Source organism: Myxocyprinus asiaticus, chromosome 2 (genome assembly GCF_019703515.2).
Source record: "Myxocyprinus asiaticus isolate MX2 ecotype Aquarium Trade chromosome 2, UBuf_Myxa_2, whole genome shotgun sequence".
NCBI classification, from domain to species: Eukaryota; Metazoa; Chordata; class Actinopteri; order Cypriniformes; family Catostomidae; genus Myxocyprinus; species Myxocyprinus asiaticus.
In genome coordinates this window covers 55550434-55838791 of record NC_059345.1, presented here as the reverse complement: position 1 = coordinate 55838791, position 288358 = coordinate 55550434, and the positions used below count along the sequence as shown (strand labels likewise).

At 39.4% G+C, this 288358-nt stretch overlaps 3 protein-coding genes across 4 annotated transcripts; 1 reads left to right on the top strand and 2 right to left on the bottom strand.

The window, feature by feature from the left end:
* Positions 1-3267: 3267 nt before the first annotated feature.
* Positions 3268-48851, bottom strand: LOC127416597 (RELT-like protein 1). Its single transcript, XM_051656027.1, has 7 exons — positions 48682-48851; positions 34003-34194; positions 18397-18471; positions 14053-14104; positions 8662-8907; positions 4865-5006; positions 3268-4738 (listed from the first exon to the last, which is right to left on the bottom strand). Exons 1-7 carry the CDS (start codon positions 48713-48715, stop codon positions 4715-4717), a joined length of 765 nt encoding a protein of 254 aa, XP_051511987.1. The 5' UTR covers positions 48716-48851; the 3' UTR covers positions 3268-4714.
* Positions 48852-55111: 6260 nt separating this feature from the next.
* Positions 55112-70586, bottom strand: LOC127416613 (RWD domain-containing protein 4-like). 2 transcript variants are annotated; one of them, XM_051656052.1, is made up of 8 exons: positions 70393-70586; positions 60933-61046; positions 60590-60670; positions 60292-60401; positions 59887-60037; positions 59554-59665; positions 59378-59427; positions 55112-55944 (listed from the first exon to the last, which is right to left on the bottom strand). In XM_051656052.1, the coding sequence occupies exons 1-8, from the start codon at positions 70414-70416 to the stop codon at positions 55912-55914; spliced, it is 675 nt and encodes a 224-aa protein (XP_051512012.1). In that variant the 5' UTR covers positions 70417-70586; the 3' UTR covers positions 55112-55911. The 2 variants fall into 2 exon arrangements, with proteins under 2 accessions (XP_051512012.1, XP_051512019.1); XM_051656059.1 differs by lacking the exon at positions 60933-61046 and having other exon boundaries at positions 55118-55944.
* A 3596-nt stretch (positions 70587-74182) lies between these two features.
* Positions 74183-261517, top strand: LOC127416566 (disintegrin and metalloproteinase domain-containing protein 33-like). Its single transcript, XM_051655992.1, has 23 exons — positions 74183-74372; positions 94369-94448; positions 122601-122677; positions 171437-171512; positions 183857-183933; positions 198625-198808; positions 209337-209402; positions 210477-210548; positions 212529-212695; positions 213477-213561; positions 216235-216377; positions 219580-219757; positions 222588-222677; positions 222853-223048; positions 225331-225439; positions 226604-226808; positions 226893-226970; positions 232397-232505; positions 233640-233781; positions 252135-252231; positions 253071-253313; positions 255765-255946; positions 260975-261517. Exons 1-23 carry the CDS (start codon positions 74249-74251, stop codon positions 261024-261026), a joined length of 2832 nt encoding a protein of 943 aa, XP_051511952.1. The 5' UTR covers positions 74183-74248; the 3' UTR covers positions 261027-261517.
* Positions 261518-288358: the final 26841 nt, after the last annotated feature.

The following is a 288358-nucleotide window of genomic DNA, read 5'->3' as shown; positions in this document are numbered from 1 at the left end:
CCAAGGCTAGAGGCCATGGCTTTTATAGCCTCCTTGCTAGTGCGTCTGACTCCCATGCCAGGGATCGCCAGTTTGTATCCTGACTGGGGCGGGTCGAGTAGGACCGGTGACACTGGTGCCGTGACCCAGATGGGAGTAAGGTTTAGGTGGGTGAGTGTAACGGTAGCCAGCTGGTACGTGAAACCTCATTCTCCTGGCCTTAAGAGATGCACTAGCGACCGAGGCTAGAGGCCATGGCTTACTTTATATAGCCTCCTTGCTAGCGCGTCCGACTCCAATGCCGGGGATCGCTGGTTTGAATCCCGCTCGGGGTGGATCGAGTGGGACCGGTGACAGATGCAATGAATATAATTTCTGTTTATCTGTGCATTAGTTTAAACTGTCATTATGCACTGTGTAATGTAGTGTAATGAAACATTACGTGTTGTTGCATTGTACTTACATCTGTAGTTAAGCTGTTAACCAAATGTGAATCTTGAGAATTTTGCAGAACAACATGTAGTTTCACAATAAATGCATTGGATTTTGTGTATGTTAATGCAAGTACATATTAAAGACACCTTATGGGACCAAATATGCAATGTATGTCTAATATTCTGCCTAACATCTCCTTTTGTGGTCCACAGAAGAAAGGCATACAGGTTTGGAACAACATTAAGGTGAATAAATGTTGACAGAATTGTAAATTTGGGCTGAATTACCCCTTTCTATAAATCATTATTGTACAAAGTTGTACTTTTGACATGGCCAGACATTAAAATTATAGCCACAATAGAACACAAAAAATATAAAGTCATGAAGGCTATATACAGTGCATCCAGAAAGTATTCACAGCGCTTCACTTTTTCCACATTTTATGTTACAGCCTTATTCCAAAATGGATTAAATTCATTATTTTCCTCAAATCTACAAACAATACCCCATAATGACAACGTGAAAGAAGTTTGTTTGAAATCTTTGCAAATTTATAAAAAATAAAAAAAATCACATGTATACAAGTATTCACAGCCTTTGCTCAATACTTTGTTGAAGCACCTTTGGAACCAATTACACCCTCAAGTCTTTTTGAGTATGATGCTACAAGCTTGGCACACCTATTTTTGGGCAGTTTCTCCCATTCTTCTTTGCAGGATCTCTCAAGCTCCATCAGGTTGGATGGGGAGCGTCGGAGATGTTCAATCAGGTTCAAGTCTGGGCTCTGGCTGGGCCACTCAAGGACATTCACAGAGTTGTCCCGTAGCCACTCCTTTGTTATCTTGGCTGTGTGCTTAGGGTCATTGTCCTGTTGGAAGATGAACCTTCACCCCAGTCTGAGGTCCAGAGCACTCTGGAGCAGGTTTTCATCAAGGATGTCTCTGTACATTGCTGCATTCATCTTTCCCTCGATCCTGACTAGTCTCCCAGTTCCTGCCGCTGAAAAACATCCCCACAGCATGATGCTGCCACCACCATGCTTCACTGTAGGGATGGTATTGGCCAGGTGACGAGCGGTGCCTGGTTTCCTCCAGACATGACGCTTGCCATTCAGGCCAAAAAGTGTTCAATCTTTGTTTCTCATGGTCTGAGAGTCCTTCAGGTGCCTTTTGGCAAACTCCAGGTGGGCTGTCATGTGCCTTTTACTGAGGAGTGGCTTCCGTCTGGCCACTCTACCATACAGGCCTGATTGGTGGAGTGCTGCAGAGTGCTTGTTCTTCTGGAAGGTTCTCCTCTCTCCACAGAGAAATGCTGGAGCTCTGTCAGAGTGACCATCGGGTTCTTGGTCACCTCCCTGACTAAGGCCCTTCTCCCCCGATCGCTCAGTTTGGCCAGGCGGCCAGCTCTAGGAAGAGTCCTGGTGGTTCCAAACTTCTTCCATTTATGGATGATGGAGGCCACTGTGCTCATTGGGACCTTCAATGCTGCAGACATTTTTCTGAACCCTTCCCCAGATCTGTGCCTCAATACAGTCCTGTCTCGGAGGTCTACAGACAATTCCTTGGACTTCATGGCTTGGTTTGTGCTCTGACATGCACTGTTAACTGTGGGACCTTATATAGACAGGTGTGTGTCTTTCCAAATCATGTCCAATCAACTGAATTTACCACAGGTGGACTCCAATCAAGTTGTAGAAACATCTCAAGGATGATCAGTGGAAACAGGATGCACCTTAGCTCAATTTTGAGTGTCATGGCAAAGGCTGTGAATACTTATGTACATGTGATTTTTTTCGTTTGTTATTTTTAATAAATTTGCAAAGATTTCAAACAAACTTCTTTCACGTTGTCATTATGGGGTATTGTTTGTAGAATTTTGAGGAAAATAATGAATTTAATCCATTCTGGAATAAAGCTGTAACATAACAAAATATGGAAAAAGTGAAGCGCTGTGAATACTTTCCGGATGCACTGTACCATTTGACAAACATACCACAGAAACCTTAGCAGTCTTTTTAAATCTGGATCTCAAAACTTGAATTCAGTTTTCTTTATAACCAAACCCAATGGATCCCAAAGATCTAGATCTTTGCAGAGAACATATAAAAGAATTGTTCCTGACATTAAGCTGTTTGGACAAGACATCTGCAACTGAGCTGCTGAGAATTCACATCTCTTTAAAGTCTGTGTGGGCATTAGTTAATGATTCACAAATCCCAAAACATATCCAGACTAATAATACTCCACAGCAAGTTAACCATTTATGTGCTTCCAAACTCATATTGTGACTGCAAATTCTTGTTGCTTAATGATTCTTTGTTCCTAGAAATACCCTGATGCATAAAGTACAAAAATACTCCCTCACCAATAAAAACAATGCACTTAATTCACAAGGTCACATACTGAATATGGCCAGTGGGTTATGGGTAAGTGGGCAGCAGTCAAGGAGAGATGAGAAAGATACGCCTGCAGCAGTTGGAAAGTTTGGAATGGGTGCAGACCTAAAGGTCATTCAATCACCTATTAACAAACACCTACTGATCTTTAACCTCAGTTGCCAGCTGCCAGAACATGGACAACATATCCAAGAGCCTCACTGTGGACGAAGGCTCTGTAAAAGCTTTGTTGTTACAAGAAAGTTGGAAGGACATTTAAAAGACAGAGTAAAGTTTCCAAGAATCCTCAAAGCCATTACCTTCGAGCTATGCTGAAATGATCTCAAGAAGAGGTTAATTCAGCACATGTACAAGTACATTGTGTGTTGGGAAACCATGTTTTGTGGTCAGAATGGATAGAGAGATAACATGGTTTTCTGGTAAGGCCACAGCAGTGGTTAAACAAGCAGTCAACCGTGTGTGTTTAATCTTTTTAATGTATAAATTCTGGGTTCAAAAGTTTCAGTAAAACATAACAGTACATTCTCCTGACACACACTCATTTTTTTTAAACACCTCACTATAAACCATTGCTAGTTTTCCAGTTTTACATCAACAGTTAACAGATTTTAATTTATTCCATTCCTGTTGAATTTACAAATTTGAACAGCAAGGTTGTGAGAGACTTTTGTTTTAACTAATCATTCCAGCACTTCACACGCTACCAGAAATCCACACAGACATTCAGATATGTCCACTTGATGTTTTCATTGAAGAACAAGAGAGGAATCTCTGAAACATTTAACATTTAATGTAAACCTAATTTTAAAATAAAGCAAAACATATATCAAAATAATGGCACTATACCAAAACAATTATAATATATATAAAACGAAAAATACATAAAATTTCAAATACATTTATTGGAAATTTGTTTTGGTTAAAATCCTTAGATCTCCAGTCCTCAACTATTATAAAAATCCAAATTTTTTTCCCTCTTTGCCTATGCTTGGCACTAAAGCAAGGACACTTTTACTTTTTTTTGAGGTACCATTCATTTTTCTCCAAGATTAGATACTACATTATATTAACAGCAAGTATAGTGAAGAAAACTGTCTTAGCTCATATTAGTAGGTTAGCGATTGACTTCAGAGAGCATCTGAGTGCTGATAACACATGCAAGCTATACCAATGTTTTTTTATACTACTGAAAGACAGTTTTCTGACCCAAACCAATTAAGATATCACAGAGTAAATTTTCAGTCATTTAAGGTGCGCTTGGTTGATAAATATGTGTGTTAAACATGCAATTTCATTGATGAAAAAAAAAAATAATTATAATAATAATAAAATAAATGCGAAAAGGTGTATTTAGCAAAGACAGCAAACGCAGTCTATTTAACAAAGGCTGGTTATGAAAAATGTTTGGTCTAGATTGTAAAAAGTGAGACATTTCATGGCTCTGTAATTCCGTATTCATCACAGCTTGCACATAAAAAAAAAAAAAAAAAAGAAGAAAAAAAAAACAGGTAGAACTTCTACTTCCTGTAAGTAGCCTAGAGAGGCGCATTACAAAGCTCTGACCATGGCGTCTGCTTGGATTAACCATTGACACAATTGTAGTCATTTACAAGCCCAAATGATCCCATCCACCACTGATTAAAAATGTGACTATGTTTGAGGAAGGTGGGTTGGCATGCTGACAGGTTAATGTATGTAAAATAGCTTCTGCTCTCTTTCCACAATTGACGTGTCACACAAGACAGATAGGATGGTTTACATTATTTTTCATCGTCCTCCACTATCATGTCTATCATCATAGTTTGAGGCGTTTCCCCCACTAAATATTTCTATGGAAGTGAGGCTTCCGGATTAAAATATTCTGTTTTAAATGTTGCCTGAGAAGATGCTGGAACTTAACAGATGTCACTTTGCATTGTCCCCTATTTCCTGAAGACAAAGAACACAAAACAAACAAAAGACAACATAGAAAACCATAATAATCATCACTTATGCATTAGAAATTATACTAAGCCAAGAGGCAAATTATGTTCTCTCACATACTAAGAAGCTCACCTGTGTCAATGGATGCTCTGCTGTGCTGCTTGCAAGGGGGTCTGCAGTAGCAGGGGACGCAGGGACACTCCCATTGGGCTCAGTGATAAGCAATGTCCGCCTGACACGGGCCATTTTGGGGTCACACTTTGTCACCCGGAATCTAGTGAACAAAAGAGCGATATGAATATCAAACATGTTCTTCCCTGGGGGGGGGGGGTTATTCAAATCCATAACCCCAAGTATGAGCAATAGTAATAGAGATTTTTGTCTTAACAAGCACCACTAGCTTAACGACAGCAACAGCAAATTTGAAGTGGAAATGTGAGCCAGGGCATTCATTTATACACACAAATACACTGTGGTCCTGATGCACATTATCTATTGCATCTGAGTGGACAGAACATTAAGGGCGCAGCACAATGCTATTAGTCATATCTGCAAAGTTAATGGGCATAGGCAGGAAGTTTTGGTATTTTCGTGCAAGCATGCACTAAGTCTAAGCACAAGTGGGTTTGGTGAAATTACATGTGCAAAGTGCTAATGGGCTGGGTCAAGTGCATTTAATTCTGAGGTTCTTCTCCGGCACCGTCTGCGTCCTATTATATAGTATTATATAGTATCCATTCTCTGTCAACCACCAGCGACATAAACAAAGGCATCAAATTCATAAGAAGTTGGTAGTGTAAATGGATTGTATGCAATAAATTAGAAGAATAAAAATATGGACTTACATTATTTTGTGCATTAACTGCGTCTTTGTTAAATGGGACACGCTCCTTTTATACACATGGAAAATGTGGTTCCGTTAAATTATAGAGAATGTAAGTACTATTAATAATTTTCATCTACTGATCCACAAATCATGGCTAGTATTAACAGTAATTTTATCAGCACGCACTTCTACTGGTCGATTTTGATTGATTGTTTGAAAATTAAATTCATTTATTGAAACACGAAAAAATTAAACCAAAAATATTTCTAAATTCAAATTACACTTCAAACAAAATCTAATGAAGTGGTCAAAAAAATCATACCAAATCCAAACATTTTACTCTGTCCAACTTCTTCCACTGGCCCCTTTTGCAGTGACTTAAAAAAAAAATCACTCTACGACAACAGGTGGAAAAATACCAATAAAGACTGGATCATAAATACAATTGTAAATATAATAATAATAATAATAATAATAATAAAAAACACATGACCTCAAGGTAGTTTAACACAAATATCATAAATATTTGTTACATTAAATGGCTACAACAGTGATGGTCATGGATTCAATTTGATGTTTTACTATATTTTTAGAGTTTGGACATGTACTTTACTACCATCACTGGTGGAATCTCCAAACTGCAAATACAGGAACTGAGTTTAGACTTTATGCTGAAAACAGACCTGCTTTTGAAACGTCTATATTTCTCAGGAATTAGCAAATTGCGCTTTGCCCCACTTCATTTACATACAACACACCCATAGTTGGCGTGCAAACACCCACAGTAGCACAAACACTCCCACCCACGCCCACTTACGCTTTGCGCTGGCACGAAAATTGCGCTTAGAATTAGCGCTCTCATGGAAATGTGATAAGACTTAGCACACGCGTGGTGGCGCGCTTTGCATGCTCACGAAAATGAGCCCTAAATGTTTCGTTAGCTTTCAAATGGCACACTGAACACTTACACTCAATCATGAATACACATGCATACAAAAGCAAGTGCAAGCTTCAGTAAACATACAGAGACAGAAGATGGGCATTAATAATCTTAAGAGCTTCTTCCATCAGCTGTACACACAATGTCAACATATCAATCAAAACACCTGCAAGCCAAACACACAGGCCTGTCCGCAGTGAGGAATGTCATTTGCATTCTTTATACAAACCCTGACACATGCGCACACGCGTTAACACATTGAATAGGGATCAATTAAAAACAATCAGCTCCACCAACACTGTTGGACATTGCCCGACATACACGTTCATCATGCATGTACATCCGTGTGAATGAAAATGAGGGCCAAATACAGTACAATACACTTTAAGCACACAAGCAAGAACACCTCCACACACAATTCAATCTAATACACTTTCAAATATAGTGTGATCCAAGAGTCTGAGACCACACTAAAAATATGGAATTTAAAATCTTAACTTAAACCTGAAAAAAATATTTAAAACAAATGTTGACATAAAAAGAAAAATACATTTTGGTAACACTATACAATACACTCACTGTGCACTTTATTAGGTACACCTGTACACCTACTTATTCATGCGATTATCTAATCAGCCAACACTATGGCAACAGTGTATAAAATCATCCAGATACGGGTCAGGAGCTTCAGTTAATGTTCACATCAACCATCTGAATGGGGAATAATTGTGATTTTGACTGTGGCATGATTGTTGGTGCCAGATGGACTGGTTTGAGTATTTCTGTAACTGCTGATCTCCTGGGATTTTCACATACAACAGTGTCTAAAATTTACTCAGAATGGTGCCAAAAACAAAAAACATCCAGTGAGCGGCAGTTCTGCAGATGGAAACACCTTGTTGATGAGAGAGGTCAACAGAGACTGGCCAGACTGGTTCAAGCTGTCAAAAAGGCTACGGTAACTCAGATAACCACTCTGTACAATTCCACTGGATCTCCTTCTGTCAGCCAAGAACAGAAAGCTGAGGCTGCAGTGGGCACAGGCTCACCAAAACTGGACAATTAAAGATTGGAAAAACACAGCCTGGTCTGATGAATCTCGATTTCTGCTGAGGCACACAGATAATAGGGTCAGAAATGTGCACCAACAGCATGCCTTGTGTCAACAGTCCAGGCTGGTGGCAGTGGTGTAATGGTGTAGGGAATTTTTCTAGGCACATTTTGGGCCCGTTAATACCAATCATTCAATCATTGCTTGAATACCACAGCCTATTTGAGTACTGTTGCTGACCATGTTCATCCCTTCACAGCCACAATTTACCCATCTTTTATGGCTACTTCCAGCATCTTCTCAAACTGGTTTCATGAACATGACAATGAGTTCACTGTTCTTCACGGCCCTTTCCAGTCACCGGATCTGAATCCAATAGAACACCTTTGGGATGTGGTGGAACAGGAGATTGCAGCATGAATGAAATTGCATGATACAATCATGTCAATATGGACCAGAATCTCAAAAGAACGTTTCAAACATCTTGTGGAATCCATGCCACGAAGAATTGATGCTGTTTTGAGAGCAAAGGGAGGCCCTACCCAGTATTATTATAGTGTTTCTAATAAAGTGCTCAGTGAGTGTACGTTTTCATTCATTAACATTAGTTAACAACATTAGTTAACATGAACAAACAATTAACAATTCTACAGCATTTATTAATCTTGGTTAATATTAATTTAAACATAGTAGTTTCAACATACATTTTTTAAATAAAATGTTGTACACTATGCAATATGAACTAACATGAACTAACAATGAATAATGGTATTTTTATTAATTAACATTAACAAAGATTAATAAATGCTGTAAAAAATATACATCATTCATGTACTCTATATTGATCATTGTTAGTTCATGATACCTAATGCATTAACTAATGTTAAAGAATGCAATCTTATTGTAAAGTGTTACCTAAATACAGTATAAAGCAAAGCAGAACATTCCAAATACTAGCAAAATTAGAAATGTGCATTTTTAATGCAACCTTCCACACAAAATGTTATGCTGATAATATAATTTGTAATGCAACAAATAAAAGCATTTTCTCTGACTCCACTGGGTCTTTACATATAAAAAGTGCATGTACAGTATATTTATACATCACATACCTGCCAACAGCCAGCACAGTGACCTCTCCTATGTGACTGCGTCTGTCCCTCTTTATGCTGGATGAGCGTCTCATGAGAGGCCATTTTTTCTGGTTGCAGCGGTTGCAGATGTTCTTCTGTCCCCCGACTCCTCCGACAGTGTGCAGATGGTTACAGGTGTGTTTGGCTGCGCTGGGGGGCAAGCCGGGTGTTGCAGGGCTCACTGTGGTGGTGGGTGAGTTTGGAGAGTTGGGTGTGACAGGGGCACTGCAAGAAAATTGCACACAAACAGACAAATATCTGCTTAACTGCAACTTGAATTAAAACAAATATGTATAGGAAGATACAACAGATGCAATGTTCACTGCATTTGAAAAGATAATGTTTTTCAAATGCAGTTTATTTCCTGGCAACAAGCTGCACTAAACGGAATTGCAAAAATAGGCTATGTTCGGAATAGCATAATTCCATGCATTGTGAAAATGTGCATATTATGTACAGTATATACACTACAGAAATAGTAAAAGTGGTATGGAATACCCAGATGACCTGCCTACAGTACATACGCAATAGACAGCAGAGCATACTACACTGGGTAATATATGCTATTATGCAATACAATGACTTGACCTTCCAAGCATACAACTGTTCGAACCATTTATCGTCGCATAATGTGTATTGTTTCACACACTGTTTTTTTTTTTTAATAGTAGACAGTTAACAGTATATGCATTGACTTCACCTTCCAAGCATAATACTGCTTGAACAACTTTATTATAGCATAATGTGCACTGTTTCACAAAATTGTTATTTTTTATTTTTTTAACAGTAGGCAGTAAACAGTACATCCATATGATCACACGGGAAGTCGACATGTTGTATCCGTGAGTTCCAGTACCCTAGGATCGGCCACAATATGTTGACTCACTGAGCTCAAGCGAGTTTACCTTCCCTTGAGGCACGACCAGAAGCGCGTTGCGTCAGCAGGGTGGAAGACTGGGTTCAGATCCATCGTTGAAACCAGGAAGTAATTGTGTTCACATAATCACTGACAAGTGCGATACAAAGGTTGCATTTTTCCCCCCTTACGTTACATTTTTACTCCACTGATGGTTAGGTTTAGGTTTGGGTTGGGAGGTGCAGTTTATAAAATATATATAAAATATACAGTGTCTTCTTTACTGTATTACAGCCTGTACAGCCTGAAACAACTCTTCACAACTCGCTTTTGGCACCCCTCGGTGGACATTACACCTAGAGCCCACACGTGCCCATACGCCCAACAACGCTTACTGCCTTGGCCACTGGGGGCAGTGTTTAGAATTTCGGTAAGCACAGTCAGTCCGATTTTAGCTAAAAAAAAAAAAAAAAAAAAAAAGTCAACATACTGTTTTTGATTTCACTGTGAGATCAGTCTGATACATCACAGTATGCAGTAGGCTAGTATTCCATTACGAACATAGCCAAAATGTTTCAAAACAGGTTTCCCAAAACACTCCTAATGTCCATTTTGAGCTACCTCCCATCTTCCATTGTTCAACCAAACAGGTATTCCCACCTCAAACTCTTGACATGCTGGACCACTCTATCAAACAGTGCAATGTTGTAAAAGTGCCACAGACCCATAATGTTAATATTTTTCAGGAAGTCAGTCTACAAACAGCTTACGTTTTCAGGCTGTTCAAACCGAACACGTTCATGCGCTAAAAAAAAGAAAAGATGCAGCGCAATGAATATATAAGAACACAAGTGTCTCGAGGCATGCTTTAAAAGTTCACATTATTTTTAACCTAAAGCCTTGTTTATACTTTTGCCTGGCACTGCAATGCACCATGTGTGCGCAGCTCGACGGCCTGAGGCATTTAAACTTGACAAGCTCCACGGTTGCACTGTTCTCTGAAACGACAGATGGCAGTGCAGAGAAAATATTAGGTAAATCAGCAAGAAACAGCAGTGGAAAAAGTGATTTGCTGAACTTTACAGTTACCAGCCATGTGTAATAATACTAGTTCATGTTCACTGGTAACATGCAAGAGGAAAAAAAAAAAACACTTAAAACCCCATTGAAGCACTTAAGTTAACAGGTAAGATTCTTGGTGTTTATATTTTAGAGCCTAGTCAAGATGATGACTTTGTGAATAATTTTATGAACTCCAAGTACATTTAAACAAGTTAATAAAAATGCTTTTTTATACAGTATAAAATGAACAAGAGCTGTTCAATGATACTTTTAACCCTCCTATGGTATTCAAAAATGGCACCAACCTTTGGTATTTGCGGTCCATTTTGACCAGAAGATTTAGATGTGTAACCCATTTTATTTTTTAACATTTGATGATGATGATACCATTTTTTCTTCCCTGAAAAAGCAAATTTTTGAAGTTTTTTTTTTATTATTCAGAACCTATGCTTCTATAAGTTGAAACGTGAAGAAAATGAGAATGTGACATAAATAGTAGGCACACTGCTGCCATCTGGTGAACAAAATATAAATAACATGACTTAAACCATGTCATGCCAGTAACAGCCAGTAGATGGCTGTAGCCATAATGGCTACAACTTGTAATGCCAACAATGACCAAAAGATGTCTGTAGAGCTCCACTTATTGATGCCATTGTTTCTGTGTGCATGCACGTGTGTGTGTGTGTGTGTGTGTGTGTGTGTGTGTGTGTGTGTGTGTGTGTGTGTTTTGCACTGAGGATGTTTTAGAGTCTCACCCTGTAATTTGTTCATTTTTTTCTTATTTTTTTTCTGCCTTCTGGCTGATTGTATCTGACAGAAAAAAAAATTGCTCTGTTTTTGAGGTCTTTCCCATTCATTTTCAATGGTCGGTGAATTTTGACTGTGAATACCAAAGGTGCCGCATTTTTATTTTATTTTTTACGACCACTTACTTATCGAATCAAGCCCAATTTTTTTTGTATGTTCAGATGGCAAATGGAGGAAAAGTCACAATGTCTTGTACTGCTCAGATAAAGGAAACGAAATTACCGAATACTATAGGAGGGTAAATGAAATCAAACTTGTGTATTGTTTAGACCTTTTTTTTTCTTATACAAAAGGTAGTGGATGAATAGGCCTACTGTTCTCACAGTCGCTTCAACAGGTATTTTCTCAGTAAAAACCCTGTCCTTTTAATATTATTTGCAGTAGGTTTACTTTGCATCAAAACTACAGGCACATCTGCCTTGCCCCTTTCCTCAAACGCGTCCAATTGGATTGAAGCTGTGTCTAAAAAACCTGGCGCTCCTGGGTGAGATGCTGAAAAAAAAAAAAAAAAAACAGCGAAACACGCCGCAACAGTCTAAGACGTCTGTCTGGCACATGCTTACATAGAAAAACATTTGAAAACCAGCACATTGCAATGTGAAAACACGTTGGGTGTGAGCGGTCCCTAATACTTATCAAAATATTGGACTGGGACAGTATTTTAATACTGAAAAAGTTTACACACTGCATGGAATGCGGCAAATCTAGAGCAGTTACTTTAAAAGAGTAGCCAACACTCTCTCCCCGATGCTTATCTGTCTTTCCATCTCTCCTTCTCCATCTATTTATTTTGTCCTTCCACTCTGCCAACTAAAAAAAAAACAAAGGGAAATGCAGTAGTCCTCCTATTATCTGTCTTCATTACACTGCAGGGTGTTGTTGAGAGGCAAAAGAAGAACAGGACAGAGATGTTACTGAAATTGGCACCTTCAAGAGGAACTATGAAGAAAATAAAGGAGGAAGAGAGCAGATAAGTACATGTATTGCACTGCAAGTGTACAATGCTGTGTTTTGGGAAAGGCAGGGTCCAAAAACAACATGAGAGCAGTCAGTTTTATCATTTATGAGCAAAACTTTCAACACAAGCTTTGCACCAAACTCCTCAACCTGTAGAAGCACACCATGAGGGCAGTCAGTTTTATTATTTGAAACGCCCCACACTCTAAATAAACTCCACCCCTACCCGCACAAGCCCCGCCTCAGACTCCACTGTTCTCCTCGGTAAGTGTTTCTCTGGCTTTGGGCCCAGCAGTCAGTCTAAAGAAAAGACGGCACAACATCTCCTCTTCAGAATACCCAATCACACACTGCACTTCATTCTGAGCACTATACCTCTTTTCCTCTTCTTGTATCACCCACCGATTTAACAATAGTAATTTCCCCAATCCCCTAATCACTCTGTCCTGAGCTCCTCTTTTTCCTTCACACCATCTGATTGCTCTAAACCTTTCATCTTCTCCATGTTCTGCTCTTATTTAAGTCTCTCTCATGCTCCTCCATTCTTGTGGCCATGACCAGAAGAAGCACCAATTCACTCCGTTGCTTATAAAGTGCGTGAGACTCAAGTGGAGTGACCTCATTGTTCAATCCAAATTTGTTACTCACATGAATACAGAGATTCTACAGACAAGCACGTACACCATACAGACAAACATCAAAGGAGGACATTTATGGGGAAAAGCAAGGGTTAATCAAGTGATAAGTATTTATTAAAATGTAAAGATAACAAATGAGACATACACAAAATTGTGTGAATTTAATGCAAACTTATTTCACTCAGTATTTCCTCCAAAAAAAAATTGGGAAATATTTTCATTATTAATTGAACGCTAGAAGTAGATCTCGAAACGGTTATTGGCTAATGTCGATAATCTCCAAACAGCCTAATATCAGCGGATTAATTGGGCTGATTAAATGTTCTAGTGAAATTTCACGTATTTTCTCCTTTAATCTTGTCCTGATTGACTTCCATCGTACCATGAATAATAATCATAGTTTGAATGTGTTACTGTGTTAAAGCACTTAGTCACCTTTTACATAGTAATGACAGTATACTGATAAAATTCAACAACTTGTGAGCAAATCAATTGTACATTTGTGAAGGTCATGGATTTACATCATTATGACTCCTCTATAAATGGCATCATAAAAATCTGATTTCCTGGATCTAATTCTGGCTTGCAGCACTGTCAAAGATTTACGCCTTTGTAATTCACGGTGATTTCTCCTGCGTTGTGTCACATGACAAAGACAGAACCACCTCAATATCTCAATGGTCTGTCCTCCCATACTACGGTTTTATTTGAGAAGTGACAGTGCCACCTATTGGAGTAATGGGATACTACTTTACAAAAACACAAGAACTAAGTGCACCTTGAAAGTTTTGCTAGGCTTATTTTACTCTTACACAAAGAAATGAATAATAGTAAAAAAATAAAAAAATAACAAATAATAGTATTTAAAAGCAAGCATGTACAATCAAATAAGATGAGGGCTCCAGTCATATCAGTAGCCTAACAAAAGCAGTTTTATTTTACATGGAGAAGGGTCACATCTTGGGCAAATTACAGCTTGCTTTATCTTGGTAATTAGCATTTCTAGTAAAAAGAAACAAATAGACATAGACATAAAGGGGGTCTTACCCATCTGAGTCTATACTGTCTTGAACCATGGCTTTGAGTGCATCAGTGTTGGCTGGGGAAAGAAAATGAGGGAGACAGTGTTTATTAAATGACTGCTTAAATTAGCAGAGAGTCTGCCGCCTCAGAAGCAGAACCATTTGATTAAAAGTCTTTTGAAAGCAGCTGACTCCCTTCTGATGCAACTAAACAGCAGACCACTTGCAATTGCAGCAGAAACAGAGTAGCCTCCAGCCATTTATTCACCTTAAAAATGGGTATAAATCACCCTTTAAAACTGATCTCACAAGTATTACACAAAAAATGGTCATCGCTGGGACATGGTAGGGTAGAATTAACCCTAAATGAGTTTTACTATCTAATATGGGCACAGAGAAAGTCAAAATGGAGATGACAGCTAACCATAAAATGCAAATCATATTTTCAGAGAATGGCATATGCCAGTGCAACCACTGGCAGTGAAGATGACATTTAAAAATAACTTTCAGTTCCTTCTGTTTATTTAAAAGAACATCTTATCCCTATATAGGAAGTTAAATGCTACTTACTGTAGATCTGTGTTTCTATTTAACATGTCCACTACACGTGCATTGTACATAAAAAAAAAAAATGGCTAGTTAGATTTACTTACATTTAATTTAGTGAGTTTTTACACACAAAGTCAATTTTAATGGTATAAAATTAAGCAAAATCTACCTCATGACATAATTTTGATTAGAGGGAGTAAATTTAACTTAAACATTTCAGTTAATACAACAGCTTTTACTTACAGATCTGATGTATATTTTGTAAAATTTAAATGCATTTTATTTTGACATTTCACATTTTTAACTTTCCTTATGAACACGTTTAATCGTGTACCACATGACAAACGGAAGCCTTCCACAGTGAAGTTTAAAGCATGCTACAGTATGTAGTCCATTAGACAACATTACCTTGCATTACAGACAATAGAAACAATATGCAGGGCTGTGCATGCAGACCTCAACACTTGGTGCTCAAAGCACAATGACAGTAACAAAAATTTTTTTTAAATCAGGAACAGGTAATTTTGAGTAGAAAATTAAATTTAAACTTCACAAAACACGAAATAATCAAATGTAACAAAAATCAACGATAAAAATGGTGTAAATAAACTTGCAAACAGTGAAACCATACAAGCCCAGTGCCTGCTGGAAACAACAGCTTCGAAAAGTTAAGTAAAACGTACTTATTTTATTTTATTTACCTGTGAAATTTACTCAAATGAGCAAATAAACATGACACGGTTTTCTACATTAAGATTGATACATGAGGCCTTGTAAAAATATAACAAACAATCATGAATAATATTTACTTTTAAGAGCATTAATTTTTACATGTTTGAATTTAAGAACAAATGTAGAATTTACTTAATATTTTCAAGTTCAAGCTTAAACTAACTTATTCAATGCAGAAAGTACTTAATGTTTTCTGCTATATTTAATTCACCACAAAATCATTTTTTTGCAGTGTGTAGAAACAAGCCTGTTTCTGAAAAGATGGTGTGCTGCTGTTTGTTTACAGCAACCAAGTTGTGAAGATGGGACAACATGAACACATAGCAGGAAATGAAAAAGAGTAATGTCACTTCCTGTTCAAAGTTTGTGCCACAATTATGGGGAACAATCAGTTTTAATTTTTGCTGACCAGATGGAGTAACCATGGAGTGATTCTAACCAGATAAGCCTCTTTTTCAGGTCTAAACAGACATATATATATATATATATATATATATATAAACTCAGCAAAAAAAGAAACGTCCTCTCACTTTCAACTGCTTTTATTTTCAGCAAACTTAACGTGTAAATATTTGTATGAACATAAAATGATTCAACAACTAAAGGGGGGGTGGGGCAAAATCAAAAGTAACAGTCAGAATCTAGTGTGGCCATCAGCTGCATTTAAGTACTGCAGTGCATCTCCTCCTCATGGACTGCACCAGATTTGCCAGTTCTTGCTGTGAGATGTTACCCCACTCTTCCACCAAGGCACTTGCAAGTTCCTGGACATTTCTGGTGGGAATGGCCATAGCCCTCACCCTCCGATCCAACAGGTCCCAGACATGCTCAATAGGATTGAGATCCGGGCTCTTCACTGTCAATGGCAGAACACTGATATTCCTGTCTTGCAGGAAATCACACACAGAACGAGCAGTATGGCTGGTGGCATTGTCATGCTGGAGGGTCATGTCAGGATGAGCCTGCAGGAAGGGTACCACATGAGGGAAGAGGATGTCTTCCCTTTAACGCACAGCATTGAGATTGACTGCAATGACAACAAGCTCAATCCGATGATGCGGTGACACACCGCCCCAGACCCTGACGGACTCTCCTCCACCTCCAAATCGGTCCCGCTCCAGAGTACAGGCCTCGGTGTCTGACCATCACCCCTGGTGAGACAAAACCATGACTTGTCAGTGAAGAGCACTTTTTGCCAGTCCTGTCTGGTCCAGCGAAGGTGGGTTTGTGCCCATAGGTGACGTTGTTGCCGGTGATGTCTGGTAAGGACCTGCCTTATAACAGGCCTACATGCCATCAGTCCAGCCTCTCTCAGCCTATTGCGGACAGTCTGAGCACTGATGGAGGGATTGTGCGTTCCTGGTGTAACTCGGGCAGTTACTGCTGTAACTTGTTGCCATCCTGTACCTGTCCCGCAGGTGTGATATTCGGATGTACCGATGTGCAGGTGCTGTTACACGTGGTCTGCCACTGCGAGGACAATCAGCTATCCTTCCTGTCTCCCTGTAGCGCTGTCTTAGGCATCTCACAGTACGGACATTGCAATTTATTGCCCTGGCCACATCTGCAGTCCTCATGCCTCCATGCAGCATGCCTAAGGCACGTTCACGCAGATGAGCAGGGACCCTGGGCATCTTTCTTTTGGTGTTTTTCAGAGTCAGTAGAAAGGTCTCTTTAGTGTCTCAAGTTTTTATAACTGTGACCTTAATTGCCTACCGTCTGTAAGTTGATAGTGTCTTAATGACCGTTCCACAGGTGCATGTTCATTCATTGTTTATGGTTCATTGAACAAGCATGGAAAACATTGTTTAAACCCTTTACAATAAAGGTCTGTAAAGTTATTTAGATTTTTACAAAATTATCTTTAAAATACAGTGTCCTGAAAAAGGGCCTTTTTCTTTTTTTTTTTTTTTTTTGCTAAGTTTATATATATATATATATATATATATATATATATATATATATATATAACTGCAAAAATGTTCTGTTTCTCTGGATTTATGATGTGTTTAAGTAAAATGAAAACAATTGTTTTATTCTATTAAGTACTGGCAACATTTCTCCCAAATTCCAAATAAAAATATTATCATTTAGAGCAATTATTTGCAGAAAATGACAACTGGTCAAAATAACAAAAAAGATGCCATGTTTTCCGACCTCCAATAATGCTAAGAAAAGAAGTTCATATTCATTTTTAAACAACACAATACTAATGTTTTAACTTAGGAAGAGTTCAGAAATCAATATTTGGTGGAGTAACCCTGATTTTCCATCACAGCTTTCATGAGTCTTGGCATGCTCTCTCCCAGTCTTTCACATTACTGTTGGGTGACTTTATGCCACTCCTGGTGCAAAAATTCAAGCAGCTCGGCTTTGTTTAATGGTTTGTGACCATCCATCTTCCTCTTGATCACATTTCAAAGGCTTTCAATGGGGTTCAGGTCTGGAGATTGGGCTTGCCATGACAGGGTCTTGATCCGGTGGTCCGGAAGCACCCCCAGATCATCACTGTAGAATAACTAGGTGTACCTAATAAAGTGGCCGGTGAGTGTATAATCCAGCGATGTCTAAACCACTGTTACATTTCCTCTAATAGTGCCAAAGACCTTACATGAGCACATCATTCCAGTCAAATACTAAACATTTATGTTAAAGGTGCTGTAAGCGATTCTTTGATCAGTCAAATCAGAAGACTTCAATGTGCTTTCTGCCTGTCAATCATTCTGCATTTTCTAGTAGTTGAAGCAGAACATTCAGCTTTAATGTCATATTCCGATTCATAACAGTTGTCAGCTGAGGGCAATATTTTGCTACTGTTGTTTGACAAATGTGAGAAGACGCACTGCTGCTCTACTCTTCGGTGTCGGTCTCATTGCTTTCTTTGGGGGACGGTGTTTTGAAAAGAGGGGCGTGTCTAATTTAACAGCTCAGTCTCGTGGAAGTTCCAGAATGGCTAAAATCGCTTACAGCACCTTTAACACTCTCTGTGAGGTCACATTTACAGAGAAATCATCCATCTGCATTCTTTAAGGAGAATACAGTAACTCAAACTCTGGACATCTTTATCCAAACATTCATTCACCCTTACCTTCATTTTTCATGATGTAGTGAACGATTTGACCCACGGTGTCTGCGTTGCCCTCACTGAAGGTGTCGTTCAGATCTGAACAGAGAGAGAGGGGGGGTTGTGTTAAAATAGAACAATACAATTTCATTAAATTCAATATAGGTGTTCAACCTAGCTTTGTTTGAAAAATAAAACCTGTGAGACGTTTTTTTTGTGAGGCACCCTGCGCATTGACTTACAATGGCATGTAATGAAAACCCACCTTGCTTGTTTGGGGTTTTGTGTCATACAAGCAAGACATCTAAACAGAAATGAGAGCGTTAAGACATTAACTGGCAAAGTGTTGGGCTAACTACCTAAAACTGTCAACTGTCAACGATGTTTGTTATTTTGTGAATTGTGACACTAAATATGCAGGTGCACTAGTACAAAGAGGAATCTCTTATGTTAGCAGAAAACAATAGCCTAACATTTACAATACTAACAATATTGTCTGTTAACTTCAGACTTTTATAAACCTCATAAAAGCATCTGATCTGGAGATGGAGGGGTGTTTCTGAAAAATGTGCTACAGCTCAAAAGGGGGCCCACTTACAGTAAACACACATACATACACAAACCACCCATGTCCTTTATAAAAGTAATAAAAACTATTAAAAAAAAAGATACATAATTTCCTAGCCATATAACTACTGACACCATGTAAGTTCCATATTATTATCCGGACCTAAGCTGGGAAGGAAATGTAGAGACCAGACCTCTTGGAACTTTAATTGAATACCCCTGTTCTAGTGTTTAGCAATCCTAGTATTTCTCTCATTAATCACCTCACTGTGTCTGGGCGGGTCAAGTTTCTGAACAACGAATAAGCGTCGTTGATGTGTAAATTTGACCGATCATGTGTTGATGTATTCTAGCTAACGTCAGTAAGTTGTGGTGTACAGAACGTGTGTAAGTACAGAACGAGCGTTTATGCAGCTTAGAATCAATAAATGTTTCTTTTTTCGCTGCGGAGGAACTTTTAAGTTCTGAAGTTGATATGATCTCTTTAATGCACAGAAGAGATCATAAAGCACTGACAAAATGCCTGGAGGGACATTCTAGGTTTCTTGAGAACAAAAAAAAAAAAAATTATACCCACTATGATCATCCCAAAGCTGTGCTTCATTTACTATCATCACAACAGTTCTAATCTAAAACACAATTATTGTAAATCCATCCACACATCAAAACTCCTCAAAAGTGTCTTTTGTAAATAAATGAATAGGTTCATTAAGAGAATATAAATATCTAGTGCTCTATAATACTGCAAAGGCATATAGGGTGGCTCAGTAGACTTGTAGTCAAACAGATAGTGAAAGAGACATGGGTGTGCCAGGTTGAACAAGTCCTCACATTTCAAGTTTCCTAGAATACAGGCAATGCCACGTGTACATCCTAGAAAAATACAGAAATCTGGCATGAAAACAATAATAAATAACTTTTACATCAATAAACATACATTTTAAATGAATGTAAAAAGATTTTAGAAAATGTAAAAAGAAATAGTTTCTAAAGCAATACAGCAATGGTAGTGAAAATCAATCCTTTCTAAAATCCAATCCTAAAAGCATGATAAGACTATAAGAGAAATGTGGGTCAAGTCTCCTCCTAGCTACCACCATAGCAGCAGCGTATGTAAACAACACACAGAGTGAATTTTAAATCAGTATACAAAGACAAAACAGGTTACACTATAAAAAATAAAAAAAAAAACAGCACACTGAAAACAATTTGTATTGTTGTGACCAATAAAGGCTTAATGACAATATGTCGAGTAGGGCTGCCCCCGGCCAAAGATTTTCCTAGTCGACTAGTAGGCGTTAGTTTAAGACATACTAGTCGATTAGGCCATTAGTGGCCTTTAGCCACTAGTTGTCACATGTTTATGATATTAATATAATTACTTAAATATATATATATATATATTTTGGGGGGGCATCAGAAAATGGTTTGAGTTCCAGGGCTTTGATAGAATGTTATAATTAACATTGCTAACACTGTTCTACATTACAGAGAAATACTAAACCGTAATAATGAGCCTTAAAAATATACATTTTACAAGCGCACGCACGAAGCGAGCTGCAGCGACACTGGCAGAAGCGGTAATGATTCTGAAAAACCAGCAAGGAGACTGTCTGAACATTTTGTTAATTTATAGAGAGAAATGCATATTAGGGTAGGGATGATGATCTCGAAGATAGACGATGGTCAGAGTGATCGCCAATAGCTGATGCCTTTGACGATATCAAGAAGATATTTGGCTCGTTTTTCCATAAATGTATTAAATTATTATTATTATTAGGCTATTATTATTATTATTATCAAATTAATATTACAAATAATTAATATTAGAAAATATATTTGTAAAAATAGATGACAGAAAAGCAGTCTATGCGCATGTATGATGCGCTGTTTTTTTTTGGAGGCGTGCAGTCTCGTGGAACACAAGCATGTAAAAGTTTCTCACTCTTCTTTGTTTCTGTCTTCTGATTTTTTTTTTTTTTTCTTTCCAAGAACAGTATCGTCTGAGTGCTGCAAATGACCTCAGACATCTCAGCTCAGGACTTTGAGTTCAGTTCACTTTATTTCCACAGAGCGGTTTATTGTGACCAACTCTGCAGCCTATACATCTGTGATTAAATCATAAAATAATACAAAAACACATTCACCTCGTACCATGATTTATAATTCAGTGATTATTATCATCACTATAATTATTATGTTTACATTTATAATTGTTTTTATGTCTTCATTTGTGTAAGTCATTTTCCGCCTGCATGTTTAGACGGATACTTGCCTGACGGTAAATGGAATGGTGGTTACTTATGTAGCCTATATATTATTTTTTGATCACTTCATTATTTGAATTGCATTTTCGTTTAGTTTGAAGTACAAATTGAATTTAGAAATGTATTTGATTTAAGTTTTTCATTTTTTAAATACATTTAATTTTCAATGCAAAATCACTAAAGCAAAAATATTCACCGATCCCTCAGCCCGGGGGTTGCCGATGTAATTGGATATTGCGATATATATATATACATACAGTACTGTGCAAAAGTCTTAGCACATAAGATGTTTCACAAAAGCATTTGTCTTAAAATGGTTATTTATATCTTCAGCTTCAGTGTGTCAATAGGAAATATTAATGTTAGACTACCAAACATTATTTTTGCAAATAGAAAAGATTAGAATAGAAGAACAGGGAGCCCTGCAACAGATGTCATGGCCCCCACAGAGACCCCCACTGAACATCGTGTCAGTCTGAGATTACATAAAGAGACAGAAGCAATTGAGACAGCCTAAATAGATAGATGAACTGTGGCGAATTCTCCAAGAAGCTTGGAACATCCTATCTGCCAACAAACAAAAAAACTGTGTCCAGGTGTACCTAGGAGAATTGGTGATGTTTTAAAGGCAAAGGTGGTCACACCAAATATTGATTTAGCTTTTTTATGTTTACTGGACTTTGTATGACATTAAGTGATAAATGAAAACTATTTGTCATTATTTTTAAAGACATCCTCACTATGCAACATTTTTCACAAGTGCCTAAAACCTTTGCACAGTAATGTGTGTGTATATATATATATATATACACACACACTATATTGCCAAAAGTATTCGCTCACCCATCCAAATAATTTAATTCAGGAGTTCCAATCACTTCCATGGCCACAGGTGTATAAAATGAAGCACCTAGGCATGCAGACTGCTTCTACAAACATTTGTGAAAGAATGGGCCGCTCTCAGGAGCTCAGTGAATTCCAGCATGGTACTGTGATAGGATGCCACCTGTGCAACAAGTCCAGTCGTGCAATTTCCTCGCTACTAAATATTTCACAGTCAACTGTCAGTGGTATTATAACAAAGTGGAAGCGATTGGGAATGACAGCAACTCAGCCACGAAGTGGTAGGCCACGTAAAATGACAGAGCGGGGTCAGCGGATGCTGAGGCGCATAGTGCGCAGAGGTCGCCAACTTTCTGCAGAGTCAATCACTACAGACCTCCAAAGTTCATGTGGCCTTCAGATTAGCTCAAGAACAGTGCGTAGAGAGCTTCATGGAATGGGTTTCCATGGCCGAGCAGCTGCATCCAAGCCATACATCACCAAGTGCAATGCAAAGCGTCGGATGCAGTGGTGTAAAGCAGGCCGCCACTGGACTCTAGAGCAGTGGAGACGCGTTCTCTGGAGTGACGAATCACGCTTCTCCATCTGGCAATCTGATGGACGAGTCTGGGTTTGGCGGTTGCCAGGAGAACGGTACTTGTCTGACTGCATTGTGCCAACTGTGAAGTTTGGTGGAGGGGGGATTATGGTGTGGGGTTGTTTTTCAGGAGCTGGGCTTGGCCCCTTAGTTCCAGTGAAAGGAACTCTGAATGCTTCAGCATACCAAGAGATTTTGGACAATTCCATGCTCCCAACTTTGTGGGAACAGTTTGGGGATGGCCCCTTCCTGTTCCAACATGACTGCGCACCAGTGCACAAAGCAAGGTCCATAAAGACATGGATGAGCGAGTTTGGTGTGGAAGAACTTGACTGGCCTGCACAGAGTCCTGACCTCAACCCGACAGAGCACCTTTGGGATGAATTAGAGCGAAGACTGCGAGCCAGGCCTTCTCGTCCAACATCAGTGTCTGACCTCATAAATGCACTTCTGGAAGAATGGTCAAAAATTCCCATAAACACACTCCTAAACCTTGTGGAAAGTCTTCCCAGAAGAGTTGAAGCTGTTATAGCTGCAAAGGGTGGGCTGACGTCATATTAAACCCTATGGATTAAGAATGGGATGTCACTTAAGTTCATATGCGTCTAAAGGCAGATGAGCGAATACTTTTGGCAATATAGTGTATATCGTGAAGGAGGGAACAAAACTAATTTATTCACACACATGATGTATTTTCCCGGACAATGAAATACCCGACCGGTAGAGAAAATAGCCCTTCACAACTATTGTAAAGCCATCTTTCAAAAAAGTTGAACAACACACAATTTTTTTCCCATTTTCATTGAAATTTTTAGTTAAAATAAATAAAAAATAAAGTTCAAAGTTTGAAATCAAGGTGTCTTGCTTTATAGTTTAGGCTTAACCCTAACCCTGCTTAACGGAAATTATCCCATAGTACCACCTAGCGTCCAACCAGCGGTAATACCGGTGTTTGTTGGTTTCCTGTGGGGGTTTTTTCTGCGACCAACCAATTAGAACTCTTCTCTTCACCTAACATTTTGTCGACTATTAGGGGGCAGCCCTAATGTCGAGTCAACATTTCTGTTAAAAATAGAGAAATAAAATTAAAAAAATGAAACTTTTTTTTTTGGTCAGGTAAAACTAACTTTCGCAGAACTCTACATACAGTACGCTAGTGAACTTACGCTAGTTGCTGGAGTCAAGTCAGTTTTATTAGTATTGTTTGCTAAGGCAAGCATCACTATTACACTCTTAGGAGAAAAGGTTCCATACAGAACCCAAAAGGGGTGCTTTCGCTCGCTTCATATTTGGAACCCCTAAAAGGTTCTAAATAGAACCTTTTTTTTTAACTGTTATTTTCAGCTTTCAAACCATGTAAATGTTATTGCAAAATATAATCAATAAATGTTGTTTTGAAGCTTCTTAATGTGGTGACCAATCATGCTAGTCAACTCTATGCTAGTCCAATCATGCTAGTCAAACTATGCACTGCCTAGAGCTCTCTCTCTGCGATCTTTAAAAGTCCATAGGAACATAATAATTATATCAACGACATGATCTAATTATCAAGCTTCCCAAGGAGAACTTTTTCCTTGCAGTAATTTCCTCAAGAACATCCAGCTCTTGTCTACTGGTTTTGTTACTTTTCTTTTCCTCCATGTCAAATTATAATTTGTCAAATTGTTGCAAGCAAGTAAATTCTTCTATGATGGTTATTGTCATTAAACTAAAAGCATCTCACACACTTTACACAACACATGAGCAGGCTAGTGTAACCAGACAATGTCAAAGCCTGGTATATATGTTTTTAAGAAAATATTTGAGAACTTAAGAATTTTTCAAGAATGCACTTCATAAGAACTGAACATTTACAAACTTCTTATAATTTACACCAAGAACTTTATTTATTTTTTTCTTAAGAACATTTTTGTGAATCCTGTCCCAGATTCATAAAGACTTGGGGGTGGGCTCTTTTGACTTGGGCCAGTAAGCAACCACCCAGAACACCACAGAAACAAAATAACACCCTAGCAACCACCCATAATACATTAGTAACCGCACAGCAACTTGTTAAGAACTACTCAGAACACCTTAGTAACTGCATTGCAATGCCCAAGCAACTACCCACAACAACCTAGCATCATGGCAGTAACTTTGTTCAGGCAAGCACCATAAATAAATCTAGTTTGTATAGCATTTTTCACAATAAAATGTTTCAAAGCAGCTTTACAGAAATTAATACCATAATACCCCCAGTGAGCAAGCCAAGGATGACTGTGATAAAGAAAAATTCCTTTCTTGAGATGGTTACGCAAGATGAGGAACAAATCTTGGGGAAAAACCTAGAGAGGGATGTAGAGTATTGGCTGTACTCCAATGAACACATGACTGTAAATGATGACACTAAAACTAATTCCTGCAAGTACTGGAGATACAATCACAGATTTGACACAATAATGAGATGATGAGTAATTTGTATTTAACTATTAGAATGAGTGTATGTGGATGTGAAGTAAAAGGGACTAAATTTATTGGTGCATTTCTTTTCCATGATTTTTCTTCACCCCTCTTTTTAAAATATGTCAGAAAATAAAGAAAACAATTCTGCTTCCAAGTGGCCAATACACACACACACACACACACACACACACATGCATACACACTAGGGTTGCAACGGTATGAGATTTTCAGGGTATGTTAACCATCTCAAAACATATCACATTTTCACAGTATACGGTATTACACAATTATTATTATCAGTTACAATGACCCTTAAAGGAATTTTTGGTTGAACAAACGCTTTATTATAATTGAAACTTTAAACCATTTTTTTAAATTGAAGTATGTGTAAAAAAAGTCTCCCTAAGGAAGCTAACAGAATTATAATAAACCAAATTATAAACATGATAAAAAATAGCATGTAACTATAACATGTTATATATCTAAAGCATGTTAGTTTACATGTTAGCATAGCATGTTAAATTAACTACTAAATGAAAAATAACATCAGCTGTGTGAGCTTTAATGTCCTTTGATTATTAATAATTAACATATACTGTAGGCATGCGACAGTACGGCCAGACTACTCCTGTCTGTACCTGTACCTTTTGCTTCAGGACCCAGATTTTACATTGGAAATCAAGTGGCGACCCACCATAGTAGAAACGTAGCCTGTATTTAATGTATCCTGGGTCGCATTTCCTTTTATGTTGCATAGTTTTGTTCATGGTTTTCAAGTATAAGGCCATGCATCATGTGACATTATTTTTGTTGTTGACGTCAACAACAAAATCTACAGGAAGTTTTATCTCCCCCCTTTTAAAAATTTAAGAGCATATTTACTTATGAGCCCATTATTATCCCGTTTGTTTCCTAATTTCAAACATAATTCAAACAAAACATACATATTACACAGGAGGAAAGGCTCATCATTACCATGGTTAGGTCAGTGTAGCTAGTCTTGAATAATAGTAAAAATAACGAATTCTAGTATTTATGAAAATAGAAATACTAGCTGAAACACATCTTGAAACTTCAACTACAACTGCCACTGTTGATATAAAATGAGGTCTAATAGATTCTACTATTAGATTATTTCATAAGAAACTATAACATTTTGTCAAAATATCATGTAAAATCGTGAAACAATTTTGTAAAGGTGATGATGTATAATGGAAAAAAAAAATTTGCGCATAGCACAGTGCTGCTCTTTTCCTCCTCAGTGCTGTTTGGCATGCCAGGGCTGCCAACTGTTTGAGAGGTTTGACTTGACTTCCTCCGTAACACTTTAAACTAGAAAAGTCTCACTAGAATTTAAATTGGTCACATCAGTTTTGAGGTCTGCACTCCGCAATACCAAGGGAAGCTCAGTTGTTGCACGCGTGAGCCGGAGAGAAGAGCAGATCATGATCGCGAGCTGGTTCCGTTACACTCGTGCGAAAGTGCAGATGAGAAGCCTTTAGCTGATTGCGAGATTATCATTAAATCTTCCTTGGCAGTCCTAAATAGGCTATCACTTGGGCGGCCGCCGAAATATCTTCAATGGGAGAACCATGTCATTGTTCATTCCCTGCTGTCCACGACCCAGTCTGAAAAGACCTGCGACCCACTAGTTGAGAAACACTGCTTTAACTCACACACTCACTTATGTCAGACCCCCTCGCCTGGCTTCCCTCTGACATTTTCTCTGCTGCATGTGTGTGTTGCGCAAGTTGACGAGTCTGACAGGCAGACGAGGAGGAAAGGAGATGCACACGTGCAGGTGAGATTCTCCGTCCGGTTGAATTTTTTTCTCAATGCTGTAGATAAGCAAAGGTACATTGTATGATAACTGTCTATTTTCATACCGTGGTATACTGTGATACTGGTATACCGCTGCAACACTAATATACACCGGCGGCCAAAAGTTTGGAATAATGTATAGATTTTGCTGTTTCGGAAGGAAATTGGTACTTTAATTCACCAAAGTGGCATTCAACTGATCACAAAGTATAGTCAGGACATTACTGATGTAAAAATCAGCACCATCACTATTTGAAAAAAGTCATTTTTGATCAAATCTAGACAGGCCCCATTTCCAGCAGCCATCACTCCAACACCTTATCCTTGAGTAATCATGCTAAATTGCTATTTTGGTACTAGAAAATCACATGCCATTTTATCAAACACAGTTGAAAGCTATTTGGTTCATTAAATGAAGCTTAACGTTGTCTTTGTGTTTGTTTTTGAGTTGCCACAGTAAGCAATAGACTGGCATGTCTTAAGGTCAATATTAGATCAAAAATGGCAACAAAGAAACAGCTTTCTCTAGAAACTCATCAGTCAATCATTGTTTTGAGGAATGAAGGATATACAATACTTGAAATTGCCAAAAAACTGAAGATTTCATACAAAGGTGTACACTACAGTCTTCAAAGACAAAGGACAACTGGCTCTAAAAAGGACAGAAAGAGATGTGGAAGGCCAGATATACAACTAAACAAGAGGATAAGTACATCAGAGTCTCTAGTTTGAGAAATAGACACCTCACATGTCTTCAGCTGACAGCTTCATTGAATTCTACCCGCTCAACACCAGTTTCATGTACAACAGTAAAGAGAAGACTCAGGGGTGCAGGCCTTATGAGAAGAATTGCAAAGAAAAAGCCACTTTTGAAACAGAAAACAAAAAGAAAAGGTTAGAGTGGGCAAAGAAACACAGACATTGGACAACAGATAATTGGAAAAGAGTGTTATGGATCTTAACCCCAATAAGCTTTTGTGGGATCAGCTACACTGTAAGGTGCGTGAGAAGTGCCCGACAAGACAGCCACATCTATGGCAAGTGCTACAGGAAGCGTGGGGTGAAATGTCACCTGAGTATCTGGACAAACTGACAGCTAGAATGCCAAGGATCTGCAAAGCTGTCACTGCTGCACGTGGAGGATTTTTTGATGAGAACTCTTTGAAGTAGTTTAAGAAGTTCTGAACATTTTTTCACATTGTAATAGTAATTGTTCACGTTATTAATGTCCTGACTATATATTGTGATCAGTTGAATGCCACTTTGTTGAATAAAGGTACCAATTTCTTTACCGATCTGATCCGTCTAAAAGCTTCAGTATCAGAGCCGATACCGATCCAGGTATCGGATCGGTGCATCCCTAGTTTTGATTTATTTAGGATTTTTTTAGTCACAACATAATTCCCATATTTCCATTTCTATTATTCCATAGTTGTGATGACTCTAATATTATTCTAAAATGTGAAAAAAATAAAGAATGAATAAGTAACCCTAAACTTTTGAACGGTAGTGTACATATACCCACACATACATAGGTGTATAAAAGAAAAGTTTTTTTATACACTTATAAAAAAAGTCTTCATGGTAAGAAGCAAAATAGTTACTGTTGGCACTACAGCTCAGTATTGAGTCAAAGGAGCAAACCTAACAGAAGTAATAAAAAAAAAAAAAAAAAGTTTTAAATAACAGCCAGCTTCACTGAGGTACACTCTGGAACTGCAATGTCTCTATATCGTCAAAGAGTGGTTGCCATAATTTGAAAAATTTAACCGTAGACCCACGCAGTGTGTATTTAATCTTTTATAATTTACTAAAATGGAGAATATCTCTGATCCAAGCCTCATGGGATGGAGGAGAGGATGACTTCCAATGAAGTAATATTAACCGTCTAGCCAATAGTTTTCTTGACAAAACCACTGTATCCGGTATTACCCCAAAGAGTGCAGTTGATGGATCAACTGGATCAAAGGGCACCTGAAGTACCCCTGATAACGTTTAAAAAATATTGGACCAATAGTTATGAAGAGATGGGCAAGACCAAAGCATATGATTCAGTGAGGCAGGAGCTTGTCGGCACCTATCACAAACAGGGTCAATATCAGGATAAATTTGTGAAAGTCTAAGTTTTGGCCAGTGAGTGCAGTGTACAATTTTGCATTGAATGAGACCATGTTTGGCACATATAGATGAAGAGTGGACCCGAAGGAGAACATCATTCCATAGATCATCTGTAAGTTCTTCGCCCAAATCCTGCTCCCATGATATTTTAACAACTGACAGTGAGGAACTCCAAAGAGAGAAGATTCTCTCATAACCACACGAGACGATAACTTTTGACATAAGGGGTGGTAATAAAAAAGAATCAATGGAGGGGTTTACAGGCTGAGAGGGAAATTGGGAGCTTGTGTCCCACACAACCTGTAGATATCTAAAAAAAATATATATATATTTTTTGGGATACCAAATTTAGCTGAAAGCTTCAGGGAGGATGCAAATGTGCCCTCAATATACAAATCATTAAAATGACTTTATACCAAGATTAGACCACATGGAAAAAGCTCCATCTGCTAAAGAGGGATGGAAAGCATGATTTTTGGCTGTAGGAGCCTGCAATGAAAATGGTTACAATCTAAAGTGACATCTAAATTGGTTCCAGATTTTGAGAGTCGTTTTGACTAAAATGTTTTTGCATAGTTCTGAGCAGGCTGAACCTCTAGGGGTGTAAACCAAAGAAGCCAGTGAAGATGGCACACAGGAAGATGCTTCCAACCTCAACCAAGCTCGGACGTTATGCAAGCTATCTGCACACAGCCAATACTGAAGTATGCAGAAGTTGGCACCCCAATAATAAAAGTTAAAATTTGTAGGACTATGCCCCCCAACCTCTTTTGTCTCTGCAGGTATACTTTACGAATTCTTGGATTCTTCTTATTCCAAATGAACCCTGAGTTCTGAAAAAAATTATGTTGGAATAAAGATAGGAATGCATTGAAATAGGAAGAAAAACTTAGGTATGATATTCATTTTAACCTAATTAATCCGACCAGCTAGAGATAAAGGGAGTAATGACCATCTCTCAAAGTCCTGCTGTAGTGGAGTGAGGAGAGGGGTAAAATGATACTTGAAGTTTCTTAAATTTGTCAGTGACTTGGACCCCCAGGTACGTGAAACTGTCCAAAACTATTCTAAATGGTATTGTATGAAGTGGGTATTTGCGAGCTGCAGCATTTAGAGGGAATAGTTCACTCTTATTAAAGTTCAGCTTGTAGCCAGAGACGGGACCAAATGAATTAAGAACAGAGGGCACAACAGGTATAGATATATCAGGCCTGGAGACATAAAGAAGCAAGTCACGTCCACGTGCGATACGTGGTAAAGCGATAACCTCTGCTCAATGCCTTCCCTGGTCACCCCTGTGATGTGAGGGTTAGATCAGAGCGCAATTGCAAGAGGCTCAATGGCGTTCTTTTTTAATATTAATGAAATAGAGGCCTGTCACAAAGATTGAGGAAGAGAGGTGGTATCCAATGAATAGGTAAACATACTGAACAGGAGTGGGGCAATCTTAACCATAAACTTCCTATAAAACTTGACAGGAAACCCATCAGGTCCGGGACACTTGGAGCACTACATTGCACTTGCTGCACGTGAAATCTCCTCAATTGTTATGGGCTCCTCCAATTGAAGCTTAGAAACAGTATCAATAGTGGGGACAGTAAGAGTGCTGAAAAACGAGTCGACAACCGAAGGGTCAGCTAACTGTTCGAAAGTATAGAGGGAGGCATAAAAACCCCTAAAATGATCATTAATTAGCTGAGGATCAGTTGTCAAACCCGTGGGAGATCGAATTTGGGGAATCTCAGCAGTTGGGGATGTCTGACGAAGTTAGTGGGAAAGTAGTGTACTTGCCTTATCCCCATACTCATTATGAGTATGTCGTGATTTAAGTAACGTCTTCAACTTGAACAGTTGACAAGTTATCAAACTCCGCTTGTAAAGAGAGATGATCCTTGTACACCATCGGGGAAGGTAAAGTTGCATGCATATTATCAAACTGTAATATCTGAATCATCAGCTCAGACAAAACCTTTTTCCTCTGTTTCCTATCCAAACTAGTATAAGACATAATTTGTCTCCTGATGTAGGCCTTAAGGTTTCCCAGAGAAGAGATTCTGAGACACCAGGTGTCTCATTCGTGGCTCTAAAGAGATCAATCTGAGCAGTCAGAAATTAGACAAATTTGTCGTCAGACAATAAGCGTGTATTGAAACGCCAAGGTGCACAGGATTTAGGTCCTCCACCTACTGTTAAATCTAAAATCAGTGGGCCGTGGTCCGATATGACAACAGAACTGTGAGAACATGAACAAACAGAGGGTATGAGTCCATTGTCTAGGAAAAAATAATCAATGCAGGTATAAGTATGATGGACAGGGGAGAAAAATGAGTACTCCTTGCCTGTGGGGTTAAAAAAACGGCAGGAGTCTATAACAGAAAATTCCTGAAGAAAAGTTTTGATAATATTAGGGGATTTAGATGGATTGCTAGGTTTACTGGAGGACCGATCCAAAGGACCCATCCAACAGTTAACCCCCCCCCCCCCCCCCAAGGACAAGAAAGTGTGAGGACATATCTGAAATCTTAGGGGAAAAAAAAGTGCAAAAAGTTATTGTCGACCCAGTTTGGCGCATATATGTTGGCAAGAGTCAGCTTAGTATTATGAATGCTTCCAGTGACGATAATATATCTACCATTAGCATCAGAAATTACATTGGAGGTAACAAAAGAGGTTTTCTAAAAGAAACCAAGTAGATAAATAAAGAAAAAGAGAAAAAAGAGAAAAAATAAATAAACCTCCTCCCTGAGCACACACAGAGGGTGATAGACAGGATATTATTGAAAAACCAAATACCTCCTATCTTAAAATTACAATGAAAGGGTTCATTTAACATAGGATTGAGGATATTATTGGAAAAAAATTAATGTATCATATCTGAACGATGTATTGAAAAGGTTCATTCAACATAGGCTTACCAATATTGGCTTTCAAAGGATATATCGGATAAAGTTTGAATGTCAGTGTCAGTATCGTCAATCCCGTTACTCTGGGTTGGGAGAGGCAGCCCTCCTCAAATCCCTGTTAATAAAGTCAACCGCAGCAGCAGGGTCAGTGAACTAGCAGAAAGCTCCCCTTAGTAGAGTGATCCTCAGCTCGGCTGGGTAAAAGAGGCCAAACTTGACACCTGGGCAGTAGTGCAAGAGGCGCTTAGCATTTCCAAACTCTACGCGTTTCTTGGCCATGGATAGGGCAAAGTCGGGGAAGATGAACAGTCTCTTGCCTTGGTCCAGGAGTGGGGTAGCTTCCCCCACCTGGCGCAGGATCTGTTCTCTGACGTGAAAGTAGTGAACTCTGATGATAAAAGTCGTGGTGGGCCCCCATCCTTAGGCCTTTCTCAAAGGGATCTGTGGGCGCAGTCGAGGAGAGGCGTTTCATCCAGGTTTAGCAGGCCCTGCAGACTCGGGCGGGGATACTCCAGACCCTCTGGGACGCCCACCATTCGAACGTTATTGCGTCTTGACCTTCCATCTAGGTCCTCACATTTAGCTCGAAGCACTTTAACTTCACCTTTGAGAGTATTCACTGTGTTGCTGAGAATAGCTAAGTCATCACCGTAAGTGGTAGCTGAGAGCTCGAGGTCCTTTATGGCAGAGCCATGCGAGTTCACTGTTGTCTGTAATGTAGCCACGGATGATTTCAGCTCATATTCTATTAGGAGTCATTTCCGAGTGGAGTGTTTTGGAAAATGTATACGTTTTTGAGTCTAATTTATCATATATATGCCGCTTCAGTCCTTCAAGTTCTTTGGTGAACGTTCCCAGGTTAAGTGGCATGGCCTGGTCATCACAGTTTTTCTCCCCGCTTGGTGAGCTGTTTGTGGGGTTGATTGCTTAAGCAGGGTCGGGGCTCCGCCGAGGCCCACCTCCGTGGGGTTCCTTTTAGGCCAAGTTATCACCCATTTTAGTGATATATCAGGTGGCCAAGGTTCTGTATGTGCTTCTAAGAATATAGTCTGATAAAAATGTTCAGTTTACAGACCCGTAGGTAAAGTTCAATATTTATTATATGTGATGGTAGCTCCGTTAGCAGTAATGCTAATGCAGGGGAGTAGCGTCTTTGCTTAGGGTCACTTACGTCTTTCTTCGTTTTGGAGGGGGATATGACCGGAGCTTCCTCTGCGAGCAAAACAAATCCCAACACGATGAAAAGTGTTGTCGTGAAGGTTAATTTTGTCTGCATATTCCGTTGACACCAGGTGGTATTAGCTGGCTCAGGAAAGTCCAAGGTTTTATCTGTGGCCTGATTCGGTAGTCACTCAGAAGTAGGTTACGGCCATTAGTTGGTGTTCAAAAGGGCAATGGTGATCGACAGACACTGATAATATATTTTACAGTGGTATTTCCATAAAATAAGTTAAAACTGTGCTTTGAAGTAAATAATAGTTTGCCACTACTTGGCGGAGCTTCGGGAAACGTGACCTCACTCCATTGTGTCCAACAGCGCCCCCCCATCTTGGTTTAATTTTTTTACATCACAAAAACCTGCTGTTTTAATAGGGATGTGTAGACTTTTTATATCCACTGTATATATCATCCATCCCCAAATCACTTGAAACAGCATGGAATGAGATCACGTATTAATGTCCAATTTCAACCTCCAATGGTCCTTCAACTGATTGCTTAGTAGCAATCAGTTTAAAAATATTTACTTATTTTCAACTTAATTCTCACTTCCACCCATTGCTTGTATTTATTATACCACATTCAAGCCATTTAAAACAATGATTTTATGTAAACAATGAAACAGTTTGCCCAAAAATTACAATTTTGTCATTATATACACAAAAATCTTTTGCCATACTCAACGACAGTTGAGCAAATAATGACAGAAATTTCATTTTTGGTTGAACTATTCCTTTCATAAAAGATATAATTAGTTGCAGTTTAACACAACACAGATTTTAGACTCCCTGTGCATAATTTTACAATTACAAACAAATAGAAAAAGAATGAATAAATCACAGAAATTAATCTACATCCAATAAAACACCCTCACCTCCTTTTTCTAGACCCATCTCCCCTTCGTTGTCCTCTTTCTCCAGCTTCTCGTCTTCCTCTGCCTCAGTGGTACAGCGGTAGCCCTTCCTCTTCAGAACATGGCAGATGAGGACTCCCAGAAGCCCCAGCAGGAAGAAGACTGGCACCAGGACAAAGGCAAAGTTAACCGTGTTCCCGTCACCTTTGCCATCTGAGAGGATGAGACATCATTTACTATAATGCAATTCAGTTAAGATACAGTATACATTGATAGTTGATGTGAATTTTTTAGCTCATACAAGAAATGTGTACATAGTTTTTCTAGACAAATATAAATTATGCCTAATTTCACCTTTGCAGCATAAGTCTTTTAAGATAATTTACATTAACATATATTCAGTCAAGTGTGTCAAGACATTTGACTGATACTATAACTTAAATTTTACAGTTTTTTTTTTTTTTTCAGGGGGGGGGGAGGAGGGGGGGAAGGACCAAAAATATTGATGTCTCATCATGCACACACTTGTGTATAAAATTTTTGGTCCAAAAATGGTCTCTAGAATGAGCCAGAAAGTTGGGGGTTGTTGATTCAAGTTCCACAAGGAACAAGCCATGAGCTGTCACCATTGAACTCTTGAGTAAGTCTTAAGTACAGGGAACTGTCACTTTGGATAAAAGTGTCTGCTAAATGACTACACGCACTTGCAAGATACATTCTGCACTATATCAGGAGTCTCGGTAAGAGCTGATCGCAAAATTTAATTCAGACCTGCACTCTTACTGAGAGACACTTTATATTTGAGATATACGCTGGGATTAAATCATAACTTCATTGAGTTACAATGCTATAAAACTTCATCCAAAGAAGAGAGTTAGTGCCGAGAGCTAGTGCCTATACAGACACATTACACATGACTCAAAATGAGACAGGCCAAGTGTTTGGCCCGTCATTTAAACACAGAATGACAGAAAGAGCAAGACTGTGTGAAAGAGAGCTGCAGAGGGAAGAATGCCCTCAGAGAACAGCACAGAGGACAGTCACTGGCATGCTACCCTGCAGTGACTCAGGGGACGCAGTAATCCCTGTAAATTTCCACTGTACTGTTACTGTCTCTCGTTTCATCTCTCTCTCCATCTATCACTCTTAACCCTTACAAATATTGCTGTAGCGGTACCATGGCAGAGTGATAAACTCAGATAATGCCAGGGTACTGAATGATTACTTGGAATTCCAAGGTACTTAAAAGAATACCATGGAATTAGTATTCTAATTCTCCAAAAAACCATGGCACATGTTCAAAAAAAACAACAAAAATCATGGTAGTACCGTAGTACTTTTAAGTGACTTGAGGGTGGTCTCTTGACTTAGGCCAGTAAGCAACAACCTAGTAATCACCCTGTGCACACTAGCAATCACCTAATAATGTCATAGCAACTAGGGATGTGCACGAATAATCAACTAATCTAGTACTTTTTCTGCACCAGCTAGTCGACTACTAAAAACACTACTCGAATATAGCAAATTTATTTTCCTTTGCAATTTGTCTGCCATGGGCAATGCTGAATTTTACTGTACTTTCCCTCTGAATCTCTCACCAAATTTAGCAGTTACAATTGAGTCCACTGAGAGGCACTGTGGATGTGTGTTGTCGAGGTGTTGGATGAGAGGAGACATGATGTGCTTTCAAGCAAAGACAAGTCTGGCAATACCTGTAATATTTTGATACTAACTGAATTCTACTCTGTTGCATTCAGTTCTTGTTGGTGTCATGCAAACCAATGGACAAGGATCTGTTTTTATGGTGGAAAGGAAATGTGAAGCGGTACGAGAAACTCGGAGGCTTATCAGACCAGTATGTGCGTTAAATATCTGAACACAGGCAGAGCGCATTTTCTAAAAAGCCAAATTTCACCACTTGTATTCTGAAAAATAACATGTGAAATGTAAAAAATGTGATAGCTTTAATGAAGACTCAGAGTTTATATATGTACGTTACCCTAATGTCATTAGTATTGGTCTACATGTATGTTTTAGGTAAGTGCATAGGTTTTTTACAGTTATTTAATTTTATACACACACACACACGCACACACACACACACACACACACACAAGTATAATAAAAATATAATAAATATATAAATCAATGTCCTTGGTCTTACCTCACTGTGATGGAGCGACCCAGACACAAAGGCTACAAATTAAATGTAATCCCATATGTAGTTTATCATACTAATATATATACACACATACACACACACACACACACACACACACACACACACACACACACATACACAAGTACAGGTGCATCTCAATAAATTAGAATGTCGTGGAAAAGTTCATTTATTTCAGTAATTCAACTCAAATTGTGAAGCTCGTGTATTAAATAAATTCAATGCACACAGACTGAAGTAGTTTAAGTCTTTGGTTCTTTTAATTGTGATGATTTTGGCTCACATTTAACAAAAACCCACCAATTCACTATCTCAAAAAATTAGAATATGGTGACATGCCAATCAGCTAATCAACTCAAAACACCTGCAAAGGTTTCCTGAGCCTTCAAAATGGTCTCTCAGTTTGGTTCACTAGGCTACACAATCATGGGGAAGACTGCTGATTTGACAGTTGTCCAGAAGACAATCACCGACACCCTTCACAAGGAGGGTAAGCCACAAACATTCATTGCCAAAGAAGCTGGCTGTTCACAGAGTGCTGTATCCAAGCATGTTAACAGAAAGTTGAGTGGAAGGAAAAAGTGTGGAAGAAAAAGATGCACAACCAACTGAGAGAACCGCAGCCTTATGATTGTCAAGCAAAATCGATTCAAGAATTTGGGTGAACTTCACAAGGAATGGATTGAGGCTGGGGTCAAGGCATCAAGAGCCACCACACACAGACATGTCAAGGAATTTGGCTACAGTTGTCGTATTCCTCTTGTTAAGCCACTCCTGAACCACAGACAACGTCAGAGGCGTCTTACCTGGGCTAAGGAGAAGAAGAACTGGACTGTTGCCCAGTGGTCCAAAGTCCTCTTTTCAGATGAGAGCAAGTTTTGTATTTCATTTGGAAACCAAGGTCCTAGAGTCTGGAGGAAGGGTGGAGAAGCTCATAGCCCAAGTTGCTTGAAGTCCAGTGTTAAGTTTCCACAGTCTGTGATGATTTGGGGTGCAATGTCATCTGCTGGTGTTGGTCCATGAAAACCAAAAGTCACTGCACCCGTTTACCAAGAAATTTTGGAGCACTTCATGCTTCCTTCTGCTGACCAGCTTTTTAAAGATGCTGATTTCATTCTCCAGCAGGATTTGGCACCTGCCCACACTGCCAAAAGCACCAAAAGTTGGTTAAATGACCATGGTGTTGGTGTGCTTGACTGGCCAGCAAACTCACCAGACCTGAACCCCATAGAGAATCTATGGGGTATTGTCAAGAGGAAAATGAGAAACAAGAGACCAAAAAATGCAGATGAGCTGAAGGCCACTGTCAAAGAAACCTGGGCTTCCATACCACCTCAGCAGTGCCACAAACTGATCACCTCCATGCCACGCCGAATTGAGGCAGTAATTAAAGCAAAAGGAGCCCCTACCAAGTATTGAGTACATATACAGTAAATGAACATACTTTCCAGAAGGCCAACAATTCACTAAAAATGTTTTTTTTATTGGTCTTATGATGTATTCTAATTTTGTGAGATAGTGAATTGGTTGGTTTTTGTTAAATGTGAGCCAAAATCATCACAATTAAAAGAACCAAAGACTTAAACTGCTTCAGTCTGTGTGCATTGAATTTATTTAATACACGAGTTTCACAATTTGAGTTGAATTACTGAAATAAATGAACTTTTCCACGACATTCTAATTTATTGAGATGCACCTGTACTATACATACATACACACACACACACACACAAGCATATACACACACACACACACACACACACACACACAGGTGGCCAAAAGTTTGTAATAATGTACAGATTTTGCTCTTATGGAAAGAAATTGGTACTTTAATTCAACAAAGTGGCATTCAACTGATCACAAAGTATAGTCATGCAGGCAAAGTATAGGACATTACTGATGTAAAAAAACAGCACCATCTCTTTTTGAAAAAAGTAATTTTTAAACAAATCTAGACAGGCCCCATTTCCAGCAGCCATCACTCCAACACCTTATCCTTGAATAATCATGCTAAATTGCTAATTTGGTACTAGAAAATCACTTTCCATTATATCAAACACAGTTGAAAGCTATTTGGTTCATTAAATGAAGCTTAACATGTCTTTGTGGTTGTTTTCGAGTTGCCACATTAAGCAATAGACTGGCATGTCTTAAGGTCAAAATTAGGTCAAAAATGGCAACAAAGAAACAGCTTTCTCTGGAAACTCGTCAGTCAGTCATTGAGGAATGAAAGCTATACAATGCTTGAAAATGCCAAAAAAACTGAAGATTTCATACAAAGGTGTACACCACAGTATTCAAAGACAAAGGACAACTGGCTCTAACAAGGACAGAAAGAGATGTGGAAGGCCAGATGTACAACTAAACAAGAGGATAAGTACATCAGAGTCTCTAGTTTGAGAAATAGACGCCTCACATGTCCTCAGCTGACAGATTCATTGAATTCTACCCGCTCAACACCAGTTTCATGTAAAACAGTAAAGAGAAGACTCAGGAGTACAGGCCTTATGGGAAGAATTGCAAAGAAAAAGCCACTTTTGAAACAGAAAATGTTAGAGTGGGCAAAGAAACAGACATTGGACAACAGATAATTGAAAAAGAGTGTTATGGATCTTAACCCCAATAAGCTATTGTGGGATCAGCTAGACTGTAAGGTGCGTGAGAAGTGCCCGACAAGACAGCCACATCTATGGCAAGTGCTACAGGAAGCGTGGTGTGAAATGTCACCTGAGTATCTGGACAAACTGACAGCAGAATGCCAAGGATCTGCAAAGCTGTCATTGCTGCACATGGAGGATTTTTTGATGAGAACTCTTTGAAGTAGTTTAAGAAGTTCTGAATTTTTTTTTTCAAATTGTAATAGTAATTTTTCACGTTTATATACTCAAACCAGCCCCTTTAACACCAACAATCATGTATGCGATTATCTAATCAGCCAATCGTGTGGCAGCAGTGCGGTGCATAAAATCATTCAGATACGGGTCAGGAGCTTCAGTTAATGTTCACATCAACCATCAGAATGGAGAAAAAATGTGATCTCAGTGATTTGGACCGTGGCATGACTGTTGGTGCCAGATGGGCTGGTTTGAGCATTTCTGTAACTGCTGATCTTGTGAGATTTTCACGCAAAACAGTCTCTAGAATTTACTCCGAATGGTGCCAAAAACAAAAAACATCCAGTGAGCGGCAGTTCTGCAAACAGAAACGCCTTGTTAATGAAAGAGGCTACTGTTGGGGCACATCTGACCTCTTCTGGAAGCTGGTTTCAGCTGCGGGTGGCATAATAGCTAAACGCTGTCTCACCTTGTTTTGAGTGAACCCTCTGTATGTCTAACTGACTTGATCCTAATGATCTGAGAGGTCTGTTAGGTTTATATTCAACAAGCATATCTGAAATGTATTTAGGTCCAAGGCTATTGAGCGATTTATAAATGAGTAATAGTACTTTAAAAACAATTCTAAATGTAACTGGAAGCCAGTGTAAAGACCTGAAGACTGGAGTAATATGCTCAGATTTTTTTGGTTCGGGTGAGAATCCTGGCAGCAGCATTTTGAATGAGCTGCAGGTGTCTAATGGTCTTTTTGGGAAGGCCGGTGATGAATGCATGGACAAGTTTCTCTAAGTCTTGACTGGATACAAAACATCTAATTCTGGCTATATTTTTAGATTATAGTAGGCTGATTTAGTTATTGCTTTAATGTGACTACTGAAACTAAGGTCTGACTCCAAAATGACACCAAGATTTCTTGCTTGATTTTTTTTCTTTAGGCCCTTGGATTCAAGGTATGTATTCACCTTTGGAATTTCATCTTTGTTGCCAAATACAATGACCAAACACAATGATCTCTGTCATTGTATTTGTAAATTGTTTAACTGAAGGAAGTTCAGTTCATGTTTCTTTTTCATAATTTGGCCTAGTGGGAGCATACACAGGTTGAACAGGAGCAGTGCCAGAATTGAGCCTTGTGGGACTCTGCACGTCATGGATGTCCACTCAGATTCATAGTTGCCTATGTTCACATAGTAACCCCTACCTTTCAAAATATGACCTAAACCAGCTGAGGACCATCCCAGAGAGCCCTACCTAGTTTTCTAATCTGTCTAAGAGAATGCTGTGATCTCAGCACTGAGATCTAATAATACCAACACTGATATTTTGCCTGAATCAGTATTTAGCCAAATATTATGAGCGCCATCTCTGTGCTATGATGCAGTCGGAAACCAGACTGTAAATTGGCCAAGTAGCCATTGGAGATTAAGAATTTGTTCAGCTGACTGAAAACAACATTTTCAATGATTTTGCCTATGAAAGGAAGATTTGAAATTGGTCTGTAGTTGTTCAATATTGAGTTATCTAGATTGTTCTTTTTAAGAAGGGGCTTAACCTATGCAGTTTTCAGGGACTTCGGAAATGTGCCTGAAATGAGTGATGCATTTACTATTTCTAACATTTTTTTCCAGATAGTTAAACACATTTTTGAAAAATGTTGTGGGAAGTGTGTCAAGACAGCAGGTTGAAGTTTTAAGATGCTGTACTACAGTATTTCTTCTGGGGATTTGCCATCAATTTCCTCAAAATTGGACATAGTGACTAATTTCTGAAGTTTCTGTGGTGGGTGCTGTCTGACCTCAGTGCAACATGAGGACGAGCTGATCACCATTCTAATATCATTGATCTTCTTCATGAAAAAGGATGCAAACTCGTTGCATTTTCTGTCAGAGAGCATTTCACAGGCAACCTGTGTTGGGGGGTTTGTTAGTCTCTCTACAGTAGCAAAATGAGTGCAGGTGTTGTTTATATTGCTGTTAATAATGTTTGAGAAGAAGGTCTGCCTAGCTGTGCCTAATTCCAAATTGAAAGCATGAAGGCTGTCTTTATAGATATTATTATGGACTTCAAGTCGTGTTTTCCGTCAAATTCATTCTGCTTTCCTGCATTTTCTTTTCATGTTTTTCACTGCTGTTGTGTTTCTCCAAGGTGCTTTATGCCTGCCAGTGATCGTCCGGACCTTAACAGGAGCAATGCCATCAATAGCATTTTTAACTTTTGAGTTAAAGTTATCGAGGAGATCATCAACACAGTCTGCGGATATACTCGGTTTCAAAGATATAACCTTGATAAATTGCACAATAGTGCATATTATATATATAATTATATTTTATTATTATTATTATTATTTTTAAACTATCTTCTGATTAATCAGTTATCAGTGGTCTTACCTTCTTCTGAACAACAATCAAAATGGAAACTAAAAATAGCCATTTGGCTCCTACATGTTTTAGTTGAGTCCATAGTCTTTTTTTAAAGCCCTGACCAGTTCGTTTGCCTGGGATCCACGAGCAGGCGTGCTCTCTCTTTATCTTCATAAATTCATTAAAGCAGGAAACAAAACAGTAAATAGACACACAAACATGTGGACACCTATCTTCCATCCTAACTCTCGATCTGTTAAGCCAAACATGAGACAGAGCTCTTTTTACTTAAACTTAGCATTCCAGAGCTCACCAGAGGTCAAATGGTCATCCAGTGGATGTATAAACTGTATATTGGGCATTCCTGTTCAGTCTTTTGGACTGTGAGTCTGAACTCTGACCTAACCTTCCAATCTAATGAGCCATGGAAAGAAACAAAGAGACTATTGTGATGTCTGTTACTACATGTCTGCAAATCATACGCATTTATGCTTGTGCTTGCTGCATTACTACATTACTACACACACAGTAAGCAAATGGCCAAAATACTACTGTACGTACTAGGACTCGCAAGCCTACACATGACTAATACAGTGAGTTTGTGTGCGTAGAAAGTAGCCATTCATTTTGTTCAGCTGGCTCCATGCCAGCTAGTCCTGGACAGACATGATGACTTTCAAGCCCTGGATCTGACATGACTCACTGACTCATGAACTATAAGCATTTCTAACAATACGCACTATAGTTCCCATCCAATTCTTTAACGAGGCCTTTCAATTGATGGTAGAGAGGCTCAGTTATCTAGGGTTACATCAGGTGCAGTCATAAAAATACACTCATCAATTAATTCATGGGACATGGATGACAGTGCTAATGAAATGTATATGCAGTTCAAATATGAGTAAGCTGTAAAGTGTGAAATGTGTTGGGAGCCATTCCAGCTGAACAATCCTTCTCCAATCCATTTTTACTGATTTATATTCAGACAAACACAAAAAGGACACATAAGACATGATGTAAAAGTTGTTCACTTCAATCTCAATCACATTTTGGTTTCAAAACAGTACAGTTTAATTAAAGACAAATTTCAGTCTGCAAAAAGGGATGAACAATTTCCAATTAGGCATCCTGAAATGCTCCCTCTCTAGCCATGTGACTGTTTTTTGTCTGTAATGCAATAAACCAGTGAGGCTGCAGCTACTGTCTGTGATCCAGTCTGAAATAGGTGCGGCGGGAAACTGGATTACCGGTAGGTTTATTTTACATATGATGCAAACGGCATACTTTTGGTTAATAATGCCCCAAATAAGGTGCACTATATAAAAAAAAAAAAAAAAAATGCATACCACACTCCTGGCTTCACCATCTGAATTATGCAATTCAGATCTGCAATTAGAATCGCATGTTTGAACAATGTTGACGAAACATACTTGAGGATTGTGTGAGGCACATAACACATGTATAATTACAATGAGCTTAATAAAGTTAAGCTCAATCTACAGTATTTGTGGCATATTGTTGATTACACAAAAAATAATTTAGACTTGTATTTATATAAAAAAGAAAAAAAAGGGTTACAGTGAGGCATTTACAATAGAAGTGAATGGGGCCAATCAATAAATGTTAAAAAACTCACCGTTTCAAAAGTATAGCCACAAGATGTAAACGATATGCTTTGTTGCCATGAAGATGTATGTCACACTGCCGTCTCCGGTCGGCCTTATCCCTCTCGGGCTTAATCAGCCTTATTAGGGACCGGGTGTGTGGAATCACGATGCCGCAGTGAGTGACCCTCATGTTGGGCCAAGAGGGGAGCACTCAGAATGAATATATGAACTATAGTCATATAGAATGAATTAACTCCTTCACGAACCCTGTCGGGAAGGGAGTTTATTTACAATATAAGTGTTTGTGACTTATGGTAAATTACAACGGCCTGAATGCAGGCGTTTCCTTAAAAGATGGGGAGCTCGTCCTTAAAGGGAGGAGCATAAGTATATATATTTGGCCAATGAATAGCAAGCGTTCTAAACAGAGCGGACTTGTGAAGAGAGAGACGTTACATCTAGGTTATAAAACCTTGCGAATGTGTTTTGAGAGGACCATCCTCCTGCAAAACATGTCTTGTAAGGACACACCATTCGTCCATGCCCATGAGGAGGCCATGCCTCTAGTTGAGTGTGCTTTAACACCAATTGGGCAAGTCTTACCCTGCAACTCATAAGCCAGGGCAATTGCATCGACAATTCAGTGAGGAAGTCTTTGCTTGGAGATGGACATTCCTTTCGTGTGTCCTCCATAGCATACAAAGAGCTGATCAGACAGTCTGAAGTGGCATGTACGCTCAGCGTATGTGTGTAGTGCCCGCACAGGGCATAACAAATGCAATGATTGTTCCTCATCCGAAGAATGCTTGAAGGTGAACCACCTGCGCTCTGAAGGGTGTGGTTAGGACCTTAGGCACATAGTCTTTTCTGGGTTTGACAGTGGCTTTTGAAAGACCTGGGCCAAAATCCAGACATAAACTGTCAATCGATAGTGCATGCAGGTCAATGACCCGCTTTACTGAGGCCAGAGCCAGCAGTAGTGGTGTCTTAACGGAGAGCATTCGCTCTCCAAAAGGCTTGAAGGGGGGGCCCTGCGAGAGCTTTTAGGACTAAATTTAAGTCCCAAGTCAGGACTGTAGCCGGGCGAGGTGGGTTTAATTGTCTTGCTCCTTTAAGGAACTTTATGAATAAATCATGCTTGCCTATAGAGGCAGCGGCTTAATGTGCGTGATACGCAGATATAGTTGCCACATACACTTTGAGCGTTGACGGAGTGAGTCCTGCGTCTAATCGCTCTACAAGAACTATGAGAATTTCATGTATGGGGCAGTTTACTGTGTCTTTGCCCTGTGAGAGACACCAATCGGTGAACACCTTCCATTTAAGTGCGTAGAGGCGTCTCGTGGACGGCACTCTGGCCTGTAAAATGGTGTTCATGACTGAATGTGTCAGTTCTGGTGCGTTTAGCTCGCTCCATTCAGGGGCCACACATGCAGGTTCCGCAGCTGGGGCTGGGGATGCCAGATTGTGCCTTGCACCTGAGAGAGGAGATCCCTCCTCAGCGGTATTTCTCATGGCAAGCTGTATAGCATCTCTATCATTTCCGGAAACCATGGCTGGTTGGGCCATTTCAGCGCAACCAATATAAGCGTTTTCTTGTCCTCTCGGACATTGCATATGACAGAGTGAATCAGGCATACCGGGGGAAACACATATTTGCATTTCGCTGGCCATTTGTGTGCCACTGCATCCACTCCCAGCGGGGCTTGTGACTTTGAGTACCAGAGGGGACCGTGGGTATTCCTCACTGAGGCAAATAGATTAATTTCTGCTTTGCAGAATATTTCCCCAAATCCTAAATACAGTTTGAGGATGAAGTCTCCATTTGCCCGGTATCACCCCTTGGTGTGACAGTAGGTCCGCGCCGTAATTCATGTGGCCTGGGACATATGTTGCTCTCAGGGAGAAAAGATGATGCTCGCTCCATAGGAGGAGGCGACACATCAGTATCCACAGTGGCTGTGAATGAATACCCCCTTGGCAGTTTATATATGCCACAACTGTCATGTTGTCTGAGTGAACTAGGACATGACAGTTCACTATTTCTGACTGAAAAGCCTTTAAGGCTAGAAATACAGCCGATAGCTCTAGGCGGTTGATGTGCCATGCTTTCTTCACCCCTGTCCAGGTGCCGAAAGTTGGGCGTCCATCGCACACCGCCCCCCAACCTGTGTTGGAAGCATCCGTAGTCACCACTTTCTGCCTGACAACTTGCCCCAGTGTGATACCTCACTGGTAAAATGCAGGAGTTGTCCATGGTGCTAAAGCAGCTATAAAGCGGCAGGATATAGTAATGTGCATGCGCCCTTGGTGCCAAGCATGTCGTGGCACACGGTGCTTCAGCCAGCACTGAAGAGGTCTCATGTGTAAGAGACCTAATGGAATACCTAATGGATGCCACTGCCATAAATCCAAATGCTTTCTGAAACAGTTTCAATAGAAGTGTTCTCCCCAGTTTGAACTGAGACAGACACTGAAAAATGGCCTGAACGCGCTCGCTTGTGAGGTGCACACGCCTGCTCTTGGAGTTGAGGCACACTCCCAAAAAGGAGATTTGTTGGCTGGGGGAAGAGCGTGCTCTTCACCCAGTTCACATTGAGGCCCAAGCTGTTTAGGTGCTGAAGCAGTAAGTCTCTGTGCTGGCATAACAGAGCCTCTGATTGCACCAGTAACAGCCAATCGTCAAGGTAGTTCAAGGTCTCAGAGGGGCGAGAACTGCATCGATGCACTTTGTAAATATGTGAGGAGCCAGAGACAGTCTGAACAGCAGGACTTTGAATCGATACGCTGTTCCCTTGAACGCGAATCTCAAAAACATCCTGTGATGTCGTACAATTTGATTACGCATCCTTCAGATCTATCGACTCAAACCAATTGTGTGGATATACATGCGATAAGATCAATTTCTGAGTAATAATTTTGAACGGGCGCTTTGAGAGTGCGCGATTTAAATGTCTCGGATCCAGGATCGGCCGAAGCCCGCCGTTCTTTGGGACAAGAAAATAACGTCTGTAAACCCTTTTTTGGCTTGACAATTTGGCACAATCTCTATCACACTTTTCACGAGGAGATTGTGTATTTCAGCTCGTAACACTGGTGAGTATTCGGACAAAACCGTGGAAGACAGAACGCGTTCAAACGGGGTGGCCGGCGTGCAAATTAGATCGTATAAACATGTTCGATCGTTTTTTGCACCCATTCTGAAATACCCATTAGGGCTCGCCATGCGTCCGCGTAACGGGACAGAGGGCAATTTGGTTTGTTTACCGTATGATATAATGCATCGCTCACTATAGGGAAGTGGTTGCGCATAATGTGCGTGCTTTGAAGAGGAAAAGGGCTCTTTATTGAGAATGTGCGAGCATCTCGTGCATTTGCAACGAATGCTGTATTCTTTTTTGCACTTATGGCATTTTTTTATTGCATTTATTTGAGTGCAAGACACAGGAACATTTTGAACAATATTGTGAACAACAAAATTCCTTTCCTGACAAACAGTAGTGGGGAGATGAGGAACAGTGTTTTGTATCTCCAATCGAGCCTTTTTTGGAGCAGAGCTGGAGGGAATCGCGGGCTCTGCGCAAGCACGCGCGCCAGGACTTAAACAGTTTGTTATGAACTTAGGGATAGAATGGGGCAGATTTGCGGGACGCTGCCGTTTGACGGTGTCTGGACTGCAGGAACATTTCATCAAGGCGAGACTGTTCAGGTTCCTCTGGGGGAGACCACTCAAGGTGAAGCTCTTCAACCGCCCTTGTAAGGACGCAGAGCATCTCCCTGTCAGTGGCGTGAGCGCGTTCCTCACCCTCACTGGGGGGAGGGGGGGCAGCATCATCCACTGACCACTCGCCTGATGAAGCGAGAGACATGACATCGTCATTATTATCCCCAGCATCAGAACTGCTGAACAAGATGAGGCCGCCCACTCTTTCAGAAGTCCGGAGCTCATCTCACACATAGCGTATCAGAAAACATGCGCTTCGTAGAGATTGAGGAGCTTGTGGGGCATGTGCCACCACGAGGACCACCTCAAAGTCATCATGCTCGACCTCGCGGCTCCGCCATGCCTCCTCGTGTGAATCCTCGGGTATCACAGAAGAGGCAGGTGGGAGGGCGCGTGAGGCTGAATCGTCCCTTAGAACGAGGGTGATTCGCAAGCAAAGCGTATTGAGACTCATGCCCTCACAGTGAGGACAGTCTGTCTCCATGTGAGCTGTTTCTGCGTGGGCGCGGCCCAGACAGTAAATGCAGCTCTCATGCTGATCTGATGGCGGGATGTGCCTCTTGCACAAGGAACACTTACGGAACAACATCTTTAGAAAGACGCAAACACGTAAATGACTCTTTTAGATATGTAAATATATAAATAAATATATATCACACAATATACATACAATTGCTTTGTAAGGATACATAAATCCTGCTGAAGCGCTGCGGGGAATCAGGATGCCAGCGAAGCGTCAAGCGGCTAGGTGGTGTGATGTTTGCCGGAGCACTGCAGGGGAGCAGAAAGTCTTCCCATGAAGATTCCGCCTGCTGACTCGTGTATATCGACAACGAAGGTAGAGTGCTTATAGACAAGAGATGATCGCTGTCTTCAAGGAAGAAATTCTGAGGAAATGGTGTTTATGCACCCGTTTTTATAACGGACAGTTTCGCGCCAAAACAGGCAGGGCTCAAACGCCATAGCCAATATTAGAATATTGGCGTTATTGTAGAGAGGTTTCAACTAGGTCGTGCAAGAAGGCACTCCCCATATGCGTTAATAAACGCAATGTCAAGTGTACTGAGTCGTAAGGGAACTAATGATACCTACAGTGGAATACCATTGCATCTGTTCACACGACCATAAACTAGTGATGGGTTGTTCAGGAACGATTCGTTCATTTGAAAGAATCTTTTATGTGACCCAGAAGAAGTGATTTGTTCATTTTGTGTTGGCCGCGCATACGCATTGCGCAACCTCCGTTCGTTTGTTAAGTGAAAACTGCATAGGCACTGTACAGGAAACAGAAATTATTAGTTCACCTCTCCAGTCATCTGGTCCGAGTCGTTCGTTCTTTTGTCACGTGACAGCCGTATACACTATGCATTGCTCACACAAGAAACAGACATTTTTTGTTCACCTCTGGAGTTATTTGGTCCGAGTCGTTCGTTCTTTTGTCACGTGACAGCCGTATACACTATGCATTGCTCACACAGGGAACAGAAATGTTTAGTTCACCTCTGGAGTCATCTGGTACAAGTCGTTCGTTCTTAGAACGAACAACTCGGACAAGAAAATTCCAGAGGTGAACTAATCTTTCTGTTTCTCATCATTTGTCCGTGGCTGCATTATTATTTTTCCTTACTGGGACTATAATCAAATAGGATTTGGCTATTGAAAATTTAACATTTTAATTTAATTCTGCTCAAATGAGCGAAATGACGAATAACAGATTCGTTCATTTTGCTGAACTAGACTCAAAGATCCAAGTCAGTAAAATGATCCGAGCTTCCCATCACTACCATAAACAACTGATCATCCGCCAATAACTTTATGATTGACAGCCCCACCTCGCGCCCAATTTCCCCTGCATTCGCTTAAGTGCACCACAAACACACTCATGTGGCATATACACGTTCGGATGTGTGATTCTGATATTAAGTCGTGTTGCCCTGTGTTTGTTTAGTGGTGACTGTCTCCACATGTAATGTTGTTTTAAAGGATCTGTACTTACCTGTAGTGGTCCTGTTCACTGAGGAATCTGCCATCGGCTCACCCGTGTGATTGCAGATCTCTCGACCACCGAAGAAAAACTCGAATGCTAACTCGAGTGTCCAGAGACTCCTGAGCTTCGAATGGTGCTGACATTCACATCAGTGAAAGCCGCTGGTGTTTCCTCATTCTTATCACTGCTGTAAGGAACATCCCACTCTTAAAGTTATACCTTTCTTACAACATTCACAGCTCTAAACTATATGGTCAACTGCAAGTTATTCGGGTTGAAAGAAAACGTACGCACATGCAAAAAAAAGAAAAACAAAAAAGAAATAAATTGTTAATTATGAGTTGTGCATGTAAAACTGCAGTGTTTGACAATTCCTCTCCGATCCTCCGGGGTGCAGCATGGTTCTAAGTGTCAGTGTAAATACAGGAAGATGCAGAGGAAGATTAAGCAGGCTTGTGGGAAGTGTGGTTTTTAAACATAATATTTATAATTTCATGGTATGCGTATAAATCAATAATCTTATAAACTGAAGCTCTGGCGATCTTTTTTGTACACGATATGGGTAATTGGCAAGACATGTGAAGCAGTGTGACATGCTATACTTTATCTGAAATTATTTTAAAACAGCATTTTTGTAATAGAGCTGTTCATGTTGTTGTCTAAAAACCCGGAAGAGAATTCTCCATGGGTTCCCTCGGGATTTCCTATGGGTTTTTAACAGGTGTTCAGGAATTGGCTGGTTAGCACCTGCTGGTAGATGCTGGGACTACACCACCCGATGGTAAAAAGCACGCTTCTCAATAGACAGCTCAAAAGTAGCTGTGTTTTATGACAAAATAAAAACATATTCCAAGAAACATTTCCATTTAAATTATTTAATTGCATTATAGCACATTGTCATCCGGTGATGGATTGTTTTTTTTTAGGGCTCTTAAAAGCGTGAAATTGATTCACATGCTTCCCTATCTATTCCCGTTGACGAGTGATCAGTCACGTGACACCCGATCCTGACGTCATGATAAATTGCGCCTGCCCAGTGAATCTAGTCCCCATATGACATCACAGCGATTCCATTGGCTCAAAGAGCTAGTAATGGGTACTAATTGTTTGGTTTTGGAGATATGTTTTTGAAAGCAGTTAAAACATTGTATAGTGGATGTAATAGTTCTGTCAAACTTGCTCATGGTACCTCACAAAGATTTGATATTCATCGTGGCATTAGGCAAGGATGCCCGCTCTCTCCTTTTTTATTTTTGTTAGTCACTCAGGCTTTAGCATCGCATATAAAAAGAAGTCAGTTTAATGGTATCACAGCTTTAGGTGTACAATTTAAACTTAGCCAGTTCGCTGATGACACTGCAGTGTTTTTGAAAAACAAATTTGAAGTACCAAAAATAATTAGATATATTGAGGAATTCACTGGTGTTTCAGGCCTAAAAATGAATATAGATAAATCTGTATTATTTCCCCTCAAAGACTGCTCCTCTTCAGAAATAGAGAACATTCCAGTTAAACATAAATTAACATATTTAGGTATAATAATTTGTAAAAATGAAAAACAAAGGAGTCAATTAAATTTTGAACCAATTATTGAGAAAACTAAAAAGAAATGTAATTTGTGGTTAATGAGGGACATCTCATTATTTGGGAGGGTATTATTGTCAAAGGCGGAAGGTATATCTAGATCTGTCTATATGTCATTATCGTTAGAGGTGCCTCCCAAGACTATTAAAGATTTAGATCAGATTCTTTATAACTTTATTTGGAGGAAAAAACCACATTATTTAAAAAAGGAGGTAATTTGTAATCCTAAAGAGCAAGGGGGACTGGAGGTCTTAGATTATAATACTCTCAATGACACTTTTAAAATTAAATGGTTGATGGAGTTTATGAAGAATAGAGAAAGTCCTTGGAATGCATTTCGTAATTATATATTTAATACTCTTGGAGGCATAGACTTTTTGTTGAAATCTAATTTTTCTGTTGACAAAATTCCTGTTAAATTGGCCGGTTTTCACAGACAAGCCCTGTTAGCATGGAAATTGGTGTATAAGCACAATTTTTCACCCCACAACTATTTCATATGGAATAACAAGGACATATTATTTAAAAACAAATCTTTTTTCTGTCATACTTGGTTCAAGGAAGGTATTCTTTTAATTAAGACTTTAGTTAGTTAATTCCCATGGGTACTTGTTGTCATATACTGAATTTCTTCAGAAATTTCAATTACCAGTTAAACCAAGAGAATTTGCTATTGTTTTTGACGCAATTCCAAAGAGTGTGATGTTACTTTTGAAAAACTCAGAAGAAATAAGCATGGTTAATCTTTGTGGAAACATTTTCATTGAAAGTGTTGATGTCTTAAAACAACAAGTGTAGCAATAAGATAACAAGGAATGCTCTTTGTTCTGTGTCCTTACCGGCAGCAAGATTTTTTTAGTCTTCTTTATTCGGTAATATCTCTTGGGTTAAAGCATGGAAACTGCCAAATAAGTTTTGTATCAATAACAAAGTTAAGGAAGTGTCTTACAAAATACTTCATAGAATTTATCCTGCTAAGCATGTTTTGAAAAGATTTAAGCTTAATATTTTGTATTCCTGTGATTTTTGTGGTCAAGAAAAAGAAACTATTTTGCATCTTTTTTTTCATTGTCTTTACTCAAGATTATTTTGGAAGGATTTGGAATTTTATATTAACAGAAAAACGGAGTGTATGATAGAAATTTGTATATTTGATGTACTTTTTTATACAGAAAAAGAAAATTTGAACTGTAAAGAACAACATATTATACATTTGTTTATTTTGTTAGGAAAATTCCATATACATAAAAAGAAGTGGGCTCAATGTAAACCAAATTTTGCACATTTTATAAATGACTTTAAATTATATGTAAATCTCTTGGAACAAACAAAAAAGCACTGAAAACATGTAATGCTCTGAAAGCATTGAAATTTATGTAATTTTCTTCCTTTATTTTTTTTTTCTCTCTCTCTGGCAGCTAATGTTAATTTGATTATGTGGATATGTAATACCTCTTGTTCTTGTGGCATTGAATCAATAAAGCATAAAAAAATAAATAAAAAAAATAAAAAGTGTTTTGCACCACAAACAAAAAAAAAAACAAAAACAAAAAAACCTAGCAATGGGTACTCTATTCAGTGCGTGATCAAAAATCTTACAAATTCACTTTATGGTATATGCAGTTTTAACTATGTAAATATGACATTTAATATCTTTTAAATCATATGTTACACATAATAGTATATTGCTTACTGTGGTATGTGGGTTCCAGAACACCTGAGTGGGGTTAGTTCACTCAACCATGAGTTTGAAACTCAGAGTTTGTGCGCATTCTCTGTGAACTCAGAAAAGCATTCTCAGCAGATCACCAAATCCACGAGTCACCATGGACAGACGCAAAGAAGAAAGGTGTGCCATATTTCAATGAAGCAGAACATGAAGTTTTAATGACTGCAAATGAGCATTATTTCATCTTCACTCATAATAGGGATAGGAGCTACATTGGTTTAGGGCTGAGAGTTTGCTTGACAGAAATGATACTGAATCATTGCATGAATTTTTAAATTAATACAAATATAAAAGCTTAATTCAACATTAATATTAGACCTCTCTTGCCTACATTAATGTTTAATAGGTCAACCGTTACGTTATTTGTTTGCACTGAACTTCATTATAAGTATTATCATTCATATTCTATTAATATTATGATAATAGGTTTACTATATATTTTAAGATTAATTTTAATGTTATTTACCATGATCTGTGCATGCTAAATTTATTTTACTGTATGTCATGTGAACTACATGTATTTCCTTTATTTTTAATACCATTTGAGGTACAGCAAATTGGGGTTTCTAAAAACTTAGAATCATATCACCTTTAATTTCCCACAGTTGCTGATGGTGTTATTGTATTAATATACCCTCTTTCAATTGTAGGATCTCCCACAGTTGTCATCATTTTCCACTGATTTAATGTAATGTTTTTTAGTAGGCCACACATGATTATTCATGTGCATTATAAGATGAAGATCTGCTGTAACAGTGGTGGACAGTGATAGGAGTTACATGTCCATTGTGTTCTTTTCTCGTTTGATGTGGCATTAAAACTTGTCATGTTGTGTTGTCATGTACAGTAGGGTCCATCTGCCTCCACCAACTTGGTACGGAATGAAATTATGTTGTTTTAATTGAAGATCATGTGTCTGACTATACATTATAGATGTTCATGATATCAGCATTAGGGAAAACTAACTCATCTCTTCCTTGTTAATAGGAAGCTGTAAAAGGTCCCTATTGAAAGGCAGAACAAAAATGTAATTTAGAAATGGACCATATACAGATTCTGATGGAGTAGAGGAGGCTGAGCATCAGAAAGATACATCTTTTCATTGAATCACCTGACCACCAGCTAAATGAGGGCACTGTGGGTGACTCTAAATGACAGCATGTCTCATTTATATTTTCAGATAATAGAGTATTGAACAAGTCTGGAAATGTGTGCATTTATATGTTCAGTAGCCTACATGAATTAGAGTGATAAGAAATAAAATCTCTAACCTCTATCTGTGGTCTGTGAAATTATCACATATTATCTAGTTAGTGAACAAGAATAATGAGTGATTCATTGCTTAAGCTTTTAATTGGCAGACATTACCTACATATTGATACTATGGAATGCCATTTTATAAATAACATTAATGTTCATTGACTGAATGAACTGTAAATAGAACGTGGGTTGCTATAATAATTTTATTCTATGAAATTTATAGAATAAACACGATTTATTAGAAGGGATAAATATAAATACATAAAGTCCTGTCTTCACAGTGAAGAGTGTAGGGTACTTTCCAATGTGTTCTGCGTTAAAAAAATATTTCAGTATTAAAACCTTCCCATTAAAAGTTAAAGCACTATGTACACAGTTTGTTCACTTTTGAATGCAAATCTGCGGTGTGAGACTGGAAATGCCAGAGTAAAGAAGATTTGTGAGGTAAAGATTGCAGTTTACCGTAATATTGCTTTAAAAGTATAATATTGTGCGTAATTTGAACTTTCTCGCCCACTCTGCCGCTACTAAAAGGGCACGCATGCGCTGAGAGCCTCTGAAACGTACTAACATCTACCTGAAATAAACTAACTCTGGAACATAACCTACTCCGGAGCAGGTTATGGTTGCTATGACTACTAACATACCCTGAAAGTTCCCTCAGTTTTTGGAACCGAAAGCTGAGGATATCCGTTAACTTATCCGTAAAATTACCCAGGTATGTCGCATAACCTACTTTCTGGAATACACCCTGGACATTTAAAAGTAGAATACACTGGCTGTAGAAACCAGTATTTCAACTTAGCATGTTTCCTCTGATAACATATTATAATAATTTTATGCTTTAGTACAGTAAATATATTACATATTGCACCTTTAATGTACCCTCACATGTATATTTTTCTATAGTACAATTATATAATGTACCCTCACATGAATATCTTTCTATAAAACAATTATATAACACGTAATTGATGATTATGTACCCTCTTTTTTTGTTTTTTTTTTGTCTTGCCTATGTAGTTGTCTTATTCTTTGCTTTTATGTTGTAATGTATGTGAAACGTCCTCCAGTTGTGTTATTGTAATATCTTGTCATTTGTTGATAATAAAGACTATAAATAAATAGATAATAATCACAATTATAAAACAAGGTCTGTGTTAAACATTACTTGAGGATACGTGAACATTTTGTTACAACATAAATTACACACAGTTACACCTCAAACGTGAATTTTGAAGCCGTTGTGTTTAAAAATAAATAAAATAAATAAATAAATATGCAATTCAAAATGTTTTGAAAATTCACGTTTGGAGGTATGAAAGCGTGTAATTTATGTTGTAGAACAAAACGTCCACGTATCCTCAAGTAATGCTGACCATAATGTTTACCCATAGGAAAATTCTGAGGGAACCCATGGCAAATTAATCTTCCGGGTTCGCCTACAAATTCACGTCATGGCTGAACAGCTATATTCTTGTATAATAATTACACTTGCGTTTTAATGAATTCATATTATTTCAGACTTCATGGAACATGTGTACTTGTTCAAATTCATTTGTCATACTGGAAGTCTATTTAAGTGAATGCAGAAAAAAAAAAAAAAAAAAAAAGGTGATTACAAATGGTGTACATTTTAAACGAAATGGTGACCAGTTAGCTAGACTAGTTACTCTTTCCCTTATACAAACATATACATTTATAAATGTTATATTTTAATATTTATGTTTATATATATATATATATATATATATATATATATATATATATATATATATATATATATATATAATTTATTCATTTTTACCTAAAACCATGGTGTTAAAAATGTTATATTCCTAAAGGTCTTTAAAAAAAAAAAAAAAAACCTGAGACAACGGTACTCTTTACAGATCAATGTCTATCTATCTTGACACATTTGCTATGCTCTCACACACAAAGTTTTGACATAAATATAACAGTGGCACTGATTTATCCACAAAGGACTGTACTTTGAAACACTTTATTCTCAAAAAAGCACACATATCCCCATTAAATATCTTTAGCATGTGACGTGAAAAAGTGAACGCATTTTGCTTGCAGCCAAGGTAAAACTTAAAGGTGCACTCAGCAAATATTTGTTTACATGTGCAAAAATATTGTACAAAATTATTTTTTGTTTACATGTACAAAAATATTACTGAGTGCACATTTAAAATCAGGTACACAGCTTTACAGTACCAATACACTCTCATGGGCCTTTTTTCTTTTTTTAGAAAATGTCACTTTATGAAACATCACACTGATGTTATTTTTATTAAATAACACCCAACTGTTCTATTAGTTGCAAAATTTAAAACATTTCTGCTTTCCACTCACTTTTGTGTTAGTTTTCTCATCAGCTTGTGCATGCTCTCATGTTTCATGATTTTCATGTCGCTCAGCTAATGTAACACCCACCACTGGTGGCTCAGAGGACACGTCTTTGTGACTGCTGAGCTCTGTTCTTTGCATTCAGTATAACATTGGCTCTGTGGCACAGAAAGTGCAGCAGCTTCAGATGCATTTAAATTATGACTAGAGAGAATTCATTTCAGCTTCCATTAAAAATAAGTGCACAGAGACACATTTCATCCATACATTCATCCAGCACTACTTCAATCCATCTTTCCTTCACAAGCATCTCTCTAATCTTCCTCTTTTCCTCCAGTCTTGCTGAGCTGTTTAAACAACAAAAAGACAAGATGCATCAACAATCAATTTGGAGGAAATTGTAGTATTTCACAGCAACGCGGTTGTGCAATGGTTGTATAAAAGCGTTAAAGATTCTGATCAAAAAGCACATAAAGGCAGCATAAAAGTAATCCACAAAGTGGTTAAATCCATATCTTCAGAAGCGATTTGATAAGTGTGGGTGAGAAACAGATCAATATTATGTCCTTTTATACTATAAAATCTCCACTTTCACATTCTTCTTTTTTTGTTTTTGGCAATTGGCATTCTTTGCGCCTATCGCCACCTACTGGGTAAGAGGAGAATTTATAGTAAAAACGGACTTAAACATTATTCTGTTTCTCACCCACACCTATGAAGATGTGGATTTAACCGCTGGAGTTGTGTGGAAAACTTTTATGCTGCCTTTGTGATTTTTTTAAGCTTGAAATTTCTGGTAACCATTCACTTGCATTGTATGGACCTACAGAGCTGAAATATTCTTTTGAAAATCTTTGTTTGTGTTCAGCAGAATTAAGTAAGTCATACTGAAGGATTATGTGTATTTTAATAATCTTTAGTCTGTATAATTTCTACATTGTCAGAGTTGCATTTGTGTCTGTAAAGGTGTGAACCAAAGGGGCCAGAAACTCAAGAGCAATCAACCCTACCAGGAGGAATATATGGAGTTATCCTGTATATCTGGTTTATTGGAAGCCTTCCAGTGAGGTGCTAACACTATTGTTCTCCAGGTATAAAAGGTCTGTCACCCAGACAGAACTTTGGGTTAAAATTCAGAAGCGCTATACTACACAATCGACATCAATAAACGTTTTTCCCCACAAGCACTTGGTTTTGATTACTCTTCTTTATGTATTAGAAGAACTCTGATACAATGGTGAACCACCTGATATTTGGTCAGCCGAATAAAAGAAGATCTAACAATACACATATGGGATGGCATTAGAGTAAATGATAATAGAGTTTTCATTTTTGGGTGATCTATCCCTTTGGCTTAGGTTAGGGCTGCACAGTTAATCAAATAAATAATCAAGATTATAATTACAGCTGCCACAATTAACTAAACGTTAGAAGTGTCAATTACTGCATAACATTTATACTCCTGTTGCGTCAAAAATATGAGTTGTTCTTTTGCTGCTAAGAGGGATAATATAAAGTTGACCATTAAGGCCATGTATTGATTACTTACAGAATGTATAAAACAGCAAAGTATGATGTTTTTCGCTTTTGGAAGTGCAGCTTACATTAAGAATATGGTACGCAATTGCCATACACAAAATAAGTATTCCCAGCGAGAAAAAAATAATCGTCAAAATATTTACAACCACAGTCTTGACCAACACAAAATAGGTATTGTTTGAAGTTTAAGAAGCTCTACTTTAAAATGCATGCAGGCATTATAACCAAAACTAAACAAGTGCTTTGAAATTTGCAGACAAATCAGAAGTTTTCTGTTTTGCTAATTTATATATATATATACATATATCTATAAAAAATGCACTGTACATATTATTGCAATAAAGACATCAAACTCATCAAATAGCCATGTGTCATGTTGTTGGAAAGCTCTCAAAGAGTAGAATACAACCAGCCTATTTGCTTTACTCAGACAAAAATATAACGAATAATAGCTAAGTATATTTCTTTGACAATTATGTTGGTGTTGCTTATATGCCGCATTTTCGCTTATAACTTCACGAACAATTAACAGAACATAAAATATTGCTTAGCATTATTTAGAGGAGGTGATTATCTTTCAAACGAACCCATACACAAGGTAATCACGTGCACTCGATCATTAGATAATCCACACGAAGCACAATGTTACATATGGCCACCAGGAGATGGCGCCATGTAAATGACAGAATCAACAGCCACTTTAACATGCAACCAAATAATCAATTTATAATCCAACTGATAGCTCAATCGGATTGAAAAGCATTCATGTAAACACAAAAATGATCCGATTGAGCTGGATCCGAATGAAATTTCAATCCGACTAAAATAATCAGTTTAAAAGAACAATATTAGCCATGTAAACGTTTGAATCCAACTACTTTCTCAATCATATTCAAAATACCTTGCGTACATGCGCAGAGCAGTTGTGCGTATGTATGTTTATACATGACACTCGTCGCGGCACCCTAATTTGTACAAAGCAATGACAAACGCATTATTAAGGGTATGCGGGCTCGCAGTGAATATTCTGCAGAGCACATATGTTCTTTGATGACAGAACATAAGCCAAAAAAGAATGCTGTGTCATTCTTAATAGGGACTTTAAGCAGTAGATGCGGTTATAAGATGTTCTGTGTTCTATTGTGTGTACGCTTCTTCATTCACCTCCTGTCTATGTAGCCATAATTTCTAAAGCATTTCTTCTTATTGACAGTTGATTGTACGTGACAGATTAGGAAAGTAAATGTTAGAGTATGTTTTACAAGAGATGATGCAAAGTGAACAATAAATAGCCTAAACATCTTCCTCAAAACTTATGTCATAGGGAGAGTAAAACTCTGTTATTTTAGTTAACGCTGCAAGTATCCCTTGTCTCACCGTTTTAAATAGCCTACCTTTTTTTTCCTTGAATGATTAAATGCTCTGTTCTGCCGTCATTATTGCTTAGTCATTTTTGCGTAGCGTCCCGTCCGCAGCTGTTGCTTAAAGTCCCTTTTATTTTGTATCCATTCCACATATGTAAACTCCTTTAAGGACACCAAGTACAACTCTCACCCACCTGTCATTACATCAATTATTTTTGTAATGTTATAACTTTTGATTGCTTTGTCATATCAACACACAAAAACAACTGACACGGTTGACATGATTGGGAACCAAACAAAAGCAGTTGTTCAGAGCTACCTTATTTACACCCTGAGATATATAATATCAAATAAGAAAAATGGTAAATATTTGGCTAAATTGTTTTTATTTTTCAGCAGTTTCTTAAGCTGAGAGTCTCAGAATTTATCAATCTGTATCATTAAATAAATTGAAAGGTTTTTTTTTTTTTTTTGTCTCGAGTTATAAGCCTTTAATTTTGGGTGTGCCACTGAAACAATAAAGCTTTAAAAACACCTTCAAAGTTTAAATTGAAATTAATCGCAATTATAATACCAAGGGAAATAATCGGAAACATTTGTTTTGTCATAATCGTGCAGCCCCAGCTTAGGTCTTCTAATACTTCGGGGGCCACTGTATAATGTTCCTTTAAAACAAACTACTTACATGCTGTTTGATGGGCAGAAAATATTGCAACATATGGACACGATCCCCATGTGAAAAAGAAACAAGGTATAGCAGAGTTACTAACAGACAATATCTAACAATTTTTAACTTTATCAGAAGCTTTTAAGACTGTGTACTCTTATTTTCAAATGTCAAAAGACATTTGCATTAAATCTTACAATTTTACCTTACCTTAACAACATCTACCCAGTTCCATCCTCTTGGCAGTTCTCCCTTATTATCTGTTCATTGCAAAGAGCAATCTCTCATCAATGTGCATTCAAAAACATCTAGCAGTTGAAAGCACAATCATGTAGGGCTCCAAAGCCTTTGTTTTTTTTTGTTTTTTTTTTTCAAAAGATGCTAACCTGTTCTTCCAATCAGTTTCCGCTTCTGCGCTTTGGTTAGTTGTTCTTTCTTCTCTTTCTTCTTACTGACAGAGGTGGAATTATTCATGATATCACTGTTGGATACCAGCGCCTGGAGAAAGTAGACAGAGTATTTACATTTAGTTACATTAGCCATGACAAAGTAATTCTAAACTAACGCAGTGATGCAGTTTCCATAGCTACAAGAGATTTTCAAGTTATATAGAATTTTTTCTGTTTTCCTTGAGGTAAAATGCAACGGACTAATCCGAAGAATGCTCAGTGTATTCAGAGATCTCAACACTTAAAATGTTAAACAGTTCCGATACAGACCACTGATGATGTCACAGGTTGGTGGTTTTCCATGAGTGTTTCCTGGTTTTCTTTGGCCCACTCAAAGAGCGTGTACATCATGGCCGTGCCCAGGTTGGTCTCTACCTGTTCGTCCAGCTTTAAGTTAATGTACTGCTTTGTCTCCAGGGATCTAAAAAAGTAGGTGTTTGATTTAATTACTAATGCAACTCATAACTATCTTATACTGTAACATTCAATATCAATCTAATACAAGATTTCAAATGTAAACATGCTTTGTTTATAGTACTTACATTGATGAAATGTGGCAGGGACATACTATCAAACATATCTAGGTAAACCTATAATCTATGAGGTCAGAATATTTCAGCCTTTAAAAGCAACACTGAATTAAAGGCTTAAAAAACTACAGTGTGAACAACTTACATTTTGTTGTTGAAAAAGGCATCTAATGATATGTGGGGTGCAGATTCAGGATAGGTCTCTGGCCATGAAACTTCTAGCAGGAATGATTTGGAATTATCAATGTCTCCTATCTGTCAAAAAACAAAAGAAAAGACAGTCAAATCACACTGACATAAACAAAAAAGCACCATGTTAATACCAGTACTATAATCATTCAGAACAATAGTATAGGCTTATATCGATGTCTTGATATATTTGAAAATGTATGTTCAAATTCAAGTATTTAAAAAAAATGCATGTGCTCAGATGCAGTTCTTACCCTGAACTGAAAGGACACTGGGCTGAGCTCCTTAAAGCAGTCATCTCCTTCATAGATTGACCGCAGAGCCTCCAATTCCATCTGCACTGAAAAAGTATGGGTTACCACTGACAAATAAATTAACATGTTATTAGCATGTTTTTTCTTTAATACATGAAATCATTGTAATGCCTATGAACCATAGTATTCTCTGAAGTACCTTAGAGTACCATGTTAATAATATGGTACATGAATATGGCAATCATTCAGTACAATGGTACCATCACTATACCACCATAGTGCCGGCACAGTGCGTTAAAGGGATAGTTCATCCAAAATTAAAATTCTCTCATCATTTACTCACCCCATTCCAGATGTGTATGAATTTCTTTCTACATAGACAAAGATTTTTAGAAGAATATTTCAGCTCTGTAGCTCCATACAATGCAGGTGAATGGTGACCAGAACTTTGAAGCTCCTAAAAGCACATAAAGGCTGCATAAAAGTAATCCATACGACTCCAGTGGTTTAATCCATGTCTCCTGAAGTGATATGATAGGTGTGGGTAAGAACCATGGATCTATAAAATACCTGGAGAGAGCTATCAGTTAGCAACCCCATTCATCTCTATGACTGTGCAGGGCTCCAGACTGCGACTAAAATGGTCGCAAATGCGACCAAAAATAATTTATTGTGACTATAATTTAAAATCTAGTCGCAACTGGCGACAGTCGGGTTTTGTGCGTTCATATGCGGTTTCCTCAGATTTCATCTTGTGAGTTACTGAATACATATATAGAGGGCGCACCAGTGTCTCTCGTGCCACTTTTCACCCGTTCTGTTTCTGATGAGCTCGCTGCAACACACACAACAACAACAAACCCAGCGCGAGGGAGTCGTGACCAAAGTATTCTTTTGAACCGGATCTTTTTCAGGAATCACCCGAAAAGAAATGAGGGATTGAACTCAGGAGCTTAGGTTAGCAGTTTGAATCAGATTCACTTTCTCAGCGAATCAGCCGTCAGTGAGCTCACAACTGGGAGTACAGACATTTCAAAATAAGAGTCCCATGTGCATTTCGGGCTTCTTTACATTTAAAAGTCCCGTATTGTGGTACCATCACTATACTGTGTACCACTTTTTTCTCCTAGTAATTATTTATTGGGATTGGAGTAGCACAATAAACTGTATCTGGGATTTCTTTCAATTTGCACTCTTGTAGTCTCTGTGTCTGGGCCATCTGGTAAAAGTAAAAGACTATGGCAATATTGTAAAACAATTTATATACTGTAAATATATATATATATATATATACACAGTATGTATATATATATATATATATATATATATATATATATATATATATATATATATATATATATATATACACACACACACACACACACACACACACACACACACAGTGAATACACACACACACACACACACACAGTATATATATATATATACACTATATTGCCAAAAGTATTCGCTCACCCATCCAAATAATTGAATTCAGGTGTTCCAATCACTTCCATGGCCACAGGTGTATAAAATGAAGCACCTAGGCATGCAGACTGCTTCTACAAACATTTGTGAAAGAATGGGCCGCTCTCAGGAGCTCAGTGAATTCCAGCGTGGTACTGTGATAGGATGCCACCTGTGCAACAAGTCCAGTCCTGAAATTTCCTCGCTACTAAATATTCCACAGTCAACTGTCAGTGCTATTATAAAAAAGTGGAAGCGATTGGGAATGACAGCAACTCAGCCACGAAGTGGTAGGCCACGTAAAATGACAGAGCGTGGTCAGCGGATGCTGAGGCGCATAGTGCGCAGAGGTCGCCAACTTTCTGCAGAGTCAATCGCTACAGACCTCCAAAGTTCATGTGGCCTTCAGATTAGCTCAAGAACAGTGCGTAGAGAGCTTCATGGAATGGGTTTCCATGGCCGAGCAGCTGCATCCAAGCCATACATCACCAAGTGCAATGCAAAGCGTCGGATGCAGTGGTGTAAAGCACGCCGCCACTGGACTCTAGAACAGTGGAGACGCGTTCTCTGGAGTGACGAATCACGCTTCTCCATCTGGCAATCTGATGGACGAGTCTGGGTTTGGCGGTTAACAGGAGAACGGTACTTGTCTGACTGCATTGTGCCAACTGTGAAGTTTGGTGGAGGAGGGATTATGGTGTGGGGTTGTTTTTCAGGAGCTGGGCTTGGCCCCTTAGTTCCAGTGAAAGGAACTCTGAATGCTTCAGCATACCAAGAGATTTTGGACAATTCCATGCTCCCAACTTTGTGGGAACAGTTTGGGGATGGCCCCTTCCTGTTCCAACATGACTGCACACCAGTGCACAAAGCAAGGTCCATAAAGACATGGATGAGCGAGTTTGGTGTGGAAGAACTTGACTGGCCTGCTAGAGTCCTGACCTCAACCCGATAGAGCACCTTTGGGATAAATTTGAGCGAAGACTGTGAGCCAGGCCTTCTCGTCCAACATCAGTGTCTGACCTCACAAATGCGTTTCTGGAAGAATGGTCAAAAATTCCCATAAACACACTCCTAAACCTTGTGGAAAGCCTTCCCATAATAGTTGAAGCTGTTATAGCTGCAAAGGGTGGTTCCGACATCATATTAAACCCTATGGATTAAGAATGGGATGTCACTTAAGTTCATATGCGTCTAAAGGCAGGTGAGCGAATACTTTTGGCAATATAGTGTATATATATATATGAGATCAAGCTTTTGACACTTAGGACAATTGAGGGACTTGTTCACAACTATTACACAAGGTGAAAACATCCATTGATGCTCAAGAAGACAACAAACTACTATATGCATAATATATGTAATTATCTGTAATGTAGATTGAGAAGAGCAGTATTTAATATATATATATATATATATATATATATATATATATATATATATATATATATATATATTATTTCTTATATTTGTATAAATTATAAATGTTCACACCCCTTTGATTAGACAAATGGAATGCAAACTTATCTTCTCAACTATATACTGTTTATTAAACCTCAGATTAATTGGTTATCAACTGTCTTCTGCTTTCTATCTAAATCAAGCAATTCTGTGATTTGGCGACTAAAAGCAGCCATTTGGATCGTTAATGTTTCAGTTCCTTAGTCATTTTTTTTTAGACTAGAGCCCTGCTGTGCTCAGCTAGCGCAGGGTTCCCAGAAAGCTAGCAAAATGGAGGCTGCCATCTTTGCTCATGGGCGCTCAGTTCCAGTATCGGGTGACACGTGACTGATCAATTGTCAATGGGTATAGATGGGGAAAATATAAATCAATTTCATGCTTTTAAGAGCCCTTCATAAACAATCCGTCACCAGATGACGATATGCTATAATGTAATGAAATAATTTAAATTGTTCTTGGAAAAAAAAAATTTCATCATAAAACACGGCTACTTTTGAATGGCTGTCTATGGAGCTTTTTGCCATCGGGTGGTGTAGTTCCAGCATCTACCAGCAGGTGCTAACAGGGACCTGCTAACCAGCCAATTCCTGACACCCTGGTGAGAACAGACCATACTGTAACTCTTTTTTCACTGTATATCTTGCCACTGCAGTCACTAGGCTTGATCATCATTTCAAGCTCGATTACACCTCCTAGTGCTTGATGCACGTGCAGAGCCCTAGCAGGGTTTTCCTGGCTCAAAATGAAGCAGAGGTGGTACCATCCTGATCATGTGCACACATACACTTGTACCATGCCTTCCACTGGCTGAAGCAAACACTTACAAGCAACTTATTTTAGGTGTTCTAATAATTAGATGATTGAAGAAAATGACAATTATCAACTTATAGCATATTTAATTAAAAAAGCTAACCTGTTCAACATTAAATTAATACAACATGACAGCTAATGTGTTCATTTATAGTTAACAAACAGCAAACTTGATTAACCTCTTAAACCAATAATAAGATCATCTCTGATCTCAGGTATGTAGGTGGGTATGGTGGGAAGGGACGCTGTGTAGAGACCAATCGGCCACTGTTTTACAGCTTGGATTGGACTGATCGCTTAGATTGACAGGTCTTGATTTACCATGCGCACAACTGAAACAGTGCTGGATCTTATTACTTTTTACTTATTCTATGTAATTATGTTTCTGGTTTATTGTGGCATTTACAAATGTACAGGTGCATCTCAATAAATTAGAATGTCGTGGAAAAGTTCATTTATTTCAGTAATTCAACTCAAATTGTGAAACTCGTGTATTAAATAAATTCAATACACACAGACTGAGGTAGTTTAAGTCTTTGGTTCTTTTAATTGTGATGATTTTGGCTCACATTTAACAAAAACCCACCAATTCACTATCTCAAAAAATTTGAATACATCATAAGACCAATAAAAAAAAACATTTTTAGTGAATTGTTGGCCTTCTGGAAAGTATGTTCATTTACTGTATATGTACTCAATACTTGGTAGGGGCTCCTTTTGCTTTAATTACTGCCTCAATTCGGCGTGGCATGGAGGTGATCAGTTTGTGGCACTGCTGAGGTGGTATGGAAGCCCAGGTTTCTTTGACAGTGGCCTTCAGCTCATCTGCATTTTTTGGTCTCTTGTTTCTCATTTTCCTCTTGACAATACCCCATAGATTCTCTATGGGGTTCAGGTCTGGTGAGTTTGCTGGCCAGTCAAGCACACCAACACCATGGTCATTTAACCAACTTTTGGTGCTTTTGGCAGTGTGGGCAGGTGCCAAATCCTGCTGGAAAATGAAATCAGCATCTTTAAAAAGCTGGTCAGCAGAAGGAAGCATGAAGTGCTCCAAAATTTATTGGTAAACGGGTGCAGTGACTTTGGTTTTCAAAAAACACAATGGACCAACACCAGCAGATGACATTACACACCAAATCATCACAGACTGTGGAAACTTAACACTGGACTTCAAGCAACTTGGGCTATGAGCTTCTCCACCCTTCCTCCAGACTCTAGGACCTTGGTTTCTAAATGAAATATGAAACTTGCTCAACTGAAAAGAGGACTTTGGAACACTGGGCTACAGTCCAGTTCTTCTTCTCCTTAGCCCAGGTAAGATGCCTTTGACATTGTCTGTGGTTCAGGAGTGGCTTAACAAGAGGAATATGACAACTGTAGCCAAATTCCTTGACACGTCTGTGTGTGGTGGTTCTTGATGCCTTGACCCCAGCCTCAGTCCATTCCTTGTGAAGTTCACCCAAATTCTTGGATCGATTTTGCTTGACAATCATAAGGCTGCAGTTCTCTTGGTTGGTTGTGCATCTTTTTCTTCCACACTTTTTCCTTCCACTCAACTTTCTGTTAACATGCTTGGATACAGCACTCTGTGAACAGCCAGCTTCTTTGGCAATGAATGTTTGTGGCTTACCCTCCTTGTGAAGGGTGTCAATGATTGTCTTCTGGACAACTGTCAGATCAGCAGTCTTCCCCATGATTGTGTAGCCTAGTGAACCAAACTGAGAGACCATTTTGAAGGCTCAGGAAACCTTTGCAGGTGTTTTGAGTTGATTAGCTGATTGGCAAGTCACCATATTCTAATTTTTTGAGATAGTGAATTGGTGGGTTTTTGTTAAATGTGAGCCAAAATCATCACTTTTAAAAGAACCAAAGACTTAAACTACTTCAGTCTGTGTGCATTGAATTGATTTAATACACGAGTTTCACAATTTGAGTTGAATTACTGAAATAAATGAACTTTTCCACGACATTCGAATTTATTGAGATGCACCTGTAAGTAGTTCTTAGGTTCAGTAAAACACTCAGATAACTTGTTTGGAGAGTTTTTTGGACTTTTGATAAAAAAGGCTACCTTGGTTCCAAATGCCATAACTTGCTTTGACATAATACAAAATTTTGCCCAGATACAGTTGACATGATTGTAGTCATCATGTCAAGCATGAATAATTAACTAAATGAATAAATAAACAGTAGTGTAACAGCAGTGTTGTAACATAAGAGCCTCCAAACATGAGATGTACTTGATTGAGAAAATCAAGATTATGCGTGGTTAGTAATTTTTAAGTCACTGAAATTTCTTTCTTTCTTTCCTTTTTTAACGCCATGCCAGCTACTATTGCTGTATTCATGGCGAGAGCCAGTTTAGTTATTCAAGAGTAAAACTAAAAAAAAAGGTGTTTAAAATTACTTTTTTCTAAAAACCTTCAAACTAAATTTGGATTTACTTGGTTAAAAACCTTTTCAAAAGTGTCAACAGAATAATACAGGTTCCTTAAGTGTGTAGAAGCATTACAGTCCAGTAAGACATGTTTAATGGATAGTGGGCTCTGACAGGATGGGCATTTTGGTGAATTTTCTCCAGATAGTAAAAATTGGTGTGTGAGCCTTGCGTGTCCTATCCGGCAGAGTGTAAGTGACTTGATCCCAACGATTATTAAAAGGGAATACATGTCGTCCCAACAACAGGATTTATTTCCCGTAATTTGTTGGTTAAACACTGATCCCATTCTGACTGCCATTTGTTTTTAGTGTATATGTTTAATGTTGGTTTTAGGTCTGTGAATGGAAGAGCATTTTACTGGTTCTGAGGATAATGCTTCTTTGGCAGCTCTATCTGCTTGTTCATTTCCAGAGATTTCTGAGTGGCCAGGCACCCAGCAGAAAATAATACTAAAATTATTTGATTCCAGAGAAGACACATTGTTCAAAATCTTCACGATTTTTGGGTGATTGGTTCTTATAGACTCCAATGCTTCCAGACATTATTTAGAATCAGTTATCATTAAAAAGGATTTCTGTGGAACAGTCTCAATGAACCTCAGTGCTAGTAATAAAGCATTTGCCGCTGCAGTAAAAACTGAACTTTGGTCGGGGATGCGGATGGCTTGACACAGTTTACTTGTTGCAAAAGCTGCTGCCACTTGATTTCCAGATTTGGATTCATCTGTATGTATTGGAATATGTTGTGGGAACACTGCTCTTATATCCAGGAATTGTTGGTAAAATTCATTCGGATGAGTTTTTGATTTTTGGTTTCTCGTTAAATCCAGCTGGATTTTGGGCTTTCTGAGATCCCATGGGGGGATTTTGCAAAAATGTGTCTTCTCCAGAATGTTTAGATCCACTTTCAGATTCTCCACATGGGTTTTTACACGTAGGCCAAATGGACGAATGTGACTTGGTTTTCTTTCATATAGTATTGAATGTTGAGTTGAGAAAACTACTGGATATGCTGGATTTTCTTTATTTGTTTTCAGTTTGATTGCATATTGTAGGGTCAGCTTTAGGCGTCTGATTTCCAAGGAAGGTTCATTGGCTTCCACATATAAATTTTGAATTGGTGATGTTCTGTATGCTCCTAAGGCCAATCGAATACCTTGGTGGTGAACAGTATCTAGAAGTCGTATATATGAACTCCTGGCTGATCCATAAATGGTGCTTCCATAGTCCAGCTTTGAGCGAATCAAGGTTCTATACAGATTCATGAGTTGAACTGTTTGCTCCCCATTTGGTATTGGATAAAACCTTTAAAACGTTCATAGCTTTAAAACATTTATTTTTCAATAATTTAATTTGAGGGCTTGCTACAAAGTTGATACCAAGGAACCTGTTCTCTTTAACGACTTTGATGGGGACTCCGTCCATAAACAGCAGGTTCATAGTGTAATGAACGAAGCTGACAGAAATGCATACAGACAGTTTTAGTTTGTGAAAACTTGAAACCATTCTGAGTTGATCAGGAGTGCATTTTGTTTATCTTCAGTTGGATTTTTCACTCGATAGTATGCATGTCCTTGCTTCTGTAGCGAATGCAGATGTCGTCTACATATAAACTACAATGAACATCAGAACCAATGACTTTCGCAATGCTGTCTATTTTAATACTAAAGAGAATTACTGATAGAATACTACCTTGAGGTTCACCAAGTTCTTGTTTATGTAGATTGGACAAGTTGTTTGCTAACTTTACTCTTAAAAAGTCTGTTTGATAAAAAATTTTCAATGAAGGTTGGCAGGTGACCTCTAAAATTCATTCGATACAGATCCTTTAAAATGCCATGTTTCCACGTCATGTCGTAGGCTTTCTCCAGATCAAAGAAGACAGCTACAACATGCTCCTTTCTAATAAAAACATCACGAATATAGCTTTCAAGACAAATAAGATGATCTGTAGTGCTTCTACCTTTCCTGAAACCACATTGGGCATTACTTATGTGATGTTCAGATTCCAGTACCCAGACCAGGCGATCATTGAGCATCCTCTCCATTGTTTTACATAAGCAGCTGGTTAAGGCTATAGGGCGATAATTTATGGGATCACTATGGTCTTTTCCTGGCTTTGGAATGGGTATTATTTCTGCTTCATGCCAAGCGGTTGGGATTTTTCCAGATATCCAGATGGAGTTTAAAATTCTAAGGAGCATTTTCAGAAAGAGGTGGGGTATATACTTAAAGAATTGATAGTGGACTTTATCTGGTCCAACAACTGGGTCGTGGGATTTTTTTTTATAGCTCGCTGTAGCTCTTCCATGGAGAAGGGTTGGTTGTAGGGCCAAAGTTAATCTTCTCTTTTTCTTGTTGAGCATGAAATATTTGAAAAGCGGGAAGACAGTTCTCAATAGATGAATTGCTTTCGAAAGTACTTGCTAAAATGTTTGCAATTTCTTGTTTTGACGTCAGGAGTGTACAATGCTGTTTGATGTGTCATATTTGAGGGCCATTGTCTTTTCCCTTCATTACCCGTATCAAGTTCCATATTTGGTTTGATGAAGTACTTGTTGTCAAGTTGGAAACTAATCTTCTCCAGCTTTCCTTTTTAACTTCATTTACGATTCTTCTTGCTCCTGCTCTACTCATCTTGAGTTTGATAAGATTTTCAGTTGAGGGGTGTCTAAAGAAAATCCTTTCAGCTTTCTTCCTCTCTTTTATGGGTTCCTTACATTTATTATCAATCCATGGAAGTCGCCTACGTTTCATATTTAAAATGATCTTGGGACTGTATCATTAGCTATAGCTATAAGCATTTTAAGTCACTGAAATAAGGCCATGAAACATAACAGATTTTGTAGACTCCAGTTTTCGCTCACAAAATTAACATTTGTGAGACAATTTTTGTGTTAGAAAGGCCGTATCGGATCACGCTCTTCTTCTGAGGTAAATTCACAGCGTGTCTTCTTCCAAAAACGATAACGAGCTCAAACGGGAAAGACTGTACCTTACACAATCAGAGAATATTTGTTTTCGATTTAAATTGGTTCATTTTAAAGTAGACAATTCAAGCTTTCTATAGACATATTTCCCATGTCTGGGAGGCAAGTATACGCTGAGTTTCGGTTCATTTTCGTGAACCTTTTACGTTTAATGACTTTCCAGAAGAGGAAAAAATAGAGAGTGGTGGATTAAGACAGTAAAGTGGGAGAACATGCCAAATTTACTGTCACTCTCTCAGCAGCTGCAATAGAAATACCCTATAGTTTTTTTTAACTAATTCCAGGGTAATATAACACAAAGCATAATGTTTTAAATTTACACTCAATATTTTAAAAATGTATTATATTAAAAAAAAAAAAAATGCGAGATTTACGCTGCTAAATAAGGCGGAAACGCGTCATCACAGTCTGAAAAAGGTCTACTCTCATTTTTGGTGAACTATTCTTTAAAACAACTAGTCCACGGTTAGATTTAGATTGACAACATGATTTTCATTAAACCAGTGTTTCAAAAGTCATTTTAAACCAGTTATTAAAACGTTACACTGCGATGTTGTATTAAATCAGCATCTTCTAGTAAGTGTCTGACACATCAACTCATGTTAGTATCAGCGTTAGCTTTAGCTGTGCCATTCTCACCTCCTGATCTTCATTGGCAGTCATGTTTTCACCTCCCGTCTTTCCAACACTTTAAACCAGTCATAAAAAGCTACCGTAACAGCTCAATGAAACCGAAATAAACTATTTTAAACACTAATGAAGAACAACATGCTGTGGAGATCCTAACTAGTATCCAGTTTGTGCTTTAACAGCCTCTGCACACCACCACACTCTCAAACAGTGATGTTACTGCCGCCTACAGGGCTGGAGTGCACATTCAGAAATGTACTGAAGACACAACGCCCCTAGATGGCGATAAAAGATTGTCGTTGTAATGCATTGTGTGTTGGAGCATAAAAAGATAGTCGAGAACAGTGAATGGTTCTGCTTAATAAACAAACAATAAAAATAAAAATATAAATAAATGCAAATAACTGAACAATATGCTGCCTACTGGCATTTTCAAGAGGTTAAGGTTTTGTGAAATCCCATAAAGAAAACTGAAGTTATTTACTTCTAGTCTAGACTCTAGAACATTTCTTTTTTTTTAAGTTTATATTATGCATTATTTAAAGCCTGTCAATTCACATTTGCATTCTGATTGATGGTGCTTCACCACTCATACAGTGTAATCAGAACAATACCAAAATAATTTTACACCTTTTACTTAATAGTTCACATTTACATAGCAATCATGAAACATTGTCAAAGCTCATTTAGATGTTCCGCGCAAGGTCTTTAACAGCGACAGAAACGTTGATTATTTTCACTCATTTACATAATGTGAACTCTGTGGTTTATGGGTCAACAACACATCCTCATTGTATCAAGATTAAAGCTCTCTCTCTCTCTCTCTCTCTCTCTCTCTCTCTCTCTCTCTCTCTCTCTCTCTCTCTCTCTCTCTCTCTCTGATCATTGCGTAAACCTGCCTGCATTTTAAGACCAAGTTGAGGTGCACCAGAGAGTCGGGGGAAGAAGATTATATCCTTGCTCACATCTGACAGCCCAATAGCCACATTACCTGTGGGGAAGATTTACTGTTCTAATCTCAGATCTAGTCCCCCAGAACTCTACAAGTTCTTCCATTAAAGAAGCCATCCAAAATTGAGTTTATGAACGACACAACTCAGTCTCAAGAATAAATAATTTATCATCTGTCTACAAATACAATATTTTTCACATCCTCATAGGGCTATGGCATCTTGTGAACAGTGACATGACCTGAAAAGATGGGGATAATCCTCCTGAGGTCTCTCACTGATATGAGTTCAGTGTTCGGGTTTATGGTGAGTTCTTTAGATTGTACGATATGGGAAATGGTCTCTTTTACATAAGATAAGAAGAGTACTACATGTTCTGCTGAGACTTCAGCTGCAGATTCATCAGGCTGTGTAAACAGAACACACACACTCATATAAATGCACCTAAATTCATTTCCTTGCACATCTCACATGTGATTTACTAATGCAAGCATTTAAAATGCACCTAAATTGCAGAATTTTCCACATAGCGAAGTCTGTAATCTTAAGAGTTTTTTTGTTTTTATTTATTTATTTATTTTTTATTTTTTGGTGTGCATGCAGTAAAGTATATAATAATTTTGTTAACATTCTGTTACATGCAACTTTTGACTATTAGGACTGCTTGTTTCAGTTCAACAGCTTCTAAAGCATATGTGGTAGAGCAAATGGCACTGTAAAGTCAACAGTACATATTACAACACTGAGTGTTTTGTTAAGCACAAGACTGCTGGTAAGGGTAAAGTGTATCAAGATTGAAAAAAAAAATATGTCTCTTTTTATTGAATATCAAATAATAACAGGTTGTAAGGTTGTTTTGATTAAAATTAATACAAATAAATAAATAAAGGTGGCCAGTGGGGTGTATAGTAATATAGATCAGGCTGGATATAGTGTAGATAAAATAGTTATACTGCAAAATTTGTCAGCTAATGCAAATACTTTTGAGACAGCAAGATGCTTTTTTTTTTGAGTAACAAATTAAGAAGCTTATTCAAAATAACCACTACAGAAAAGGGTGTGCCATTCCCTGTTAATTTCAGTCACATTCGATATTTCCTAACATCTCAAGTATTCTATAAACAAATGCAGCCACGGATAAATTATGTCCATTGTGATTGGATCAGTCAATGTGAGCCAATTTTGAAAGTTCTTCATATCAAATCTAAGACTTTGAAGGTCCAAAAAGCATATGAAGGCAGCATAATCCATATGACTCCAGTGGTTAAATATACAGTATATCTTCAGAAGCAATATGAATATATAGTGTGGGTGAGAAACAGATAAATATTTAAGTCTTTTTTTTCTTTTTTTTTTTTTTACTCTAAATTCTCCTCCCTGCCCATTAGGTGGCGATATGCACAAAGAATGTGAATCGGCAAAAACAAAAGAAGAAGAATGTAAAAGTGAATGTGGAAATTTATAGCTAAAAAAGGACTTAAATATTGATGTTTCATCACATACATGTATCATGTCGCTTCAGAAGACATGGATTTAACCACTGGAGTTGTATGGATTACTTTTATGCAGCCTTTATGTTGTTGTTTTTTCTTTTTCTTTTTTTTTTGGAGCTTCAAAGTTCTGGCCACCATTCACTTACATTGTATGGACCTATAGAGCTGAAATATTCTTCTAAAAACCATCGTTCATGTTTAGAAGAAGAAAGAAAGTCATACACATCTGGGATGGCATGAGGGTGAGTAAATTAGTAAAATTTTTTATTTTTGGGTGAAATCCCTGCACAGGACCATCTTAGAATGGTCAACAGGGAGAGCTGTTTGAATGTAAGTGAATGGAGGAGATGCCTCAGACCGCTGCATAAACTGCTTTTGTGTGCAAACAGTTCATCGTGTAATGAATTGACTGACTGGGTGGTAATTTTCAGTATGTTTGCCATGATATATTCATTTGTAGAGGACTTTATTAGTAGTTTGCTACAAAAAACAAAACTTGTTTTAGAAGCGAAGTCAGGATTTTTTAAATCATCTAAAATATTGCCCAATGTTTATGGAAAATCAGATAATCTGAAAGTTGTCTGAAAAAGACAATAGACTTTAGCAGACCGTATCTGTCAATTTACATTCATATGTTGGCTCTTGACCTATCCAATATGGTGGACACGCCGACGTATTGTGTTCCATAGAAGCAGCTGCTAATAATGTATCTACATATAGATATCTATGGAATTTACCATGGTTATGTCGTCATAACAACAAAGTTGTAATATTGGCTATAACTAGATAACATTAGTAAGCAATTTTATCACTCTAAAATCATGCTAACATGTATAATATGTACATCTTGTGGCTATACTTTAGAAACAGTGTGCATTTTAAAGTGAATGGACTGGCCCCATTCACTTACATAGTAACTGCCTTACTGTAAACACGATTTTGTTTTTAAATAAACCACTGAGGGACTAGCCGAAATATTTATTTATTTATTTATTTTGTGGTAAACAACGCCACAACGGATTGTTTTAGTTTGGGTCTTTTTAACTTCCTACAAGCCTAAGTAAAAGTCTTTCAGTAACCTATCTTGTTGGATTGCAGTTCCGTTATGTCTGAATATCGGAACAATGATCACAAAGTCATAAATCCACTAAGTGCAGAGAAAAGATGACAATGTGACCCTGCTTCCAGATGCGCAGAGGCTTTCGCTCCCCTGATCCTGTCTGTGGAGATCATTTCAATGCTCTCAGCAGGAGGACAGTTTAAGGAATATGATGGTTCCTGTGGCTCACGCAAATCTAGAGGGCAGAGCTTCTGACTCAATGAGATCCATTTCTTGTTTTCTCTCACACCGGCAGCGGGGCGCGCGGAGAGAAACCGGGCGAGAGGCGAGACGGAGAACAGCACCGACCGCACAGCACAGGGATGTATACCAAACATAGACAGAAAAATGGACACATTTCTTCGACACGATATGTGCTTGTTATGCTATGTATTCTTTTCTTGAACGGCTTACTGGAAATTGTAGGCGGACATCTTTGGGAGGAAGGTAAGAAACAGCTTTACTAACTGTAACCACTTGAAAAGTTGTTGCCTTTGATCAACCAGTTGCTCGCATCATCCGCGAAGTTCAATCAGTGGGAAAATCACATATTTCATCAGGAAATCGGTTTAATGCATCCATACTTTGTTATTCGGGCTACTGTTTAAAATAAATATTTTGAGCCAAAATTCAACACTGATTTTGTTCCATATATAAGGATGGCCAGCGATACTGCCGACATTTAGCAAGGCAAGAAGTCTTAATTCTCAGTTGACCGTTATAATAATGAAGTACACACTTAAGACACAGTTAGATGTGATTGCAGCCATGGATTGACCTAAATTGAATCTGAGAGCGAAAATAGAAAAAACAAACAAACAAACAAACAAATAATAATAATAATAATTTTAGAAGTTCTTATAAGAAAATTGTATTTGTTCAGTCTAACCAAAAGCACAGTACAGACAGACGACTGACTGAGACAGTGACACGTCTCCATCAAACCATCAAACAACAATCGATTTAACCCCAAACATTAATGTATTTTATTTATGTTATTTTTTTCGCCATTGAAAGTGTTTTAGGAAGCCTCTGGTTATAATAATCATTTAAAAAAAAAAAATTATTTTTATTTTTTATTTTTTTTTGTTTTGGAGCGAATTTTGTGACTTTAGCAAACAATGGAAATCACTGGGGCAATCTTGATTTTTAAGCATACTTCTGACTTTAGCAAGCTGTGAAATTCATTATGCAATTTTGTCCCACCAAAACTGTTGTTGGGTTTTAATAATAATAATAATAATGATAATAATAATAATACATTTACATTTAATTGCTTTAAACTAAAGTTGCAGTTCTTATACGGTGGGTCATTATAGATTAGCCTAGTCTATCATTTATAACAATAATGACAAACTAAAGGCAAGCGGATGTGAGCAGCGATGAGGTCATATCAGCACCTGGTTTCCATCAAACCCCATCGCGCTTTTCTTGAGGTCGAAAGTCCGTTATTTTTAAAATCATAAACAACCACGTGAGATTCGAGTTGCTTTATTATTTTATTAAGAGATTCAAGAAGTTCAACACCAACATCCCAGATCCTCAGGAAAGAGTGAAACAGAAAAAAGAAAGACTGTTCACTTTCTTTTCCCTAGAATATTTCATCACAGGCTCAGTTTCTGTGTCATTTAAACGCTGTTTGTTTTTAAAGAAAATCAAACAGGCTCTGGTGTCTGGATATCACGTTCACCCCCTGTTCCAACAGCCGCAACACGAGCTCTCCGCGTGTTCTGCATGTTTGGAAAAGTTCGTACATTTATCTGAGATTTGACTTGGGACTCTGGGACCTGCGCTGAGCTTCCGTCTCCATGCTGCATGACAGACATTTAATGCATTTGTAACAAGCTGCTAGCAATATTATCTAGGACAGGCAAGAGCTATAGACCGGGCGTAGATTCCAGGGGGGATGGGGGGAGGTCCTGCGTTTGAGTGCTTAATACGGTTACGTTCACACGCAGGTCAGTTATTTACGAGATGGACAACCGCATTCTATAACCAAACTGACACCTGCAAATTTTCAGGTCTCACACCCGCATTTTCGGCAAACCCGTACTATGTGAACGGAACCACACTGGACAACTAGTTGTTAGTTGTATCATAACGCGCATGTCTCCTGTTTTTTCATGTGGAGTTTAATTAACTCATTCAAAAAAATAAAAATCATTCAAAGCCACTGTCGGTTAATTAGCATTTGGCGCATGAACTCGAGCCTCCATTAGACTTGTTTATTTCATAACGTTTCGCCAATTGTGATAAACTTACTGGTGGAATGGACGCCGCCATCTTTGATATTAACTTTAGTCCCTGCCACTATGGTTACAGCTTTTAGAGTACCGGCTTTACTAAGGTTGTTCGTTCATACAGACAGTATTCGAGCCACTGTACTGTAAGCTATATTAAGAACAGGACTTTTTGAGACTCACACCTGTAAGTAAATACAGTTGTAAATCTCAAACACTGACTGTGTGAACGTGGCCTTAAAGGTAATGGTAGCCAAAGTCTCATGAGAGTCTCATTCACTGAGACTCTTATTCTTGAGAGACTTTTGGTAACCGTTGGGTTACCTTCTAGACACGACCAGCACAGTGCAAAATGTCTTCTAGTGATGGGTCGTTCATGAACGATTCGTTAATTTGGAATGAATCTTTTTTGTGACTCAGAAGAACGAGTAGTCTCAGAGAGACTCAGAGTTCATTTTGTGTTGGCCACGCATGCACATTGCTCAACCTTTGTTACTTGAAAACCGCATGGGCGCTGTACAGGAAACAGAAATGATTAGTTCACCTAAAGGTGAACTAATCATTTCTGTTTCTCATAATTTATCCATGGCTGCATTATCAATTTTCCTTATTGGGACTATAATCAATGTTTGCGTAAGTAGATGTGTTGGGGTGGATTTGGCAATTGGAAATTAAAATTTTTAATTTAATTCTGCTCAAATGAACGAAATGACTTGAATAAAGGTTTGTTCATTTTGCTGAACGAGACTCAAAGATTCAAGTCAGTAAAATGATCCGATCCTTCCATCACTAATTTCTTCGCATGAGCTTGCGATTCCAGTCTCCTGCGTATGGATACATTTGAATGAGAGTGAATGAAGCACAAAGGGGCGATCACACTAGGCTTTGCGTATTCCAAATATATTTTTGTCCATGCAACAGACCAGGATATGATTTCACATGTGGGGGCTTCTGGATAAATTCTAAATAAATCACAAATACCAAATAAAATGATATAATGTTTTTTTTAAACATACCGTAGTATACCATCATTTCCTGCAACAATAAAAACTTTGAAATATGTAGGCCTATTCTTTGAATTGAGCCAAGTGGTTAGTGGGTGACGTTTCAATTTTCTATTGGTCACAAGTCTTCTCATCATCCAGATACGCAGGACAGAGTTCACCAAACTTGGACTTTTGTAAACAGCAAACTGCAAAATTTCTTCGCCTGAGCTTGCGTTTCCGGACTTGCGGGTTTGAATGGAGTTTTACTCAGGCTTCACTCACCGTTATGTCTTTTGAAACTTTCTGATTCTCTTTCCTCTGTGAAACACAAAACAAGTTATCGCAGAATGTGCATGCTGCCCATTCCCATACAACGAATGTCACAGTGTCAAAACGTTTTTTAGTAAATAACAACTTCAATTTCAGTCTGTTCCTTACACAAAGCTATTGGTAACACTTTACAATAAGGTTGCATTTGTTAACATCAGTTAATGCAAAAGTTAACATGAACAATAAACAATACTTTTACAGCATTTATTAATCTTGGTAAATGTAAATTTCAACATATACTAAAAAAAAATATGTTAATAGTTGTATTTGTTAACATATTAATGCATTATAGTGCAATCTGAACTAATGTGAACAAACTATGAATAATAGTATTTAAAAAAAAAATTAACAAACCAAGATTAATAAATGCGGTAAAAATGGTTGTTTAATTGTCGTTCATGATGCCCAAAGTATTAACTAATGTTAATGGAAAGAATCTTATTATACAGTGTTACCAAGCTAACATAGGCTTCAGAAGGCTCAGACCTTATCCACACTAATCTGTTTTCGTTTGAAAATGCATTCATTTCCCTATGTTTATGCCTCTCATCCACACTAAAACTGTGTTTTTCCTCCACTGAAAACTGAGCATTTCGAAAACACTCTACCACAAACTTTGGAAAACAATGATGTTAGGTAACTGAAAACGGAGTTATCAAACAAAAACGGATTAGTGTGGATGCCACAAGTTTTTTTTTTTTTTTTTTAAACTTAAATAATGCTTTTAAAGTGCTCATCTCACTGTGAATTCGAACAGTACGTTGACATTTTTTTTTAGCAAAACTCTCTGTGGTGCTTTCCAAAATTTGAAGTACTGCCACCGGTGGCCGAGGCAGGAAGTGTTTTTGAACGCAAAGATTGGTGTGATCTCCAATTTCTCTTTAAAATGTACTCAGAGTGGCACCAAAAAATAGATGAAAAGCACGTTGTTTTTAGCTGTAAATGATTTAATACAGTAAAGAAAAATAAATATTTTATTAACTCTAACCCAAACCTAAACCTAACCGTCAGTGGAGAAAAAATATATACTTTTCGAGGGAAAATGAGACCTCCGAATCGCCACAGCAGAAGGTAAACATGCATGAACTGATGCAAAAATGTCTGATGGGAGATGGTGCTTGTTAGGAGCTCAGCAGAATGGAGCCGATGTCAAGGTATTGGAACATTCTGAAGCAACATACTGACTTCCTGTGTGATCATGTTTTCTTGAGAGCGCATGATCCCCATCTACTGTCATTGTATGGGAGCCGCTCAGACATTCTGCTAAAAATCTCCTTTGGTGTTCCACAGAAGAAAGTCATACAGGTTTGAAATGACACAAGGTTCAATAGATAATGACAGAATCTTAATTTTTCAGTGAATTATCCCTGTAAAATATTTACAGTATTGACGTATTGATTATAAAGAACGCAGAAAGCTTATCTCAGATTGAGGAAAAAGTCTGCTGGCATATTAATTTAAAACTAGACTTGTGTTTCCAGAAGGAAATACCAGTGCATTCAAGTTCAAAAAAGAATAAAGTATAATGTGTATTAAAACCAAAAATAGATAATCTTAGGTTGAAATTATCTAAAAAAAAAAAATTACCTACAAAAACCCTAAGCAGTTCAAGCTAAATTCATTGCAGAGGAATAAACTAGCAAGCACTGTAAATAGTCATGTGTTGCATTCAGATGTCTTATTCGAGGATTTAGACAGGGGACCAGCCCCTGTGCTTTTTAAAAAGTTCTTAGCATACTTTGCTATTTGTGGGAGAATAATTCGAGAGCTTTAAAAATGTAAAATAGGACGAATGCTGAAAGAGATTAATGGTTGTGTTGAATCAAATACAAACCACATTACAAAATGTGATAGAAGTATTCGCTTAGAAGAAGGACCAGGTTTGTGAATTGTAGACTTATTTGAAATAAGCACACAATAGCACAGGAGATATAAATAAGGCAGGCTTTTTGCAGTGGTCTACCCACAGTGCTTTGTGCTCCGCACAGCTGCATGAGTTAGTTATAGTGCCGTTATTCATTTATACGCCTTATGTTTATGCGATGAGAAGAAAGATGGATGACTTTGGGTTTCATCAGTATGTCTAAAAAGCGTCTTGTTCCTGGAATGTTCCATTAGTGCCTGGAGTACAGTTGTTCGATCAAGATAATGACTTTTCATAAATTGGCTCACACAATAGATAATGGTTGTTTTTCCTTTGAAAGCGAATTGTGTGGCATGGAATCTTATTATAATGCCATCTTTTCTCACGGAGTAGGCCCAGCAGATGTCATTAGAAACACTCTCTGTTTTTTTAATGTCTTTTAAATATCACATACTTTTCAAATGTTCAGAATTCTGTGTATTATCAAGGTTGTGTCAGTGTTTCTCAGAACAGTTTGAAATACAGGGGACTTTAGTGTACTCCTACACAAGAAATGCTCATGGCTGTTGGTTCGAATAAAAATACTGAAGGCTGCATGAGTCGGAATGCATTATAAATTGACATTCTTAGGTTCTATATTATGAGAGAAAGAGACTGTATTTTGTGTGTATATAAGTGTGTGTGTAAGTGATAGAAAGAAAGAGAGAGACAAAGAGATAAATGTAATCAGAGAGTGAATCAGGGGAGACAAAAAGCCAGAGACAGAGATAGGGAGAATGGCAGAGCTGTTAGTTTAATTTAAGGTTGGAGTTTGCCTGTGTTGTTTAGAGATGTCACTAAATACGCCCGGACCCCATGGCGCTTTGTGATTGCATTTGGTTTAAACGGCACCCTGGAAACAGTGATAGAAACAGTCCCATTCAAACAGTTCTATCTCCCTTTCTTTCTGTCTCCCTCTCTCTCACTCACTCACCAGGCAATTCAGAGAAGAGATCCCCCACACAGAATCAACTTTCAATTTTGCGCCAGCTTATCTCACACATACACACACACAATCTTAGTCTGTAAACTGCATCTTGCTGCACATTTTAGAATGTTTTTGGACTTTCTAAATTGCAGATGTTTCCTGTATCTGTATATGCTCCCCCCCCCCTTTATACAAGTCCTAGTCTCTCAGTAATGGTCTATAGATTGTTGAATCATAGATGGTGGCTGTGGTGCCTGTGCAAGTCCTCAGACAGTCAGACTTCTGCTGTAGATGGGGAAGAGGATAGTGAGAGACTGAAATATCAGCCAGGCCAATTAATTGGCCGTTTTTTGGCCATTTCGAGGTTATCTGCATCGGCTGATAACCCCGCCCGCTTGTCTGATAAACAAAGTTATTCCTACCGACAACTTTGCCAATAAACAATGTAGACAATCATGGCCGTACCCAGATATGAGGGTACATTTTTCATATTCAAAAATAAAATTTGAAGCTATATACAACTGAATGAAAAACCAGCGGTTGAAAACTTCACCTTTCAGTGTCTGCATGTATAATTCAGTTTAGACAGTTTGTTAGATTGTTTAGTGTCCGCTGTGTCTGAAAGAGTTGTGAGTGAGGGTGTGTGTGTGCAGACCCTCCCACCCAATCCTTCCTGTCGGCACTTAAAGGGATAGTTCACCAAAAATGTAAATTCTCTCATCATTTACTCACCCTCATGGCACCCCAGATGTTTATGAAGTAGTGCTGTCAGTCGATAATCACGATAAATCGCATAATTGTTTGTAGTTAATTTGCGATTAATCGCCGATTTTGAAAGTATATATATACTTCTTTTCTTGTCGAAATGTATTTATTTCCATTTTAGGAAGAAAACAAAACAATATGTAGCAATATAATGCTTTATGAACATTTTCCAAACAAAGCCTTCCACAGTATAAAGATAGAAATGTGCTAAAATAGCACCGATTCAAGTAACATCAAGCATTTCCAAAAGTCTAAGTGGAGTTTGACTAATTGAAAGAACTAGTGCTCACATAGGTTGCATATTCATTGCAGTGTGAATTTAATATCATAAACCCTCATCCTCCACAATATTAAACAGCCAGTAGACTGTGGCTATCTGTTTTTTTACAGCAATCGTGAAGCTGTGTTCATGATTCGTGTCAGGGAGGCAACATCAGTGTTGAGCACCGATTTAAACTCACCATGCGCCTTACATAAGCTGAAAAATGCTTGATTTCTGTCACAAGTCCCATCTGGGCTTGTTTTGTACATCAAATGGCACTAAGAGCTCTTTTCTCAATCATTTTATCACTGACAGGGAAGCACTGTCAGAGATTGTTTTAATGAGATAACAGCCTCCACAGCTCTATCATAGGAGAAAGTGTATTGGTCAACTTTAGCATGTTAAAACAGTTCCACCATAGAATGTCTATGGGACTGCCGTGTATGCCAAGCTTGTAGGCTCTCCTTGGTAGAAGGGCTCTGGCACTGTTGTGTGTGCGTCAGTGTAATGACACATTAGAAAGGTTCCGCCCTTCACACAAGTGTTTATGCTGTATTAACAATAAATGTGTTAATCGTGATTAAGAAAAATTAACGCACTAAATGTTTTAAATTAATCAAATGCGTTAGCACGTTAATTCTGACAGCTCTAGAAGAATATTTCAGCTCTGTAGGTCCTCACAATGCAAGTGAATGGGTACCATAATTTTTAGCTCCAAAAAGCACATAAAGGCAATGTAAAAGTAATCAATATGACTCCAGTGGTTAAATCCATATCTTCAGAAGCCATATGATAGGTTAGGGCAGGGGTCGGCAACCTATTGCACGTGGAGGGGTAATCATTGGCATGCCAGCAACGGCGAAAGAGGCGCAGACTATGATATTTTTATAAATTCCGCACCTGCATTCCAATCTACATTCTGATGTAATCCTTCCTCATGATCACGCAGCGTGTTTTCATGAGCTAAATGGGAGGCTAAACAAAATGTAATAAGGAAAACACCACTATTTATTTCTTGAGATTTCCAACCCAGCATACAGGTACACCCTCCTTAAACCATGGTCACACTCAAAATTACATTAAACGATTAAAAGAGAAAACATAAACCCACATCATGGGTTTCAAAAATCTTTTCAAGTCTAGTCAAAATATTAATTAAACCTGGAAATAAAGTTTTAGGATTTTGCAGGTGCGATTCACCAAAAAGGGCTAAAGAGTTGATCGGCTTGTGATACGTGAATGGCTTGCATGCGCAGCTCAAGTCTCATCACACTCCCATTCAGCTGATGAAAACACGCTGCGTGATCATGAGGAAGGATTACATCAAGATGTAGACTGGAATGCAGGTGCGAAAAACTTCTTATAAATAAAATTAGGGCTGAAACGATTAGTCTGCGTTATCGACAACGTTGACAATAAAAAATTGTCGACAAAAATTTTCGTTGTCTAATAGTCGTTTGATGTCATTTATCGTAGCATGAGATCACATTAAACTCTAATGATGACACGTGAGAGCAGCACTGCAGTTCGTGCCCGACTGAGGAGAGGAAGAAAACAAAGCTCACAGTCCAGATGCACTCTAAAATTTCCAAACAGCTTCAGGTGATGTAGATCGCAAAGTACGAGGGAATTATAATACAAAAATACAAAATAAGTAAATACAGAAGCACTCTCGTTGTGGAGTAAGTGGTGCCGGAGCTGCCGCTCCGTTGAAACAAAACATGTAGAGCGTCTTTAAAGGAAACACTCCGACGTTACATCTTAAATGCAGTATATTTATTGCCTTATAGCTTTATTAAAGTTCAAATAATACGGAAGCAGATCATGTAAATAACTACAAACTCCAAAACTGACATTTCTCTGTGCGGTCAGCACCTCTTCTATGAGTTGCGCGAATGTCCTGATCTAAGGGGGAGAGATTGAAACTGCATCCGGCTGATGCACACTCTGTCGCGGGGACGCTCATCCCTTGCTGCAGCTGGATTATAACGTGATGGCTCACGACTTATTGAATCATAATATATGTCACTGTGTATTTCGTATCGTGAAGAAAATCGGCAATACGCAGCTTTATTAATAAGAATTTTTTTTTGTTTGTGAGTTAAAGATGGATTGAAGTGAACAGAAAGGTGAGAGAGGTAGTCTTCACCGCATTATACACTGCAACAAAATACATTTTTGATTTGTTTTTGTTTTGGCTTGTTTTCCAATATAAATATCTTAAACTCCTTTAAAACAATGTACATTTTCTTTAGCAGCTATACTGCAGAAGAAAAAATTGTTAGCTGAGAATCTTGAATATAATATAAAAAATTACAAATATTTTAAAATATCTAAAAATCCTTTAAAAAAAGATGCATTCACTTGAGAAGCAGCATATATGATATTTAGACTTGCTTTTAGAGAATAGATCTTGAATATAAGTGCCTTCCGTCCCATCTGTCAGCAGGTCATCCCCACCTTCCTGGATCTGGGAGGGGACAAGGGGAGGGAAACAACCAAAAGTACGCCATTTGTACACCGTAACGGCGATGGTACCAAATTAACACTAATATTTAAAAAGAGAGGGAAAGGCCAACGCAGAGTGGCAGCGGGAGAGAGAGAGGAGAGAGAGAGAGAAAAAAAAACTTACTCACCGGTTCTCCGATACGCCGTAGCCTGGTCCTCGGCCACTCCTCCACCCTCTAGTGGATGACAGCCGCGCCTCCCCGGATCGGAGGCAGTCCGCCGCGTTTTCGGTGGATGGTAGGGGTCTTACCCGCCCCTGGCAGTGGTCCTCCCACTCCAGGAGGTCGGCCAGGAGCCCCTCCCCGCACATGGTCGGCGGTCTCAGACCCCGCCGCATTTCAGCGGCTGGTAGGGGTCTCCTCCGCCCCTGGCAGCGGCCCTGACCACTCCAGGTGGTCGGTTAGGAGCCCCTCCTCCCCTCGTGGTTGGCGGCCGTTCCTCTGCTCTCAGGCGGCCGGGCTCCTCCGTCCCCCAGCGGATGGCCACGGCTGCTCCGTTGGGGTGGATGGTAGTGGCGAGGGCTCTACTACGGTGCATCCCTCCTCCTTCCTGGATTTCGGCACCAGTGTAACACATCAATAGAAAGGAGGAGGTGAGAACCGGCTTTACAATATAAATAAAGGTTTAATGATAAACTGAACCAAAAAGACACAAACACACACAGGTGTCGGACAGCTGTCCGTAAGTCTCTCTCTGTCGCACTGCCGTTTCCGGTCGGCCTTATCCCTCTCAGGCTTAATCAGCCTAATTAGGGGTAGGGTGTGCGGAATCACGACCCGGCCCCACCCTCCGCCCTGACACAATCATTTAGAGGTATTTTTAAAAGATGATTTTGTCCTCTTTATTGTTAGTAAGCACTTTTAATACAACCTTTTAAGTCAGAGCACAAGCTGAATAGTCGGTTAAGAGCTAATGATTAATTGTTGCAATAATCCCCGAATAGTCAAATAATCCTTCTAATAATCGTTAGATTAATCAATTATAAAAATAATTGTTAGTTGCAGCCCTAAATAAAATAGCCTGCTCCTAGTAGCGTACTAGTGATTACATGATTACAATGACATAATATAAGAAATATTTAAGAATCCACACAATTTCGTGATCAGTAATCAAACAAGCAAATTTGTGACATTAACTGTGTTAACTCATTTTGTACAAAAGGTCAGGGTTTCTTTCATTAAAGCACTTAAGATGCTCTGTGAAAGTTCACATGCAGGATCATGATTATATCATAATCATCAGGTTTTGTACAAATATTTCACTCAAACTGTTATGCTGATAATATCATTTGTAATGAAAAATAAACGATTAAATTAGAAAAATGCAAAATAGAAATATTTTCACACGTGGACTCATACTTCGGAAAATTGCATACATTTGCATGTTTTTTTGGTTGCCTACCCCTGGGTTAAGGTGAGAAACAGATCATTATTTAAGTCCTTTTTTACAATAAATTCTCAACGTCATTGTTAATAACATTTATAGGAGCATTATGAATATATACTTTATATATATATTTATACATATGTATACCATGGTCACTTGGCAGCATTATATAGTTTAAGCTGTCATTGGTGCTTGTTGTGCAAATTTTGACTGGAAGAATAACAATAATGGTTAACTTTATCTACTGATAGTTGGATCTAAAGTTCTGTCCATTATAAATCAGACACAGAGTTAAAGTAGTGGGATCGTATAACGTTTATTTGAATTAATTAAAAGCTATACGAAAAATAGGAAAAATGGACATGAGTTTGTTAGAGACCACACACTCTGTAAAACTGTGAATTTAAATACACAATCCAGAAAAAAATAATAGCCACATAATGTTGAAGTGTTGGCGCTCATAAGAACATGTAATATTTAATTTATATTCTTTGTCATTTTCACATTAATGAGGAAAAAACGGTGGTATGGACGTGACAGTTGTAAAATTGGCACTCACATGATGAGGAAAAACCAATCAAAACGCTTTCAAACCTGCAGACTTTGACCTCTGGCTCTGAGAAATCTGTAAGGTATCCATTAAGGCTGCACGACTGATTGAAATAAAAATTAAAATGAAATCACTAGATGGTCGGCATTCTGCACTTCAGTCCAAGCGTGACCAAGCGGTACCCTCTAGCGGGTGTCTGCTGACCAGCACAGCAATATTGGATGATGTTTATCATATTCAAATTTAAATCGTCTTGCCTCATATTGCCAGACAGTGAAAGACACCTTTGATGGGTCCCGTTTCCTTCTCTCCCTCTCTGTGCAAATGTAGCTGAATGTCAAACCGTCCTTTCCTCACAAGCACTATGAGTGTGTAAGGGTAAAATACAGGTCTAATTTTCTCCAGGTCAGACTCAGTAATATGGGGCTGTTGAACACTGGTGTCTTTTCTCTTTTTCCTGTAGCACTTCACAATTGATTTAAAGATGGCATTGCATGACTTGATGATGTCATGTTTAGTTGATGTGGCAGACTTGCTACACTATATATTCATGTCCGGAGGTAGTTTGAACAGAGGAATAAAACTCACAATGTCTCATTACGGAGGACAGCTGAGTAGGCACATTTATATAGAACGGTGATTAAAACTGGCTGGAACTACCTGTGCATTATGTAAGGGATAATGTACATTCAGCCTGTTGTTATCGCACAATAAACTCCGACAGGTTGATCAGGACCCCGAAGTGATAATAAAAAATGATCTGTACATTATCCTGCTTATTACACGGCTACTAACCAAATAAATAAATACATGGACATAAAATATTGATTTGCGTTGAAATTATGTAATTTGAGAAGAAAGAAATCACTGAACAGCTGAAATTATCCTCCGGATTGCGTCAGAGTCCTATTGGTCGTTTCTTTTTGTGAAAATGATTGTCTGACTCCTCATTATTCAGCCTATTACAAGACTACTTGCCAAATAAACAAATAAATGGACATGAAACAATGATTTGAGTTGAAAATATTTTATTACCTTACTTGAAGAGATCGCACAGTGATCAAAGAAGCAGCAGAGATGGCTCGCAAGGACCCGGATAAGCAGTCTGATACGTGGTGCTGCGGTTGTTACAGAGCAATAACAGACTGCTAGATGGCACCATTGACCAATCAGAATCAAGTATTCCAGGCTGCCGTGTAATAAACGGATTAACGCATGCATTCCAGCCTATCAGAATTAAGTATTTGTATAGACAATGTTATAAATAGACATATGTAGCGGACTGCGTTGTGTTGATAATAATTATGGATAGGGATGCATCGATCGTGATTTTTCATGGCCGATTCCGAGTGCCGATTTTTTTACAAGTGAATGGGCCGATTCCGATACCGATTGACAAGAAAGAATGAAAGAGTTCATCAAAAAGATGTTTATTTGCTCTTTTACAATCTGAACTGGTCTTAAATGAAAAAATATCTGAAATTAGAGGCAACAACTGCATATTAAGAACTAGTGGTGCACCGATCAGGAAATTTGAGGCCGATACGGTCTCCGATTTCTTTAACACTAAGATCGGCCGATACCGATTTTTTTTAAAGTGCCCTTTGCCACACTTTTGCAAGTTATATGCTGCAGTTATGTTTATGCCCCACACAGCAAAATTACAGTAACACTTTACAAAAAGGTTCAATATGTTAAAATCTAAAGTTGTATTAGTAACATTAATGAACTATGAACTAACAATGAACAGTTGTATTTTTATTAACTAAAATTGATTAATAAATGCTGTAAAAAATATATTGTTTATTGTTTGTTCATGATACCTAATGCATTAACTAATATTAAAGAAATGAAATCTTTTTATTAAGCATTACCAAAATTACATTAAAGTTACATTAATTGTGAATTGCTAACATTTATTTGTATTGAAAACAGTTATTTTCTGTTGCCAATATCAAAAGGTCATTGTGACATACTGGCAACCAAAAACCATGAGAGCATCACACACAGCAGAGATACATTCAAAAATAAGACAAATATATCCATTACAAGCTTTAAACCTGCTCCAGTGAGAAATCATTAATATCTATGATTTGTTTACTGTCTTTGGCATCTTGTTGTAACACAAAGATGCGGTGTCGTTATTGAAGGTTAAACAGTTAAATCTGTTGATGTGACCAACATTAATCTGATTTAAATTGGGATCCTCACAGAATAGTGCTGAGATGAGTGACTGATGTGATTTTGAGAGCGCCTGGAGAGCGTGCATGTTTGATTGACACCGAGAGCACTCATGTTGAAGGGAGCGAAGCTGAAAGCGATCATGATCCCTCAAACAGTCTCTATAGCTCAACACAATGTCTGATTGTCACGACTCATGTCATGTATCATGTATTTGCATATTTATTTGTTGTTTAATTTGTTTTTATACCCATTAGCAGCCTCTTTATACTCTTCCTGCTCACTGTGCAACGAGTCAGAATAACTACCATAATGACTCTAGAAAATGGGCAGCTTAATATTCATACACATGTAATTCTTACACATTTTTAAAAACAAACCAGCACATTCATCTAAATTACAGCATGTCTGAAAGGTTAAATTTGTGAATACTTAGAATTGCCAACAATTCACCCTCCAGAGGCCATTCTGTCATGCATCAAGGGCTGAGCAAGCGCTCATTCATTAGAGGAGCAGTGTATGTGTGATTCCCTGCATGCTGCAAAAAAGATCGGCCCTAAATCTAGGCACAATCGGCCAATCGCCGATCATGAATTTAAGACGAATATTGGCCGATTTCGATCGGTGGCCGATTGATCGGTGCACCCCTAATTATGGCGAAGGGTTGAGGTCTGCTGTTTATTGCTTGACAGGAAACACAGACAACAAGCAGGGCAGTGAAACTCAGAACAACTCTCTCGTCCTCCATGAGGGTCACACAGCATCTACTTTTAAGATTTTTATATTAATAATAAAATAAATATTAAACAAAAATAATGTGATGTAATGCAATTACTGTATATTTGACATAAACTAAACATAGGCCTACACTGGCCTAATTATCATGCATCAGACGGTATGTATTTTAATGCTCTAGACAATGTTCTTATTACTTGTCATTCATGCAGCAATGCTAATTAATATGAAAACTATTAATAAGTATTGTTGCATGAATAATAAGTAAATATATACATTAATTCTCCACACCTAGCCAATAGTAAAAGATCTACAAATTGTGATGCAATAAATGAGGACCTTTGTCTGTAAATTGGGGACCTTAATCTCAAGTAAAACATATTTTGCAAACAGCTACATGTCTGTCTATATTTATGTAATGATAGATAACAGACTGATCCTACAGTGAATTTGGAAACAGTAGCTTGACTTTTCGTTAGCTAACATCAGTCTGTGCTTACAAACATTTGAAACACTGCCCCCAGTGGCCAAAGCGCTAAGTGTTATTGGGTGTATGGGCATGTGTGAGCTCCATTTTCTAGGCGAAATGTCCATAGATGGGCGCTAAAAGCGAGTTGTGAAGCTAGTTGTTTTTGGCTTCACAGCATGTAAAACACTGAAGAGGAATTAATCTTTTATAAATTGTACCCCCCATTCCAAACCCCAAACCTAAACCTAACCATTAGTGGAGTAAAAATGTAATGTTGGGGGGGAAAATGCAACCTCTGAATCGCACTTATCAATGATTATGCGGACATAATTACTTGCTGGTTTCAATGCAGGTTGCGAAACCCGGGTCTCACACACTGCTGATGCAACGTGCTTCTGGTTTCGCTGCAAGGGAAGGTAAACGCGCTTAAGCTGATGCAAAAATGTCTGATGAGAGATAGTGCTTGTCAGTGAGTCAGCATAATGTGACCAATCCTAGGGTACTGGAACTCTCGGAAACAACATGCCGACTTCCTGTGTGATCATGGTTCATTACATGTATCGCGGCAGTTCCTGTAGCTGGTTATGTAATGCAAACGTTAAAATGTATTGCCTGAAGTAATGCACTATAGTAACAATGTTTTGATGTCAAATGAGAGCATTGTGGTTGGAAAAATGGCAAAAAGTAAGTGTTTATGAACTTAAATATGTCATTTTACTAATGATTTGTGTGAAAGTGTATAGAAGTCATTGCAGTTGTAGTGCCTCTAACATTCATTTCACTAGAAAACTGCTACGTACAACGAGCCAGGTAAAAATGGCAAAAATATAGTTATATATAGGTACATTCATTTGGCCTCTGTAGGAAACGGTATGGGTGTAGCCTGCTTTTGTACCAACTTGTGCAATATTTGAGAGTTGTGGCATTTTAAAGCTGACATCAGGGGCCTTGTACCATGAAGCTGGTTTACGCTGGTTTACGCTGGTTTCACATATCCTCCGTGAGCTGGGTGTGAGCAGCGCTTTTTCGTTTCGGCGCCCATGTTAACTGATTACACCCTTCACTTTGCAAGCATGAGTCGCGAGATGAAGCATCCCAGAAGTGTCCCAGATGTAGCAGTGAGCGGATAGTTTCGGTGCCGAGCCTATTTTTGCCGCATGGCTAACGGCATGAAACTTCAAAACTCATGGAACAGTCAATACTGTGTGTATATATATATATATATATATATATATATATATATATATATATATATATATATATATATATATATATATATACACACACTACCAGTCAAAAGTTTTGAAACACTTGACTGAAATGTTTCTCATGATCTTAAAAATCTTTTGATCTGAAGGCATATGCTTAAATGTTTGAAATTAATACAAATATTTTTAAATTGTGACAAAAATATAATTGTGCCACCATATTCATTTATTTTATTATAAAACTAAAATTTAATTAAAATAAAAAAGTTTTTGAAATTGATGACTTGGACCAAATAATAAAGAAAAGCAGCCATTAAGTGCCCAACATAGATGGGAACTCCTTCAATACTGTTTAAAAAGCATCCCATGGTGATACCTCAAGAAGCTGGTTGAGAAAATGTCAAGAGTTCATGTGCATCTCAATAAATTAGAATGTCGTGGAAAAGTTCATTTATTTCAGTAATTCAACTCAAATTGTGAAACTCGTGTATTAAATAAATTCAGTGCACACAGACTGAAGTAGTTTAAGTCTTTGGTTCTTTTAATTGTGATGATTTTGGCTCACATTTAACAAAAACCCACCAATTCACTATCTCAAAAAATTAGAATATGGTGACATGCCAAACAGCTAATCAACTCAAAACACCTGCAAAGGTTTCCTGAGCCTTCAAAATGGTCTCTCAGTTTGGTTCACTAGGCTACACAATCATGGGGAAGACTGCTGATCTGACAATTGTCCAGAAGACAATCATTGACACCCTTCACAAGGAGGGTAAGCCACAAACATTCATTGCCAAAGAAGCTGGCTGTTCAAAGAGTGCTGTATCTAAGCACGTTAACAGAAAGTTGAGTGGAAGGAAAAAGTGTGGAAGAAAAAGATGCACAACCAACCGAGAGAACCGCAGCCTTATGAGGATTGTCAAGCAAAATCGATTCAAGAATTTGGGTGAACTTCACAAGGAATGGACTGAGGCTGGGGTCTTGGCATCAAGAGCCACCACACACAGACGTGTCAAGGAATTTGGCTACAGTTGTTGTATTCCTCTTGTTAAGCCACTCCTGAACCACAGACAACATCAGAGGCGTCTTACCTGGGCTAAGGAGAAGAAGAACTGGACTGTTGCCAGTGGTCCAAAGTCCTCTTTTCAGATGAGAGCAAGTTTTGTATTTCATTTGGAAACCAAGGTCCTAGAGTCTGGAGGAAGGGTGGAGAAGCTCATAGCTCAAGTTGCTTGAAGTCCAGTGTTAAGTTTCCACAGTCTGTGATGATTTGGTGTGTAATGTCATCTGCTGGTGTTGGTCCATTGTGTTTTTTGAAAACCAAAGTCACTGCACCCGTTTACCAATAAATTTTGGAGCACTTCATGCTTCCTTCTGCTGACCAGCTTTTTAAAGATGCTGATTTCATTTTCCAGCAGGATTTGGCACCTGCCCACACTGCCAAAACCACCAAAAGTTGGTTAAATGACCATGGTGTTGGTGTGCTTGACTGGCCAGCAAACTCACCAGACCTGAACCCCATAGAGAATCTATGGGGTATTGTCAAGAGGAAAATGAGAAACAAGAGACCAAAAAATGCAGATGAGCTGAAGGCCACTGTCAAAGAAACCTGGGCTTCCATACCACCTCAGCAGTGCCACACACTGATCACCTCCATGCCACGCCGAACTGAGGCAGTAATTAAAGCAAAAGGAGCCCCTACCAAGTACTGAGTACATATACAGTAAATGAACATACTTTCCAGAAGGCCAACAATTCACTAAAAATGTTTTTTTTATTGGTCTTATGATGTATTCAAATTTTTTGAGATAGTGAATTGGTGGGTTTTTGTTAAATGTGAGCCAAAATCATCACAATTAAAAGAACCAAAGACTTAAACTACTTCAGTCTGTGTGCATTGAATTTATTTAATACACGAGTTTCACAATTTGAGTTGAATTACTGAAATAAATGAACTTTTCCACGACATTCTAATTTATTGAGATGCACCTATACATGTCTGCAAATTCTAGGCAAAGGGTGACTACTTTGAATATGCTAAAATATAACACAGTTTTGATTTATTTTGGAATTTGTTTAGTCACAACATAATTCCCATAGTTCCATTTATGTTATTCCATAGTTTTAATGACTTTACTATTATTCTAAATGTGAAAAAAAAAAAAAAAAAATTATAATAAAGAATGAGTAAGTGTTTCAAAACTTTTGACCGGTAGTGTGTGTATGTATGTATATATATATATATATATATATATAGTGGATTTAAGTTTTTCTAGGTATGCCCAGCTCTACTGTAAAATATTTAATTGTCTAGAAATAATAAAATAAAAAGTATTCTAAAACAATTAAGAATAATTTTCCAGTAATCACAAATAACTAGAAAAATCATGGATGCGTCATGGAAAAGTAACATAAATTAATTGGTAAAAAGGTGTGAAAGCCCTGGATGAAGAATAAACTGGTGATTATTTTTTAGGTTAAATTTATGAGAAGAGAAAGAGAACGAAAGAGAGGAAAGAATAATGTGAATTGAAACTAAAAAAAGGAAGGAAAATAATCATTTTCTCCTTCAGACCATCACATTTCTCCTGGGGTCTGTTCCTAAAAAGCCTAGTAAGATAAGAAGTGAAAAAGTAAGGTTCTTTGGGACCCCCATGGCAGTTGAATGACTAGACGGACAGATAATTGTCAACCAGAGGAAGGTCAATTTCACTCTGTTTGAAGAGCAACTGCCCTGAAGCCGGCTCTGGCCTTCTTAGATCATTCTTTGGGAACAATGTCTTAGGCTGGCTTGAAGCTAATGCCTTCTCTAAACCTATTAGCTTTGGAAAATGGTTTTCTCCAGAGGGCCACAGTCTGTGTTGATGGATTCTGTGGATTTATGTTGTGCAGGCGACAGACTGATTATTTTAAGTCCCAGAACTTGGCTAACTTGGTTTTTGATGATGTTTATTGTGGAAAAGAACTGTGTACAAGCAGAATAGACTTTCCAGTACATTGCATTGTGATTGACAAGCCATAGTGATTTAGATCATGCTGACTTAATACATGGGAGATATTTTAGCATTAAAAGAGATGAAACCATTAGAATTTGGAGATAGAACAGAAAATGTAAACAAATGATGGGCTTGTGAGAAGCGCGCCAACACGCTCCCCTCCCGATCAATTCTATCGCTTCCATTTATAGCATGTCATACTTTATAAACTCCATAAATGGATGTGGTGAGGTCAGTAATGATCTTATTTTTCCACATTTGTGTGCATGACAGCCCTGTGTGAAAGACCAAATCTCGAGGTTCAAGCTGGGAGGGGAAGCTTATTTGTTTCTTTTTGCAAAAACAAGAGGAAGTGTCGTTGAGGAAAAATCCTCACACCTCTCCTCCCATAACCTTCCCTTACTTATTCCATGATAAGAGAGAATGAGCACCCAGTTTTACCAAACTGATAATCAACTTGTGACAGTTTGTAATTTCAGCATCTAATTTTGGAGCCCTCAAGTGGCTTAAATCAAGTCAATGAAAGCTGAGACTTAGAAAATTATTTATGAGGATGATTATTCCTCTTAATCATGAGTGATTGAGGGAGATAATAGTCTGACCTACTGCCCACTTTGGGCTGCCTCTCTTTAATTGATTAACTTAACACCAAGCCGTATTGCCAAACCTACTGTATATTGGACTATGTAAGTAACCTGTCTGTGTCCAACCTTCATTTTTCAAGGTTTCAGGATTTTTTATTTGACTTCATTTGGAAATTTTCCCAACTGGCTGAATGCATTCCTCGGTAAAAGCTCAAACATGGTTAGTTCAAGTGGCAATCTCAGTTGTATCTATAAAATAATACACTCTTGGACAGAAGTGACAGTGCTGGCCTGGTGATATTTTGGAAAATATTGAATATAAAATGAGAAATGATGAAGAATAAAACTGAGGCTGAAATGTCAGTAAACTTTTTCCCCCTCCGGTCATTTCATTATGTCTCTGTCTTCACAGTGGAATACAGGGGGCAGAGAGTGACAGCATACTGGATCTCTCATGGCACTACACAGCAAGAGACTGAAAAAGCATTTAAGGTAAGACTGTAGTAATAATAATACAAAACATGTTGAAAATTAAAGGGGGGAATGGTACACCTTGCTAGGACAGCTTTACTTGGATCCACCTGAATTGATTCTATAAAATGTAGAAAGTGTGCTCGACTGCACGGAATATATGCAGTGATCACGCTCTTCTCCATCATTTGATCATCATTTAATGAATTACTACTGCCATGATTTCTAGAAAATGTACTAAAATATATCTTTTATATACATTTTGGTTTATTGCCTGCTTTCCACAGGCTGTTTTATCACAACGTTAATTGCGGCTGGCAATGAATTAAAATGTATGTCACTTATTTTGTTAATGAGGCACAATCTGTATAGAGCTTAATTTGCATAGAAAGCCAAAGAATGTTACTGTAAATACTCAAGATTATTTTAGCACTATTATACAGTACACAGCATTGTTTTCTTTTTTTCCAAAATTCATATTTTCCATTTTAAGTTTTTATGAATTTTGCATTTTAAAGTTTTTTTAAAATTTTATCATCAAAAGGCTGCCTAATCATATTAATTCATAAAACTTTAACCTTATGAAATCAATTACTACTACTTTTTAACATACCATTGCATTATTTTTATCAAATGAAGTAGTTCGCTATATGGCCAAATGTGCTTATTAAACTGCTAAAGACTGTGATTTAATTAAATAAATATACTGTTTAGTCTGCATGTGCTGCACGCTTCAAAGTAAATGAGTGCTCTGCTCTGTCATTTACACAAACACAGAGCATGCGTAATGCTATGATGATATGTTTTAGTGTATGAGCAGCCGGCTTCACGCATTCACTTTGGAGCATGCAGCACATGTATATTTGTTTAATTAAATCTTAGCCTGTTGTAATTTATTAATAAAATTATAACATCTTAAAATTTTTATTTGATTAATTGTGTATTCATACATTCATTTTATCTCAAATATGTCAAATTCCGTGACATTCCGCTTTTTATAGTTAATTCCATTTTTATGACGTGTTTTCCGCATCACGGAAATGATATGGCCCTAATTTAGGGTCTGGTTAAACTGGATTGCGGCTGTTTATTGAATTCTTCCCTAAATACTTTATTTAATTAGTTTATTCACGCAAACTTAGAACGAATTCCCCTATGCCCTTCTCACTCCGAAGGACAGAGCTCTTGATGTGGGCACTCTTAAGAGAGCATTACTGTATGAATGTACCCTTCCCTAATAGTGTTCTGGAAGGGCTCTTCATGAAAAAATTAATTTTCTTACTTTAGTTTGGAACAAGTGCTCTTCAAGGGTGCAAAAATTCAGTTTGGAAAACACCCTTAGTGTCTGGACACTCCACACTAGAGTGACATGTAGTTAGATAGTGTATTAAAGACACATTGTACACTGCTGTCTTGGTCTTAACAGTGAGTTGTTACTTTTCCAAACACATGTGAAAAGGTTAGCTAGAGTGTAGGCAGCTTGTGTTTGTTGACTTCAGTATCTTGGTAAGTTGTTTAATGTTGGTTAACCCCAGATATGTTAAATGATGGTCAGCATACTGATTACTTGTGATAATAAATGCAGTATTTTTCAAGCCACTGTCTTACAAGCCACTTCACTGGTTCATTAGGAGGATGATTCTTCCCTTTTGTTCCCAGTGGCAGTGGCAGCATCATTGCCAGAAAGCAGCTCCCTGAAAAGCACTTTAGGGAATTTTGTTCTTGTTCTCTGAGTCATGAAAGCTTTCACAGCAACTGTCCTTTGTCTGTATTTTTTCTATTATGCAGAACAGCTGGAGCCACGACCGACCCTTGCATTTGGTCACTGCATGTGTTTCAGAGTTTCAGAGTTTGTAACAAGCCATTAAAACGCATTTTGTAATAGAGTACCCTGATTATTCTGTGCAGCTTTGGGAGACTTCTAATGAAGGATCTAAAAGAGGTCCCTTCTGTTCAAGTCAATAATGACAGTGTTGTCGGGTTTCAGCATTCATTTGGTTGGCGAAAGGAGATTATGTTCTCGTTATATCTTTTTAACATAGACGTTGCACAGAGAATCGGGACTCAGGCAAGCAGTTTTGATTGCACTGGTGTCTCTCAAACACTTTGGCACATTACCTACCATTCAGCACTGACTTCATGGAGGGGGGGCTGAGCATTAAAATCTTGTAGTGCTTGATCAAGTCTGATTGAATCTTGTTGCTGCCTGGAGCTGTGTCTGAAGCCAAATTGCTGATGGTCCTAAGAAGTTCTTCAAGTGTTGGTTTTGTGTCCAGGTTTCCCTTGATGTACCTTCAGTGCTATCAAAGCTGGTGTAGCTTAGAGTATTGATCTACCCATTTCTCTATCTATTTCATTGATAAGTATTCAGGTAGAGGACATGTGAGGGATTGTCTGGCTCTTTTGAGCTCATTGTGTATCTTTCTGATGTTGTCTGTTGCAGTCACTTTCTGGAAAACTTTCATTAATTTTTTCTAGCATTAACTTGGTGCAAATGGTGTTGTGCTTGTATTATTTGAGGGCTGAATGCTTCAGAAGAATTCCAACGGATAGACTCTGCAATTATCATTAGGGTCTTTCAAAGCCTTTTGCACCAAACATTATACATGCACTCAATGGAAAGAATTACCTAACAGACTGTTGATAGCCTCTCTGTGTTTCTGAGAGCTTTTTTCAGGTGGTTAAATGTTTAATGTTTGCTACATCTTAACCAATTTAAATTCTTAAACTAGATTGTGGAGGTGAGGGCGTGGTCATCTGGGGAGAGAGAAAGTGGTAAGGATATCCACCTGAGATTGTGACTAATTACCATCTCTATGTTCACAGTGAGAGTTAGGGGGAGATAAAAAGATGGCCAGTTTACAGAGAGAGGAGGAAACAGACAGACAGACAGACAGACCGACAGACTGACCAGAGTCTTTGTGTCTGACCCCTGAGAGAGAGTCTTGTGTTGTGTGAAGCTGAAAAGCAGACTGTTTATTTGAGTGACACTGAAAAGCCATCTTATGTTTTGAGTGAAGCTGTACAGCGATTGCTGGTTATTTGTGAACTGTGGAAACCGGTTCCCGCTTCCTCCTTTATCTGCCCAACGTGAACCTTTGTTACGTAGATATAATGTTGTGGTTCTGAAAGCCAATGAAGAAAAATTACTTAAAGGGGTCATGAAATGGAGAATCAAATTTTCCTTGATATTTAGACATATAAGAGGTAACTGTACTATAAAAACATACTGTAATTTTCAGAACTCAAAACTTCCTACCTAGTCTAAAAAGAGCATTTATAGTTACTGCCCTGCTGAAACGTCTCATTTTGAAATCTGTGTGTTTGTGACATCACGAGGCATTTCCCATTTGCATGTACACGGCCCACAACATGCATCATTGTCGTGGGTGTACTGTTAAGGAGATGATAACTCAAGTTACTGCTGCGAGGTGAGGATGTCGAGTGTCAAACGTTGCTGTGTGCCTGGATGTGGAGAAACTGCATAGAGGGATTTCAGCATTAGGAATAAATGGCTTAAGTTTATTTTTAATGATGTGCCTGATCACTACAATGTGTGATAACTTGTTTGTTCAACACATTTTACAGCTGCCAACTGTATTGCACCCTGCAGTAATGCCGGTAAGTAAACCATTTATTTCTAATCTTTTATTTATCAGTGTGTTTGTAATAAACAGTAAGCCATCGTGTATCACTAAATAGAGGTCTGCAACCCAAGAGACATGACGGGACCCAAGAGCCCATTGGGTTTCGGGCCAGGTTGGGGTCCGTTTTTCAAGTAGGACTTTGGGTTAGGGTCAGTTCGGGTTTCTAATTAATGAACAAATAAACAGGCCTACTGAACTTGTTTCGCAAACACGCTCTCACTCACAGACATGCGCAAATGGATGAGTTAGGGGCTGTTCACACCAAACGTGTTTTTGTGTGCATCTGCTCTGTTTACCATTGTGTTCCGATGTAAACACATGCTGGACGAATGTCTTTGACTGTTGCATTGCGTCTAGCTGTTTCTTCAGCGTCTTGCGCAGGGCCGGCACATTTTTAGACACTGTGCCAAGTTAAAAAGAACTTCAAGTTTCAAAAACACGTCAAGACACCTGCATTCTGTTTCATTTGTTGCACTACGTCTAGATTGTTTTTAACGCAGGTGTCACAAAGATTTAATGTTCTAAACAAGCTCAGGTTTCAAAGAGGTGACTGTTACATTGTTTACCATTATTCCAGATTCTGCACCAAGCAAAGTTTCAGCGCTTGATAAACGATAAGGCAATATTTCCTCTTCTGCTTTAGTGTACTGAGGGGCTGCCGTGCCTTGTTAAAACTGTGTGTGTTTACAGTTACAATACTCTTACGAATGTTGCCTATGATGCTAACATAAATACAGCCAATTTTTATAGTACTTGCAATTAGAACAAATTATAAAGTCAGTGAGCGATTTCGGGTTCACACTTAAAATCTGACGGAATCATCTGGGCTGGGTAGGGTCGGGTTTGGGTTTAATTTTAAGGCCCATGCAGACCTCTATCACTAAGTAACATCTGATTAGGACACCAGCACCAAGCGTATCATAATTACACTGCTGCTTATCAAATCAATACATAAACGGATAAAGAATATTGTTTAAAAATTGTTTGAGTTGAATTGTATTATGTGTGAAGAAAGCAGAGTGAAATTAAATATATTACTGTGTAGTAGTAATATACTAATATACATGGTGGGGGGCGTGGATACTATTTTTCCAATGAAATAAGGTTAGCTAATCAGAAAAGTGGCCGTTTACTTTCAAGTTTTAAAGGAGAAGCAGCCTAAAACCGAGGGTCCGAATGAGGATGGAAAATGATTATGTTTTACAAATACAGTATTTGAATATATTGTTTTGTGCAAAAAACTTTGATAACATTATAAGCTCCAGGAACCCCTTTATAAAAACTGTATGAACTGCACAGAAGTGCATCTGCCAACAGGAGTCCATTACCATTGGCTGGTTGAAAGTCACAGACCTCTCTTTCTCTTTTAGTTTTCTATACCAATTGACCCACTCTAGTGTTGTTAAATTTTTTTATTCTGTAACACAGGCAGTGTATATAATGTGCATGGTGGGTAACTGTAAGACGTCTCAGATTCAGAATGACACAAGAAATGCTGTTAGACACACAGACACGTGCTTGAAGAAACACACTTTATTATATTTTTAAGAACAGATTACAGAAAAGCCGTCTATGCACGCATGATGCGCTGTTTATTTGGAGGCGTGCAGTCTCGTGGAACACACGAATATAAAGGGTTCTCACTCTTTCTTTGTTTCAGTCTTCTGAACATTTTTTGTACGAATAGTATCGACTGTGAGAATGCTGCAAATGACCTCAGACCATCTCAGCTCAGGAGGTGCTCTGAGTTCAGTTTGCTTTATTTCCTCAGAGCAGTTTGTTGTGAGCGCAACTCTGCAGGGTCACTTTAAATATAGCCTATACATCTGTGATTAAATCATAAAATAATACAAAAACATGTTCACCTCAAACCATGATTTATATTTCAGTGATTATTATCATAATTATAATTATTTTCACATTTATAATTGTTTTTATGTCTTCATTTGTGTAAGTAATATTCCGCCTGCATGTTTAGACGGATACTTGCCTGATGGTAAATGGAAAGGTGTTAAACACCAACATTAAACCCGCAAAAACCCAAAATAAGTGATGCATTTGCCCAGACAATGAAATACCCGCCTGGTAGCCCATGATGGAGAAAATGCACAGATGAAGTAGGTTCGTTGTCAAAGAGATGTTGCCCTTCATAACTGTTGAAAAGCCATCTTTCAAAAAGTTGAACAACACACATTTTAATTGCACTTCATTATTTTCAGTTTCATTTGAATTTTTTGTTAAAATAAATAAATAAATAAAGTTCAAAGTTTGAAACCAAGCTGCCTTGCATTATTGTGTAGGCTATTGCTTTATGGAAATTACCCCATAGTATCACTTAGCATCCAACCAGTAGTAATACTGGTGTTAGTCGGTTTGAACATGAACACCACATCGGTGTGAAATGTATGATATCGTGGCAAGTCTATCTGGAGCCCAGACAGATTCTATCATCTGTTGTTGGTACATGTCATGCCTTTTGCACTGGTCCTGACTATTGATGTGATGGCAGCTTATTGACATTTAGGTCTAGTCTGTGAATATTTCAACCAGATAAAGAGAGGAATATCCAATAACATTGCTGTATTTCATGGAAATGGCAAGATTTACTTGGACATGAATTACATATTATTGAATATATATATATTTATTAAAAAAATAGGAGATGTTTAAGCCAGCACCCGTTTTTTTGGTGGTGAAATGGAAATGTTTTCCTCGTCTGCTGTCTTTGATGTCACAACTCGGTTAGTTGCTAGTGAAGAGTTTGAGACTGTGTGTGATCTTGTGGTGCCATCGACCAATCAGAGTTGACGTCACTTACCTGTGGTTCCAGAGTGATTAGTTAAATGGCATTTACAGCTCAGATCACTGGCTCAAAAATGTCTGCTGTTCCTATAAAAAAAAATTGCAGATTTCAAATCGCAAACCGAGCAACTGCGATTGAGATGAATCGGAATGCTAATGGGTATCTTTCTCCACTTATTATGGACCTTCTTAGTGCAGGTCATAAGATTCTGGATATTTGATTCTGGCTGTTCTGGTGATGATGTAATGAGTCACAGTGCTGTTTGGAGCTTGGCTCAATGCATGTCAGGCGGATGCAATTTTATACACTGACACAAAGACATACACACAGACCATCTTCCTTAAGGATGGGGGAAGGGGAGCAGGCCGCCTGCCAGAATACTGAGTGTAAGAAAGGAAAATGTTAGCTACATATATAAAGAAAGAAACCATTCTCTTGTTTCTTTAAGTGTCTGTTGAATCTATATCTGGCTTTCTTTCGCTGATTACTAGTTTGCTGTAATGTCTGATTTAATATAATGCACACTCTTAGTTTTTCCACATAGTTTTTGCTTAAGATCAGTCTTAAGACTTTATTGGGAGGTATCTGTCTGGCATTGTCTAAGTGAAGTCTTGACACAAAAGTCTTCCATTCATTTCAGACACTACAGTCAGATATTTATACTGTTTAAACCATCATAATCCAAGGTCAATAAGTTTAATATACAGTTGTGCTCAAAAGTCTGCATACCCTTAGTTCTTAATACTGTGTATTGCCCCCTTTAGCATCAATGACAGTGTGCAGTCTTTTGTAATAGTTGTCTATGAGGTCCCAAATTCTTGCAGGTGGTATAGCAGCCCATTTGTCTTGGCAAAATGCCTCCAGGTTATGCAAAGTCTTTGGTCGTCTTGCATGAATCGCACGTTTGAGATCTCCCCAGAGTGGCTCGATGATATTAAGGTCAGGAGACTGTGATGGCCACTCCAGAACCTTCACCTTTTTCTGCTGTAACCACTGGAGGGTCAACTTGGCCTTGTGCTTAGGGTCATTGTCATGCTGGAAAGTCTAAGAGCATCCCATGCGCAGCTTTCATGCAGAAGATTGCAAATTGTCTGCCAGTATTTTCTGATAACATGCTGCATTCATCTTGCCATCAGTTTTCACAAGATTCCCTGTGCCTTTAGAGCTCTCACACCCCCAAAACTTCAGTGAGCCACCACCATGCTTCACAGTGGGGATGGCATTCTTTTCACTATAGGCCTTATTGACCCCTCTCCAAACATAGCGCTTATGGTTATGACCATAAAGCTCTATTTTGGTCTCGTCACTCCAAAGGTGTGTCAAGGTGTTGTTGGGCGTATTGTAACCAGGCTTTTTTGTGGCACTGGCGCAGTAAAGGCTTCTTTCTGGCAACTCGACCATGCAGCTCATTTTTGTTCAAGTATCATCGTATTGTTCTCCTTGAAACAACCACACCGTCTTTTTCCAGAGCAGCCTGTATTTCTCCTGAGGTTACCTGTGGGTTTTTCTTTGTATCCCAAACAATTCTTCTGGCAGTTGTGGCTGAAATCTTTCTTGGTCTACCTGACCTTGGCTTGGTATCAAGAGATCCCCGAATCTTTTTATATCCTTTTCCATCTTTATAAAGTTCCATTACCTTGTTACACAGGTCTTTTGACAGTTCTTTTCTGCTCCCCATGGCTCAGTATCTAGCCTGCTCAGTGCATCTACGTGAGAGCTAACAAACTCATTGACTATTTATACACAGACACTAATTGCAATTTAAAAAGCCACAGGTGTGGGAAATTAACCTTTAATTACCATTTAAACCTGTGTGTGTGTCACCTTGTGTGTCTGTAACAAGGCCAAACATTCAAGGGTATGTAAACTTTTGATCAGGGCCATTTGGGTGATTTCTGTTATCATTATGATTTAAAAAGGAGCCAAACAACTATGTGATAATAAATGGCTTCATATGATCATTATCCTTAAATAAAAGACAGTGTTTTTGCATGATCAGTCATATTTTCAAAATCAATGCCAAAATTTCACAATTTCTGCCAGGGTATGCAAACTTTTGAGCACAACTGTATATGATGTGTTTGCCAGTTTAGTTAACATTTTAAAATGATCATGCACTTAACATTTATGCAAGCACTTAACATTGGCACATTCATGGTGAGTACATTATATACATTTTTGCCAAATTTGCAAATTCAAATATACTAGCCTTTTTATTTTACCCATTTCTTCCTAGTTTTGCTGTGTGCTTTGGGTCATTGTTTTACTAGAAATTGATTACAGATCTCTGCTGACTGTAAAAAGGTTCTCTGAAGGATTCAACTGTATTTGGCTCCATCCATGTTGCCCTTGATGGCAACAAACTTTCCTGTCTGTGCTGAAAGCCCCAGAGCATGATGCTACTACCAGCATGGTTGACAGCAGCAATGATGCTACCCTGGTGTTGGGCTGTATTTGTTTTGCACCAAACATAACACTTTGCTTTACAAAACGTTTCCAGTGGCCACCCTCTTTGTAAAATTATTTCGGATCCCACAATGAAAATGGGCAATATGATATTATCAGGATCCTGTCAGATCTGAAGGAGGTTTTTAACATCTGCCTCGATCAACCTCTCAGTCAGGGGGAGATGGGGAAACTGGGGTGCTTGGGATTTTGGGACTTTGTTGATCACCTTTTTGGGGAGTCTGATCTCTCATCCCGGGAGGGACTTCCCCAGATGGACCATACCATCGTCCCTCCCTTCTCAAGCCCAGTCCCCAGTCCTCCAATGACCCATAAACTGAGGAGGAGGAAGAACGGCGCTGCCTCGATCTGCCCAGCTAACCGCCAGGAGGTGGCGACCGTGCCCGCAGCTGACCGCAAGGAAGTGGCGACCGTGCCTGCAGCTGACTGCCAGGAAGCGGAGGAGCCAGCAGCTGACTGCCAGGAGGCGGAGGAGCCCTGCAACTGACAGTCGTTGCCAGCGCTCATGGCCACGGAGACCGCTCCCCAGCCGCTGTCAGCGTTCCTGGCCATGGAGGCTGTTTCCCAATCACTACCAGCATTCCCGGCCATGGAGACCGTTTCCCCGTCACTGCCAGCTTTTCCAGCCACTGAGGTTATTTCCCAGTCTGTCCAGTCCCAAGTGGCCACCGCACAGTCTTGTCCAGTTCCCTGTGGTCGAATCTCTCCAGTTCCCTGAGGCCACTGACGAGCCTGTCCTGTTCCCTGTGGCCATTAACTGAGCCTGTCCTGTTCCCTGTGCCATTAACGAGCCTGTCCTGTTCCCTCTGGCTATTAACGAGCCTGTCCAGTTCCCTGTAACCATTGACAAGCCTGTCCAGTTCCCTGTGGCCGTTGATGAGCCTGTCCAGTTTCCTGTGGTCATCAAGTCTGTCCTGTTCCCTGTGGCTGTTAACCAGCCAGTCCAGTTCCCTGTGGTCATCAAGTCTGCACAGTTCCCTGAGGCTGTTGGCGACTGTCCAGTTCCTCGTGGCTGCTGTCCAGTCTGTCCAGTCCCAAGTGGCTGGCACCTTGCTCCTTCTGTTCCCTGGGATCACCCAGTCTGCTTAGCTTAGCCTTGCTTAGCGGATACCACCCTGGCTGACCTCTGCATAATGGCTGCCGCCCAGTCTTCTGACCTCTGTCCAGCGGCCGCCCAGTCTCATAATGCCCTGGATTTCCGCTCCCTACCTGTTGCGACATCCCAGGGCTCTGGACCCCGCCCTCTACCTTGACCCTCTTCCCAGACCTCCACACCCCACCCCTACCTTGATCCTTGTCCGAGGTCTCTAGACTCCTCCCCTTACTTCATTGTTACCTCTATTGTTTCCCCTGCCTCCCTTGGTTGTTTTTTTCTGCTTCACCCTTGTCTGTGTTTTCAGCCTGTCTTAGTTTGTTTTTTGTGTCTGTGTTGGGGTTTTGTGTTTGTTCCCCTTGGGATGCCAGGTGGCGTCCCTTTTGAGGTGGGGTAATGTCAGGATCCTGTCACCTTTGTCAGTCATGTTTACAGGATCCTGACACTTATGTTCTGTGTCTCTGTGTGAACACATGGCTTTAGTTGTTTTCTTTGCCATGTGCTCTTCTGTCTAGTCTGTGCTCCACGTTTAGAGCATGGTGTCTGGATCCTGACACTCATGTCTTTGTGAGCGCATGGCTTTATGTTCGGTTTCGGTTTTCTTGCCATGCGCTCCTTTCTGGTCTTGTCTTTTTTTTTTTTGTTTGAGCACATGGCTAATGATGGCTTCATTGCCATGTGCTCTATTGTCTTTTCATTATGTTTGCTTTGCCATCTGCTTCCTGACTCCGACTCGTTCCCTCATCAGTCTTCCTTGTTTAGTCCTTGTTAGTCCTTGTTAATGTTAATTAGTTTCACTTGCTCCTCATGTGTCTTGTTGCCTATATAAAATTCTCTCATCAGTTACTCACCCTCATGTCATCCCAGATATGTATGACTTTTCTTTCTTCTGCTGAAAACAAAGATTTTTAGAACAACATCTCAGCTCTGTAGTCCATTATAGTACAATGCTATAATGCTGTAGGTCTATAAATCTATAAATCTCCACTTTCACATTCATCTTATTTTGTTTTGATCTGTTTCTCACCCACACCTGTTATATCGCTTCTGAAGATAAGAATTTAACCACCGAAGTCAAAGCAAATTTGACTTGCATAGTGTGTATTGATTGACATGTTAAGATATTTATTTGTACATTCTCTCAAAATCAAATCTACATCCTCTCGAGTTTTGCAACATGTTTTACCTTCCAACAGACGTCCAACAGGGTGCATTACACTGCTCTGTTGCCCTGCTGTAAAACGGAGAATGCTGTGAAAGCAGTCCATGGAAAAGTTAAGCAAAATCTAGAACCAAGAACCTTTCACGGCTCACCCCAATCATTGCAAGTGTAATCCGAATATTTACTATCCAGTGGCTGATAACTTACATTTTTAGTTGCATAGCACGAAATTTGCTCACATATGCGAGTGATTTACTCGCGACGTAGAGGACTGACCATACACATTCATCAGAGTTCACCCAACTTCAACTTTGGTACATTGTAAAAGACTAAACTTCTTTAAACATGGTTGACTTCCCACTCCCCTGTGTTCACATGTGTATGAATGGGAGTGAATGGAACACAAAGTATAGAGTGACCGCACCACGACTCATCTGTTGCTGTTTTTGTTGTGAGAAGTGATTAGTCACAAGTAGGGATGCAAATTTTGGTGAATTATTTTAACAAGTCTACAGTACACTGGCTGAAATAAAACAGGCTCACGTGACAGATGGCCATATTTAGCTATTGTTATTACATTAAGATTTGAATGAACAACTGTTTATTTCCTTATTTTTCGTAACAAATTTCAAATGGGTCGCTTGCATGCCCAGATAACCTATGAGGTGATAACTTTTGCCAGTTTAACAATGGAAGAATAAAATCAGTCTTAGCCTACCCATAAATTGTGTGTCTGGGCAATCCTAATAATTTTGGTTTAGAAAAATCAATATTTCGACATGGGCAGGGGTCAGTATAGTACGCAGCCGGTTGATGGTAAAGACAGGCAGTTCAAAATACCCGCTCCAAAGGCATCGCACTTTCTGCCTTGCAACATGGATGAAATGCTGGGCTGTAAACATATGCTTTTAGATGTTGAGGCTTGCATATGTTTGATTCTTATATGGTACCACATTGTACACGTGCTTCTACTGAACATGTCATTTTCACGGCCGAAATTGTCCCAGACAGCACTCTTTGTAACTGCGCACTTCATCACGATCTTTCAGACTGAGGAAAACAGAGTTTTACACTTAAAATTTCACCCTAATGTAACGTGCCCTATGTGATAAACCCACCAAATTACCTTTCTTTAATTGTTTCTTCTAAAATAACAACATACATTTTTAAATGATAGTATCAGTTGAACAAATTGTTAATGGTAGTTAACCAGTTAATTAACTGTCTACATCCCTAGTCACATGGCATTTACGACTATTGGCTCAAAGTGCCCTGAACTGAGTGCCCATGAGCAAAGATGGCAGCATGCAGGTTGTGTACTTCCAGGACTAATTGTCCCAGCCAAGTAACTGCCTTTGAGATGAATGGCAATGCTGACGAATAGCTCTCTCGAGGTATTATAGACCTCCCTGTTCTGAAGCCACTCCAGTCTGTGCCATGTCAGCTAAATTGTGAGTTACTTTTGTGTTTCTTTAGACCTGATAATTAAAAAAGAGTACAGAAACTCAGAATGAGAGGAAAACATGAATGGCCCAGAATTCACATCAATACTCTTATTCATAACAATCAATAATAATAATATAATATTAAGACATAAGTGTGCACTTAAGAAATGTACAGAAAGGAAATTGTATTAGTTTTTTTCCCTCTCAGAAAAAGTGGCTCATAGCTACTGAAAATGCAACATGCTGATAATGTCAGAACTCTATAGATCCTTCTAAATCTAAGATATGAAATAGAAATATAAGTCTTTTTTCCTGAAAAGGTGAAGCAAGTATTAAAAGAGGAAAAGTTACTGCGTTTTGTCTTTGTAGGGCAGTATAAAGTGAACTTTCACTAGTTACAACTAGTAGAATTTTTCACTTTTTAGTCTCTATCGCTACAGCAAGTTATGATTGTTGCACCAACGTTTTGGTGTTTTACAGCTATGTAAAATGTAATAAAAATAAAGCATTTATTAGGCAGAACACATTCAGAGTTCAATCAGAGAGCAAGAGCAAAAAGAGCAAAAGTGCAAAATTAGACGGGAGGATGCCCAAGAAACAAAAATAAGCAAGTTTGACACCGGCAATTCTGTAAGGAATTAGATTTGTTTTCTCCCCACCCTACATTCCTCTTTCTTCTCTCCTCTATCTGTCTCTCTCTCAGTAATTCTCTCTTCCCGTTTACTCAACACTCCATCATAGTCACTCTTTATATGGCTCTATCTTTTCTATTTCATCCCCTAACTCCCTCACCTCCTGTCCTTTCTCTACCTCCAAAGGCATTTTTTGTCTTCCTCACAAACTTGTTTCCAGTTTTGCACCAAAAGTGTGTTATGCTTTGTTGACCTTCCAAAGTAAAGCCAACATTTGAATTGAATTGGGACTGAAGTCCCACTTTTAAAAAGTAAAGTATTTGAAGTTGCTGCTGAATTTGCAGCTATGACAGAATAGGCTCATATGCCGTGGCTCTCGCAGATGAACTGTACCGACATTTGGGTCACACACACAAGAAGAAGAATATGCGTTCCTGGTACAGAGGTTGAAAAGATTAGAAAAATTCATTCAAATTCACACACGTTAACTCTCCACATTATTAGCTATGAATTTTGTACTGTCTTTGCTGAGCGGATATATAACATATTTTTCAAAAGTGTCAGTAAACATGCTCTTCAGCACAGTTCAAGTTTGAATCAACCTATTTGCAGCCTTTGGATTTTCTACACACTGTTATTTCAGGATGGCTAGCAGTGTCAAGGAGGATTCATTCTGCTGGTTTGTTTCTGTGTGTCTCCCTCGTGTTGTTGCTGGTGCGGAGTTAATCACGCGGCAGCGTTGCCCAGCAATGCTCATTACCAGCCGCTGCTTGATTAGCTCGGCACCTGCACACTATCTTCTCTCTCCCTTATAAGCAGCCCTTTTGTGTGAGTTCAGTATTGGATCGTTCTCTTGTTGTGTGCTTTGTTACTCGTGTTCTCATGCTGTTCTCTGTATTTTTTAGTCTGGATATTTTTGCCTATTTTCCTGTGCTCCAGCCATTACCATCAGCTCCATTCACCAGGATTTCTCACCTCTGTTTCTCTCTGCTCCAGTCGACGCCATCTCACACCCTGGAATATACATTACCTCTACTCTCTCCCCGCTGCAGCTGCCGATGTCAGAGTCCTCCACCTTCATCTTTTAACACCTGGTCTCTGGACCGTTCCTTTGTTTGTGCTACTTCATATGTTTTCATCATATACCTGAACTTTTCCCTCATTAAACATTGATATATTTTTACTCCTGCATCTGGGTCCTATTTATATCACGACAAGCAGGGCTTGAAATGTACTTTAATTAATTGAATTTAATTATTAATAATTAAGGTTCTTCCATTGAACTCGTATTAGCCATATCATGGGTTTCACCTCTTAATTGTATGGTAATTGTGTATTTTATTTTTTTGCTAATTGCATATTCAGTTATATGTATGGTGGCTGAGAAGTGCATAACACAACCAAATTAGCAAAGCAATGTGAAAACAATATGGAAATAAACCACAAAACAACAAAATAAAGCCGCAACACACACACACACACAAAAAGGCAACACAGCAATGAAATAAAGCCGCAACACACACACACACACACAAAAAGGCAACACAGCAACAAAATAAAGCCGCAACACACACACACACACAAAAAGGCAACACAGCAATGAACTAAAGCCACAACAGAAAAGCCCAAGCACAGCAAAATTAACAGAAAATAAATATTAAGCACTGTATTTTAAGTCGTGGGAGTCTAACTCAATGCATGAGAGATCATGAGGCTGCACTGAAGATGCAGAGAGCTGCTCGTCCCACTGCAAGATACTACAAGAGTTCACTACAACTGAAGGTTTTTACCCCAGAGCGCTTCACCCTCCGAGTGGGGGCTACAACCCTAACACCTTCAATTATGTGAAGTTTTGTATAGTTATGTGCATTGAATTCTGGTATAAACCTAACCAGGTACTGGCCAGAGCACTTAAGGACAAATAAGTACAGCGTTTTTTTAAACTATTTATTTTCTGATCATTTTGTTGTGTTGTATCTTTTTTATTTTCTTCATGTTGTGACTTAATTTCGTGGTGTTGTAGCTTATTTCTGCTGTGTAGTGGATTAATTTTGTTGGGTTGTGGCTTATTTTCGTTGTGTTTTCAGCTTTTATTTGCTTTTTGTTAATTTAGTTGTGTTGTGCACTCTTCGGCCACCGTAATTATATACTAAAATATTTATAGGTAATTGACTGATGAGCCAAAACATTATGACTACTCACAAGTGAAGCGAATAACATTGATCATCTCCTAACAAGGCCACATGTCAAGGTCTGGGTAGATTAGATGGTAAGCGAACAATCAGTTCTCATAATCATCGTGTTGAATGCAGGAGAAATGGGCAGGAGTAAAGACTTGAGTGACTTTGACAAGGGCCAAATTGTTATGGTCAGATGATTGGGTCAGAGCATCTCTGAAATGGCAAGGCTTGTGGGGTGCTCCTGGTCATCAGTGGTGAGTACCTACCAACAGTGGTCCGAAGAGGGACAAACTCCAAACTGGCGACAGGGTGTTGGGCGTCCAAGGCTTATCAATGTGCGAGGGCAACGAGGTCTATCCCTTCTGGCCGAACCGACAGAAGGTCTACTGTGGCACAAGTCACAGAAAATTTTAATGATGGTTATGAGAGGAATGTGTCACAACACACAGTGCATCGTACCCTGCTGCGTATGGGGCTGTGTAGCAGCAGACCAGTCAGAGTGCCCATGATGACCCCTGTCCACCGTCAAAAGCACCTACAATGGACACGCGAGGGTCGGAACCGTACCTTTAGTAGTGGAAGAAGATCGCCTGATTCGATGAGCCCGATGGGATTGTGATACTCTGGGTAATGTTCAGCTGGGAAACCCTGGGTCCGGCCATTCATGTGGACGCCAGTTTGAGATGTGCCACCTACCTTTACAATATCAAAATGGCAAGTTGGTCATATATGATTATAAATCCACAAAAGGCTGTGATTTAAAGACAGATAAACACAATCTATGTGTGACTCAAAACGAACCAGTGACGCACTGATCTGTGCACTGTGAAATCAAAATAAAGCAGGATCAAGCATTCACGCAATTCCAAACATTAGTAACCGCTACAAGATATTATACAAATCTACAAACGCGGCACCGTATAACAGAAAAGGAGGAGATTACAGCTTTTCAGGAAATGCGGAACATTGTAAACTGTCAAATACACATTGCCCTTTCTGTGTCGAAATAAAAGCTCCAGGTGGAGTTGAAGTAAACAGGACAGAAATATACTACTTTTGTATAACGCAAATCTAATAATCAGAATAATAATGATAATTCAGCATTATATTATAATAATAAACCTGACGTGTCCCACAGTAATAATTTAGTATTATGCAATGTTCAACTGGGGTTTCAAAAATACGCCAGTGAAGTAGCTTTGCACACTTGTTCATTCACAAAAACGTATTAGTAAAAATATTTGAAGGTAAATAATGCTTTTTATTAAGATACTATGTATCATTGTATATGCAATATAAATATAAAGTGCATATCAATGAAAATGAAATCAATTTCATTCTCCTTTGTGTTTATTTAATGAAAAACGAATTATTATATTTTAATTTAATGTCTTTAAAATATTTAATCTACTTGGCTGCAGTGGCTGTTTGGATGAAATGATGGTTCCTCTGATAAAAAACAAACAAAACAACAACAACAAAAAAACAAAACACTTTTGAGCCATTTTAGAGCAAATACATAATTATCGGGATATATCTAATATTGTCAATTTGCTGAAAAATATCAAGATATAGTTTTTTAAGACATATCGCCCAGCAATACCAGATACCACAGGACAACATCAGGGGTCTTGTAGAGTCCATGCCTAGACAGGTCGGTGCTGTTTTGGTGGCACGTGAAGGACCAACAGCATATTAGGCAGGTGGTCATAATGTTTTGGCTCTTCAGTGTATACCATCATTGACACAAATGATACAAGTATCATTCAGAGGGCAGTAGTAGAGTAATGTTAACTGTGTCAGATAAATAGTGCTGAATTTTGTCAAGAAGGCACAATCTTGTGTTTGCGCTTAAAAAAATTAAAGTGGATCACAGGTGGTTAGTGAATAAGATATAGGTTTTTGCGCTGAGATACCTTGCACAAAAGTGGCACACCTGTTTAGTGAATTATAATTAAGAACTTTAATTAACTGGTTTTAATAGACCAGTTTAATTTTATGTATGATGTGAGTGTGTTATTGTGTGTGTTTGTTAGTCTGAAGCAAGACAGGTATGTGTTATTGTGTGTTTGTGTTCACTGCCCGGGCCAGTAATGGGATTTGATAAGCCACATAATAACACAGACTGGCACGGTCCACATGCTCCAACTGAAAGGCACTTTTTGTGTGGTTCAGCAAATCTTACATAAAGTGATGCGGGGAGTTTAGAAAAAGAAAATGAGCAATGAATGCGCAGACACACACATACACACCAACAGTGTACAAAAACTGGCTGAGCCATGGCCGGTTTTATTAGTATTTAATCATGTTTCTTCATTCAGCGTTGTTTTGTTGGACAGATGACTCATTTTTGTGAGAGATGGATGTGTGTGGCAATGACTGGCCAAACTGAAGACCGAAATCTATTCATATTAATTATTATTTTATTAGTTCTGCGCTATTGCAGAACTGGCAGATTTATCTGTTGTGAGGCATATTTTTCATCCCCACTGGAAAGAACCCTTGCTTTAAAAAGTGGAAATAGCAGAAAGGTTTGAAGATTTTGCTTTTTAAGAAGAATGTGAAACGTACGTAATCAAGCCGTCATAATTACTCATTCACATACTAACATGAAAAAAAATAATAATTGTGCTAGAGGAATTTTTAAATTGAGTCTGCTTTGGAATTGTTTTTTTGTCAAAGCAAAAAATAATTGCACTATAATACTTATTACCTATGATGTGCGGCTTTTCATTTTGTCCTTTTAGTCGCCCTACATGTTTTTACTGCTTTCTGTGCCATGGTTAGATTTATGAGAGTGAATGTGTGTAGTAAGTGTGTTTTTGTGTGTGCTCCTTATAGCAAACCCTCTCTACTGAATTGTAAGAGACTTTGAATGCCATGTCAAACAAGTCTGAACCAGCTAGGTATATACTTAAATGCAATTATTCTCAATGACATTGACATATAGTAGTTTAGTAATAAAGGAAGTAATACAATAAAACACAGGTACAAAGAACTACCTTTGTATCAGGTATTCTTGAAAGGATTTAAAAGCATAAATCAGCAATTGAATACTGCACAGCCTTAGAAGATTGAAGGTCATTGGTAAGTTTTTGTGATACAGTGCCCAAACTCGAATCTTGTCATTTGTGCGCCACTATACACGCGCCTTGCTGTAACCTGTTGTAGTATTTCTCAAGTCGCTTTGGATAAAAGCATCTGCTAAATAAATACATTTAAATGTAGTCTCAGCATGCCCACCGACACCCACAGTCTGTTCACTGACTGTCAGATACACATTGAACATAAAAATAGAAAGCAGTTTTTCTATATGACAAATTCTAGTCTGACTGGCTTTATGTAACGTCCGTGTGTGTGTTTTCTTACAGCTGTTTGCAGACCTATTTCAGATAAACCTGCCCCTAAACTGCATGCCCAGCCCCTAAAAAAACAAATTGTTGTTGGTTGCTGTATTTAAGTCAGCCGCAAAGTGACCAAGGCTTTACGCCAATAATCAGAAGTCTGGCTATGCGGGACTAATGCAGATGTAACTGGTCCTCAACAAATCTAAAAGAGAAATGTCTATCAAAATCCCATATTTGCATTTTCAGTGCTTTTTTGGTTGCCAGGAGCCATTAAACCATCTGAATGCGGCTAGCTGCCTTTAGCCCCAGTTAATTTCCCACATATCATCTTTGTTGCATCTCTCTACCTTGTGACTTTTCTTAGACATAGTTACACAGGAACAATAAGTGAAGGTGAGTCCTACAGGATGGAATTTCATTAGAGACTATTTAGCAGAGATGGACCAATTCTATTAAAATTAATTGGAGAAAATGGAATGCCCAACGGTTGTAGAAAAGTCCCGCCTTACAGGTAAAAGAGCCAATCAGCTTTTAGATACAGAGATTAACTGTCAATCAACTCAAGAATACGCATTAGATGAACCAGCCTGAAAAATAAAGATTTTTTTTTGTGTGTGTGACCTGAGCTAAAGAAGCACAATTTATGATACCACTGTTGTCAGATTTTATTGCTGGTTTGAAATATGTTCTTTGATCTTGAAAAACCCTTTTGGAGATTTCTGTCTTTCCCCATTTAAGTAGAAAGGAGCTGTACTTTTATGCCACTCGTTTACATAGAAAACAGCTGCCCAGCCTGCCTGGGAAAGTTCCAAAGATGGATGCCGAGTGGACTGATTCTGCATGTCTCAAAATGTGATAACTGTGCTGCAAAAGCTCTCATATGTCTAGCGCTAAGAAGCTCAATAATTTATACCTCCATTAGTCAAAATGTGTCTAGTAAGTTCAAAGGCAAATGTAAACTGAAAGAAACAGTTACTGGGTATTATCTTCTTCACCAAGTGGATATGAAATTATGGATGTGTTATTGAAAAGAGAGTGGATTTCATGTGAAATCATATTTCCTTTGATTGCCCTGCCTGGTGTAAACATACTTTCATGAGGCGCCTCTTTGGTCCCAGTCCACTATTATACGCTATCTAATGGCCTCTAATTATCTTTGAAAAAGTATTTCATGTTCAAAACCTCTTATATACTCTACTAATATCCAGTGAAGCAAAGTACAAGCTGGTGGTCTTCATGCTATGAAGGAGACTGAGCATGAGTGTGAAAAGAGTGTGAAAACACTTCAGATTTTAATGTGTCTCTATACTTTCAGTGTTTTCAAAAGACCTCAAGTGCCTACATTATTTTCAGTCCTTACAGCTCTTGTTGCTGCATCCAGAGTTCATTATTTTAGTGTGGAATTGCCTACCCTGAAAGACACTGATACAGATTATTACATCATTTAGAAAAGTAATTGCAACCATAAGGCGGGTGCATTTAGAAGTCAAACTTTGTCATTTATTTTATTTTATTTATTTTTTTGGTCCCCTAATTTACTTAAAGGGAATGTTCATAAATTCTTGCATCAATTATTCACCTCATGACTTTTTTACCTTTGTGGAACACAAAGGGAGAAGCATTCTGCAAATGGTGACTAAGAAAGAAAGCCATTTGTGTTTGGAACAACACAAGGCTGAGTAAATGATGAAAGAATTAACATTTTTGGGTGAACTATTCCGTTAAAAGTATACTTCATCCAAAATGAAAAATCTATAATCAGTTACTTACCCTTATGTGATTCCAAACCCGTGTGACTTTCTTTTTTTTGTGTGGAACACAAAAGAGGACGTTAAGCAAAATGCCCTGGGTGCTCTTTTTCATACAATGAAAGTGAAGAGGATGGATGTACATTACTTGAGTTCTAAAAATGACAACCTAAAAAGCACCATAAAAGTGTCATTAAAGTAGTCTTTACTGGACTGTACTGGGCTCTATTCTCCAAGTCTTGTGAAACCATATGATAGCTTTGTGTGAGAAATACACAAAATTTCATCAGTTTTTTTGCTGAAAATCGTACCCCCTGTCATAGCTCTCAAATCTCATTTATGTTTGTGCATATTCAAATAAAGCACATGAAGATTTGTCATGCCAGGATGGACATCAGTGATGCCAAATGCCAATGGTTGTCACATGTCATGTGACCAATCGTGATGTACTTTACTGGTTTTGAAATATGGAAATGTTAACATGTTATTATTTCAGTGAATAACAACTTACATTTTGGTCTGTTACTCACTCAGATCTAAAATTTGACTTCAGAAGAGTTTAAATATAGTGTACGAGTCTACTCATTTTATGATACTTTATTGGTGCCCTTTTGTCATCTTTGGAGCTGGACTGCATCTGCCCCCATTCACTTTGATTGAATGGAAAAGAGCAGCTCAAAGATTCTACTAAACTTCTCCTTTTTTGTTCAAATGGATTCAGAATGACACAAGGGTGAGTAAATTATTCAAAATTTTCATTTTTGGGTGAACTATTCCTTTAAATGCACATACCCATTTTGTTATTAAAATGTAACCTGCTCTTTTTCTCTATTATGTGTAAAAAAAAATAGCACAAATGTAAAGCCCCAGTATGATGAAGTCTTTCAGGACACTGCAGAAGTTTGCAGCCCAGCATGAGCTCTGCATCTGCGGATACCATGCACCTGAGTACGCACCTCTCTGGCATTGTGTCCCTCTTTCATTTATCATTCAGATGTAATCATTTGAATAGGGGAGCAACTGATTCCCCTTGTATAAATATTTAAAGTGAGGTAATGAACAGTCGGGAGAAGTGTCCGAAGGGGCATAATCTAAACTTTTTTAAAGCCAAGATATCATTATTAAAGGAAGGTTTCTAGGGAAATAAGTAATTTATATGTACCATTCCGCATTTTTTTGAATCCAGAGTGACCTAGACTAAATTGCCTGCACTTGTGACAGAGTGCAAAAAAAAATAAAAAAAATGTTTTACTGATTTTGGCTGTGACAGTATGTTTTGACTGCAAAGTCTGAGAATCTGAATTTCAATGGCATAAGTAACCGGACTCAACACAGAATATTACAACAAGGTCCCAGGTCCTCTTGTTCAAGCCTGTCTAAACCTGTATATACTAAAGTGTTCCCACAGAAAAACCTGGAATTTTTAAGTTGTGTTTTACAGGTCTGGAAAGTCATACATAGGTCTATAATTAATGTATATGTCTCTAATCGTTCTCTGCTCCACAATATTTTATCAGCTTAATACTGATATTGTGTAAATTAAAACTTGCGTGCAAACTATAGTGATGTATATTTTGTAAACAAATCATTATTTTGAGTCGGTTCTGTTCTATTAATTGGTCGAACCAGTTCACAAATGGGTTTGAATGATTAATTCGTGAATTGGTCTGAATTTATAATAAAAAATATTATCCAGTAATTCCAAATGACTGGAAAGGTCATGGAATAGTCATGGAAATTAATTAGTAAAAAAAGTGTGGAAACCCTGATACCGGTTTGTTCAGATTGGCAGGAGTCATCAAAAAGTGATATGATGTGTCCCTTTTTCAGGACACTGTATTTTAAAGATAATTTTTTAAAAATCCAAATAACTTTACAGATCTTTATTGTAAAGGGTTTAAACAATGTTTTCCATGCTTGTTCAATGAACCGTAAACAATTAATGAACATGCACCGGTGGAATGGTCGTTAAGACACTAACAGCTTACAGACCGTAGGCAATTAAGGTCACAGTTATAAAAACTTGAGACACTAAAGAGACCTTTCTACTGACTCTGAAAAACACCAAAAGAAAGATGCTCAGGGTCCCTGCTCATCTGCGTGAACGTTCCTTAGGCATGCTGCATGGAGGCATGAGGACTGCAGATATGGCCAGGGCAATAAATTGCAATATCTGTACTGTGAGATGCCTAAGACAGTGCTACAGGGAGACAGGAAGGACAGCTGATCGTCCTTGCAGTGGCAGACCACGTGTAACAACACCTGCACAGGATTGGTACATCCAAATATCACACTTGCGGGACAGGTACAGGATGGCAACAACAACTGCCCGAGTTACACCAGGAATGCACAATCCCTCCATCAGTGCTCAGACTGTCCGCAATAGGCTGATGGCATGTAGGCCTGTTGTAAGGCAGACATCACCGGCAACAACGTCGCCTATGGGCACAAACCCACCTTTGCTGGACCAGACAGGACTGGCAAAAAGTGCTCTTCACTGACGAGTCGTGGTTTTGTCTCACCAGAGGTGATGTTCGGACTCGCGTTTATCATCGATAAATGAGCGTTACACCGAGGCCTGTACTCTGGAGCGGGATTGATTTGGAGGTGGAGGGCCCGTCATGGTCTGGGGCAGTGTGTCACAGCATCATCAGACTGAGCTTGTTGTCATTGCAGGCAATCTCAACACTGTGCGTTACAGAGATGACGTCCTCCTCCCTCATGTGGTACCCTTCCTGCAGGCTCATCCTGACATGACCCTCCAGCATGACAATGCCACCAGCCATACTGCTCGTTCTGTGCGTGATTTCCTGCAAGACAGGAATGTCAGTGTTCTGCCATGGCCAGTGAAGAGCCCGGATCTCAATCCCATTGAGCACGTCTGGGACCTGTTGGATCAGTGGGTGAGGGCTATGGCCATTCCCCCCAGAAATGTCCGGGAACTTGCAAGTGCCTTGGTGGAAGAGTGGGGTAACATCTCACAACAAGAACTAGCAAATCTGGTGCAGTCCATGAGGAGGAGATGCGCTGCAGTACTTAATGCAGCTGGTGGCCACACTAGATTCTGACTGTTACTTTTGATTTTGACGCCCCCCCCAAATTCCATTTCTGTTAGTCACATGTCTGTGAAACTTGTTCAGTTTATGTCTTAGTTGTTGAATCTTTTTATGTTCATACAAATATTTACACATGTTAAGTTTGCTGAAAATAAAAGCAGTTGAAAGTGAGAGAATGTTTCTTTTTTTGCTGTTTATTATGCTTATGTGTTTTTTGCTAGCTAGCTAGCAACAAGCTGCAGTGTTCAATAGAGTTATTTGAACAGATCAAATTTAAGTTGGGTTAACTCAATTCATTTAGGTTTTTGATACATAAAGTATTTGAGTAGAGCCTACATTTTAATTTAATATCAAATAAACTAATTTACATTGTGTGGAACCAATGTCCACAATTGAATTAAGTTAAACCAACAATATTTTTTTGTGTGCATTCAATATAAATATTGCATCATTTAACAAAGCACAAAACATCGACTGTAATTGTCTATTTATTTTTTTTCACATAAATAAATCAGAAATAATAAAATCAATCAGTGAAACAATTTCTGTCATACATTGAACTGGCTCTCACAATCATTCAAGCAGCCTGTCTTTTTAAATTCCCTCTTCTGTTGTTCTCTGACTTCTCTCATCCCTTCACCTGTCTCTTTGACAGCAGCATGAAGCTGTTGGGTTGGTAAGTGATTGCATGTTCAGGAAGTGACCCCCCCCCCCCCCCCCCAACTCCCCATCCCTCCATCTCAGGTTCTCAACCTTTCCCCATTTGATTTAAGAGCTGTGAACTTCTCTCAAACCTACTTGTCTCTTTTATCTTTAACACAAAGAGCCCAATTCTGATTTAGCCAAGAACATTCTGACAGATGTGTGTTTGTGTAGTCCTCTGCTTTCTAATGCATTACTCAAAAATATCCAGCTCTCTTCACATATAAAATTACTTTATCTTCAGACACCTCTGTCACAGTTGTCAGTGCAAACAGATGCCCCTTTCAACAGAAAACAGATTTCAACAGAAACTAGAAGAAAATGTGATTGGCACTTGTCCGAGCAAAAGTTTGGACCAGCATCCAAAACACAACATATGCTGGTGACCAGCAGTGCTAGTCTTTTTAACAGTGTGCCACCATCATGATACTCATTAAACAATGAATGTGTTTACATGAACTTTAAAAGTTAAATTTCAGTCTGACTTAATTAACAATAATTAACAATAATTCATCTTTATAAAATGCTTAAGTTAGACTGAAATCGTACCAGTCCGTTTTTTGCTAAATCGAACTAACAGATCTATGCTCCGCCCAGCATGTATACATGTTAATCGGACCACAGTAGAGCTGTTCAGCTTGTAGTCCAAAAACCCGGAAGAGAATTAGCCATAGGTTCCCTCAAGATTTTCCTATGGGTTTTTATAATGGGTTTTTGAACTTACTGTATGTGTAAAATAAGGTCTGTGGTAAACATTACTTGATGATTCATGGATGTTTTTTTTCTACAACATAAATTAAACACAGTCATACCTCAAACAGGAATTATGAAGCTGTATTGAGTTTTTCACGTTTGAGTTATGACTGTGTGTAATTTATGCTGCAGAAAAAAATGTCCACATATCGTCAAGTAATGTTAATCACAGACCTTATTTTACACATAAGTTCAAAAACCTCATTATAAAAACCCATAGGAAAAACCTGAGGGAACCCATGGTGAATTGGACTTCCGGGCTCACCTACAAATTGACGTCATGGCTGAACAACTCTATTGGCCTCTGTGTTTTGCACATGCTCTGATAAACTGAGGTTTTTGATCACATGTCACTTAAGGTGTGTTTGTGTGTGTGAGTATGAATGTCAGATAGCCCCTTACTTCATCTTTGGGGAATCAGTTAAGGACTTTCACCTTAACAGTGTAAGAATGATCCAAATAAGCCATTCAATAAACTAGAAATATGTAAATTGGAAGGAGTTGGTCATCTGATTAATCTGAAGGATTTGTGAGATTTGACCTAACATTTAGAGCCCTTACTGTATTATCAACACAAGCAAGACACAGTTGTAATAAAATGAATTTTATTAACAAAGATACACAAGAAAAACCAACAACTACTAAATGGTACTGATATGCTAAAGGATAATATAAATTGTGTAAATAAAGTGCATAAGATGGAAAGATGCAAGTGGTTGAATTGGATGTAACAATGGCAAAGTATGGCTATTATTATCTTATAGAAAGATAAATAGCTGTTTACCTGTTTATTAATAAGGCGAAGAACTTATTTCTAATTAAACAAATAATTAGATTATTTGCTAGAAATTTGATACACAGGAAATGCAATCTAAAGAACATTATCATAAACTGATAGTATACACTAATACCAAGGTCTTTGGAATAGAAGTTTGGATATTGATATTTACGTTCTGTTTGATCGATCAATGAGTTTGGTGATAGCGACATCTTCCACTGGTGGATCGGGTCTACATTACAGTGGGGAAGGAGCTAGATTCCATTCAATAGCTTTGAACATGAAGAGCCGAGAAATGCTGATCTCCTGAAGGCACCGAGTAGGTACTTACAATCTTGAACGCGCAGATGCAGCCCTTATGTCAGCACAAAAGTTTCTTTATCTGGAGCACTCTTGAAGTTAAGGTTTGCTCACCAGAGCTTAACCTTGTCCCTGGTATTTCTGTAGTAATCTCCCTGGTATGGGGACCCCGAACTTGCCATTGCCTATAAAACCAAACCTATAAAAATACCAGTGATCGTTAGGAAAATATAGACAAACCATATATTTTCTTAATCATCTATTTATTCACAACATCTCTCCTCAGTCTAAGCATCATTATTACACTTTACACAGAGTTTATAAGGATAATGTCCTTATAAATTGAAGGCACTAAGTTAGGCAAAGCAGAGGTATAGTTAGAACAATCCAGGAGCAAATTGCATTGTCTCCTGCCTTCAGACATTACCATAAGCACAACGGATAACGAAAATCTGATCTGCACTAAAATTAACACGTAAAGAATGTAAGAAATGCACATGGCTTTAAAGTTTTCCAGGTTGTTGTCTGTTGTGTGTCTCACTGTTGAAAAGCTAGTTAGCTGACTTCTTCGACACGCTGCTATAATGCAGCTGACGTCCTTCCTTCAGCTATTCTATTACGGATGGTTTTGTGTATAATTTGACAGAGAGATGAAGACTGTAGCTCGACTACGCAAAAAACCAGTGGCAGCTCCATTATAACTGTCCATGTAAACATACTCAATGTGACTTTTACTGAATTACTTTCTCAGAATGTGCTAGCAGCAAGATGTTTCTCCAAAACACATTATGAATCATCCGTTTACTCTTTCTTTAGTCATGTCTGGTCTGGTCCCACAGGGGCACTGTTTATACAACATTCTCCCTGAGGTTTGCAGAACATCTCAGTAATGTTGGTTGCCGCTGGACTGAAAAGATTTTCCATTTGTATCACAGGACTTTTGATGGCTGGAGGGAGGAGTTCATGTCTACTGATGTCTGACTTCTTGGAAAGGGTTTACATGTTAGATCAAAGTCCTCAACCTCCTACCCGTTTTATCTGGAAGCACAGCTAACCACAAGCAGAGCATGTAGAGCAAACAGTTACAGATACTGGATGCTAGTTATGGCCCATTGGCTTCAACACTGTGTCTTGCCTTAGTGACAGGGCTTAAGTGTAAAACAGACTAAAAATAAAGCTAATTTTCTATTTGACTTCTATATATTTGAAACTGTGGAATTCAACACTTACAATATCTTAAAATCATAATAGTGTGTTTGTAATCTCTCATTATAATAACTTGTGCTGCCTCTGAAAAGAGTTTCCTTTTTTATATTCATCATCACACAGTCTGCACAGTCTATTGGTTAAAGGTATTGTTCACCCAAAAATGTCATTGCAAACCCATTTGACTTTAGTTTTTCTACAAAACACAAAAGGAAATAATTTAATGGCACAGAGATTTTACTTTAGTTTAAAGTGTCATAAATGTAGTCCATGTGACTTTAAATATCAAGTCTTCTGAAGGTATGCAATCACTTTCTGCAAGTTAAGTAGTTTTTCACATAAAAAAAAAAAAAAACAACAACAATAACAACAACAAAAACATTATAAAGTACATAAACAGTTCTGAAATCCATTATATTGGCTCTGTCGGTAATATCAAACCTTGGTTTTTGCGAGTCTCGTGTTTGTCAGAAGAAAGAAAGTCATATGGGTTTGGAACATGTAAATGGGTGAGTAAATGATAATAGAATTTAAATTTTGGGTGAACTATTCCTTCAACCAGTGAACAAATAGCCATTTAGACATTGCTTAAGGCTACTGTTGAAGGTATTGTAAAAAATATATATATCTTTGAATATCCTGTTTCACTCAGAAATACGTCACATTAGTAAAATGGGTTGCGAACGTCATTTCAAGTTTACTTTTAAATAATAACTCTAATGCAACAGATTGTGTCTTATGCCCCCCAGCTACAGTCATATGCCCCCAGAAATGCCACTGACAGCTCTGGTCTTTAAATTGAATAGTGTTTTTATTTTTATTTTAATCACCTTTGGTGGTTTTCTGTCTCATCAGGACCAGTTCCCAGAGAGAGGGGAGATTCTGGTCTCAGCCCAGGACATGAAACTGGTTCTACAAGTTGAACGGAATCAGTAAGTACATTTTTTTTAATGAATGGCTTGCACATAATTGCGGAAAATAAATCTGATTACTAGACACTGACTGACTGACATTTGCTAAATCCCCTAACACAATCTTTGAAATTATGCTTGTCTTATTTTCTGACCTAATCTGTGTCTTTCACCCTTCCTGCTGAGAAACAATTACTCTGACTAGAAGATTTCATAATGCTCATCCCTTCTGTCATGTAGCTGACTGCTTAGAGTAAATGAAAAGCCTTTATTAAAAATGGAGCATAAGCAGACTGGATTACAGATAAGATTTTCAATATCTTAATGGACCGCTGAAATATTTTATTGCAAACTGTTATTCAAAATGTGATGTCAGTTGTCACTGTTGAATTCATAAGCATTGTAATATTTGGTAAGAAATCCTTTTTTAGTTTTTTACCAAAGCCACCCCAGCCGTGCGGGGAGGTTGCAACTCTACGTGGCTCTCATGCCGTTAAATTTACTTAACTGTAGCTTTGTGGTTTTTAAACTGCATAGCAGCAGCATCGTAGCTGCATTTATACACAGACATTTTAATGCCACACAGGGGTGACATAAATGTTTTTATACAGAATCATAATCAATCAAACAATGTATCACTCAGAAATATTGATCGATGATTTGTGTGCACAGCGTACAGAACAAAACAAGATGTGCACTGATTGTAATGTCAGAACTGCTGTAGGTTGGCAGTGTATAGACAGGTCAACAGCTTTCTTGTGATGTGAAGGAAAGATTTTTTGTGGCATGCCACTGAAAGTCACACATCTTCCGTAACTAGATCGGGCTGTTAAGCAAATTTTAATAGGAGAGGACTTGGGTGTGGTGTTGCATTTAATCTGCAGCTGGTAAAATGGCCCATACAGTCCAAGAGTTTAGAAAGTTGAAAAAATTACTTGAGTTGCAAATCTGATGAGAAAAAGGGATCAGGCATCTCAGTCACCCTCTGATTGCTTTTCCAAATGCTGAATCCCATGAAGTTATAGTCTCATTCTGAGTATCACTGTAATTGTCTTTTCCTCCTCTGAAAGTGTGGGTCCACATCAATGTTACTCGTCAGAGCTTATGTTTATTTTAAACACATATTAACCTTGCATTCTCTTGTTTGCTGTCTTGGCCAGTGTGCTTCTCCAAATGTAGGTCAGAAAAATGGACACACACACACACACACACACACACACACGCATTGACACACATAAACACAGAGCAGCATGACTTCCTGAGCATTGTACGAGGCTGAAATGAACCCTAAAAGCAGTAAAATTTGGGGGTAGTTTTTACAAGATGGAGCACTCTCACAAGCAGGTAGAAAAGAAGAAAATGAAGATGAGCATGGAGGACCACCATAGTATCTAGATCACATTTTCATTGTAATGGGTCCAGCAAATGGAGGCTAGCTTGAGGACATTTTAATGAATGTGCCTGATCTATAGACTAAGCTATTCTTGAGATAGAGTGCCATTTGTATAATTGCTTCTTTACATTGCATTACTTGGAGTGGAGTGCCTTCAACAACACAAAAGTAAGCAGAGCACGCAGCTTGCACAGTCTGTGAGGTTCTCCTCAAAAGGGCAGGAAGGAGCCACTGAGGATGTTGTTAGACCAGTTCAGGTTGTTTCACTCCTGACAAATAACTGAGTAACCGTTTGTGAACTCTCGCGGTTAAAAGAATATTACAAATGGTTACTGTGCACATCCCTAGTCCTTATACAGTACAGCTTTATTGTCAAAACTGAAATCCACATTCTTTATGTGTTTTCTTAAAGTGACAGTAACCATCCATAACATTTATATGGATGAGATTTAAGTAAGAGATACTAAATTTATAAAAATATATTTAAATACTTTATAAACCTAAAAGCCATCCTTGATATACAGTATATACATGCAAGCATTACTACATCGGGTAGACCGATATATCGGTTTTACCGAAAAAATTGGTGCCGATAGTTGCTTTTTGGAACTTTCTAAAGTATAACAGCAGAAGAGGTGAAATAAAAAATAATTACTGACACCTCATTGGGATTTGCTGTATCTGTCAATATTCCTCCATATTTTTATCCTCACTTCTATGCATATTTTGTTATTTTGATTAGATAATTAAGTGTTTTAAATTGATGTGAGGGCATGGAAAGAAAAATGTGAGTATGTGGAAACATGCCCCATCAGCAAAAACATAGTGTCTCCAACGTCATATCTTGTGAATAATAATGAACCTTATTCCTTATTGAACATTAACTGGTAAGTAAAATGTACTAAATAAATGTATATAAATGTATAAATGAGAATAAATGTACTGTACATATAAACAAAACCCTTCATCTGGGTAAATTAAAAACAGCCATTTGCGATCGGAATTTACGTGATTACTTCATAAAAAAAGTTAATATCCACCATTAGTTGCTGTGGGTCAATAGAGCAGACATGATAACAATGACAGTGACCCATGAAATATCCTAATTTATGTAAAATCCTGAGTTTTTCCTGATCCAATGATCCTGGTGTAAATTTAAACAAGCCCAAATCTCCAATAAACTATTGGAAATGGGGTGTTTCAACTCCACAAACAGCACTTTTTGTTCAGTTTCAGTGCAATTTGAGCGAAGTGCTCTTAGACAGCTGTTTTTTCGGGGCTGCCAAAAGAACCTGGAAGTGGCGGGCGGCGCATTAGTTTGTAAACAGTAACTACATCTATAATAAACACCTTGTTTGAAAAATTCGGCAATAGGCCATTATCACATGTGATGGCACCCCTGGGCCATGCACCAAGTCTTAAATGACGTAGAAAGTGGTATCATTTTGTGTTATTTTCAAATTTTTTCACACAGGCTTAGACTTACTGTTTCTGATAAGTGCAACATTTGGCATCCACTTTAGACCTACACTCTTCCAATAAATGTGTGATTTGGTATATTTGCATGTGTTTGCATCTGAGCTGGTATTTAATTGAAAGGCGAGACCGTTTATAGAACGTGAAGTGAGCAGATACAAGTGAACGACAAGGCATGCTTTAGGCTTTTATTGCGTTAAAAGTTACTGGGAGTTACTGAATTATGCAGAAGATTGTCCTTTAACATTTGGTATTTTGAGGTACTGTGGCGATTATGTTAGTCATCTAATTTGGAGAGGGGAGAAATGGCATTGTGGAGTAGTCTATAGGTTTCTGTTAAGGTCAAGTGGTTTGTGAAATGTTAGATTTTACCTGAGTACTTCACTGGCTGCCTAAAAAGTGTATTTGGAAGAGAGGGAGGGGATGATGGTGTACCAGGGGTGAGAGAGATTAACAGAGGTATATAATATTAGAAAAAAACTGGAGAGGAAGAATGATTTGGGCAAGTGAGAGAGAGGGAGAGAAAATGTTTTGGTTACGTGAAGTGTAACGTTGGTTCCCTGAGTGGGAACGAGATGCTGCGTAATCGCATTGGGACACACCCTGAGTGTCACATGGTCTGAAGCCCTTATAAAATCATGGAAATTTATTGGCTGATGGCACTTAAGTGACACCCCCAGGGAGCTACGTCACAGGCTCCATAAAGGTGCTCACTTCACGCCATCGAGTCAGATTTTCTGCATGAAGGCATGAGCCTATGCAGCTGCTAGAAAGTATGGCCAACTTACGCAGCATCTTGTTCCCACTCAGGTAACTTGGGTTACGCTTTACGTAACCGAGACATTCCCTTTCGTGGGAACTCCAGCTGCGCAATCACATTGGTGATGCTAAAGCGTCTGAATAAAACAGAGGGAATTATGAGTTTATTCCTGTTCCAGCAGAGAGAATCTGGGAAGCAGGAGTCAAACCCTCATCCAGATTTAAAAATCTAACAAATGTATGCAGAGAGGACCATCCTGCCACCATAAAAATGTCCTCCAAAGGACCAAAGCCAAAGCCCATGATGATGCCATGCTCCTCGTAGAATGAGCTTGAATAGCCGAAGGCGAAGGTAAACCGTGTGCTTCGTATGCACTTGAAATTGCATCAACTATCCAATGAGACAATCTTTGCTTGGACACCAAAACACTCCTGTTGCGGCCACCAAAGCACACAAACAACTGTTCTGACTTACGCCACTGGCTAATACGGTCAACATAAACTCGCAGCGTCCAAAATGGGCAAAGCATATGCAACCTTTCATGCTCCTCCAACTCAAATGGGGGAGGATAGAAAGCCTGAAAATTAATAGTCTGCGAGTGAAATGATGTAGAAACGACCTTGGGTAAATAGTCCAAGCGAGGTCTTAACACCACCCTTGAACACCCTGGTGCAGAATCCATACATAAGGGATTAATCGACAGGGCATGCAAATCACTGACCCTTTTAAATAATGCCAATGCCACCAGCAGGGCCGTTTTAAGAGTCAGCAACTTATCAGCGATGGAGCACTCGAGAGCACCTCTAAAACAACAGATAAATCCTATAATGGAACACGGACAGAGGAAAAGGTCTAAGCCTGCGCACCCCGCGCATAAAACGAGGCAAGAGAATGTCTACCAACAGAGACTCCATTGATAAGTGCATGCTCAGCCACTAGGATAGCAACATAGACTTTAAGCAACCCCGGCCCCAAAACGCTCTTGCAAAAAATCCAGCACTGTACCAATAGGGCAATGAACTGGATCTTCACCTCACGCTGCACACCAAGAAGCAAAAATACGCCACTTGAAGGTATAAAGCTTCCTAGTCGATGGAGCTCTATCATTCAGAATGGTATCCACCACAGTGGGGGATAACCCATCATTCAAAAGAACGCCCCGTTGAGGGGCCATATCCATAACTTCCACAAGTCTGGCCAGGGGAGATCCGCCCCAAATTCAACCGGCCCGGAAAATGCACAGCTTGTAGAGACCGCACACTGTCCCGTGCCCACAGAAGAATGCGCCATGCCAGCCTCAGCATGGCATGAGAATGCACTCCTCCCTGGTGATTGATGTAGGACAACACTGTCCTATTGTCCGACCGGATGAGGACATGTTTGCCCTGAATCTGCAGGAGGAAATATTTTAACGCCAGCAGCACTGTGAACATCTCTAAACAGTTTATGTGCCAATATTGCCGCTGGCCCGTCCAAACCCCATAGGCTGAATGACCCTCGTATACGGCACCCCAACCCATGGAGGAGGCATCTGTTGTTATAACTTTGCGGCAACACACCTGTCCCAACGGAACTCCCAACATCAGAAGGCGGGTCTGTTCCCATGGTAGTTCGGTAGCACCCACGCAACACTTTGAAGAGACGGAACTGTGTCAGTGGTTGAAGTCACTTGTGGAGTTCATCCAGCACTGAAAAGTTTTCGCATGCAACATGCCCAGGGGAATGACAGCAGAAGCTGCGATCATGAGCCCCAAAAGCCTGTGAAATGTTCTCTCAGGGAGAACATGTCCTACTTTGAACATCGCTAGACACCGGCAGAATGACAGAACGCGAGCTGGAGACAAATGCGCCTGCATCGCCCGCGAATCTAGCTTCACCACGAGAAACAGAGTCTGTTGCCTTGGCAACAGGACACTCTTGTCTAGGTTTACACACAGCCCTAGATTGATCAGATGGCTGAGAATGACATCTTGATGTTGGGCAGCCAAAGTCTCTGAGCACCAACCAATCGTTGAGATAATTCAAAACGTGGATGCCCTGAAGCCTCAAGGGTGTCAATGCCGCATCCATGCATTTTGTGAAAGTGCATGGTGCCAGTGCAAGTCCGAACAGAAGGATGCAAAATGTAAACCCTTTGGCCCCGAAAGTGAATCTGTGTAAGCACCTGTGCTTCTGTGCAATCTGAATATGGAAATAAGCATCCTTGAAATCTATTGTCACAAACCAGTCCCCCTGTTGCACTTGTGACATTATTTGCTTCTGTGTCAGCATTCTAAATTGACATTTCATTAATTTGGAATTCAAATGTCTCAGATCCAGAATGGGACGCAAGCCGCTGTCTTTTTTCAGGACCAGAAAATAACGTACTCTCTCTGAGAAGGCGGAATCTCCTCTATTGCCCCTTTTTCTAAGAGAGAATGAATTTCCTGAATTAAAAACAGGGCTTCTCAAACAGAAACGTCTGTCGGAACAACCCCGTTGAACACCAGCGGAGCTTGCCTGAAATTAATAACGTAATCATGCTTTATCGTTCGAAGTACCCAGTTCGAAATGCTCTTCAGCTGCTGCCAAGCCTACAGACGGGCAATGGCTTTTCCTGCAGCGTGACTTGTAGCCACTAGATGGAAGCCTTTGCTCCTCTAATACTGAGGCTGATTGAAGGGAATTTGATAACGTTTTTGCCTTTATTGTATTCAGGCATAAAAGATGAGCACCCGGAGATGCCTTTGCGGCAGGGATGCTGACAGAATAAACCATTTCCCTGGTATTTGGAATGGGGAAAATGTATGAACATAGGGGGAAATGTTTATTTGGGAAAACTGGTTCACCACAACGGCCCCGGCATTCTTTATGGGGGGACAACGTGTGGTGTTTATGTTCACTGTGTGTTTTGTGTACACTTGTGTTTGATGAACATTGAATTCTGTTATGCATGTCTCGAGACCCTTGGTCATGGAGACAGAGGCTGAATTTTTTATTTTTTTTTAATTTTTAAAGTTTTTAATTTTCACTCCCCAGCGCAAGTTGCAGGGGGAAGCTGAACTATATTCTGGCTGTTGGATGTTCGCAGCGTGAACAACGGTGAGCTAAACCTAATACTGTCCAAAGGGCAAACAGGGATGACATGGATACATTTGTACGGTCCGGTTTCATTCACCGAATGGGGGCTAACCCTTCGTTTGACTGCAAGTCCGTCAGGCTCGCTTCTGGTGTCCTGCCGGCCATTTAAAAGGGGCTGGTCCAACATCCAAACGCCTACACAGATGTGCCCGTGATGGTGGGAATGAATGAGGACCCCAATCCTTCTGAGGGGGTGCAAAACTCCCGTCTAATGCGGCCCTCTGGTGTGACGTTGCGAAGATACCGAACGTGAGGGCTTTTCTCTCTCTCTACAAGAAAGCATCTGCTGGAACGTGGCAGTCTGCTGTTTCACTGCGTGGAATTTTTCCACCACCGACTGGACTGCATCACCAAACAGTCCGGATTGTGACACAGGGGAAAGGCCTTGTCCTTGTCACAAATATCTGTGAGCATAAGCCGCAGATGACATTCCGCCATCATGAGGCCCGCCATATTCCAACCAATGGCACACGCAATATGTTTGGTAGCTTTTAGCACCAAATCAGAAGCTCGCGCAGTTCCATGATGGCCTCAGCATCCAGTCCAGCTCCCTCATCTAAATCCCTCATAAAATGGGCCTGGTAGGCTTGCAAAACCAGCCGCTAGAGCCTGGCTGCCGGTGAGATCCTTGGAATCCGATGTCACCATAGGCATGCCGTCCTCATCCTCAGGGCCTTAGGGCTAGGATGCAAATGCCCACGTGTAAACTCCATGAGACAATGTCTAGCCGAATCCAGGGAGAGTGACAGAGAGAACTGTAGGTCAGCCTGCTCAATTCCCATCTACTCGTTGTCCGTGCTGGCCTCCAATGAGTCAACCTGCACACACCAGCACGTGGCTTGACCAAATTTCCAAAGGAGGCGAGCCTTTCACGGAGCATCCTGATGTTCATTAATTCACACTGTGGGCAATCCGACCCCTCCAACGCGGCCTCTGCGTGGTGAAAACCCAGACAGGCAATACACATATCGTGGGAATCTTAACAGACAATGAACTGTGAGCAAGTGCCTCTATGGAACCTGTGACCTAGCTCCCTGGGGGCGTCGCTTAAGCGCCATCATCCAATAAATTGGCATGATTGTATAAGGGCTTCAGACCACGTGACACTCAGGGCGTGTCCCAATGCGATTACGCAGCTCGAGTTCCTATGAAAGGGAACTTAATGTGTGAAGGGGAAGGGATAATGAATGATGGAGGACAAGAGGGGTTTAGGGCATGGTGGGTAATGATAAGGAGACAGAGGATAGAGGACTGAAAAGAACGAGAGAGCGAGAGAGGAAATGAAACAGTCCAAACAGGTGGTAGTGTTTCAACTCTTGAACCTCATATCCTATCAGTAATTGACCTACATATTTTAATATGAACATTATAATATTTTCATCCCAGAAGATATTTTACATATTTTTTATGAAATTGGAGCACATGTTCAGGGTAAAGGAGACAACTGTCTGTATAATTCAACATAATCAAAACTCATTAACTTATAACACCTTGCTAGAGGCACCATGATATCACTATTAAAAACAATAATAATTATGGACTCAGTTTATATTAGGTATCGGTAACTACTATGTACTTAAGAATTTGATACAATGTACCTATTATGCATGCGTGTTGTTTCATTGTACTTACATTTAAAGTACCTACATTTAACCCTCATAGGTACCGTCACATAGATGTGATGGTTAATAACTGGCCCCCGCAGAGAAGTGTCTCACATCTGTGTTTTTGCAATAGCCAGTTACGTTACAAGCTGCCAGATTCAAATCCGCTTTCACGTCAACACACAGCTGTGCTGGACAAGTGCCTGTAATTCATATTTGCACAAATATTGAATCATACAATCTTTTCAAGCACATGATATGTTTATTTTATATACATACATCCAAAAGGTCACGACGTACCGCAATAAAAAGGTTACAGCTCATATTCGCTCAGTCAACACATCAAATGCGAAACTCCTATGTGTACAGCCATGTTTGTTTACATAAGTGGTTATGCGGTTGTCATTCATCATACAAACAACTACTCAAAAAGTCTTTTCAAGCATATTATACATTTACCTTAAGTAACATACAACTGAATTGTCACAAAAGTACAACAATAACAGTGTATTTGCACATATACTACAATATACTGCAGGTGAATTTAGACCTTGCTCATGAAAAGGTTAATTACTAGAATCAACACGTTAACACATGCGTTCATTTTTCTTAATCACGATTAATGCATTTAACATTAATAAAGCATAAACACAGGTCTGAAGGGTGGAACCTTTGTAATGTGTCCACCCGGAGTCATTATACTGACGCACACGGCACAAACAGACACACAAAAGCGACAGAGCCTTTCTACCAAGTCGAGCCTACAAGCTTATCATAAAATAGCATAATGTGGCGGTCCCATAAACATTCTCTGGGTGGTACTGTCATAATCATGGAGCTCTAAAATACCATAACACGCTAGTTGACCGTTATGCTCTCTCCTATGATAGAGCCATGGAGGTTGTTATCTCAGTAAATAAAAGAATCTCTGACAGCACTTTCCTCTTGTAAAATGATGGAGAAAGGAGCTCTTAGCCCTTTTTTGTTTACAAAACAAGCACAGATGGGACTTTTGATAGAAATCAAGTATTTTCAATAAAAGTACGGAAGCCCTGAACCGCAAGGTGGAAAAAATAAATTACATTCCTTCCTGAGCCTAAGTCTTACTTTTTTTTCTCTCTTCCTAAATTTTTTTTTCTCTCTTCAAAATTTTATTTTTCTCTATTCAGAAAAATAATTTTTTTCTCTCTTCAAATTTTTTTTCTCTCTCTTCAAAAAAATGATTTTTTTTCTCTTCAAAAATTTTTTTTCTCTCTCAAAATTTTTTTTTCCCCCCAAATTTTTTTTCTCTCTTTAAATTTTTTTTTCCCAAAAAGTTTTTTTCTCTCTTCAAAAAAAGTTTTTTTTCTCTCTTCAAAATATTGTTTTTTCTCTCTTCAAAAATGTTTTTTTCCTCTCCTCAAAAAATGCATGCGGTACCAACCTTGGCCACCAGTAAACATGTAATCTTATGCTTTTAAAGCTAACCTCAGACAAAATCAGGTTACATATGTTTGAAATGGCATTCAGTGTCTTGTAACAACTGCAGTTATTTTTTTGTTTGAAATTGTTGGTCTTTCTAAACCATCTATGCTCCTACGCAAAGGAGTCGTTTTATAGGTTGGTGCCTAGCCAATGAAATCGGACTTCTTTTGTACACAATGTCACGACCATAGACATATAAATGGTCATGACACCCACGGCCTTAACATTACCAGATGTACCCCTAACATTTCAAAAGGACAGACATAATAACAATTTTAAAAAATTGTAAAAATAGTTTTCCTCAATACATTCCTTCGCTTCCACCATGTAACACTGAGCAAACTGCATAGATGGTTTAGAAAGACCAACAATTTCAAACAAAAAAATAACTCCAGTTGTTATACGAATGCCATATCAAACATATGTAACCTGATTTTGTCTTGATTAAGGTTTGCAAACCCTTAAATAAATAATAAATGTATTTAAAAAAAATAAAAATAAATTTTTGAAGAGAGAAAAAACAATTTGGAAGAGAGAAAAAAAATTTGGAAGAGAGAAAAACAATTTTTTGAAGAGAAAAAAAAATTTTTGAAGAGAGAAAAAAAAAGTAGGAAGAGAGAAAAAAATGTAAGACTTAGGCTCAGGAAGGAACTGAGACACTATTTTTCAGGGCTTCCATATAAAAGATAAACAATAAATACAATAAAAAAAAAAAAAAAAATATATATATATATATATATATATATATATATATATATATATATATATATATATATATATATATATATATATATTCTTGTTGCAATCTAATCAGTCTTGGATTATACTATTCTGTCTCCTTAAAATGAATTGCTTCTGATGTATTATTCCTCTTTTGTAAGTCACTTTGGATAAAAGCGTCTGCCAAATGAATAAATGTAAAATATCAATTTTCAGCCTATGTAAGGCGCATGGTGAATTCAAAGCAGCCCTCGACGCTGGCGTTGATGCTCTGATGCGAATCATGAATGCAGCTTCACAATTGCTGTGGGAAAGCGGATAGACACAGTCTACCGGCAGATTAATATTGTGGAGGATGAGAGTTTTAGAGATGTAATGCCCATTGCAATGAATATGCAACCTATGTGGGGACTAGTTCTTTCAATAAGTCCCACTTAGACTTTGGGGAATGTTTAATGTTACTTGAATTGGTAATATTTTAGTGCATTTCTATGTTTATATTGTGGAGGGCTTTGTTTGGAAAATGTTAATAAAGTATTATATTGCTACATATTGTTTTGTTTTCCTTCCTAAGATGGAAATAAATAGATTTTGACAAGAAAAGAAGTATATATAGTGTCAAATTTCAGCCATTTCAAAATCTGCGATTTATCACTATTAACTACAAATAAATATGCGAATAATCACGATTAAAAAATGTAATCAACTGACAGCACTATTTATTAACCTTACCTGTAAACCTAACCCTAACCTAAACCTAACCCTATCTATATTTCTAAACCTACCGTACCTCAACCTCAGTAGCAGCAAATGTGAATCTTGAGAATTTTGCAGAACAACGTGTAGTTACATAATAAATACATGTATTGCATGTATCTTAATGTTGGTACATAGTAGTTATAGACACGTAATATAAAGTGGGAGCCTAATAATTAAAATAATAACAATAAAAATTATCCAGATCTGCTTTATTATCATCCTGCCTCATTTACTCATAATTTGTAACTATCACTGTATAACTATTCATAAAGTTATAAGATATTTATGTTTGATTAACTTGTGGCTACATTGAAAGCATATACTGCTGACTCTTTTCATAAAAAATGAATGGATAATTGTGAAACTCACTGCAGAGAGAGATTTGTCATTATATTTTGTCTGAATGTTGTATTCTTGTCATAAACTGAACACTTCTTGACAGTTATAATAGCAGTGCTGTTTTGAGGTAAAAATTCAATTTAAAAAACCTCTGCCATCAATCTTCCAGGCTTTTTGAAGTGTGCATGCCACTTTAGATAACATTTTTGCTTAAGGCTCCAAGGTTTAGCTTTTCACCTCGTAAAACCTTTGCAAGTTCACCGTGGTGCAAGACTAAGCATTTTACTTTTCAAAACATTTGTCTAAACACCCCCCAAAGAAGTACAAAAAAAGATGCTGCCAACTTCTGCTCGCATAGGTGCGAACCAAAACTGTGAATTTAGCAGTTTAATTCTTAGGAAAAACTTAACTGAAATGTTCTTCAGTGAAACTTCTTGCAAGCACATAACATTCTTTCACAATTAGACACAGAGCTAAATTGTGCATGATGTGATTATGCATTTACGAATGCCTTCCGCAGCAGTGGGAACGGTCGCATGGCTGCCGAACAAAACTCTGATTCCCCTGCTGCAGTTCTCCGGCTCTCTGCCCTGTAGTCCCGTCTGCAGAAGGCTTGTTTTGTTCTCTTCCTGACAAGCAGCCAGTGTTTGTGTAATCTGCTCTCTCATGCGCCCTCAAGATTAAGTAAGCATTCCCTCTTCAGTCGAATGCACTGAAAATATCACTGAGAGTGATTATTCCATATTTGCATGTAGTTCAGAGATGAGAGCTCGTAATGCTCACTGATTACAGGGAAAATATTGCCATTATAGTCATATTTAATGTGACTGTCACATGTGGCAGGAACAAGCTGGTGGAAATGATTGTTGAATATTTATTGAAAAAACAGTGAAACATATTTGACACAGATGTTGTGTAGTGTGGAAATTAAACCGTGAGATTGAGGGATGTAACTCGAAATTCTTTCTTGTTTTTCTATGCAGCTGTGTTCCATTAAAAATTTTTGCTTGCCAAGATTTACTCCCATAATATACAGTAGTGTTGGGTCAGAGTCATTCCAAACTTGCAGAGGTTTTATTGTCAAGTGTTCATGTCAAGTGCTTAGTGCTTTTTGTTGTAATGATTTTGTAACAGAGTTCTCCTCAGTATATAATGTTTAGGCCTGAAACATACTCTACTCAAGTTGTGCTCCGAAATGTGTCAGAGCGCAATTCATAATGCAATACAAGGATTCCGTTGCCGTAAATGGTGCTATAATTGGCACGAGTGTGTTTACTGTTAGCTTCTATGGTCTGTTTTCTTTTTCAGGTCAACTACTTTCATGGTGGAGCAACAGATTAAAGCTACACTTTTGACGTTTGATGTTATCTGATATGATTAGCAGTTATGCCTATGTCTAATGTCATAATTGCCTAACTTTTGTAATGCTATTTATTTTAAAACAACTGTTTTCAATAAGTCAAAACAGCAGAAGATATGCTACTTACCTGCTCATAAGACATATTTTCCAGATATCAGTCTTTTTCTTCCTTTCGTTATTTATTTATTTATTTATTTTTTGAGGGGATGGGCTGAGTTTTGTTGTCGTGAGTGACATTCGCTCTGATAAGATGATCAACTGTAACAGTGGTTACACTGGTACAATTCAAACCATCAGATTAATACACGCAGAAGAGCAGAGTCAAAGTCCAACTCATGTAATAACCAAAACAATGTTCCTCCACAAGTAACCTGCAGTTTTATGCTTCAACCGCTTGCGGGCCAAAAGTTACATCGTGTAGCTTTAAAGTGAATCTTGCTGAGAAAGTAAAACTTTCGCCAGGTTTAAAGCAAGCTACCTTAGGGCTGTCACTATTGATTCTTTTTGTAATCGAGTAATCTAATGAATATTCTGATGATTAATCTAGTAATTGAAAAATTATGTAGTAACTCAGACTGCATAATGTTGTTGACATGAAGTAACGTTAGAATAAAATGCGTTCATTAGTTTTGATTGTACTCTACATTTGAATGATAACATTAAAACGCATATTGTGCATACAATACTTTTTTTTGTATTTTTATATATCACTTAAATGCAACACAGAATACAATATTTATATTGTATATCAATCCCGTCATTGAGGGATCAGCCTGATCCCATGAAAAATATATGACAATGGCTACGTTTTTGCACACCAAAATTGTAATATATTATAGGTTAAGCTGCAGTTTTGGCCGCTGTGATATAAGCCTAACTGAATCAAGTTTTGCTCTGCGCTCTCCCAGAGCTCTGGCTCTATCTCTGGAGCACGCTGATGGTTCACATGAAACCACGCTTCATTCTCCCCGCTGAGATGCGTGTGTCAGATATGAGAAGCATATTTACTGCTTAGAAAACGCTGGACATGAGATGAATACAATTAACTTGCAGCCACCCACCAAAGTGGCTAGTAATGGTGATGGAGTTACCCACCACTGCTGATTTCTACCCACATATGGAGGGTTGATGGGCGTCAATGTCAAGCCCTGGAGTTATTCAGTAATAATCTTTACTACTGCCCAAATGCTATTGTATGGCTTAAAAAAAATTTAAGGGGTCATGAAATGCTCTTTTTTTTAATAGTTTCTTTATCTTCCCTGAGGTCCACTTATAATGTTAGTAAAGTTTTTTTTTTCACCAAAACAGTCATAATTTTGTAATAGATGATAATTTTCCACCCTGTCTGTGACCATCTTTCTTAAAAGCTCGATTTTTTTCCTTAGCTCCTCCTTTAAACTTCAGTGTAAACGCCCTCTGTGATGATTGGCTAACAGTGTGCAGCCACTCAAATTCAGCCATTTTTGAAACTCAATTGAGAGAGAATAAACAATATCCAACACACTGCATCCTGAATATATTACACCATTCATCTCAAGCACAACTGTTAACACTCACACCCTGTCTACACCAAACGCTATAATCAATGATGCTGTCTACCATGGAAGCGTCCATTGCGGTGCATCACTCCAACAGTAAACAAACAGGTGTCCCATTCCATTTTGCAATGGCACTACTACTGCCAACAACTCAAAAAAACGTTTCAGAATGTTTGTGTCGACGCGCCCAGTGTAGACAGCGTGTCAGTATCATAAACAATCCATTAATGAATGGAACTGTATACTTACGTTTGTGATCAAGTCTAATAGGGTTTTTAACTGTCCCATATCCTTCAGTGGCAAAGACTCGTTTTATGACTGCTTCACAAGATGCACAAATCCAGTTTATCATCCTGCACTGAGTTGCACATTGCCGGAAACAAATCAAAATGGTCAAAGACGTCCATCTAGTGCGTGTTTACATACACCAACAATTAAAAATAGCACTTATAGGCAAAAGAACAGTTTGTTGAGCAGTTTAAGCAATAGAACAACAGGAGCCACAGCAGCTGATGAAACGCATCTTCTCTTCAGAGTTGTAACTTGACACCACGTCTTTTAAAAGTGTGCCAGAGAGATGAGAACAGTCAAAGACGTCTGTGTAGTACATGTTTGTATACAAAAATAATTCAAAATAGTCCAGATGGGTCCTCTTTCGTGTTCAGGAGTAGTTAGGCCACAGACAGTAGGCCTTTTGTCCTTCTCTCTGTCTCTGTTTACGAGCCAAGTGAGCACCAGGGGCCATGGGTGTGATGATTTTAAAAATAGGCGTTGATGTTGTTGCTCTAGAGATTGTCTTGATTTAAAGAGTACCCCAAGTGATGTAGGGTTGTTGCGGAAGTAGAGATTGGGGCGTTTTGGCAGCTTGGTTTCAATAAATGCTTTTATTGCATTGAGGATTAAGTTTTGAGTTCTGGAATTTACAGTATTTTTTTAATAGTAGAATGACCTCTTGTATGTCAAAATATCAAGGAAAATTTTATTCCTCATGATATAAGAACATTGAGCACAGGTTGTACTTTTCTGACACTTTTATGGTGCTTTATGGTGTTATTTTTATTTTTTATATTTTGTCCTTTTTGAAGTATGACAACCCCTGGTCACTATGAACTGTTGTTGAATGAAAAGAGCTTCTTTACAAATTTTACTTAAAAAAAATGACAGCATACAGGTTTGAACCGGCACTAGGTGAGTAAATAACGATAATTTTTGGGTGAACTATCCCTTCAAGATTATACAACGAGAACGTGCTCTTGCGATGCATTGGCCAGGCATTTCATCTTCGTGTCCATTGCGTAAAGTATATTTCTGACTTAAAAGCCATCAGCACAATTGCTCACAAAGCTTTTCTCCTGAAATTTGCACAACTCATCTTTAGCAGATCCTTTATGAGAAGTGTCGGCAGTACAGTGTTGCACAGTCCTTATAGGGCAACAGTGAGTATGTTTATATTAGCATGAAGCCAACAGACTTACAGTACAGTTGAGCGTCTGTGGTGTATTGTTAGCACTGAAATATTTATAAACCCTGACTTCCCCCAAAAAATATTGCCATGCCTTGAGTCACTTAACTCCAGACAAACATACATAATGGCGGATATTCTTTCTCTCTCTCTCTCTCTCTCTCTCTCTCTCTCTCTCTCGCTCTTTCTCTCTTTCTTCATCTATCTCACTCTTCCCTTTTTCTCACTCACAAATACTCAGATGCACTCTCTCCGTCCCCCTCACCCCCTTCAGTCTAGTGTACAGTACATTGCCGGTTTGAATGAGGTGATTGGTAACAGATGGTGTTGCTTTAAAAGGGCAAGGAATTTTATGCCCTCAGTAGGTCACTGGGCCATGGTCTCTCTCCCTCTGGCTCTCATCCACACACAGCTGACTTCTTTTTTGTCCCTAAAAACTTTCAGACAAGAGTAAATTTTTTAAGATAAGGAAAAGGATCAAAAGCTGTTGTCATTACATGCTGCTGCAACTCATGTGCAACTATGTAAATATATTTATTGGGTGGAGCTCACGGAAACATCCAGGTCACATTTCACGTTAAAATCCAAAGAAATAAAAAAATAAATTGTGTCATAACCCTTTATTGAAAAGTCAGTTTTAGGACTGTTACAATTTTTTATTTACAGCTTTTCACAGCTTTTCCCCAAATTCTCATTGCCATAATATGTACCAACATTTTACTTTTGAATTTTTTCACAATTCATATTATTCTCAGTTGTAATTATCATTAGATTCTCATGACGGCAATACAGTATATATATATATATATATATTGTATATTACCATAAAAATACTGTAATACAAAAAATGTTATGGACATGAATCAGCATCAGTGTTGGGGAGTAAGTAGCAACACTGCTAACATAACAAAAATTTTCAGTAACATGACAGTAGTTTTAAAACAGTGTATCTTTTCTAGTAACACGCAAAATGTTCAGACAAAAAGTGATGCAGCTTCACAAATCACAACATTTGTCACATTGTATTGTAAAAGCAGCTGGGAGTTCAAGTTTGGTGAACTTTGACAGGCGAATTTACCTCATTGACCAATGGGAAGTTGCTTGGTTTGGCTGTGACCTTTGTGTGGGTGTTGCTTCGTACACAGCCACACTGAATATTCAGAATGGACAGGGATATCATTTAGCAGTGATTTTTTTTTAACTTAAGTTTCAGTACAAAGTGCAGCATTAAAAAGAGTCTGCTTGATAATTATATTGTTGCAGGTTTCATACGCGCTCAGTGTCTGCCCACACCATCTTCGGCCACGGAATTTCGCCATGCAAAGGTTTGTGTGACCACGCCTTAAAAGGGACTTTGCCTTCTTTTTTTGAAGCAAATATTTAGTTAATTGCTGCTGTTTATCACTATATTTCGACTCTTCGACTCTATATTTTGACTCTTTTATTTTAAATAGCTTTAATGTAGTTAGCTACTTTTTGTTAGTAACTTGTAGTCAGTGTTGGGTAAGTTACTTAAAAATAGTTATCCACTACAAATTACTAATTATTTTTCTAAAATTTTAATCATATTAATTTACTAATTACTTAATTGAAAAAGTAATCACATTACGAATAACTTTACTTTTAAGTTACTTTCTAAAACACTTTTCTGCTCAACTTCAAAATAATGTCTATATTTCTTCATTGTTCATTGTTACAAACAAGTCATACACTCAGCACCTCACATTTCTCCTACACAATGACTCGTTACGGAGCCATAATTCTTGTATTTTACATAAATAATATATTAGAAATAAGCATAACCCTATAATGTACTTAAAAGTTATTAAATTAATTAAAAATTCAGTAAATGTAATCTGATTACATGAATTTAAAATGTAATGCAATCATTTTTGTTACACTGCTTGTAGTGTAACCACTTTTTTAAAAAAGCAGCTTGACTGTAGTTTAACTATAAGTTACGAGTAGCTTGTTTCAAAGTAACTTCTCTAACACTGATCAGCATAAATTATAGCTAGTAAAACATAAAAAAATCTAAAAGTTGGCATCATTTTGTTTGTTTCCTCTTTTGATTTTGAGGTGAAGTGTCACGGTCCTGTCACTCTGTCAGTCTGGGTTTTTGTCTGACAGGACCGTGGCATTATCGTCCCATGTCGGTCTTGTGTTTCGTTGTCTGTCTTTGTGTGAGCACACTGTTTCGGTTGTATTCCCTGCCGTGCGCTTTTCGGTCTTTCTTGTTTCATGCCGGGAGCACGGTGTCTGGATCCTTACTTCCTGTCTGGGTCGGTTTCGGTCTGTGTCGGGATCTGGACACTCATGCTTCATGTCTGTCTGTTATTGACGTCGGTGCATCGCGCTTATGTCATCTTGGCAGCATGCACTCGCGTCAGTAGTTTGTCTGTCTCTCGCGAACACGGGTGTGCCTCGTGTCGCGCTTGCGTTGTGCACCCGGGTCGCGAGCTGTCTTCATGTTGTGCTGAGGTTCGGTCACTTAGGTCTAAGGTGTCGGGTGTGTGTGTGGCCGAACTCTCACACAGGTGTCCTGTCTTGTTTTTGTCGCCCGTTGCGTGCATTGTGTGGCATTTGCCTCGTGATGTACGCTCATGTTTCGTTTAGTGTGAGAATGCGTGGCATCACTTTGTTTGTCGTTGCTACGCATTCTCTCGTATTGTTTGTTGGTTGGCATGGGCTTACATTGTCTTATTGTCTTGGCGATGTGCACTCATGCCATTTGGGTGTTTTGTTGTCTTGTGAGAGCATGTGGCTTTGTTTTGTTTCTGTATCGCAGCATGTCTCTCTGTCTTACATCATACCCCGCCTCCTTGTTTGCTTATTAGTTAATTTGCCTCACCTGTCCCCTGTTAACCCATTTGATTTCTCTCCCTATTTTAGTCACCTCGTGTTTGTCAGTCCTGTTCCCCGTTCACCTCTGCCCCAGCCTGGATTGTCAGTTTCCCCTACGTGGTAGTTTATGTTTGTTTTTTCCCCCTTGTAAGAGTTTATGTTGGATTTTGCCTTTGTTTTGTTTAAATAAATCCTCTTGTTTGGGTCCTGTTCTTCTTGGCTGATTTATGGCATGAAGTATGTCAGTTTCATAAACCATACCCTACTACTTTTTCCCCTGTTCAATATCTGATTATTTTAAATTTTTACATTTATTCATTAAACAGATGCCTTTATCAAAAGTGACTTGCAAAATGAGGAAGGATAACAACATAAGCGATTCATCTTAAGGAGGCAGTAGTTACAAAGTTTAAATTGCATCGGAAAAATACTAGCCAAGACACAGATTACAAGATTAAAAAAATAAATAAATAAATAAATAAATTGAGCGTATGGTCATGAGAAAGATGTGTCTTTAGCCGTTTTTTGAAGACAGAGAGCGAGTCTGCTTCATGGATGGAGTTGGGAAGGTTGTTTCACCATCGAGGTACAATGAAAAAAGTGAAGAAAGTCCGGGAAAGTGATTTGGTGCCTCTTTGTATTGGTACGACAAGGCACCACTCATTTGCAGGCCGCAGTCTTCTGGTAGGAACGTAGCTCTGTTGGAATGATTTTAGGTAAGCTGGCTGCCAGTGACTGCTCTGTATGCTACTTTCAGAGCCTTGAACATGATCCGTGCAGTAACCAGCAGCCAGTGTAGAGAGACAAGGAGGGGTATAACATACACTCTATTTTCACATCTAAAACTTGTATTTTTTTCAGTACCAACACTAAAACAATACAGTGATCTCCCATTGCTGTGAGCTCTGTCTACTGCACTTGCAGCATTTAGACACTTTCAGTTTTACAGGCAGGAAGAATATAATAGGGATTGCAGACCTTAGGATGAATACTATTGAGATCTCTATGCCTCATCATCTTGACCTTGAGCATAACTACAGCATACTTTGATAGCCTGGTGCTGTCAGATGATGGTTATGGAAGTATTTTATATTTTACAGTCTTTTGGATCGTATGAAACAGAGGAAATGTGATCTTGTGATAAAGCAGAACAGATGCTCTGAGAGAGATGCTGGAGGTTAGTCTTCAGCACTCAGGATGACAAAAACATTCTATTTATGAACAGTTCTTTGGGTGTATAGAATATTGAAAAGAAGCCTGTCACAAGTTCCTGTCTTAAAATCTAACTTTAAAAAGGTAGTAGGCTTTTTCTCATTTTTACAGTGAAGTGTGTTTGAATGTAAAATAAGCTTGGTGATCGCTGTTTTGTCAGGAAGTCTTTCATGATCTGAGTAACCTTGAAAACTGTGAACTTTTCTGAAGCTAAACTAGACTTTCATATTTTGTGAAAAAAATGTGAGTAGTGCTTGCCCATGCAAAACGTTCCACTGCTGCAGCTGTACGGTTGCTTAGGTGTTCAGTTGCTCACTATTTTTTGTTTTTTGCTATGTTCGATGCTGGGGGATTGCTAGGTTACTGCTTACTGGTCCAGTTCAGAAGAACCCATCTCTATGATATTCTGGTCCCTCTTTCAATGGAAGTCTATGTATTTTTTCACGTTTTTTTTTTTTTTTTTTTTTTTTAAGTTTTCCAGTAATAATCTGATCACTTAGAAATGGAAAAACACACCTCTCCTTAACACGCCATATGATTTGAAGTTTAATGTATGTTTGTATTCTTAAGTTTACGTGCCAAAGTGTCCAAGTCGCTAGCCTAAATATGAGCAGTGTTAATAGAGATGCTTGACTTAGAAATTTGCCTTACCTTAAACTACTCAGAGTCTGTTGGTCACATTCTGGGTTGCGGTGGATCTTTCGTGGCAGATAAGGTTTCATATTCTGCTAACCAAGTTTCACAGTTCATACCTCCCTCAAACAAACATCTGGCTCACACCTGTTTTTACCCACAGAAACCAAGTTATAAAAAGCAAGGCAGGAAGTGCCTGTTATAGAGTGAATAAATGTTTTAATATTAAAATAATTTTGTGTAAGGTACTGGAATTCTGGTTAACAGAATAGGTGTTATTGTTTACATGATCTAAATTCAGTTCAGCCTCACTTTAGTTTCCTGTTAATAACAGTAGACAGCAGTTTGGATAGACGGAGGCTGTATGAAATAATGTAAACAGATTGTGAAGTGAATATAGAGTTATTTTCAGTAAGTAATGTGTTTCGGAAAGATACAAGGAGAGAAGGTGACTTGTGCTCTTGAGGTGGCCTCTTGTTTTTTTTTTTGTTTTTTTTTTGTTTTTTTTCCAAGCTTGTTCAAATCTGCCTTTCAACGAAGAGCTATGAGTAATTTCCATCTGCCGCTGATTGCTGAATTGCACTTGCTTTCTCTTGGAGAGAAACACTCGCACACACACAGTTATAGACAGGTCCAATTCTTTTTGTTCCTCCATCCCAGCTGTGCATAAAACAAGCACATTAATCTAAGGCGAAGTCCACTGGACAGTTATGCCAGACTCTGCTGGTTGAAAATAGAAGTGTAATGAGACACACACACACACACACACACACACACACACACACACACACTCACTCACTTATTTCTGCCTGTGCTCAATGTTTGCTTCTCCCACTGTGTGCCGTCTTTTGCCACTAAACTGGCACAGCTTCTTGCTTTTGATTTTGTCTGTATCTTTCATTTGTCATCATAATCCTCATCGTCATCTTCATCATGGAAGGGTAATGGAAGGAAAAATACAATAAATCACTCACACAAATAGTTAAGAAGTGTCATTTGATACTGCTCATTAAAGTGATTGTAATTTAATGAAAACAATAAAAAAAAAAAGTTGTAAAATATAAAAAAAGTATTAATTGTAAAAATAAAATAATCATTGTTCCCTATCTGTCACTCACTCGACATTGTGTCAATGTAGTGACACTAGGGGTTGCCCTTGGGAGCCCCAAACACATCTGATCTTTGAGAAAAGGCCAATGGAAATTGGCGAGTGGAATTTGCATGCCACTCCCCCGGACATACGGGTATAAAAGGAGCTGGCTTGCAACCACTCATTCAGATTTCTTCTTTGGAGCCGAGCGGTTGTGTTTCAGCGAGCTGAATTCCTCCGCCGATCCATTCACCTCGAAAGCTGTTGGATTTACGGCGCATTACAGCGGTTTCTCCCCCTCTTGCACCGATGGTATGCAGAGAACGCCCCTGGGCACTTCAGCAGCTAAAAGAGTATATTCTTCCTAATAAAAGAGTATATTTTCCTACTAAAAGAGTGGCACAGATGGAGCATCTTTTTAAAGATGCCTTTCTGTCTGTGTATAATTCCTGGTTGCGGTCGCTATCTCTCCGCTTCTGACAGCCACAATCACTGTCCCACGTGCTTGGGCGCTGCCCACACGGAGACATCGTTCGTGGATGGGTCATGTCCTCACTGCGAGAACATGACCATGGCAACATTGTGGTCGCGGCTTTCCTTCGTTAGAGGGAAAGCCACCCTAGCGTCTCCCCGCCTCAGTCTTTCTACTTACGGGTATGAGGCCGCGCCGGTTAGCACTGGGGGCGATTTGGGGACCTCAATGGGAGCTTCTCCACAATGAAAACCCTCACGGACCTCCCATTCCCCAGTACACTCGTGTGCCTCGGCGAGTTCTGGGATGAGACCGCGGTCTCATTTGGGGCTCGCGAAGAGGATGACGGGGGGCTGATGGGGGGCTGCCAGGGGGTACTCGGTGATTCCCCAGGTGGATTAGGCATTTGCGGTGCACTTGTGCCCGCAAAACGCCGCCACCTGACGGAACCGTCCAAGACTCCCGTCCAGGGCCTGTAGGCTTACATCATCACGGGCCCCCCGCTCCCGCACGCGCCCAGCTGTGGCACAATTGCACCCACGCAAGGACAGTTGCGACAGGCCGCGAGGATGATTTACCTCCTCCCCCGTCCCGGACCGGTCCTATGGTGGGTATACGGAGCCAGGTAAGTGCTTCGATGATCCCAGACTCAGCACGGCCACGAGTTCGGGGCTCAAGCCCCCCCAACGTGGCACCTCAGGCTCCGCCCCGCTGCGAGGCCCCACCCGCCGGTACATCCGATGCAATTGTTCCCTTGGTCCCCCTCACCCGGAGCTTGGGGGCGTGGCTTGCGCTCCCCAACCCGTCGTGGTGGCTGACCAGGGCCGTCCGACTCAGCTACGTGATTCAGTTCGCCAGGCATCCACCCAGGTTCAACGGCGTCTGCTTCACCTTGGTGATGGGCGAGAATGCCGCTGCCTTGCGTCCCTTCTACAGAAGGATGCCATAGAGCCTGCTCGGGTTGATGCATATGAGACCGCTTCAGCACTAGCTTTAGACTCGAGTCCCGAGATGGGCATGGTGCCGTGGGGCACATCGCGTGGCCATCATGCCGATCTGCCACCGCCTGTTCAGCCCCTGGACAGACCTTGCATTACTGTGGGCAGGAGTCCCCTTAGTGCAGGTGTCCAGGCACGTCATGGTTATGACAGACACCTCCAAGCGTGGCTGGGGCACAGTGTGCAATGGGCGCACAGTCACCGGCCCCTTGACAGGGCCACGACTGCGTTGGCATATCAACTGCCTCGAGTTGCTGGCAGTATTGCTGCCAATGGGAGCTTCTCCACCGGAAAAACCCCCACGGACCTCCCATTCCGGCTTCGGTCGTTGATCCAGGATAAGCACGTGTTGGTCTGGACAGACAACACGGCGACGGTAGTGTACATCAACCGCCAAGGCGGCGTGCGCTCTCGTCACATGTCACAACTCGCCCGCCTTCTCCTCCTCTGGAGTCAGCAGCGGCTCAAGTCATTGCGAGCCAATCACATCCCGGGTGCGCTTTCGTGGCAGGTCACACTCAGGGGAGAGTGGAGACTCCACCCCCAGGTGGTCCAGCTGATTTGGAGTCTTTTTGGTCAAGCGCAGGTAGACCTGTTCGCTTCCCAGGAATCCTCCCACTGCCCACTCTGGTATGCCCTGACCAAGGCTCCCCTCGGCACAGATGCACTGGCACACAGCTGGCCCCAGGGGCTACGAAAGTATGCATTCCCCCCAGTGAGCCTACTTGCACAGATGCTGTGCAAGGTCAGGGAGGACGAGGAGCAGGTCATCCTAGTAGCACCTTACTGGCCCACCCAGACTTGGTTCTCGGGCCTCACGCTCCTCGCGACAGCCCCCCCTGGCAAATTCCCCTGAGGATGGACCTTCTTTCTCAGGGACGGGGCACCATCTGACACACGCAACCAGACCTCTGGAATCTCCATATCTGGCCCTTGGACGGGACGAGGAAGATCTAAGTGGCCTACCGCCCGTGGTGGTAGACATGATCACTCAAGCTAGGGCTCCCTTTTTGAGGCGCATGTATGCCTTGAAGTAGCGTCTGTTCGGTAAGTGGTGTTCTTCCTGACGCGAAGACCCCCAGAGATGTCAGTGCTTTCCTTCCTGCAGGAGAGGCACCTTGAAGGTGTACGTGGCCGCTATAGTGGCGCACCACGATGCAGTTGATGGTAAGTCTCTTGGGAAGCATGACCTGGTCATCAGGTTCCTTAGAGGCATGAGGAGGCTGAATCCTCCCAGACCGCATCTCGTCCCCTCGTGGGACCTCTCCGTGGTCCTTCGGAGCCTACAAGGAGCTCCATTTGAGCCCCTGGAGCCAGCTGAGCTAAAAGCACTTCCTTTGATGACTGCCCTCCTGACTGCGCTCACTTCCTTCAAGAGGCTAGGGGACCTGCAGGCATTCTCTGTCGGCGACACGTGCCTGGAGTTCAGTCCGGGAGACTCTCACGTGGTACTGAGACCCTGACTGGGCTATGTGCCCAAGGTTCCCACGACCCTATTTCGGAGTCAGGTGGTGAACCTGCAAGCGCTGCCCCAGGAGGAGGCTGACCAATGGCGCTTCTTTAGCAGACATCTGCAGAGCAGCGGGCTGGGCAACACCCAATACCTTCGCGAGGTTCTACAATCTCCGGGTTGAGCCGGTCTCATCCAGTGTGTTGTCAGGAACGAGCAGGTAAGTTGCGGGACAGCTGGCCGGGTGTACCGCTTGCGTATAGTGCCTTTCCCCTCCCGTAGGTGAAGACGTGTGCTTTTTACCCCCAGTCGTGTTCACGAAGTCGTGGACCCTGGATGTCCTTCCTCCTTAGCCCTGTGGCAGGCGAGTTTGCAGAGAAATTCGTTGCCGGCACAGTACTTGTGCTAACTTGGCCCTGTACTGGGGTAGGTGCTCCACATGCACTGGTTGCCTATATGTAACCCCATGTGATGTATTTTCCACGAGACGGTTCCCCCGTTGGTGAACCCACATCTTCCTTGGGCAGAGGCCCCTCTGCCCCCAGTCGCCGTGTTTGTAGAGATCCTACCCCCCTGGGTAGGACCTACCATGGGGACTTTTCCACATGAGACACTGCCAACAAGACCGGCAGGGTGTGGTCTCCGCAGTGTCTTCCCTATGGGAGAGACACCCCCCTGATGTGGATGCTATATGGCCCCCAGCTGAACAATTTTTCCTTTTGGGAAGAAGAAAATGAAGAGGCCGCGGCTGGGGCAGTCTCTGCCATTTTTTGGGCAGTCGACTTGTCCCCGAGGTGTAGGGGACCATACGAAACTCATATGAGCATTGGGGGAGGTTACATGATGGCCGGGTGTGCTGGCTACGAGGCACACAATGGTCTGCCTGTCTCACACCGCCAGTTCACGTAACACAGTTCAGCTAGTTGTGGCGTTTTGAAGAGGAACCCCTAGTGTCACTACATCGACACCACATCAAGTGAGTGACAGATAGGGAATGTCCTGGTTACTTTCGTAACCTCCGTTTCCTGATGGAGGGAACGAGACGTTGTGTCCCTCCTGCCACAACACTGAACTACCTGCTGAAATGGCCGGGACCTTGTCTCGGCTCCTCAGCACAAAACCTGAATGAGTGGTAGCAAGCCAGCTCCTTTTATACCCATATGTCCGGGGGAGTGGCATGCAAATTCCACTTTTCTCAAAGATCAGAGGTGTTTGGGGCTCCCAAGGGCGACCCCTAGTGTCACTACATCAACACAACGTCTCGTACCCTCCATCAGGGAACGGAGGTTACGTAAGTAACCAGGACATATCCAAAGAGGTTTTCCAAACACTTGTACTTCCCCTTTTACCCCAGCCCCTTGTCTGCTGTTTTCCGGGCATACAAGAAGTCCCACCCCAGGATACGCCCACATTTATCAGGGTACATTTAAAAATGCCGTTTTTATGAAAGGCTCTCCGTCCACACTGCCGTATTCAAACGTTTTCCAAAAGTTGCTCGTCCACACTGAAATGTCTGAAAACGCTTAAAGGGTTCATGTCATGAGGAATCAAAGCTTCCTTAATATTTTGACATATAAGAGGTCTTTCTACTATAAAAAATATACTGGAAATTTCAGAACACAAAACTTAATCCCTATGCAATAAAAGCATTTATTGAAACCAAGCTGCAAATACGCCTCGTTCTCTACTTCTGTAACTACCCTACGTCACTAAAGGTACATTAATTCATGACCACCTATACAGTGATTAAACATCAATGCCTACTTAAAATCATCGCACCCTTGGCCCTGCCCACTGGTGCTTCAGTTTGTAAACTGAGAAATAGCCAGCACACCAGGTTGACACGTAACCTCCCCAACACAGTTATGAGTGTCGAACGGCCCTTTTTGGGGACAAGTCGACTACCCAAAGATAGAGACAGGCTTAACCCAGTTGTGGCCTCTTTTCCCCTTCTCTTTTGCCACTCCCTAAAAAAGAAGGGGGATTATCCGACTGGGCCGCAAGGTCTAGTCGGGGGGTGTCCCTCCCAAGGGGAGGACACCGGAGACCACACCTCGCCCCAAGAGAGGGGGGGATATTTAAGTGGGAGAATATGTCACATGGTCTTTCCAACCATGTGGAGAGCCTTCAAGGTAGATCCTGCCCAATGGGGGAGGAGTTACTACAAACATGGAGACTGGGGCAGAGGGGCTCTGCCCAAGGAAGATGCAGTTTGCCAGCAGGGAAACGAATTAGCGGAAGATATAGATCGCATGGGGTTAGCCTTACAGGGAACCGCCACATGCGGAGCACCTACCCCAGAACCGCGCTCTTAGTTAGCGCGTGTACTGGGCCGGCAGCGAGTCTCTCCGAAAACTCGACTGCCACAGGGCTCGAAGGAAGCCAACCAGGGAACGAATTTTGTGAACACTACTGGGAATTAACAGCACAGGTCTTCAGCTCAAAAGGAGGTGGAAGGCGCTATGTGCAAGCGATACACCTGGCCGGCTATCCTGGGCTTATCCGCTTGTGTTGCGTGCCACTACCTGGGATGAAACCGGTTCCACCCGGAGGTTGTAGAACCTTGCAAAGGTGTTGGGTGTTGCCCAGCCCGCTGCTCTGCAAATGTCTGTTAGAGAGGCACCTCTGTCCAAGGCCCAAGAAGCCGCTACACCACAGGTAGAATGGGCTTGTAGCCCTACCGGGGGCGGCATGTTTTGGGCGAGATATGCCATAGTTATGGCGTGAACGAGCCAGTGGGCGATTCTCTGCTTGGAGACAGCGCTTCCTTTCCGCTGTGCACCAAAAGCAGACAAAGAGCTGCTCAGAGATTCTAAAGCTCTGCGTGCGATCCAAATAGATGCGTAAAGCGCGCACCGGACACAGCGACGACAGGGCTGGGTCTGCCTCCTCCTGGGGCAGCACTTGCAGGTTCACAACCTAGTCCCTAAAGAGGTGGTGGGAACCTTTGGCACATAGCCCGGTCAGGGTCTCAGGATCACGTGAGAGTAACCTGGACCGAACTCCAGGCACGTTTCGCTGACAGAGAACGCTTGCAGGTCACGTACCCTCATGATGGAAGTGAGCGCAGTCAGGAGGGCAGTCTTCAAGGAGAGTGCCTTAAGCTCGGCTGACTGCAAAGGCTCAGAGGGGGCTCTCTGTAGACCCTGAAGAACTACAGAGGTCTGATGAGGGAACGAGGTGCGGCCTGGAGGGATTCAGCCTCCTGGCGCCTCTTAGGAACCTGATGATCAGGTCGTGCTTCCCTAAGGACTTACCGTTGACTGCATCGTGGTGTGCTGCTATGGCAGCAACGTACACCTTCAAGGTGGAAGGGGACAGCCTCCCTTCCAACCTCTCTTGCAGGAAGGAAAGCACTGATCTCACTTAGCGAACAGACACCACTTAAAGGCATACAGGTGCCTCGTAGAGGGAGCCCTAGCCTGAGTGATCGTGTCTACCATCGCAGGTGGGAGACAGCTTAGGTCTTCCGCGTCCCGTACAGGGGCCAGACATGGAGATTCCAGAGGTCTGGGCGTGGGTGCCGGATGGTGCCCCTTCCCTGAGAAAGAAGGTCCTTCCTCAGGGGAATTTGCCAGGGGGGAGCTGTCGCGAGAAGCGTGAGGTCCGAGCACCACGTCTGGGCAGGCCAGTAGGATGCTACCAGGACGACCTATTCCTCGTCCTCCCTGAGCTTGCACAGGGTCTGTGCAGGCTCACTGGGGGAAACGCATATTTACGAATGCCAGGGGGCCAGCTGTGTATTCCGAGGGAGGCCTAACCTGCCAAATGGAGTGGTGGACGGTGGTCGTGATGACGGCTGTACACACTGGATACGTGACCCAGGGAACAAGGAAACTGCTCTTGCTGAGCTCTTGAGTGCTGCAGCCACTTGGGCATGCAGCGCAAAATGCAAATGGTAACAAAAAGATGAAGATCTGCTTACCAGCTCCAGAGCAGTGGGTTTCGTTGTCCCTGGGTCACCCATCTCAAGGGCGCTTTGAAGCCTTTCACGGGTTCTGGGCGGCCGCGAGACAGGTGGCGTCTGCTTCCTGCGATGGGCTCCACGCCGGGTCCGGGCCGAAGGGGCGGGCTGCGGTGGAGCCGGTGCAGTCACCACAGGGAGACGCCCTTGGCGATGAGTAGACGGGGTGCGGGATCTTGAGCCACGCCGGGGCAGGATATGCCGGCTAGCATCCATCTACTGCTCTACCATCGAGAACTGCTGGGCAAAGTCCTCGACGGTGTCGCCGAATAGGCCCGCCTGGGAAATGGGGGCAGCAAGGAATCGTGTCTTGTCGGCCTCGCCCATCTCGACCAGGTTGAGCCAAAGGTGGTGCTCCTGGACCACTAGTGTGGCCATCGTCTGCCTGAGAGACCGTGCCGTGACCTCCGTCGCTCGGAGAGCGAGGTTGGTCGCCGAGCGCAGTTCCTGCATCAATCCCGGGGCGGAACTACCCTCGTGCAGTTCTTTTAGCGCCTTGGCGGACTTGCAGGAGAGCCATGGCATGCAGGGCGGAGGCGGCTTGTCTAGCGACACCATAGGCCTTGGCCGTCAGAGACGATGTAAACCTACAGGCCTTGGACGGGGGCTTTGGGCACCCGCGCCAGGTGGTTGTGCTCTGCGGGCATAGGTGCACCGTGAGCGTCTTTATCTACCGGGGGATTGCCGAATAGCCCTTGGCTGCCCCACCATCGAGGGTAGTGAGGGCGGGGAAGCTGAAAAGATCGGGACCGGGCAGTAAAAAGTGCCTCCCACGACCTTGTCATCTCTTCATGCACTTCCGGGAAGAAAGGAACGGGGGCGGAGGTGTGGCTTACGGTGCCCGGGACAGCATGTCGTCATCTCCGTGTCAGCCTGTGACTGGGCAATCGACCCCAAAGGGAGGAGCCCAGCTGAGGCTTCTGATTGGATGAGCCTGCTCTCTGATGCTGCGCTCGAGAGCTCATCACTTTCACGGGCTCCGAATAAGAGGTCGAACTCGCCGTGAGACGAGCCGGCAGTTTCACCCGGAAGCCCGATCGGGGCAGATGCCCATTGGGGTCCCCAAATCGCACCCAGTGCTAGCCGCACTGGCCTCATACCTGTGGGTAAAAGGACCGAGCCGGGAGCCTCTGTGGTGGCTCGCTTTCTTACAAAGGCGAGCCGCGACCGCAACGTTGCCATGGACATATTCTCACAATGAGAACTTGACCATCCACGAACGCTGTCTCCACGTGAGCAGTGCCCAGACACGAAAGACAGTGATCATGACCATTAGAAGGCGAGAGATAACGAGCACAACCAGGAATAACACACAATCGGAAAAGCATCTTTAAAAAGACGCGTCTTTAAAAAGACGTTCCATGTGTGCACTCTTTTAGAGAAATATATACTCTTTTAGAGAAGAAAAAATGCTCTTTCGGAAAATATACTCTCTAGTTTTTCTGCCGAAGTGCCCAGGGGCATTCTCTGCAGTGCACCAGTGTAGAGGAGGGAGAAGCCGCTGAAATGCGCCGTCAGATCTAGCAGAGGTGAATGAACAGTAGAATTCAGCTCAGTGAGCATGACCGTTCGGCTCCGAAGAGAAAATCTGAATGAGTGGTTGCATACCAGCTCTTTTATACCCGTATGTCCGGGGGAGTGGCATGCAAATACCACTCGCCAATTTTCATTGGCCTTTTATCAAAGACCAGAGGTGTCTCGGGCTCCCAAGAGTGACCCCTAGTGTCACTACATCGACACCAACGTCGAGTGAGTCAACAACTTTTATTGAAGGATGGGGCAGTTAAAAACACTTGGACCCGATCAAAAACATTAGGAAACCATTTCATTGATGAATATTTCAAATTTCAAGACTGTTTGATAGTTTATGTTGCTGAGTTGCTTCTCTGCATGCGCAGCTGTTACATGAGATGCACAATGATCAAGGGCTTTAAATCCACTATGCATAACAATCTAATGTCAAGGTACCAGCAGCCAGAAAACTATGACTGACATTATCCACTAATATGGTTGAAGATGCATGCTGAAGAGTATCCTCTTTTAGCACGCCAAGCAAAACGGTATCTCTGTGTTCCTGGGACCAGTGTTCCTGTAGAGAGTTTTCTCAACCGCTGGCGATATAGTCACAGCACAAAGAAGCTGCCTTAATTCAGACCATGTCGATCAGCTGCTTTTCTTTCAGAAAAATCTGGTAATCATCAAAAAATGAGTAGGCTATTGTAAAGAGCTGTTAGTTTTATAGACAGTTAGTATGTTTTATAGACACAATGTCCAGAGGCTTTATGAGCCTATTTTGAAAACTGTTTGATTTTTTAAACATGTTTCAAGGTATATACAGTTTGGGTCTGTTTACAGTAATATTAAAAAGTGCATTGTTGTTGTTAATGACTTGCACTGTTGCACTTAAACATTTACAATGTTATGGGTACATCTTTTTTTTTTTTACAATAAGGAGAAGTTTGTGCTTACCATGTATCCATTGTATGTGCATATTTATTATTTTCTTGTTACAATGTTTGTTACTCAAAGTAAAAAATAATTGAACATAATTGTGTGGCCCCTGTTGTTAATATGTAAACATGTGTATTTCAGTTACCAGTTTCCAGCATTTATATTTGAATGTGTCCATGTTTGCAAAATTAACATTTTAAATGAAACATTGCTAACTGAAACAAATCTAATCATAACTGTATAAATCAGTATTGAATTGAATCGGCAAGTTAGTGTCAATACCCAGCCCTGCTGCGCATGCAGAAAAAAAAAAGAAAGAAGTGTGGCCCTGCGTCATTTCCATGTATGATTTGAAATGCAGTAGTCCTCGTGTCCCACCGCCGGACAGCAATTCAGAGTAAACTTCCCGTCGCCTTTGAAGGAATGCAATGTGAAGGTTGTACAAAGAAACATTTATCTTTAACAACGCTATCAAAATAGATAGCAGGCACAACATCGCCACTATAACATGAGCCGTCATCTTAATTTTTTGCGTCACATGACAACAAATACGTCATCGTTTTCAGATATCTCCGTTTTCCCTGTCAACGCTACAATGCGAAGATGGCATTTTCAAATATATCCACTTGGCAGAGCACTTTCGAAAAGGTCAGTTTTCACTGTCAAAAACGATGTCTCAGTGTGGACGAAAGGCCAAAACATATCGAAATTAATGCGTTTTCAAATTAAAACATATAAGTGTGGACATGGCCCCATACTCTTACCATTGGTTGAGCCAGAAGTTGACATGTCTAGCTGCTCAAACTTTGTCATGTTGAAAGCACATCAGAATATTTAGGTAGTTGACACCAAATACATTTGGGAAGTTGACATGTTCTGCTGTGTGGCATGCTTTACTCCATCTAAAAATATTTTTTTTCTAATTCTTTTGTAATTATAATGCATGCAGCTTTAATGGCCTTATATGATTTAGTTAAGAGACTACATGGAATATCTTTTAAAAATTCATTTGTCACACTGCAGTACCATTTAAAAACTGATGTTGATTAAAAAAAGTTGCCTCTGCACATTAAATGGGGTTGGGAGAAAGTATTTAACATGAAATAAACTACCCACCTTTTAAAAGAATTGCATAATCTTAGCGGAGCATAATTCTTAAACAGTCTCACACTTTCTTATGCCAGCTATTCATCCACTGAGATAATTGGAAAGTGTTACATCAGTGGCAACAAGAGAATACAAGTGCCACATTAGTTGGAGGAAGCAGATGGATGTGCACTTGGTTACATTTGACAGCCCACCTGCACAAATTATACTGTAGAAGCGGATACTCAGATTGCATGTGCAAAACATGAATATATAGTATATAGAGTGGAAAAAAATTTAAATCTGAAAAGTGTGTAAATTATAGCTGATATATGCATTGTTCATATGCTGAAGTTTAAAGCTGGCAATTCTTGGTGTTTGGTTTGTGAATGATTGTTTGCAGCAGTGCTTGTGACTCCTGCAACATTTCCTATTTCCAACATAACTCCTGCCAGGAAGGCAGTTACAGTATATGGTTTGTCGCTTTGAGTGTTGCCTTCGTCTGTCTCAAATCATGCTCCCTTCCTATCCCATATATTTTGCCTACTGGGGCTCCACCATAGAATTGAATTAGTGTTCATGTTTCAGTTGATTGGCCTTCATAGACCACTGTGCTGCTGCACAAGTTCACCTGCTCAAAAGTACCAACGGGAGATTTGCCTTCTGTTCTATTCAAAGAAAAAGAATAAGTGGTTTTAGTTCAGTGATTCTGTGACCGCAGAGACCTTGAAATTAATTTAAAAGAAGGCCAATTATAAAGGTGGTACTTTAGGAAGAAATGAATTTAATATTCTTCATTGCACTCTTGAAACTCCAAATGTCAGAAAGTTCCATATCTATTCATTTATGCATACACTTTTATCCAAAGCAACTGGTGCAATTGAGGTCCACATTTTATTAGATGCTGTGTTCACTGGGAATTGAACCCATGACATTGGCCTTATTGACACCATGCTCTCTACCAGTTGAACTACAAGAACACAAGCAACTTGTTTAATTCAAAGGGTGGATGGATGAGAGCGAGGATGGAAAATGGTCATGAAAACTAAATTATGACTGTTTTGACACAAAAACAAACAAAAACAAAAAGATGCGAGATGACCCTTAAAAATGTCCTATTAATGTAAGAGTAAATTAACAGAATCCCATTGGCTTTGCCCATTTTGTAGCCAGTACTAACAGAATTTTCATTTTAGAGTGAATTCTCCCTGTTTTGTAATTATCCCTGAATTATCCCTGAAAACCTTGTATAATTTTGCTGGTTTAGGGTCTTGCCCACCAGACTGATCAGACACATTTGTTATGGATATATGGAAGCTAAGTGCAGACCTTCAATGGAATCATAGTCATCACAAGAAAATGGAGACCTGAAGATTATGTATAGTAAGGAGAACATTATTCACAGCAGGTGTCATGTCTCTGGTGAGTTTGTCGGTTTGTCTGTGTGTTTTGTTATTTTCTCTCCTTCATGTCTCGCAGGTGCTGCTGTCATGCATGATCAGTGTTTCCATGGGAACATTGATTGTTCTCAGGGGAACACTGATTATGCCACTAATTAGCGTGCTAGCAGCACCTGGTTCTCCACTGATTCACTCCCTGCTTAAGCCCTTCATGTTCTCAGTATCTTGGTTACATTGTTGTTTGATGTGAAGTAACTTACCTCACTCTCTCTGCTTAGTTGGTCCTGTCTCGTGTATCTGTTAGGTTGCCCGTCTCTGCCTGTGTGTCGGGAGAGTGATTGCCTTCCAGTTTGCTGTACGCTTGTTCTCTGCACCTCACTATGCTTCAACGGAGGAGTCCTACGAATCTGCTCCTGACTTCCACAATGCACACACTCACCTACGAACAAACTTTTCATGGATTTGCCTATTGCCCGGCCACAGCGTGCATTCATCCTCAAACTCCTCCCTGCAACTGCAGCTGGTGCCGGGATCCTCAGTCTTTGCCAGCACAGTGGAAGTTAATATTTATTGTTAATAAATCCTTTGAACAGTTCCTCAGCTCTTAGGTCACTTGTCTCGCTCTCTGACAGCAGGTGATTTGAAGTTACCATTATGCTAGTTGAAGTTATCGCAAGTAGAAACTGACTATTGTTTTAGACGTCAGCATAACTGATGTTTAACTTTGATATGCCATTGTAATCATGCAATGATGTTGATGTTATATCACGCCAGGTACTTTCACACTGTTGCAATTCACCCATGCAGTATTCACAGAGAAGGTTTTAATGTGCTGACAGTCTAACAGTTAGCATAAGCCTGTGTATGGAAATTTTGAAACACTGTATTATGAAAATAATGTTTTATTAATAGTAATGTCAATTATGATAACAATTATTAAATTAGTGCTGTCAGTCCATTAAATTTGAATCGCAGATTTTGAAAGTGCTGACATTTGACACTCTATGTAATTCTTTTCCTGTCAAAATGCATTTATTTCTATCTTAGGAAAAAAACAAAACAATGTTACAGTATAATGCTTTAACATTGTCCAAACAAAGCCTTCTACAGTATAAAGATAGAAATGCACTAAAATAGCACAAATTCAAGTAACATTAAATGTTTCCCAAAGTCTAAGTGGGAGTTTGACTAGTTGCATATTCATTGCAATAGGCATTAAATCTCTTAAACTCTCATCCTCCAGAGTATTAATCTGCTGATAGATTGTGGCTATCTGCTTTGTTACAGCAATCATGAAGCCGCGTTCATGATTCGCGTCAGGACGTCAATGACAGCGTCCAGAGCTGCTTTGAACACCACATGAAAAGCGCTTGCAGACAAAAACGTCTCATTCTGTGTTTTGGTGATAGTTAAGACTTGACATGCTTCTGTGGTAATTAAAATGTGCCTTACATAGTGTGAAAAATACTTGATTTCTATCACAAGTCTCATATGGACTTGTTTTGTACATCAAATAGCGTTAAGAAGTCCTTTCTCCATCATTTTTATCACTGACACGGAAGGCTGATGTGTGTTTGTTGTGAAGTGTACCTCAGTGTAATGACAGTGTATGTTCTGCCTTTCAAACAGTCTTTGTGTTGGTTTATACTGTTAAATGCGTTAATCACGATAAAGAAAAATGAACGCTTTAAGCTTTTCAAATAAACGCACGCTTTAACGCGTTAATTCTGACAGCTCTAATTAAAATATTTTAATATAACATTCTGTCACAAAGAATCTAGAAAACTCACTATTTTACATTACTAACTGGATGGTGGATGATTAGTTTAGTCGACCATCCTGATATACTAACATTTCTAATTATGTGTACTTTGGCCATCCCCAATTTTATGCACCCTTAGAATAACTTTCGAGATGGGAGAAATGTATTTAGCTGTAACACGTTCACTAGTTTAAAGACTGCCATCCAGAGACATTATGCACACTTTAAAGTTACTCCACATATATTGCAAATGCTATCTAAACCTTATGTCCATTACACTCCTTATAACAGCTACACAAACCTTATTTTCTTTAAGATAAAAAAATCTTACATTGAACCATTATTATGCACACCATTACACATATTTTGATGGAATCTACAGGATGGAGCAAACGGAGCTATTGAAGCTTATTTCCTAAAATGTTCCTGTATTTGAACCTTACCTTTAATACTTTTTATAATATGCAGTCTCTTTATGCATATTTTTACCTAAGCTATGAGGGAATTCTCAGCATAGGGCAAAGTATTGAACAATTTCAGCTATCAAAAACTATTGCCCATAACACTCTTTAATTTTGGTATACAAACATTACTGACAATTGACTCAATAAACTGATTACAGCTCTGGCAAACAGAGGTTTGGTACTTATTGCCCATAACGCTACAATAAACAAACATTAACCTAAGATAATTTACTCTTTCAAACAAACCAATCACAGTTTTATTCTGGAAACTTCAACATCAAAACAAACAGAGCTGTCAATCTCTGTTGCTTTATTAGGGTACATAAAAAGTTACTTGGGCATGAATGCTCAAAAAAAATAAATAAAAAAATAATAATAATAAACTATTGTGGTGCACAGCCTACAGTAAATTAGTAATATTTTTCACAGTTCTTAACCTGTAGGGTTTAACAAAAATTAGTGTTTGAACGGCTAAAATGGATGTTAGATCGATATGTACATCGCAGTTCCCTACATAAACCAAAACAATGTGACTCATGCCTTGTTGCTCGCATTAGCAGAGGCTTTGTGTTTTTCCCCAATACCTACAAAAGTGAGGCCTAGGTGGAAGAGGTAATGAGTGTGCAGCTTACAGCAGTGATTTGCTCAAGTGGTGAGTGTTGTTTACGTGTAAATATGAGGTTTGCTAATAGTCAGTTTTGTTTTTTTGTTTTTTGCTTGACTGTAATACACAAAGACACAAATGTTGTCAATCACTAGGCTTTAAAAAGTGTTTACAGTTGAAATTGTGGTAATTCTAAGTGCAGGGTGATGGAATAATGGAGAAGTTCAGAACAGAGAGGGTTTGTGGCAATTTTTGGAAGCATTACTTTTAATACTAACATGTTACAATATATTGCATTACTCACTGGGGTAGAAAGAGTATTGAAAATTCATACTCAAGTAAAAGTACTGTTACTTCCCAAAAAATGTAGTGTGAGTTGAGTAAAAGTACCTGTCCTAAAACTACTCAAGTAAGAGTAAAAGAGTAGCTCATTTAAAAGTACTCATGAGTAGTGAGTATTGAGTACTGAGTTGCAAAAATATGCCTCCCTTATAATAAACACTGGATGCTGCAATTTCATAATGTTGCATACTGTACATACTATAATTCACAATCCCTTTTATGGCTGTTTGTCAGAAAGAATGAAAAATATAGATATCTTCCAACAATTTTCTTTTTCACTGCCAACTTTCAAAATACATCACTTATCTACAAATATCTGATTCCAAAAAATTTACAGGGAGACATGATTACAGAGATGAAAAGATGAAAAAGTTATTTTTAATACACTGATTTTAAATCATAATGTATGAAAAAATTACATTAAAATCAGTTTATGTGTAAGGTCTAACCTGCCGTTAAAGACTGTCACTTGACATGACACTTCCCGCACAATGGGGTATAGAGCAGGGGAAGGCAAAGTTTTTGGGACAGGCCAGGGGCTACATTGGGCTTCAAGTAGTATATGGGGGGTCACATTGTATTCCTTTTGAGATACAATGTTCTGCACTGATTTAGTTCTTGTATATTTTAAGGCCAGAAATAGTTGTGCTCTCATTCTAATACATGATGCACAATTTTGGAAGTGTATTTGTGACTGATGGGAAAATTCTGCCTGAAGTGTTACTCTACTTTTCAATCAGGCCTTCTAACGGCTGAGCAAATAAATTATTTGATCATCTCTACTTTCCTGGTAATTTATTACTCAAATTAACACACTCTCTACATCAGGAGTCGGTATTATTACAAAGTTAACAATATTGTTTAAAAAAATAAATTATTAAAATGTAACATTTAATACCTAAAACTTACTGTAATTAATACTTTTGAAGCTACTAAAGTTATTCAGCCAAAAGCAGTGAGTGGTTTTCTTGTTATTATTGTTTGATTAATTGCCTTTTAATGACGTACTAGACAACGGCAGGTCTATTTGGTTACATGTACACTTTAAGTTCAACATTATGATACGAATCAATTTTTTGTCCCACTGTTTACATTCATTTTAGATATAACTGACTGTGTTTACATTAATACCTTGACAAAACAGGCATTTTGGCAGAATTATGAAGTGTATTTGACCATTTAGGCACATAATCCGCGCATGTGCTTTAGCACGAGTCAGTCGCCTGTCAGTCAAACAGTGCGTGCCTACAGAAGCGAGGGAATAAAATGTCAGTCTTTTAGATTTTATCGAGATCAACCAGTGTTTGTCTTGCTATCGCAATGTAATGAGCACACCTGGTCTGGATGTAGAACATAGGCTGAATATAGAAAATTACTGCAAAGTTTATCAGTATAGAGGACTTTTTTTCCCCCGATTAATATCGAGATTTAATATCACTTTTTCGCCCAGCCCTATTGCTAACATTACATAAATCTCTCACAGCAATCCAATAATCTCACTTAGAGATAACTAATTTACATATTGGTAAGTTATAGATACTGAGAATCTAGTAAGCAGAAATATGAAATTTACCTTAATATGTTTCTTCAAATTAGAGGCAGAATTAAAGCTGATATCTCGACTGGCTTGAGAAAGCTAAACTCACATGACACAGTAAAGCAATTGGTTTTTTTGCACTGTGAAAAGCCCTTTCAGGTGCGGCCATGGATGTTCAGGTGTTGATACTTAACTGGCATCCTCCACATCCATAGCAGTTGGCACCAGATCTACAGCAGCCAGCCGTTCAAGTTTTCTATGTCTGACTTGTCACGAGACTCTTGTATCAAATCACATTGATGGATAAAAATAAAATCAGGACAGGGAAGTCGCAAACACAGACGGAGGGAAAAGTACAGTTACAGCATTCAAAATGTACTCAAGTAAAAGTATAAAAATGTAAACTACTTAAAAAAGTAAAATTCCTGGGAAAAGCTACTTAATTACAGTAATGAGAGTATATGTAATTTGTTACTTTACACCCCCAGTTACTCATAAAAAGTAACCAATTACGTTATGTTGTTACTTTTTATGAAAAGGATTAAGTTCCTTTTGCGAAGCTCCTCAGAGGCAACACCAAAATTCTGTTATTTCGTCGATTGCAAATGATGAGTAGAAACTAGATTCCACTTAAGTACTTAATTTTCGTTTTCCTGTACATTATAAACAAATTTCTCTGTAAGAAAACAGAGAGTGTTGCACTCTGAACTGGTAGGCTAAGCATGACATAAACTCTCTAGAACTACAGTTACTACTACAATGCGTATGCACCTTACTCCCGATTTATCTGCGAAGGGAGAGGTTTCTTGCCATTTGGATTTAAATAAGCTGATACTTCAGAGCCTATGATTGGATCATTATTGCAGCGATTAATGTGTTTCAGCTGGCAACAATTCTTTTAACCCTAACTGATGCAGTGTGTTGCTTCTTATTTCTTAAACAACCATGTCGGAGGATGTGTCCTGTGGTCGTGGAAAAGATGTTACTCTGTTTCAGAAGTGGCAAATTATTGGCCTGCATCAAACAAAGAAAACAACTAAGGAGATTGCTGAACTGTCCAACGCATTATTAAAACCTGAAAGGATAGTGGTGAACCATCAGCTTCGCGGAAGAAATGTGAATGATCGTGATAGAAGGTCACTAAAATGCTTGGTGAAGTCACATCGTAAAAAAATCGACAGTAGAACTCACGGCTATGTTTAATAGTGAAAGTAAGTGTTACACCCGCAGCGCCTGCCATCTCCTCCAAATGCCACCAGAGATCGGCATCATCTGTGTTTTAACATTTCACGAACTACATTTCCTATAATCCTTCAGTCAGACTGATTACTCTTCCACCTGTATCACATTTAACCCTGTCTATTTAAGTTCCCAGTTTCCACGCATTCAACGCAAAGTCTTGTTTGCCTAGTCTACAATTCTGAGCATTATTACTATCATTGATTACCCTGTGTTTGACTCCTGCCATCCTTCTTGTGAGTGTTTTGGATTTACTGCCTGTTTATTGGATTACCACTCTGCCTATCGGACTTACTTTGTTTGCCTTTCTGGACTGCCTATCTGTGTACCGATCCCTTGCCTGCCTTTGTTTTTGCTCTTTGTTTTGTTACTTTGTTTTTACTCTTTATTTGCCTTATTAAACTGCACATGGATCTTAACACTACTGCCCCGGCGTCTTCGCTACAGAAGACTTCGCCCAACCTAGATCCAGCAGCTTTTCAACAGTTACACGAGCTTGTTTCAGCACAAGCAGCCATGCTGACTAGTCACCATCAGCAGCTGTGCAAGCTCACATCTTTCACGGAAGAACTCTTCAAATCCGTGCAACCCAACCCATGTGTATCTCAGAAGGGGGTTTCCACTAGCAGTTCCACCTGCAGCCCAACGCCCTCTATGGCTGTTGTTAATCCTCGACTCTCCCTTCCATAGAAGTTTGACGGATCACCCAGTAAGTGTTGAGGATTTCTGTTACAATGTGAACTTTTTCTGTCGCAACTACCTCACATGTATCCCAACGATGAAGCTCTTGTTTCCTTCATTATATCACTACTGTCAGGCAAAGCTCTAGAATGGGTTACGGCAGTTTGGAGTCAAGAAAACATCTTAAAAAGTTATTTGTCTCACTTCCTAACTTGCTTGCGGGAAGTTTTTGAGCACTCCGAGGGTGGTAAGGACCCTGGAGAACTTCTGTTGTGTCAAAAGCAGAATAATATGTCAGCCGCTGAATTTGCTTTATAATTCCGCACTCTAGCAGCACAAACCGTGTGGGTGGAGGATACGTTAAAACTGTTGTTCCGTAAAGGACTAAACCCTGACCTTCAAACGGAACTAGCATTTTGTGATGAGGGAAGATCTCTGGATGAATTCATCAAACTCGCCATTCGCCTGGACAACCCGATCAAAGCCTGTAGTCCAGTCAGCTCTCTACAATCAATTCCTTCTGACATCGCTGCTACCAGTCTTCACGAGCACATGCAAGTGGGTCGTTCCTCCCTTACCACTCTCAGAGAGAGACTTTGTATCTACTGCGGACAGTCGAGACTTTTACTGGCTGCCTGCCCTACTTGCCCCCCCCTAGGAAGGATATGACCATCAAGTATCGCTACCCCCTTCCTCTGGTACCACCTGCGCTAGAGCAGTTAAGAAATGCCAAAATCTACACTAAGCTGGATCTTCGTAATGCCTACAATTTGATCCGCATCCGGGAGGGGGATGAATGGAAAATGGCCTTCTCTATATACACTCACTATGAATATCAGGTGATGCCTTTCGGACTTTCCAACAGTCCTTCTCTCTTCCAAGCCTTCGTGAATGACATTTTCTATGACATTATTGGCAAGTGGGTTCTAGTCTACATCAATGATGTCCTTATATTCTCGTCTTCCCTCAATGAACACGTTCAACATGTCAGAGTGGTACTCAACCATCTTATTCAACATCAGCTTTACGCCAAGATGGAGAAATGTGAGTTCCACCAGTCCACCATCTCCTTCCTGGGGTATATGATCTCCCCTGAGGGGGTTTCCATGGACTCTTCCAAAGTACAAGCGGTACTGCAGTGGCCCTTATCGGTGTCTATTAAGGAACTACAACACTTCCTCGGCTTTGCCAACTTCTACCGACGTGTCATTCGAGGTTTCAGCTCCATAGCTGCCCCACTCACCTCTCTGCTCCATGGTAAAGCCCAAAAATTAAACTGGACACCTTCCACCCATCAAGCCTTTGATGATCTCAAGCGTCGCTTCTACTGCCCCTATTCTCCATCATCCTGATCCCTTTCGACCCTTCATGCTAGAAGTAGATGCTTCTGACTCTGGAGTAGGTGCAGTACTCTCCCAGCGACAAGGATCTCCCGCTAAACTCCATCCCAGTGCATTCTACTCACGCAAGTTTTCTCTTAGCCGAGAGAAACTACGATGTCGGCAATCGATAACTCTTGGCCATGAAAACGGCTTTCGAGGAGTGGAGACACTGGCTAGAGGGAGCTCACCATCCATTTCTGGTGATTACGGATCATCGTAACCTAGAATATATTCAATCGGCCAAGCGCCTAAATCCTCGCCAAGCCTGATGGTCTCTCTTCTTCTCCAGATTCAATTTCACCGTCACCTTTCGACCTGGGTCTAAAAACACCAAGGCCGACACTCTGTCCCACATTTATGATTCCTCCAGTGACAACAACCCTGTGACTTCCATCATTCCACCTACTCTCATTGTTGCTCCCTTACAGTGGGATATCATGGCTGATATCACCCAAGCTCAGAACCAAGAACCCACTCCCGCTGGCTGCCCTACTGACAAAGTCTTTATCCCCAGTTCCTTACGGAACAGGGTTCTTCAGTGGGTTCATGACTCTGCCTGCTCGGGACATCCAGGCGCTCAAGCTACATGCAGGTTAGCGCAAAACCGGTTTTGTTGGGAGAACCAAGCCACTGAAGTTAAAAACTGCAATGTGTGTGCCACCACTAAATCTCTTCGACAGCTCCCGTCTGGTCTCCTTCAGCCTCTTCCTGCCCCTCGACGTCCTTGGTCCCATATCGCAGTGGAATTCGTCATGGATCTACCCAATTCGCAGGGTTTCACTACCATCCTAACCGTGGTGGATCGATTCTCTAAAGCCTGTAGATTCATCCCTCTGACCAAACTTCCTTCATCCATGGAATGTGCAGAGAGCCTGTTTCATTACGTCTTCCACCTTTATGGCCTTTCTGAGGACATTGTCTCCGACCGTGGTCCCCAGTTCACCTCCCGAGTCTGGTCCACATTCTTCAAATTACTCAACGTCAGCGTGAGTCTAACATCTGGTTATCACCCTCAATCTAATGGTCAAGTCGAACGGCTAAACCAGGACCTGGGTAAATTCCTCCGAGCCTACTGTCAAGTCAACCAACACGACTGGAACCGTTTCCTACCCTGGGCTGAATATGCTCAGAACTCTCTGTTCAAACCTGCCACCGGAACCACACCGTTCAATTGCATCTTAGGGTTTCAACCACCACTCTTTCCCTGGTTCGGGGAACCTTCCGATGTTCCTGCTGTCGATGACTGGATGCAACGCAACGAGGCTATCTGGGACCAAGCTCATATCCACCTCCTACATGCCATTCGTCGACAAAGTGAACAAGCCAATCTCCATCGCCACCCAGGTCCCAACTATGCTCCTGGACAATGGGTCTGGCTATCAACCTGAGATCTTCGTCTATGACTCCCATGCAAGAAACTAAGTCACCGGTATGTTGGCCCTTTCTAAATTCTCTGTCAAATTAACCCTTTATAATTTAAACTTCAGCTCCCTGCTAACTACGTATTTCCCCTACATTTCATGTGTCCCTGCTCAAACCTGTGGCACCTCTGAGAGAGGAAGGTTCTCAAGATCCTCAGAGACCCCTTCCATTCCTCATTGATGGAGAAGAAGCTTTTTGGGTACACAAGCTCCTGGACTCTTGATGACGAGGTAGGACCCTTCAATATTTGGTGGACTGAGAAGGCAACGGTCCCGAGGAACATTCTTGGACTAATTCTGAGGACATTCTGGACCCTAATCTCATCGCTGAGTATCACCGCAATTTCCCTCATCGACCTGCTCCCAGAGGTCGAGGTAGACCCCAACGTAGACAACCTCCTCACGTCAGGAGCCATTCGTGGGGGGGCTCTGTTACACCCGCAGAGCCTGCCATCTCCCCCGAATGCCTCCAGAGGTCGCCATCACCTGAGTTTTAACATTTCACGAACTACATTTCCCATAATCCTCCAGTCAGACTGATTACTCTTCCACCTGTATCACATTTAACCCTGTCTATTTAAGTTCCCAGTTTCCACGCATTCAACTCAAAGTCTTGTTTGCCTAGTCTACAATTCTGAGCGTTATTACTATCATTGATTACCCTGTGTTTGACTCCTGCCTGTTCTCCGAATTCCTCAGCCTTCTTGTGAGTGTTTTGGATTTACTTCCTGTTTATTGGATTACCCCTCTGCCTATCGGACTTACTTTGTTTGCATTTCTGTGTACCGATCCCTTGCCTGCCTTTGTTTTTGCTCTTTGTTTTGTTACTTTGTTTTTACTCTTTATTTGCCTTATTAAACTGCACATGGATCTTAACACTATTGCCCCAGCGTCTTCGCTACAGTAAGAGAATTTCCACATGCACAATGCAACAAGAATTTACAGGATTGGGATTAAACAGCTTTGTGGCCACAAGAAAACTACTTGTTTGAGAGGCTAATCGGAAAAAACAACTTTAATTTGCTAGGGAGCATAAAGGTTGGACTGTGGAGCAATGGAAAAAGGTCATGTGGTCTGATGAGTCCAGATTTACCCTATTCCAAAGCGATGAACACGTCAGGGTGAAAAGGGAAGCGCATGAAGCAATACGTCCATCATGCATAGTGCCCACTGTACAAGCTGGCAGTGTTATTATCTGGGGTTGCTTCAATTGGTCAGGTCTAGGCTCAGCAACATTATACAGCAACAAAATGAAATCAGCTAACTACCTGAATGTACTGAATGACCAGGCTATCCCATCAATGGATTTTTTCTTACCTGACAGAATGAGCATATTCCAGGACGACAATGCCAAGATTCATCGGACTCAAATTGTGAAAGAGTGGTTCAGGGAGCATGAGGAATCATTTTCACACATGAATTGGCCACCACAGAGTCCTGACCTTAACCCCATTGAAAGTCTTTGGGATGTGCTGGAGAAGACTTTACGGAGTGGTTCGACTCTCCCGTCATCAATACAAGATCTCAGCCAAAAATTAATGCAACTCTGGACAGAAATAAATGTTGTGACGTTGCATAAGGTTGTCGAAACAATGCCACAACGAATGCACACCGTAATCAAAGCTAAAGGCAGTCTAATGAAATATTCGAGTATGCAACTTTTTTTGTTGCAATGTAGTGTACATAAAAAAACTGAAAAGTTACATGCATTACTTATTTAAAAAAAAAGTTACAAGGATGTTATGGTGTACATTTAACAAGTAATGTTAAAATAAAGTTACTTTACTCATAACTTGGAAAAAAGAAATCTGATCACTCAACATGTGTTACTTGTAACTTGTTACCCCTAAAGCCCGATTTATAATTCTGCATCAAATCGAGAGCTTAGGCAACATGTAGCCTGATGCGCACCTCTACAAAAATGTAACTACGTGTTGCATCTAAGCAGACCACACCAGCTGTGACTGGTCTGCTTTGTTATGGGAGACCCTCCAGCAGGATAATGAAAAAGATATCTGAGGTAGCGTCTCATTTTTTCCAAGATTATTTAAAGATCTATGCATCATATCACATTGTATTTGGGCGTGTTTTAATCAGGAGCATCTGCTGTTTATATTCTGTTAATGTTTCATGAAGTTACAAGCAAAAACTCAACAAAAAGCCATGACTGTTTACAATTTATAAACTCTGTGCTTTCACAGCTTTTTCTTGATAAATATAGCCTACTTTACTGTTTTCCAAACTGGGGTATGCGTACCCCTGAGGGTACTTGAGGTATGTGACAAAAAATTCTGAGATTTACTGTTCTTTTACTTTCATCCCAGTCTAAAATAACATTCAAACCGAGTTCATGAATTTCTCACAGGCAAAAAATTATTTTCTGCGCCCTCTAGTATAGAAAGACCAAAATGGTCATGTCATAATGACCAGATAAATAGTTTGCAAATAAATAACCCTATCTTTTGTAGTTAAAAAAATGCATCAACTCAGGCATTGTGCGTGAGTGCACAACATACATGATGCAAGTATCTTTTTTTGCCTGCCCAGCACAAAGCTGGGCGCCGTAGCTAAGTGATAGCTAATAAAATGCATACTTTGCTGTTTTAACAGACTCGCACTTGTCAGTCTTACACGTTTTTTTTTTTTTATTATAGCAGTTTGAAACGTAATTTGTATATAAGGTGCGATGCATAGGGAGTTTTCATTCTGATGGTATTGCCTGTTTTTGTCATTGTTACATGATTTTTTTTTTTAGCAAATGAGCTCAACTTTGCTGCCTGTGTTAAATGTGACATAAAAAACCACCTTGAGCTGACTGTGCAATTGTGCAGATACTTTGCTGGAATGCTCAAAGTCGGCTGGCAATGCTGTAACTACAATGATGTGCAATTCCTGATGGTGCTATGTCCTGCTCTCGCAACACTATGAGGGGGCAGTTTGCAAGTAATGCAAGTTATGCCTACAGCGTAGGCTCTATGCAGAAGTATAAATCCACCTTAACACTATGTACAGAACTTTTCCTTTCTTGTCCTGTTATAATGTCAAAAGTTTTGGCAACTGGAGTCTCCTAAAGTGTGAAAATCCTGTAGGTAATTTATGAATGTGCAGAAAATTATGCTCTCTTCGTAATAAACACACAAATTATAGTGCCAGCTCTGTTGTCACATTGAAATGTTATAGACCTCTTGTACTCCTGAAAACATGTGCATACACACAAACAACAATCTCTTCTTTCCAATTCCAGCAACTCAGCAGTGTCTCCGCACCAATTTCAGATTGAAAATGTGCCATCATTTCATTCTTGTTGGATTTCCCACCACATTTCTCACTCCTCAACACTCTTCCAAAATGGTGGTTCTTATGACTTACCTCTGGTCTTTTGGTGGTATTTCCATGTTAGAGCTTAGCCGCTTTCCAAAGTATGAAACCTGCAATACAATTTCATGAAATTTGATTAAATCTGTTTGAAAACAATCATTATTGATTCCATTTGGTGCGGCTAATGGCATAGAAATGACACATTTCCCCTTTAAGCATGCACTTCGAATGGCAGTTAAGCTCTGCAATCAGAGAGGGAAATTGGTCCTAAACCAATCGCACACCAAAAATGTTACAACTCGAGTTTATGGTTATAAATATTATAGTATCACTCTATGTGTTTGTAAGTGTGCCTTTTTATGTGTGCATGCCCTGATGGATAGACTAGATTTCAGAGTCAGCCCTTACAGCCCCCAAATCATAGCATCACTGATAGATCATCACAGCTCTGACCACACGCCCTTTCCAAAGCCACAGTAACACTCCAGCTAAAGCCTGGCCTCTTATCAGCCTGATATTTTTCGATAAAGGATGGTGTGATGAAGAAAGATTCACTTCTAAAGGGAATGATGGAATAGAGCTGGATTGATGGCGAGTTGAGATCATATGTTTTTATTTTCCCTCATTGAACCAATGCTTTGAATCATGTGAGGCTTCTGAAGGAAAAACTACATCTGCAGTCTGAGTGGGCTTATGTCAATGGGTTTGCAGTAATTCACTGGGCAGTTGGTGATCTGAATGATGTTAAGCATTATATCCAGGGGTGTAGCACTACATTTTGGGCCCCGGCCCCTGGGTAAAGAACTATTTTAGGGCCCCCTTAACAATTTGGGATTGTGGCGGGGATAATATCCGTTATAAACATTTTACATGGGTATTTAACAGTGCTGATTCATAAGTAATTCACAACTTTTTATTTTCAAATGAAAATATTATTTGAATAAAGCAATACATTATTAAAAAAAAACAAAAAAACAAAAAAAAAAACAAAGCCTACTAACAAAATAAATTATTCATGTATAAATTTATGAGTTTTCTTGTTGGCAAAGTCACCATAACATTTCTGAAATGAGAAGAGTGCCAGTTTGTTGTCTATCCTGAGACATTTCTGCACTCAGGTACTGTACATTTAGAAAGCCTTAAATTACCAACTGATATTTGTACAGGGTCCAAAATTAACTTAAAATTAGGGTTGGGTATTGTTCAATTTCAAAACAGATTCAATTTTATATTTTGTCAGATTTTCATTATATTGGTCACATTTTAGCTTTTGAAAAATCGTCAAACTCATTATGTTCCAGCAATAAATGTCTTGAAATTGCATTTATTATTTTGCATACATATATTTGTTACATGTTTATTGTTTACATGCATAGATTGTTCTATTTACAATGACTTACATCGATAATCAGAACACATGCTAAATCGGTACTGTCTCTTTAAATAGATAATGGCATCTGAGCGCAACAACAGTTGATATTGTTCCTCACATATTATTTCAGTGGTTTAATGTGAGGAAAATTGAACAAGTATCCCATGGAGTTCTGAAGAGAAATAACATTTAGGCATCATAGATGAACATCTGATGGTAAATTTTGCACTGAAGTAAAATATGTTTATACAGTAGATGTGTGAGTAGCGGCAGATGTTGACAGTTTGATTTGAATTGTGCATGTCACTTTAATAAGCAAGCATGTAATGATGTATTTGCTAATAATGCTACCTACCCCCTGGTGAATATTTCCCTTTTATTTTCTCGCCAAAAGCAAATTTTTCTCGCATGTGGTGCATGCAAAATGTGTTACTTTTGGACCATTTTTACATGCATATTAAACTGATATTCACAAAGTAGCTGCATTGAGAGATATGGCTCACTTTTCTTCTGTAAAAAAACTCAAAAATTGCCTGCTACCTCCTGCTCTTTCTCCGCTCCTTTTTCTTAAGAAATGTCCAAATTTGGATTAATTTCTGTAGATACATTAACGGACTGAAGCAATGTACATCAGGACATGTACTCGGTTTGGACCGCACACTGGCTGATGGACCAGACCACATTTGCTTTTGAAGAGGGGGGTGGGGGTCGCTAACATGGGAGGAGACAAGGCAGATTATAGGGGGAAATTTTACAGGTGGACTCTTGCCACCTTTTATTCCAAACAATAGCATGTTATGACTGTATGTATATAACATGATTCATGCATAAATTATAATATAATGGAATATCAGTGTAGCCTTTCTGTAGGCCCCCCTCCAGTGAGGACCCCTGTTACTCTGGTCCATCATTAGCCGTGCTCCAACGCCCCTGATTGTATCTTGAAAGTATTGCATGAGAATTGAAAGTATTGTTGGAATTGGAAATTCCAAAAACCTCCTTCAAATGTGTATTTGTATGTAGAGATATCACAGTTACAGATTTTTCACTTTGTCTTTCTTAGGGAGCTTCTGGGTCACGACTTCTCCGAGACTCACTATGAAAATGGCCTCCCCATCACCCAAACCAGCAATCACACTGTAAGAAGGAGTCTCTCTCTCTCTCTCACACTCTCTCTCTCTCTCTCTCTCTCTCTCTCTCTCTCTCACACACACACACTCTTTATTTTCTGTCTCTGTCTGTTTGTTTCTCTCCCTCTTCTTTCCTTTTCTGCTTCACTCAGTTTTCAGATTTTACTTTCAGTGTGTTTTGTTTGCATGACAATTGCTGTTGCACAAGCAGTTGTAGGTTTTCTTCTGAATGTTATGTTTATATGCATAATTGGTAACACTTTACAATAAGGTTGTTTTTTGTTACAGTTTTTCACAATTGCTAAGACATTTCTTGAAACCTTCACCCATTTTCCCACAACTTTAAACACAAAACCAAATCTTAAAACTACATTCACAAAACCTCTGACACTTCTGGTAAAATCAAACAATCGCCTCAAATTCTGTTCTCAAACTCAAACAATGCTTTCTGATCATACACACAGCAAGTCAATATATAAACACTACAGAGCATTCATTAGTCACTACATCAGAAAGTGGAGAATACAGCATCCAGGGCATGTAGTTACAGGTTTTTTTATTTATTTTTTTATGTATATAGTAAATGCATTATGCAATTAGTCAAAAAAGAATAGTAATCACAACATAGTACAATGAATATGTTGTATACTGTAAGTACTGCAAGTAATACAGTATTGAATGTCTGTATATTCAGCAATTGCATAATGTAAAAATACTGTAGTCCAACTGCAAAAGTCCAAACAACAAAGAAAACTCTAAATGAAAAGCGCATTACAGTACACTCAAAAATGTTGTGCAACTGCAAAATCAAAGTCAATGAGAGATTAATTTTGCCAACAGAAACAGACACTCAAATTTGCAGAACAATTAAATTTCACTGCATAATGAAGCAATATATTATTTTCTGATAATGCATTTATTAAAATTAAATACTAATATCAAATCAATAGATGTGTTCTCTATTAAATTCATAACATGTTAAGCTATTCACTAGTTAGTATGTTAATGTAATCTTGTGTTGAAGCAGTAAACATATTTGGTTTGCTGTCCGTATACTGGAGGGCTCGGAGCTCGAGACTCGACTCAAGTCCTGATTACACCCCCGGACTTTACTTATTTAGATAATGGATCTAGAGAATATGTGGAGATGGGGTGGAGGTGGGATGTCAGGAGAGTTGTCACAGGAAGCAGATAAGCAGCGGCTTATATACTCCTGCTCGCGGGCTGTGATTTGTCAGATTAAAATTAACACGCTACTCCTGAACCTCTGTTAATTAACTCCATTAGACACACAACTCTACAATTGAATTAACACATTTATCATAAAAATCCACCGTAAAGACCTTTTTCCATGTGTTTTCACAAAATGTCTCTAAATTTCTAGTTGTCCCTGCTCTTCCTCTTCCAATGCCATTCCTCCCTCTTCTTCTTTTTTGTTGAGATTGAAGTCACTGTGGATCAGCTCACATTAGGCCGAACACTCTGTGTGTCTTAGAGAGACCATAATTCATAACATGATCAATTAGAGGGACTCGCAGATCATTTGAGCCTTCTTTACTCTAATCTTCCACCCTGTTGTCCTCTTTCTGTTCACCGTCTCCATTTGGTCTTTCCTGAAGTCTTTTCAAGCACACACCTGAAAGAGTTGAGAAAACTTTCCCCTTTTCTCATCACTTCTTCCTCAGATTTTCTTTTTCTTTACCCACTCTACCTCTTCTTCTTCTTCCCCATTGTTTGTTTGCTCTGAATTTTCATATTTTACCCCGTTTATAGATAGCAGAGTCATAATAGTTGTGTGAAAAGTTTAGTAAATTGCATTTTCTTTGCTGTGTGCATTACTAACACAGCCAATATTAATATGAAGGGATCTGGCAACCTGACATGTGCATTTGAGAATATGACTTTAATATAGTTGTCTGTGTTAACTGTTTTGAAAGCATGAGTTTTGGATCAGAGAAATTTGTATGTAGTGTTTTGAGAAAATGAGGAAAATTAAGAAACATGCACAATCTGTTTAGGACAATTACAAAGTTTTCAAGCAGTTTGGAGATATGCGTAAAATCGATCAAGAAAAACTGTAACTTTTGCCGCCCGTGTTTACCGTTTTGCAACACAAGTGCATCACAGTGCGAAATGTGTTTTAGTGAGTGAGAATGTGTATAGAGTTTTGCAAAAAGAGTGGATGTGATTTGTGTATCTTACCCCCAAAATCAAAATAAACATAATAAATTATATTTAGAACAGTGTGCACAAGCACATTTCCCACCTAAATTCCCATTACTGTAATAATAACAATTACTTTAATGATTTTTTAATAAAAATGTATGCACTTATTCAGTATTAATAAAATCAGCATAAAGGTAGTACAACAAATATAACCATAATGTATATACTTTTACCATACTGTAATACTTTTAAAAGTGTAATAAAATGCCATCATATTTTTATTAGGGATAATTAGGGAGACGTGTGTAATTGTCATGAAAATAATGCCACAATACAAAAAATAAAAATCCTAAAAGGTCCTAAAAGAGGGGGCCTAGGTAGCTCAGTGAGTAAAGACACTGGCTACCACCCCTGGAGTCGCGAGTTTGAATCTAGAGCGTGCCAAGTGACTCCAGCCAGGTCTCCTAAGTAACCAAATTGGCTTGGGGTAACCTCCTTGTGGTCGCTATAATGTGGTTCACTCTCAGTGGGGTGTGTGGTGAGTTGTGCGTGGATGCCACAGAGAATAGCATGAAGCCTCCACACTCAACAAGCCATGTGATAAGATGCGTGGATTGACGGACTCAGACATGGAGGCAACTGGGATTCGTCCTCTGCCACCTATATAATAGCCAGAATCTCGCTTTCTCTGCCCCTTCTCTCCTTAGGGTAACATTCTCACATCAGAAAATGGAGAACACAGCGTCAAAGGCATGTAGTTACAGAATGATGCCACATGACCAAGCCTCTAAACATACTTGAACACTCAAAACCCACATAAACACCATTATACAATGTATCCATTAAAACAGCCTAATGCTGCCAGTGTGGGATATATTTTTGTTATGAATAATTCTCTCCCTATTTTTGATTCCTGCAAAAATTGCTGTTCACGGGCAAAAAAGGCTCTAGTGGTTCCATTATGATACATTTTAGCTGCAGAAGTCAGATTTGGTAAAGATTTATTGCTATCTCTTGCAGAAAGTTTGCAGAAAACGTGTCATCTACAGTACGTGCTGCCTTTGAATGTGGTTGAGGTGTGAAGTGCCAGGTTCAATCAAGGCAGAGAACAACTTGATAGCAAAAAGTGTGACTAGAAATATAAGTCGAAATTGCTCTTTGAGTTTTCTCTCCGCCTGTTCATTGCAAAGCATTCTTGTTTTGTACCACGCATCCCCAAAATCTGACTTATTGATCATTCACAGGACACAAAACCACAAGTAATTTTCTCCAGCCGTAAGCTGCCTTTCCAGACTGTTGTGAAAGATCCCAAATCCACTAGCAGTCCCTGCACAAGCTCTGAGCTTTGTAATTGCGTTCCATCACTTGACAAGAGTTGATGGGAGTAAAGTCACACCCCTGAATATTTTTTAGCCCTTTTAGCAGCTTCCAGCTGCCCCCTTGAGTGAGCTGCACAGGATGGGCGTAAAGCTCACCACTGGGCACTAACACACAAAGGGCTTTTCAGGGGAATGAGCAGTGTGCTTTAGCTACTGCAGAGATCACAGCACATGGCTTGCTCCCTGTTGTGATAGACAGGGTAATTTGATATAGGAAAAAACTAGACTATTTCTAGATGGTTTAGAATGGGGGCAGCAATATAAAATACGTAGGTGAGCACAGTGAAGTGTTTATAGCACAGTCAGAGTGCAAAGTAAAAAAAAACCCTGTGTAACTGCAGAATACACATGCACATATATGCATTACACACACAAAATATTTTTACCCAAATCCCCCCGCTATTAATAAATTAATTATGAGAATTATAGAGCAAGCATCTGAAGAGAACTATACAACTTTATCTGCAGTTTAACAATAATAACATGGTAGACAATACAGAATATCTTGTATTTTACATTATATTTAGCAGTCATGTTTTAAATTCTATCTATCCAACCTGGTCTCATAGAATCCTGTTACATATTTTTCCTAAATGTTTTTTACATGGCTCATTGTATCACAGCAGTTTCCTGGTAAATTGAACACTAGAGGCACCAAAACAACAACTTTTTATCCTTTCACACAAATCATGAGTAAAAAGGGCAGATTGTCAGTTCACAAACACTTTTCGCCCTGTTCCTCACACAATGCTATCTTATGACATCAAATTTTTTTACTATATTGCATGACTTGTAAATATTTTAACATTTGCATTACTTAACAAACTACACTTACTTGTTCCAGTGTGATCAAATTGTGTTTTTACTTAAACTGATAGGGGTTGCACTTGCAATGCAAAGGACTGGGATATGAGTCCTGAAGAGTAGGCAAGTCGACATGTGATCTGAAAGTGTCATGGAAGCACCAGAAAATGACATGGTTGCTTTAGCAATTATGTTTCCCTGTCTGTCATTCACTCGACGTTGTGTCAATGTAGTGACACTAGGGGTTCGATCTTGAGAGCCCAAATCACCTTTGCTTAAAATAGAAAAGGCCAATGAAAATTGGCGAGTGGAATTTGCATGCCACTCTCCGCCCCAGACATACGGGTATAAAAGGAGATGGTGTGCATCACTTAGCATCAGATTTTTTCTTCGGAGCCAAATGCATGTGTGCATGTGTTCGTCCTCTCACCTCTTGCTTCGCTGCTGGATCACCCTCACACGGTTGAGTGCTGTGCTTCCCCTGGGCTCTTCGGCAGCCTGAGTCTGCAGGTGCTAAAAGAGTATATTCAAGACAGAGAATATTTTCCTTCTAAAAGAGCTCGCGCAAATGCTTGCCATCTTTTTAAAGATGTCCTTCCACGTTTGCGCTACTAGATGTGGCCATTATCTCTCCCCTCCAGATACCCATGAAATATGTCTCGAGTGTCTGGGGCGCCAGCACGCCGAGGCAGCTTTCGTGGAAGGGTTGTGTTCTCATTGCGAGAACATACCCATGAGAACGTTGCAGTCGCGGCTCATTTCCTTCTTCGTGAAGCAAGGAGCCACCGCGGCTGCTCCCCAACCTGGTCCGTCCTGGGCTGACGCTCAGCCGGCCGGGTCGGCAAGCACTGCGGGTGATGCAGCGGACGCGCTCTCACGGCAGGTAATGCTCCGAGGGGAGTGGAGGCTCCACCCCCACTTAGTACAGCTGATTTGGGAGAGATTCGGGGAGGCGCAGGTAGACCTAGCAGGTCTTCCACCAGGCCAGGGCCCCCTCTACGAGGCGGCTGTTTGCTTGAAGTGGCGTCTTTTCGCTAACTGGTGTTCTTCCCATGGGGAAGACCCACAGAGATGCGCCGTTGGGTCTGTGCTTTCTTTCCTTCAGGAAGGGATGGAGAGACGGCTGTCTACCTCTATCCTGAAAGTGTACGTAGCTGCCATAGCAGCTCACCACGATACACTGGATGGGAGACCCTCACGACAGCACGACCTGATCAACAGGTTCCTCAAAGGTGCGAGGAGGTTGAATCCTTCTAGACCGCGCCTGTTCCCCTCTTGGGATCTCTCTGTGGTCCTACTTGCCCTACAGAGAGCCCCCTTTGAGCCCCTGGAGCAGGCTTAGCTCAGCACTCTGTCCCTGAAGACGACCCTCCTGGTGGCACTCACTTCCATTAAGAGGGTGGGGGACCTGCAGGCGCTCTCTGTTACCAGCGAATGCCTGGAGTTTGGGCCTGCACACTCACACGTGATCTTGAGACCCCGGCCCTGTTACATACCCAAAGTTCCCACCACTCCTTTTCGGAACCAGGTGGTGAACCTGCAAGCTCTCTCTTCAGAGGAGGAAGACCCGGCCTTGTTGTTGCTGTGTCCAGTTCATGCTCTGCGCATCTATCTGGACTGCACGCAGAGCTTTAGATGCTCAGAGCAGCTCTTTGTCTGTTTTGGAGGACAGCAGAAGGGGAAAGCTGTCTCCAAGCAGAGATTAGCCCATTGGATTGTGGATGCCATTTTCCTCGCATACCAGTCTCAGGACTTGCCGTGCCTCTTGGGAGTCTGGGCGCACTCCACTAGAGATGTTGTGTCCTCCTGGGCACTGGCAAGGGGGGCCTCTCTTGCAGACATATGCAGAGCTGCAGGTTGGGCTACACCCAATACCTTTGCAAGGTTTTACAACCTACGCATAGACCCGGTTTCAATCCGAGTGTTACATGGTAACAGCAGGTAGACCGGGTGGCCGGTTGGGTGTACTGCATGCATTGCGCCTTTCCCCTTTTTCAAAGGTGATATTGTGTACTTTTTGTCCACAACAGTTCCCCGTTCCGGCGAACTCCGGATGCCTCTTTAATTCTTTAGCACTGTTCAGGTGACGAACTCGGCAGAGGAGTGACGCCACCAGGACCAGTACTCATGGTATTCCCCTTTTCAGGTGAGCCCGTGTGCTTGGGCTCAGTGCTCCATGTGTGGTGATTCCCCCTTGGTAATCCCGTATGATGAGTTTCCACTGTTCGGTTCCCCTTAGGTGAACCCTGTGTTTCCCCTCATCAGAGCTTCCTCTGCCTCGGCCACTGTGCTGCATACCCTCTCTATAGATAGGGTCCTCCTGTGGTATCATTCCATTTGTGAACTTCCCCATTGGTAAGTCCATGTGAGGTATTCTCCACATGCTAACTCCCTTCAGCAAGATGTGGTCTCTGTAGTGCTCTCCTTCCTGGAGAGGGAAGAGCACTTCCCAGTGCTATTCTAGAAAAGTGCTCGGCGGGACATTGCTTAACAGCTATCAGTTAAGACACTGCCTGTAGCCTCCTTGGGTAAGTGCCTCCACCCCCCTTAATGGGACTAGGGAGACGCCTTACCTGACTCGATGGAAGGTCACGACGTGGTTGAGTGCTCGCTGTGAGGCACGCAGCAGCTTGCCCATGTCCACTCTTCCGTACTTCGTGACACGGTTCAGTGCCTGCGGTATTTCCTATAGGAACCCCTAGTGTCACTAAATCGACACAATGTCGAGTGAGTGACAGACAGGGAACGTCTGGTTACTGATGTAACCTCTGTTCCCTGATGGAGGGAACGAGATGTTGTGTCCCTCCTGCCGTGGCGCTGAAACGGCCGCTGACATGGCCGGGACTCTCTATCGGCTTCTCAGCGTAAATCTGAATGAGTGATGCATGCAGTCTCCTTCAATACCCATATGTCCTTGGCGGAGAGTGACATGCAAATTCCACTCGCCAATTTTCATTGGCCTTTTCTATTTCAAGCAAAGTGATTGGTGAAAGGTGATTGGGGCTCTCAAGATCGAACCCCTAGTGTCACTACATCGATACAACATCTCGTTCCCTCCATCAGGGAACAGAGATTACATCAGTAACCAAAACGTTTTAATGTTACATTTTCTTTTTAAGACACTATCGGTTAGGTTTAGGGTTTAGGGTAGGGAGGTCAGTTTTTTTTTTATTTAAACACAATAAAGCTTTAACCTTAAAAAATCTCTTCTGTTTCGCATCTCACATTTGCTTTTTATGACACTATTGGTTAGATTAACTTCAAGGTGTAGTGTGAGGAGGTCGTTTTTTTTTTTATATATATATATATAAACTTGATAGAGAATTCACCTTATAAAATCTCTTCTGTTTCTCATCTCATATTTGCTTTTTATGACAATATCGGTTTGGTTTAGGTTCAAGCTTTAGGGTAGGGAGTTCGGTATTGTTGATTTAAAACACAATAACCTTAATCTCCTGTTTTTCATCTCACATTTGTTTCTTTATGACACTATCAGTTAGGTTTAGGTTCATGGTTTAAGGTAGGAAAGTCATTTTTCTTTTTTTTTATTCATAACTCAATAAAGAATTAACCTTAAAAAATCTCTTGTTCTCATCTCACATTTGCTTTTATGACACTATTGGTTAGGTTTAAATTCAAGGTTAAGGGTTGGTATGTCGGCTTTGGTGATTTAAAATTCGAAAAAGAATTAACCTTGAAAAATCTCTTCTGTTTTTTCATCTCACATTTGTTTTTTATGACACTATCGGTTAGGTTTAGGTTCAAGGTGTAGGTTAGGGATGTTGGTTTTGGTGATTTAAAACTCAATAAAGAATTAACCTTAAAAATCTCTTCTGTTTTTCATCTCACATTTGCTTTAATGACATTATCAGTTAGGTTTTGGTTCAAGGTTTAGGATAGGGAGGTCTATTTTGTTGATTTAAAAGACAATACAGCTTTAACCTGAAAGATATCTTCTGTTTTTCATCTCACATTTGCTTTTTATGAAACTATTGGTTAGGTTAAGGTTCAAGGTTTAGTGTAGGGAGGTAGGTATGCTGATTTGAGACTCAATAGAGCATTAACCTTAAAAACCTCAGATATTTGGGGAAATGTTTTTAAAATTGTTTTTAGCACCACTCAGTGGACATTTCACCTTGGAACCGCCACCATACATGTAAGGAACCATGTACTATCATTTTGCAAAAGTGATGCCACAGTCACATATTTTTCATGAGACTAGGCTGTCTCATTGGAATTCTAATGTGATATTCAGTATGCTTAAACTGTTTTACCTGACAAGCCTTTGGCATGTAGTAGTAACACTGTCCATCATGTCCTTTTGAGCACTTTTTTTATATTAAATATTTGATTCATTATAATGTTACGTTTGGATTTGACGAAAATGTTACCACTAGACTAACAATTTGGACACAGTCATTAATGCAACTTGTGATTTATAATTTGTTTGTTCACTTTTATCACTAATTTAAAAAATAAGGAGAAAAACCTAATGTTGTACAGCAAAAATGTATTTTCATGACTGGTCATACAATGAAATCATTTTGCCCTTTGGTACCCACACACACACTCACAGAGCTTGAATTAGTGTAGTATTTATAACTTCATAAAAAAAGTCATTAAGCAAACCTTAGTCCTATCAAATCAAAGAAAATCAAATATTCATGAGTCCTACAGTGGGAAGATTAAACTGTCAGTGTGCAGGCTTTACATTATAGCAAATCAGTTTTATGTCTTAGTTCCAGTTATTGGAAATGAAAATATTTTCCATGATGGCTTGAAATGATGGCATGGAATGAATTTGTGGATAAATAGTGGGCAGTTTTCACCCTGCGGACAACCACAGAGACAAAAATGAAGCACTGGCTGAGAGAAGAGGAAGTACTGCTGCAGATTTCAATCATCAAAACATATATATGCTTGCAACCATCTTTTGACATATGCAGCTCCTTTAGATCTTCTATCTCCTTATTAATTAACTGCTGGGCAGGCGAGAGTCTTGGTCGTTGTCTTCAGAGACAGTTGATTTGTATGTCTGCCGTGCTTGACCATCCCTCTTTTGCTTCCTTTCTGTTCAAATAAATGAACTAATTTCACGGTCTGACCATTCATGGAAGCCTTTTAAATAACCAAAAGAATATCACTTGTACATACAGTAGTTTAGATCTGTTTCAGTAGAGTTAAATGGAGCGATTATATTTCAAAAGTTTCCAAACTCCTGAGGGGAGTTTTTTTCTTTTCTTTTATCTATTTTTCCAGTACTGCGGTCAAAATGTGGAAGACTAATTAAGTCCAATAAAGCTTAAAACCCAAAATGTAACAAATGTAATTGTGATGTACAGATGTGGTTCTTTTATTATTAATTAGATAGATGTTCCATTAAATTGGTTTCTCTTAGTTTATGAACAACATTAGAGGTGCACTCTGTAAGTTTTTCCCTATTAAAAATTGTATATGCAGAGAAATGACTTGTACTTTTGAAAAATATTTTTTTAAATGATGTACACTGACTTGAGACTCCAGTCATATCAGTACCCTAATACCCTTTATTTTACATGGAACTGTGCTGCCTCATGGTGGCCACCATGTTAAGATCACATGACCAGATGAATATTACTCGCTTTATCCCAATATGAACCTTATTCAGAGTAGCATCATATTTAAACAAAGCTGTGACGGATAGCCCCCTCGATGGGTTATACTGTTGTTTAAAGTTGTGTTGATCGTTCAGCTGATGAAACATTGAAAAGCATCTTTTCAAAATAAAATAAAAAATCAGTAGACATAAAACTCAGAAAAGACAGATTATGAAAATTATATTTATACACCTTTAGGCCACACTAATCCATTTGAAAGTGCAGTTAAATATACCTTTGCCTGGTGAAATTCCGTGAGCGAAATACAGTCATCTCAATGGAATTTTGCGACTTCTGGTGGCGAAGAATTTCCCCTTGCGGATTTCACGTGTCGTTCAAGTTTGGTAAACTTTGACAGGTGAATTTGCCGCGTTGACCAATAGGAAGTTGCTTGGTTTGGCAGTGATCTCTGTTTGGGCGGTGCTTCGTACACAGTTACACTGAACATTCACAATGGACAAGGATATATTTTAGTGGCAAGTTATTTTTTTTACTTCTCATTCACACAGAGAATAAAGTGCAGGATTAAAAAAAAAGGCTGCTCGGCAATTAGTTTTTTGCTGTTTTCACACAAGCTCCACATCCCACACGCCTTCTTCACCTGCGGACTAAACGTGATCTTGCCTTTAGTTTGAAAACTCCGTTTTCAATTTCCTTATGTCATGGTTTTCCAAAGTATGTGGTTATGAAGAGCGTTTTAGAGAGGCATGAACGTAGCAAAATAAAAAAATAATTTAATTGAAAACGTATTGATATGTCACACCTACCGATGATGTGGGCCAATGGCAGTAAGAAGGTGTTTAGCAGCCGGTAAGAAGCTTTCCTGAAAGTTCACCCTGGCGAGCTGCTACGAACCACTGAAACGAATTCAATAACACCTTTTTGGACAGATTTTGTTCTAAATGCAGGGTTGGGAGGGTTACTTTTGAAATGTATTCCACTACAGATTACAGAATACATGCTGTACATGCTTGTAAGGTCAGTAACGTATAATAAATACTTTGGATTACTTCTTCAGCACTGGTAGATTTTTTCACTTGTTTTGACTATAAAAACTCTGCCAGTACAGTAAGACAAAATACACATGTTAAAAATACATTCTCTGAAAAACCTACATATCTTATGAAGTATTGTTTCTAAAACAAGATTAATCAAATTGATCTTGTTTTAAGGATTTTTAGATATTTTTACAGGAAAACAATAAATAATATTATTATCAAGAATTCGATTTTTGCCCTAATATCAAAGGTCTTACTAGAAAAAAAGAAATTATGATCCAACGTGAATTTTCGTGATAAAAAAATATGATCGTGCCTGGTAACATGTGCATGTAAAATGGCTAGAAATAGCATTTTAGCTTAGCGTAAAGCTGACAATTTACACAAGGTTTATTTCTATTTCTTCTGCTCCAAACTTACTTCAAACATGCTTCTCTGTCTGCTCGTATGAATGTAACACATCATAAGAAAGTGTTTCACCGCTGTTCACATTCACTTTGGATCGCATCATTTATATGTATAAATGTTTTCCATCTGAAAGGACTAAATATTAAATTAAACAAATGACAATAAAATGCAAAGTAATCTCTTCAGTAATCAAAATACTTTTTGAATGTAACTGTATTCTAAATACCAATGATTTAAATTGTAACTGTAGTGGAATACAGTTACTTATATTTTGTATTTTAAATACGTAATCCCGTTACATGTATTCCGTTACTCCCCGACCCTGTCTATATGACGTCACACCCATTCGTTTTACGATTTCGTAGGAAGTATGCAGGTGCCCTTATTCTGTCCCTCACAGCCTCATTTTCATTCCCCTCAAAAATTAAATATAGCACTGCTCTGAATAAGGTCTATTATCGCAGACTCTTAGTAGTGGAAATAAATTAATCTTAGCTGACTGTGATTAGCACAATGGCATCAGTACGAAACTGTTGCTTTTGCATGACACAACATCCACTCTGCTATATGTCAGTGTAAAAAAGTGCTTTCATGTCATATCAGAATTTTTGTAAAAATAACCAAAATGGCAGTGGCTTCAGGTAGCTGGGAACCTCTGCACAATATTTTGCTGGCATCAACAACAAAGCTGCACATGGATCCATTTTGGCATTAAGAGCATTGCCATAGCATAGGAACAAATCATTTCCGAGTCGAGGACTTGAACAGCTTGGAGTAGAATCTCCCAGCTGCCATCTCGTACAGTAATTCTGACACGACGGACATTAGTCCAAAACGACTGCCATATCAATAAACACAACACAAATCAAAACTTACAAAGTGTACCTTTTACCCCGACCCCAGTCTGTTCTTCAAACTGCCATCTTCTCTCATATAATCTCTTTTGCTCTTTCTAACTCTAGGATCATTGCTTCTATCATGGGAGGGTCATGGGTCATGCAGACTCTTGGGTCGCTCTGAGCACATGTTTTGGAATGAGGTATGTGATCCATCTCTTACATAATTGGATTCTCTTGGGTCAGCACAGAACACAATCAATTCAGTTCAGTTGGTCATGTGTCTCAGGAATGCTAAAATGCCACAGTACACAAGATGGTCTGTGTGTGGATCTTATGAGCATTATTATTGTATGATAGGTTTTGTTGTTAGACTTTACAATTAGATAAACATTAGTCAATGCATTAAGTATCATGATTTAAAAATGAACAACAATATTTTACAGCATTTATTAATCATGGTTAATATAAATGTCAGGGCTCACACCCTTTTTAAACAATTAATTTCCATTACTTTTCCAGGCGCTTGTGATTACTGGTATTACAATTTTAAAAATCATTTTAATTCTGACTAATTTGCAAATAAATCATTAAAATCGATATGTGAACCATTTCTAGCACATTAAATATTTTAGAGCAGAGAAAAACTACAAAATGTATTTTTTGATTGTATTAATTTCCACGACAAACACAATTTTAAAATTCCCTGATATTTCCAAGTTCCATTACCATGGGAACCCTCTAATTTATAGGTACTATACTCATTAATTAGTTGACGTTAGTTCATAATGCATTAGATAGAGTTAATGTACACTACTTCAAATGTTACAAATTTATAAATTTAGTATATGTGAAAATTCACCAAGATTCATAAATGCTGTAAAAGTAGTGTTCATTGTTAATGTATAGAACCTTATATTAAAGTGTTACTGGTATTTTGTTCAGTTGTTTGGTGTGGATAAGTCTGTTTGTGAGCAAGTATTTCTGGAAATGTGTTTGCATAAGAGGATGTGTTTTATTACAAACCAGCCAGGAAGTCTCCATGTGTAACATAGACTAAGGAGAAACAGAAGGTAGATCCATTTGCAGCTTTACTAGTAAGGTCACAGAGAATATACAACAGGCAGAGGTCAATATCCAAAATATACAGCAACGTAGGCAAATCCAATAATCGTGGTCACAAAACAGATAGAGGGTCGAGGCAGGTAGCAAACAATGACAAAGAGTATTCCAGGAACAGATCAAGGTCAAACGGGAGGCAGCAGTGAGTCAAGACAATAATAACAGGTAGTGGTTCAAAAACAGACAGACTAGAATAGAAAAACGCAAAATGTTAGCCGGGGCAAAAATAAGACTTTGCATTGAGCCCTGTGTTTGCAGTGCTTAAATAGTCAGTGAATTGGGTACAGGTGTATTGTAAGTCCCGCTGAGGATGATGGAAATCATAATTCATAAGAACAGTTAATACTTAGGTGACGGTGCTCTCTGGAGGTTATCGAGGGAAGCATTGTCCTCTACTTCCTCCCTTGGACCACCAGCAGGTTTGAGCAGCAAGACATTAAATGTGGGAGAAATACGATAGTTAGCGGGCAGTTGAAGTCGAAATGATACGGGAGTGATTTGTTTTATGATTTTGAAGGGACCCACATACCTGGGATTGAGTTTTTTGCAGGGCAGATGAAGGCGTAGGTCGTGAGTGGAGAGCCAGAACTATTGTCCTGGTGTATACTGGGGACTCGGGCGATGATGCCGATTGGCCTGCACTTTCTGTCTCCTCACAGCTCGCTCTAGATGGACATACACCTGGTTCCACACTTTCTCGCTCTGCCGGAGCCAGTCGTTGATGGTTGGCAATTCGATGGGTTCTCCAGACCAGGGGAATAAGGGTGGTTGAAATCCCAGCATGCATTGGAATGGAGACATGCCCGTGGATGGTTTCTTTAGTGAGTTTTGGGTGTATTCTGCCCACAGCAGGTACCGGCTCCAGTTGGTTTGGTTTTGATGGCAATACATCCTAAGAAAACGAGTGATTTCTTGATTCAGACGTTTGGTTTGCCTGTTGGATTGAGGATGGTGCCCAGAAGTGAGGCTGATGTTGACACCATCCAGACCCGAGCAGTGAATTGTGGACCCCGGTCAGATACGATGTCTTCAGGTAAACCATAGAACCGAAATACTTGATGTAATAGATGTTCTGCTGTCTCAAAGGCTGTGGGGAGCTTGGGTAGAGGGATTAATCGACATGCTTTGGAAAAACAATCGATTACTGTTAAGATTGTGGTGTTACCTTGAGAGACTGGAAGATCAGTGATAAAGTCAATTGCGATGTGAGACCGTGGGCGCTGCGGGATGGGAAGTGGTTGAAGCAGGCCTGCCGGGAGTAGTCTGGAAGATTTGGTTACTCCAGAAGTGGAGCATTGGTTGACCTAAGAAATGGTGTCTGCCTGCATGGTTCTCCACTAAAATTGGTTCCGGAGTAGTTGGGGTGTAGCCATGATGCCGGGGTGCCCGGAGCTGGAAGCAGTATGGACCCTCGTAAAACCTTCTTCTGTAATGATTGTGGCACATAGGTTTTGCCTTCTGGGCAATCGTGTGGAACTGGATCTTGAGACTGGGCCTGGGTAATTTCTGTCATGATGTCCCATTGGACTGGGGCTATGATTATAGATGTGGGGATTATGGGTTCTGGTGTCTGGTTCTGATTCTGAGCTTCGAATTGATGAGAGAGGGTGTCAGCTTTAACATTCTTGGTGCCAGGGAAATTGTTACCGGCACATTAATGCATGAGGTTAAATGGAGAGGTAGAGAGACATTACTCACCGCCGGTTTAGATGGTTGTGCTGGTCGTACGGGACAGGTTGCTCGTAAATGTCCGAGTGGACCGCAATATAAGCATAGGCGTTGTCTGATGTGCCGTTCTCTCTCCTCTGAAGTCAGATGTGCGTGCCCTATTTGCATGGGCACCGATTCCTCAGCGGTGCATGTCAGCTGATAATTCTGCAGAGGAAGTTTAACTGGTCTCTGCGAGAGAATGAGATTGTCAATACGGATGGCAAGATCAATGAATTGGTCCAAGGTTCTCCCTTCATCACGACATGCCAACTCCGATTGCAGTTAAATGTTTAATCCTCTTCGAAACAGCACTTTGAGTGTGTCATCAACCCATACAGTCTGTGCAGCGAGAGTGCGGAATGACAGGGCATATTCGGCAGCTGTGTTTCTTCCTTGTTGGAGAGAGAGCAGCTGATCGCCAACACTTCTCCCTCCCTCAGGATGTTTAAACACCTCGCAAAAGTGTTGTTTGAAGCTGGTGAAGGAAGTGAATTTCGTACCCTTGTTAGACCACACGGTTGTAGCCCAATCCAACACCCTCCCGGTGAGCAGCGAACATACAAAACAAATGCGACTCTCCTCCGTGGGATAAAGTGTATGTTGTTGGCCCATGAACATCGAGCATTGCATCAGAAATCCCTTACATTTAGAAGGTGTGCCGTCAAAATTATCTGGAAAGGCGAGTCGGGGATAGGTGGTGATGGGATTCCGTGTTGTCGGTTTCACCGCTGGATCTGGTTGAGGTGTCGGCGGAAATGTGTTTGTTGCGGGTAGGTGAAGGTTTTGCAGCGTTTTCACCATTTGCAGCTTTACTAGTAAGGTCACAGAGAATATACAACAGGTCAATATACAAAATATACAGCAATGTAGGCAAATCCAATAGTCGTGGTCACAAAACAGACAGAGGGTCAAGGCAGGCAGCAAACAATGACAAAGAGCATTCCAGGAACAGATCAATGTCAGAAGGCAGGCAGCAGTGTGTCAAGACAATAATAACAGGCAGTGGTTCAAACACAGACAGACTAGAATAGAAAAACGCTCAGAAATGTTAGCCGGGGCAAAAACAAGACTTCGCACTAAGCCCTGTGTTTGCAGTGCTTACATAGTCACTGAAATGGGTACAGGTGTATTTTAATCAGTCCCGCTGAGGATGATGGGAATCGTAGTTCATAAGAACAGTTAATACTCGGGTGACGGTGCCCTCTGGTGGTTATCGAGGGGAGTGTTTGTAAAACCATGGCACACACAAACACATTCTTATAAAGCACGCACCTGAGTTAGCTTATAACTGAGGCAGCAAGTCATCCTAAAGGGTGTTTAGTCATCAGTATTGTATATATAACATGCTTAAACATGTTCATATTACTCTGCTGTCTGAGTAGATGTAGACTAGATCTAGCTGATAAACAGTTACCCTTCATTTATGCTTGCAAATTGTGATTTTTTTGCATATGCTGGAAATTGTTTGTGCTTTATTTGTGGGGAGAGGAAATTGTTTGGCCAGGATGTTTGGATGTCATTTAATATAAGCACTAATGACTATTACAGGAGCCCTAACAGAATGTTAATATTTTTTTGTGCACAGGCCTCATTCAAGCTGCTTCCTCTCTATGTATAAACATGATCCACAAACAGCCTTGAAGCAGTGTCTGCCCACTGTCTGATTCGGTTGAATTTAAGCCAATTGCCTACAGAGATACGAATCAAACCTCTGTATCTTTGATAGGTTGTCATACTTTACTGCAAAATTAATAAATCCAAGGCTTTGACACAGCCAAATTGTTTTGAATGGTGCTCAATTTATAATTTTAGTTACATGCATCAGAAACATATTATATGTGGTGTCTAAGTTGCCTTTGATTTGGTAAATAAGTATCTGTGAAAAGTATTGTATTAAATAAAGGATTACTATTTGTAATAATTTTATTACACATGTATTGCAGAGATGAGCTTTGACAAAGAGGTAAACATGAGGGTCATGGGTAATACTTCAGGAATTTCGTAAAATTAAAAAAAATTATATTATTAGTTCATTTACATTTAAATAGTTAGGAATGTCAATAGAGTTAGATTAATATATTTTCAGATACACTCACTAAGCACTTTAATAGGAACACTATGGATCTAATAAATTGCACGATGTGGTCTTCTGCTTTTGTAGCCCAACCACCTCAAGATTCGACGAGTTGTGCATTCTGCTCACTACAGTTGTACAGAGGGGTTATCTGAGTTACTGTAGCCTTTCTGTCAGCTCGAACCAGTCTGGCCATTCTCCGTTGATCTCTCTCATCAACAAGACGTTTCCATCCACAGAACTGCCGCTCACTGGATGTTTTTTGTTTTTGGCACCATTCTGAGTAAACTCTAAAGACTGTTGTGCATAAAAATCCCAGGAGATCAGCAGTTACAGAAATACTGAAACCAGCCCATCTGGCACTAACAATCATGCCACAGTCCAAATCACTGAGTTCATATTTATTCCCCATTCAGATTGTCGATGTGAACATTAACATGAGCATGATTTTATACATTGCAATGCTGCCACTTGATTGGCTGATTAGATAATTGCATGAATAAGTAGGTGTAAAGGTCTTCCTAATAAAGTGCTCAGTGAGTGTATATTCATGCTTGAAAATACAAAAACTACTCATCATCTAATTTATGAAAGTCATTATGAAGATCTTAACAACAGTTTGAATAGTTGGAAGTACAGAGCATGTGTTGGCTATGCATGGTTGAATATAGCTGGAGGAAAAATAAATTTACTCTGGAAAACAGTCTGAAATCAGAGAGTCTAGGGAGAGTTCAAGAGTCCAGCAGATCAGATATTTCTGGAATGAATCAAGATTCCCTAAAGTGTGCTTGCATTCCAGTTCATATAAGAGTAGTCATTCCTATGCCATGCAGAGTTTATTGTGATATAGAGTAAAAGAGCCAGTTGTATGAACATAACAGTGTTATTACGGGCACACCCCAGGAGGGTCTGTCTCTAGATTTAACCAATGGTCTTGAATTTCTTATGATGACAGATCAAGTCATTAAACAGCTGTTGCAAGGTTTTTCAAGAGCAAACATAATAAGCACTGTACATTTTCATTTAGCTTTTTCTTTGTTTGTTTCTTAAGATGGCTCTTATGTTTTTTACCCTCAGGTCGTTGGAGGTCATGTGCTGATATGTTCTATAGTCTGCAGTTAATAGAGCCATCAACTGATTTTTAAATTGACCAGTCATGTAATGATATATTATATATTATGTTTTAATTTTATTATTAAATATTTATTTTCATGAATATCATTATGTTTATGCCAAGGCAAATCAAATCAAAGCCAAATTTGCCTACAGTTTTGGTGTCAGGATCCATTATAATGTCATTTATGCTTGCATGCGTTGTCAACTTGGGAAAATGACAATCCCCATTTTGAAGACAATAGTTGGAAACCCTGGGGCGTAAACAAAAGGTTTTGCAAATAAATATATTTGGACCCATTGTGAACAATGTGAAGACAAAAACAAAAACAAAAAAAAACTCTTCCAATAACAATAAATCTCTCTTGTTAGCAATATAAAACAAATTAAGCATTGATTGACATTACTGTCAATGGGAAATAGTATTTTATCTGTTTATATTGAAGTAAACATTTAGAAACACCCTGTTTATGTTAGCATGAAGTAAACGTCCAGTAATCCAGAAGAGAGAGACAACCAATCACAGAAGTCGCTGTTACCATGGAAACGTAAATCACGGCAAAAGTGCTTAGTAGTGACTGGTTACTTCCATAAAGCAATGAGAATGACGTTATCGAGTCAGTCTCACTACATTCTAAAACTACTTAAATATTTGTATATACACTCACCGGCCACTTTATTAGGTAGACCTGTACATCTACTTATTCATACGATTATCTAATCAGCCAATCGTGTGGCAGCAGTGTAATGTATAAATCATGCAGATATGGGCCAAGAGCTTCAGTTAATGTTCACATCAACCATCAGAATGGGGAAAAAATGTGATCTCAATGATTTCAACCGTGGCATGATTGTTGATGCCAGACGGGCTGGTTTTAGTATTTCTGTAACTGCTGAACTCCTGGGATTTTTATGCACAACAGTCTCTAGGGTGTATAGCGGATGGTGTGAAAAACAAAAAACAACCAGTGAGCAGCAGTTCTGTGAATGAAAATGCCTTGTTGATGAGAGAAGTCAACAGAGAATGGCCAGACTGGTTCGAGCTGACAGTATGGTAACTCAGATTACCACTCTGTGCAGTTGTAGTGAGCAGAATAGCATCTCAGAATGCACAACATGCCGAACCTTGAGGTGGATGGGCTACACCAGCAAAAACCACGTTGGGTTCCACTTCTGTCAGCCAAGAACTGAACACTGAGGCTGCAGTGGGCCTAGAATTTGTGTACCTAAGCAGAAATCCAGATTTGTCAGACCAGGCAATGTTTTTCCAATCATCTACTGTCCAGTTTTGGTGAGCCTGTGCCCACTGCTGCCTCAGTTTCCTGTTCTAAGCTGACAGTAATGGTACCCGGAAGGGTCTTCTGCTGCTGTAGCCCATCCGCCTTAATGTTTGACATGTTGTACATTCAGAAATGCTTTTCTGCATAGCACTGTTCTAATGCGTGTTTATTTGGGTTACTGTCACCGTCCTGTCAGCTTGGACCAATCTGGCCATTCTCCTCTGATCTCTGTCATTAACAAGCTGTTTTCTCCCACAGAACTGCTGCTCACTAATTTTTCGCACCATTCTCTTTATACTCTAGAGACTGTCGTACATGAAAATCCCAAGAGATCAGCAGTTACAGAAATACTCAAACAAGCCCGTCTTGCACCAACAATCATGCCACGGTCTAAATCACTGAGATCACATTTTTTCCCCATTCTGATGGTTGATGTGAACATTAACTGAAGCTTCTGGCCCATTTCTGCAATACTGTATTTGAAAATTTTGCAATAAACTTAAAACATTTGTAGATACTAAATGTAAGTTCAAGAGGAGTATGCCCACCTAATCATACAATTATCAGAGTACAAAAGCAACTTCTTACTTTGTCCCAGTGTCAGTTCTCCCAGCATTGGTCCAACGGCAAACTGGCAACATGTCTGACTTGCTCTCCAATCCTCCAAGGGTCCTGTCTTCTGCAACAACCCTTTCCTCCATTCCGCAGCAATAATCCTAGATGCCATGTCCACCCTAGCGTTCTTTGTTTTTTTAAGAGTTCCGGAAATAACCACCAACTCCAAATTGTATCCAGCCTTCCATCCAACTTTCTCTGACTTCCAAATATTGGACAACGACACCATCCATTTCCTCATCAAACACATTAAAACTGATCAATTAAAACGTGGCCATTTCATCCACATTTTCAACCTGCTGACCCCCTATCCAACCTTACCAATCTCTTTCATCATCCATAGAAGAATCCAAATCTCCTCCCCTTTTTATAGATGAAAAAACTAGCCAGTGTTTAGGCACTGATTCCACAAAAAGTGTGTCGCAGTGTAAGCTTTCCCGTCCGAAAGAATGGCAACTGGAGGTCTGGATCTCGTCACCTGGAGGCAGCGGGCCCCACATCCTTCCGCGGTTCAGGCCCTCGCTTTGAGGGGGGATGGGAGCACTACATGATTAATTTAGTTGTTCCCTCTTCCCACCACTGGGAACTGCGACTTTTGCGAGCCTCATGTTCTATGATTCACAGGCTCCACGTCGTAGATGCAGCAGAGGGAAGTGCTTCACCTTCAAGCGCCACAATCCTCCAGTCCGAAATCGATACTGCCGCAGCAGTGCCCCACCCTCGCTCGATACTACTGAAGAAGTACCCCACCCATGGTTCCCGCAGGAGTCATGCCACCCTCATTCCTTTGCTCTAACCTTTTTTGCTAATCTGCTTTTGGGGGTTTCTCCATGTCACCAAGCATAAGCATCCATGTCAATTAAATTGTTACGAGCATTTGACCTTTTCATTCTCCGCTTGTTGTACTAAACTTGTTCTACACTTTTTGGGGGGTAAACCAGAGCTCGAGATGAGGTCCTCCTCGAGCCCCTCCATCACAGACAGAAAGCCAGACCTTTTTACCATTTACTCTAAAGATTATATGGACACACGAACTTGTCAAAATGTTTTTATACTTATAATCAATGTCTATAAGTCAATAGTTTTATATTTTACTGTAGATTTTAATTTAGTCACATAATTTGCCATGCTTCATGCTTAGTCCACTCCTTCATTAAATTATTAAAATACATAATCTTATACCTTTGTCTGATTTTCATTTTATTTTATTTTTTATTTTTTATTTTTTTGTGCTTTGAAGTTTGTAATATTGTGATTCATCTCAGATCTGGTTGGTTTTGTTCATGGCTTATAATCCTTATTAAAGACATTTTTGTAAATCTACATGGAGAAAATGAATGGAAAAAATACTTCTTGACTCAGCACTGCAGAAAAAGTGGGCTGTGTAGGGCTTTACTGGTTGTTTAGATCAGTGTTACTATCAGAAATAATTGGTAATTATTTCTTTAGTTATTAATTAATATTTAAATTAATTAATTTTATCTAACTCATTAAAGCCTCACACGGGGCACCGATTATTTTGTAGGGCTTTACTGGTTGTTTAGATCAGTGTTACTATCAGAAATAATTTATAATTATTTATTTAGTTATTAATTAATATTTAAATTAATTAATTGAATCTAACACATTAAAACCTCATATGGGGCTCCAGTAAATGTAGTGTGCTACGTTTAGGAGCGGGTTTGGTTATTAGCAATAATTAATAATTATTAAAGATAAATATTAATTATTAAAATCAATAGAACATTGATGAAAATCAATTTTGCTTTTTTAATCTTTTAAACCAACAATTATCAAAGATAATCATTAATTGTTAACATCAATGAAACATTAATTAAACTTAACACTAGCTTATTGATCATTCAAATTCAACAATCATCAAAGATAATTATCAATTATCAAAAATCAATAGAATATTAATAAGGATTAATATTGCTGAGGCACCACCCTGGAATCAGGGACTAATAACCAGATAGTATAACAGTCTCAATATTAGATTGTTTTCTTAGGAAAATCGACATCCAAAGAATATCGATTTTCGAGAACAAAACAATGAATGTAGGCTTGAATCCGAGCACTGACATCCCGTCAGCATGTGACACAGGTGTATGCAAAACAAACCAAAACACTTCTCTTTGAAATATAACAAAGTTTATTTATGCAGTAATATCAATTAATAATTAATACAATGCAGTCAATAAACTTCCGACTTACAACTACAAACTAAACAGTGATATGATTAGATATGGAAACCAAAATAATCCTATAACACATGAGGGTGTGTGTGTGTATGTGTGTGTAAGTAGGGACGCGCACAAAATGGCTGACGTGACTCTCGTGGAGAGTATGTCACGCGAGACTTCCGGCCAGAGAATATGGCCGCGAATGTGTGCGGAGAGAAACCAGTCAATGGTGTCTACCTTCTTGTACGATAGCTTAGGGACAAAGCTGAGCTTTATCACGAAGCTATCTACTAGCCAAAAATGTGTGCGAGAATGTTTGTGAGGGGTCGCGCATATGTGTGTGTGGTTAGTACGAGAGAGAGAGAGAATAAAGTGATGGCCTCAAAGCCGATTTTGCGATCGTGGGAAAGAAAGCAGCTGTTAGTTTATCACTCAGAGACGCCGTGGACGGCTCGTAAACCGTCCCGCGGTCTTTGATTCTTTAATGGATAAACTCAGTTTGCCAGTCTCACCCGCGATGGCAGAAATGCACAACAGTCCAATGTGGTTGGACTACAACACAGCAAATCTCATTCGTGATAATTAATACCTTGAGTATTAATCGCAATGAGCGGACACGGCGGTCCGTAAACTGTACAAGCAATAACCTTGATACACAAGAATAACACACTATAATATTCTATCTCTGCCCAGATGTTAACCTCTTACTTGAAATCGCATGAGGACACAGGTAGAATGTGTGTTCATCTGTCCTTTAACTCCGACTCGGTTCCTTGAGGCTCGGATGATGACAGGAGGACGTTTCCTTGCTCTGTCGGCGGGCGGTACGGCTGCTGATTCTCGGCGGGCTGGTGGAGAAATCAGCGACGTCGACTTGATTGAAGATGGAAGAGAAATCTTTTATCTCTTCACTTCTGCAGGCAAACGGATGAAGATGCGGATTGCTCAGCGGTCTCCTTCGGATCCGTTAGAGTGTTCGGTGGAACACAGAGTAATCTCAACTCATCCAGCGAGATGGAGATTGTATGGCCACAGTTTCAAGTCGGACGTTACTTCCTTGTGCCACGAGGCTACACCTGAGAGCAGCGATGAGCTGCATCTACACACGGTGAGCAAAGTTGCTGGAAGCAAATCCCGGAAGCATTTCAGAGGTATTTCTACTCCTGATGATGTCATGGTTGAGGTGCGTTCTGTCGTGTGCCTCATCCAATAGGAGTTGAGAGTTTGATCCTTTGGTGAGCAAGGCTTCATGGGATTTGTAGTCTGTTTTGGGCTCCCTTTGTTTGATTTTGGCACGATTTTTATCAGTAAGATTTATGACTTGGTATGTGGGCTTGAGTTAGGTTTTACAACTGTGTTAGGCCTGCCTTTGTCTTCTATCTGAATACATGAGGCCCAACAGCTGTCACTGTTGTGCTCTATAAAGGGGTTACTGAAATAGTAGTGTTCAGCTGGTCATGTGTTGCCAACATGACTAAGCAAACAGCATTTTCTAGGTCATCTCATGTGAGTGTACATTGCTATTCATTTCTTTAGATTTAAAACTTTTAAGCACCATTCTTAAAAGTTAGAGAGCAGAGGTGCTCAGGGAGACCTTAAATCCAGCACTGTTTCAGTGGCCCTTCCGTTCCCTTTGATTAGCTAATGCATAACATTATTGAGTGTAAAACCTGCTCCACTTACTGCAGATAACTATATTGGGGCCAGAGGAAGAATCAAGAGGCATTAAAATTCTACTCTGTGCTTGTCTGTGTTTGAGAGAGAAGGGGAAGATAAAATGAACTCATAGATTTAGAGATCTGCCTATGGCTGCTTCTGCTCTGCTTGGCTCTTTTTAACTGGCATTTTTAAAGTCCCTGTGAAGTGCCTTGATGAGCGCAGTTCATTTTGGTGTTTTGACGTATATTCCTACTGAAACAGGAAGTGGGCATGGGATATGTCCAAAGACTCATCCCATTTTAAAAAATAGGCAATAGGCTTTAGTTTACAGCCACACACACGCACACACACACACACACACACACACACACATATACCCCTTTCCACAATGCTGCTCATGCCAGAGCCGCTTACCAGGAAAACTTGAGAATCAATCTTAATACCAGCCAGCTTTTACAAAACTTGAGAACCAAACGATGATCTAACTGACAACATTAATCCATAACCAGCCCACAAATGCACACAGCACATCGTGGTCTTTGCATGCAATTAGGCTGGAGCCATTGTGCAAGTCGAATGCAGATGAATGAGAAACAAGCGAGTAAAAAGATAATATATCTATGGTTTGCATTACAATACACTAAACAAAGAATAAATAACACTTACTCGAGCTGTACACCCTAAGAAACCTCCGGCTGGGTAAAAAATATAAATAAAACTTCCTTGCGTTAAACTCCCTCATTGGCGCATCCCATTCAGAAGTGATCATCCCTATGCCCTATTCCCTTCGAAGACAATTATGCTCCACTGTGAGAGCTTCAGATGGTGAAAGGTGATAACGGTCACTCACAACTCACTTTTTAAGCGATGCTTTTTGGAACGTGCCTACATGGTTTTTGCTCCCTCCAAAGTGCTCTGCGAAGGCATGATCAGCGTCAGTTAGAACACAGCCAGATGTGCTGAAGAGTTGTAGAGGGAGAATGCATACTCATTCTAGAAAGCATTTGATTGGACAAGGTTCTAAGCCAAGAGCCAAACAAACCAGCTGTGAGGGGAATCACAACATTACAAACTGTGATTTGAGGCAGCATCAGCACTACGGGGGAGGGGGAGGGTACAGTACAGGTCAAGATAATCAATTACTAAATAAGATGTGGCTCTGTGCCTAACAGTCTATAAACTTGTTTTTTAAAACAAGAAAAAAAGCTTGCAGTTTCAAAATGCGGTCCCCTTATCCTGGCGCTAACTCTGATTTAATGGCAAAGAGGTATGTGAAAATCAGAGAAAAGACAAAGGGACAAGACTATGTACTTAAATGGATAGTTCACCCAAAAAAAAAAATTCTGTCAATATTTACTCACATGTTGTTCCAAACACGTTTGACTTACCATAACACAAAATGAGATGTAAGACAGAATGTCAGCCTCAGTCACCATCAGTGGTGTAGTCAGGGCCATACACAAGTATACGCAATATGCTTACTTTTTTCCTGGGGCTGTTTGCGTATAACGAATTCTAAGGATCAATATTTGCATATACCCTTGGTATACCCATTTTGCTGCTTCAGAGTCCATAATCTACTGTCATGTTAGTTTTCCTTTAACTGTATTCAATTTTTTGTAATTGGTGCATCACTGAATTCTAATATTCCCCACCCCTGACAACCGTTGTCACTGCCATCAGTGAGTGGAGAGAGAGAGAGAGAGAGAGAGAGAGATCTATGGAGAGAGAGACACCCTCACGCTGAAGCAGTATCAGGTACAATTAATTAGTAAAACATATGTTGCCAAACATCCCGTAAAATAAGGAATCGTCCCCTAATTGAGGGAAGAAATATTGTTCCGTATGAAATCCATAAGCAACACACACAAACTGCTGAGAATGTTTCACAAATCAAGAGAAATGAGAAACTGCTGCACTTTTAATTCAAAACATTTCTTGATTTTCTTTCATTTCCCTTGTACTGCCAAAACAATGACACTAATCAAAAGAGTGCCTGTATAAAATTGGTAATTTCACAATTCGATGACATTTAAGTCCCAGTACAAGTGTGTGTGGTATTTATATTGTTTAATTTCAACCGTTTACAATTTTAATAGGCTTATTAAAAAGAATAAAGACTATTTATAATATTAAACACTTCTGTGGGCTTAAAAGCTAAATTTTTAATAACTGAAATCCTTTTCAACTATTGCAAATCATTTCCTCATGTCCCCAAAACTGCATGTCATAAATCTTTGACAAAAATAAATGCTAAATCATTGGATTTCTATGTTTTCCTCATACAGTTACGAGTTTAGTGTTACATTCTCTCACTAAAATGAATTAGTTTGTGGTAAATGTGTAATTTTAACACTGATAGTGGAGGTTTTTTGTGTGTCCCTTGACTTATTGTCCACTCTGTTATGTCATGATACCATGACCTTTCATTGAAGATATATATTATAAAATGACATCACATGCTGGAGGTGAACATCAGTCATTCTGCAAAATATTTTTGAGTTATTTGAAGTTTGTAACTTTTTTGTTTTATTTATGTTGTCCTTTATTTTGTGGTGTTAGTCATATGTTGTCAAGCATGATATTGGAAAGATATGTGGGAATGTAATTTTAAAACTTCAATATAAAGTATTTATGCTAACAGAAATAAAATCATCAATATTAGTTTACAAATATGTTTGCTAGATATCAATCACAGACCATGTAGGGGCTAATTTATCCACCGAATGTCCACCCTGTTATTGTCCACCCTGATGCTGCCCATTTAACTGGATGTACAATTGAATATTTAAGTCATTTAGCTTGACCAGTATGACTAATACAATCTTTAACATGTCCCTGTAATGATGAGACATGAAAATCTTGTAGAAGAATGTTTTATTTTTCAGAAGTTTCAAAGCCGGAATGTCACCGAATTGTAGTAATGACCTACAGTATATACGATATTTACAGAGTTGCAGTTTCACCCTATACTCAGATTACGCAATGTATAACAGACCAATCTGTGTGACCAAATTTTGCTCATCTTACATTGTTATTGATAAAAATTAAGTGACAGTTCTAATTGGCCCATACAAACCTCATATTACTCCATTAATTAAGCGTTTTAACTTGTATTACTCCAATTTTCTTCTGCAGAGGCCTGATTGTCTTGAACTCAAAAGACACATACTACCTGGAGCCAGTTGGGGGACAGGAGGTACTCCACCACACCTTCTATAGCACTGAGGACCTGCCAATCAAAAGCGGTACTTGTGGGCACAGCCATCAGACTGGACACCCAAGCCTGTTCAGTGGTCACCTTAAACCTTTGCATCAAAGGGTCAGTTAGTAATTAAACTATATTAAATAGCATTTTGCTAATTGTACTATAATTATTAAGCATGCCATTTTAATTAAGAGAGTGCATAATGTAGAGAGTACATGGAATATTTGTCTTTTAAATACACTGCCTGGCCAAAAAAAAAAGTTGCACACTCTAATATTTCGTTGGGCCCCCTTTAGCTTTGATTACGGCGTGCATTCGTCATGGCATTGTTTCGACAACCTTATGCAACGTCACAACATTTATTTCCGTCCAGAGTTGCATTAATTTTTGGCCGAGATTCTGTATTAATGACGGGAGAGTCAAAACACTTCGTAAAGTCTTCTCCAGCACATCCCAAAGACTTTCAATGGGGTTAAGGTCAGAACTCTGTGGTGGCCAGTTCATATTTGAAAATGATTCCTGGTGCTTCCTGAACCACTCTTTCACAATTTGAGCCCGATGAATCTTGGCATTGTCATCCTGGAATGACAGGGAAGAAAAAATCCACTGATGGGATAACCTGGTCATTCAGTACATTCAGGTAGTCAGCTGACTTCATTTTGTTGCCGTATAACATTGCTGAGCCTAGACCTGACCAATTGAAGTAACCCCAGATCATAACACTGCCTCCAGAGGCTTGTACAGTGGGCACTATGCATGATGGGTGCATTGCTTTATGCGCTTCCATTCTTACCCTGACGTGCCCATCACATTGGAATAGGGTAAATCTGGACTCATCAGACCACATGGCCCTTTTCCATTGCTCCACAGTCCAATTTTTACGCTCACTAGCAAATTGAAGTCGTTTGTTTTCTGATTAGCCTCACTAACAAGTGGCTTTCTTGTAGCCACTCAGCTGTTTAGTCCCAATCCTGTAAATTCTCATCGCATTGTGTGTGTGTAAATTCTCTTATTCTCACTATTAAACATAGCCGTGAGTTCTACTGTCGATGTGACTTCACCAAGCATTTTAAGGATTTCCAATCACGATCATTCAAATTTTTTTCCAACCACATTTCTTCCATGAAGCTGATGGTTCACCACTATCCTTCTAGGATTTAATAATGCGTTGGACAGTTCTTAACCCAATGCCAGTGATTTCAGCAATCTCCTTGTTTTCTTTGCTTGATGCAGGCCAATAATTTGCCCCTTCTGAAACACAGTAACCTCTTTTCCACGACCACGGGACACGTCTTCTGTCATGGTTGTTTAAGAAATAAGATGCTACACACTGCATCAGTTAGGGTTAAAAGAATTGTTGCCAGCTAAAACATATTAATCACTGAAATACTGATCCAATCATAGGCTCTAAAGTATCTGCTTATTTAAACCCAAATGGTGACTTTTTTGGGGTGCAGGCAGTGTATTCAAATGAAGGCAAAAAGGTGATTAAAATGATGAAATCATTACTATTCACAGCACCTAAATTATACAGTTTTCCTTATACATTTATAAAAAATATTAACATAAAATCTTGATATTGATAAAAAAAAAGAAAGAAAAGAAGTTAATTTACATGTTATGCGTCAACTACTCAACTATTTAAAAAAGTAAATGCATTCAGTCCTTCAAGAATTTCAAAAAGTCAAAAATATCTCACCTAAAGCAACTCCCACTAGTTTTTAGACGTGATATTAATTATGGAAATAACAGGAAGTCATTACCGTCATTATCCAACATTATCCAGGTCTCTATTTCTGATCTCATGAATTGTGTGTGATGTCAGAGGCAGTTTCTCTCTCACAAAAGCAAAAATGTTCTGTTCCGTTCACTCCAATCTATTATGACTGTATAGCTAATAACCACAGAGCACTCACGAGAGAGAAAATTGCGGCTTGACGTAAACCTGTTGTGGTGAATTGTGTGTCTTCAATTCCATCCATTTTTAGGTCATGCATTTGTTCCTGTAATTTGCAACAGAAGGAAATATGAGTTTTGGCTCATTACAGTACAAAATTAAAGCCATTTAAGCCCAGGTTAAGTGGTAAGACTGATGATGTGCCTAATGTGTGCTTATTATAAAACGTCATGGTTACTGGTGTAACCTCCGTTCCCTGATGGAGGGAACAAGACGTTGGTGTCGATGTAGTGACACTAGGGGTCACTCTTGGGAGCCCGAGACACCTCTGGTCTTTGATAAAAGGCCAATGAAAATTGGCGAGTGGTATTTGCATGCCACTCCCCCGGACATACGGGTATAAAAGGAGCTGGTATGCAACCACTCATTCAGGTTTTATGCTGAGGAGCCGATATAAGGTCCGGCCATTTCAGCGGGTAGTTCAGCGTTGTGGCAGGAGGGACCAACGTCTTGTTCCCTTCATCAGGGAATGGAGGTTACACCAGTAACCATGACGTTCCCTATCTGTCACTCACTCGACGTTGGTGTCGATGTAGTGACACTAGGGGTCCCTATACAAAATGCCACAAGGCTGAACTGTGTTACGTGAACTGGCGGTGTGTGGTGGGCAGACTTGCTGTGTGCCTCATAGCCAGCACACCAGGTCGACACGTAACCTCCCCCAACACAGTTATGAGTGTCGAACGGCCCTTTTTGGGGACAAGTCGACTACCCAAAGCTAGAGACAGGCTTAACCCAGTCGTGGCCTCTTTTCCCCTTCTCTTTTTCCACTCCCTAAAAAAGAAGAGGGATTATCTGACTGGGCCACCAGGTCTAGTCGGGGGGTGACCCTCCCAAGGGGAGGTCCCTGCGGAGACTACACCTCGTCCCAAGAGGGGGGGTATTTAAGTGGAAGAATACATCACATGGTCTTTCCAACCATGTGGAGAGCCTTCAAGGTAGATCCTGCCCAATGGGGGAGGAGTTACTACAAACATGGAGACTGGGGCAGAGGGGCTCTGCCCAAGGAAGATGCAGTTTGCCAGCAGGGAAACAAATTAGCGGAAGATATAGATCGCATGGGGTTAGCCTTACAGGGAACGCCACATGCGGAGCACCTACCCCAGAACAGGGCTCTTAGTTAGTGCGTGTACTGGGCCGGCAGCGAGTCTCTCCGAAAACTTGACTGCCACAGGGCTCGGAGGAAGTCAACCAGGGAACAAATTTTGTGAGCACTACTGGGAATTATCAGCGCACGTCTTCAGCTCAAAAGGAGGTGGAAGGCGCTATGTGCAAGCAATACACCCGGCCGGCTATCCCGGGCTTATCTGCTTGTGTTGCGTGCCACTACCTGGGATGAAACCGGTTCCACCCGGAGGTTGTAGAACCTTGCAAAGGTGTTGGGTGTTGCCCAGCCCGCTGCTCTGCAAATGTCTGTTAGAGAGGCACCTCTGGTCAAGGCCCAAGAAGCCGCTACACCACGGGTAGAATGGGCTCGTAGCCCTACTGGGGGCGGCATGTTTTGGGCGAGATATGCCATAGTTATGGCGTGAACGAGCCAGTGGGCGATCCTCTGCTTGGAGACAGCGCTTCCTTTCCGCTGTGCACCAAAAGCAGACAAAGAGCTGCTCAGAGATTCTAAAGCTCTGCGTGCGATCCAAATAGATGCGTAAAGTGTGCACCGGACACAGCGACCACAGGGCTGGGTCTGCCTCCTCCTGGGGCAGCACTTGCAGGTTCACCACCTGGTCCCTAAAGGGGTGGTGGGAACCTTGGGCACATAGCCCGGTCAGGGTCTCAGGATCACGTGAGAGTAACCTGGACCGAACTCCAGGCACGTTTCGCTGACAGAGAACGCTTGCAGGTCACCTACCCTCTTGATGGAAGTGAGCGCAGTCAGGAGGGCAGTCTTCAAGGAGAGTGCCTTAAGCTCGGCTGACTGCAAAGGCTCAAAGGGGGCTCTCTGTAGACCCTGAAGAACTACAGAGGTCCGATGAGGGAACGAGGTGCGGCCTGGAGGGATTCAGCCTCCTGGCACCTCTTAGGTACCTGATGATCAGGTCGTGCTTCCCTAAGGACTTACCGTCGACTGCGTCGTGGTGTGCTGCTATGGCAGCAATGTACACCTTCAAGGTGGAAGGGGACAGCCTCCCTTCCAACCTCTCTTGCAGGAAGGAAAGCACTGATCTGACTGCGCATCTCTGGGGGTCTTCCCGACGGGAAGAACACCACTTAGCAAACAGATGCCACTTAAAAGGCATACAGGCGCCTCATAGAGGGAGCCCTAGCCTGAGTGATCGTGTCTACCATCGCAGGTGGGAGACAGCTTAGGTCTTCCGCGTCCCGTCCAGGGGCCAGACATGGAGATTCCAGAGGTCTGGGCGCGGGTGCCGGATAGTGCCCCTTCCCTGAGAAAGAAGGTCCTTCCTCAGGGGAATTTGCCAGGGGGGAGCTGTCACAAGGAGCGTGAGGTCCGAGCACCACGTCTGGGTGGGACAGTAGGGTGCTACCAGGACGACCTGCTCCTCGTCCTCCCTGACCTTGCACAGGGTCTGTGCAAGCAGGCTCACTGGGGGAAATGCATATTTGCGAATGCCAGGGGGCCAGCTGTGTGCCAGCGCATCTATGCCAAGGGAGACCTCGGTCAGGGCGTACCAGAACGGGCAGTGGGGAGGATTCTTGGGAGGTGAACAGGTGCACCTGTGCCTGTCAAATCGACTCCAAATCAGCTGGACCACCTGAAGGTGGAGTCTCCACTCTCCCCTGAAGGTAACCTGTTGTGACGGCGCGTCCACCGTAGTGTTGAGGTTGCCCGGGATGTGAGTGGCTTGCAGCGACTTGAAGTGCTGCTGACTCCAGAGGAGGAGACGGCAGGCGAGTTGTGACATCCAACGAGAGCGCAAACCACCTTGGCGGTTAACATATGCTACCGTTGTTGTGTTGTCTGTCTGAACTAACACGTGCTTGCCCTGGATCAATGGCCAAAACCTCAGCAGGGCGAGCAGAATTGCCAACAACTCGAGGCAGTTAATGTGCCAATGCAGTCGCGGACCAGTCCAGAGGCCGGCGGCTGCGTGCCCGTTGCAAACGGCGCCCCAGCCCATTTTGGAGGCGTCTGTCGTGACTACGATGCGCCTTGGGACCAGTTCTAGAGGAACACCTGCCCGTAGGAACGAGAGGTCGGTCCAAGGGCTGAAAAGACGGTGACAGACCAACGTGATGGAGCCAGTGCTGAAGCGGCCTCATATGCATCAACCCGAGCGGGGTGGCCACCGCCGAGGATGCCATATGCCCCAGGAGCCTCTGAGGGAATTTCAGTGGAACCGCTGTTCCTTGTTTGAACGCCTTCAAACAGGCCAGCACCGACTGGGCGCGCTCGTTCGTAAGGCGCGCCGTCAAGGAGACTGAGTCCAACTCCAAACCGAGAAAAGAGATGCTCTGAACTGGGAGGAGCTTGCTCTTTTCCCCGTTGACCCAAAGCCCTAGTCGGCTGAGGTGTGAGAACACCAGGTCCCTGTGTGCGCACAACACATCTCGATAGTGAGCTAGGATTAGCCAGTCGTCGAGATAGTTGAGAACGCAAATGCCCACCTCCCTTAACGGGGCAAGGGCAGCCTCGGCAACCTTCGTAAAGACGCGAGGAGACAAGGACAGGCCGAAAGGGAGGACTTTGTACTGATACGCCTGATCCTCGAACGCGAACCGCAGGAAGGGTCTGTGTCGAGGAAGTATCGAGGCGTGGAAGTACGCATCCTTCAGGTCTACCACCGCGAACCAATCTTGATGCCAGACGCTCGCCAGAATGCGTTTTCACGTCAGCATCTTGAACGGGAGTCTGTGTAAAGCCTAGTTCAGAACTCACAGGTCCAAGATTGGCCTCAACCCACCGCCTTTTTTCGGTACGATGAAGTAGGGGCTGAAAAAACCCCTTCTTCATCTCGGCTGGAGGGATAGTTTCTATCGCGCCCTTCTGTAGGAAGGTAGCGATCTCCGCACAAGGTAGCAGCGTTTTTGTCTTTCACCAAGGTGAAGTGGACACCGCTGAACCTGGGCGGATGCCTGGCGAAGTGAATCACGCAGCCAAGTCGGACGGTCTGGACCAGCCCTCGTGACGGATTGGAAAGTGCAAGCCATGCGTCCAAGTTCCACACAAGGGGGACCAAAGGGACAACGTCATCGGATGTTCCGGCAGGTGGGGCCTCGCAGCGGGGCGGAGCTCAAGGTGCCACACCACGTCGTGGCCGTGCTGAGTCTAAGGACATCGAAGCACTTACCTGGCTCAGGTAACAGCCTGGGATGGGGGAGGAAGAGGCCTGTCCTCGTGACCCATGGAGACTGTCACATCGGAGGTGGATTTGTGCCACAGCTGGGCGCTCAGGGGTGGGAGACCGCCGCTGGAGTGCCAAACCTGCCAAATGGAGTGGTGGACGGTGGTCGTGATGACAGCCGTACACACCGGATATGTGACCCAGGGAACAAGGAAACCACTCTTGCTGAGCTCTTGAGTACTTCAGCCACTTGGGCATGCAGCGCAATTAAATGCAAAAAGTACAAAAAGATGAAGATCTGCTTACCAGCTCCAGAGCAGCGGGTTTCGTTGTCCCTGGGTCGCCCATCTCAAGGGCGCTTTGAAGCCTTTCACGGGTTCTGGGCGGCCGCGAGACGGATGGCGTCTACTTCCTGCGGTGGGCTCCACGCCGGGGCCAGGCCGAAGGGGCGGGCTGCGGCAGAGCCGGTGCAGTCACCGCAGGGGGACGCCCTTGGCGATGAGTAGACGGGGTACGGGATCTTGAGCCACGCCGGGGCAGGATATGCCGGCTAGCATCCATCTACTGCTCTACCATCGATAACTGCTGGGCAAAGTCCTCGACAGTGTCGCCAAATAGGCCCGCCTGGGAAATGGGGGCAGCAAGGAATCGTGTCTTATCGGCCTCACCCATCTCGACCAGGTTGAGCCAAAGGTGGCGCTCCTGGACCACTAGTGTGGCCATCGTCCGCCCGAGAGACCGCGCCGTGACCTCCGTCGCTCGGAGAGCGAGGTCGGTCGCCGAGCGCAGTTCCTGCATCAATCCCGGGGCGGAACAACCCTCATGCAGTTCCTTTAGCACCTTGGCGGACTTGCAGGAGAGCCATGGTGTGCAGGGCGGAGGCGGCTTGTCCAGCGGCACCATAGGCCTTGGCCGTCAGAGACGACGTAAACCTACAGGCCTTGGATGGGGGCTTTGTGCACCCGCGCCAGGTGGTGGTGCTCTGCGGGCATAGGTGCACCGTGAGCGCCTTTATCCACAGGGGGATTGGCGAATAGCCCTTGGCCGCCCCACCATCGAGGGTAGTGAGGGCGGAGAAGCTGAAAAGATCGGGACCGGGCAGTAAAAAGTGCCTCCCGCGAGCATTGTCAGCTCTTCATGCACTTCTGGGAAGAAAGGAACGGGGGCGGGGCGTGGCTTTGAGCGGCGCCGCAAGCCCAGGAACCAATCACCGAGCCGCGAGGGTTCAGGGAAGAGTGGTGAAATCCACTCTAACCGACGCTCGCGGCTGCCTGGGAAAGCATGTCGTCGTCTCCGCTTCAGCCTGTGACTGGGCAATCGACCCCGAAGGGAGGAGCCCAGCTGAGGCTTCCGACTGGACGGGCCCGCTCTCCGATGCTGCGCTCGAGAGCTCATCACTTTCGCGGGCTCCGAATTAGAGGTCAAACTCGCCGTGAGACGAGCCGGCGGACTCACCCGGAAGCCCGATCGGGGCAGACGAGCGTGCTGGGGAATGGGAGGTCCGCGGGGGGATACCCGGCGGAGGCGGTCCCATTGGGGTCCCCAAATCGCCCCCAGTGCTAGCCGCGCTGGCCTCAAACCCGTGGGTAAAAGGACCGAGGCGGGAGCCTCTGGGGTGGCTCGCTTTCTTACGAAGGCGAGCCACAACCACAACGTTGCCATGGACATATTCTTGCAATGAGAACATGACCATCCACGAATGCTGTCTCTGTGAGAGCAGTGCCCAGACACGAAAGACAGTGATCGTGACCGTTAGAAGGCGAGAGATAACGAGCACAACCAGGAATAACACACAATCGGAAAAGCATCTTTAAAAAGACACGTCTTTAAAAAGACGTTCCGTGTGTGCGCTCTTTTAGAGAAATATATACTCTTTTAGAGGAGAAAAATGCTCTTTCAGAAAATATACTCTCTAGTTTTTCTGCAGAAGCGCCCAGGGGCATTCTCTGCAGTGCACCAGTGCAGAGGGGGGAGAAGCCGCTGAAATGCGCTGTCAGATCCAGCAGAGGTGAATGAACAGTCGTGAGAATTCAGCTCAATGAGCATGACCGTTCGGCTCCAAAGAGAAAATCTGAATGAGTGGTTGCATACCAGCTCCTTTCATACCCGTATGTCTGGGGGAGTGGCATGCAAATACCACTCGCCAATTTTCATTGGCCTTTTATCAAAGACCAGAGGTGTCTCGGCTCCCAAGAGTGACCCCTAGTGTCACTACATCGACACCAACGTGGAGTGAGTGACAGATAGGGAACTCTTGTGGGTCATTAGCAGGAGTTGGGAGCTCACCTGCTGCTATTGTTCTGTTTGCACTTGCTTTCTCATTATTGCCAAGGAGTGAAGATTCCCAACTGGCCTGCTATTTACAAATGAGAATTAGAGGGTCTATATATTAATAAACAGTGTGGACTACTGCAGTCTTTCTTCATTGATGAAATATTTCTGGTACAGTTGGATTTAAAGTTCTTAAATCTTGAGATATATAGTGCAGGAGTGTTGGGGAAGAACTTTTAAACAGTTTGTCAAGCTACAGTAAATATTCTAATAATATTTTGTATATTGCTACAAAAAAAGGACATAAAATGCAGCGCAGGGACTCAAACCTTTCATATTGGGACTAGTCATTTGTCTTGGAATCTGTCACCCACAATGGCTCTTACAGAAAAACCCAATCGAAACTACATTCATATGTGGTTTGAAATCCAATAAAAATCTGATATTTGTCATTGAGTTACAGTCCGATTGGATTTCCTTTTGTTATTCAAAACATAACGTGCATGATGTCATTCTAAATATCTAGTAGTATCTATGCTTGTGTTCGAATTCAGTCATTTTCAGTCATTTTACCTATGCAGCAATCACTATATAGTGAATGAGTGAAGGAGTGAATAGTTTTGGATTGAGCATATTATACACAGTTATGTTTTCGTGTGCCTCTTGAGTTCAGCACAACAGCAAAATGTCATGATAGATGTAACGTGAGTAAAGGCAAAAATTATCTCATTCTGCAATGATAGCTACTCTTTTGAAAGTGTCATTGCATAAAAATGTAGTCATCCAACAGCAACCAGTGTAGATTTACCATATTTGGACCACTGTTAGAAACAAACAGATCCAATTTCATCCCTAAGCACTGCAAACAGTCAGTCTTGAAGATTGACAAAGCATTGAAAAATAAATTGTAATTGTGCAGTGTAAAAAAAGCCTTTGTAATTGTCAGTGTGTCAGTGTGTCCAAATTAATAACTCTTCAGATGTTATTTAAAGGGATAGTTCACCCAAAAATGAAAATTCTCTCATCATTTACTCGCCCTCATGCGATCCTATATTTGTATGACTTTCATTCTTTTGCTGAACACAAACAAAGATTTTGTAGGTCCATACAATGCAAGTGAATGGTGTCCAGGACGTTGAGCTCCAAAAAGCACATAAAGGCAGCATAAAAGTAATCCATAAGTCTCCAGTGGTTTAATCTATGTCTTATGAAGCAATATGATAGGTGTAGGTGAGAAACAGATCAATATTTAAGTCCCTTTTTACTATAAATTATTCTCCCTGCCCAGTTGGTGGCGATATGCACGAAGAATGCAAATCGACAAAAAGAAAAAAAGAATGTGAAAGTGAAAGTGGAGATTTATAGTAACAAAGGGCTTAAATATTTATCTGTTTCTGACCCACACTTATCATATCGCTTCTGAAGTTATGGATTAAAACACTGGAGTCTTTTGGGTTACTTTAATGCTGCCTTTATGTGCTTTTTGAAGCTTCAAAGTTCTGGTCACCATTCACTTACCTTGTGTGGACCTACAGAGCTAAGATATTCTTCAAAAAATCTTTGTGTGCTGCAGAAGAAAGAAAGTCATACACATCTGGGAAGGCATGAGGGTGAGTAAATGATGAGAGAATTTTAATTTTGGGGTGAACTATCCCTCTAAGCTTTGCTTTTGACTCCAGGACATTCCTTGCATAGTAGTAGCCAGTCATTATAACAGGAGATTGAAAGGTTCATTCACATACTGCATAATTAGTAGGGCCCTCCCAAAGATGACTCTGGAGTAAATTGGACCCGTCAGTTAGAATGCAAATAAAACTGAACATGAAAAACAACAGTAACGGAAAGCAATGTAAACACATTGCTGCTATTGTATTGTTGCTAACAATCTTTGGGCATTTGCAGGCATTGTGTAGCAACTTGCCAGCTTTTCCTCTGCATGAACAACAAATAGCAATTACTATTAATACTTACTAATGTATGATTTAATACAATTACACTGTTACTTCATCACTTGTCAAGTTGTTTGTGGCATTCTTACACTTGTTTTATGTATGTAAAAGAGAGTGCCAAGAGACTAGAAAAATAAATCCATAAATCCTACCCTCTAGCAATTAACGTTGCTTTCTGTTTGCCGGTTGTTTATTTCTTTGTTTATCCCCCTCCCTAGGTTAGACGCAATGCCTGGGGTACTACCAAATACATGGAACTGTACATAGTAGCTGACAACACACTGGTAAGCTGAAGATACCTGTATCACACACAGCTCTGCAAATTATACATTTCTAAAACAGCAAAGTTCACCACAGGAATTAAGGCTTTAAAGTTTGAAATACAGTCAGAGTTGTGGTTTAGAGCTTGTGGTTTAAGACTTGTGCTACGTTCTCATGCAGATGTGGACACTGAGCAATTGTTGCTTAAATATAAAGCATCTGAAGTGCCTTTTTCACATTTTTCTGGCTCTATCTTTCTATCTTCTCCTCTATTTTCTATCGGTTTCCCTACTCATATACTTAATGTGGCCAAAAGTTTGTGGACACCATATTTGCTTGATGAACATTTAATTTCAAAACCATATGCATCAATTCCCCCTTTGCTGCAATAACAACTTCCACTCTTCTGGGAAGGCTTTCCTTGATACTATACGAGTGTATGTTGTAACATGGCTATATGAATTTGCTCCCATTTAGACACAAGAGTGTCAGAGAGGTCAGGCACTGATGTTGGACATTGGGACCTGGCTCACAGTTGCCGTTCCAATTCTCCCCAAAGATTTTGAATGGGGTTCAGGTCTGAAACAGAAAAAGGGCTCTCCCCCCAGGCTTTTGCCTCGAAGTTGGAAGCACACAATGCCATAGAATACCACCGTATGTAGCATTATGATTTGTCTTCACTGGAATAAATAGAGTAACCAAACATGTTAATTAGAAGGGGTTTCCACATACTTTTGGCCACATAGTGTATTATGTATTTCAAGAGGTATCAAGAAGTTCAATGAATTTGATACCTTTCTGATAGAATATTTAATTTTAGTCCTCGGGTATGTGGAACACATTTAGAGAGGGGCATGCAGACCATCACTGAATGTTACATTCTGTTGAGTTTTTCAGAAGTTCTTTTCATTCATCAAAACCTGTATCAAAGTCACCAAAAACCCCAATAGCGAGACATTATGTAAGATTTCATTATGACCGGATTTAGATCATCATATTTTCTCTGACAGGGTTTTTGCAATTTCTCAAGCGGAGTCTGTGCATTGTATGTCCATCTTGATCAGTTTTCCTCATGGCATTTCTTCATGTCTCTATAGTACAGAAAGCAAAACAAGGACCTTCACAAAACTAAACTGAGGATAATGGAAATTGCTAATTATGTAGATAAGGTACGTCATGCCTGGATGCATTTCATGGTTAAAAGGTTTTCTTAACTGGTGTATTGTGGTGCATTTGTTTATTGAATACAAAATGACAGTAATGTCATGTTTGCAATCTACTATAATGATGTTTAACAAAAAACAACCTTTAATGAATAGTTCACCAGAAAATTTAAATGTTCATCTTTTACTCGTCCTCATGTCATTCCAAACACTTTAACCCTATGACTTTCTTTCTTCCATGGAATGTAGAAGGAGATTTTTTGGTGTATATCCTGGCTGCTCTTTTCCTTGTAATGAACTTTAAAGTGGGTAAATTTAAAAATGAACAAAATTAAAAATGACAAAAAAATAAATAAAATTAAAACTACCATAAAAGTAGTCCATACTACTTGAGCACTATATTCCAAGTCTTCTGAAGACATACGATAGCTTTGCGTGAGGAACAGACCCAAATTTTAGTTGTTATTTACTGATAATCCTACCCTTGAGCCAAAGCTCTGAAATGGATTACAAAAGTTTACTCTCATGTGTTGGTGCTATTGGTTGTCACGTGACCAAATCAATGGCACCATATTTGAATTGAGAGCTACAGTACAGTGGAGTGGAAGATTGTTGTGTGAAAAACTACTTCAATTTCAGTTTGTTTCCCACACAAAGCTATATTATTGTTTCAAAAAACTTAAAATGTAAAAAACAAAATGGGCCTGGGTAGCTCAGCGAGTATTGATGCTGACTACCACCCCTGGAGTCACGAATTCAAATCCAGGGTGTGCTGAGTGACTCCAGCCAGGTCTCCTAAGCAACAAAATTGGCCCAGTTGCTAGGAAGGGTAGAGTCACATGGGGTAACCTCCTCGTGGTCACTATAATGTGGTTTGCTCTCGGTGGGGCACGTGGTGAGTTGTGAGTTGTACGTGGATGCCGCGGAGAATAGTGTGAAGCCTCCACACGCGTTATGTCTCCGCAGTAACACACACAACAAGCCACGTGATGCGCGTATTGACGGTCTCAGACGCGGAGGCAATTTTTTGACAACTTCAAAAAATATTAAAAGTATAGTTCACCCAAAAATGAAAATTCTCTCATCATATACTCACCCTCATGCCATCCCAGATGTGTATGACTTTCTGTCTTCTGCTGAACACAAACAAAGATTTTTAAAAGAATATTTCAGCTCTTTTGGTCCATACAATGCAGGTGAATGGTGACCAGAACTTTGACGATCCAAAAAGCACATAAAGGCAGCAAAAAAAAAGGTTATTCACAAGACTCCAGTGGTTTAATCCATGTCTTCTGAAAAAATATGATAGGTTTGGGTGAGAAACAGATCAATATTTAAGTCCTTTTTTACTATAAATGTCCACTTTCACATCCACATTCTTCTTTTGCAAATCACCACATACTGGGCATGGAAGAGAATTTATAGATAAGAAGGACTCAAATATTGATCTGTTTGTCACCCACACCTATTATATCGCTTCTGAAGATATGAATTTAACCACTGGAGTCGTATGGATTATTTTTATGCTGCCTTTATATGCTTTTTTGAGCTTCAAAGTTCTGGCCACCATTCACTTGCATGGAATGGACCAACAGAGCTGAGATATTCTTCTAAAAGTATTTTTTGTGTTCAGCAAAAGAAGGAAAGTCATACGCATCTGGGATGGCATGAAGGTGGGTAAATGATGAGAGAATGAACTATCCCTTTAAGGATATTGCATGAGTCATATAACTTTTTGATTATGATTTTATGTTGCTTTGTCATCATTTTGGAGTTTGACAGTCCCTGTTCACTGTTAGTTTAATTTTTTGGAAAAGAGCAACCAGTATATTCTTCTAAAGCTAATCTTTATGTTTGTACATGTTTTGACTGATATGAGGGTGAGTAAATGATCAGAATTTTCATTTTTGGATGAATTCCTATACCTTGTCCCTCATCAAGCTTTTTTTCGTTTCTTTCTTTTTTCTTTTTCTTTTGTCTGATCAGTTCTACAGAGAATTGAACATTCGTGTACCTCTGATTGGTCTAGAGGTGTGGACAGAACATGACCAGTGCATCATAAATGAGGAGCCAAATTCAACTCTTTGGTCCTTCCTGCAGTGGAGACAGAAACTCAAATCCCACAAGAAACACGACAATGCCCAACTGCTCACGTTAGTCACAAAACAACCCAGCCATATACTGTACACATGCAAATATAGAACGAAGCTGATGTCTTTACTTCTTGCAAGAGCTACTTTTAAAATTATTTTGGATATACAAGTTCTACCTTAATACAATTTTGTATTTTTTTTTTTTTTTTTTGGAATAAGTTTGCTCGATAATTTTGTGGGTCTTCAACTTATTAAAGTTGAAGAACTGCTTTAATGTTTGTTATTGATATATTGTATTGTGGCCCAAAAAGTATTTGGAAATGAATGCCACTCTTAAAAAATTATGATATTTATTGTATTAGATTAAATGTCAAACCAAGTAACATCTGCAAACAAATATGACATTTACTTAGAACTTTTTTTTTGTTATTTTTGCAATTACTTTTAACCAACTGGCTCAAAGTCATGTTTAGTGGATGTACAGTATTAAGTCACTTACCCTCAAGTTCACACAGGTATCTTAGCAGAGTAACAACAGGTGTAGTTCATCATATTATCTTTAGACATATTCCATTAGGCTTGAGGGAGTGTCCAAATACTAATCTCTTTGTCATAATTTTGAGCAGTATATCTATTTTATTTTATAAAAATTGTGAAGTGTTTTGCTTGAAAAAGGTGTGCTTGTGATATATTTCTTTAAAATAAATGTCACCTGGTTTGATATTTTATCTAAAGCCATGACATATATAAATTTGTAAGTGTGGCTCAAATGTCCAAATACTTTTTTGTGGGCACTGTAAATCATAGCTATATGCCTATTTTGTTTTGTTTTTCCCGGAAGTGGTGTGATTTTCAAGGGCACCACCATTGGCATGGCTCCTCTGGAGGGCATGTGCAGTCATGAGAACTCAGGCGGCATCAATGTGGTAAGAAAGCTTGCAGGTTTGCTTCTGGAACAGGCTGTAAACAGTGTGTGTGTATAGAGTTTGTGTTTGTGCATAGCATATGTAGGGCTTTGATAAAGTGATCAATAGCTCCCACACACCTGATTAGCCTCTTATTGGCTCTATTAGTTTGTGCTGAGGGAGAGGATCACTTTGCAGAATATAAATTAGGGGTGAAGCATTTCTGCTGGATATTATACATGGATTGAGTCATAGTACATTACATTACCCAGAATGTGCTCACTGGTCAGTAATGGTTGCATCTCAACAATCTGGAGCCCTAAGGGTTAATTTACTAGATGCAGATCAAGTCTATAGACTACAGAGGATTCACTACAGGCTATGCTCACATAGTAGCAGAATTCCTTGTCATTTTTGTTTGGAGTGCTATTTATGATTTGGTTCAAACACAACTCAGTTATGAAAGAGAGTGAACCCCATATTCTATATCTGAAGTGACTACCGTAAATGTAATTTAATGTTGTCAAAACCAAATTTTCAGAGGGAGTTTGGTTATAAACTCTCTCATCATTTACTCACCCTCATAACAATAATAAATAAACAACTAATAAAGTGTTTGACTTTGAATATCTCAACTCTGTAGGTCCATACAATGCAAGTGAATGGTGGCCAGAACTTTGAAGCTCCAAAAAGCACATAAAGACAGCATAAAAGTAATCCATACAACTTTGGTGGTTAAATCCATGTCTTCAGAAGTGATATGATAGGGTGAGACACAGATCAATATTTAAGTCTTTTTTCCTATAAATTCAGAGTTTTGGACCCCATTAACATCCACTGTATGGACCTACAGAGCTGAGATTTTCTTCTAAAAATCTTTGTTTGTGTTCTGCAGAGTTAGTTACTGAGGGTAAGTAAATTATGAGAGAATTTTCAAGTCTAGGTAAACAATCCCTTTAAGTCCAAAATTTTATTCAGTCTGACTTAATCTGCCTGAAAAACACCAACGAAAATATTTTTTATGGGATCAAGTAGAAATAGATCTTTGAAGTAACAATCGCAGGTTAACACTTTTTTTGTGTAGATTATAAGGACTCATCAACTAGTTTTCTGTCACAGGGTTCCTACAGTCTTTAAAGAAAATCATAGAAATTTCTATAGTGACTGAATTTTTCTTGTTTTGCTCTGCATTAAAATGTTTTATCAGCTAGATATTGCTCTTTGTAACTGCTTACGTAGAGTAAAAATTCATAAGCCAATGTGATAATATCAGTCTGTCCACTGAGAGACTTACTAGAGGCATTTCTACACTAATAAATGTCATTGTTCCAGTTCCAAAGATATACATATACCCGACATACAAATGGAGATCTCTACTAAATGAAATGCCAGATCCATAAGTCTTGGAGGTCCAGACTTTAAAACCCTTTATGAACTTGCCAATTTAAAGTATATTTACAGAATAATGCCATACATTAGGTCAATGTAGCTAGTCTTTCTAATAATAATAATAATAATAAATTATAGTATGTTATTAAAAAATAGTAGCCTAAACACATTTAGAAACTTTAATCACAACAACCACCGTTGCAATAAAAATTAAGAATAATAGATTCTACTTAACAGATGGCGCGATATCGAGAGAAGCCTGGTTGACACACGCATGTGCACTCAAGAGATTCAGTAGATTAGAGCAGAGAAGACAATTGGTGGGAGTGGCTCCATAATGGCTCATGTCTTGTGCGAAAGCCAGGCTTCAATATATCACGTTGCAGATGAGAAGCATATATAACACATATAAAATGGCGAATGCAAGGTTATCATTAAATTTGCTTTGCCAGCCCGAATTTTAGCCTGAACGGCCACCGAAAAGTTTTCAATGAAGGTGGACCATGGCATTGTTCTTTCCCTGCTTTCCACGACCCAATCCGAATAGGCCTTGAATTAATACTATGTGCGTGGTCTTGTCTTAGACTAGGGCCGATGTGTGTTTGAAAAAGCGCCTTTTATATTTTTAAATGGACTCCTATCTGTACTGCCTCAGATACTTTAGAATCAGCATCACAAGGATAATGTGGGTTCTTGGGGGAAATTTAGGGAATGGAAAATCCGTAAAGAGAAGTCATTTGTAATACAGCTTCATGTCATATTTCATCAGTTTTAATGGTGGAGATATTATCAGTGCTGTCTGTAAAAATCAACACTGCATGCCCTTTGCAGAGATATCAGTTTGTGCTCCTGTACCCAGGAAAAGGAGAGAATGTGTGTGTGTGTGTGTGTGTGTGTATTTGTGTTGCCTTATGAAGATAAAAGAAAGGCCATTCTGTTTGCCCCAACCAAGGTACTTAAATTGCAACCTGCAGATAAAAAAAAAAACAACATCCTCGACAATTTATGGCATCATTGTAGCATAACAAAGATGTCTTGGGAGATCAGAGATGGCTTCTCCTGCCATTTACCTACTGTGGTGTAACAGAACAACAGTAGCCTGTGGCTTAGAAATAGCCTTTATTTCATGTTAAAGCATAAATAAACATTAATCTATAGTGTGGCAGTGAAAAATGGTAAATACTTTAATGTATTGTCAATTCATCATGTCAGATAGACTCTCAATATAGTTTATGTGCTTGGAGTGCTGTTTCATTTGTTTTGATGTTTGTTACGGGTGCCAGATTAAATGATCCTCTCCTCTAGGACCATTCCGAATTGCCCATTGGGGCGGCTGCCACCATGGCACATGAGATTGGCCATAACTTTGGCATGAGCCACGATCATGAGGGCTGTTGTGTGGAAGCCACTGCTGAGCAGGGTGGATGCGTTATGGCAGCAGCTACAGGGTAAATAATAATACTCTTCTACATTCACGTGACATTTATGCCTTTAGCAGACATTTCCTTACAACAACAACCTACAAAGCATTAATCATGGTAATGGCAATTACCATGACAGGTAGCTGAATATACACAAAGCATGCTGAGATAGGTTCCAGGCATCAAGAAGAACCTTGAAGCAGTTGCGATTAATACTAAAATAATAAATAACCAGAATGCTACTGTACGCAGTAGTCAAGGAGATGATGGACGACACACTCACATACTGTCCATAGACTGTTTACTGACTGTCTGATTGCACACAAAACTACCAATATGATTTGCAATATGATTGGCTGGCTGCTATGCAATTTGTAGGAGTCAGAGTGCACAGATTTTTATCAGTCTGCCAGGAAGTAAAGACATGTTTACAAGATAGTGATTGATACAAGGAGAACTTCTGAGGAAGAGGTAGTTGTAAGTTGGTGGTTCTTGTAGGCCAGAATAAGATGCAAAGTGAACCAGATGTTATGCTGATAATCAAAAGTCTAGCTATGTAAGACAACGGCAATGACTGTGTGACCTTTAACGAAATATAAAAAGTGAGCTATGTGATGAGGGAGGTTTTGGTGAGGTGAGATGTAGACATTGTGTTTTGTAAAGTGCCGTCTATGGAGGCATCACATGAAAGTTTGAAAAACAAATTGCACTGGCTCTGGTCGTGTGATAAAGATTCCACAAAAATTCTCTAGATGAGAGATTGATATCAGAGGTGCATGCAGAGATCCTTTCTGAGATCACAGATTTGGAGGGGGGAACAAAGTGTGTAGTTGAGTGTTGTCAGCACTGGTGCAATGCAATTGGAGGAATGTTCTGAGCAATCTAGTATAAATGGAGAACAGCAGGGGTTCAAACACTGAGCCCTGTGGAACCCCAGTGAGGGTGCAGGGTAAGCACTTTACAGCTCATTGGGCAAGAACTCTTATCCAAGGATATAAACCAAAAATGCACCAGAAAGCACTTTTTTATGGATAACAACCAGAAAAGCTGCCAGTTTAGGGATTGACAGTGCCGAAAGCTGAAAAAACATCCAAAAGAAGCCAAAGAAGCCAAAAAAATCATTTTCTTAATCAGTATTTTTATTTATTTAGTTTTTTTAGTTTTTTGTCTTGTCAAAAAATGGAAACATCCTTAAAACAAGATAAATTTACTTGAGAAAGAAAATTGCATAAAAAATATATGTATATATATATATATATATATATATAAATTCAGTGAATATATCTTGAATTAAGTAATTTTTTTCTCATCCCATTGGCAAATTTTATTGTTGTTGTAGGAAAGCAGTTTCAGAGTCATTTGGTTTGAAACTTGATTGATTGGGGTCAAGTAAGTTATTATTGATATGAAAGGTTAACGTTATTTAAATACAGTACATTCCAGCATCTGATGTGACAGCTTAATTAGACTAGAATATGTTGACAACAAGACGAAAGTTCAGGCAAGTACTCGTGGCGAAAAAGGGAGGAGAATGTTTTGTCTTGTCCAAAAAGTTTATTCATTATCATGATGTTACTTGAAATACAGCTTAAGGCAAGTCTGTAACCACATATTTAGGATTGGGGGGGACTAATCATAATAGTTTAAGAATTGGCCATTGAAAACCCCATACTGGTCAAAAATGAATGTGAATATTTTAGTAGGAGTTGTATCAGTGGTCTATGGTGTCTATTAAAGGAAAGTTCTGAGTTAAAGAAATATTCAGGTTTAATACAAATTAAGCTCAGTCGACAGTATTTGTGGCATAATATTGATTACCACAAAAACAAATTTTGACTTGCCCCTACTTTTCTTTAAAAAAAAGCAAAAACCTGGGTTACAATAAGGCACTTACAATGGAAGTGAATGTGGGCCAATCCGTAAAGGTTAAAACACTCACTGTTTTAAAAGTATCGCAACAAGTCATAAACTATATGTGTTAACATGACTTATGTGTGATAAAATCGCTTACTAACCTTTTCTTTGTAAAGTTATAACCAATTTTACAACTTCGATGCCATGACGTTGTAATGTCAACAAACCCTAAAACCCTAAAATGACTGTAAAAATTATGATTTAAACAACTTTACAGCTCAAATAATACATGAGTTCTGTAATGTGTTAAAGTGCTTTTATAAAATTATAAGCATAACATTTCTGCCTTTGGTTTGGTTGCCTCTGCCTCACTGTAACCTCGATTTTTGCTTTTTTTTTTTTTTTTTTTTTTTAAAAGAAAAGAAGGGACGAGTTAAAATAATTTTTTGTGGTAATCAATATTATGCCACAAATGTCGATTGAGCTTAATTTGTATTGAACCAGGAATATTCCTTTAGGCTCAATCGACAGCATTTGTGGCATAATGTTGATAACCACAAAAAATTATTTTGACTCGTCCCTCATTTTATTTAATTTATTTATTTTAAAGCAAAAATCACGTTTACAGTAAAAAGGCACTTACAGTTGAAGTTAATGGGATCAGCCCATAAATATTAAAATACACACAGTTTCAAAAGTATAGCTAAAAGACATAAACATTTTACTGGATGTGTTAACAAGATTTTAGTATGATAAAATTGCTAATTGACCTTATCTGTTTTAAGTTATATTCAGTGTTATACCTTTGTTGACAACATAACACTGGTTAACCCTGTAATCTGATAAACTTTGTAATGCCTGTAAATTGTACATGCTAAAATAATGTTTGTAGCCATACATTTGAAACAGTGTGTATTGTTACATGTATGGACTGGCCCCATTCACTTCCATTGTAAGTGCTTCACTGTAACCCAGGTTTCTTTTTATATGCATATGTGTGTGTGTGTGTGTGTATATATAGAGAGAGAGAGAGAGAGAGAGAGAGAGAGAGAGAGAGTGAGAGCGAGAGAGAGAGAGAGAGAGAGAGAGCGAGAGGAGAGAGAGAGACTGGGGACGCATCAAAAATATTTTTGTGGTTATCAATATTGTGCCACAAATGTTGTCGATGAGCTTAACTTGTATTGAACATGAAACACTCCTGTAAGTTTTCAGGTGGTCACGTTCCTGACTGTTTGAGTTTTTACCAATAAGTAAGAAGAAAACTGTAAGATTTTTCCATATTTCGTACTTATATTCATAACTGCATATATTCATAATTTTTGTTCATGTTTACGCAGGAAAATTGATATAAATCCCTTATTAAAATTTTCCACAGACACCCATTTCCAAAAGTTTTCAGCCACTGTAGCAAAAAGGACCTGGACAACTACTTCCAGAAGGGAGGGGGAATGTGTCTGTTCAACATGCCTAACATGAAGGATCTGGTTGGGGGCAAGAGGTGTGGAAACGGCTTTGTAGAGGAAGGGGAGGAATGTGACTGTGGAGAACCAGAGGTGATTTGTGCCTAAATTAATTATTGAATGGAATTACTTATTGATTTAGAGAATATTGATTTGGACCAATCATGATTGAATCATTTTCAGAGAACAGTAGAGGGTTTGTTATACATATAATAAATCAAAATTTGATCTGTTTGGTTAAAATGGATTACCATTGATTGTGCCGCATTTTCATGACTTTATTTATTCATGTAATGTTTTATTAGGAGCTTTGTCTAACCAACAAAAGTTTACTTTTAGAAGTTTTCTTTTACCAGCCCGATGGCAGATCAATGCTTGCAAAGCTGAAAAATGGCATACCAAAGAGTGACAGTTGAAACTGTATACATTTTATGTCTGCTTGCTAGTCAGGTGTGTGTGTGTGTGTGTGTGCGTGTGTTTGTGTGTGTGTGTGTGTGTGTGTGTGTGTGAGAGAGAGAGAGAGAGAGAGAGAGAGAGAGAGAGAGAGAGAGAGAGAGAGAGAGAGAGAGAGAGAGAGGAACGTCCCACCTTGTTGTAAAGCTGTGTTTGACAGGCTGTTATTGCGCATATTATGGCTGGGTGATTTGCCATCTGGTGTAGGTAGACTGAGGTAGTGTCTGTATCCTAGTCAATACATAGACACTTGGACTCCTGTTATGGATTTTACTTGCTGCCAAAAGCACATTCATTGAAACAATACCTCAGCTCACATTTCAGAAAAAGCTAGTTTGCAGTATCGAATGGAAACCTGTTATTATACACCTTTGTACTAGCCTTTTAATCCAAACCACTCTCATCCATCAGGCCTCTCTACTTTCACGATACACAAAAATAGATTGGACAGTGCAAGGCCTGTCATGTATGCATGTCTTTTGTATTGTACTTACCAAATCAAACCATTTATTTATTCCTGGTGTAATAATCATAGCTGTCATTTGCACTTGATGTGCATGGCTCTAAAATGATATCAAGCATTGGTTGATGTCTGTGTGTTTGTGTGACGGAGAGATAGAGAGAGTTTGTGTGTGACAATGAGAGTGAATTTGTGTGTGTGTGTGTGTTTGTGTGTTGTTCCTCCTCATTAAACACACAAAAACACACCACACACACACTTCCTCCCTTAACCTTGTTAATTTTCAGCTGTGGGGTCGTCAGAAGCCTCTACAGTGTATACATCAGTGTCATGCATGTCAAACATTTTTACATGCATCCATTACCCTGTTCAGTTTTTCTCCTCTATTAATTCCTTTCCACACTTCAGTCATAGCATGCATGCAGGTGTTTATGGCTCAAAAGTCCAATTGTGAAAATGCTGCTATGCAAGTTTCAAAGCCTGATGATCCATGTTATCCCAGCAAGATGAAAATGTCCCAATTAGCTTCTTGTTTGTTTCAATGGAAGCAAGAAAATCGTACTCTGACTTATCGTACTTAAGGAATTAGCTTGGTCAATGTCACAAATTTACTTGATTTGATTCGTGACCTGGAATAATATATCAATTCGTATATTTCAAATGCAATGTCCATTTTGCTTACATATGAAATAAAAAATCTCTCAGCTAATGCTGTTAATTATAAAGGAAGCTTCTAACCTGCTAAGTACAGGACAATTCTAAAATGCTCATTTTATAAATTATATTTTCATCAGTTTTTTATTATAATAGTCAAATTTTAGATTTGAAAAATGTTCAAATTCAATGTATTCCACCAATAAATGTCAATTGCATATATTATATTGCATATATATTTTTTGTTACATGTTTATTGATTACATGCATAATTTTTATTATTTACAATATTTACATTGATATGTAGAACACATGCAAAATCGTACTGTCTCTTTAAAACTACCAGTGTTGTGCCGAACCTGACTCCCCGCCAGATTCGCACTCCCCGCTACCTGATTGATCCCTATCCCTAAAGCACACCCTTACCCCCACCCCTAACCATAGTAGGGAGTCATTGGTCCCTATCCCTAAAGGTCACCCTTACATCTACCCCTAAACATAACCATACTAGGGAGTCAAAAATTGGCACAACACAGGCATCAGTCAGTGAGCACAACGAGAGAGAATGCATTTCTTTAGCGCATCTGTGCTATGTGTGATTAGAATTAAATGTTGCTTTTTTGTTGTTTGTATTTAATCAACAACTGACTGTACAACTTAAAGGGTATTACAAGAGACATTATTCAGTGACAAATGGATTGCATGGATCTTGTCTTTTGACACGAATTACACAGAACGAGTCAAAGCAAACCTTTACTCTCAACATGCAGTGAAAAGATCTCGCTGCTGAACTTCTTCACCATTATACTACTAAATCACTGGTGAGTGAAATCTGAAAGTATACCAGGCAGTGGCTAATCGCAGACATTTTTACTCCCATAGCATTTGGTCGCATATGCAAGTGATTTACTCACTTTGTAGAGGGTTGCCGTATAGATTAAAAGATCGATCTTGGGATTTAAGAATCGATATCGAGATTGTTCAAATGAAGATTGCGATGCATTGGAAAATTTATATTTTTACCCAGTCCTACAAAAAATAGTGCAGAATCTTAATTCTATATTCATTTAACATCATAATGTTTCTTTTTTGAAAATGTTCAGAATCCTAAGATCCCTAGGTTTAAATTTGATTTTGAATCATAGATTTTCAATGTGGCATTTTGAACCCTTCTGCATGAACCACTGTATGCGTGTGTGCATATGTGTGCATTCATAACGTGCACTAAGTGAATGACTGTAAGTTCAGGGCCATATGTTGACTTGCTTTGGTAGCCTTTATTGAAAGTGGCTTGTGTGTGTGTGTGTGTGTGTGTGTGTGTGTGTGTGTGTGTGTGTGTGTTTCTGTCTCCCGCAGGAATGCACCAATGATTGCTGCCACCCCAGCAATTGCACCTTGAAGGCAGAAGCACAATGTGCCCACGGGGTCTGCTGTGAAGACTGCAAGGTGCCTTACTATTTATCTGTCTATTTATTTCTCTCTCTCCCGCTGCTTCTCCACTCTGACTCTTACTTAGTATGTTTCTTATAAACACATTTTCACACTAGTCTGCCCACCTTCCGCTTTCTCCACTCCACTCATCAAAGTCCTCCAGTCTCCTTATCATGCCCTCTGTCCACAGCTGAAGCAGGCAGGCACTATGTGCCGTGGTCCAGCTGGTGCCTGTGATCTACCAGAATACTGCACAGGAGGTTCTCCCTACTGTCCTGCTAACGTTTACCTGCTAGACGGGTCATCCTGTCAGTATGGTCATGCTTACTGCTACAATGGCATGTGTCTGACCCATGAACAACAATGCCTGCAGCTGTGGGGCTATGGTGAGAAACGAAATGCTGTTTTAGGTAGTGGTCGACCGATATATCGCAGATGCTGATAAATTGGACGATATTAGGAATTTTGAAATGATTGGCATCAGCCAATCACTATCTCGTTTAAACAGATTTAATTCACAAACCTCACGAAACTTGATCAAAAATCTGTTTTCTTCCTGTGGAGCACCCATATAATAGTTTTATAATTGGCTTGATCAAAACTGTGTCCCTCTGACTCACGAATGTTGCGCGACGGTCTTGTAATGAGTGTCTGTGACACTCTAAGCAGGTGATCCGGGCCGTGTCAAGTGGAAGTGGTCAGTAGATTGCTGCTCTCGCTGGATCCACACAAGAGCAGTAGAGCAACTTAAAAGTGAAGGCACTTCACCTGCGCTATAAGTAAATGTCATATTCATTGTGCACTGTATGTACAATTAGTTTGATTCTGTCTTTTGTGAGAAAATGTGATTGCTAATGCAAATCTGTGATTGCTGGACTACTGTGTGCACTGTTGTTATTTCAATTGCTAAAGTGGGAAGACTAAACAGAAACCAGAGAGAACTGCTATCAACTATCTAAAACACAGAATCTTATTTTTTAAATATATATATATATTTGTATTTTTACAAAGTTAAAACTTTATGGGAAAGTTTGAGTAAATATATTGCTAAATAAAAGTTAATAAATGTTTTAGCAAATTTATGTATATGTTATTTATCGGCCACCCTGCTCTCTGGATATCAGCATCGGCCATTAAAAAACCCATATCGGTCGACCTTTAGTCTTAGGGGCTGTTCACAAAGGATGTATTCTTGTGTTCAAAAACACAAGAATTCAAAAGGGAAAATAATAGATGGACTCAAGAACGCATACTGTGTGAACAGCCCTTTACTCTGTGGTTGTGCTTTTAGTTTCCTGGTAAATTAAGTAACATTTACAGCATCCAGTTCAAGATTTATTTTGTTACCAAAGGAGTAAGTAAGTTCATATTAAGGTTGTTTTTAGTTTTGAGTATAATAACGCTGAAGTGTTTGCATAAATATCTGGCATCTTAGTCATCCGGTTTACTCCTCAGTTGGCAATTGAAGAGTCTCATAAATTAAGAAATACAGTTCTCGGTGTTGCTTCATGCATTTAATGTACTTGTGCACTTCGATTACATTTAAAGGATGACAGCCATTCCAAAAAAGTACTGTAGCAGTACCAGGGTTGAAGCAACCATTATAACTTTTATACATCATACTTTTAGAAATCCCAAAGTTTGTCCTTCTCACTTTTTGAAAAGTAATAATTATTTTTTTTAATGTGTTTTGCTTAGTCAAAGTGCAATAAAACTAGCTGCATAAAATGATAACTTTAGACCAAGAAGCAGTTATCCTATTATGGCTAGCACTCACCTTCCTTAGAGCAAATCAGTTGGCCAAATGTTAAATACCCTAATTAATATTCATGAGCCAACCTGATAAAATAAAATAAATAAAAATAAATAAAAAAACTTGGATAAAAGTAATTAATTATTTATTTATTCATTTACCATAATATTTACATGGTATTTCATGGCACTTCAAAGAATACCATGGTATTACGATGAAAAAAAAAAAAAAAACGTGCAACTATCAAGGCACATGTTCCAAAAAATACAGTAATACCATGGTATTTTTTTACTTTTTTGTAAGTGAAATGAATTTCCCTTTCATTTATCCTTAGACAAACCTTTCAAAACAAAGTTTTTGAATCCTAATTGAGCCCTTTCTGCATTAAGTCAGCACTAATGATCAAATGCTGCTTGATGTTGATTATTTAGCGAGAGCTCATGGAGGTTGGCTGTACACCTCTAGTGTGTTCTGGGCTCACATCCAGTCAGGCTTTTTGGCTGTCAAAGAGACACAGATCAGAGTAGACATACAGTACTTTGTTATTTGTGGGGTGGGGTGTGGTGGTGTAGGGAGGGCATTTTTGATATTCAGTGCATGTAACAGATATTATCTTATTTCATATCATGCTGTACATTGATCATCTCATAGTTTATTGGTCTATTTGAGATTATTGGATTATTTGTACATGCAGAATAATAATATGGTATTAAGTGTCAAACATATTTAACATATTCATTAAAACTCTGTTTGCTCACTTGAAACCTATATGCTAATTATCTCTACCTAAATATCAGCAGCTGGAATAAAACCAGCTGGCTAGTTTTACATTCACACAGTGGGTCTGTTTCAGTCCCTGACTGGAAATGGCATTTCTCTGAGATAACGTGGATTTAACTAAGTGAATTTGTTCAGGCGCGCAGCCGGCACATGATGCCTGTTTTCAAGATGTGAACGCGGCAGGGAACGCCTTTGGAAACTGCGGCAAGGACAGTCATGGCAACTACGTGAAGTGTGAGAAAAGGTGAGGTGGTATTTTTCCATTTTGACCACGTAGTGTGCTTCCTGTGAAAGGATTTGCTGACTTGACTTTAGTGAAGTTAAACCTGCAATTCCAAAGAGCTTTTATCTTTAAGCACACTTATTTCTCTTGTGACTCAGTCTATATATTTACAAAGACCAAACTAAATCAGTTTACAGTAAGCACTGCAGAACTGGGAGTTTGGAACTGTATTGTTATAAACTTCTCTAAGACAGACATGTTTTCTGCATTTTAAATTATTGTTTTGTAAGAATGATTCATTATTCTTAAAACAAATGTGAATATATTTAAAGGTGAAGTGTGCAATTTCTGCGCCAGTAGTTTTACCAAATAAAATGTTTTCAAACAGGTTTCCCAAACACCACCCCATCTACTATTGGTCAGATAGTATGCGATAGTATTTTGATATCCAAAAAACTAGAAACAACACCTTTAAAATGATAGTTCACTCAAAAATGATACTTCTCTCACCACTTACTCAACCTCATGCCGTCTCAAACTCATATGACTTTTCTTTCTTCTGCAAAACACACACAAAGATATTTTGTAGGATGAATGATGCTTTTTTGTCCATACAATATAAGTCAGTGGGGTCCAAAATGTGCCAAGGAGACTGCGAATGTTAAGATTTATAGTGCATAAGGACTTAAATGTTAAACTGATTGTATGGCTTCAGAAGACATGGACTGAACCACTCAAGTCATATGGATTAGTTTTATGCTGCCTTTATGTCCTTTTTGGAGCTTTAAATTTTGAACCCCATTGACTTAAATTTTATGGACAAACAGACATGATATATCCTTTAAAAGATCTTTGTTTGTATTCCACAGGAGAAAGAAATTCAAACGAGTTCGAGACAGCATGAGAGTGAGTAAATGATGAGAGAATTATCATTTCTGGGTTAATTTTCCCCTACAGTATTTATTATTATTTAAGAAGACATTATTTAAGAAGTTAGTTTTTTTTAGTTTTTTTAATTATTTTTTTTAATCATACTATTATCGTATTTGCTTTCGCCATGGCTGAATTTATGCCCAAATTTTTGCAGGCAAAGATGACTAGTGATCTCTGAGGCCTATAATTGATTCCTAATGCTCATCTAATATTATGCATGTTTCCTAACCCTCATATCAAATCTCTTAACAGTGATGCCAAATGCGGCAAAATACAGTGTCACAGTGCTGCCAAGAAACCAAAGGGCACCAACGCTGTGTCCATCGACACCACCATACGTACAGATGGCATTGAAGTGAAATGCCGGGGCACGTATGTTTATAGCACCCAGGACGGGCAGGGTGATCTGCCAGACCCCGGACTTGTTATGACTGGCACCAAATGTGGAGAGTGGAAGGCAAGTTTGTGCTTGATGTTTTGTCAGTAAAATTATGTGTAATTTGTTTTCTGCTGTACTAAGGTTCAATTGGTATTGTTTCAGGTGTGCAAAGACCGGCGATGTCAAAATGCATCTTTCACTGAGTTAGAAACCTGCATTGCCCGTTGCCATGAGCATGGGGTAAGATCTCATATCAGATGTTGTACTGAATATCTGAACTGAATAGCATGGCTATGATTTGGCTGTAGCCATGAGGCCACAGGTAATCACAGCCTTGCTAATTTTCACAGCATGATTGTGAGTTTGGGATATTGCTTTAATGCAACAATGCTATAAACAGCAAGTACATTTTGAGTAACTTACATTTAGACACAATAGCGCTCCGCTAATGAAAATAGTTCCAAAATGAAGCCAAAAGCACGATCAACCATTGCATGTCTGCAACCACAAGTTCACAGCAACTGTGCCATATGGGACAGGGCTAATGTCTTAACTTTGCAGTGGGTGACATTTTCCTGCAAAGACATTTTTGATTATTTGGTCATGACCAATAGTAAATCAACTTTTTTGAGAAAAGCAGAGTTCAAACTGTACTAAAGTAAAGAAACATTAAAATGTTAATATTTTAAACAAATTTACAATGTGAAAAAAAAAAAAAAAAAAAAAAAAAAAAAACAGAAAAATTGGTAATGAAAGTATTTGTTTAAAAGAACTAGAGATGCAAAAAGTTTTTTTTTTGTTGTTGTTTTTTTTTTTATTTTTTATAAATCATTCAAATGCTTTACACAGATTATACCAAATAAAAGCTACACTTTAGTATTTCTTCTCATTCTGAGTTCCTCTTTAACCCACACTGACTCATTGTGGATTTCACACCTCTTAATCCCTTAAAACCCCCCTCTGGGTCGCTCATCTCCCGACACATACTGCCTCTAATAGAAACCAGCACTTTTCTTTTATTAGCAGAGCTATAGCATTTGATTTGTGGATTTTCTGGTCAAATAGTCGTAAACAGCCTCCGAGCGGTATAAACTCCAATCCTGTCTTTCTTAATCCCTTTGCCCTCTCTCTGTCTCACTCTTTTGTCAGCTTTTCTTTTATTTCTTTATTTCTTTCTTATTTACCCAGTCGCTTTTCGAAAGGGCAGCCGAATACGACAGGTCTTTGAGGGGAGATTAGAGATTCAAAAAGTGCTTTTTTTATTTTTCATTTGCATTATCATTTGATTCTTATTGATTGTATGGCTTAGGGAAGTGTGTGGATGGTGAATAAAGTGAGTGATTGGGGTATTTGCACTCAGCACATTTTCTCTCCTTTCTGCTCCTGTCTTGCCTCTGGGATAGATTGAAGCGTGTAAAATATTCTATGTAAAAAAAAAAAAAAAAATCCATTAAGATGAAAGTCAGTATAAATTCTGTATTTGCCCTATGCTCTAAAAGACTTGTAGAAAACCATTCCTTGCAGTTGTTGCAAGGAAAACGAGGATAGGTAAATGGTAGCATATGGTTCTGATTCACCCAAAATGTTAAATTCTGTCAACATTTACTGACACTCATGTCTTCCAAACCCATATGACTTTCTTCTGTGGAACACAAAGGTATTATGTAGCAAAATGTCAAGATTGATCATTTTTACACAACAAAGGTGGAAAGTAATTGGGGCTGTCAACCTTCAAAATTTATTATAAAAAAAGCATCATGTAAGTATCATAAAAATAGTCCATATGAATTATGCACTACATTGAGTCTTCTGATGCTATAAAAATTTCAGTCGTTAATCGCTGACAGTCTTAGTGTAGCTAAGTGCCTTTTTGCTTGACATCATGGGAAAATCAAATAAAATTAGCCAAGACCTCAGAAAAAAAATTGTGGACCTCCACAAGCCTGGTTCATCCTTGGGAGCAATTTCCAAACACCTGAAGGTACCATGTTCATCTGTACAAACAATAGTACGCAAGTATATACACCATAGGACCATCGTACTGCTCAGGAAGGAGACACATTCTGTCTCCTAGAGATGAACGTAGTTTGGTGCAAAAAGTGCAAATCAATCCCAGAACAACAGCAAAGGACCTTGTGAAGATGCTGGAGGAAACAGGTAGACAAGTATCTATATCCACAGTAAAACGAGTCCTATATCGACTAGGGCTGTCCCCTGACAGTCGACCAAAGGTTAGTCAATGAGAAGAGAATTGTTCGACCAAGTTTTGATTGGTCGCAGAAAAACTCCACATAAAAACGACAAACACCGGTATTACCACTGGTTGGACGCTAGGTGGTACTATGGGGTAATTTTCATTAAGCAGGGTTAGGGTTAAGCCTACACAATAAAGCAAGACACCTTGATTTCAAACTTAAAACTTTATTTTTTATTTATTTTAACAAAAAATTAAAATGAAACTGGAAAAAAAATGAGTGCAATTAAAATGTGTGTTGTTCAACTTTTTGAAAGATGGTTTTACAACTTGTCAACATCTCTCTGGCAAAGAACCTACCAGTCAGGTATTTAGTTATCTGGGAAAATACATCATGTGTGTGAATAAATTCGTTTTGTTCCATCCTTCACGATATATATATATATATATATATATATATATATATATTGCAAAATCCAATTACATCGGCAACCCCTGGGCTGAGGGATCGGTGAATATTCTTGCTTTAGTGATTTTGCATTGAAAATTAAATTAACATATTTAAAAAACGAAAAACTTAAATCAAATACATTTCTAAATTCAAATTGCACACCAAACAAAATGAAAAAGCAATTAAAATAATGAAGTGATAAAAGAAAAATATATATATATATATATATACACCATTCCATTTACCGTCAGGCAAGAATCCGTCTTAACATCATGGTGGAAAATTACTTACACAAATGAAGACATAAAAACAATTATAAATGTAAAAATAATAATTATAATGATGATGATAATTACTGAAATATAAATCATGGTTCGAGGTGAATGTGTTTTTGTATTATTTTATGATTTAATCACAGATGTATAGGCTGCAGAGTTGGTCACAATAAACCGCTCTGTGGAAATAAAGTGAACTGAACTCAAAGCACCTCCTGAGCTGAGATGTCTGAGGTCATTTGCAGCACTCATAGATGAAAAAAAAATAAAAAATTCGGAAGACAGACACAAAGAAAGAGTGAGAACCTTTTAGATGCACGTGTTCCACGAGACTGCACGCCTCCGTATCAGCGCGTTATACATGCGCATAGACGGCTTTTCTGTCATCTGTTCTTAATAATATAATAAAGTGTTTCTACAAGCGCGTCTGTGTGCTACGGGGCAAATAAATTTGTAATATTAATTTTATAATAATAGCCTAATAATAATAATAATTTAATACATTGGAAAATGAGCCAAATATCGTCTTGACATCGTCAAAGGCATCAGCTATTGCCGATCACTCTGACCATCATCGATTCCCGAGATCATCATCTGTCGGCACAACCCTAATGTGCATTTCTCTCTATAAATTAACAAAATGTTCAGACAGTCTGCTTGCTGGTTTTTCCGACACATTCAGAATCATTACCGCTTTCGCCAGTGTCACTGCGGCTCGCTTCGTGCGTGCGCTTGTAAAATTTATATTTTAAAGGCTCATTATTACGGTTTAGTATTTCTCTGTAATGTAGAACAGTGTTAGCAATGTTACTTATAACATTCTTTCTCAGCCCTGGAACTCAAACCATATAAAAATATATTCAAGTAATTAAATGAATATCATAAACGTGCGACTAGTCGACTAATGGCTTAAATTAACTCCTAATAGTCGACTTGGAAGATATTTGGTTGGGGGCAGCCCTAATATCGACATAACCTGAAAGGCTGCTCTGCAAGGAAGAAGCCACTGCTCCAAAACCACCATAAAAAAAACAGACTACAGTTTGCAAGTACACATGGGGACAAAGATCTTCCTTTCTGGAGAAATGTCCTCTGGTCTGATGAAACAAAAATTGAACTTTTTGGCCATAATGACCATCATTATGTTTAGAGGAAAAAGGGTGAGGCTTGCAAGCTGACGAACACCATCCCAACCGTGAAGCACGGGTATGGCAGCAACATGTTGTGGGGGTGCTTTGCTGTAGGAGGGAGTGGTGCACTTCACAAAATAGATGGCATCATGAGGAAGGAAAATTATGTGGATATATTGAAGCATCATCTCAAGACATCAGCCATGAAGTTAAAGCTCGGTCGCAGATGGGTCTTCCAAATGGACAATGACCTCAAGCATACCTCCAAAGTTGTGGCAAAATGGCTTAAGGACAACAAAGTCAATTTATTGGAGTGGCCATCATAAAGCCCTGACCTCAATCCAATAGAAAATTTGTGGGCAGAACTGAAAAAGCATGTGTGAGCAAGGAGGCCTACAAACCTGACTCAGTTCCACCAGTTCTGTCTGGAGGAATAGGCCAAAATTCCAGCAACTTATTGTAAGAAGCTTGTGGAAGTCTACCCAAAACATTTGACTCAAGTTAAACAAATTAAAGGCAATGCTACCAAATATTAACAAATTGTATTTAAATTCTGACCCACTGGGAATGTGAAGAAATAAAAGCTGAAAAAAATAATTCTCTCTACTATTATTCTGACATTTCACATTCTTAAAATAAAGTAGTGATCCTAACTGACCTAAGACAGGGAATGTTTTCTACAATTAAATGTCAGGAATTGTGAAAAACTGAGTTTAAATGTATTTGGTTAAGGTGTATGTAAACTTCTGACTTCAACTGTAAAGCAACAGAGTGAATGGACACTTAAGAGTATTTGAGTAGATTTGATTCCTTTTGTAGACTAAATAAACAAAACAAAAAAATGCATTACATGTTCTTGGAAAATGTCTCTACACGAACGATCATACAGATGTAGGTAAATTTGCACCAGCTTGCTAATAACTGCATGCCGATGTGATCGTGTTGACTGATTTTAACTGACTGAACGCTGTGAATGGGTATTAGCTGTAGGCCTCAAGGTAGGTGGAGCTCCAGCTCACACCTACCGATGATGTGGACCAATTGCAGTAAGAAGGTGTTTAGCAGCCGGTAAGAAGTTTTACTAAAAGTTCGCCCTAGACGAGCTGTAACAAACCACCAAAACAAACACAAAAACACATTATTTTTGGCCAGATTTTGTTCTAAATGACGTCACACCCATTCGTTCTTCGATTTCGTATGAAAGATATCGGGGCCTTTACGATTAATTTAAATGTTCTGAATTGAACGCAAGGACAATCAAGATTTGGGAGCTATGGTGGAGAGGGAGATTTTTTGTAAATTACAATTTAAATTCCAGTGTTTTTCTCACACAAAGTTCTTAAATGGCTTCAGAAGCCATATGGACTACTTTTATGGTGCGTGTTTGTTATTGTATGGAAAAGAGAAGCATAAGCATTCTGCCTGACATTTCCTCTGGGTTTGGAATGACGTGAGGGTGAATAATTGATGACAGAACTTTTATTTTTAGGTAGACTATTACTTTAAGGTCAAGCACTTTTCAGTGCAAAAGGCATGTGACAGTTACACCCAAACCTTCCTGATTGAAATTCCCACTCTCCCTAATTAATATGAGCCATGTGTTGTTTTGCATGCAGGTGTGTAACAGTAATGGAAACTGCCACTGTAACCGTGGCTGGGCTCCCCCCTTCTGTGAGAAATCAGGCCTGGGGGGCAGTGTGGACAGTGGACCTGTACAGTATGACAGTGAGTTCACCTTCAGGCTTCAGTGGAAATGTGCCTCCACTCTCACTTTCTTCTCTTCAGTTTTTTTTTTTCATCCGTCTTATAAATAGATTTATTTGAGATTTTATCACTTGTTTGCTCTCTCTTTCTCAGTTTTTGTTTCTTTCTCTTTCTCTCTCTTTCTATCTCACACTTCTTATCAGGATCTCACCTTGACCCATTAATCTTCACTGTCTGGCTTTCTCTTCTTCCAAAATTCAGGCCAATGACGTCTTTGCATTATTGCAGAATTCCTGTAGCATATCTATGAATTCTAAATACATTAGAGTATTTATTAGTAACAGTCATTTCACTTAACATTTGACTGTGCCTGCCACACTTCGGAATCACATAGGCTGCTTAATACCTACTGCACTGTATACACTGAATACTGCCTACTACTTTTTTAAATAGTATGTGTGAAACAGTATGCAATATGCAACAATACATATTTTAAAAAGTAGTATGCTATATTGTTATCAAATGACCTCACTAAGTTAAATGTTTAATTCAGTGACTGGTAATAAAAGGGACTATTTTGCATGTCTAATCCATTTGTATGTAAAACTATGCCATTACTTTTGGCTGTGCAAACAAATAGTGAGTATTTGTAAAAGATGAAAATTCTCTGAACTTCACCAAACTATTTTTGCAATGACTTTTAAACAGCTGGTCTCAAGGTTATTTTTAATAAATAAATAAAGTCAGTTCCCCTCAAGTTCACAGAGGTGTCCTAGTAACTATTGTTCTATTGTTCTATCATTTAAAGCAAATTTTAAATGTTTTGTGGAATGTTTTTGCTTAAAGTGTTTTTGTGCTATCATTCTTAAAAATAACGCCACTTGGTGTGACATACATACATTTTTTAGTGTAGCTTAAGTGTCCCAATACTTTCTGGGGCCCCTGAACATACTATTTACATACTACATACACCAGAAATAGTAAGGGTAGTATTGTATGACATCATAGACATTATTCAAATAAAGGGTTAATGGAGTGCACACAGGATCTTACATCTATTATCCACAGTGGCATATATTTTGTAAGAACTTTTTTTTTTGTTATTGCTGTTGACCTCTGTCAAACGGTCTCTGTATGTTCTATATCTGTCCTCAGGTCAGGTGGGACTGGTTGTTGGGCTGCTCTTTGCTTTTTTAGTGCTTCTCCCTGCTGTACTTATTGCCTTCTACTGTATCAAGATAAAAAGCTCCTACTACCATAAGTGGAGAACACAGAGAGAGAAGAGCAAAGCCAGCAGGTATTACTGTTGCCACCCACACACACACATATGCACACACAGTGCTTTGACATAGAATTCAGACCCCTGCAATTTTTTTCCACATTTTTGTGTTATAAATGATATTCATGCCAGTTGACACTCAAACAACCACTTTTAAAATGTGAAAGTGGATTTATTAAAGTTTAGGAGTCTGCAAATGTATTCTTAATAGAAAACGAAATCTCTCATTTATATTAGTACCCTGTTCAGTGAGTTCATATTAAGCTCAGATATACTAACACCAACAGTCAAAATACTGGAGACACCTACTCATTCTTTATAAGTAGCATTGTCTACATTTTAAAATAATAGTCATCAAAACTATTAAATAACACTTATGGAAAAATGGGAATTACAGGTGCATCTCAATAAATTAGAATGTCGTGGAAAAGTTCATTTATTTCAGTAATTCAACTCAAATTGTGAAACTCGTGTATTAAATAAATTCAGTGCACACAGACTGAAGTAGTTTAAGTCTTTGGTTCTTTTAATTGTGATGATTTTGGCTCACATTTAACAAAAACCCACCAATTCACTATCTCAAAAAATTAGAATATGGTGACATGCCAATCCGCTAATCAACTCAAAACACCTGCAAAGGTTTCCTGAGCCTTCAAAATGGTCTCTCAGTTTGGTTCACTAGGCTACACAGTCATGGGGAAGACTGCTGATCTGACAGTTGTCCAGAAGACAATCATTGACACCCTTCACAAGGAGGGTAAGCCACAAACATTAATTGCCAAAGAACCTGGCTGTTCACAGAGTGCTGTATCCAAGCATGTTAACAGAAAGTTGAGTGGAAGGAAAAAGTGTGGAAGAAAAAGATGCACAACCAACCGAGAGAACCGCAGCCTTATGAGGATTGTCAAGCAAAATCGATTCAAGAATTTGGGTGAATTTCACAAGGAATGGACTGAGGCTGGGGTCAAGGCATCAAGAGCCACCACACACAGACGTGTCAAGGAATTTAGCTACAGTTGTTGTATTCCTCTTGTTAAGCCACTCCTGAACCACAGACAACATCAGAGGCATCTTACCTGGGCTAAGGAGAAGAAGAACTGGACTGTTGCCCAGTGTTCCAAAGTCCTCTTTTCAGATGAGAGCAAGTTTTGTATTTCATTTGGAAACCAAGGTCCTAGAGTCTGGAGGAAGGGTGGAAAAGCTCATAGCCCAAGTTGCTTGAAGTCCAGTGTTAAGTTTCCACAGTCTGTGATGATTTGGGGTGCAATGTCATCTGCTGGTGTTGGTCCATTGTGTTTTTTGAAAACCAAAGTCACTGCACCCGTTTACCAAGAAATTTTGGAGCACTTCATGCTTCCTTTTGCTGACCAGCTTTTTAAAGATGCTGATTTCATTTTCCAGCAGGATTTGGCACCTGCCCGCACTGCCAAAAGCACCAAAAGTTGGTTAAATGACCATGGTGTTGGTGTGCTTGACTGGCCAGCAAACTCACCAGAACTGAACCCCATAGAGAATCTATGGGGTATTGTCAAGAGGAAAATGAGAAACAAGAGACCAAAAAATGCAGATGAGCTGAAGGCCATTGTCAAAGAAACCTGGGCTTCCATACCACCTCAGCAGTGCCACAAACTGATCACCTCCATGCCATGCCAAATTGAGGCAGTAATTAAAGCAAAAGGAGCCTCTACCAAGTATTGAGTACATATACAGTAAATTAACATACTTTCCAGAAGGCCAACAATTCACTAAAAATGTTTTTTTTATTGGTCTTATGATGTATTCTAATTTTTTGAGATAGTGAATTGGTGGGTTTTTGTTAAATGTGAGCCAAAATCATCACAATTAAAAGAACCAAAGACTTAAACTACTTCAGTCTGTGTGCATTGAATTTATTTAATACACGAGTTTCACAATTTGAGTTGAATTATTGAAATAAATGAACTTTTCCATGACATTCTAATTTATTGAGATGCACCTGTATGTAGTGCCCAAAAAATGCCATTCCATGTACGGTCTGAAACGTAATCGTGTTCAGTCGCTGGACTGCAATTCCAAGTAAACGTCCCATTGCATTTCAAGGTATTGTAGGGAATAAGCGACTTTGTGACGGGGTATATTTACAACTGCCAGCATTCATCACCAATTATATGCAGGGAATTTGCATAATGGTTAGCTTATGGCTCTAAGCTTATGCCTGCGTCATTTTCCAGCCACTAATGCAAGGAATTTAGCTCAAAGGGAATATTATCAAAAGGGAAGTATCCGCTGTGGGCGTGGCTTGGGAGGCACTTAAGGCGGTTCTTAGGGGTTGGATCATACAGTATGCCTTATTCATCAAAAAATCCAAAGCATGAGAACATGTAGAGCTGGAAGGGAATATTAAAAGTGCCGAGGCAGAGCTGAAGCGCCGAATGTCATCTGATGGCCTCAGAGAACTGACCCAATTGAAATACAGATATAATACTATTTTGTCGTGGAAGGTGGAGTTTTGACTATTCAGGGCAAGTCAGTCATACTTTGAGTCAGGGGGAAAAAGCAGGGAAGCTTTTGGCTAGATATATAAAGCAGAGAGAATCTTTTTCTACCATTCCCTCAGTGAAATCAGCTGGTGGTGAAATTTTTACCTCGGCCATTGATGTTAATAATGCTTTTAAGGAATTCTATCTTGATGTTTAGAGTTCCACATCTTAGTCTACTGATGAAGATATTAGAAATTTTGTGGAACCATTAGAACTCCCTAAACTGATGACTGAGCAAAAAAATTATCTTGATTCTGAGATAACCTTGGAAGAGCTTGGAGAGGTAATTAAGGCAAGGCTCCAGGGCCAGATGGCTTTGCTGCTGATTTTTTTTAGATCTTATGCTACAGAACTGGCTCCACTTTTGTTAGAAGTTTATACGGAATCATTAAAGAATGGAAAGCTTCCGCCAACCATGACACAAGCCTGGATCAGTCTGATTCTTATAAGGGACAAAGATTCAAGTGAGTGTAAGAGTTGCTGTCCAATTTCCCTGATCCAGCTAGACATAAAAATATTGCAGATCTTTTGTCAATATCATGTGGTCAGTGGCAAATGATCAGACTCCGTTTGCTGCCATCTCACTTGATGCCAAAAAGGCGTTTGATATGGTAGAATGGGATTATCTTTTTAAGATTTTGGAAATGTGTTTGGGAATACTTTTATTGGATGGATTAAATTACTTTATAGACACACGGTAGCGGCGGTACAAACAAATGGATTAATTTCAGATTATTTTTCTCTGGATAGGGTTGCCCTCTTTCCCCATTATTGTTCTGTCTTGCCCTGGAACCATTAGCAGCCGCGATAAGAAGGGAAAATGATTTTTCAGGGGTGGAAGCTTTTGCTTTACGCAGATGATATTTTATTATTTGTCTCTGACCCCATTAGATCTATGCCTTGCCTCCACAGAATTATTAATTCCTTTTCTAAGTTCTTAGGATACAGAGTCAATTGGTCTAAATCCGAAGCTTTGTCTCTGACAGCGTACTGCCCAGTAACAGCTTTCTAGCCGGGTGCCTTCCAGTGGCCCAAACAGGGCATTAAGTATTTGGTCATTTTATTCCCAGCAAATTTGTCTGATTTAGTTAGAGTTAATTTTGACCCGTTAATAAAAAGGTTTCGAGCAATGTGGGCAGGTGGGCTTCATTACATTTATCTATGATTGGGAAGGTTAATGTTATTAAAATTAATTGTATTCCAAAATTTAACTACTTGCTACAATCTCTCCCTGTAGATGTCCCCCTCTCTTATTTCAAGCAATTTGATAGCATAGCGGAGTACTTCATTTGGAATGGTAAGCATCCTAGATTACATTTTAATAAGTTACATAGGCCGATTGACAAAAGTGGGCTAGGCCTACCCAAGATTTTGTTTTATTATTATGCATTCTGTCTCAGACATTTGGTTCACTGGTCGCTTCCACCTGAGAGAGCCTCTCCCTGGTTTTGTATTGAACAGGAAATTCTTGCCCCTATTTCGTCAATGCAAAGCCTTTCTATCAAACTAATCGGAGAAGTTAAGTTACACCCCGTTATCTTGCATTTACACTTGGTATAGACAAAAGTGTCCAGAGTGTTTAATTCTGACATTTATTTAAATGTTGCCTCAAGCACATGGCTGAATCTAAATTATGTATTAATTAGTCCCCTTTCTGCTGGTCAGAGTGGATTGTGAGGGGGTTGCTACACTCGGTGTCCTATATGAGTGTGGAGTGTTGAGATCCTTTGAAAATGTGGTTCAACATTTTGGGATTCCCATAGTTCAGTTTTTTTTATATTTACAGCTGCGCCACCTGCTCTGTACTATTTTTGGGAGTAGCATACACCCCACTAAAGTGGCAGACACTGTGGGAGTGGTGATTACTGCTTTTGGAAAAGGTCATGAGGCATCAGTGTATTACTCCCTGCTAATTCAGAGTCTGGGGGACGAAGCTTTAACTTCTATCAAAAGATTATGGGAGAAAGATTTAAACTTGTTATTGGAGGAGGGAGTGTAGGCTAGGATTTAAAAAAAACGTCAAGTCTGCATCTGGGGGGGCCTGGTTAGCTCAGCAAGTAAAGATGCTGACTACCACCCTTGGAGTTCCAGGGCATACTGAGTGAATCCAGCCAGGTCTCCTAAGCAACCAAATTGGCCCGCTTGCTTGGGAGGGTAGAGTCACATGGGGTAACCTCCTCGTGGTCGCTATAATGTGGTTCGCTCTCGGTGGGGCACGTGGTGAGTTGTGCATGGATGCCGAGGAGAATAGTGTGAAGCCTCCACATGTGCTATGTTTCTGCAGTAACGCGCTCAACAAGCCACTTGATAAGATGCGAGGGTTGATGGCCTCAGACACGGAGGCAACTGAGATTCCTCCTTTGCCACCCGGAATGAGGCAAGTCAATACGAGGACTTAGAGCACATTGGGAATTGGGCATTCCAAATTGGGGAGCAAAAGGGGAGGGAGGAAAAAAAAAGTCTGCATCTAGAGATGCAAGGGTGCGCCTTATGCAGTTACGCAAAGGGGGATGGTGGTAATTGTTGGGGGTAAGTATTGATTCTGTTTGTATATGTTTTGCTTTTCTTTGTTTAAAATATGAATCAATACAAAATATTTAATCACAAAAAAAGAATTAATCTTTAATCAAGATCAACGTCTTCGGCCAGCGATGAGTTGATCTGAAAATAATGTTAATTCATACAGTAATGCTACTTTCAGTGTGATTGAAAATAATATCACAAATAGATTTAAACAATGTTTATAAGCATGCAGCTTAGGATTGACAGATTTCTAGGGACCAGTATGATTTGATCAAGTACAGTCAAATTCTCTTTGAATACAAACAAGACTTTATTGCTAATCTACAACATCAAACTAAACTAACACACATAGACAAACAAAACATGCTGGTGAGTGAGCTGTAACAGAATGTGAATGGAAATGATCTGTAAAAGAGAAAATTGAACTTTGTGGAGTCTATAGACCATGCCCTGAGAACCATCGATACTTCATTTAGTATACCTTGATTTGCAGTCGGGTTACCCGAAGTATTTAAATAAAACACCAGCGCTTTCTAGCAAAATTCTGGAGGTTTATTTGCATTCATTGCGTTGCGTTGCTTTGGTTCTTTTGCTGGGTCCATAGAAAGTTCTTGTTGTGCTCTATCTATGTTTTGGGCCTCTGTTTAAGATCATGGATGCCAGATAGTTTGGTGCTGGAATGATCAGGTGGGGCTTTGAAGCAATTACTTTGACATTTTTGGAGAAGTCAGACAGGATGGAGTTTGAAAACTCCCACGATGCTGTTAAAGAGAACTCCTTTAGTATGCCGTGATTTGAGATCGGGTTACTCAAATTATATTAAAGAAAACACCAGATTTCAGCAAAAGTCTGGAGGTCTGTACTTGCATTGTGTGCGTTTTTTTTGTATTTGGGTCAAGAATTGTGAATGAGTGAAAAGCTTGATTCACTGTACTGAGGGAGTGAATAACTGAACAAGTGAGACATTTTGAAACCCTCTGCCTTGACCACTTTAGGCCCAACTGTGGTGTGGCATTCAGAATATACATTGGCAATAAAAAGTATGTGGACCCTTTGGAATGTTCTGGTTTTCTGCTATAATTGTTTATACAATGTGATCTCATCTTCATCAAAGTCACAAGTATAGACTTGCTTAAGCAAACAACACACAAATAATTATAATATTTAATGTCTTTAATGAACATATCCCATTAAACATTCACAGTTCTGTGGAAAAAGTAAGTGAAGTGTAAGTCAATTTATTAACTGGTCGATCCCCCGTTGGCAGCAATAACCTCAACCAAGCTTTTCCAGTAGCTGCAGATTAGACCTGCATAACATTCAGTAGGAATTTTCGACCTCTCTTCCATACAGAACTGCTTTAGCTCAGCCATATTCTTAGGAAGTCTGGTGTGAATGGAGGTCATTCCACAGCATCTCTATTGGATAAGGTCTGGGCTCTGATTGGAATTTTTTTTTTTTTTTTTAAGTCATTCTGTCATTGTCCTGCTGTATCACCCAACTTCTACATAGCTTCATCTGGCACACAGCCACCCTGACATTATCCTGTAGGATATCTTGATAAACCTGGGAATTCATTATTCCCTTGATGATGGCAAGTGGTCCAGGCCCCGAAGCAGCAAATCAGCCCAAAATCATGATGCTCCCTCACCCTACTTCACCGTTGGAATGATGTTTTCATGTTTCTATGCGGTGCCCTTTTTATGCCATACATTGTGCTGTGTGTTCTTCCCAAACAATTCAACCTTAGTTTCATCAGTCCACAAAACATTTTCCCAGTAGCATTGTGGAGTGTCAAGGTGGTCTTTTGCAATCTTTAGGCACACAGAGGCTTCCTTCGTGGTGTCCTGCCATGGACACCATGCCTGCTTAATGGTTTTCGTATAGTAGACTCATGAACAGAGATGTGAAGTAGTTCCAGTGATTCCTTCAGGTTTTTAGCTGTCACTCTAGTGTTCTTTTTGACCTCATTGCGCATTCTGTGGTGTGCCCTTTGAGTCATCTTGGCTGGACAGCCACTTGTAGGGAGAGTAGCCACAGTATTAAATAGTCTTCATTTATAGAATTTTTTTTAACTGTTGACAGATGAATATCTAGGCTCTTCAAAATAACTTTGTAACCCTTTCCATCTTTATCATTCTGAGATCTCTTTTTTGCTAGGCATGGTCCACTTCAACAGATGCTTCTTGTGAATAGTAAATTCAAAATGTTTGAGTGCTTTTTAGAAGTATCTCAAACCCACACCTGCAATCTTGTGTCATAAATCGGATGCCAGGTTTGCCAACTCCTCACTTTAATTAGCTTTTGTTGACTTCATTAGCCTATGGGTTCACATATTTTTTCCAGCCAGCACTGTAAATGTTTGAATGATGTATTCGATATGTACAAGAACAATACAATAATGTGAGTTATTAGTTAAAACAGATTTTGTTTGTTCATTATTGTAAGTTAGATGAAGATCAAACCAGATTTTAAGACAAATTTATACATAAATGCAGGTGATTTCAAGGGGTTCACATACTTTTCTTGCCACTGTAGCATTATGTCCATCATGCAGATTTATGGTTTGACTGATTCCTAGAGATTTGATTCCTAGAAATCAAAGTAATGATGGCATATTCTTTGATTCCTCAACCTTATCACTCATATTCAAGGGCAGAGTTCTTTATCTTGAATAACAAACAGCCTCAACTGCTGGCAGCCCTGAGATTGTGTCGCTATTGCAATATTTAATATCAAATTGCAGATGAATAACTCACTTCAGGAGAGTAGGTGCACACTTTTGTCTTTGTCCAAAGCAGGACTTGAATTTCTTTCCTTTAACCTGCTAGAGATGTTTATGCCCAAATAAGTGAAAATCATACATTGTCTGACAAATTATATAATACAGTAAAGAGGAATGCATATTTTATTAACTCTACCCCCAAACACCAAACCTAAACTTCACCCTCAGTGGAGTAAAAATGTAATGTTATAGGGAAAATGGAACCTCGGAATCACATTCGTCACTGATTATGCGGACGCAATTACTTTCTGGTTTCAACATGGAACAAGAACCTAGGTCTCCGACATTGCTGATGCAACATGGGAAATGGGAGATATTGCAAAAATATATACACATTCCTTGACCAAATGCTTTATGAGCATCCAATGAATTTAAATCTTCTGCTATATATGGCAAGTTGGGTAAATATTAATTAAACAGTGCAAGTTTGCAAATGTTTGCTTCAAAGTAACCACACGTCTCTCGTAAATATGAATGAGCTATGGTAAAGTTTTTTCAACTATATGAAGTAAATTTCAGTAAAACTCTTGTTATAGCAATAGAGCAGTCTCACTGGCTGATGCAAACCACATGTCTTGGATCTTTGTCTGTTTTAAGCAGTACCAATATCATGCCTTTTGTGAGGGAAGTACTTTATAGAATTGCAGAATATACTTCACTTAAAAAAAATACATTGGAAAACCATCCATTCCAGAGACTTTGCCACTTTTCAGCTGATTCATCCTATTATAATAATAGCCACATTTCTTCAGCAGATATTGGTTTTTCAAAATCATCTTCATCATCCCTATTCAATATCTCAATTCCTCAAGGAACTGCTCACACCACCAACTTACGTTTGCAAAAAATATTTGAAAATCCACTTTCTGTTCTCGAATAGAGATTGTCTGCTTGATTTAAGACCAAGATATCAAATCCATTTTATAGAGAATTTCTTTCGTTATTCTGTATATTTTTACTGAATGTGTGGTCAAGTATTTCTTTGTCACTTCTTTTATTGAGTACAAGATTAAGAACCCCTTCTATTCATGCACAAGGATATTATCTGTCCCCTTATGTAAACTTTAACTCAGTGGTCCTCCCTGCACTTATCTATGGCTGATAGAGTTAACTTGTATTAAAATCACAATTACTCATAAATTTCTTCTTTTTTATTCCAGACACCACCAGTAATTAATTCATTTATCTATAATCAGGTTATTTCAGGAATAGTCAAGTCAAGTCATTTTTATTTGTATAGCGCTTTTCACAACACACATCATTTCAAAGCAGCTTTACAGGAAATCATGCATTAAAAAACAAAATGAAACTGTAATATCTATAATGTCTTACAGTGGTTATTGTGTAGTTTGATTAAATATGATTGTAATATGTGTATAGAAATTAAATAATAATTGTATTTAGAACCCCTGTGAGCAAGCTGAAGGTGACTGTGGCAAGGAACACAAAACTCCATAAGATGTTGGTTAATGGAGAAAAATAACCTTGGGAGAAACAAGGCTCACTGTGGGAGCCAGTTCCCCTCTGGCTAAACAACATGAATATAATGCCAATATTAGTTATTTGTGTGCAGTGCAAGTCATGGTTTTAAATTTGTAAATTAAGTAAGACTTAAGGTCCAGTGTTTTAAAAATAAAAATAAAATATTTTTTTAAGAACTTTAAGATTAATGACTAATGACTTTGAAGTCCATCTTGGATTAACTGCAGAAGTTCACATAGATGCATTGTCCTTTGTTAGTTGGCTGATGAAGGCTTTTGTTGGCATTTAAATGATAGTAATGGATATTCCATTTCAAGAGTGTAGTCCATCAATAGACAAAGGTGATGCAGGCAGAGATAAATGATGAGCTGCATCGCAGTTCAACCTGCAGGGCATTTCAGTGAGGTTAGGTGGAGTCCATCCTAAGACCAAGGTTCAGGCTGTGGCATATGAAGTATGTGATGATTTACAGTTGGAATTGGCATCAGTTCATCCTCTGAAATCACAAAACTGAAGTAAAGTGAAGTCTGGCTAGCACCGGCTGTAGTTTGTCATCATCTCTCAGCGACACATAGCAGTGGAGTCCGACACCAAGCAGAAACCGAGCTGGATCTGGTAGGCTCTGGTAACCTCGGGATATGAATCTCAAGATGAAATTCAAGAGAATGTTGTGATCTATCGTGTCGAAGGCAGCACTAAGATCTAAAAGCACTAGAAGAGAAATGCAGCCACGATCAGATGATAAGAGCAAGTCATTTGTAACTCTGATAAGTGCAGTCTCTGTACTGTGATGGGGCCTAAATCATGACTGAAATTGTTCATATATTCCATTTCTCTGTGAAATGAACATAGTTGGGAGGACACTACATTTTCTAGTATTTTTGACATAAATGGGAGATTTGAAATCGGTCTATATGTAGCCAATTACCCATGATCATGCTGTGGCTTCTTAATAAGCGGTTTGATAACTGACATTTTAAAGTTTCTTGGGACATGTCCTAAGGATAGCGAGGAGTTAATAATATTAAGAAGAGGTTCTGAGATTACTGGGAATACCTCTTTTAAGAGCTTAGTTGGTATTGGATCTAACATACATGTTGTGGCTTTTGATTTTTTTATATGTTTTGTTAGCTCTTCATGACCTATGACACCAAAGGTTTGAAGTTGCTTGTGAGCAAAATTATGAGACTGTTTTCTGAGGTACTTTGACAGATGATTGCATAGTTCCAATTTTATTTCTGATTATTTACATTTTATCAGAAAAGAAATTCATGAAGTCATTATTATTGTGCTGCGACGGAATATCTGGATCAGTCGATGCTTTATTCCTAACCAATTTAGCCACAGTACTGAATAAACACCTAGGATTGTTGTTGTTATTTTCTATGAGTTTGCTAAAATATGCTGACCTGGAAGCTTTTAGTGCCTGTCTGTAGCTACAGACACTATCCTTCCTTGCACCGCGAAATACCTCTAGCTTTGTATTCTTCCACTTGCGCTCCATTTTCCAAGCTTCTCTCTTGAGAGAAGACCAGAGAAGACTATATTTATATTTTCTGTTATTTCATCAAGTTCTTCTAGGCCTTTTGGTTTACCGAGTATGTGAGACAAATCTGGAAGATTAATAGTGAAGCTATCTTTAGTGGTTGAAAGAATAGTTCAACCTGAATGATAGCATGGTGTAGATTGAGTGACATTAGCTGATCACAACAAACAAGAGACGAGGTAATGATCTGAGATGTCATCGCTCTGCGGTAGAATTTCTATTGTTTCAACATCAACTCCATATGACAGAATTAAATCTAGTGTATTATTATGGTGATGAGTTGGTCCTGTCACATTTTGTCTGACTCCAAGAGAGTTGAGAATATCAATAAATGCTAATCCCAATGTGTCATTTTCATTATCTATGTGAATGTTGAAGTCACCAACAATTAAAGCTCTATCTACATTAACTACGAGATCAGATAGAAAATGAGCAAATTCACCAAGGAAACCAGAGTAAGGCCTGGGTGATCATATAAAATATGACAGAGATTTTTTATTTATATCTGATAGTGACATATTAAGCATTATTAGTTCAAAAGACTTAAGCTCATATTCTGTCCTCTGAGTAACACCAAAAACTTCACTATAAATTGTAGCAACACCTCGTCCTCGACCCTTCAGATGAGGCTCATGTTTATAACGATAACCTGGGGGAGTAGATTAATTTAAACTAATATATTCATCCTGTTTAAGCCAGGTTTCAGTCAAACAGAGTGCATCCAAACTAAGATCTGTAATAATTTCATTTACAATTAGTGCTTTTGTAGAAAGAAATCTAATATTTAGTAGCCCTAACTTTATATAATGTTTATCTTAAATTTTTACAAAGTTTTACCTTAATAAAATTTTTTCTAAATGATTTTTGAGTGATTTGAGTTTTGTGTTTGGTAGTTTGGGGAACAGACACAGTCACTATATGATATCTAGATAATACAGTCTCTATGTGTTGTAGTTTATGTGAACTATGTGACATCTCAAGGCAGCTAGCAGACGTTCTGATTAACTAGCTTGTCTGCTTCCTGACCTGGGCCCCAGTTAGTACTATCATTATTAAGACTATGAACCAAATTACTACAGAGGAGAGCGGTACCTTCCCTGGAGGGATGGAGTCCATCTCTCTTTAGCAGGTCAGGTCTACCCCAAAAACACTTCCAATCGTCTATAAATCCTATGCTATTCTCTGGACACCACTCAGATATCCAGCCATTCTTTGACACTAATCTACTATAAATCTTGTCACCACGATGAGCAGGGAGGGGGCCCGAGCATATTACGGTGTCTGACATCGTTTTTGCAAGTTCACACACCTCTTTAACATTATCTCTAGTGATTTTCGACTGGTAAAGCCGGACATCATTAGTGCCGACATGAATAACAATTTTAGAAAATATACGTTTAGCATTAGCCATCACTTGTCAATTTGAGCTGATGTCAGATGCTCTGGTACCCAAAATGCATTTAACTGTAGTGGCTGGAGTCTCTATTTCCACATTCCTTACAATAGAATCACTAATTATTAGGGCTCTTTCAACATGATTCTCAGTGGGTGCATCACTGAGTGGGGAGAATTGGATTGGAAACCCTAACAGAAACGGGAGAGTGGTGTCACTTTGCTGAGCGAGTATGCTGCCGAGACGTCACCCAAACACCCTGTTGCAGGGGCTCTAGAGCCGGAACAAAAGTGTGAGTGTTGCTCGCTGTTCTACCCACATCCGAAACAGTATCTACCGGCTTCTCTTTCTCACTGACCTCCACTAGCGTTCGGATGCGTGTCTCTAACTCATTAATCTTCTCTGTCAGCCTGACTAATTCCTGACATTTATCACATGTGAATCCCTCACTGCTGACGGAAGAAGCTATAGTAAACATGTGGCATGTAACCGCAATTGTTTGTTGTTGTTGTTGTTGTTGTTGTTGTTATGGTTGTTCTTGAGCGGCGAGGATTTGAGATCGATGTGGTTCCTAATCAGCAGATGTTTGAGATTGATGCAATAATCCATGTAAAACACAGTGGAGAAAACGAATGCACGCAGTCGAGATGCGAGATGTAGACAAGCAGAAAAAAGAAAAAGAGAAAAACGAGGGAAATAGGTGCGCTAGGTATAATACACACAGATGAAACAGTAGAATAGCGGGAAAACCCGAAGCATGCAGTAAAAATCGATTCACTTTGTCCAAAGCAGAACATTCATTGCTTTCAAACAATTAATTTGCAACCTGCTTGTGACATTTATGCCCAAGGAAGGGAAGAAATAATGCGCTGTTCTAAATGGATACAGTTAAATCTGCCTCGCATTAGTGTTACTTGTGAGAAAAAATTTATTGTCATTTGGAATAAACACTAGCTCTTGATATAGCAGTACTGATTGGCTATGACAAAGAAGATGATGCACTACATGTTAGCTAATGACGGCAGAGTGAATCCTCTATGCTATCATGAAACTCAGATTTCATTTGTTGCTATAGTGTGCACACGGCCTCCCCTGGCAGTAGCTCACCCCACTCACTCACAGTTTCAATTCAGAATCTATTATGGTCATGAGCAGGCTCTGACCTCCATGCATGCTGTAGCTAATCCGTGATTTCAGACCACAGTAATATATATATATATATATATATATATATATATATATATATATATATATATATATATATATATATATATATATATTTTTTTTTTTTTTTTTTTTTTTTTTTTTTTATACAGCTGTGGTCCAATAAAGGGATCAGAAAGATTGAGGATGTGTTCTTAGATGACTCATGAAAGCTCAAGGAGAGTGATTTCAATACAGACCTGTTCTTCTTATTCCCTACATTCCTACTAATGAGCTCTGTAGATGACTGTCTTGAGCTGGAATCAGGGGTGAGGAAGCATATAGCATGATCCGGTATGCTAAATTGCTTTCTCTTAATTGCTTTAAAGAGTATGACAATGAGATCTGATTTCAAATGTTTGCAGATGACAGAATATTTTAAACTGTTTGGTGCAGCTGAAGGCATGGCTGTAAGCACATACACAGGACTAAGTATTAACCATTGAAAACCCTTATTGGGTGACAACCTATCTGAATATTTGTATGATTACTACGGTGGCCGAGGGGTGCACAACACATCCAAATTAGCAAAGCTAATAAAAGCTGAAAACACAACAGAAATAAACCACACCAGAACGAAATTAAGAGACAACACAATAGAAAAACCACAACACAATGAAATTAAGCCATAACACAAATCAATTAAGCCACAACACAACAAAAAAAACACAACAAAACAGAAATAAGCCATAACAAAATGAAATTAAGCCACAACACTATGGAAAAACAACAACAACACAATGAAATTAAGCCACAACACAACAAAATTAAGCCACAACACAACAGAAGAACCACAATAAAATGGAAATAAGACAAAGCACACCGAAATTAAGACACAACACAACAGAATTAAGCCACAACACAACCGAAGAACCACAACAAAATGGAAATAAGCCACAACACAATAGAAAAACCACAACAAAATGGAAATAAGCCACAAAAAAAAAAAGGAAATAAGCCACAAAAAAAAAAAAGGAAATAAGCCACAGCACACTGAAATTAAGACACAACACAACAAATTTAAGCCACAACACAATGGAAAAACCACAACAAAATGAAAATAAGCCACAAAAAAAAAGGAAATAAACCACAACACAACGAGATTAAGCCACAATACAACAAAATTAAGCCACAGCACAATAGAAAAACCACAACAAAATGAAATAAGACACAACACAACTAAATTAAGCCACAATACAACAGAAAAATCACAACAAAAAGGAAATAAGCCACAACACAATGAAATTAAGCCACAACACAATGGAAAAGCCACAGCACAACAGAAATAAGCTTTCAAAAATCTGACAAGCTCTGCCTTTCACATCACATTCAGTCAAAGAAGTAACTGAAAGAACGCTGTTTTGGTATCAGTACTTTTAAGGTTAGGTTTAGGGTTTGGGTTAGATTAACTCAAATGTTTCAGAAAATCAGACACGTGGTACCTTTCACATCACATCCATTTAAAGAAGTAAGTTCTTGCGCAGAGCACTGCATCTGTAGTTCCAGCTTTGGGCACTGGAAGGGGCAGTGTGGAAATTCAGAAAGCATACACCGATTTTAGCAGAAAAACCATCAATTCAACCTCCTGTCACCGATTTGAGCTCAGTCTGTCTATTTTCGGGAGGCTATTTTGTCCAACATTGAGACATACTTGATGTTAGACAAAAAATGTTGTCCAAAGTTTAAATTCTCTTATATATTTATGAAAAACATACGTACGTCACTCTTACTCCAACAAATTATGTATTTTGCATGAAAATGTGTGTTTTGACGATACCATTGCATCTACACTACACTGCTCTCTCCCACCTGGAAAAAAGGAACACATAGGTGAGAATGCTGTTTGTAGACTACAGCTCAGCATTCAACACCATAGTGCCCTCCAAGCTTAATGTGAAACTCCGGGCTCGGGGCTTAAACAGCTCGCTGTGCAGCTGGATCCTGGACTTCCTGTCAGGTAGACGCCAGGTGGTTAGAATGGGCAGCAACATCTCCTCATCACTGACCCTCAACGCTGGAGCCCCGCAGGGCTGTGTTCTCAGCCCACTCCTGTATTCCCTGTACACACATGACTGTGTGGCAACACATAGCTCCAGTGCCATCATTACGTTTGCTGATGATACAACAGTGGTAGGTCTGATCACTGACAATGATGAAACAGCCTACAGAGAGGAGGTGCACACTCTGACACGCTGGTGTCAGGAGCACAACCTCTCCCTCAACGTCAGTAAGACCAAGGATCTTGTTGTGGACTTCAAGAGAAAAGACAGAGAACACAGCCCCATCACCATCAATGGAGCACCGGTGGAGAGAGTCAGCAGCTTCAAGTTCCTTGGTGTCCACATCACTTAGGAACTCACATGGCTGTCCACACTGAGGCCATTGTGAAGAAGGCTCACCAGCGCCTCTTCTTCCTGAGATGGCTGAGGAAGTTTGGAATGAACCGCCACATCCTCACACGGTTCTACACCAGCACTGTAGAGAGCATCCTGACTGGCTGCTTCACTGTCTGGTACGGCAACAGCACCACCCTCAACCGCAAAGCCCTGCAAAAGGTGGTGCGAACTTCCAGACACATCATCGGGGGTGAGCTTCCCTCCCTCCAGGACATCTATACCAGGCGGTGTGTGAAAAAAGCTTGGAGGATCATCAGAGACTCCAGCCACCCGAGCCATGGACTGCTCTTACTGCTACCATCAGGCAGGCGGTATCACAGCATCAGCACCCGCACCAGCCGACTCCATGACAGCTTCTTCCCCCAAGCAATCAGACTTTTGAACTCTTGATCTCTCACGATCAATATATATCAGCACTGCACTTTATTAATCTCACACTGGACTGTCATAAATTATATTCTCTCTTAACAACACACTGGTAACTGTGTATCAACCGACAACCTGAATGTCAATACAGCACAATACAGCCTACTGTATATTTTATATATATACTATTTTTATTGTATACTTTGTATTCTATATTGTGTATGTGTATTCTATATTGTGTGTATTGTACACTGTACATTGTATATTATTATTTGTATATTGTGTTGTGTGTAATTATGTGTATATTAGATATGTAAATTGTGTTGTGTAAATCTGATGTTTATTGTAATTTGGTATATGTCTCATCACTATCATGACTGCTATGTTGCTCGGAACTGCACCCAAGTCTTTCACCCACTGTTGCACTTGTGTATATGGTTGAGTGACAATAAAGTGATTTGATTTGATTTGATTTGATTTTGATTTAAGTTATCTCATACAGTTTGCTAAAAGAGATTAATATGACTAAAATGTTTCGGTGTTATATCACAGTTATAATGGATAAGTTGTCGATGTAAATGAAAAACTAATTAGCATATTTGACTACTTACCATCAGCTAATAGCACTGCTGCTGTGAAGCATAAATGTGGCAGCATCATGCTGAGGGGATTATTCTCAGCAACAGGCAGTAGTATTGGCAGACAAGAGGACTGAGAGTGAACAGAGCCAAATATAAAGGGATGCTTGAAGAAACCCTGCTCCAGAGTGCACACAATCTCTGAGCAAGAGTAAAGAGAATGACCCAGAGCATACAGCCAAGACAATGCTGGAGTGGCTTTGGTACAAATAGATAAAGTGCTTGAACAGCCCAGCCAAAAAAATGAACCCTTTGAAAACTGTGTGAAGAAAAAGGAAGATTACAGTTCACAATTAATCTGACAAAGAAAGGAAAAACAGAAAAAGAAATCCAGGTGTGCAGTACTAAGAGAATCACACCGAATGAGACTTCCTGCTTTAATTGCTACTAAAAGCCAAGCAAAGTCACACAAAGCACAAGATAAATAATACTTATGTAAATTAGATATTTCATATATCTACTAAAAAAAAAATCTATAAAAACACTTTCACTTTATTCTTGGTATATTGTGTCAAAAAAACAATACAGTCCAAGAAGTATTTTTTCTGATGCCACTGTATGAACATAAATATACATGTTCTAAACATTTGAATTACTCAGTATATTCTTAAATAACATGCCTAGACAAGCAATGTTATTATGGTATGTTGGAATATTTTTTTCTTTAAAGGTTTACTGTAATTACTGTATTTTCAGATTGAAACATTACTATTACTGCCGTTCACATGTCTTTACATTTGAAACCTATTTTAAAGGGATAGTTCTCCCAAAAATGAAAATTCTCTCATCATTTACTCACACTCATGCCATACCAGATATGTATGACTTTCTTTCTTCTGTTGCACATAAACGAAGATTTTTAGAAGAATATTTCAGCTCTGTAGGTCCATACAATGCAAGCGAATGGTGGCCAGAACTTTGAAGCTCCAAAAATCACATAATGGCAGTATAAAAGTAATCCATATGATGCCAGTGGTGGTTAAATTCATGTCTTCAGAAGCAATATGATGATGTGTGGGTGAGAAACAGATCAATATTGAAGTCTTTTTTTACTATAAATCTGCACTTTCACATTCTTCTTCTTTTGTTTTTGGCGATTCACATTATTTGTGCATATCGCCACCTACTGGGCATGGAGGAGAATTGTTAGTAAAAAAGGACTTAAGATATTGATCTTTTCTCACCCACACCTATCATATCTCTTCTGAAGATATAGATTTAACCACTTGAGTCTTATGGATTATTTTATGCTGTCTTTGTGTGCTTTTTGGAGATTCAAATTTTTGGCCACCATTCAGTTGCATTGTATGGACCTACAGTGCTGAAATATTCTAAAAATCTTCGTTTGTGTTCAGCAGAAGAAAGAAAGTAATTCACATCTGGGATGGCATGAGGGTAAGAATTTCAATTTTTGGGTGAACTATCCCTTTAAGACCAGAGTTTATTACAGCCTCTCTCAGGTGTATTTCCCTCCAGTCTTTTCAGTTCCACAAACTCTTTGTGTTGTCATGTGTTCTCAGACATGAGGGCTCCATCGAAAAGGGAAAGAATGGACACCTAAACCCTGCTTTCCATCTGAAGGTGGTGGGACCATCCAACAGAAGTGCTAACCTTAAGGTATGGAGACAGCTAAGATACAAAGACACTTGAATATTTCTTGGTCCAATTTGAGAAATGAACACTCAGCATTAGGCTTTAGATGAGTACGTAGTACCATGATCATGGGATAATTTGTAAATCTTTTAATATGTAGTCATTTGGTGTCATTAAATGCAGTCAAAACAAAGAGGCAACACTTATAAAAATATAAAGAACGCCATTAATGAAAGTTACATTCAGTATGACCTTCTTGACCTCTGTCATGACCTTGGTCCTTTGAATTCGTGCACTATTTTTGTGCACAATTAGATAAATATGATGATTGGGTAAGTTTGATATATGTTTTTTTTTTTTTGTTTTTTTTTATAATGATGATTTAAGATATTTTATAAAAAATGTTGGTCCCACTTTATATTAGGTGTCTTTAAATACCATCTACTAATATTCAAATACAGTACATATAATACAATGTACTTATTGTGTAACTACATGTTGTTCTGCAAAATCCTCACAAGATTCATGTTTGCTGCTGAGGTTGAGGTACGGGTAGGTTTAGGGGTAGGAGTAGGGTTAAGGTTAAGGTTTAGATTAGGGTTTAGGGTTAGGGTTGGGGTAGGGTTAGATTTAGGATTAAGGGGTAAGGTTAACAGTGTAACTACAGATGTAATTAAATGCAATACAAAAGTACAATACAACAACACGTATTTACATAATAAGTACATTGTATTAAATGCTTAGTTTAAGACACCTAATAAAACGTGGGTCCAAAATTTCAAATGTCCAATTGCCAGAGTGAATGATTATTTTTTATATAACTAAGACAACATAAAAATATCCTTGTCTTATTTTCTCTCAAGCTACCTCACACCAGTAAGGAAGTGCTCCCTCTGAGGCCAAACCCAACCTCTAACGGTACTCAGCCGGTCAATATTGTACGTCCCCTCCGGCCAGCTCCTTCGCCATCTCTGAACAATGTCAAAGGACCCCGACCGCCCCCACCTGTTAACAAGCAATCCAACTCACCCAAACCTGTAGCAACTCCTCAGAAACCCAGTCCTCCCAAGAAGCCTCTGCCTCTCAACCCTTCACGCACACCACTGGTGAGTGTTTAGTGCTGATATTCTGTGATTTAATCAAAATCACATCTGTGTGAGCCACAGTAGGTGAGTGCAAGTCTCATCAAATCTCATCAAACGGAATGCTGCTAAACACCTGTTTTAATCTGTGTTGAAACAATGATGACAGCCCCAAAACTGATAAAAATCTTACTGAATGAAACATACTTCATTCTGTCTTTTTATCTGGTTTAGTTTCTTGTCATTTAGCACAGTAGTTTTTAATTGGTGGGTCGCAGCTCTCTTCTATAGGGTCGTGGACAACAGCAAAATAAAAAACAATGGTAAATCTAAATAATAAAACTTTTTACGACAAAGGCCATGCATCCAACCAAAATCTATGGCAGGGGTCGGCAACCTTTTTGACATGGCGTGCCATTTTTTATTTTTCAGGTCAATGGCTGTGCCGACATGCAATTTTCCCCTTGTGAAAATGTTTCTGTTTTGCATTTTTCTAATTGTATAGTTTATTTTTCATTACAAATGATATTCAACAGTTTGAGTGAAAATTTTGTGCAAAACCCGATGATTATGATATAATCATGAATTTTCAGAGCATCTAAAGTGCTTTAATGAAAGAAAACCTGACCTTTTGTGTTATGAGTTAACAAAGTTAATATCACAAATTTGCTTGTTTGATGACTGATCACAAAATTGTGTGGAATCTAAAATATTTCTTATATAATGTCACTGTAATCATTTAATCACTAGCACGCAAGCAACAGCAAGAGAGGAGCAGGCTATTTTATTTATATGACGTTTTTCGCACCTGCATTCCAATCTACATCTTGATGTAATCCTTCCTCATGATCACGCAGCTGAATGGGAGGCTGAACAGTATTAAAGTGTGACGTGACTCACGCTGGGTGTGCAAGCCATTCACACATCACAAGCCAATCAACTATTTAGCCCTTTTCAGTTAATCGCATCTGCAAAATCCTAAAACTTTATTTCCAGATTTAAATTATATTTTGAATAGACTCAGATTTTTGAACCCCACAGTGTGGGTTTATGTTTTCTCTTTTAATCGTTTAATGTAATTTTGAATGTCCATGGTTTAAGGAGGGTGTACCTGTATGCTGGGTTGGAAATCTCAAGGATTAATACTGGTGTTTTTCTTACTGCATTACGTGTTGTTCTGAAAGCAATAAGAACAAATGAAACACGGAATGTGGGCTGTCATCCGCGCAGTCTGACCGAAGCAAAGCGGGCGTGTTTATTCGTGCGATCAACAGAAATGAAGCGCTACCTGTTCGTGATGCGCGAATGGTATGCACACACTGCATGACTCTGTTGGGTATACTGCAGTCTCATCACATTTTTACTTTTTGTTTAGCCTCCCATTCAGCTCATAAAAACACGCTGCGTGATGCAGGTGCGGAATTTATATAAATAAAATAGTCTATTCCTCTCTCGCCGTTGCTGGCGTGCCAGTGATTTACCCCTCTGTGTGCCAATGCTGGCATGCGTGCCATAGGTTGCCGACCCCTGCTCTACGGTATATGGTGTAAATTCATCTGTAACTTGGTAGAAGCTAGCCAAATGTGGCTTTAGAATTCAATATATTGTTTGGTTGATTTCCATATCACTGATGATAAGTCTATCACAGGCTATTTCCTAACCCTAACCTAACCCTTATCTAATCTAACTCGAACCCTTCGGCAGCCCATTTAACAATTGAGTTTGTCAATCTGCAGAGATACACTTGGGCTGTTTTCAAAGGATGCGTTCTTGTGTTCCATCTGTACACATGCGTCAGACAGACGCTTTTGGTGCGTCTCACTGTGATTGCATCACGTTTCACTGGTTTTCAGTGTCTCTATACATAAGTGCTGTGTTTTAAGACGCTGTGTCAAGTTAAATGTAGTTTGAAACTTTAAAAAACACATCTCGAGACCCCTAGTCTTTCATCAGCTGTCGGTTAGTTGTCTGTACAGCTGGAGCTGTGCTCACTGTCCCCTACTGACTGAGATTCGCAAAAACATGGAGCTGACTCTTCAAGCTAAAATTGATCCATTCCTTATTACGGTGACATGATTAATTGTGTACATTTTTGTATGCGTTATTTTTTGTATAATTAATCGCTCTGAATTAACGTGTTAAATCTACAGCCTATATATATAGATAGATATAAATATATATAGATATAAAATATTAATAAGTATCAGTGTTTAATTGTGTACTTTTGTATGAGAAACTATTTTGGCTCTTTGTTGGATCACCACTTGATGTCCAATTTTAAACCTGGGTCCTAAAGCAAAACCAGTTGGGAACCGCTGCTTCACAGATCATTTGTGTCCAATGTGACTGATCTATTCAGTGTTGCTTGTTTACCACCTACCTCTCTTGTTTATTATTTATTGACTGCAAGACCAAATTTCAAGTGAAGACATTGTGAAAAAAGAACTTTCCCTCCTCTTTCTTGTCCTCATACAGATGGTATCAGATCAACAGCCTAAACCCCTGTCTACACCTCCCCAGAGGCCTCTGCCTCTCAGCCCTGCACGTGCAGCACAGCCCAAACCCTCTGGAGGGGGGCTTTTGGTGATGATGCCCCCTGCAGTCAGCCCAAAGCCATTGGGAAAGGTGACCGCCGCTCCCCCTTTGAAGGGATTCCGGTGAGAAAACACATCATTATAAATTCAAGAGACATAGACAAGAAATATTTCAAGTATTGAATAAAATAAATGTTATAAGACTTACAGGTTCCACTAAAATAAACTTGTTTATTTGGTTGTAATATGCAAATAAGGCGATCTTTAAAGATCCCTTCCATCAAAATCAAGTTTTTAACCTTGTTTACATGTCCATATGTTGTTTTTTATATGCTAGAAGACATACCATGAGTGAAATCAGTAGTCAAAGCCATGGCTGAACATTTTCACCTCGGAACTACAGTGTACCAAAGACAGTCTCAAAAACACAGATTCAGACAGCCAGGGTTTCATACGTCACAAACCTAAGGAACCAATCCCGTCAACTTGCGGGGTGGGGCTTTCCATATCAATAGCATATGCTACGGTGAAGCAAGGGGTATCAGGAGAAGCCAGGTGTAGCTACGTATCGGTAATTTGCAAGACATTTTCTGTTTTCGGATGCAAAGTTGTGAAACGACAAATGGTGAGCCTTCATATATTACCAAAGGATCTGAAAATCTGAGATAAATGGGTGCAGTTTATTTGGAAAAATTGTAATGTCCCAGCAAAAATTCCAGAGAAAACTTGGGTTTGCAGTAGTCATTTTCCAGATAAATGTTTTGAAAATTTGACCCAAAAACAACCACTAAACTTATATTGAAGTCCAACGCGGTTCCATCAATTTATCCTGGGGACACAGTGAGTACGAGCCAAGGTGTTGGTCAACCGTTAAGTTTCTTTTTCTTGTGTTTTATCCGTTGACTGTGTCCAACAAATCTGCAGTGTGCTAGATAAAGTTAGCCAACGTTAGCATGCCAAGTTACATGATGATTCATGTCAAATACTGACATGTTTATATGGCTTGGGTATGCTGACGAAGAAAGTTATGGCAAACGTTACTCAAAACATATACAGGTGCATCTCAATAAATTAGAATGTCATGGAAAAGTTCATTTATTTCAGTAATTCAACTCAAATTGTGAAACTCGTGTATTAAATAAATTCAATGTACACAGACTGAAGTAGTTTAAGTCTTTGGTTCTTTTAATTGTGATGATTTTGGCTCACATTTAACAAAAACCCACCAATTCACTATCTCAAAAAATTAGAATATGGTGACATGCCAATCAGCTAATCAACTCAAAACACCTGCAAAGGTTTCCTGAGCCTTCAAAATGGTCTCTCAGTTTGGTTCACTAGGCCACATAATCATGGGGAAGACTGCTGATCTGACAGTTGTCCAGAAGACAATCATTGACACCCTTCACAAGGAGGGTAAGCCACAAACATTCATTGCCAAAGAAGCTGGCTGTTCACAGAGTGCTGTATCCAAGCATGTTAACAGAAAGTTGAGTGGAAGGAAAAAGTGTGGAAGAAAAAGATGCACAACCAACCGTGAGAACCGCAGCCTTATGATTGTCAAGCAAAATCGATTCAAGAATTTGGGTGAACTTCACAAGGAATGGACTGAGGCTGGGGTCAAGGCATCAAGAGCCACCACACACAGACGTGTCAAGGAATTTGGCTACAGTTGTCGTATTCCTCTTGTTAAGCCACTCCTGAACCACAGACAACGTCAAAGGCATCTTACCTGGGCTAAGGAGAAGAAGAACTGGACTGTTGCCCAGTGGTCCAAAGTCCTCTTTTCAGATGAGAGCAAGTTTTTTATTTCATTTGGAAACCAAGGTCCTAGAGTCTGGAGGAAGGGTGGAGAAGCTCATAGCCCAAGTTGCTTGAAGTCCAGTGTTAAGTTTCCACAGTCTGTGATGATTTGAGGTGTAATGTCATCTGCTGGTGTTGGTCCATTGTGTTTTTTGAAAACCAAAGTCACTGCACCCGTTTACCAAGACATTTTGGAGCACTTCATGCTTCCTTCTGCTGACCAGCTTTTTAAAGATGCTGATTTCATTTTCCAGCAGGATTTGGCACCTGCCCACACTGCCAAAAGCACCAAAAGTTGGTTAAATGACCATGGTGTTGGTGTGTTTGACTGGCCTGCAAACTCACCAGACCTGAACCCCATAGAGAATCTATGGGGTATTGTCAAGAGGAAAATGAGAAACAAGAGACCAAAAAATGCAGATGAGCTGAAGGCCACTGTCAAAGAAACCTGGGCTTCCATACCACCTCAGCAGTGCCACAAACTGATCACCTCCATGCCACGCCGAATTGAGGCAGTAATTAAAGCAAAAGGAGCCCCTACCAAGTATTGAGTACATATACAGTAAATGAACATACTTTCCAGAAGGCCAACAATTCACTAAAAATGTTTTTTTTATTGGTCTTATGATGTATTCTAATTTTTTGAGATAGTGAATTGGTGGGTTTTTGTTAAATGTGAGCCAAAATCATCACAATTAAAAGAACCAAAGACTTAAACTACTTCAGTCTGTGTGCACTGAATTTATTTAATACACGAGTTTCACAATTTGAGTTGAATTACTGAAATAAATGAACTTTTCCACGACATTCTAATTTATTGAGATGCACCTGTACATATTGTATATTCCGATGTTAGTTATGATGAACTATATGCCTTTCTCCAGAGATTTTCTATGGTTTTCAAAGCGTTTCTTCCATACAGCACATCTGGATGTTTATCTTTACAAGGTAGCTAACTTGTCAGAGGTGGCGAACGGGAACAAGGTTTATCTAACATTAGCAACACATTATTAGCTGTTTGATAACGTAGTCAAGCCGAAGGATCATGTTATCTATTACCATTACGTATCTTACATTTCTAAAATACATTACCGTTGGGATACATCGACTTGTAGGTGACGCTGTACAATTCTCTCTTCTTCTTCTTCTTCAGAATCAGTTTCCGGTTCAAAACATATAGCTGAATTACTCCAATATTACCACTTGCCATTGTGTAGCGTTTAGTACTTTTACAGTGAATAGAGTTCAAGGTGAGCAGGTAGCCTGAGCTGTAGGCGAGCGGTGCAGGGGTGAGTGGAGATGGAGGCGGGGACCAATTTGCATATTCATAGATCCACGCATACTGAATGAGGCAAAGGTGTAGAGTTATATCTAAGCCATTTTAAGGCATGAAGGGATTATTTTCATGGAAAAAAAACGTTTAAATATGTAATTTTGATTAACAAAGACGAGTTTTTAGGGGTTAAACCAGTGACTGGAGATGGACTTTACAGCAGGTGTATATGTACTGTACAGGGTGACAATCTTTATCTTTACAAATTACTTTATGAAGTTTAGAGTAGATCAATAAAAATAACAGATAACACATCTTTTACCAGCGTCTTTAGTAAAGGTGTAACAGTTGACTTTTTTGAAGTCATAGTTTCGGTGAGATTCATTATGCTTGGTTGATGTCGTCATAAATGTTTTAGCATATTCGTTGTATTGCAAGTATATGGCACACATAAGGCAATGTGCAATTTTTTTTTTTTTTACCTTTCACTGCTGTTGGTGACATTTTATATGAAGTGTATGCATACAGGTATCAAAATAATCAATTATAAAATATTAAAATAAGATCTGAAAAGATTTGCATTGCAAATTAGTACCACCTAGATGTAATGGGGTAGAAATACTAATATGAATATAAAAGTCTTTCACATAGCACTTAAATACACTCTACAAATGTAGAATGTGACTATACAGTTTATTGTGTTGCACTAATACCACAGTTTGAAAGATTTTCAAAAGAATCATAAAGTGAAATATGATTTTTGTAAGACATTTTTTACTTGTCTGTGAGCTTGCTTGGGTGAATAATCCATTGTTATAAACAAAAATAGATGTCCAAAACAAAATATCCCATCCAGCAGGAAAAGCATGATATAATCAAAATATATGTTATCGACTAATGATGATAAAATCATCAAAATGATAAAAAGGAGGATCTCAGCTTTCTAATATCACCTAGATTGAGTTTCTAGTCCACTCAGAGACCGAGATATTCAATGAAACAATGAGGGTGGTGCATTAACTACAAATTATGGATGAGCACATCTGTGAAGGCTAAAATGCATTAGAGCACCACCTATATTTCAGATCTGTATACTGTGATGGAATGTGATAAAGAAAAATTTATTGTTTGTGCTTGCTGCCATCTAGTGGAAAATAATTTTCAAAGTGAGATAAAGTAAACAGAACCTGAATTATATGCTTACATAGTAATACAACAAAGTTATAAACACATACAATATTATTTATGAATAATTGGAAGTTTTTTTGTTTTGTTTTTTTATTTGGAGGGTTTTCTGGAAAATGAGACCAATTTTTTGCAATTAGTCCACAGTGCGTGTGAATGGTAAGCTTTTAAATTCGAGTGTGAAAAATGCACCAGAGTATAATGGGTTAATGCAAATGCAGTAGTAGCTATTTAATTTAAATAGTAGGTTTTATAGTTCCTCATTTTCATTTTTTTATAGGATGTGTGTTTATCATGGTTATACACACAAATAGAAATGCATTAGTGGTTAGTTTGAAATGATGACTCAACCTCGGAAGAGGCATTCAATGAACCCTGTTAAGTCTTTAAACTGAAAGATCATGTGTGAAATGTGAGACTAAAAAATATGACCACTTACTGTCAATTCTGCTTTCACATTGATTTTAAATAATAGTTACACTGACACTTTCTTTTAAAGCATACTTTATACAAAAAGAATGCAATACATTGAGCATAACTTGCAGCTTGCTGCTGTTTTTCTCCATGTAGTTGCACTCTGCAACTTTCCATGCATTTTTATGATACTGTATTCTTACACACACACACAAATATATATAGCCTATGTGTGGACTTGATGGGAAATGACTTCATACATTCACTAAAATTGACCAGTTGGTTAAAAGTCACTGCAAAAATGACTCAGAAAAGCAAAGTTATTTCTGAGAAAAGGTTTAGCAACATTTGTTTGCAGATGCCACTTGCTTCAATATTTTATCTAAAGCAATTAATTAAGCAATGATAATTTTTTGGGGCCACTAAATACTGTATATATTGAATTAGTTGGGTTTTTTTTCTCTCTTCTCTTTCAGACCTGTTTCAGGACCCAAACCACCCATAGTTCCATCCCCTTTCCGAAAATGACCCTTGCAGGATTCATTTTGAAAGACTGCAGCCAGCCTATTTGCACTAAATAAGGATCCTTGGAAACTGGTACTTAATTGAGCTGTCTAACAAGGGATGGAAGAGCATGGTGCTAGGGCCCTGGATGAGGCCTCACTAACTGACCTTCAAATACAGTCCAGCAAAGATCTATAGAAGGCATGGTTTTGCATGAATAATTGCAGACTTAGACAGGAAGTTACAGATAGACCATCACGTTGCCAAAACCTTGACTTTTTCTCACCTTGCAATTTGTTGTTCTGTGTTGTTCTGTTTAAATGTTATGCCTCTGTCTTGTTTACATTGTTTGTTTGACTATCATCTTTTTGTCAAGGGCCAAAGATGTTGTTTTGTTTAGTGCCTTTATTGTTTAATTTGATGTTCTGTGCCGTACGATATTTTCTGTTTGGTACATAAAATAATAATATGTTATATCTTTTTTAATTAAAGATACTGTTGTGGTTGTCATCACTTTATCACATGCTTTATCAAGTCTAATTCGTAACATGCTCAGGTAAAAAACATAACCCTGTAGTGAACACTGGGATCTTGAATAATAGAAATGTCATAATTTCAGAAGAATGCGCAGGTGAAATCTGAAAGAACAACTCTACTTTATTATCATGTGAGAGAGGGATCACTACTTCAGATAGGACGCGTCGTGTGCGGTGCATAGAGGTGGCAGTTTAAAACAGTGAATCTAATCACCGTACAGAAATAAAGTTGCATATGAAGGTTTTGCACTTCATCAAGAATGAACAAAGTCACACAGATGAGTTGTAGGTTGGTTTATGAAGAAACAATTTTTTTTATTGTGCAACCTGAATGCCTTGAATAGGCTTTACCACAAAAGAGACACTTGTTACTGAAAAAACATTGTGTTTTTCATTGGCCCCAGGGCCAATTTTATTTTAGGCCCCCCCTGGCCAAATATCTTTCAAAGTTGAGATCCACACAGTCCATTTTAATTGATTTAAGTCTCTTTTAATACCCATTCTTTTTTTTTACAGTCAGATTAACTCAAAGAAAAACCGCTCAACCGAAACAGGTTTGATGAACAGCCACTATTCTTAAAGAGACGGTAGCATTTTAACGTTTGTTATACATAATGCAAACTCAATGTAAATACTTGTAAATACTACAAATTATGCATAAAAAAAACAAGAATGTAACAAAATGTGTAATAAATGTGTAAACGTATGTATTTAAAGGGGCAATAATACATTATGACATATTTTAACTTCATCAAACACTTTAAATATAAAGAATTTAACAAATAGATTCCTACAGCTTGTACATATGGGTTTGGTGAAACTTTGCAAAAAGTTCAGGCAGTTCTGGCTCGCGCTGCTATTTATTTTCTAACTCATCTGAATGATGGGGTGCATTCTATTCAGAAGTGATCATCCCTATTCCCTTTAAAGACTTTACCCTACATTGTGAGAGCTTCGAAGGGCTGAAAGGTGTGGGGCTCAGAAATAGTGGTCTTTTGGTCATTTTATTGTAAATTCTGTTTGCAATGACCCTACAGCTTGGCTACCATTATTATTCTCCCTTCAAAAAGTCCTGTGAAGGCAGCATGTAAGCCCTTAGACTTACTCCTTAAAGTAGATTATATTAACAAAATGTTTAAAAGATCTAAGAGTCCGTTTTTGAATGTTCATGATTTCAAACTTCAGCGGTCAAAACTTGTACACAAGCCCTTTAATCTGCTTTAAGATGCTCTCTTCTTTCTTTCTTTCTCTTACTCTAAGACCTGTAAAAATGTCTAACTTCAAGCATTTAAAACTACTTTAAACTTTCAGACAAGGTTTTATCAGACCAACATTATAGTTTGTCTCGACAAACTTTACGTTTCTAGGTCAGAACTTTTGTCCACACAAAATAAAATATCAATATCTTCTTTTTCCCAACAACCTAAACCCAGTTATTATTTTTTCAATATTGGGGAGAAATGCAGTTATAGCAGTGAATAGTATAATAAATGTTTTTGTTTGACAGCACTTTTCATACAAAGCATAAAGCTTCAGCATATAAAGCCTAAAGTATGAAATAATAGTCAGAAAATTCTATTTTTTAAAGAGTGGCTCAAATTTTTTTTAATTAGAAACAGGAAGGCAAAAGGGTCCTATAAGCGGGCTGGGGGCCCTCATAGACACAGGGCCCTACTGAGGGGGCCTTGTATAAGCTGACTGCTGTGGGGGCCACATTTTCAAGCGTATATAAACATTTGTTTTCAAAGTTGATGGGCTGCCAGACCTTGCAGCACAGGCCCCACTGGCCTGGTCTGTAATACACCTATGAACGGGGTACAATGGGGCTATAGGCCCCTCGGGGTAAAATGCACTTTTGATTTGATCTTCTCCCGAAACACTACAACGCTACAAAAACTATCACAGTACTTTCCTTAACACCTGTTTGTCACTATACAATGCAAAATATTCCTGTTCCATGAGATCATCGTGTGTGGTGTCTAAAGTTTGATTTTTAGGTAATATGATCTAATAGTTAATAGTTTTTAAAATGTTGCAAATGTACGTCCCTGTAATTATCACATTTATTTTGAGACAAAATACTTATCATTTTGAGTTTTGTTCAAGGTGATTAAATCAAACATATTTTAAATAACTGTCCAATAAGTTAAAGGATATTACTTGCTGGGGCTAAAGCTAAACTTATACGTATAGATATGAAATAATCCTAAAAATATGATTAATGGCAATGCAAAAACAACAACAAAAAACACTATTACATATCTAGGGTCTTAAATGACCATATACACTTTTGGTAAGTAAGCAGTTATAAAAATATATATATATATTTTGTTTTTGTAATTTAGCCTTTTTTTTTTTTAATTTTATTATTTTTTTTTTTTACACAATTCAGAAGAGAAAGGTTGAGAAATACTAAAGATGTGTGGGCATAACTCCAAAAACTGGATGAGGTACAGGCGGTGAAATGAGGTCACGGGTCACTAAACACCTGATGTATGCATTAAAGGGTTAATATTCAATAAAAAATAATTTATTTTTTCATCTTGATACACTTTGTGACCAGAAAAAAAAAAATCTAATTTTCCTTAAAGTGTGCCTTTAGTCCCGTTGTACCCTACAAAATGTACAGTATCTTCCAGCCATGTCTATAGAACAGCAGCAAGAACACGTATGCGAATTGGAATTGGAATTAGCTGGTTTTCTGCATTAATTGGCCTTAAAATGTGATCTAATCTTCATCAATGTCAGAAGTATAGACAAACACAATGTGCTTAAGCTAACAACACACAAGAATTATAATGTTTCATGTCTTTATTGAACACATCCCATTAAACAATCACAGTGCTGTGGAAAAGGTAAGTGAACCCTTGGATAACTGGTCGATCCTCCTTTGGCAGCAATAACTTCAACCAAGCATTTCCAGTAGCTGTAAGTTAGACCTGCACAACGTTTAGAAGGAATTTTGGACTATTCTTCCTTCCAGAACTGCTTCAGCTCAGTAATATTCTTAGGATGTCTGGTGTGAATGGCTCTCTTGAAGTCATTTCACAACATCTCTATTGGGTTAAGGTCTGGGCTCTGATTGGGCCACTCCAAAAGATGGATTTTCTTTTTTTGAAGCCACTCTGTAAAGGATTTATCTGATGTTTAGACAGACCCTCATAGATCTGTCCTACTGCATTACTCAACTTCTTTTGAGCTTCAGTTGGCACACAGCCACCCAGACATTATCCTGTAGGATATCTTGATAAACTTGGGAATTCATTTTTCCCTCAATGATGGTAAGCGGTAAAGGCCCCGAAGCAGTTAAGTAGCCCCAAATCATGATCCTCCACCGTACTTTACCATTGGGATGATGTTTTCATGTTGGTATGCGGTTCCTTTTTTTTTTACACCATAAATAGTTCTGCATGTTCTTCCTAAACAATTCAACCTTAGCTTTATCAGTCCACAAAATATTTTTCCAGTAGTGTTGTGGAGTGTCAAGGTGGTCTTTGACAAAATTCAGGCACGCAGCAATGTAAAAGCAGCAATCTGTTTAATGTTTTCCGTATAGTAGACTCATGAAAAGAGATGTTAACCAGTTCCAGTGATTCCAAGTCTTAATCTGTCACTGTAAGGTTCTTTACCTCATTGAACATTCTGCGGTGTGCCCTTTAAGTCATCTTGGCTGGACGGTCACTTCTAGTGAGAGCGGCCACAGTACTAAATCATCTCCATTTATGGACAATTTGTCTCTAAACTCTTTCAGATAACTTCGTAACCCTTTCCAGTTTTATGCAAAGCAACAACTCTTGATTGTAGGTCTTCTGAGAACTCTTTTTTGCAAGGAATGGTCCACGTCAGCAGATGCTTCTTGTGAACAGCAAGAGTGCTTTTTATAAGTCAAAGTAGCTCTAACCCACAGCTCCAATCTTGGCAGGTTTGCCAACTCCTGACTCTAATTAGCTTTTGTTGACCATTAGACTAGTGATTCACATACTTTTCCAACCTACACTGTGAATATTTGAATGATGTATTCAATATGTACAAGAACAATACAATCATTTGTGTGCTATTAGTCAAAACAGATTGTGTTTGTTCATTATTGTAACTTAGATGAAGATCAAACCAGATTTGAAGACAAATTTATGCATAAATGCTGGTAATTCCAACGGGTTTTGGAATTAATCTTTGCATATGCCCTTTTGGGCTTTTTTTTTTTTTTTTTTTTTTTTTACTTTCCCAGCACTAATATTGTTTTAGTTTTGTATATTCTTTAAATATGCTTCTGTTCCTTTTTTATTTTTATTTTTTTTTATTATTATTTTTTTTAGTGCAAATACATTTTTTTATTATTATTATTATTATTATTCTTGCCACTGTAAATAATCCACAGTGTGTCCCTTGTTAAAGAAACTGCAGTAAGGATAGTCTGCATTTTACACTGTTTGGCTATAAATCCACCGTGCGCTGTAGTAGACATGATGCATGTTATTCTTCAGGATTTGTGAATTCATGTGAAATCATCTGTCATGCTGCAATCAGTCCTTTGAACATTGCGACTCTTATTTTATGATTCAAATAGCTCAAAAAGTTAAACATCTAGAAGAGTGAAACCACTTGAATGACCAAAAATGACATAAAATGACCAAAAATGACATTAAAGTACTAAAAGTATTATAACTGTAAAAACTGACCATCTAGATGAGTAATAGCCCATCATGATTTGTGAATTGTTTCACAGTTCTGCTTTTGTCACTTAACCCTTGTCAAAGTTCAAGAGTCAACAGCTGCGTGGGAGGCCATTTTATGAAACATGCTACCAATTATCATAGAAAATAATTAGTTTCAGACCATACTGGATTTCTAAAAATGTCCACAAACTATTTTTGCCAGATTTGATGACTTCCTGCACATGGTGTGATAGGTTTAATATTTAAACATGAAAAAAAAAAGGTTTAGAATTCAAAAAACAGACCACCCAGCTGAGTCGTGTAGGTTTAAATAGACCATCAGGACATGAGAATTCTTTAACAGCCTAACTTTTGTCTCTCAATCCTAGTTTAGGTACCTTGAGTCTACATTATCAGGGAGAAAGGCCTTGAGAGGCCATTTTCATTAAACACTGTAATATTGCACATACTCTGTATATTGAAAACTTTCTGCTACTGTTCAAGTACTTGTACATGAGGTTTACTGTATGTTTTTCTTCATACGTATAAACAGTGTGACAGATTTATTGTCCAAGTCACAGAAGAAACAGTCACTTATAACTCTAAAAACTGATCACCTATAGAAGCAAATGGACCATCCTGATTTTTGAATTGTTTACAGTACAGTTATTGACTGTCAACTCTTGTTTAAGACTCTGAGTCAGCTTAGAATTATAATTATAAGACTTAATGGCATGGATCCTTTATCTTTCACACTGCTTATATGCATGAAGCAATCAAACAAGGCTAAATCAATTTTGAAAGTTTTCACAAATCAAGTTTTGTCTAAAACTAATAACTTTCTATCATAATAGGTAGTTTGTCTAATGAATCCTCTCAAGGCTTGTCACACTAATTATTAACACACAGACACAAGGGTTGGCAGATTTTAGCTGAACTGTGAAACAATACTGTGAAACATGAAGGTCTATTTGAGCCTAGTATGACTTGTGTTGATTATCTTTGTTAAGAATTATAAGTCTTTTACTAATTTTATGGCATGGATCTGTCATGAACTCCGATTCCCATCAGTCACAGCAGCATCCAAACATGGCCACCCTGCATTTCCCATGCACCACCTCGATCCCAATCACCGGAGTTCTAATCAACCTCACCTGCACGTCATCACCACAGCTATCACTGCACCTTTTATAATAGACTCTGTCACATTCACTCACTGCAAAGGATATGCTGTGTTCCTTGTGTCAAAGATGTTACCAAGCATTCATAGTTCTGCATGATTCCTTGTTGATATACTTTGCCTGTTTTTGACCATGCATTTGCTTCTAGCCTGATTATCCCTGTCTGCCAATCGCCTGACCTCTGCCTGTACTCATTGCTGGATTTTTGCTTGTCTTTTGAACTGTACTGTTGCTTAACCTTCATTAAAATTCAAAACTTCACTTGTATCCTACTCTCCTGTGATATTACCTGACAGAATACTTCGCCGATTCTCATGGATGCAGCAGACAACATGGAGTGGAAACAAGCTTTTACTCATCATGGAAAGTTAATGGAACAACAACAACAATACCTTACTGGTCTCAATGCCAAGGTTGATCCCATCACAAAAGCTATCTTTGCATCACCTCCTCTTACACGGACTATCACTATTAACTCACCTGATGGCAGAAAAATGGGAGAGAAACTCTTAGACATTACTCAAGGAAATTGCCGTATGTCTGATTATGCCATGGAGTTCATAACAATCGCTGCTGGAAGTGGTTTTAATGACGCTGCACTCAAGTCCATATTTCATCAAGGTTTAAACCCAGAGATCTCAACTGAGCTGGCATACATGGATCAACATCTTGCCCTCATAGATCTATCAATCCGTCTTGAGCTTCTGCTGTTACATCGTTCCTTGCCTATTGTCAAGAAAACACTGCAACCCCCTAATGAAACCATAGAACCCTTGTGAAATTGGATATGCAAGACTAAATGCATTTTGGGGGAGGGCTAACAATAGCCAAGCTCCGGTGGTCGATTTCCCCATCGCAGTCAGTGGTAACAACCACAGAGCGTACCTCGTTGTTTTCAGCACTATCTGCCAAAGTGAATGATTCCCCATTGATGTCGGTGCGTTTGTCCATGAAGGCCATTCCTCATGGGGTATCGGCGCCCATACCTGCCACAGCCAGCGAGCCCACGCCTGTCACGGTAAACGATCCAGGGCCCACGCCTGCCACGGTAAACGAGCCAGCGCCCATGCCTGCCACGGTTAACGAGCCAGCACCTGTCGCCTCGACTGTCCCAGAGCCAGCGCCTGTCGCCTCGACTGTCCCAGAGCCAGCGCCTGTCGCCTCGACCGTCCCAGAGCCAGCGCCTGTCGCCTCGACCATGGAGGTCATTCCCCAGTCTCTGCCCATGCTCATGACCTCGGAAATTATTCCCCAGTCTCTGCCCGTGCTCACGACCAAGGAGGTCATTCCCCTGTTGCTGCTGGCGTTCCTGACCACAACGACTCCGCCTTCAGTGTCTTCCATGGCTCCCTGCTCCAAGACGACTACACCCTCGGTGTCTTCCACGGCTTCCTGCTCCAAGCCCACCATGGCTCCCAGGACTCTGCCTTACCTGGCTCTGCCCCTTGAACCTCCCCTGGCTCTGCCTGCCTTCCTCATGCATCCCTCGGCTCTGCCCTCAGATTCTTCCACACCTCCGCCTTTAACACCAGAAACTCCACCTCCTACGACTCTGCCTGCTCCTACTCCTGTTGCTCCACTTCCTGACCCTGTACCTGCCCTGTGGCTACCTCCCAGGCCTCCTGAACCTGTCCCTGCCCTGTGGTCGCCTCCCTGGCCTCCTGATCCTGTATGCCCCGTCCTCGCCCTAGGGGGAGACCTAAGAGAAATAGTGCTCCCAGAGTGAGCTCTTTGGGGGAGAGTTCTGTCATGAACTCTGATTCCCATCAGTCACAGCAGCATCCAAACATGGCCATCCCAGACTCCATTTCCCATGCACCACCTCGTTCCCAATCACTGGAGTTCTAATCAGCCTCACCTGCAAATCATCACCACAGCTATCACTGCTCCCTTTATAATAGACTCTGTCACGTTCACTCACTGTGAAGTATATGCTCTATTCCTTGTGTCTAAGATGTTACCAAGCCTTCACTGTTCTGCCTGATTCCTTGTTGATATACACTATATTGCCAAAAGTATTCGCTCACCCATCCAAATAATTGAATTCAGGTGTTCCAATCACTTCCATGGCCACAGGTGTATAAAATGAAGCACCTAGGCATGCAGACTGCTTCTACAAACATTTGTGAAAGAATGGACCGCTCTCAGGAGCTCAGTGAATTGCAGCGTGGTACTGTGATAGGATGCCACCTGTGCAACAAGTCCAGTCGTGAAATTTCCTCGCTACTAAATATTCCACAGTCAACTGTCAGTGGTATTATAACAAAGTGGAAGTGATTGGGAATGACAGCAACTCAGCCACGAAGTGGTAGGCCACGTAAAATGACAGAGCGGGGTCAGCGGATGCTGAGGCGCATAGTGCGCAGAGGTCGCCAACTTTCTGCAGAGTCAATCGCTACAGACCTCCAAAGTTCATGTGGCCTTCAGATTAGCTCAAGAACAGTGCGTAGAGAGCTTCATGGAATGGGTTTCCATGGCCGAGCAGCTGCATCCAAGCCATACATCACCAAGTACAATGCAAAGCGTCGGATGCAGTGGTGTAAAGCACGCCGCCACTGGACTCTAGAGCAGTGGAGACGCGTTCTCTGGAGTGACGAATCACGCTTCTCCATCTGGCAATCTGATGGACGAGTCTGGGTTTGGCGGTTGCCAGGAGAACGGTACTTGTCTGACTGCATTGTGCCAACTGTGAAGTTTGGTGGAGGGGGATTATGGTGTGGGGTTGTTTTTCAGGAGCTGGGCTTGGCCCCTTAGTTCCAGTGAAAGGAACTCTGAATGCTTCAGCATACCAAGAGATTTTGGACAATTCCATGCTCCCAACTTTGTGGGAACAGTTTGGGGATGGCCCCTTCCTGTTCCAACATGACTGCGCACCAGTGCACAAAGCAAGGTCCATAAAGACATGGATGAGCGAGTTTGGTGTGGAAGAACTTGACTGGCCTGTACAGAGTCCTGACCTCAACCCGATAGAGCACCTTTGGGATGAATTAGAGCAAAGACTGCGAGCCAGACCTTCTCGTCCAACATCAGTATCTGACCTCACAAATGCGCTTCTGGAAGAATGGTCAAAAATTCCCATAAACACACTCCTAAACCTTGTGGAAAGCCTTCCCAGAAGAGTTGAAGCTGTTATAGCTGCAAAGGGTGGGCCGACATCATAATAAACCCTATGGATTAAGAATGGGATGTCACTTAAGTTCATATGCGTCTAAAGGCAGATGAGCGAATACTTTTGGCAATATAGTGTACCTTGCCTGTTTTTGACCACGAGATTGTTTCTAGCCTGAATATCCCTGTCTGCAAATCGCCTGACCTCTGCCTGTACTCATTGCTAGATTTTTGCTTGTCGTTTGAACTGTACTGTTGCTTAACCTTCATTAAAACTCCAAACTGCACTTGCATCCTACTCTCCTGTGATATTACCTGACATGATCCTATATCTTTCACACTGCTTATACATGTACATACTGTATAAAGCCATCGAACTGAGTAAAATCAATTTGTGAAAGTTTTCACAAATACAGTTTTGCCAGACATTAATGTTTTTCTATCATAATAGGTAGTGTGTTTCATTAATAGGACATCCCACGACCTGTAACACAGATTTTTCTTGCTGACATGATGGCCTATTTGAGCCTACTATGACCCATATGACCTGTAGGTGGTCAGTTTTTACAGTTGTAAGATGATTTCTCTAATGGCTTGGACCATTATCCATTGACAGTCTATGTCCCAGTCTTAGGGTAGGTTAGTTTATGGTTATAAAAAATAGAGCCTAAAAATAACCATTAGAGAACATTCTGTATACATTCTTTTTAGGTTGTCACACAAAAACATCCCTGCAATGTTTTGGGAATGTTAGTTTATGAGTATAAATATTAGAACCTAAAGAGAATGTTCCTAGAACGTTAGGAATTGGTTCCCAAAAAAATAACCAAACGGGAACCATTCGCTAACTTTAGGAGAACATTCTGTGTTTGCTTGGATGTTGGTATTAATACACAAGGGAACAGGGGTAACGCAGTAAGACATAATCAAGCGCAACCAAACGGTTTTCACAAATCCGTTTCAAGGGTTGACAGACAAAAAAAAATGCTGTGAAAAAATTCACAAATCAAGATGAAAGTGGTTTCACTCTTCTTGGTGTTCAACTTTTTGAGTTATTTGCATTATAAAATAAAGAGTCGCAAAGTTAAAATAACCGATTGCGGAGGGGCGGATGATGTCACCTGAATTCACAAATCGTGAAGAATAACATGCTACATTAGGCTGCGCAAAACCATGCTTACAAAAAAAATCTAAATTAGCTGCAAATTTGCTGGTCGCTATTTTCACATGCAAATGAGCATTTGATTTGTTGCAAATCTTTGCCAGAAGTTTGCAGCTCTTCATCTGTAGTGGTGAACCTCCAGCAAACCTTTGGCAACAATGGACAATTTGCCGAAAGTTTGTCGCGAACCTCATTTGCATGTGAAAATTATCAGTGGTGAATTATATTTTCATAAGGGCAATCACCAGTGATCACCGGCAGATGCATGCTGATTAAAAATCTGTCCGACTTGCTGTGATGTAATGGCGTCGTGTGTTAAAAATGCTAGCCGTTTTACTCTTTTATACACCCATCTTCGCAGTAGTATCAGTGTCATCATAAATTACAATAACAGTGTGTAATCGGTGCATATTATGGCCGCGTATAGCATGTTAGTGCATTAGCGCCATGAATTCAGAATGTAAACAAGATATGCATATTACTTTAATCATCACCGAGTGGTTAAAACCACTTCTTTTACTGACCTCATGTGAATTCTGCTCATAGAATGAGGCATAAAGTCATTGAAAACACATTTTAATGTCACATTAGTTTAGGTTTTACATGTAGCGTGCTCATATTTAAATGTACGGGTGTCTGAATGTTCACATTATACCTTTGCTCGGCTGTTTAGAACTTATTTTTACCCCTCAACTAAGAATGAATGAGAACTTCTCCGTAAGTATGTCGGGGCCTTTATGTCCACACAAGGTTACCAAGAAGGGAGGTGACGTACTTTCTTGCTTACATGACACTGGCCGGTTAATTTGTGAGACTTTTGTCATAAAATTGTCAGAAGAACGTGAACTTGTTTCTTTGTCTCGTTCCTTCTTTTCTTTAAAAAAAAAAAGCAAAAGCAAAAATCATGATTACAGTGAGGCTTAGAATGAAAGTGAATGGGGCCCATTTTTGTAGGGTTTAAAATCCCCATGAAATGCCTTTATGAGCGCAGTTCGATTTGGTGTTTTGAAGTATTTACTGCTGAAACAGGAAGTGGAGGTGGGACATGTCGAACTACTTGTCCCATTTTTAAAAATATCCAATAGGCTTTAGTTTACAGCCACACACACATATACCCCTTTCCACCATGCTGTTCATGTCAGAGCCTCTTACCAGGGAAACTTGAGAAGCAATCTTAATACCGGCCAGCTTGAGAGCCGAACGATGATCTAACTGAAAACATGAATCCATAACCAGCCCACTAACGCACACAGCACATCGCAATCTTTGCTTATGACAAGGCTGGAGCTGTTGTGCAAGTCGAATGCAGATGAATGAGAAACGAGTGAGTAAAAGATAATATATCCATGTTTTGAATCACAATACTCCAAGCATAAAGAATAAAGAACACTTACTCGAGCTGTACATCCTAAGAAACCTCCGGCTGCACAAAAAATATCAATAAACTCCAGCAACTTTACTAGCATGCGTTTTTTGGCGCGTCCCATTCAGAAATGATCATCCCTATGCCCTAGTAACTTCGTAGACAATTACCCTCCATTGTAACAACTTCAGGTGGCTGAAAGGTGATAACGGTCAGTCAGAGTTAACTTTTTAAGCGATTCTTATTGGAAATTCTGTTTAAAACGACCCTACAGCATGGATTGTGCTCCCTTCGAAGTGCCCTGCAAAGGTATGATCAGTGTCAGTTAGATCACAGCCAGACGCGCTGAACAGTTGTAGAGGGAGGATGCGTTCTCTTTCTATAAAAGTATTTGATTGGACAAGGTTTCTCAGTCTTTATGTGACATCATGGATGTTCCTGAGACTTTTTAGCCAGAAGAGAGAGACTGCAGATTTTAAATACTTATATCTTTGGAAAACAAATTTTGTCAGCATTTAGAAGTAGGCTGAACTAGCATATGGATGACCTTAAAGCTAATACTGTAGATATGGACTAAAAGCAGTAAAACTTTAATTTTGATTCCGCAGGGTCTTTAAAGGTAGAAATGTGAAGCTTATAATTTTATAAAAGCACTTACATTAATTCTTCTGCTAAAACTCATGTATTATTTGGACTTCAAAGTTGTTGTTAAAATGTTGTTTTTATGGTAGTTTTAGAGTGCACAGTATTAAGTCGTCATGGCAACAAAGTTGTAAAATACGATATAACTTTATAGAGAAAAGGTCAGTAAGCGATTTTATTACACTAACATCATGTTAACACGCACATCGTTTATGTCATGTGGCTATAATTTTGAACCTGAGTATTTTAATGTTTATAGATTGGCCCCATTCACTTCTATTGTAAGTGCCTTACTGTAATCCATACTATAAGAAGGAGTTATGTCACATTATGCCACAAATGCAGTCAATTGAGGTTAACTTGTATTTCACCAAAAATATTCTTTTAATATGATTTTGGAACCCTCTGTAGTGACTGACACTATCCTACACAGTTTTGAGCCCCATAGGAACACATACAAGCAAATCATTGCTGGATTATAGCACCATGCAGACACCACTACCTGCATGAAACAGTGACTCACTGCAATTGAATCACAAACCCTTGAGAGGCAGGCTTCTGTTTGATTTGCAGCTCATTACATGCAGTCAGACTCGCCTTACCCCCTCATATGGCACGATAAAGCTCCACTGACAGCTGTGGTTGCTACATTTTAGGCCAGGGAGGAACTGAAACTATACTGTCAGCAGAAACGCTCATCGCTCCAAATTGACGAGCAGCCTTTCCGCTTCAATTTTTGTTTCACTGGAATTGAATCCTGCAGATTGTCATGGCCATTTTCAGTGTATAGTCTGCTGAGCAGGCAGTTTTTATACTAGGCCCATGTACAGTGCATTGTATTGGTTTTAATTACATTTTGTTTCCTGCTTTCCTATATGCCTGAATCCATCTCTCTGGAGTCTACAGGAGATGGTGTGTGATTAATTATGGAGGAAAAGGTAAAGGAACTGTGAAGCCAGGGGAGGAAATCAAGCAGTGTAGTAGAAAATAAGACTGAATTGCCTCAGTATTAGCACCTATTCCCTCTTTAACAGAAGAGGACATTTTTAACTATTCTAAAGTCACTGTAATTTAAGCATAAAAATGTTAGGGAACAGAGGAATTTACATTCTGCACTGTTTTACTGACTTTTATTCTCAGTGTCCTATAAAGCTTTTACCATCAAACAGATGTAGCCACCCAGCACTGATAAGCAATTGCCCACAGAAATTAAATGGCACTAAACCTGATTCTACTCAATGTTATTGCATATCCCACAAAGGCACATGCACAAATGAATGAACAAGAACAGAGAAACCTTGCATAAGCTGCTTGGAGTACTTACAGGGGTCATTCCCGTTTTAACCTTGTGTGACCCCGCGTACATATGCGTGGACATTGTATTTTGGCTTTGCTATCCGCAAGGTGTCATTTAAATTAATTTAAACTGACTGATCTTTGTTCAAGAGACTCTGGGCTCTCAGTAAAGGGTCAAAATTCCAACGCACAGATTTGTGTGACAAAACAACATGGTGCCGATCACAGTGTAGTTTGTCTTTGGGAGAAACGCCAACAAAACTAAATCTGGTAAGAAACCTAATTAAGTTTTTACATTGAAACCTGTTTGAGTCTAAAGATTTGAGTTTCTAGTTTCATCCAATATGCCATTTTTTTATTTGAGCAATTTATCGTGAAATGCCACAATGTACACCAATGTGTACTTTTGCAAATTTTTTCCTTAAAAAAATCCTATATTTACTGTGCATAATCACATTCAGAATCAACTGGTTCTTCCAAAATCTGGAAAATGTTGCTTTCAGAGACTTTGGATGGAGTAAGGATGAAAATAAGGTGCATTTCGAACTGTTCTGAGGCCAGTGCAGACTGGAGCCATTCACTAGTCATTCACTAAATAGGGGGCAAGGGCGCATCCTATAGCTTTCATATGCAGCCAAGTGTTTTCACACCTAAAATGCTATCAAAAGTTCAGTTTCAGGCTGCAGATGATGTTTGGACCACTGAACATGTTTGGCAGACATGGGACAATGTTAATCAGTACATAGATTCAGAATTTATAATGTGTAATTATACATTTTAATGGTTGGCAGTGAGTGGATGATGCTGGCTATTACTTTGAATCAAAATTAATTATGCTAATTTCTGATGTAAAACATTCCCGGAAACATCACAAACAATTTGATTTAAAAATCGGACTTTCGGGAGTCACGTGACGCCATGCGAGGTTCGGACGTGTGAACGACGAGCTCTGCGCACTTTGCTAGTTTTGATACTTTTAATGATATAAACCGGTGAGATTTGATACACCCTGATCCATAACTGTTCTAGGAAGACAACATGTCAAAGAATTCAAAATCCTCGGGCTCTGGTGACATTAAAAGACATTTACGTGCTCAAGCTGACGCCCCTCCGGAGGCCCCGGACCAGGGAGTCAATTTGGCCGGAGAGGTGAAAGAGATTCGGTGTGAATTGCTGAACATGTCGGCAATGCTGACGAAGGTCGTAGCTGACTTGGAGGATCTTGCAGCAATACGTCTACCGATCACTGTCATGGAGACGAAATTCACTGATGTGGTTACAAGAGTGACGGATGTCGAGAAAAGGATCGATTATCTGGAGTCATCAGAGAGGGAATTAGCTGCTAATCCACTAGCGACCAAGGCGGACTTGGAGCATGTCTGGGAAAAGTTGGAGGATATGGAAAATCGTAGTCAGCAGACCAACGTCTGAATTGTTGGAATTCCTGAGTGAGCAGAGGGTCAGAATATGGTGGAATTTTTGGATGGGCTCTTTCCGAGTCTGCTCGACATAACAGGCCATAAGCTGGAAATTGAGTGAGCTCACAGAGTTCCGGCTCGGCGATCCGCTGAGGGAGACAGGCCCTGATCAATTCTGGCCAAATTTCTGAGATCTTCCGATAAAGATCTTGTGTTACGCGAGGCGAGGAGTTAAGGAAGGCTTTCTCGGAAGAACCACAACATTTTCTTGTTCCCAGACTTTGCAAATTCATCAAGAGAGATGTCCCCCACTCTTATTTCAAGCAATCTGATAACATAGCGAAGTCCTTCATTTGGAATGGTAAGCATCCCAGATTACATTTCAACAAGTTACATAGGCCAATTGACAAATGTGGGCTAGGCCTACCCAAGATTTTGTTTTATTATTATGCACTCAGTCTCAGACATTTGGCTCATTGGTCGCTTCCACCTGAGAGAGCCCCTCCCTGGTTTTGTACTGAACAGGAATTTCTTTCCCCTATTTCGCCATTGCAAAGCCTTTCTGTTAAACTAACTGAAGAAGTTAAGTCACACCCCGTTATCTCGCATTTGCACGCGGTATGGACAAAAGTGTCCAGAGTGTTTAATTTGGACATTTATTTAAATGTTGCCTCAAGCATTTAGCTGAACCCAAAATTCCGTATTAATAAGTCCCCTTTCTGCTGGTCAAAGTGGGTTGTGAGGGAGGTTAATACGCTCGGTGACCTATATGAGAGTGGAGTGTTGAGATCTTTTGAAAATATGGTTTTTAGGATTCCCAGATCTCAGTTATTTAGGTATTTACAGCTGTGCCACCTGCTCTATACTATTTTTGGGAGTAGCATACACCCCCCCTAAAGTGGCAGATACTCTGGAAGTAGTAACAGTGTATTACTCCCTGTTAATTCAGAGTCTGGGGGACGGAACTTCAACTTCTCTCAAGAGATTATGGGAGAAAGATTTAAACTTGGTATTGGAGGGAGTGTGGGCTAGGATTCTAAAAAACATCAAGTCTACATCTAGAGATGCAAGGGTGCGTCTGATGCAATTTAAGATTTTGCATCAATTCTACTAGACCCCTTCTAGATTGTATGGGCTTGGTCTTAAAGACACACCCACCTGCTGGCGATGCCAGTCAGAAGACAGGGACACAACAAATGTTTTTTGGACTCAAGAATTTTGGTTGAGGGTTTAGAGCTTTATGTGTGAAGTATTGGACACTCAATTTTCATTTCGCCCCAGACTCTGCATCTTGGGGTGGTCATTAATATTGGGGATAGTCATTTAAAACATTTTTTTTGTTGTTGTTGTTGGGGGGGGGGGGTTAATGTATATAATTGATTCCGTATTTTATGTTGTGTTTGTTTGTCTTATGTATGGAATCAATAAAAAATTGTTAATAACAAAAAATCAGACTTTCTATAGCTTAGTATTATTTAAAATTAAAACATTTTTTATTTTTTTGCATGTTTATTAGGTGCTACTAGTTACAAATCAATAAGGGAAATGGAAAATGCACACAGCAGTCATGCTATTATCTCAAAAATATGCCCTTGAGAGAACAATCAACTCCAAACTAGATTGGAAATATGTGCAGTGAAGAGGAAAGCATATTTTATTAACTCTACCCCAAAACCCTAAACCTAACCATCAGTGGAGTAAAAATTTAATCTTAGAGGGAAATGGAACCTCTGAATCAAGCTTGTCCCCCATTCAAACTCAAATAATCACGTTCACTTAATCAGTGACAAGAACCCTGGCCATCCACACTGCTGACGCGCTGTCGGTCACACCACAGGAGAAGGTAAGCAAACTTGGACTAAAGCAAAAATGTATGATGGGACAAGACCCTTGTCAGAAACTCAGAATGGGGTCGATGTGAGGGTACTGGAACATTCAACTTCCGACTTCCCTTGTGATCATATTGCAAGTCCATAGAATAGGGGACATGGCAAAAATGACAAAATTCAGTCAAACCAAAGAAGTGAAATTATTTAAAATTCACCCCTTTGTTCACTTGTGATATTGTGATGAATGAAAACACCATCTTTAAAAATGTTAATCTTTATCCAATATATTAAGACATACTGTATATGATGGAGACATGAAAATGAACTGCATAACAGGAATGACCCAAAGAGTATTCCATTGAGCTGTATGCTCTGAGGCATGTCCATGATAATGCAAATAGGTCAAAGGTGAGTCTATAGTGTTGGAGGCAATAGTCTATTCTTTAGCTTCACAAGACAAGAACAGAATAAAAAAGAACAGTGTAAAAGGCAATCCAATAGAGTGTAATCCAATTGAGATGAGCAGAGAACAATGGGACAAACCTGTATTGAAATATAATATATTGCATTAGGATTCAATTCAGCAGAACTTTCACATTTACATCTGTAAATGAACGTGGAGATTTAGAGTAAAAAAAGGACTTAAATATTGATCTGTTTCTCACCCACACCTAACATATCACTTCTGAAGATATTAATTTAACCACTGGAGTCATATTGATTACTTTTATGTTTCCTTTTATGTTTTTTGGAGTTACAAATGTCTGGTCACCATTCACTTGCATTGTGAGGACCAACAGAGCTGAGATATTCTTCTATAAATATTCATTTGTGTTCAGTAGAAGAAAGAAAGTCATACACATCTAGGATGGCTTGAAGGTGAGTAAATGATGAGAGAATTTTCATTTTTTAGGGAAATATCCATTTAACAGACCTAAATTAAAGCAGTTTTTCACTTTCAAATCAAATCATGTAAACAGCACTGAATCCAATTTCATAACCAAACCTCATGAAGTGGGTGAACTAGTAATTTAAAATGAAGAATGGTTATTTTAATCTGTCCCACCTCAGATGTCTTTACTGTCTTGAATGTTTTCAACAATTAAAATGATAAAAAACAATGTCATAATTGAAGTTTATCAAAAACTACAATCCAACAGTCCCAAACTATAGACCCCTCTGAGTGATAAGATTAACTTTACTGCCTAAAAAATGTCATTCTGAATTGAAGAAAAGCAATATTATTGACACAATCCTACCACTTGGATATTAAAACAGTAATTCCTCAGTGTGCTGCAGGTAGGGTACTCAGCTCTGATTTTAATTATATTTGCTAGGGAGAAAACACATTGACTGTATTGATGAATCAAACCTGAGCTGCAATTTATGTTTCAATATTGATTTCTGTCTGAGTGCTGTTCTCTAATTCTGCAGATTGCATGCAAGACCCAAACCTCCCATTACAACATCATCAAAGCCAAGTCTGGCACCATGCCTGTCAAAGGTTACAGGTCTGAGCGAGTTTTACACTGTTGGTCAGGTGAGCAGGGGAGATGTTGTGAGCTCCACATTAAAGATGCACTTTGAAGAAAGTGCTTACATTAATAGTTGATGCAGTTATCAATTTCATATGTCTAACATGGATCAGATAAGTTTTTGGACTCAACAGAGTGCACCATTTGAGGCTGCATGTAAAATAGCACATGATGGCTAGAGGTGTCAGAATTTCAGTCTCTGCAGCAAAATATAAAATGGCAATAGACTGCGGTATTGCTTTGGTGCTAAATGTGAATTCATATTCTTTTGAAATCCAAAGCTGAACATAAGTGACAGTTTGCCATTTTAGAAACTTGAAATCTGTTGTTCAAAAGCTCAAGAGTGACAGGACAGGATCTGATCTCAATAGCTGGTTTTCTCCCACCCAACCTCAAAATCAAACCTTTAATCCTTTGGATAGCAGCTCAGATATGTCACTTCCACGAGTATAAGCAGCAAAGGTACTTTCTATAAGAATTCCTCTTCCATTCTGCAGCGTTTCCGCCGCTGTTTTAATATGGTGAATGACGTGACGCTCATTTCTTTTGTCCAGATCTATTAAAATATTCAAAAATACATTACAATCATGAACTAACAATGAACAGTATATTTTTTACAGCATTTATTCATCTCTGTTAATGCCAGTTAATGAAAACACAATTGTTCATTGTTGGTTAATGTTAGTTCATAGTGCAATAACTAATGTTAACATATACAACTTTTGATTTAAAAATATATATTACTGGTAGATCTTCTTGTATTAGGCTGACCAGATTTCAGGTGGCTCGCCGATGTATCAGAGTTCTTCTAATACATAAAGAAGAGTAAGTAAAACCAAGTGCTCGTGGAGAAAAGAGTTTATTGTTGACGATCATGTAGCATTGCTCTTCTGAATCTTAACCCAAAAGTTACCTGAAGATATATAGCACTGTTAGGATCAGCCAATGGTTTCCCTTGAAACGGACCCTTTGTTATTCTGGTTACTGTCCCTGCGAAGCAGTGACCAGATAGTGACCTGTGATCACACTGTCTCTTTGTTTGATTGAATGGGCCATTTGGTTCACACCTTTACAAATAAAGATTCAGTTGATTGCATTTGAGGCACAGTTACAAAATAAATACATCTGACTTCATATAATTAAAAAATATGCACAATCCTTGGGTAACAATACCCAAGATTAATAAATGCTGTAAATAAGTGCTTTTCATAGTTAGTTCATGTTAACTAATGTTGCAAACTAATGTTAACAAATGGAACCTTATTGTAAAGTGTTACCGTTCATTTTTATCAACTCGGACAACCTTATTTGTCAGTTGACCCCATACCTTCTGGGTAAACAAGTGAGCACAGTAAAATCACAATGGCATACATTAAGGCAAGGGTCAACTTTATATACTCAAAAAAACAATTTTTTTGCCTATTTTTAAGATTTAGGCATTTCAATTTCATAACAAAATTAATGTTTATGGTTATTTTATTTTATATTATAATTAATTTAATTAGATGTCATTTTGAAACTGAAATCTTATATATATATATATATATTATTATTATTATTATTAGTTAAGGTAGATTTTAACCAATAGTTGGGGCAGGTTGCCATAATCTGTTGCCTTAACAATAGTTTGATATTTCAAATGTAACCTTTTATATTTTGTTTCATAATTGTTTTGCTATATTTCTGAAAAGTGATTGAAGAGCCTAATTCAGTATGTTGTGGAAAATGGGGTAGTGTGATTTCTTTTAAAAAGTCAATCATGTCTATTCATAATTCATATTTTAAAAACTTATATTTTCAAATCATTGTCCATAAACAACTTACCCCATGTTGCGTGAAAACATGCCACGCTATAGGTGTAGGCCTATATACAGTTGCAATCAAAATTATTCAACCCCTGACCAGCAATACATTCTGGTGATGTGAATTAAAACACATCAACTAAAACCTCAGTAAACAGTTAAAGTAAGTTTTTAATACATATTTTAGTGATTTTGAGAACAAAGTGTTCAGTTTACCCAAATTTTAAAATAAAAAAATAACTAATTCTCTCCACAAATGTCATGTCAAAAATATTCAACCCCCAAAGCCAATCATTGAGCATCCTTTATCCTTAATAACAGCAAATAAATGTTTCAGGTAAGTGTTGTCAGGCTTCGGACACCTCTCTATTAGAATTTTTACACATTTCTCATGAGCAAAAGCTTCCAGCTCATTGACATTCTTTAGTTTCTGTGCTGCCACTACTTCCTTGAAATCCCAACAAAGGTTTGCAATGGGATTTTAATGATGGACTGAAAGGGCCATTTAAGGACATTCCACGACCTATCCCTGAACCAGATTTTGGACAACTTGGATGTATCCTTGGTGTTATTATCTTGCTGGAAAGTCCAGTGATCACCGAGCTTCAATTTACACACTGAAGGCATCGCATTTTTCATGCCAAAATGGCCTGAAAGAATCCATGGTGTCAGTCACATAGTCAGGATAGCCGTTTCCTGCAGCTGCAAAACACCCCCATAACAGGACTGACCCACCTCCATGCTTGACTGTGGGGATGGTGTCGTTCTTGTCATCACCTTGTCATCTTACTCCAGACGTACTGCTGACCCATGGGTCTAAAACTCATATTGTCATACGTCTATAAAACCTTCTTCCAGTACTCCACGGGTCTTTTCTGCTTCTTTCCTATTACTTCTTGAATATTCAAGTCAACATTTCCCATGGTGAAGTTTTGCTTTCTTCCACACCCCAAGAAGGTTGCTGTTGTACCATATTTAAAAAATGTATGAATGTTGCTGCCAGCTTTGTCTATTGGAAATTGAAGTGCCTTGGAAATGTACTTTTAGCCATGACCTTTCTTGTGTAATGAAATGATCTCCTCTATCAGCTTTTGAGACAGCTTATTTTTAATTGCATTTTTTGCATAGAAATACATTTTTGCTTACAATGCTAAACTTAAATTTTAAAACTTAAATAAGTGCCATTGCAGATTGATGACATAATTTTGTTTTAAAACAATTACTTGTGTAGCCTTACATATTTAAGAAACAGCTACATTATGAACAGAATAATTATGACATGGCTGTATTTTTAAAAAAATCCTGCTATTTAGAAATATTAGGTTATACAGGTGCATCTCAATAAATTAGAATGTCGTGGAAAAGTTCATTTATTTCAGTAATTCAACTCAAATTGTGAAACTCGTGTATTAAATAAATTCAATGCACACAGACTGAGTTTAAGTCTTTGGTTCTTTTAATTGTGATGATTTTGGCTCACATTTAACAAAAACCCACCAATTCACTATCTCAAAAAATTAGAATACATCATAAGACCAATAAAAAAACAAACATTTTTAGTGAATTGTTGGCCTTCTGGAAAGTATGTTCATTTACTGTATATGTACTCAGTACTTGGTAGGGGCTCCTTTTGCTTTAATTACTGCCTCAATTCGGCATGGCATGAAGGTGATCAGTTTGTGGCACTGCTGAGGTGGTATGGAAGCCCAGGTTTCTTTGACAGTGGCCTTCAGCTCATCTGCATTTTTTGGTCTCTTGTTTCTCATTTTCCTCTTGACAATACCCCATAGATTCTCTATGGGGTTCAGGTCTGGTGAGTTTGCTGGCCAGTCAAGCACACCAACACCATGGTCATTTAACCAACTTTTGGTGCTTTTGGCAGTGTGGGCAGGTGCCAAATCCTGCTGGAAAATGAAATCAGCATCTTTAAAAAAAACTGGTCAGCAGAAGGAAGCCTGAAGTGCTCCAAAATGTCTTGGTAAACGGGTGCAGTGACTTTGATTTTCAAAAAACACAATGGACCAACACCAGCAGATGACATTGCACCCCAAATCATCACAGACTGTGGAAACTTAACACTGGACTTCAAGCAACTTGGGCTATGAGCTTCTCCACCCTTCCTCCAGACTCTAGGACCTTGGTTTCCAAATGAAATACAAAACATGCTCTCATCTGAAAAGAGGACTTTGGACCACTGGGCAACAGTCCAGTTCTTCTTCTCCTTAGCCCAGGTAAGACGCCTCTGACGTTGTCTGTGGTTCAGGAGTGGCTTAACAAGAGGAATACGACAACTGTAGCCAAATTCCTTGACACGTCTGTGTGTGGTGGCTCTTGATGCCTTGACCCCAGCCTCAGTCCATTCCTTGTGAAGTTCACCCAAATTCTTGAATCAATTTTGCTTGACAATCATAAGGCTGCGGTTCTCTCAGTTGGTTGTGCATCTTTTTCTTCCACACTTTTTCCTTCCACTCAACTTTCTGTTAACATGCTTGGATACAGCACTCTGTGAACAGCCAGCTTCTTTGGTAATGAATGTTTGTGGCTTACCCTCCTTGTGAAGGGTGTCAATGATTGTCTTCTGGACAACTGTCAGATCAGCAGTCTTCCCCATGATTGTGTAGCCTAGTGAACCAAACTGAGAGACCATTTTGAAGGCTCAGGAAACCTTTGCAGGTGTTTTGAGTTGATTAGCTGATTGGCATGTCACCATATTCTAATTTTTAGAGATAGTGAATTGGTGGGTTTTTGTTAAATGTGAGCCAAAATCATCACAATTAAAAGAACCAAAGACTTAAACTCAGTCTGTGTGCATTGAATTTATTTAATACACGAGTTTCACAATTTGAGTTGAATTACTGAAATAAATGAACTTTTCCACGACATTCTAATTTATTGAGATGCACCTGTATATACACACACACACACTTCCTGAGTAAAATGAGTGGCAATCAGCTTTGGTCTGCCCTATAGAGCAGGTTCTACGAAACCCAAGTTCTCCTGCAGAGTAAATTATCATGCTGCCAACCAGAGTTTAAGCACTGCTATAAAAATACCAAAGAAAATAGAGGATCATTATTAATGTACTTATTAATAGCCTCCTAAGAGCAGTTAATACAGGCCTATTGTTCATTTAGATGCACTTAGTGGCAAATTTTGCTTCTAAGTAACACTAAACTAGAATACCATATTACCAAGAAACAACCAAGAGATCTAAACGCATTTTTAAAAGCTTTTTTGAATTAAAGGGACAGTTCACCCCAAAATGAAAATTCTATCAGCATTTACCCTCATGCCATCCCAGATGTATATGAGTTTTCTTTCTTCTGCAGAACACAAACAAAGATTTATAGAAGAATATTTCAGCTCTGTAGGTCCATACAATGCAAGTGAATGGTGACTAAAACTTTGAAGCACCAAAAAGCACATAAATGCAGCATAAAAGTAATCTGTATGATTCCATGTCTTCAGAAGCGATCTAATCGATTTTGGGTGAGAACAGACTTTAACTACTTTTTTACAATAAATCTTGACATCAGCAGTCTCCTTGGCCATCGCGATTTCAAGCGTGATTACACTTCTTAGAGTGCCATCTAGAGCTATGCGCATGCGTCAAGCACTAGGGAGTGTAATCGAGCTTGAAATCATGATCGTGCCTATGGAGACTGCAATAGCAAGATGTACAGTGAAAAATAAGTTATATTTTGGTCTGTTCTCACCCTAAATTGATTAGATCACTTCAGAAGACATGGATTAAACCACTGGAGAAATATGGATTACTTTTATGCTGATTTTGTGTTTTTTGGAGCTTCAAACTTTTGGTCAACATTAACTTCCATTGTATGAACCTACAGAGCTGAAATATTCTTCTATAAATCTGTAAAACACATCTGGGATTGCGTAAGTGTGAGTAAATGATGAGAGAATTTTCATTTTTGGGTGAACTATCCCTTTAATATACAACCTAAGGTTCATGCCATTTTAAGGTTATTTAAGGATTGTTCTGCTGCCAAAACAATCAGCTTTATGAAGTAGCTTTAGAGCTAAAAATATAAATAAACAGGGGGAAGTTTTGCTATTTCAGCACCTAAAGATTGGTACTATACATTAATCATAGGGCTCTGAGAATAATAAACAATGCAGTTATGAGAAAAAGTCTCCATGACAAACACTGAAGCTGTGTTCATGAGTAACCAACAGGCAAACTACTAACTCTTCAAAAAGATATTACAGCTCATGCCATGTTTACTAAAAGGCCACATTTTCCACAGAACTGCTTTAATAACATTCTGATGAGACTGGACTGATGGGGTACGAGTTTCCTTTTTTGGTCAATTTTTGTTAGACGTTATATATGTGGAAAACAAACACTGCATGCTAACACTTAAACCTCATCCTATCTGCGAAGTGATAATGATGATGATGATGGGTGGAGTATGAAAGTGTGGGGTTTTTTCTGTTTCAGGGCCTGATTTGTTTGCAGTCACTGAGTGAACAATTCCAAACTATATCAGGTAACTCTACATCACAATGCTTGCATTTGACTGTAATCCAAAAGCGTAAAAAAAAAGAGCGGGAGTCATGGTAATTAAACAAAACAAAGGAGCGAATCATAGTAACTCAAATGGGAGGAATTAAGTATTTAAGAATTGTAAAGTCAGATTCCAGACCTCATGCCACTGAAATATTGTGGATAAACCTGAAATAAGCCCTCTAAGCAATTTAAACGGTTAATATCATACATATCTACCCTCGCTTTGCGCCTTAGTAGTAAAGAGTCTTTATATATATATATATACATACTCAGCAAAAAAAGAAACGTCCTCTCACTTTCAACTGCTTTTATTTTCAGCAAACTTAACATGTGTAGATATTTGTATGAACAAATGGGGGGGGGGGCACCAGCTGCATTAAGTACTGCAGTGCATCTCCTCCTCATGGACTGCACTAGATTTGCCAGTTCTTGCTGTGAGATGTTACCCCACTCTTCCACCAAGGCACTTGCAAATTCCCGGACATTTCTGGGGGGAATGGCCCTAGCCCTCACCCTCCGATCCAACAGGTCCCAGACATGCTCAATGGGATTGAGATCCGGGCTCTTCGCTGGCCATGGCAGAACACTGACATTCCTGTCTTGCAGGAAATCACGCACAGAACGAGCAGTATGGCTGGTGGTATTGTCATGCTGGAGGGTCATGTCAGGATGAGCCTGCAGGAAGGGTACCACATGAGGGAGGAGGATGTCTTCCCTGTAACACGCAGCATTGAGATTGCCTGCAATAACAACAAGCTCAGTCCGATGATGCGGTGACACACTGCCCCAGACCCTGACGGACCCTCCTCCACCTCCAAATCGATCCCGCTCCAGAATACAGGCCTGTAACTCTCATTCCTTCGATGATAAACGCGAGTCCGACCATCACCCCTGGTGAGACAAAACCGCAACTCCTCAGTGAAGAGCACTTTTTGCCAGTCCTGTCTGGTCCAGCGAAGGTGGGTTTGTGCCCATAGGTGATGTTGTTGATGTCTGGTAAGGACCTGCTTTACAACAGGCCTACAAGCTTTCAGTCCAGCCTCTCTCAGCCTATTGCGGACAGTCTGAGCACTGATGGAGGGATTGTGCATTCCTGGTGTAACTCGGGCAGTTGTTGTTGCCATCCTTTACCTGTCCTGCAGGTGTGATATTCAGATGTACCGATCCTGTGCAGGTGTTGTTACACGTGGTCTGCCACTGCGAGGATGATCTGCTGTCCTTCCTCTCTCCCTGTCGTGCTTTCTTAGGTATCTCACAGTACGTACATTGCAATTATATATATATATATATATATATATATATATATATATATATATATATATATATATATATATAGTTACTTCATTTGTCTAGTTATTTTTATTTAAAGGGATAGTTCACCCAAAAATTAAAATTCTCTCATCATTTACTCACCCTCATGCCATTCCAGGAACATGGCTTTCTTTCTTTTGCAGAATACAAATGAATATTTTTAGAAGAATATTTCAGCTCTGTAGGTCCTTAGAATGCAAGTCAATGGTGGCCAGAAATTTTGAAGCTCCAAAAAGTACATAAAGGTAGAATAAATGTAATACATACGACTCCAGTGGTTCAATCTATATCTTCAGAAGCGATATGATAGGTGTGGGTGAGAAACATCAATATTTAAGTCACTTTTTACTCTAAATCTCCACTTACACTTTCAGACATGAAAGTGAAACTAAACAGGCATCAAATGTGACTCCGATGTGAAAGTGGAGCTTTAGAGTATAAAAAGGATTTAAATATTGATCTGTTTCTCATGTTGTTGTTGATATTAAGGGTGGTGCCACGTTGGATCTTGCCTAGGGCACCAAGTAAACCAGAACCGCCACTGCTGATTACTTTTGAATAACTTATTGCATGTTTTGCCAAATCTAATCATTCATTTTCAATGTGTTAAGGACTCATTCAAATTCTTTTCATTAAACATTAATAAAAATAACATCAAACAGTTATTTTCCCCCCCATGTCTCTTTGAAAGTCAAGTTATTTCTGCATAAGGTCAAATGAGGAACGGGCCTGTCTTTAATGTATTTATTTCTACCTGGCTAGGCCTGTAGCACATATTTTAGGTTATTGTAGGTTCTGGCTCAGACTGCTCTTTTAAAATTGAGGAGCATAATAAATTATGCACTAGTTATTGCCTTTGGCTGCTATTTAATTTCATACATTTTTTTATCATCTAATCCATAAATATGTTACTAATCTGATTAAGCACATTTTAATATGTAATGTAATCCAATTATGAGTACTTGATTTTTTTGTAATCCAGATTAC

Coding starts and splice junctions, on each gene's coding strand:
- LOC127416597 (XM_051656027.1), bottom strand. CDS start 48,715: ATGGCAGATTCCTCAGTGAACAGGACCACTACAG. Junction 34,195..48,681: donor AGTGAACAGGACCACTACAG/GTAAGTACAGAT, acceptor TCATCCTCTCAG/ATGGCAAAGGTGACGGGAAC. Junction 18,472..34,002: donor GATGGGTCTAGAAAAAGGAG/GTGAGGGTGTTT, acceptor CTCTCTGTTCAG/ATCTGAACGACACCTTCAGT.
- LOC127416613 (XM_051656052.1), bottom strand. CDS start 70,416: ATGACTGCCAATGAAGATCAGGAG. Junction 61,047..70,392: donor CTGCCAATGAAGATCAGGAG/GTGAGAATGGCA, acceptor ATGTGCTTTTAG/GAGCTTCAAAGTTCTGGTCA. Junction 60,402..60,589: donor CAGTGTCCTTTCAGTTCAGG/GTAAGAACTGCA, acceptor GTTTTTTGACAG/ATAGGAGACATTGATAATTC.
- LOC127416566 (XM_051655992.1), top strand. CDS start 74,249: ATGTATACCAAACATAGACAGAAAAATGGACACATTTCTTCGACACGA. Junction 198,809..209,336: donor TTAAACCTTTGCATCAAAGG/GTCAGTTAGTAA, acceptor CCCCCTCCCTAG/GTTAGACGCAATGCCTGGGG. Junction 213,562..216,234: donor ACTCAGGCGGCATCAATGTG/GTAAGAAAGCTT, acceptor CCTCTCCTCTAG/GACCATTCCGAATTGCCCAT.